Source organism: Bubalus bubalis, chromosome 1 (genome assembly GCF_019923935.1).
Source record: "Bubalus bubalis isolate 160015118507 breed Murrah chromosome 1, NDDB_SH_1, whole genome shotgun sequence".
In the NCBI taxonomy this organism is placed as follows: Eukaryota; Metazoa; Chordata; class Mammalia; order Artiodactyla; family Bovidae; genus Bubalus; species Bubalus bubalis.
The window spans coordinates 153,606,068-153,841,272 of NC_059157.1; the positions used below are offsets into that span (position 1 = coordinate 153,606,068).

Sequence of the window (235,205 nt, forward strand, 5' to 3'; positions counted from 1 at the left end):
CATTAACAGATGTCATTGGAGAGAGAGGGAGGAAAGAAGAGAGGGAGAAGGAGAGAAAGTGAGGATGGATAAGACAAGTCTCATAGTTACAAATATTTATGAAACACTGGGGTTAACAAAACTTTGTAAAGTCTTTGAATTGCTGTTATTCACTCTAAAACTTTGAGAGGAATGATAGTATTTATCATTTTCCCTCATCTATTTAACTATTTTTGCAGAACTTCTATAAAAATTGGCATATTGCTGGCTGCAAGTGGCGATACCTAGCCAGCATTGTCTTAATATAGACATTTAAACACCTCACACGGAGAAGGCAATGGCACCCCACTCCAGTACTCTTGCCTGGAAAATCCCATGGATGGAGGAGCCTGGTGGGCTGCAGTCCATGGGGTCGCTAAGAGTCAGATACGACTGAGGGACTTCCCTTTCACTTTCCACTTTCATGCATTGAAGAAGGAAATGGCAACCCACTCCAGTGTTCTTGCCTGGAGAATCCCAGGGATGGGGGAGCCTAGTGGGCTGCCGTCTATGGGGTCGCACAGAGTCGGACACGACTGAGGTGACTTAGCAGCAGCAGCAAACACCTCACATGTCACACAGCGTAGAGGAAGACTTCCTCTATTTGGTCTGGGGTCATGGAGGTCACAGTGCTGGGTGTGACACTCTGTGACTCTGCTGGTCTTTCCCTCATGGTGGCAGAAAACTAGAATAGTATCAAGCCTCCATCTCACACAGCAACATTCCAAGAGCAGGAAAAATATCCCTCACCACTGGCCTCTCTCTTCTTTCACCTGGGAAGAAAAGTTTTCCCAGAGACCACCTCTTAAACATCATTAGCCAGAACTATGGCATACAGCCACCCCAAACTGCAAGGGGAAGCTATTGCTGTAGTTTTAGTCGCTCAGTCATGTCCAACTCTTTGGAATTCCATGGACTGTAGCCAGCCAGGCTCCTCTGTCCATGGGATTCTCCAGGCAAGAGTACTAGAGTTGGGTTGCCATTTCCTTCTCCGGGGATCTTCTCCACCCAGGGACTGAACCCACATCTCCTGCATTGGTAGGTGGATTCTTTACCTCTGAGCCACCAGGGAAGCCCCAAAAGTTGAGAACCTGGGTAATACCTGGTTTCTCCAGCTTCAGCAGTGGGAAGTAGGTAAGGAAAAGATGACTGTAAGTAACTGCCAGGCACACAACCCAAAGCCACAAGCCTCTCCCAGGGTTATGGTTCTATGTGTTGATAGAGGTATGTTTCACCACTGTGGCAGCTCAGGAGAAAGACAAGCTGATTTCCTTTAGCCCTTTTATGGGCTGAATTGTGCCCTCCAAAATTTATACTCTGATGTCTTAGCACACAGCACCACAGAACGTGACTATATTTAGAAATAGTGTCATTGTAGGTATAAGATGGGGTCACACTGGCATGGGGTAAGTCCCCAATCCATTATGATGGGTGTCCTTATAAAAAGAGGACATCCGGACATGTACATTCACACAGGGAGAACCTCGTGAAAGATGAAGGCAGGATGGACCTGATGTAGCAGAAGCCAAGGAATGCCCAAGACCTCCAGCAAACCACCAGAAACTAGAGGAGGAACATGGGACAGATTCTTCCTTGAATTTCTCAGAAGAAAGTCAATCCTACCAACACCTTGATCTTGGGCTTCTGCCACCTAGAACTGTGAGACAATGCATTTCTGTTATTCTGTTACCTAATCTGTGGCACCGTCTGTGGCAAACTAACGCAAACCCCACCCGTCCAAATGCAGGCACCCCTCCGCCAGATGGCCATGGCCCTCCTGCATCTCAGGGTGCAGCAGCATCTGGGAATGTCAGAGGGCTGTTGCCAAAAAGAGGTAAGTGAGAGGAGGGCTAAGCCACACTTCCAGGGCATCTCTCCTGCTCTATGGCCAAGGCTAATAGCAATACATGGTTACTGCAGAAGGGAAGTCTCCACCAGATACTGCAGAGACAGCTGAGCCATGCAGGAAAAACAGTGTTCACCCAGGTGTACACTGGGGTCCCAGAGCTCCACTCAGGCTCCACTCACAGAAGTGCCCATGGGAGCTGGGAGAGATCAAGAGACTTGAATAAACTCAGATCCACACATCACTCCAGCCAGACCCTTCATCCTCTCCTCTCTCCCCTTGCATTCTCTCCTTTCCCTTCCTGCTCCCAGCTTGGATAGGAGCTTTCGTCTAACTCACCACGTTGTCTCCACACAGGGCTGGCTTACAGTGCACAACCACACAGGGCCTGGTGCTTAGAAGGGCTCCGGACGCCTGGCTTAATGCTCGACTGTCCGTCAAGGAATTCTTGGTTTTTAATGAGGACCCTTACAATTTCATTTTACACTAGGCCCTGCAAAGCATTTTCCTTCAAATGCTTTTTCCTTGTCTTCAAATTTTACATTTAATTAGGTTGTATGCCAAAAGTCAAGAACTGACTCTTCTCTCAAAGCAAACCAGTAGACCATTGCTTCCCTAAGGAAATAAACTCAGAATACCTAGCTAGCAGGATGGGAGAAGGGCCCGGGGTAGAAAGAAACAGAATGTGCTGACTGCCACATGCCCACTCCTGGGTCATTCAGTGGGGTCAACCTCATTAGGGCATTGTCTTTCAAATTGGTGTGTTGTGACTTTTAGTAGGTCGTAAAATCAAATTAGTCAGAACTAGCATGTTTTAACTATGAGACAGAATGGAAGGGAAGGGAATAGACCAGAGTATTTTAAAAGTAGAAAATAGAGCCTCATGAAACTTTTATTTCAATTATATATATATGTGTGTGTGTGAGCGTGTGTGTGAGTGTGTGTGTGTGTGTACAGTAAATAAAGTAGTAAGGTAAAATATGTGCTTTCTGTGACTCATATTCAAAAAGGTTTTAAAGCCATTGCTTTAGACCCTAGATTCTCAGGCAAGGGTCAGCACACTATGGCCTGAAGACCAAATGCAGCCTGTTTTTGTAAAAATATCTTTACTGGAGAACACCTATACCCATTTATTTACGTACTGTCTATGGCGGCTTCCACTCTCCCATGTCAGAATCAAGTAGTTGCAACGGAAGCCATGCAAACCATAAAGCCAAAACTATTATCTGGCCCACTATAGCCCTGCTCCAGCAATGCATGCTGAGAGTTGGAAGAGACAGCTAATTATTTAAAAGAAACTGGAGATGCAATCATGAGAATAAGAATATGCAAAATGGAAGAAGCAAACCCAAATTTCTTAGGTACTGCTAGAAGAAGAAAGCCAAAAACAAATACACAGATCCAGAGCACAGAGTCAGAGAGACCCTGGGGCAACACGTGAGCATCACAGTACCCCAGGGCTTGGCAGGGCAGCCTGTGGGGCAAAGAGCAGCCAGGCTGAAAGGTGACCACTCTTGCCACTGCCCTTCTCAGGCTTCGCAATGGTCCCAGTGCTCAGTCTCCTTCCAGCTGTATTCACGTACACTCTTAGACCCGGGCCTCAGAGCTCCCCCATGATTTGGAGCTCTGGACCAGGTCCTAGATGGCTATCACTCAGTAGTAGCACCTTCCTCTGCCGCCTGGGACGTGCCAGGGCCAGGGGTGCCACTCTCTGCAGCCGCACCACATGGTTCCCACCTCTCCCCTTCAGGGCGCTCCCGGATTGTTTACCCCCAGGCTCTGTACAGAGAGCCCCGCAGGTGATTCAGAAAGCTCCAGCAATCCAGTTGTCATCTTAGGGAAGCTCCAGCTCCAACACAGTGACCTAGCTGGCAGAGTGTTTCTTTCTTGGGATAATACAAGATTGGTTCGTGCAAAGTGCTGACATGCAGATCGGGGATGACTCTCACTCAGTTCGGACACATCACTTACAAAGGGTCACAGCAGTCCTGAGTCGCGTGTGTGGGCTCTAGCTTTGGTTCTTGCCTGTCTGTATTCTGACCAGGGTGCTACCTCCAGGGTACAGCACCCAAGGATGGCAGTAGTGGCAGCAGGGGTCTTCCATAATGTGTGACCCTGCTGCCAGCTAGCAGGAGGCCCTCCCGCTCCAATGCCCATCCCCACAGTCTCCACACTACCTGTGCCAGGCTCCACTTCCCACATGGCTGTGTCCATCCCCAGGGCCTTCAAGACAATTGCTCTGCGAGGCTATCAGGCCCTTCCAATTTGTGTCCTCACTTGACCCCAGTGACACAGAGACTTGGTGCTACGCTGTGCCAGATATAGAATGAACAGCCCTTGCTCACACAGGCCCCTCTGCTCACTCTGCCCCCAGGATCCCCCCTTATCCCCTCCACTGATGGTTTGGGTTTCATACAGACAGAGTGCGATGACGCACAGCAGTCTGAGCAACAATAATGTTGCTACCTTTTCCTGATTGTGGGAGCCATGCAATTAGCCAGGAAGACTGCATTTAACAATAAAGAACACAAAGAGATGGCTTCCAGATGAGAACAGGAAGAGACAGAGCCTGGATACCACGCAGGTGTTCACTGGCAATGACTGGACAATTTACCAACACCTAAGCCAGTACTTGGAGAAGGCAATGGCACCCCACTCCAATACTCTTGCCTGGAAAATCCCATGGACAGAGGAGCCTGGAAGGCTGGAAGTCCTGGAAGTCCATGGGGTCGCTGAGGGTCGGGCATGACTGAGCAACTTCACTTTCACTTTTCACTTTCATGCACTGGAGAAGGAAATGGCAACCCACTCCAGTGTTCTTGCCTGGAGAATCCCAGGGACGGTGGAGCCCGGTGGGCGGCTGACTATGGGGTCGCACAGAGTCAGACACGACTGAAGTGACTTAGCAGCAGCAAGCCAAGTACTGCTTCCCCCTCTTTATCCTAAATCTTCTTCAGTACGTCACTTACCTAGCCTGGGCCCAGGAATCCTGTAACACAGTTTTAATCAGACTTGTTTATATAGTCAGGGGCCCACACCCAGGGTTCCACACACCCTAGGATGGCCCTGCCCTACACAGAACAGCTGTCCAAGTGGAGTATCTGATGGCTCTGGGAGCCCAGGATGCCCAACCCTTCTGAGACAAAGTCCACCCACTCAGAACCTCACTGAGAGACCCCCCAAATATTCACCCCCACCTCCAGCTTTTAAGTCCTCCTGTCCTAGGCAGCTGTGAGTTGGAAGGTTTCCATTATCACCTTACACCTCTATTTTGAGCCATTCTACAACTTGGATCTTACCAAAAAATCCTGTGCTAAAACCAAACTTGTAGTTCCTCCTGGATCACATCACAAAAGATTCAAAAATGCTGAATCCATTCTAAGGAGGAGCCCACCTGATCCATGCTGGATGCTGGAGCAAAGTTATGTCACTTACACTGTATTTTTATATCAACTCATAAATGTTTTTTCATTATACAAAAATAACCTCTCCCATTTTATTCTGTCAAAATGTCTCTTTATTAGGTTATGGTTAACAGTTTAAGAAGTAATTTGCAGTGAAACATGTCAGCGCATTTTATAGCTATCAAAGAGAAGCACAAAGACACCAGTTTCAGGGTGTCAGTATCATTATCCTGGGGCCTGCCTTCCTGGTGGAACTGATAGGTGCAAGAAGGTAATTAAGTACCACTTTTTCCTTCTGGTATTGTCGCTCAGTTCTCAGCTTCCCAGGTGTCAGATCTGAGCATCTGGCCTTTAAATAAGAGGAGCGGTTACAAGGAACCAGGCACAAAGGAAGGTGACTCCACTTAGCACTTAATAATGAAGCTTTCCTTGTCCTTTTGTGCCTCTCAGAAGTAAAAATCAGACTGTCTGGCTTCAGAAGAGTGGCCAAATTGAGCTCATGTTTATTAATTAGCTCATTATATTTGTTAGGCAGGAAATAAGCTTGTTAAGGAAAAGATTTAGTCCTTTTATAGCCCAGAATTAACCTTTCCTGAAGTCAGTTTTTATGGAGATCAGGCAAACAGTATTTCCATCAGATCACCAGAATTATGAAGGTGTTCTGTAAATCCAATTGTGAAAAGAACTCGAAGATCAGGGATACAAACTGGGCACAGTATTCAGCTCAATTTCTACACTGCTTATGGCATTTAGATTGAGCCTGAGATGCTTCATGACCCAGCTCAGAGATCATTTGCCTTGCTGCACAAACCACAACAGAATTAGAACACTGCCTCCAGTACACATCGTGTTGTATTTTGTTTGCCTGGAGCCATTAGAGGAACCTGTAACACAACACTCAGAAATTCTCACAGCTTTGTTTCAGTGTACAAGGTTCCCCAGAGACCCCCTGCATACAGTCAGACACATCTGATGACTCTGAATAAATGAGAGAACATAAGCTGTTGGACTCTCGAAGCCACTGCACATCTAAAGTACGTTTTCTGGAGTCACAGATGTAGAAAACAAACATGGTTACCAGGAGATTGGTGGGAGGGATAAAATGGGAGATTGGGATGGACATAGATACACTGTGGTGGTTTAGTCGCTCAGTTGTGTCCAACTCTTGCAACCCCATGGACTATAAACCACCTCGCTCCTCTGTCCACAGGATTTTCCAAGCAAGAATAATTGAGTGGGTTGCTATTTCCTTCTCCAATATACACACTACTATATATAACATAGATAATTAATAAGGGCTATTTATTAATTATTAATTTATTTATTATTAATTATTAATACTTATTAATTAATTAATAAGGGAACTCTACTAAATACTCTGTGAAGTGAAGTGAAGTGAAGTCGCTCAGTTGTGCCTGACTCTTAGCGACCCCATGGACTGCAGCCCACCAGGCTCCTTAGTCCACAGAATTTTCCAGGCAAGAGTACTAATACTCTGTAATGGCCTATATAAGAAAAGAATCTAAAAAATAATGGAAATATGTATAACAATCACTTAGCCATACAGCAGAAACTAACATAATGTTGTAAATCGACTCTACTCCAATAAAAAATGTTTTAAGAAAACACATATTCTCTGAGAGCTCACCTAAATTCAACTAGAGGGAACAGGTGGACTCCAGAAGTCCCAACATCAAATCCTTCACTACTTAAGGAGGGAGGTGGCTTGGGCGGATCACCTAAGCTCCAGTGAAATGGGGATAAAAAGATCTACCTTACAGGACAGTCATGAAAACTGAATGATATATCTGTATGTGAAACGCATGGAGCTTGGTAGGCATTTATTTAATAAATAGAAAGTGCCCTTAAGATGTAGACTCTTGTCTTTGCGACTGCATCATCAGAAAATGAGAGGAATGGAGTTGTCTTTTGCAGCCTTGAATTTGGCTGCCCTGAGATTTACAACATCTGTGGAAGCAATAAATCATCAGCTCGAAGGTGGGTCAGGTTATAAGAGTACCTGTTCCTCCTCCCCTTATCCCTTCTTTCCTGCAGCCTTTGGCTCTTTACTCAATGACACCGTATGAAGCATTTTTATGTGCCAAGTACTGGGAGGTATATAATTTGAGTAAGAAAGGTATCATATTATATTATCATTAAAATAATAGCACTTTCATTTAGTGCTAACTACGCGCCAGGCAAAGCTTAACTTTTATTGTCTCATTTATTATGATGATGAGATAATAATGGGATAACAGTAACTCTATAAGTAGGTTACTATTTTTATTCCAGATTTTATCAATAAGAAAACTGATGCTCAGAGAGACCAGGTAATTGGTAAAATTTTCATAAAAAGCAAAACGGCAGGTTCCCAGCTTCTCAATTATGTGTTCTTCTGGCCTCCCAAGAAGTGTTGCTAATTCTTTAATAATCAGAAAAGTTAAAGCAACAAATCTCATTTTATATATATTAGGTTGGAAAAATCAAAAGCTGGGTGATCCAAGTACTGGCAGCGATGTGAGGTGTTGAAGTCCTGTGCAGGAACCCTGATCTGTTTCCACTTGCTCAAATTGAAAATATACATACACCACGACTCTCAAGCCCACGTTTGGGATTTGTCCTAAGAAATCCTCTCTGGTGACCATAAGGTGGTTTATCAGCCTCTGCACTACTAACAGCTGGGACCCTGTCTTTGCTGGGGGAACTGTTCTGTTATTGCAGGATGTTTAACAGCACTACCAACCAGAGGCCAGTAGCATCTTCCACCACTTGTCAGAACTAAGTATGTCTCCAGAAATTGCTAAATATCCCTGGAGACTCAAAATCATCCCCAGTTTAAAACCAATGCCATAAAGGGACACACTTAAGAATGTTCACCACAGCATCACTTGTGACAAAGGGAGTTGGAGCCACCCCGGGGTCTGACATCAGAAAAATGCATAAGTAAAATGTGAGGGATGCCCAGCATGGAATAGTATGCAGCTGTCAATGTGATGAATTAGAAGCACACCATAGCAACAGGAATGGAGCATTAAAATTCAGTCCTGAGGAAAAGGAAAGAAACAGAATGAGATGTAGAACACAGTATCACTTATGCAAATTAAAAATATATGTTCCCAGAACCACAAGAGACATTCTGCAAGCATACATATGAACAAAAAGACATACACTAAAACACACCGAAGTGGTTTGCTGGAGGGGTAGAGAGGAATAAAAAGAAATAAAGCAAGAAAATGCCTCGCTTGGACCAATCCATCGAGTGTGAGGAGTATGATCAATTCAATCAGCTCCTGAAGACAAAGCAAAACAAACCAAATTTAAAAGGCACCATGTGCCAGATACAGATAACAATGCTCCAAGCATTAAGGTAGGAACCACTTCAGGTGGGAGTGGTCAGGGAAGATGGCAGTTTCACCCCTGAGTAGACTTTTAATAGATACAAACAAGTTGGGGTGGTTATAAGTGCAGAATGTTTAATGGTGGTTGCCAACCACTGATCATATTTACATATCAATCTCATTTGATTTTGAGGGACATTTTTATTTCCTCATTGTGTATTCTGAAATTCACAGAGGTTAAGTAACTCATCTCTGACTCCAAAGGCTATTCTGTTTGCATTACACATGAGGGCTGTCCTCTTTAGGTCACAGATTACTGCACTGGGCTTCTTATTTTTGAGCAGAACCCAAAATGCCTCAGGCAGGCAGGAATCTCACATCTCTGCCCCAAAGTCACCAATCTCCCATAAGCATGTTTCATTACTTCTAGAATCTCTCTAGAGCTTCCCAGGTAGCCCGAGTGGTAAAGAACCCACCTGCCAATGCAGGAGACATAAGAAACGCAGGTTCGATCCCTGGATCAGGAAGATCCCCTGGAGGAAGGAGTGGCAACTCACTTCAGTATTCTTGCCTGGAGAATCCCCATGGACAGAGGAGCCTGGTGGGCTATGTCCATGGGGTCACAAAGAGTCAGACATGACTGAAGTGACTTAACACACAGTACTAGAAGTTATCTCTCCTCTCCTTTCCTACCACCATTACCCTGGACTAAGCTGACAGGATTTCTCAATAGGATAGCAGTTTCTCCTGGGTATCCCTCATTCACCTCTGCTCATCCATTTAGAACTCCTCAGAACACTCATTTGACCTTGTCAATCTCCTCTCAAAAGCACGGTGACTTCCCACAGTGCTATTGAAAGTGGGGAGTCTAAATATCTAAATGTCTCCACAATTTTGCCAAGAACCAGGATGACTGAACTTTCATGCCACACCCATTATCATTCTATTTTTGTCAAGGAGACTTCACAGTTATTTAAAAATTACTAGTTGGGCCCATTTACTCTTAAAAATTATCCAGGTTTTATTTAATAATTGGGGGGGATAAAGACAGATTATGCAAAGTAAGTAAAACAACAAGATAAAAGCATCAGAGCAGGGTGTCACTCACAGATCAATAGTAGCATCTGTGATTTTTGAGGCCACAAGCAGAAAACATTAGTCAATTGATAAAAACACTGCTTACTGTCTACTGTGTTCCAGGTGCTGCAGTGCATGGCAGTGAAAAGGAGGCGTAGCTTAGCTACTGTCTTTAGGGCACTGGACAGTCCAAGGGGCAGGTAGGTAACTAATGCAGTGAGTTAACTGCTACAATAGAGAGAAGTTCAGGGCATGACGAGAGAAGACAGAAAGAGCCCAAGCCAAGGAAGGCTTCTTGAAGTTTAAGCTGAGATTAGAGAGCTGAACAGTAAGTAGAGGTGTTAGGTTATGGGGCACTGTGAGTCAGGAGGAGCAGGGAAAACCATTACACACAAGGGAATGACCAGCACAGAGGCCTGGAATAAGGGAGCAGGGTACTCAGGGGAGTGACAATTCAGAATGGCTTAGATACTTGCATGGTTCTTAAAACACTTAACAGTGTTGCTCTGCACTATTAACAGAGATTGACTATATCCGGGGAAATCCCTGCCACGGGAAGAGCATTAGATGAGCAGTGGAAAGGACTTTCCTTATAGTCACAGCTCTGACAGAAACCATCCAATTGATAGAATCTCACATAACCAATCTGAGCCCTTCTCTCCTCAACTGAAAGTGAAATTTTTAAAAAAAGCTCTGCCTTCTTCATAATATTTCAGGGAGACTAGAATGAGCTAGTGTATATGAGGGCACTGTAAACAAAACAAAGAGGCCAGACAAATTTTTATATTTTTTATTACTGATCAGAAAAATAATTCATTTCCCATTGAAAAGGAAAATGTTGGAAAGCCATGTGACTGGCTTTGGTCAATGAAATGTTAAGGATGTGACACAAGTATAGGCATTAGAAGAATTTGTACATTTTGACTTGGTTCCTGAGCACCAGTGGCTCACCATTAGGAGAAACTGCTGCCCCTCAGCCCAACATATGTGGAGTAGACCTCAACATAACCCATAGTGAGCAACTGAGCCCAGCTTACATTGGCCATGCCATACTACACCTCTGCATGAGAATGAGAGCATGAGAATAAATGCTTATCATCATAAATTTGCATTGAATTTTGGGGTATTTGTTACACAGCATCATTTCATCAATTATTAACTATGTTAAGTTTTCTATGCTGCATAACAAATTACTACAAATTTAGTGCTTAAAACAACACACATTTCTGGAGCCCTAGACTTGCTATCAGAATCTCCACAGTAAAGGAGCCCAAAATATGTGCTGCAACCAAGTTTCTCCTGGTGACTCTGATTAACTAAGTTTAGAAAACCTTGTTCTTAACCTCATTCCATGACTTGATAACTTATTTATTGAGCACCTTCTCTGTGTCAAGTTCTGGGCGAGACACTGGTGATACAGCTGTGATGGAGACAGGCACAGTCCTGACTCTCAAAAAGGCTGCCACCTAGGAAGGAAAAGAGACATCAACCAAGAAGTTCTCAGTGTTAAGTGTTGGAGGAAGTACAAAACACTTCATAGAGATAGGAAAGGCAGATAAACCTAATGAGGGTGACCTGAGGGAATTACATTAAGCAAGGCCCTGCCAAAAAGGGCATGAGAGTAGGGGACAGGGAGAGCAGGGTAAGAGCATTCCAGGAAGACACAGCAGACTCAATGGACCAACGGCAAGAACACAGAGTAAGACCCCACCAGGATGTAGGCAGTGAGCTGAAACAAGACAAGAGCACAGACGAGCGCTTCCATAAAGGCCTCAGGGACAGTGCTAGGCATCTACAAAGAGTGTCACTTGGTAAGGAAGTCTGCACCCCAGTATGTGGGCAGCCCCGATGAGTGTCAACCATGGTTTGTAAACTTCACGAACGTGTTGGTTTACAGCCAGCCTCAACACTGTGATGGATGCTGTTTTTATTTCAGATGTTTCTGGTGCTTTATTTGACATGGCCTTGGGAAGCTTAGCAAAGGAAAGCATTTGCTAAGACGTTCTGACTGAAAAGACACTGTAAAACAAAAAAAGGAAGAAAAAACAGCCATAAGAGCTGCTGTAGCTTATCCAAATGAATGACAGAGGGAAAGGCAATTTCTGTGTGGTCAGGAGAGGCAACAAAGATTTAAGAGATTTCCTTACAGGATGTTCTGCGTTCACACCCTCTGAATTTCAGACCTACTCATGCAGATGGTTTCCTGCAAGGGAGATACAAGTGGAAGAAGGGCTTACATTTTCTGATCAAAGTGGGTGAAGAAATTCTATGGCTGTCACTATTTAGACTTCATACTACCAGAAGAGAATTTTTCCTTCTCCTAACTCTGTGGTGCTTTCACCATAGAAAGACAAATATTGCATAAAGAGGTTTGATAAGCAAATCCAAATTATTAGCAGAGACTATGTGGGATGGGAAAAGGAGAGGGGGATGTGAAGGGTAAAGGAAGATTTGTTTTTATACATACTTCAACATTGTTTAAATTTTATGAAAATGCTATGTTCTACAATTAAGTTTTCTAAAGATTTTTTTGATATGGATCATTTATAAAATCTTTATTGAATTTGTTACAACATTGCTTCTGCTTTATGTTTTGGTTCTTTTGGCCTCAAGTCATGTGGGATCTGGAAAATCCCATGGATGGAGAAGCCTGGTAGGCTGCAGTCCATGGGGTCGCTAAGAGTCAGAAACGACTGAGCGACTTCACTTTCACTTTTCACTTTCATGCATTGGAGAAGGAAATGGCAACCCACTCCAGTGTTCTTGCCTGGAGAATCCCAGGGACAGGGGAGCCTGATGGGCTGCCGTCTATGGGGTCGCATAGGGTCAGACATGACTGAAGCGACTTAGCAGCAGCAGCGGCAGGAGCATGTGGGATCTTAGTTCCCTGACCAGGGATTGGCCCCATGTCCCCTGCATTGGAAGGCAAAGTCCTAACCACCGGACCACCAGGGATATCCCTATAATTAAGTTTTGAAATTTGAAAAAAAAACATGCAAGCATTTCTACTAAAACCCAACCTAATCAATTTGCTCAACTGTTCTATATTTACTCTGCTCTTAAAAGAGATGTGTAATCGACAAATCTACATGTTTCCCATCAGCATGAACCTAGCTACACAATGAAATATAACAGGAAGCATAGTCCCCAAAGACTTGAAGATCCATGGGATTTGGGGGTTTTGATAGAAACATGGGGATGGAGGGTGGGGGGGATACACAAGTTCATAGAATAATTCTGCACAATCTTCTTTACTCTCTCTCTCCCCAGAGCACCCCTTGTCAGAACAGCTCCCATCGCCTCACTCTCCTTTCAAATAAGCCTACACTGAACTTCAGCTTCATTTCTTCTCAGCCTCACCTTTCTTGAAGCCACTTGGTTGTTTCCTTTTTTTCCCATAGGTAGTTGAAGTTGTGGAGAAGGCAATGGCACCGCACTCCAGTACTCTTGCCTGGAAAATCCCATGGACGGAGGAGCCTGGTAGGCTGTAGTCCACGGGGTCGCTAAGAGTCAGACACGACTAAGCGACTTCACTTTCACTTTTCACTTTCCTGCATTGGAGAAGGAAATGGCAACCCACTCCAGTGTTCTTGCCTGGAGAATCCCAGGGATGGGGGAGCCTGGTGGGCTGCCGTCTATGGGATCGCACTGAGTCGGACATGACTGAAGCGACTTAGCTGCAGTAGCAGCAGCAGTTGAAGTTGATCTGCTCCTCCACCATTGCTATTCTGCGCCTTCCCCTGCTCCATTACCACAGCGAGCCCACAAAGGCCAGGAGCCACCACATCAGTGAAAGACTCCACGCAAAGCAGGATGTGGACAGAAAAATTCCTGTGAATCTGACACTTCAGTGCTTTTCTGTCCCTGTCATACATGATCCAGGGCACTTGGGAAACCCCAAGATAAACAAAACATTCTCCTGCTTTCAGAAGACTTGTCACTGAATAAGAAGATAAGGCATAAATATGACCATTTTAAGACATGATGTGTGAAGAACAACAGACTGGCTCCAAATAGGAAAAGGAGTATGTCAAGGCTATATATTGTCATCCTGCTTATTTAACTTATATGCAGAGTACATCATGAGAAACGCTGGGCTGGAGTAAGCACAAGCTGGAATCAAGATTGCTGGGAGAAATATCAATAACCTCAGATATGCAGATGACACCACCCTTATGGCAGAAAGTGAAGAGGAACTAAAAAGCCTCTTGATGAAAGTGAAAGAGGAGAGTGAAAAAGTTGGCTTAAAGCTCAACATTCAGAAAACTAACATAAGGCATCTGGTTCCATCACTTAATGGCAAATAAATGGGGAAACAGTGTCAGACTTTATTTTTCTGGGCTCCAAAATCACTGCAGATGGTGACTGCAGCCATGAAATTAAAAGACGCTTAGTCCTTGGAAGGAAAGTTATGACCAACCTAGACAGAATATTAAAAAGCAGGCATTACTTTGCCAACAAAGGTCTGTCTAGTCAAGGCTATGGTTTTTCCAGTGGTCATGTATGGATGTGAGAGTTGGACTATAAAGAAAGCTGAGTGCTGAAGAATTGATGCTTTTGAACTGTGGTGTTGGAGAAGACTCTTGAGAGTCCCTTGGACTGCAAGGAGATCCAACCAGTCCATCCTAAAGGAGATCAGTCCTGGGTGTACGTTGGAAGGATTGATGTTGAAGCTGAAATTCCAATACTTTGGCCACCTGATGTGAAGAGCTGACTCAATTGAAAAGACCCTGATGCTGGAAAAGATTGAGGGCAGGAGGAGAAGGGGACGACAGAGGATGAGATGGTCGGATGGCATCACCGACTCAATGGACATGGGTTTGGGTGAACTCCAGAAGCTGGTGATGGACAGGGAGGCCTGGCATGCTGTGGTTCATGGAGTCGCAAAGAGTTGGACACAACTGAGCAACTGAACTGAACTGAACTGATGTGTGAAAAAAATGCCACATGAGAGAAATAAATAGGAAATTAGATGGATTCTTGTTTTAGTGGTCTTGTACATTTGCATGGATGCCCAACAAAATGTGGAGGGCAGGTCTGGGATCCCTTAGAAACCCAAGGAGCAAAAGGGGTTTGAGGCTTATCATGAGTTTTGTCCTGCAGCCAAGAGATTTCACCCCAACCTCTGAGAGGAAGTGTGTGGCAGAAAGAAACCCTGTTTCACTGCATACTGTGAAATGTTTTCCCAAAGACATCAATGTTTAATTAACACACAAAATAGCTGACTGCAAAGATTAATATGTGGCAAGGGTTAAAAAAGGCTCTGTGGGTATTTAGGAGTGATTTTGGTGTGGTTCTGGGGTGTTTAACACTAGAAGGGATTAACAAACCCCTTGTATGTTTAATGAAAGCCAAGAGCCTTCTGCACAGAAAAATGAATACACAGGTCAACAAAATTTTGCCTACAATTTTTTTGGACATACACTGACTTCTCAAGAGTCCATGGGCTCCCAGACAACACACAGGTTTTGGATATACATCAAATATTCATCAAACATATGTATATTTGAATCCTAGCCTTCTCATCTTTGTAGGACCCATTTCTTCACCTCTGATTCTTGGAAGCTTCTTCTACAAATTCAGGGTGGTGAATGTCAGAGTTGTTGAAAGGACTGTATTGAAGCACCAATAGAAAGAATATGTAAAGCACCAACACATATATAGTAGGTAATCAACAAATGTGAGCTCCTATGTAATGACTGTTTCTTTGAGAAATGTATCCTTTTTTTTTTTTTTGAGAAATGTATCCTTGAATTTCAAACAACTGACTTAAAAATTTCATAAGTTGTGAAAATAAGAAATTCAATTCCACTAGGACTAAGAAGTTTCAAACTCCCATCTTCAATGTACACACCATGTGAATCATGAACAAAGTAAATTCAGTACTATAGGGGGATGCATTTTATGTAAGGGATAAATTAGTCAAGATCTCGCATAAATCAAAACTTGCATAATTCACAACTAATTTTCCCATTGGAATAAATATAATGTATGAAGATGCTGGCACATAAATCTACAACCATAGTAGCATATTTCCCTTTAATGCAGCCTTTTATTTCCTTGGCATTATCTATAATATTTCAGGAAATGCTCTCTCTGAAATTAAAAGCAGAGTATCATAGTACACGCTTGTCTCAATAGTTTTATCACATCTCCCTTCCTTTCTAGTTACTGGTTTTCAGGCACATTTTCAGAGCTAGCACCAGCATCTGTCCAAGACACTGATAAATACATGTATGACATTATTTTACAATTACAAAAAGAGACTCAATTATAACAGTGCCTTTTCAGACAAAGGCACAACAGTCACCAACATCACTTGCAGAAGTTCCTGTTCTGACAAACCATGCTGGTGTGTCCATTTGCAGGGCTAAAGCAAAAGGTGAAGCAAAAGGTAAACACAGTGACTATTTCACTCAAGCTGCATGTTATTTTTGAAATTACACAATTCTTGATATTTTTTATTTGAAATTTGTGCTATTTCACTTGTGTGTAAAGTGAGATTTTCTTAATATAACATAGACACACTTTCATATGTATATAAAATGTGACTACACAGAATCTGAAATAAGAACAAAGGAATGTAACCTTAATTAGTGAATTTGATGGACAGCAGACTGTATCTATTATTCCTGCCAGCTCTGATACCCTGCTGTTACCTACACTGGTATTAGGAGTAGAAACCAAGAGATGGCTACAAATTGATAGAAGAAATAGTCTCTGACCTTATTTCACAGGGGCTCTAAGGAACATCAGTGCTTGGAATTCCAAGAATCTAGAGCTCACACACCTGCACAAAGACAGCTAGAATAGTACCATAATGACAGGCTACCTAGGAGAGGTCGGGGAAAGCAGAAGAGGGTGGCTGACTGAAGAAGAAAGAAACTTGCTTGAAAATGCAAAGCTAGAGCTTCCAATAGTGTCTACAACATCTGTCTGGCCAAGGCAAACTTAAAAACTTAAACTAGGCATTGAGGGGTTGTATCAGTGTCAATTTCCTGATTATGATATTATTCTGCAGAAATACAATACACTTTCCTACTACTGGGGGATACTGGCTGAAGGGTCTGAAGGATCTGTCTGTATCATTTCTTACAACTGCATGTGCGTCTACAATTATCTCAAAAAAAAAAAGAGTAAAATAAAACTGGTATTCAAATGGAAAAGCTAACATTCACTGGAAGGCCTGATGCTGAAGCTGAAGCTCCAATACTTTGGCTGCTGCTGCTGCTGCTAAGTCACTTCAGTCATGTCCGACTCTGTGCGACCCCATAGACGGCAGCCCACCAGGCTCCCTGTTCCCGGGATTCTCCAGGCAAGAACACTGGAGTGGGTTGCCATTTCCTTCTCCAATGCATGAAAGTGAAAAGTGAAACTGAAGTTGCTCTGTCATGCAGGACTCTTCGTGACCCCATGGACTGCAGCCTACCAGGCTCCTCTGTCCATGGGATTTTCCAGGCAAGAGTACTGGAGTGGGTTGCCATACATGATGCTAAAAGCCAACTCACTAGAAAAGACCTTGGTGCTCTGAAAGATTGAAGGCAGGAGGAGAAGGGGGCGACAGTGGATGAGATGGTTGGATGGCATCACCAACTCAATGGATATATGTTTGAGCAAATCCCAGGACATGGTGAAGGATAGGGAAGCCTGGTGTGCTGCAGTCCATGGAGTCACAAAGCATCGGACATGACTTAGCAACTGAACAACAACAATCAGTTATTTGGTCAAGGATTGTAGCAGCAAGGATGTTCATTACAATGCCAGGAAGACCCAACATAGCCAAAAATAAGCAAATAAAAAATTTTAAAGAATGGTAACAATAACCCTGTGTACGAGACAGCAAAAGAGACACTGATGTATAGAACAGTCTTGTGGACTCTGTGGGAGAGGGAGAGGGTGGGAAGATCTGGGAGAATGGCATTGAAACATGTAAAATATCATGTATGAAATGAGTTGCCAGTCCAGGTTCAATGCACGATACTGGATGCTTGGGGCTGGTGCACTGGGACGATCCAGAGGGATGGAATGGGGAGGGAGGAGGGAGGAGGGTTCAGGATGGGGAACACATGTATACCTGTGGTGGATTCATTTTGATATTTGGCAAATCTAATACAGTTATGTTAAGTTTAAAAATAAAATAAAATTAAAAAAAAAAAAGAATAATAATAATCCAAATAACTGGAACCTTCAAAAAAAAAAAAAAAGAATATTACAATGCTGTTTACATCAGCTAAATACTGCACAAACTGCCTAAATGTCTAAAGACAAGGAATTCATTCAGTATAAAAATCATAGTATGTACATACAAAGATTATTATGTAGTCATTATTTTATAGGAAAACATACACAAATTTTTTAAATGGTCAAAACATTTTCACAAAGCAGATTATCAAACCATATGATCCCAGTTTTGTAAATTATAAGTGTAAGGACTGAAAGGATAAAAACCCATAATGTTAGTAATGGGGGATTAGATTAAGGGTGCGTTTTCCTTTTTCTGACTTGTATTTGCATCCATGAACACTAATTCACTCATGTATGGATCAGTATAAAGTCCCTGTGGCACATGAGGCATTGAAGGATAGCACAGACAGCAAGAGGCTTGCAGGCCCTAACGTCCTGGAGCTTCCTGGCTAAGACAGGCAAACACAATGATGCCACAGGACAGCAAGCAGTGGTAAATGCTGTGCCTCCTGGAAGCAGGGTCCTCGGCTCTGAGAAGCCTCACCCTGGATCCTGTCAGTTTCAGAAACCAGCTTTCAGTCCACAGAGCCCCGACTCTCAGAGGCCCAACCAGGATCCCTCACTTTCATCTCCTAAACTCTAATCACTGTAGCACAGCTTCTAAGAGCCTAGTCTTAGAATAGAGAAATTGAGACTGAACATTCCTAAATTATCTGCCAAGTGTCAGGCACTGTCATGGGCTTAGTTTATACAGGATCACAGAGCCCTATCACAGCCACAGAAAGCCGGAATTTTGTTAGCATTTTACAAAGGAGTGAAATGGAAGCACAGAGAGATTAAATGGTTTGCCTACAGACACACAGCTGATGAAGAACCACCATTCAAATCTGTGTCTGACTCCAAAGTTTATGCTCTTTCCACACACACCAGGCTGCTCTCCCTATTTACCCATCAAAACACCTCTCAGCAGAGCAGCCTCTTGAGATATCTGGCCACTGCTGAAGCACTGTTTGTCTGGCCACAGTTATACCCTCTAGGATGCCAGGCAGCAGACCTAAAGACTCAAACTCTCCAGGAAGAACTGCTGAGGTTGGAGTTGTGGAACCCAGGGGAAAGAGACTGAAGCTGACTGACTGCCAGCACAGCTGGAGATACTGAGGAGGAGGCTTTCGACCCACGGTCAGGAAGCAGCCCCCACCCCCCACCACTCTCCAAGCTGCTCCAAGGTTAAAGACGCCAAAAGGCAGCATGGACAGTCTGTGAATCCCTTCTCTGCTCAGGAAAACAGCTTCAAATACTTCTGCTTCCTTGACACTTCTCACCTAAAGTTTCTCTTTTTTATCTCTTAGGATTCAAGAGGTCCCTGCCAGTACACTTTGCAAGCCTGTCTTGGAAGAAAAGTGCTTGCTTGTCCTTGATCACTGATCTCCTATACTCACTACCAGTCCTGATAAATAAAAGCTCTCAGCAAAGTTACCCTATATGAAAGTCTAGAGACCAGTTAAATTGAACAATATTGAACCCACAGAAAATCAGTTCAGTGGGTAAGTGCAGAGCAATATAGAAAATATAATCTTATTTGTAGTTCAAAATGTTGTGTGTGCATAATATAAACATATTTTTGTCTTTTAAAACTGTATTACTATGAAAAGTTTCAAACATCACAAAAATAGAGTAAGACAGTGAACCCCTATGCATCTATCCCCTTAAGTGTCCAACCTTGAGCCATGCTGAAATTGCCAGATCAGTGGGTTCAGGTGTTGCCGGCCTGGCCCATCCATCATGAAGTTCCACATCTGCCTTTCCCATGATGGTTTTACCGCCCACTGATGAACATGGCCTAGATCCATTTATTTATGGTTTCATAATTCCTTCTTCATTTTCACTGAAATTCTTCTATCAGATCAGATCAGATCAGATCAGTCGCTCAGTCGTGTCCGACTCTTTGCGACCCTATGAATCGCAGCATGCCAGGCCTCCCTGTCCATCACCAACTCCTGGAGTTCACTCAGACTCAAGTCCATCGAGTCAGTGATGCCATCCAGCCATCCCATCCTCTGTCGTCCCCTTTTTTTCTTGCCCCCAATCCCTCCCAGCATCAGAGTCTTTTCCAATGAGTCGACTCTTCGCATGAGGTGGCCAAAGTACTGGAGTTTCAGCTTTAGCATCATTCCTTCCAAAGAAATCCCAGGGCTGATCTCCTTCAAAATGGACTGATTGGATCTCCTTGCAGTCCAAGGGACTCTCAAGAGTCTTTTCCAACACCACAGTTCAAAAGCATCAATTCTTCGGCGCTCAGCCTTCTTCACAGTCCAACTCTCACATCCATACATGACCACAGGAAAAACCATAGCCTTGAATAGATGAACCTATGTTGGCAAAGTAATATCTCTGCTCTTCAATATGCTATCTAGGTTGGTCATAACTTTCCTTCCAAGGAGTAAGCATCTTTTAATTTCACAGCTGCAGTCACCATCTGCAGTGATTTTGGAGCCCCCAAAAATAAAGTCTGACACTGTTTCCACTGTTTCCCCATCTATTTCCCATGAAGTGATGGGACCAGATGCCCTGATCTTCGTTTTCTGAATGCTGAGCTTTAAGCCAACTTTTTCACTCTCCTCTTTCACTTTCATCAAGAGGCTTTTTAGTTCCTCTTCACTTTCTGCCATAAGGGTGGTGTCATCTGCATATCTGAGGTTATTGATATTTCTCCCGGCAATCTTGATTCCAGCTTGTGTTTCTTCCAGCCCAGCGTTTCTCATGATGTACTTTGCATATAAGTTAAATAAACAGGGTGACAATATACAGCCTTGTTGTACTCCTTTCCCTATTTGGAACCAGTCTGTTGTTCCATGTCCAGTTCTAACTGTTGCTTCCTGACCTGCATACAAATTTCTCAAGAGGCAGGTCAGGTGGTCTGGTATTGCCATCTCTTTCAGAATTTTCCACAGTTTATTGTGATCCACACAGTCAAAGGCTTTGGCATAGTCAATAAAGCAGAAATAGATGTTTTTCTGGAACTCTCTTGCTTTTTCCATGATCCAGCGGATGTTGGCAATTTGATCTCTGGTTCCTCTGCCTTTTCTAAAACCAGCTTGAACATCAGGAAGTTCACAGTTCACATCTTGCTGAAGCCTGGCTTGGAGAATTTTGAGCATTACTTTACTAGCGTGTGAGATGAGTGCAATTGTGCGGTAGTTTGAGCATTCTTTGGCATTGCCTTTCTTTGGGATTGGAATGAAAACTGACCTTTTCCAGTCCTGTGGCCACTGCTGAGTTTTCCAAATTTCCAAATTTTCCAAATTTCCAAAATTGAGTGCAGCACTTTCACAGCATCATCTTTCAGGATTTGGAATAGGTCAACTGGAATTCCATCACCTCCACTAGCTTTGTTCATAGTGATGCTTTCTAAGGCCCACTTGACTTCACATTCCAGGATGTCTGGCTCTAGGTCAGTGATCACACCATTGTGATTATCTGGGTCGTGAAGCTCTTTTTTGTACAGTTCTTCTGTGTATTCTCACCATCTCTTCTTAATATCTTCTGCTTCTGTTAGGTCCATACCATTTCTGTCCTTTATCGAGCCCATCTTTGCATGAAATGTTCCCTTGGTATCTCTGATTTTCTTGAAGAGATCTCTAGTCTTTCCCATTCTGTTGTTTTCCTCTATTTCTTTGCATTGATCACTGAAGAAGGCTTTCTTATCTCTTCTTGCTATTCTTTGGAACTCTGCATTCAGATGTTTATATCTTTCCTTTTCTCCTTTGCTTTTCGCTTCTCTTCTTTTCACAGCTATTTGTAAGGCCTCCCCAGACAGCCATTTTGCTTTTTTGCATTTCTTTTCCATAGGGATGGTTTTGATCCCTGTCTCCTGTACAATGTCATGAACCTCATTCCATAGTTCATCAGGCACTCTATCTATCAGATCTAGGGCCTTAAATCTATTTCTCACTTCCACTGTATAATCATAAGGGATTTGATTTAGGTCATACCTGAATGGTCTAGTGGTTTTCCCTACTTTCTTCAATTTAAGTCTGAATTCAGTCAATTCTTCTATAAGGAATCCTTAACAAATCCTTAACAATTGATTAGATTAAATACAGTATAAAAGGAAGACAGATAATTGCTAGATTGTTTGTATTATTTTATTGTTTTCAGAATATTGAGGTGGTACCCTAGCAACCTTCAATGGTGACCAATGAGTTTTATTTCATTTTTAGTGTCACTAGGAGCTCACATATTTGTTTATATTTTATGTACTTATTCAACTGCAATCTTACATTCTTTCTATGATATATATACATATGCAAAAAATATAATAATGAATCAAGCAAGAAAAAACCCCACCCCAATCCTTCTCCCCAGAAAGGATTTTACAGAATCTTTACCATGAATTCTTACCACTAAGGGGAACATGAGTGAATCTGTTTCTCACAACTTAGAAAGCTGAGTGGGGCCACTCTCTTTAAAGAGGAACAACTTAAGAGAGAAATTAATCCAGCTCCTTGGAAGCAGAAATTCTGAAAAGGAAGACGAATTATTTAATCAGACACACAGAAAAGAGTCAAATTAGGGGTTAAGAAATTAATCCTATAACGTTTAAAGAAAACTTTTTTTAAAAAACTTTTCTTCTTAAGGAATAATTGTATATCAGTAAACAAAATTTGGGAGCATTCTAATTCCTTTCTCACAAGCATATGACCAATAAAAGTTGCTATTTGACATGAGCTAGTAAGGTGACAAGAAGCATTAAGACTTCAGAAGCAGCAACCGTGTACAGTAGCAAGCTCAGTGCTGCAAGGCAACCACCACCTGCTTTTGTAAACTGGTCTAAAACAAGTTCCTGAATTTCTGGGCACTGCCTTGCCCTGCTTCCCCTTTCTCATCTCAGTGAACTGCCATTCCATCTCTCCAGGTGCACACATGTCACAGGTCTGTCTCATCCTTAACTCTTTTCCTTCTCTCTGACATTCACACTCAGCAAATCTTGCTTGCTCTTCCTCCAAAATATGTCGAGAATCTAACCCCTTCTCCCACTTCTGCTTTTGCCACCCTGATTCAAGCCACTTCTATCACCCACCTGGGATATTGCAACAGCTTCTTAAAGGTTCTTCCTGCTTCACCCTGATTCCTGTAGAGGGTAGTTTCCATCCACCACCAGAGTGATCCTGCTGAAATTGTCTCTTCTACACATCAGCTCAAAAGCCAGTACTGGCTTTTCCTCTCATTCAGAGAAAGAGTGAAACTCCTTGCTGCAGCCCCTTGTTACCTCCCCAGCCTCATTTCCTACCTGCTTTCCCTCTTCTCTCCACACCAGCCTCACTGTTTGGTGATTCTGAAGACACTCTAAATATGCTGCTGCCTGTCTCAGGGCCTTTGCGCTTACTGTACCACATGGAACATGTACTCCCAGATACCTGCATAGTTCATCCCCTTTTCTCCTTCAGGTCTGTGCTCAAATATCACCACCACCACCACCACCTATGTCCATCCACACACAGCAATTGCAGCACTATTTACAATAGCTTGGACCTGGGAGCAATCTAGATGTCCATTGGCAGATGACTGGATAAGGAAGTTGTGGTACATACACAATGGGATGCATTTGAGTCAGTTCTAATGAGGTGGATGAACCTAGAGTCTATTTATACAGAGTGAAGTAACTCAGAAAGATCAAGACAAAGATTATATATTAATGCATATATATATATATATATATATATATATATATATATGGAATCTAAAGACTTCCCTTGTGGCTTAGGTGGTAAAGAATCCACCTGTAATGTGGGAGATCTGGGTTCAATCCCTGGGTTGGGGAGCTCCCCTGGAGAAGGGAAAGAAGGGAATTCTTGCCTGGAGAATTCCATGGACTATAGAGTCCATGGGGTCACAAAGAGTCAGACATGACTGAGTGAGGTTCACTTTCACTTTCACGGAATCTAAAAAGATAGCACCAATGATCCTACATGCAGGGCAGCAAAGGAGACACGGACATAAAGAACAGATTTTTGAATGGAGAAGTGGAAGAAGGAGAGGGTGGTATGATTTGAGAGAACAGCAGGGAAACATACACATTACCATATGTAAAACAGATAGCCAGTGGGAGTTGATATATGACACAGGGAGCCCAAAGCCAGTTCTCTGTGACCACCTGGAGGGATGGGGAGAGGGAAAGGGGAGCAGTGCTCAGGAGGGAAGGCTCACAGGTATGCCTATGACTGATTCACGTTGATGTATGGCAGAGGCCATCACAACATTTTAAAGTAATTATTCTCCAATTAAAATAAGTAAATAATTTTTTCAAAAAACATTCCACATGCAGTAATTCCTATCCTCCTTTCAGGTTTTATTGTTCTCCCTAGCGATTACCATAGCTCTATCACTATATAGTTAATGTAAGTATTTATTTTGCTTGTTTTTATCACTTCCACTAAAACATAAGCTCCACAGGGCAGAGGTTTGGATCTTCTTTTATTGCTAGAAACAGGACCCTGATACAGTGCCTTAATAAGTAGCAACTGAATGAATAAAAATACTGTGAGAACCAACACTGTGGGCTTCCTTTAACCCAGGTCCCCAAATACAGAAGCACCACGTTTTATCCTCAGTCTCCAGCCCCATGGCCAGTGGAATATGGAATATCAGATTTTACTATATTAACATGCTTATCAATGTGCATTTGAATGTGGTTTAAGAACAATTTTTAATAAACTATTTCATCTCTTAATAGATACGGTGAACAATACATGCTAAGTGTCATAACATGTCAGACTTTTATTTGCATTGTAAAATTGAACTGGCAGCTGTGCAATAATAAAAAGGTAAGATTATGAGCTGCACAAGGAACAAATAAAGCCTGATCACTCAGGTATGGCATTCTTCCACCTTCCCTACGGGATGCCATTTCTGCCTTGGTTAATGGTTCTCCCAGATTGTTCTCCTGGAGTAGGAAATGTCACTGCCCTTAGACCCTAGAGCACCTCATTAAAAAAGCACCCATTATAACCTGAAATGGCTTTGGTTTTAGACTATTTGCTTTCTTGGATTCCAGCTCAGGGATTTGCACTCCAGCTCAGTGATTCTTAACCACAGACTAAATATCGGAGTTGGCTGAGAAGCCTGTTCACAATATGCATTCCTGGGCCCCATCCTGAGAGAGTCTGAGTCATCGGTCTAGAGGGGAATTGGGGGAGGATGAGTATTAGACAGCTGTACTTCAGGAAAACTCCCCAGTGATTCTGAGATGCTCCTCTGGTTCAGAATCACTGGTCTAGCTGATACAGACACTAAGCATAACTACTATGGAAGTCATTTTAATTGAGGAGGAGGCGGGCCTGGGAGGAACCCTCAACACTCAAGGACAGATGAGTCATAAGTTTTCCAATAACCAACATCTCACAATTGAGGGAAGGTTACATTTGATGGCTGAGCCCCTCTAGAAAAATCCTCTGGTCTTTGCAGTGAGGAGAGGGAAGGGATTGCCATGAGGAATAGGATTTCTGTATTTTATTTAAGCCTTGCCCACAGTGCATATTTTTATCAGGTAGGAAATGTCTACTCCTTTTGTTCCAAGACTTTTGGCCATACTTTATGACAACAGTAAAGTCTCCCAGGCCTCCCTCATCATATCGCTTGTATTCTTTCCTAAGTTATTCCAGGTCTCAGAGGGCAGGGGGCACAGCTCTGAGAAATGAGAGGGAGGAATGTTCAACTGGTGCAGAGCACCATGAATCGGGGAGCCCGGCAGGACAGCGGGTTCAGGGAGGGCTTTCTGGAAGAAGTGACATTTTAACCTGTACCTGATGGATATACAGGAAACAAGCAGGGAAAGGAGCATGGAGGTAGGACTGTGACAGGAATAGGAAGTGGCATGAACAAAGACACAAGGGGAAGGTATTTCCTGCCTTCCTTGTGAAAGGAGAGAGAGAAGCCCCGTGTGGCAGGAGCAGGGGGCTCAAGGAGGACAGCAGAAGAGGGTACTCTGGAGAAAAGGGCTAGGGCCAGATCATCCAGGGCCTTGCAATCCAAGGTAAGGAACTCGGCCTTTAAAGTCTAAGAGAAGCCACTGGAGCATTATTAAACAAGGGAGTGACTTGTTGGGCTTTTCATTCTAGGAAAAAGTTCTCCTGAGGAGCACAATTACAGGAGCAAGGCTGGACACAGTGAGACCAGATAGGAGGATGTCTTAATCATTCAAGGCAGAGGCAAAATCCTAGAGCCCCATCTTCTTCTGCTCCCCCGCCTCACTGTAACATAAGAGGGAGCACCAGCATTTCTGAAAACAGTATGCTGAATGTCTAAAAGTTCTTTAACTCATCAAGAAATATTCTTTCTAAAAACATGTTTATTGAGCACCTACTAGCTTCCACACCTGCACATCCCACACGATAGCCTCTAGCTACGTGAGACTACCCAGTACTTGAAATATGGCTAGTCTGAGATGTGCTGTAAAGGTAAAATACACACAAGACTTCACAGAAAAAGAAAAATATAAAATCTTGTATTAGTAATTTTTATGCTCATTATCGGAGAATGCAATGGCAACCCACTCCAGTACTCTTGCCTGGAAAATCCCATGGACGGAGGAGCCTGGTAGGCTGCAGTCCATGGGGTCGCTAAGAGTCGGGCACGACTGAGCAACTTCACTTTCACTTTTCACTTTCATGCATTGGAGAAGGAAATGGCAACCCACTCCAGTATTCTTGCCTGGAGAATCCCAGAGACGGCAGAGCCTAGTGGGCTGCTGTCTATGGGGTCGGACACGACTGACGTGACTGAGCAGCAGCATGCTCATTATATGTTGAAATTACTACATATAAAATATACTGGGTTAAATAAAATATATTACTAAAGTTAATTTCATCTGTTCTTTTCAGTTTAAGTGTAGCAGCTAGAAAATATTAAATTACATATGTGGCTCATATTTATGGGCTATATTATATTTCTATTGGACAGAGCTATTCTTGGCACTATTCTCAGCACCAAGAATATGGCAGAGTGCAGATCAAAGTCCCTGCTCTCAAGACAGCTTACGTTTCAGTGGAGTGCAATCCCAAATCATCTCAACAAAAATCAAAATATGTATGTTCTTTATCATTTGTATAATAAATCCCTTTATCACCAAGAAGAGCCATACAACACTGGCATCCAGGTTTGGTACCATGATCATGTTGGCACCAAGAAGCCGGGCAGAGGCCAATGGTGTCCTTGCACTCAATGGAGGTCAAAGGACATCACCGCCCCTGTACAAGCAAAAGCCACATGGCTGTTCCTCTAGACAAGTGGAGCTGGATAGTGGATAACTGAGCCATCCCATGACACATTAAGTGGAGGCCATGATGTCCACAGAACCTATAGTGTCACTGCCATGTACGTGGATTAATAATGCGTTGTGGCTATTTCAGCAAAACAACAGTATCCATCACATTAAATCAGTGCCACTAATTGGAATATTACTGCTAATGTACTTTTGCTTTTATTTGGTTTTACTAAAATGTTTCAGTTTTATAGTTGTACAACAGCTAAAATCATGAGGAATTTGTAATTAGTTTTGTTTGAATATATTTAAGTAATACTATAATAAGACTAATTTCCTTTACCACTGGAAATACGCTGTAGTATTTTTCCTTGAAAATAAATCCTTATATTACTCAAATTTTATAAATCCTGCCATGGATCATGATACCTATCCTATTCATTGCACCTCTACCATCCTCCACCTATTCCCTCCCCATTACCCAGGGGCATCCCAGGGGCCTTTAGTTTGCTATTTGCCACCAGCATCTGAACAGCCCTGGTAGCCAACTGGCCCTCTCCTCCTTCTGGACTAGAAGAAGGTCCATTATAATCAAGGGGACTATCTCCAAGCCAGTTATGGCTCTAGGGGAGGATATATACAAGCAACAACACTCAAAACACCCAATGTCAGTTGTACCACGGCACTCCCAATCAGAATGGGTGTTACCTGCAAGGAGTGAGTTTACTCTTACTGCTGAATGCTACCCTGTATGGCCCCACCACCGCCTCTATCCACAGCTGGCTCTGGTTCTGCAGGTAAGGGAGGGCGCCCAGGAGCTCCCTGCTGTCCTGTCTGTCACCGAATTCCTCAGTACCCTGCATGGCTGCCCTTCGGAGCATCCATCTGTGCATCAGTCTCACCAATGACTCCTAGGCCAACATAACAGAAAGAAGGAACATAAATACTGTCAGACTGGAAAACAGCAGAGCATAATAGTTAAAATGATAAAGTTTGAAGCCAGACAGCCTGGCTTAGCTTTGGATCTTAGGGTCCACAACTAGCTGAGGTGGCCATGGGCAAGTTCTCTGTACTTCCATTTCCTTTTCCTTAAAATAGAAATAATATCAAACTTTCTGTGGGACTTACAGTGCTTCCCAGGTGGCACTAGTGATAAAGAACCTGGCTGCCAACGCAGGAGAAGTAAGAAACTTGGGTTCGATCCCTGGGTCAGGAAGATTCCCCTGGAGGAGGGCACGGCAACCCACTCTAGTAGTCTTGCCTGGAGAATCCCATGGACAGGGGAGTCTGGCAGGCTATAACCCATAGTTGGGACAGTTGGACACGACTGAAGCAATTTAGCAAAGCACTAGCACCGGTGGGATTTATGAGGATTAATTAAGATAATACATATAAAGCACTTGGAACATTCCTTCACTCATTAACCATTACTATTATCCAGAAGACCAAGAGTATCTTTCTTGCCCACAGTAGAAACAAGATATAGACCTAAAAGGCCCAAACCCTACAGAAATACCATCCTCCCTGCGATAGCTGAGCATCCCCCCGCCACCACTGGTTTGGGAAGACTCAATCCTGAATTGGTCCACACAAGTCTCATCCGCTTACAGCCACCATGAGGTCATTGGCAGAAAAACTGACTGAGCATTGCCACAGTAGGAGATGCACTGAGCAGAGAAATGAGAGTCTTGCTTTGGCACAAGCCAATATATTGCCTACAAATCTACATACCTGAGGTCTTACCAATGGAACTCCAGAATTCCACAGCTTGTTTTCAAAGGGAACAGTGTATGAAATATGCCTAGGCATGAAGTTTTGGGGGCCTGTGTCAATTTCAGTCACATTATAAACAACATACTCACACTCTGGAATATGGGGAGGAAGATATCATGCCTAAAGCACCTGAGTGCCCTTGGGCAGATCACAATAGATCTGCCCCCCAGTTTTTCAAGCGCAGAATCATTGACCTGAAACACAAAAGCAGCTTGACACTCTAAAGTGGTGGTTCTCACACTTTGGTGGGTATCAGAATCATGTGGGAGACAATAAAAATAGGCAAGTCCCAGGCCCTAGTCCAGTGAGCCTCTGTCTTCTTCATCAGCTCCTGAGGTGTTTCCCTAGAGCCACCCAAATGTGAGCACCACGGCTCTAAAGCACAAGGGTCAACCTATAATCCAACACTTAAAGAATGCTTTCACTGAGCACCCCTAATCACAAGCTCACCGTTAAATATTTTAATTAATAAAATTAATAAAGACATAAAAGCACTAATCATGTTTAAGTAATGCTGTCTATGCATAAAGTAGCATTTTGAAAAGGTATTTGCATAAGTTTATTTTAGACTTGGGAATTCTTACGGCTCTCACACTGCCTCACTATTACTCAAAGAATACTTTAAAATTATGATGTGAAGACATTTAATTAACTTTTAATTGAAATGGCTCCAGGAAGAAGATTATAAATAGCATGTTCATCTTCACCGTGTTCATTATAAGACACAGAAAGTAATTGACAGACAGGAAAGCACAGTAAAACTCAGGGCACCAAGGGTGTGGTCACCAAAAGCAGGAATGCACGGCTCCAGGGTAACAGGCCAGTGCAGACATTCCCAATGAGTCCAGAGTTCCAGGGATGGATTACCTGGGTTCTAATAAGCATCTTTTAAATACTTGTGTGTGTTAGTCACTCAGTCCGACTCCTTGCGATCCCCATGGACTGCAACTCACCAGGTTCCTCTGTCTATGGGATTGTCCAGGCAAGAATACTGGAATGGGTTGCTATTCCCTTCTCCAAGGGATCTCCCCAACCCAGGAACTGAATCCAGGTCTCCTGCATTACAGGCAGATTCCTTACCTACCAGAAATGGCCACTATAACACACTTTGAGACACTAGGAACAATTTGGGCCAGAAAGTCCCCAACTTAATAGAAGGCAATAATGTGAAATTTTGTTCCTTGACTTGAAACACAGAAGTCTACCACATCACAGTGTTATGGATGACCATGTGGTGCACAGGAGGCAAGATGTGGAGGAGGGAGCAGAGACCCATGGCCCAGCACATTTGGTTCTGAATATTGGCTTCATGGTAAATTTAAAACCCCACCCTTCCAGTTGTTCCGCCACCACATCTGGAATCTGCCCTACATACTCATTCTCACCAGGTCAACAACAAATCACACTATTTAGGTATTTCTCTAAAACATGTCTAGGAGCCAACCATTTTTCCACTCCACTATCACCAAGGTTCAGGCTACTGTCATCTCTCACCTGGATTATTACATAAGAGCCTCTAAATATTTCTCCCTGTAAGTCAGGTCACATCATTCCCCTGCTCGAGGAGCTCATTTCACTCAGAGTAAAAGTCCAAGTCCCGACCAGGACCTACAAAGCCTTGTGTATTCTCCACCTCTTGTCACCTCCACTCCAGCCCCACAGCCTCTTTGCTGTTCCTCAAATGTACCAGGCACAATCCCAACCCAGGACTCTGCACTTCATGGTCCCTCAGTCTGGCACTCTCCCCCACATGCCCCCAGATGGTTGCCCAGCTTTCTTTACCGTCTTCAGTGGCACATCAAATGTCAGTGCCTCTGCAATACCTGTGGAATTTGCACCTACTATACAAAGGTCCGACAAATCAAAGCTATGGTTTTTCCAGTAGTCATGTATAGATGTGAGAGTTGGACCATAAAAGCGCCTGAATACAAAAGAACTGATGCTTTTGAACTGTGGTGTTGGAGAAGACTATTGAAAGTCCCTTGGACTGCAAGATCAAAACAGTCAATCCTAAAGGAAATCAATCCTGAATATTCATTGGAAGGACTGATGCTGAAGCTGAAGCTCCAATACTTTGGCCACCTGATGTGAAGAGCCAACTCGTTAGAAGAGACGTGATGCTCAGAAAGATTGAGGCAGGAGGACAAGGGGATGACAGAAGACAAGACTGTTGGATGGCATCACTGACTCAATGGACATGAATTTGAGCAAGCCCCAGGAGATGGTGAAGGACAGGGAAGCCTGGCGTGCTGCAGACCATGGGTCACAAAAAGTTGGACATGACTAAGCAACTGAACAACAACAACACTATATATGGGCTTCCCTGGTGGCTCAGATGGTAAAGAATTTGCTGCAATGCAGGGGACTCAAGTTTGATTCCTGGGTTGGGAAGATATCCTTGAGAAGGAAACGGCTACCCACTCCAGTATTCTTGCCTGGACAATCCCATGGACAGTGGAGCCTAATGGGCTACAGCCCATGGGGTCACAAAGAGTTGGACATGAATGAGCAACTAACACTTTCACTCTCTTCACTTTAATACTACATATACATTATATATATGTATATATAGAGAGAGTATGAATATCTGAAAAATACATAAGAAACTGTAAACAGCAGAAAATTCAACTAAGTGGGACTATTTGGGGGGCAGAGTGAGGGAAGAGACTTTATTTTACACTCTATAGAATATTTTTTGATATTTTTATAGTAAAATAATTAGTGGTAGCTCATTTTATGATAATATTGGATAAGTAGATACCCAGTTACATTCACAGGAACCCAAGTAGCACGGTCAGTTGTGGAGTACTATAGTTCATATTCTTTATGTGTTTAGTGGAAATTTTTAATTGAGATATAATTGACATATAATATGTATTTATTTCATGTGTATAACATAATAATTTGATATTTGTATGTATTGCAAATAATTACCACAATAAGTCTAGTTAACAAACTAGACTTCTCGTGATGAGAAGTTTTAAGATCTACTGTCTTGCTGCTGCTGCTGCTAAGTCACTTCAGTCGTGTCCGACTCTGTGCGACCCCATAGACAGCAGCCCAGCAGGCTCCCCCGTTCCTGGGGTTCTCCAGGCAAGAACACTGCAGTGGGTTGCCATTTCCTTCTCCAATGCAGGAAAGTGAAAAGTGAAAGTGAAGTCGCTCAGTCGTGTCCGACTCTTCGCGACCTCATGGACTGTAGCCTACCAGGCTCCTCCGTCCATGGGATTTTCCAGGCAAGAGTACTGGAGTGGGGTGCCATCGCCTTCTCCATCTACTGTCTTAGCAACTTTCAAATATACACACAGTATTATTAACTATAGTCACCACATTGTATTCCCATGACTAATTTATTTTATAACTGGAAGTTTGTAACTTTTGACCACTTTCAACTTTTCCCCCTGAGTCTGGTAACCACCAGCCTGTTCTCTGTAATGGGGGAGTTTGGGGGCTTTTTTGTCTTTGATTTTTTAGATTTCACATATAAATGAGATCATATGATATTTGCCTTTCTTTATCTGACTTATTTCACTTAGCATAGTGCCCTCAAGGTCCATCCATGACGTTGCAAATGCCAAGGCTTCCTTCTTTTTTATGGCTGAATAATATTGCATTGTGTGTGTGTATGTATGTGTGTGTGTGTGTGTGTGTGTGTGCGCGCGCGCGTGCAGTTGTTATTGTTTAGTTGATAAGTCACATCCAACTCTTTTGTCACCCCATGAACTGTGCCCTGCAAGGCTCCTCTGTCCATAGGATTTCTCAAGCAAGAATATTGGATTGGGTTGCCATTTCTTCCTCCGGGGGATCTTCCCGACCCACAGATCAAACTTGCGTCTCCTGCATTGGCAGGTGGATTCTTTACTACTGAACCACATGTCCATTCATGGACGCTTAGCTTGCTTCCACGTCTTGGCAATTGCAAACAATGCTGCAATAAATTTGGGGGTACAGATAATTTTGGTGTTAGTATTTTCATTTCCTTTGGGTAAATTCCCAGGCTGGAATTGCTAGATTGTATTTAATGGGATTTCCATGGGTCTGCCTGAGAAGGAATCTAGACACCAGGTATAACATCGGGTTTTTTTAGGAAAACAATTGCTCCCTCCAACCCATGGCAAGAGCTTGGTCCTTCTCTTCCCTCTGCTGCTTCTACTTCTGTCCTCCCTGTTCATCAGCGCTGTCTCCAGCTATTCCTCTGAACACGCCACCAAGCCCCAGTCAACTCCACTCCAGCCAGGTGTATGGTAACAAGGCAGCACCTGGCTCTAGGGCATCTTACCTCCTCCAAGCCCTGAGGCATGATCAAGCCACCCAGTCATGTGTCCGAGGCATCTGTGAGCCTAATGTTCCCAAGTTCTAGCCTGGCAATGTGAGAGGTACCAACAAGAGAGAGGCCCTGTTTCTGGAAGACAATGTGCTTTGTGCTTAAAAAGTCAAGCTTAAAAAGTCAAACTATAAAACCCATGCACACTAGACGCCAGACACCCATCCTTTGGATCTCGAAGCAGAGTCAAGATTTATAGGAAATATCCAAGGTTAGAATGAGGTCTTTCCCCTCAGCAGTTAACTAATGACTGGAGAGAGAAATGTGCTACATAGAGCACTGAGTTAGGACTAAGGAAACCTGTGTTCTCCCACTAACAATTGTATTGACCAAGTCTCCTCATTGATAGAATGAGGGGACTTGATGGAGTGATGGCTGATGATGCTTCCCACCCATAATAACCTCATAATCATGGCTGCAGTCTATTGAGATTTTATCACGTACCAGATCCATGCTAGCCTTCAGGTTAATTCCTTTCTATAGCCTCATCATCACATGAATTCAGCAAGGTAGGTATTATTACTCCATTTTACAGGGGAGACAAGCTCTCTTGAGAGCTTAAAGAACTTGATAAAAGTGATGCATTGCCTCATTGGTAGATCTAGGACTCAAACCCATGTCCATTCAATTTTCCTGCCCCATTTCCTCTTATATATAGTATCCTTTGTACAGAGAGTAGTCTAGAATACCTATACTGCACAAGTCTCTGCCCACCATGATAAAGCTCTCCAGAGCTGAACAGCATTTAGTCACCTACTCATTCATTTAACCAATGTCTATGCCTCAGTTGCTGGACAGCTGCTGATAAAATCTCCTTGATGAGTTTGACCCTGCAGATGCTACATAAATCACTCTGACCACAGCCAAAGGTCAGCACCAAAGCCCACCCAGGGGGTTCACAGGTTCAGAAGAGATGGTAGTTATTATTATTGAAATTGTTATGCTTGTGGTGGGGGTGGGGAGAAGTCAGGGCCTAGGCCTTGCCTGCACAACGTAGGCTGAGCCACATGGTGCTATATATTGGTTGTAGCTGTCCTACAGGGAAACTTAGGGATCATAATAAGCTGGACAGAGTTCTGTTAGTCACAAGAAAAAACAGGCAAGAGAGCACTTATGTCTTAACTCAAACTCCTCACCACAAACAGGCAAAGCCATTTCATGTGTTCTACATCATCTATGGGCTTCCCTGGTGGTTCAGTGGTAAAGAATCTGCCTTTGCAATGCAATGCAGAAGATCCAGGTTCAAACCTTGGGTCAGGAAGATCCCCTGGAGAAGGAAATGGCAACCCATTCCAGTATTCTTGCCTGGAAATCCCATGGACAGAGGAGCCTGGTGGGCTACAGTCCATGACGTCACAAAGAGTCGGACATGACTGAGTGACTACACAACATCATCATCTACAGATTTGTATATCCTCATCCTGAGGCTGAACTCATCTAACTGGTATGCAGTATGAAGCCTTAGAAAGGGCATTTCCCAGGGTTGGAAGGAAGAAGCATCATTTCAGCTGGTGTGGCTGCTCAGTTTGCTGCAAAGTCGGTCCAGCAAAAGGGGAAGACTATGTAACACGAAATATAGACTTCTCTGCCATTGCAGCCAGGCAGAGTGAAATCAAAATTGCATGCCAGAACACAGGAGCTGGAGGTGAGGGAAACTGCTCAGGTCCAGGGTTTAAACTGCAATTAAGGATTGTTACCTAATAAAAGGTCTGATTTCATTTACATTTGGAAACACAGAATTAAACAAAGTGAAATGGGTTTGTTTCTTCATTTGATTGTGGTTATGGATTTGTTTCTTACTTCAGTACTTGTCAGAGACCATGGAATCATCTTCTCCACTGAGCATCTGGCAAGTATGGGGATCTCAAACCAGGAAACTCTGCTCCACAACATTTCAGCCTTAAAATAGGAGTCAGTGATCTTTTTTTTTATAAAGGGCCCAAGAACAAACACTGTAGGCTTTTCAGGCCATGATGCAGCATCAAGGAGATGATGCAGTGACTTAGATGCAAGAGAGAAAACAAATTTCTAAAAATACTTTGATGTATACCTGTGGCGGATTCATTTTGATATTTGGCAAAACTAATACAATTATGTAAAATTTAAAAATAAAATAAAATTTAAAAAATAAATAAATAAATAAAAATACTTTGATGAAATTGAAAATATATAATCATAGCTGAGTGCAATTTTGTGCAATTCAGGTCTACTAATGAGAAGACTGAAACTCTTTTGTGAGGGATAATGTTCTGCTTAATTGGGGTTCAAAGTTAGTCTTCTGTATTTCTATGGCAAGAAAGCAGCCTAAAATGAATGATCAAGGTAAGGCATCCTCTAAGTTACAAACAGATAAAACTGGAGGGGACATTATAGAGCAATTATTTCAGCTCTTTCTTATAGAGGAAGTGAAGCCCAGATTCCTGGGAACACTTGCCCCTTGCAGCCACAGAGAGAAGAGAAGTCAGTCTCATGACTTACAGTTCCACTGTGCCTCTTAGACTGTTTGTGTTATCTCTAGGAGAGCAGACCCAGTGGCATGTCCAGCATCTGCTGATGTTGTTGTTGTTCAGTCATTCAGCTGTGTCCAACTCTTTGTTAACCCCATGAACTGCAGCATGCCAGGCGTCCCTGTCCTTCATCACCTCCTGGAGTTTGCTCAAATTCATGTCCATTGAGTCAGTACTGCCATCTAGCCATCTCACCCTCTACTGCCCTCTTCTCCTTTTGCCCTAAGTGTGATTTTTGTATTTAAAGCCACATCCAGAAGAGCCTCCTTTAAGAAGCCATGTACTGTTAATATCGGTGGCAGTGACTACAGGTGACTTTGCCCGGGAAGGCTCACTACTGTCAGTCGTTCTTTTACATTTGGCTTCACCACTGTCCCTCCAGCATCTTGAGGACACGGTGTGTCCAGTGCATTGTTCTGTCATCAGCATGTGGCACGTGAGGAAAATTCAATAAACCCTTCTTTGATTAAACAACTGTTAAGTAATTAATGTCTCTTCTTTTGCAAAAATCTTTTCCACCCCTTCCCTCTCAACAAAGTGGTGGTCAGATCATTGTTCCCTTCCTAAAACTCTCTGATGACTCACACTGTACTTAGAATAAAATCCACACTCCTCACCTGACCCACAGGTCCTTCTCAATCCAGCCCCAGCCTACTTCTCTGATCTTGTCTGTTTCTACTCCTTCCCTCTTCAGTCATGCTGACCTGTTTCCCCATTTACCATATATGTGAAATTTATTCCTGCTCTACTGCTTTTGCAAAGGCTGCTCCCTCCATTTAGAGCTCTGCTCCCTGATCATTACAGTCTCTTCTAGCATTGCTATCCTCCCCTCCAACCACTGTCATTTATTTTCTCATTTATACGTGTTCTCATTTATATGTGTGTGAGTTTCATGGGAGAAGAGGTCTCTGCTGTCTTGTTCACCACCACGCTTAGCTCCCCAGTCAATATCTGGCACATAGCAGGTATTCAATAAATACTTGTTGAAGAAATGAATTCCTCCAGGCCTCCTCAGCCTTCTTTTCTACTGTACTCACAAAATACAATGAATATGTGTTGAGTAAATGGAATAAATAAAGATAGAACATCTTTCTTTTGATTTCTGGGTGAGATCTTGGGGTAGATGACATGCTGTAATTGACCAGAAACACAGGTGCAGGGGCATGGTGTGGAAATCAGAAAAACCAAAGACAGAACCGAGGGAGCTATTGGGCATATGTATAGTTACTTAGCTCTCCAATTTGTTTTCATTTAAGTTTATGTGTCTTCAAACCAATGCCCCCAAAATTACAGCCTCTGACTGGCTGGCACATAAATTTCTGACTTTAAAACCACTTTATTTCAAGCTTGATAAATAGCTTTTGTCACTAGGTAGAGTAATTAAGGTGCAGTATTGGTCGTCGCTAGGCTGGACTGACATTACTTTCTTTTCAGTGTTTTGTTACCTGCCTGTCGGATTTGGCAGAGCTCATAGCAAGGCTCAGGGCTGAGTTATGTACATTCTCTCCTGGCAGGAGCTTTGTCAGGAAGATATATCACCCCCTTCTACTGAGCAGCCTCTGTTTTCCAAGACCCATGGCAGGCATTCCTGGTACATGCTGCCAAGCCCCTGTCCTTCATCTCTGGTGGCCACCCAGTCACTGGCATAGAAAACAATGGGATGTTCCCTATTTGAGATCTTCATGCTACTTGGCCTCCCCACTATGTTCTAGCTTACTCTCTACAAATGGTATTTCATTAATAATTCAATATAAATTTCAAAACCAATGCTTCATAGCACTGGAACTGCCATCCTGTAGAAAGAGTAAAGCAATGGGGCTCAACCTTGCAAAGCCTAATCTCCACGACACATCCGAGAAATAGAAAGGGAAACAGAGAATTAAAGGGCATCTTGTCTGCTATCATCCAAACTGAAAGTTGCTCAGTCGTGTCCAACTCTTTGAGACCCCATAGACTATACAGTCCATGGAATTCTCCAGGCCAGAATACTGGAGTGGGTAGCCTTTCCCTTCTCCAGGGGATCTTCCCAATCCAGGGATCAAACCCAGATCTCCCACATTGCAGGTGGATTCTTTACCAGCTGAGCCACCAGGGAAGCCCAAGAATACTGAAGTGAGTAGCCTACCCCTTCTCCAGCAGCTCTTCCTGACCCAGGAATCGAACCGGGGTCTCCTGCATTGCAGGCAGATTCCTTACCAACTGACCTATCAGGGAAGCCCAAGGGCATCATAGGCTCTTAAAATAAAACATTAACTTAAAAATTCAACTGCCTCACTTTATGGATGATGAAGCTGAGTCCCAGAGAGATCAAGTAGCTATTACCTCACAGCTGGTCAGTGGTAGGATGACTATGCACATACTTACTTGTTCATCTGAGTGTTAAAGACCAAGGTTTGGAAACTTTTATCCCGTCAGAAGTCACATACTGAGTCTCACTGAGGAACTATTTCTATTTCTCTGTCAGGTCCACGAATTCAATTCATTCTTTAGATTCTACCTAATTTCCTCACATTCAGGATTCAGGACCAGAAGAGCAGCAGTAAAGTAAAATGGATGGGCAATTATACCTTAGATGTCAGATCTGTATTTGTGTAGCCGATATTTACATCCAGCATCTCTTTCAAGGTATCTTGAAAGAATCCCGCTGAAGAAGGCTTTACCAATATGAGAATATCCCAGTAGAAAGGTGCTAAGTGGGTCATTCTGCTGCAAATCAGTCAGGGAGATGTCACCTGCATCATCATGCTGTGCATCTCAGAGGTCCCTGATGACAGGGGGAAAGCATCTGCCTCAGAGAGGGCACCAACAACTAGATAACAACCTCAACTGATGACAGACTCCACCCCTTCTCTCTCTTTCTTCAGTGGACTCTGGAGAGAACAGAAGCACAGACAGGAGAAAGGATAGAGCATGAAAGAGAAAACCACATCCCCTCCCTACTCTAGGTCCTTGAGCTGACGTCCCTAGCAGGGAAGAGGGAAGAAGCTTTACTGTGAATTAGACAATAAAATTTGGGTTGTTCACATCTGAATATGAAATTGTTATAATGCCATAAAGTGAGTACAAAGCAATGGGTGCTCCCTGAGATGTTTCCAAGAAATGTGCGAGAGCCAGTAATATTTCAGGAATTACTAATTAAGTATGGGTGGAAAAATCCCATGGATGGAGGAGCCTGGTGGGCCGTAGTCCATGGGGTTGCTAACAGTTGGGCACGACTGAGCGACTTCACTTTCACTTTTCACTTTCACGCATTGGAGAAGGAACTGGCAACCCACTCCAGTGTTCTTGCCTGGAGAATCCCAGGGACGGGGGCGCCTCATGGGCTGCCGTCAATGGGGTCGCAGAGTCGGACAAGACTGAAGCGACTTAGCAGCAGGAAATGGAGGGATGGAGAAGCTAAAACGATGGACATAGCAAAGAGGAGGTGCTCATGAGGAATGTACTCTGCTTTGTGAAGAGTTTAGGCTTTATCCTTCTGATGCTCATTAATAGCTGAATTATCTAACTTTAAAGAATATCAGATTTACATGCATTCAACAAATATTTATTATAGACCTAAAAGTACCAGGTTCTGGGGATATGTCAGAGAGTGAAACAGACAACAAACTCTGCCCTTAGAGAGTTTACATTCTAGTGGGAAAGAGGTAACAGATTCTAAACATAGTAACTAAGTGTTTACTATCTAGGATGTTAGAAGCTGATAAATATTGTAGAAATAATTAGAGCAGTGTAAGACACTGGATGTGCTGAAGCAGAGAGGACAACGGGGTCAGATTCCATCACTTAATTCGAGAGTCAGGGAGGCAACACTGAGAAGGTAACACTTCACCAAAGACCTGGAGGAGCTGAGGGAGTTAAGTGTGAGGAAATCTGAAGGAAGAGTATTCAAAGCATAGGAGATGATCAGTTCAAAGGCCATAAGGCCGGACCCTGCTTGATGTACCTATATAACAGCATGGAGGTTAGTGTGGCTGGAACAGAATGAGAGGAAAAGAGCTGGAGATAGGATCAGACAGGGTCAGATCAGGTAGGGTCTCAAAGACCTTGAAGGATTTTGACTTTTTTTCTGAGTGAACTAAGGAAACACTGAAGGATTTACATAGGCACAGGAGAGTAACTTGATCTGAATTGTTTTAAAAGGATCATTCCAGCTGCTGGGGGACAAGGTAGAAGCAAAGCGAGAGTTAGCAGGTGTTTGTAACTATCCAGGAGATTACATACTTTAAAAATCACTATGGAAATATTGAGGAGATAGGAATGGAAGAGAGTGAGACTGAAAAGATCAGGATCAGTTAGGAGTCTATCACAATAGTCCAGCTATAAAATAACTAAGTTCTTCAATAGTTCTGACCCACATCTATCATCATTTATACTAAAACACGATCAATTTTATAGAAATAATAAATTGAAAGTATCAAATTTGAGGCTAGGGGAAAGGAAATAAACAGATAACTTATGAGGTATGTATAAACACGGCATGCAATTTAACACAATCAAGAGAATATTTAACCTGTGACTCCAACCCAGGGCTCTGTACACAAAAGATGTTCAAAAGTCTACTTTGGGAATTTTACTTATGTATGAAGAACCAATTACTACAGGGATTGCCCTAGTATTAACAATCAGAAAAGTAGGGAAATTACATAAAACAATTTTTCAGATACTAGGCAATGAGGCAATCTCTGTGATCTCTCAGAGAAGGAAAATAATCAGATAAGTGCTCTGATTGCCCCAGTTTACTTCCTGGAGACATTTCAAAACTGTAGTTCAGAGTGGAAACTCAAACAGAATATAGTATTCTCATTTAAAGAGACATATTCTGTAGGTCAGAATATTGGAGAAGAGGGCACTAAGCAAAAATGCTCCAGAGATCGTCAAAGGGGTGCCCTCAAGTCTGTAGCTGATTACTGATCTGCACATGCCTGGGCTAATACTCCATGAGACTAGGGATAGAACTACTTGAACCAAACAGGCTGGAAATGTCCCTGAAATCACATGATGGTAGGAATAACTCACATTCTCATCACTCAGAGGGAATAAACTTCATAAAATAGAGAACATTAGGCAGAATATTCAAGAGTCATGTCTTAGCAGTGGGGGATAAATTAAGCCTAGAATAAAGACTGCTCCAGACCTACCACAATAAAACTTGAACACAAGTTTCAAAGGGATCAAACTGATCTGCAACTGTAAAGACAACACTCTTTAAAGAAATACAACAAAATCTGACATTGAACAAAATAAAATTCAGTGCCTGGAATCCGATCAAACACTTCCAGGCATGTGGCAAAGAAGAAAAACACAAACTATAAACAGAAAAATTCTACCAACCAATAGAAACAGAACCAGAAATGACAGATATTTGCAGAAATTTTCAGAAAAAGCAGCTGTTATAAATCTTATGAACATACTTCATGATGTAAAGGAAAAGTGAAAGCAGAAGTCGCTCAGTCGTGTCCAACTCTTTGCAACCCCAGGGACTGTATAGTCCATGGAAGTCTCCAGGCCAGAATACTGGAGCGGGTAGCCGTTCTCTTCTCCAGGAGATTTTCCCAACCCAGGGATTGAACCCAGGTCTCCCATATTGCCTGCAGATTCTTTACCAGCTAAGCCACAAGGGAAGCCCATTTAATACAATTAGCAGAGAAACAGAAAATATTCTAGATGAAAAATACAAAATCTGAAGTGAAAACAGCACTGGATTGAGTTAACAGTCAATGGGATACTTCAAAGAAAATAATATCAGATACACCAAGAGAAACTGTCCAACATAAAGCATACAGAAAAAAAAAAAAAAAAAAAAAACACTGAAAAATATTAAGAGCAGACTTGAGCTTTGGGGGAAGGATACTGACTTACAGATTCAAGAGACTCAAACAGGATAAAATTAAGAAATCATGCCCAGAAACTTCATAATCAAACTGCAGCTAGAGAAAAAAATGACACATGTACAGAGGAATAACAGTTTGAATGACTACAGATTTTTCATCAGAAGCCATGAAAGCTAGAAGGGAATGGAAAGACATCTTTCAGGAACTAAAAGAATATAACTTTTAACCCAAAATTCTACCAGAAATATCTTTTAGGAATAAAGGAAAAATAAAATCATTCTAAGGTGAAGGAAAACAAAGATAATTTGTTGCCATCACACCCGATTTTTTTTTAAAAATGCTTAAGAAATTTCTTCAGAATGAAAACAAATAATAAAACCAAAGGAAAACAAAGGACTTAAAGAATGAAAGTGCAACAAAAATGGTTAAGTATCTGGGCACAGAGACCATTTGTATCCTTTAAGTTCTTAAAAATACTTGTGACTGTTGAAAGTAAAAATTATGTGAAAAATCCTAAGAAATCCACACAAAAAACTTACTAGGATCATTAAGGGAGCTTAGTAGTGTAACATAATTCAAGGTCAGTATAAGTCAAACATTCTATATACTATCAATGAACAACTTAAAATTGTAATTTGGAGGGTATTATGTTAAGTGACGGAGAAGGCAATGGCAACCCACTCCAGTACTCTTGCCTGGAAAACCCCATGGACGGAGGAGCCTGGTAGGCTGCAGTCCATGGGGTCGCTAAGAGTCAGACATGACTGAGTGACTTCACTTCCACTTTTCACTTTCATGCATTGGAGAAGGAAATGGCAACCCACTCCAGTGTTCTTGCCTGGAGAATCCCAGGGACGGGGGAGCCTGATGGGCTGCCGTCTATGGGGTCGCACAGAGTCAGACATGACTGAAGCGACTTAGCAGCAGCAGCAGCAGCATATTAAGTGAAATAAGACAGAGAAAGACAAGTAATGAATGATATCACTTATATGTGGAATCTAAAAAAATACAACAAACTAGTGAATATAACAAAAAAGGAGAATCACAGGTATAGAGGACAAACCAATTGTTACCAGTGAGGAAAGGGAATGGGGGAGGAGCAATATCAAGGTGGGGAAGTAAGAGGTACAAACTATTATGTATAAAATAAACCATAAATATATATTGCAAAACACAGGGAATACAGCCAAAAATTACAGTTTTATAATAACTATAAATGAAGTAAACTTTTTAAAATTAGAAATCACTATAATAACCTATAACATATAATGTTGTACATCAACTATATATACTTCAATTAAAAACAGAAAATTATAATTTTAAAAGAATTTACAATAGCATTAAGAAACATGAAATACTTAAGAAATACATTTAATAAAATATGCACATGATCTGTATACTGAAAACTACAAAACACTGCTGAGAGAATCAATTACGCCTTTAATAAACAAAGATGCCATGTTCACAGATCAGAGGACTCAATATTTTTACAATATCAAATCTTTTCCAATTGATCTATGGATTCAATACAATCCATATCAAAATACCAGCAGGATTTTTTATTTCACAAGTTGATTATAAAATTTTCATGAAACAGAAGACATACTCAATGTTTTGTTGTTGTTACAAAACAATTTTGAAACAGAAAGACGAAGTTGAAAGATGTACATAGCCTGATTGCAAAGTTTATGATAAAACTACAGTTATTTGGACACTGTGGATATTAATGTAAGGACTGACATACATATCAATGGAATAGAGTAGAAAGTCCAGGAATAGTATACACATATATTGTCAATTCATTTTCCACAGTAATTCAAAGCACAGAAGACAGTTTTCAATAAGTGGTACTAGAACAATGGCATATCCATATGCAAAGATATAAACTTCAAATCTTGTCTCACATCAGAAACAAAAATCAAAACTCAAAATGGATCATAACCACAATGTTAAAAATAAAACTATAAAATATACAGAAGAAAAAAGAAAATGTGACCATTGGTTAGGCAAAGATGTCTTAAACAAGGCACAGAAAAAAAGAAAAACATAAAAGAAAAAAATTCATTAATTGTACTTCACCAAAATTAAGAACTTTGGCTCTTTGTAAAATACTGTTAAGGAAATAAAGAGGCAAGTAATAGACCAGGAGAAAAATATTTGCAAAGCACTGATAAAGAACTTGTATCCAAAATATATAAAGAACTCTCAAAACTCATTAATAGTGAAAGATCCAATAAAATCAGTGGGCCAAAGATTTGAAGAGACATTTCACCAAGGAAGATGTATGACTGGCAGAGAAGTACATGAAAAGTTTCTCGAACCATTATTCTATTTTGAAAATGCAGATTAAAACTACAATGAGATTCGTCCATATACCCAGTGCTTTAAAACTTAGTAAATTAAAACAATAACCATATAATTCCATTTCATGTTTTTGTGAGTCATGAATTCAGGCAAAGCTCAGACTATGCTACTCTATATAACGCTGACTGCAGTCAGTCACTGGTACTCAGTTGGCAACCTGGCTGGATTTGAGAGACCAAGATAGCTTCATTCACTTTACAAACTGTCTCAGAAAATACAAAAAGAGAATAGAAAAGAGGCTACACATCAAAGCAACATAAAAGCATTTCAAAAGGGGAAAAACTACTCACCAATCTGCCATGAAAATACACAAAGTAACGATATAGATATAGATGTTTAAAAACAATATACAATAATCAAATAGAGTCTATCCTAGGAATGCAAGGTTAGTTTAATTTTTGAAAGTAAAATATAACTTGAAAATTATAATATACCGCATTATACAGGAGAAAAATCATATGATTATCTTAATAGATAATATTTGATAGAATTCAATGCTTATTAACAATTTTAAAATAACTCTTAGCAAACTAGAAATAGAAGGAATCATGTTTGAGCTGGTACAAGTATCCACAAAAGTCCCACAGCTAATACCATAATTAACCACATAATATAACTGCCTTCTTGAAAAAATTAAGATGTTCATAGTCATCACTTTTATTCAACCTGTACTGGAAATTCTAGCCTATACACTAAGATAAGAAAATAGATAAATGCCTTAAAGCTTGGAAATCAAAATAAAGAAATCTATAGTTAAGCACATGACATTATTTATGTATAGAAACTCTGGAAGAATCTCAGATAAACTATTATAATTAATTAATATATTTATCAAGATCATTGGAAAAAAGTAAATATACAAAAATCAATTTTATTTCTATATACAAGAAACAAACATTGGAAAATGATTTTTAAGAAAATACTCCTTAAAGTAGTGTTAAAAATCACAAATAGCCAAGACTAAATATAATGAAAGACATGCAAGAACTCTACATAGAAAAGTATAAAGCATTATTAAGATATATTAAACAAAATCTAAATTAACAAAGCAAGGAGTGGCAACTACAAACAGCAAACTGCTTTTGTACTGCACATAAACTAAGAAGAGCTTTTCCATTTTTAAAAGGTTGTAAACCTAAAAGGAAACAGAATAAGAATATGTGACAGAGACTGCATGTTGTCTAGAAAGCCTAAAGTATTTCTTATCTGATGCTTCACAGGAAAAGGCTGCTAACCCCTGAATTACAGAAACACACCATTTCCAATGATTAGAAGAATCAGAATTACAAAAATGTCAATTATCTGCAAATTAATCTGTATACACATTAACTCCAAATTAAACTTCTAATAGGTATTTTCTTTTGGAAATTCACAAGCTGATTCAAAATTTTTTATCAAAATGCAAAAAGCCAAGAATAGCTAAAACTCTTTTTTAAAAAAATAGCAAACTCGGAGATTTTAAAATACTAGATATCCAGATTTCTTATAAAGCTATAGTAATAAAAACAAAATAGTATTGGCACAAAGTTAAACAGAACAGACTAGAAAGCCCAGGAACTGATCCACACATATACAATCACTTTATTTTCAATAAAACTGAGAAAGCATGATCCTTTCAATAAATGGAGCCAAATCAATTATCCATATGGGAAAAAAAAAAATCATGCGAAATGCCAGGCAGGATGAAGCAGAAGCTGGAATCAAGATTGCCAGGAGAAATATCAATAACCTCAGATATGCAGATGACACCACCTTATGGCAGAAAGTGAAGAGGAACTAAAAAGCCTTTTGATGAAAGTGAAAGACGAGAGTGAAAAAGCTGGCTTAAAACTCAACCTTCAAAAAACTAAGATCATGGCATCTGGTCCCATCACTTCATAGCAGATAGATGGAGAAACAATGGAAACAGTGACAGACATTATTTTCTTGGGCTCCAAAATCACTGTGAATGGTGACTGCAGCCATGAAATTAAAAGATGCTTGCTCCTTGAAAGAAAAGCTATGACCACCCTAGATAGCATATTTAAAAGCAGAGACATTACTTTGTCAACAAAGGTCCATATGGTTAAAGCTATGGTTTTTCTAGTAGTCATGTATGGATGTGAGAGCTGGACAATAAAAAAGGCTGAGCGCTAAAGAACTGATGCCTTTGAACTGTGGTGCTAGAGCAGACTCTTGAGAGTCTCTTGGACAGCAAGGAGATCAAACCAGTCAACCCTAAAGGAAGTCAGATTCAGCATCAGTTGATTAAAATTAAGAAATTATATTCAATCAAAAGCTACCATTAACAGAAAAACACCACAGCCTCAGAGATTTTTGAATACATTTATCTGACAAGAATTCATATCCTGATTATGTATCTAACACAGACACATATGTATGTGCATCCAAAGACATGCTCAAAAATATTCACAAAGTATTATTTGTAATTTTTTTAAATCATAAGTAATTCAAATATCTATGAGTAATAGCATGGGAAAATAGTTGTAGCATATCCATAGGATTGAATATTGTGCAGCAAAGAGAAAGAACAAACCACAATCACATACTACAACATGGATGAAATTCCCAGTCATAACACTGGACCAAAAAGCCAGACACAAAAAAATACACATATACCAAGCTTGAAAACAAGGAAAACTCATCCATGCTGATAATAGAAGTCATAATAGAGGTCATTCTGGAGTAACAGTGACTGGGAAATGATGGAGGCTTCTGGGTTGCTGGTAATGCTCTATTTCTTGACCTGATGGTAGTAACATAGCTATACTTCATTCTGTAAAAATTTATTCACTTAAAATGTATGAACTTTTCTGCATATACATTAAATCTCAACAAAAACTTTACAGAAGAACACAAATACACTATGTATTTGAAATATTTACCAAAAGAAAAATCTTAGACTAGAACTGATTATATTTGGCCATGAATATGCTCTGGGCCTAATAGCTCTGGGCATGTTAAATAGTGTCCCCCACAAAGGCATGCCCATCCAGAGCCTCAGAACGGACCCTTGTTTAAACAGGGTCTTTATAGATATAATCAAGTTAATAGGAGGTCCTACTGGATTGGGGTGGGCCCTTACCCAATGACTTTCATTTAATTTGGACAGAGATGCAAAGAAAAGAGGGCTTCTCCTGATGGTTCCACAGTAAAGAATCTGCCTGCAATGCAGGAGATGCAGGTTTGATCCCTGGGTCAGGAAGATACCCTAAAGGAGGAAATTGTAACCCACTCCAGTATCCTTGCCTGAAAAATCCCATCGACAGAGGGATTGTAACCCCTGGTGGGCTACAGTTCAAAGGGCCTCAAAGAATCAGACACGATTGAGTGACTGAGCATGCACATATAGAGAAAAGAATACCTGTGAAAACAGAGATACATAGGGACAATGTCAAGTGATAATAGGCAGAAGTGGGAGCAACACATCTACAGCACAAGGAACCCAAGGGTTGCAGAAAAACACACCAGAAGCTAGAAGCATCATGAAAAGATTCTTCCCTAGGGCCTTGTCAGAGAGCACAGCTCTGATGACACCTTGATTTCAGACTTCTAACTTTCAGAACTGCGAGAAAATAAATTCCTGCTGCTCAATTTATAATCATTTGTTACAGCAGATATAGCAAACTAGCACAGCAGGTAAAGAAGTCAGCAGTGCAAGAAGAAAACTCATTTCAAAAACAAGCATTCAGAAGGTTGGAGAGAGGGAGCACAGGCAGCCAGTTACTTGTCTGGAATCGCTTGGATTGGGTTTGATGCTCTAAAGAGGATCCATTGATTTTATAATACTGCCAAGTTCTATTTCAAGGCCTAGATATGAACGAATAAGAGAAAATAGAAAACAGATTTCTTTAAAAAGAGAAAGAAACCAAGTTGGAGCATTTCTGAAGACAAAGAGCTTGGTCTGATACACCTGTAGATTAAAGATGAAGTGCTTTGCTTATACAATACCATTCTGCCATGAAGAGACAAATGTTTTACATATTAAAAGTAACAGCTGTGTTATTTAACTCAACAGAAAAAATACATGCAAAAACACCATCTCAGGTAACCCTAAGAAAGATGGTTATAAAAGGTAAACTTGTCATAGAAAGAGGTAACAATCTGGATGATTCGGAGTGCTCTTCTATGGTAGGGAAGAAGAGAAATGAACTGTATCATACAGTACTTCCCCAGAAATGCCCAATCCTGACACTGGCCATAAATGCTAAAAGGATGGATCAATTCTACTTCTTCAGCATCAGAAATTTACTGTACCTACTAAAAAGAGGTAAAGGGAAGCTTGCACAGAATGAAAGAGGTAAAGAACAGGATTTCTTACATTGATTGCTCATCTTCACACTGGTTGTACCCTTCTGCAAATTAACAACCACCTAAATGTTCTAAAGTAGCAAAGGCACTTACACTCCCCAAGGTTTGAACCACAATCACCACATCATGCAATTTCTGTTATAAAGTCAAAGTTTATTATATATAAAATGAGTTGATGACAAAATTTTATGATTCACTATATTCTTAACGGGCTTCCCTGGTGGCTAAGCTGATAAAGAATCCACTTGCATTGCGGGAGCCCTGGGTTTTATCCCTGGGTTGGGAAGATCCTCTGGAGAAGGGAAAGGCTACCCACTCCAGTATTTTAGCCTGGAGAATTCCATGGACTCGCAAAGAGTCAGACACAACTTAGTGACTTTCACTGTATTCTTAACAGGTTTTGTTGTTTTGTTTTGTTTTGTTTTTCAAAACAATCTCTGAATCCACAAAGGGTGAAACTAAAAGGCAGAACATAAACCTGCAGGTTTAAACACATGTATTTGGAAATTGTGATAATCTTCATTTATTTGGAAAAATGTTTATTTCCAGCACATCCTCAGAGTACATAAAAGTACAAAAAGAATGCTAACCCAACAACAGAAATCATTTCTAAGGGCTGCCAGATATTTTGAAAGTATTTCTGTGATTTGCATATGCTAATAATAAAGCATTCTGATTATTAATTCAAAGAGGTAATATGAGTCTCAGCCATGCAGCACTGTTGACTTGCTTACTCTTATACAGTTTAAAAAAAAATGGTGTATCTTTAAAAAAAACTACATCCAAGATTTTTCACTCAAACTGTTCTTCTTGTCCATCATTTATCTATAACATCTTACCATAAACATGTGTAACCAACTCAAAATGAATTCAGTGTGGAAACTTGTATTCATGATGCAAATAATTTTGTGGCATAATTGCTTATTTTACCAATGGGATCTTCATTCTAGAGAGACATTCACTTAGGGGGGAAAAAGTTATAAGAAGTTTCCATAATATACTTAAAAATAAAACCCAATTTACATACCACTCCTCAGAAATAGAGCTGAGTAAAATGAGACATAAATCCAACTCCCCACTCTTCCAACAGACATGTACATGACGAGTCCTTCACTTCATTCAGGACTTTCAAATGCCCTCAGTCAATGAGACAATGGCAACCCACTCCAGTACTCTTGCCTGATAAACCCCATGGACGGAGGAGCCTGGTAGGCTGCAGTCCATGGGGTTGCTAAGAGTCAGACACGACTGAACGACTTCACTTTCACTTTTCACTTTCATCCATTGGAGAAGGAAATGGCAACCCACTCCAGTGTTCTTGCCTGGAGAATCCCAGGGATGGGGGAGCCTGGTGGGCTGCCGTCTATGGGGTTGCACAGAGTCGGACATGACTGAAGCGACTTAGCAGCAGCAGCAATCAATGAGAACTGCTCTGACCATCCTGTATAAAATAACATCTTGTGCCCCTAATTTTCTATCTCCTCTTATTCTGCTCTATTATTTTCAGAGTATTTATCTCCAACTGACATACTACGTAGTGCTTTGTTTTTGCTGTTGGTACTTAATTTCTGTCTTCTCCCACTAGAATGTAGCTACCTTGTGGGCAGAGTGTTGCTGAGCTCCAGCTCCAAGAACAGTCCCAGCAAAGAGTAGGCAATAAATGAATGAATGAATGAAAAGGAAAGGAAATGAAGTCTATAATCTGTGATGAAAAGAAGTTAAACATTTTTTTAGATGTACTAGATTAGGAAGAAATTATTATTCCACCTGGGGTATTAGTAACTGTAGTTGTATAGTTTCCTAGATCATTTTCCACTGAGTAAAAAGCTTCAGGGCAGATCTTTTATGAGCTGCCCATCAACTTTCCCCATTTTATGTCAATAGGGATAATCAGTACAGAATGTTTCTTAAACAATAAGATTATTAAAAACTGAAACTGCTTAATGGGTGCAATAGTTAAGAATCTAGGGTATGGAATAAAACAAATCTCTCCAAAGACACAACAGCTCTTTGATTCGAACACAGCCCCTTCTGACTCAAGTGCAAGGTTCTGCAGCGTTTCCTCTGTGGGAGTTCTGACCGCTAGCCGTCACATATGAGGTGATGAAGCGTTTGTCCTTATCATTATGCACTTTGTGTGGGTAATGGATGGCTTCTTTATTTTCTAGAAGGTAGTACTTCGTTTACGAGCCACCTCTGAAATCTGTTTTCTTTCGTGCTGGCCTTTCACTGTGCTCTACTGTGGTAACACCTATTCCTCATCCTCATCACGCCTGGAGTACGGGAGCATTTTGGAAAATGAATCTGTACTGTACTTTGCACCACAAATGATATGCACCCCATAATCTTTCAATATGTTCATACCTAGTGTGTTAGGTGGCTTGCGTTATGCTTCAGAGAGCTGTTCCTGACCTCAGACACACCTCACATCAGTAATTCTTTGCTGCACACACTAGTTGTGGGTCAGAGAGAAGAAACAGGCCCAGAGTGGCTCTCTTGCTCCAGAGAAAAAGGATTCTGGTTCAACAAAATGAACTCTCTAGCTCTTAATAGACTAACTACAGGGCTGAGGTCTTATTTCTGACTCCATGGGGAAACCCTGAAAGACCACACAGAATCTATAGGAAAATGTGTCTCTTCTAAATGTGCCAAACCACAGGCAGCTCACTAAACTAGGGCTCTCCAGTGTGCCCTGTTTGATTCTGAATGTAATTCAGGCTGCCACTTGGATCAGTCAGCTCAGGCTAACTAATGCTACCAGCAGCAAAAATAAAAACCCAAATCTCAATGACTTAAAACAACATGGTCTATTTCTCCCCTCATGAAACATGTTCAAGAATCAGCTTCAGCTCTGGCATCTTTACCCCCAGCCAGGCAGTATGCACAGCCCCTCTCAAGGACATGTCAGTTTTGTGGCAGAGTTAAGAGAGTAACAATAGAACTCAATGGAACAATAGAACCACTCAATGGTTCTCAGAGTGGCATGTATCACTTCCACTCACATTTCATTGGCTAAAGTAAGTCACATGACCAATTCCAACATCAGTGTAGAGGGACCCTAAACCTCTTGTGGGAAAGGGCCAACAGGGAGGTGCAGTGAAAAGATGTGAACAACAATACAAGCTACCATCCTCATGATCTAAAATCCTAAAAGGTTTAGGACATGGTTGACCAGCTTGGGAGTATTCACACTTCACTTTGAGAATCTGATAAAAAGTACAGAACCATTCCCAGAAATATATACACAAATACAAACCTGTCCCCAGAAATACGCACACATATAAATACCTAAAAAGTTTGAATATAATTTCAAGGGTCAGAGAGCCCTAATTCCATACATGAACTCAAAACTCGGAATAGCAACTCTTGTTTTAGAGAAAATTTCTCCATAGATTTTTAAACTGCCATGTGTCAACCTAAAGTCAGCTTTGTCATTCCACCTGAATTAGAGGGAAGGGACCTTATCCAGGAAGGACACCTATATTCTCTGCAAACTTCCTGCCAGGCTGGCCCTGAGGGGCTAGGAACCTAGGTCACTGCTCTCCACATCATCTGGCAAAGTCCACTAAAAGGGGACCACATTGCCTTTAAATTGTTATTTTCTTCTTCCCATTTAAATTGTCCACTATTTTGTCATAGTGTGGTTTTTTTCTGTTTTATACATCATCTATCTATACATACATATATAAGTAATATTGAAATAGCAATTGAGTAATGTTAAGTATTAGTACTTACTAATATTGCATAAATCATATTGTCTTATCCTAAGACAACCAAACACTGTCAGCTGGTACACACACACATACACACACACACACACACACACACCCTGTGTATCTGTGGCTCTCTGAGCTCTATAGGATCACACATAAAAATCAGGTTTTTTTTCTAAACTCTAGCAAAATCTTCAAATGTGACCACAATGAAGCTTGGGTAAGGAGCTCAGAGAGAGGGAGGCAAGGGCATCTTCAGCCTACCGGAAAGCAGCTCTACCAACGTGCCTGAGATGAGGGCACCTGGCCTGCCACAGGTGTGATGACATTTCAGCAAACGCCAAATGAGGCGGAATCAGCCACCTACAATCGTAACAAGCGCCTGACAGGACTGTCAGCTGGCTCGCTGAGAGAGTCATTTGTGTGCACACTGTGGATTGAGTTTCCTTTTTTTAAAAAAAAACTGTTTTAAAGTAGATCTATTTTTTTTAGTTGTGATTTGGAGCCAGAAATCCACACAAAGTCGAAGTACTTTAAGGAAGTGCATGAAACCAAGGGAAGTGCCAATCGGAGGACACAGCACAGGTTTTCTTGAGTGAAGCTGGACACGGTTTTGGCTTCTGACCTGCACATCTCTCCACAAGGTTGAGCAAAACATGGAGCAAACATCATTTCAATTTGAGAAAAGAAAACATCCTGAATATTTTATGACTTCAGATCTGAACTCGGAGCAGCCACAACTGGAACACTGCTCCTGGATGTAGAGGAAGAAGCCCAGCAGGTCACAGGCTCACATCCACACTGGGCTCTGCTCAGCCCCACAGCACAGGCCACACAGCCCAATGTATACGGGAGCCACTGCCCAGGCCTAGAGAGCTAGAGGGGATAACGTATTCTCATCTAAGTAGACCCTCAACTTCAGATTTCTTTACCAAAAGGTAAAGGTTATACAATATTATATAAACTTCTGGTGTGGAAAAAGCCACTCCGAATGTGCAATAAAATCTCACTGAGAATAAAAGTAAAATAACTTTACCTTGGGACTTATCCACAATCCATATCTGCTTTCTGTTGGATTCTAAAACTCTTTGAATTTTACATATAACTGCATCCATTGCTTTAAGCAAACCCAATACATAAACATCCTGATCAGGGGGTGAGAATTTGCTTTATAAAAACCTTCACTAAGGATTTCTTTAAACAGCAACCTTCCCTGTAGGCATTTAAAAATAAATTATGAAAATATAATAATATACATTTTGGTACACAGCTAACATTAGGAACTATACCATCACCCATTATTTACATGTGATATTGTTCCTTAACACTTTGCTAAAACACAGGTATCAAAACAACAGCAAAATCCTCCAAGTATAAAGAATAATCATACTCTATAATCTGCAAAATGAATAGCTGTTTAACATGATCATAAAAGGAGTAATACTTGTGCAAAATATACAAAAGCATAAATGCTACTATTGGGGGGAGAAGTATTAATTAACTGTTTTCAATTTCATTTTAATGAATTTAAGTATCAAAATTACAAACCACATTGCAATTTTTGTTTTCTAATAACAATTATTATGAAATAATTAAAAGTAAAAACATATGTAACATTCTTCCCATGTGGTTCCACTCAATGTCATTTCATCCCTCCTCTCTCTCCCTTTGACTCTCAATGCCCTGGAAATACTCCATACCAGTTACAAGTGCCATGTCAGCCACAGACACAGTTCCATACCAACTAGGCTCTACCCTGTTCCCCTTTGTCATGGTTCCAGGAATGGATGGCTATGGAATAGGCATGATAAGGTACCTTTCAAGCATTTATATACCAATGGAAAGATGGGTGTCTAGATAATGGACCATTTTAATACCCCAATGCCTCAGATTCAGACATTCCCATTACAGAGATGTCATGATTAGAAAATCCAAACAAAGGAAAATCATTTACATGATTTACAATTATTCCCTAATATTTAAAAATACCACATAACCCTCCCTAATGTTTTTTTACTTATTACGTGTGGCTCCACGCTGATAGCAGCTGAAAATTGGGATAAAAATACAGAGAGTGGGAGGGGTGAGAAGACTTATTAGGGAGAGAGCAGAGCCCAGAAATCTTGATTAGCAATCACCTCCACCATGTAATGAGTTTCTGGACCAGCAAGGGTGAAATTGCACGCCAAAATTCACAATAAATTATTCTCCACTTGAACACAGACTAGCCATATCATCACCTAGTTCCAAGTTTAGAAGATTGAACTTATCAAGTGCATTGCTGAACAAAAGCTGGCCCTCATTTCCTAATGCAGTTGACTATGCTGGATGATTAATTGAGCGTGGATGAAGGCTTAGTAATATGGAACAATGATCAAAGACCCTGTATCAGCCACTGGGCATGCAGTGCTGTTATTATAGTGTCAACCAATAAACATAGTGTTTAAAGGGACTCTACTGGCAACACACTAATTCAAGAGCGGGGCCACGCTATAGAATAACTGCTCCACAGAGAAATTCACGTAAAGGCACCACCCTTGCTATGTCCTTTCCTTCAAGTAACATCACCTTGTAATAGAGTAAGCTATTTGTGCCTACCAGCTGTTCAAAAACACTGGTTAAATTTTTTATCAAAATTGTTTAGAACAGCTTTGAAAGCAGATTTTATAGAAGCCATTTAAATGTCCCCATCTACATTTTCCAATATTCCTCTCTTAATCTCTGTCTTTAAGTAGATCCCAGTAAGAGGATGCAAGTACGTTTAACAGTCTCCAACCACCACAATTTCAAAGAAAATCAGACCAGTGGAAAATGGAAAGGCATAGGAATGTAGACTTCTCTAAGGTTCTCTGCTTCAGAATCTTGATAAATATAAGCAAGGATGCAAATCTGTATTTATATATGGTTTAATAAAAGATTCTTTCTGAGATATTTTCTAACTCAACAATGTCATGCTTATCTTTGTACAAACAATTGTTGAATTTCATTCATTCAAGATTATTTTAATAAGCGTTGACTGAGTTAAAATATATGTTAAGTTTCGCGTGCAGCACAAGAGATACAAGGTGGAATTACTTATCCCTGCCCTTAAGTCCAGTAGAGGGGGAGAGATGTTTAAACATTAGTTAGTTAGAAGACATAAAAGAGTTGGATAAGTGCATAGGCACTGAGTATTTTGAACCTCCTAGTACTCTTGCCTGGAAAATGCCTGGAAAATCCCATGGGCGGAGGAGCCTGGTAGGCTGTAGTCCATGGGGTCGCTAACAGTCAGACACGACTGAGCAACTTCACTTTCACTTTTCACTTTCATGCACTAGAGAAGGAAATGGCAACCCACTCCAGTGTTCTTGCCTGGAGAATCCCAGGGACGGGGGAGCCTGGCGGGCTGCCATCTAAGGGGTCGCACAGAATCGGACATGACTGAAGTGACCTAGCAGCAGCAGCATGAAGGCTACTTAAACAGAAAGTAAGACTTTCCCCAGATTGAGGCACCTGAGCTGTCCTAGGAGAGAGCAAACATCACTTCATGCAATGAGGGGGATGGTCTGAGGGGACAGTCTGAACAGAGGAACAAAGACTAAACGAACAGAAGCCTGAGAACTACAGCACTGTGGAATGTGAAGAAAAGTGCAAGAGAAGTAGAAAGAGACAGATGCAGAGGTAGGCGGGTGAGATTAGAGGGTCCTTTGATACTATCCAAAGACTGGCCTTATCCCACAAGCAACAAGGAGCAACCAAAGAGGAGTGACCTAGTAAGATATAATGTGGGGGACTAGTCCGTGTATAATTTACATAGTCTGTACTCCATAGCCTCCATTTTTCTATATCCCCAAATTCAACCAACCACAGACCGTGTAGGACTGTAGTATATTATTTACTATTGAAAACATAACTGTGCATAAGTAACCTGTATGAGTCAAGTTCATGCTATTCAAAGGTCAATTATATATTTTTAAGAAATACTTCTAGGAATTTCATGAAAAAAAAAAAATGACTCTGACCAGAATCAAAGTACTCAGTTAAAAATAGTCCAGGTAAGAGAGGCTAAAGACCTGGGCTGCATCAGAGGAGAGGGAATAAGTAAAAGAGAAGCTAAAACTGCCAGAAGTTGGTGTTTCACTGGATATAAGGCTAAAGAAAACAGGAGCAGCAATACGGCCTCTGGCTTGGGGTTCTTCTTGACAACTGAATGAAAGGTGATGCTGCTGAGTCAGAGGATGTGGAGCTAATGTAAATATAGATGATGAATCCAACCATCATCTGGGTTTGGGAACCTATGGGGCCCCAAGAAGGGGCTGTATTTTTTTAATCTAGGAGTCAGGGTAGAAGTCTGCTGGAATATAAAGACCAGAGGAACTGTTTCCAATCATACAACAGTTAGTCCCAAAAGGAGCATGGTATGACTCACAGAGAGTATGTGAAGCAGTAAAAACAAGGGCTGAACTCAGAACCTTGGGGACCACCTGGTATTTAAGAAATGGTAAGAGGAAAAAGAAGGGGCTTCCTGGTGGCTCAGATTGTAAAGAATCTGCCTGCAAAACAGGAGACCTGGGTTCGATCCCTGGGTCTGGAAGGTCCCCTGGAGAAGGGAATGGCAACCCACTCCAGTATTCTTTCCTGGAGAATTCCATGGACAGAGGAGCCTGGTAGGCTACAGTCAACGGGGTCACAAAGAGTCGGACACGACTGAGTGACTTCACTTTCACTTTTCACTTCCATGCATTGGAAAAGGAAATGGCAACCCACTCCAGTGTTCTTGCCTAGAGAATCTCAGGGACGGGGGAGCCTGGTGGGCTGCCGTCTATGGGGTCGCACAGAGTCGGACACAACTGAAGCGACTTAGCAGCAGCACACCAACTTTGAAAAAAAAACCCTCAAAGAAAGAGGATCTTTGAGACCCCCCAGAGAAAGACAGGAAGAAGTCATAATTGAAAGGAAGGAAGGGATGAGTAGTGCCAAATGCCCAAATCCAGCAGAGATGTTCCATAATAACAGAGACTGGGAAAACACCCACTGGATCTGGCAACTAGATGATGTCACTGTTGACCCAAACAAGAGTCATATAAATGGTATGATAGTGGTGAACCTGTATAACAGTGCACTGAGGAGTGAACTAGTGAAAGTAGCAAGAGGTTGCAAGTGAAAGTAGCAATCCTTCAAGAAATTTGGGATATGAAGGAGGATAAGAGAGGATAAGAGACTCTAGATAAGAGTGCTAGTTCAAAGGGGGCCTGGAAAGGCTGAGAAGAGGCTGGTTTACATCCTTGTTTTGTAATGAGGAGCTTGAATGTGTTTAATAATTTGGAGGGTAGACATTACAAAGGTGAGAAATGTTGAAGTGTACAGATTCAAGGGGATGAGAAACTGAGCATGGGATTGAAAAGGAGGGGGTTTGCCAAAAGAAGAAAAAAGTGAACTAAGCCTGGCGCCTGTTCCAGCTTCCTAGATGTCATGCTTCCTATCAAACTTACTTCAAATAATTTGCTTAAAAAATCATCTATGCCTTCCTAAGAAAGTTCCACAAGAAAAATAATGTCAGCCAGCCTCCATGCTGACTTCAGAGTTCCTATTCACTAAATCTATGCAAAGAATAAAAATCCACAAAACAAGTAATGGGTATTGATAAACAATACCTCTACACATAGAGACATGAGCATATTCATTAAGTATATGTTGTATTAACTTGTAAACAATGCCCTATGGTAAACACCTGTTCAGATCCACAGCAAAATGACTTGAAAAATATAGGTGGTCTTCAATCTCAAACAGTATTTCTGTGACCTCCCAAGGAAGTCAGCTTCTACTCAAAGGCCCAAGAAGTTTAAATGTCAAATAATATGCACCATCTAGCCTTACATGCACCTTGGTTTTAGTTCCAGCTTTGTCAAGGCCTTACCACATAGACATATGCATGTTCTGTACCTCCTCATCCTCACTCCTTTCTTCCAATAGGGAGAAAGGTAGGAGGCCCTTGTAGGGATATCCAGGAATTATTATCAGCAAAAATCAAAAGCAGCACAGGTGGGAGCAAGGAGAAAGAGGAGGGAGAAATAGCTCAGGCAAAGGAAAGTGCCAGAATTCATCACTTGGATCCTCCAGGGTGCTTTTCCACCTGCTCTCACTGCCATCAAACTCCTCACGCTATTCTAAAGCTGTCTTACAAAGGACTGTGGTGTGAGACCAAGATAAGAACGCAGGGTCATTACCTCATACCTTCTAATAAGATTAATTCTAAATGGATCAAAGGTGTAAATCTAAAATATCAAATCATAAAAACATTAGAAGAAAACCCAGGAGAATGTTTCTTAACTCTGAGTCGGTATGGTCTTTCTAAGTATGATACAAAATCCAGAAACAATCAAAGGGAAAGAGCAATGAATCTGACCGATATTTAAAATTTAAGCTGTTAAAAAAAGTTTTAAAAATGACAAATTTTAGAAAAACACTTGCAACCCATATGCCAGACAAATAATTGATTTCTTTAATAAGGAGTTCCTACAAACAATTTAAAAGCTCAATAAACCAATAGAAACAGCAGAGAATAGGAACCTCCCTAAAAAAGAAATATGAATTGATCTTAAACATGTGAAAAGATATTCAACCTCATTTGTTATAAAATAAATGCAAATTAAAAAGAGATGCTGTTTAACTGATTAGTTAGACAAAGATCAAAATATTTGGAAACACAGAGGGCTGAAAACAGTGTGGGAAGAGCTATTAGATTGTAAACTGACTCAATATAAACATGTAGGACAATTTGGCAATATCCATCAAATTTAAAGTGTATGTACTCTTTGACTCAGTATCTCTATGTTTAGTTATTTACATGTAGAATGTTTATATAGGGATTTTATTGAAATTTTCTTTTAGAGAAGGAAAAGATAAAAACAACCTAAATGTCTACCAATAATAGGTAACTAGTAAACACTAATGGGCTTCCCTGGTGGCCCAGCAGTAAAGAATCTGCCTGCAATGCAGGAGACCCAGGTTTAATCCCTGGGTTGGGAAGATCCCCTGGAGGAGGGAATGGCAAGCCATTCCAGTATTCTTGCCTGGAGAATCCCATGGACAGAGGAGCCTGGTGGGCTACAGTTCCCAGGGTAGCACCAGAGTCAGACATGCCTGAAGCAACTAAGCAGCAGCAGCAACAGTAAATATTAATAAATTCTAGTTTATTCTTACAATGAAATATGATGAAACCATTTTTTTAAATGGGATAGCATTACATGTCCAGCTAAGGAATGGTCTTCAAGATATATTAAACAAATAAACAAAAGAGGAAGGTACATGCTAGTAAAGTAATGCTCAAAATTCTCCAAGCCAGGCTTCAGCAATATGTGAACCATGAACTTCCTGATGTTCAAGCTGGTTTTAGAAAAGGCAGAGGAACCAGAGATCAAATTGCCAACACTGCTGGATCATCGAAAAAGCAAGAGAGTTTCAGAAAAACATCTATTTCTGCTTTATTGACTATGCCAAAGCTTTTGACTGTGTGGATCACAATAAACTGTGGAAAATTCTTCAAGAGATGGGAATACCAGACCACCTGACCTGCCTCTTGAGAAACCTGTATGCAGGTCAAGAAGCAACAGTTAGAACTGGACATGGAACAACAGACTGGTTCCAAATAGGAAAAGGAGTATGTCAAGGCTGTATATTGTCACCCTGTTTATTTAACTTCTATGCAGAGTACATCATGAGAAATGCTGGGCTGGAAGAAGCACAAGCTGGAATCAAGATTGCCGGGAGAAATATCAATAACCTCAGATATGCAGATGACACTACCCTTATGGTAGAAAGTGAAGAACTAAATAGCCTCTTGATGAAAGTGAAAGAGGAGAGTGAAAAAGTTGGCTTAAAGCTCAACATTCAGAAAACGAAGATCATGGCATCTGGTCCCATCACTTCTTGGGAAATAGATGGGAAACAGTGGAAACAGTGGCTGACTTTATTTTTCGGGGATCCAAAATCACTGCAGATGGTGACTGCAGCCATGAAATTAAAAAACGCTTGCTCCTTGGAAGGAAAGTTATGACCAACCTAGAGAGCATATTTAAAAGCAGAGACATTACTTTGCCAACAAAGGTCTGTCTAGTCAAGGCTATGGTTTTTCCAGTGGTCATGTATAGATGTGAGAGTTGGACTGTGAAGAAAGCTGAGCACCAAAGAATTGATGGTTTTGAACTGTGGTGTTGGAGAAGATTCTTGAGAGTCCCTTGGACTGCAAGGAGATCCAACCAGTGCATCCTAAAGGAGATCAGTCCTGGGTGTTCATTGGAAGGACTGATGTTGAAGCTGAAACTCCAATACTTTGACCACCTGATGCAGAGAGCTGACTCATTTGAAAAGACCCTGATGCTGGGAAAGATTGAGGGCAGGAGGAGAAGGGGAGGACAGAGGATGAGATGGTTGGATGGCATCACCGACTCGATGGACATGGGTTTGGGTGGACTCCAGGAGTTGGTGATGGACAGGGAGGCCTGGCGTGCTGCAGTTCATGGGGTCACAAAGAGTTGGACACGACTGAGCAACTGAACTGAACTGAACTGAAAGTACAGGACTTCCCTGGTGGTACAGTGATTAAGAATCTACCTTGCATTGCAAGGGACACTGGTTCAGACCCTGGTCTGGGAACATCCCACGTGCCATGGAGCAACTAAGCCTGTGTGCCGCAACTACGGAGTCCTCATATCACAACTGCTGAAGCCCATGCGCCTAGAGCCCATGCTCCACAACAAGAGAAGCCACCACAATGAGAAACCTGCACGCCAAATGAAGAGTAGCTCTCACCACAACTAGAGAAAGCATTTGTGCAGCAATGAAAACTCACCACAACCAAAAATAAAATAAGAATAAATAAACAAGTAAATCTTTTTTTAAAATAAGGAACAAACATTATATAGTAGCATACTATCATTTATGTACAAATTCATATATACACAAAAGCCCCTATGTTTGCAAAATGCATAAACCATCTCAGAAAGAACAGACCCAAAATGCAATCACCACTGGAGCAAGCAAAGCTAGATAAATGGAAGAGAGGGTGAGGAAACACTTTTTATTGTATGCCATTTTATATCAAGAATTGTGTGGCATGTACTTACATTATCTATCCAAAAAGTAAACTTTAAAAGATATCTCAATTATAGATTCTTCATGCTTAGCCATATAATAATATCTGTTACTGGGAGATATAGTGTCAGGACAAAGACTTTTTTTCTTCTCTGTATTTTTAAGATCCTGTATCAGTTTTCATTATTCATCTCACTAGATGGCAAGCATAAATGTCTGGAAGTTTAGAACAGCAGTCTGCATTGCTTGTGATGAATGGGACTTAAATAATTCAAATATAATTCACACTGAAGCTAATTAAAATTATTTTTGAGCCTCCTTAAATCTCTTTTGGAACACTGAATAAATTTAAGTAAACCCTTTTTTTAGCAAACTATACTTTTACAGCTTTTGTATTCAAATTAGACAAAAAAGACCTAAGAAGACAGACTTTTTGTAATTCCAGGATCTATAGTGTCTGGCATGAAGTATGAGCTTAACAAAATCTTGTTGAATAAATGGATGAATGAAAATATTAATTAGGTTACAAACTGTTATTCCAATTGGAACAGTCATAAAAAGAGTATAAGCCCTACATGGAATTCTTCCCAACATTAATGAATTTTCTCTACTGTGTTGTTGTTGTTGTTTTACAAAACTCTAAATATCAAGCCTAATTGTAATTCTTACCCATCTCCCTTCATTCATATTCAACCACTCTGCCCTCTTCCCAGGATGTGCAACTTTACTCAAGAATTTAAAACAGTAGTTGTTAATATTGGGCCCAAGACACTATTTGACAATTAACGACCTCAATGTTTAGCCTTACTGCCATCATGTGGAAAGCCTTCACTTTTTGCCTCTTCTGGGAAGGCAATTGGGATTAGGGAGCATCATCACCGAATAACAGGTATTATTTACTCACAACTTGATGCTGCATACTTTCCCCTATTCCTCTATCCTTCCTAAAAAGAAATGAACGCTAAGGACAACAATGCCTTTTCTACATAATCCCCAAATTTTCCCCAGAATCAGAAAGGAGCCCACCACTACATGATTCTATGTTGGATGGGGATACATGTCAGCATCCCTTTCTTGTGAATGAAGAAAGCTGACTGTCTCTGAGCAGCAGTGATGATCGCTGCAAGGGCTCAGAACAAGGATGCAGGGGTAAGAAGACATGTCTTTATTCAGAAACACCACTGGGCATCATGCCAGGAGGAGAGCCAGAATCTAGCTGCCACCCTTTATGTTCACTTTGAGTCTTAGCCATGTTTTCAATCTTGTTTTTTCCTGAGTTCTTCAGGATAAAATAGATAATCAAAAATAATTTAATTACATTGTTATTTGGGTTATCTTCAAAAGTAAAGAAAAAGAGAAAATTAAGATTTTAAGTTATAGTAAAAAGATCCTATATGTATCTAGTTAATTTCTTGATTTATTTAAGGACATAGAAAAATATGTAAGGGTTTCCTGATGGCTCAGACAGTAAAGAATCTGACTGCAATGCAGGAGACCTGGGTTCAACCTCCGGGTTGAAAGATCCCCTGGAGAAGGGCATGGCAACCCACTCCAGTATTCTTGCCTGGAGAATTCCATGGGAGAGCTCAGTCCATGGGATGACAAAGAGTTAGACATGACTGACTAATTGACACATTCACTTTCATAAATATGTAAATCTGAGGGACAATCTCCATTAAATCTTAAATGAGAAGATCAAGAATATTCCATTAAATAAGGGTTCCCCATTTAAAAACTTTGATTACTATATAAAATCTCATGACTTTTAGTTATATTTATGTCTGGAAAAACTGCCAATATAACTTCATTTACTTGAACTGCCATAGATATATATCATAAAACAGCATTAAACCAAAAGTGAATTGACTGTGTACCATATATCTGATGAACCTGCATAAAGCTAAATTAAAGAAATACATAAACAGTAAATATACACTAACTCCCTTCCTTACTGTGTTTAGATGATAAATTTTGTAGTTTACAATTCATAGAGTGTCAACAAAAATTTATGATTTAAAAGCTGCATGGGCTACTATGCCCACAATGTCCAGCAGTAAAAAATACCTTTCCTGAACTAACTACAATTCAGAAAGTACAGGAATAAAAAGTAGTGAACAACATGCATTATTCGAATTACAAAGGTAATTGGTAAAAGACGGTGTTGGTGTCATATTGGGAGGGTGTGCCTATATGCACACTTCATGGCAAATAGATAGGGAAATAGTGGAAACAGTGGCTGACTTAATTTTTCTGGGCTCCAAAATCACTGCAGATGGTGAATGCAGGCATGAAATTAAAAGACTCTTACTCCTTGGAAGGAAAGTTATGACCAACCTAGACAGCATATTAAAAAGCAGAGACATTACTTTGTCAACAAAGGTCCGTCTAGTCAAGGCTATGGTTTTTCCAGTGGTCATGTATGGATGCGAGAGTTGGACTATAAAGAAAGCTGAGCACTGAAGAATTGATGCTTTTGAACTGTGGTGTTTAATAAGACTCTTGAGAGTCCCTTGGACTGCAAGGAGATCCAACCAGTCCATCCTAAAGGAGATCAGTCCTGGCTGTTCATTGGTAGGACTAATGTTGAAGCTGAAACTCCAATACTTTGGCCACCTGATGCGGAGAGCTGACTCATTTGAAAAGACCCTGATGCTGGGAAAGATTGAGGGCAGGAGGAGAAGAGGAGGACAGAGGATGAGATGGTTGGATGGCATCATTGACTCAATGGACATGGGTTTGGGTGGACTCCGGGAGTTGGTGATGGACAGAGAGGACTGGTGTGCTGCAGTTCATGGGGTCGCAAAGAGTCAGACACAACTGAGCGACTGAACTGAACTGCCTATTTTCACATATGAAAACTGTTTAAAAAAACCATCTCATGCATCATTAAATTGCATTAGCCAATTGGATGGATAAAGTATTTCGGGACTTGTGTTTTAATTATCTCTTCTAGTATGCATAAGCACTTGAAGTGGAATAAAGTAAGCATGGAAATATAAATAGAAAAAGGTGATTTATTTATAAATAGTGCTGGCATAACTGGTTATGCACCTGGGGGAAAAAAGGTGGACTTCTACCTCACACAACTCTAAAAAAATTCCAAATGAATTCAATATTTGCATATAAAAATAATGGATTAATTTAAAATATAAAAAATAATGTTTGAAAATATGTTTATGAACTGGGAGTAGAAGAAACCTTTCTAAGCTGGGCAGGAAATCTAAAAACCACAAAAGAAAATACCTGATGACAGAAATTAAACAATTTACTTTAGTAAAAGATACTATTAAAAAAAAAATTAGATGCAGCATAAAAGACTGTAACCCAGATGGCCAATAAAAGGTTATTATTCATAAAATCCATAAGGCTCCTACATGTTGATAAGAAGAAAAAGCAATGGATTGAGAAATGGATAAAGGCTATGTATGACTCGGCAAGTGGCAAAAGAACAATGGTCTCAGAAGAGATGCTCATTCTCACCACTTGTCCAAAAATGCAAATTAAATAAAAGTGAGATCAGTGATCAAATTGCACAAGCAGAAAAGCAAAACAGCCAGCAAGCACAGCAAGTCTCAGAGGAACCAACTTTCAGACTCTCCTGTGCGAACAGAAATAGTCACAATTCAACCCAATAATGCTAGGATTTGACCTAGTAATCCTACTGCTGGCTATTTATACTTAAAACTAGTAAATAAAAGCTGTGGTATGTGCATAAGAATAAGCTAAATGCAGTTATGTTTGAAGAAGCAAAACAACTCATTTCTTTCCATAGGAAGTAGATCTAAGACACATCAAATCCTTTTCTAAAATTAAGCAGGATGTGAATAAATTATGATTAAAATATTTAAAAGATATGCTCATCTATGTGTGTGTACATACTGTTAAAAATGTGACAGAATCTTGCCTAAGTAAGAATAAGACTTCGATCTGTATTTTTAAAAAGTGAGACCACACAAACATCTAACGGTGAGCTGAAAGCAGTTTTTCAATCAGTTTTCAAAACTAAGTTAATGCTACTCACTTGCATCGAAATTCAAATTTCTTAATATAAACCTTCTCTCCCCTTTTAAACATTTCTGATTATTTGTTGGTTGGTTTAAAATCCTAAATCAGACTTCCAGTGGGGTGGTCTTTCACAAAAGAGCCAGATTTCTAATACAAATTATAAGGCATGTTTGTTTGCTATAACCCTACATGGTAAGTAAATTACCCCCTGCAGTAAATTAAGCATTTGATAATTTAACAGTTTCAGGTCTTTAGGGAAGCAATTAGAGTAGTGGAGAGGGATTTGACACATTTATGAAGAATGTAATTCTGTTTTCCAACTAGTTCAATTTTGTGAAGTAGCCTCCTCAGCTGGCAGAATTGGATTCAACATGTTCATGTCCAGAGATCAAAGATCAAAATACTACTACAGCCTTTTATTTCATATACTACAAAAATAATGTTCATGACAGGAAATTTAGAAACTAGAGAAAAACAGAAAACAAGACAATAAAAATCACCCATAATGCTTCTATCCAGAGATAACACTGCAAACCTTCTGGTGCTTGTCTCTCCAGCGTCTGTTCTAAGCATGCAGGCAACAATGACAGGAAAAGGCAGTCATGGTCCATCCAAAATCACAGTGAAAACACACCCAACCAGCCAAAATGAGATACATTTAACAATGAAAACATTTTTTTAATTTTTACTATCTACAGCTGCTCTTACATAAACTTACATTTTACTCAATTTTGTAGCTGATCTCTCCTTATTTCAAACAAAGTCTGTGCAGCATCAGTTTATCAGTGAGCAAATTACCCTCTCATCTTTCTAGTGTCCAGAAAGATATTCCAGACAATAAAAGCCAGCATTAGACATGACTTTGTCTCTAATCACTAACCACAGACATCACACTCCCATGAACCCTACCCTCACCTCAGCCGCCATCAAAAGCCCACCACAGTGTCATTCTCCCCCCACCAAGCCAGTGATAAGAGTATCATTATCCCTCAGTGCCTCAAACTTCAGTTCACAGCCATCTCTGTCAAGACACCAATTAATGCCATTTTCATCAACTCTTCTCTACCAGAAAACTGGTTACTATCATAGAGTGACGGCCAAAAGACAGAGGTCTTCTAAGAAGTACATACTTTCAATTATTTTAGAAAAGGTACTTTTAACTAGTACAGTTTTTTTTATCACTAGTATTTCCATTACTATTAATTCAAAGCTCAATAAACCTGTCCCTAGATAAGGTTTTACTTTGTTTTATTTGCAAAAAAATGGCAGGGGGGCAGGGAGGCAGGGAGGGGGAATGGGATCAAACTGCTTTAACAAGCAGTATTTGTAACCTGTTTTATTCTTTTTTTTTTTTTGGCAGGGGGGTACAAAACTGGAATCACCCTGGTTTTGTATTTACTGTTTTATAACCTGTTATATGGACTTCCCAGGTGGTGCTAGTGGTAAAGAACCTGCCTGCCAATGCAGGAGACGTTAAGAGACTCTGGTTCGATCCCTGGGTCGGGAAGATCCCCTACTGGAGGAAATGGCAACCCACTCCAGTGTTCTTGCCTGGAGAATCCTATGGACAGAAGACCCTGGTGGGCTACAGTCCAAAAGGTCTGTATGATCAACCTATTATACTGGTTAATCAAAAAATAGAACTAATTGGAAAAGATAAGAAAGACAGTTTATGAAAAAGATTTCTTTCACACATCAAGACTGACCATTACCAAAAACTTTGAAGGAACTTGAATTTATCTTTATCAAAGCTCATTTTGCATACTTTTCCTTCATTTTTGAGTCCTAAAATAACAAGACGACACATGCTTCCATAACACAGAGCAAAGACAATTAGGAGAAACTACTTTCTACTAAAGTTTATAGTTTTAAAAGAGGATTAGCCAAAGAAGACAATTCTTAACCCCAAATAATAAATATCATAAAGTGGAATTTCAAGCACCTTAGAAATGGGAGAGACTTCTGGGTAGAGCTTTCATAATGCTCCCAATCCATTATCTGCAAGGATCCATCCTCAATGTTAATACATAAATAAAGTCTGCCAACCAGGACCCTTACTCAACTGGGTGAAATTCTAAGTGAACATTAACCTCTCTGATCACAATATAATGCCAATCAACATTCAGACATTCTAAAAAGCATATCTTCCTTCTAAAAGATGCATAGGCACCCAAATTATGCAAAAGTCCATCAGGTTGACATCATAAAGCCACAACCGAATACAAGTTACAAAACAAAATGAACGTTAAAGAACATTTACTAAATTTTCATTATTTAGCACAATTTAGTAGACCACTGAAGTTTCAAATGGTGATTTATTGGTTATAGTCTATATGAGGAAGGTGAGTATCTGAATCAAAAATTAAACTGTGGTTCATAAGAGTGTTTTATATTAACTAAAATTTTCCATGATGTATCTAATTTCAGAATTACAGTAAAAATCCTTAGAGAGAGGCTGGTTGGGAGAAGAAATGTTCAAGCTTATACAGTGTTCCATTTGCTTTTTTCCACCTATTGCACCTGAAGCTTAAAACCCAAGCTAGGTAAAGTATTTGAATACCCAAGGGGTTATTGCAGAGATTCTGAAGGCACTAAGCTATGATTTCCTCAAGTGGAAAGTGTCATTTGATGGCAGTAACTAAATGCTGCAAGCAGAAAAGTGGAAGGTTTGAACAAGCAATTCACTCAGTCAATCTCCTAGACAGACTTTTAGCCTTCTTAAAGTAAGATTATTTGTCAAACCAACAGGAAGTCACTAGCCATGCCTTTAAACTGTTCAATCTTTTGGTAGTAGTGGTCCAGATGTCCTTTAAGCTATTTAGACTTTTTTAACAGAAAATGTTCAGATATTTAAATATTTAAGATTTTTCCATTTAGTTGCAAAATACAATATACTCGAGGAGTTCATTATACATATGCTTCACCACATACATCACCTGACATAATAGGGTAAGAGGAACAGTAACTCTTGTAGCCATCATGTAAAGTCAGAATATAGATAAGACAGCACTCGTAATCTCTCCCAATCTGTTCTGGTTAAGCTGCAGTACAACACTATCCTCATTCTCATTCTGCAGTTATCTGATCTTAATTCTGAGAGGCTGACAGAGAAAGACAAGACTTATAACAAAAGATAAGTATATACACAAGCACAACAATGTTTAATATCTGTACATTCTGAATGCTAGAGTTATACTTACCAAGGCAGTCTCTGCTGATGCTCAGACACTCTAATACCAGGTCTGCCTATACAATAATGACAGGCCTGTTTCCAGTTATTGCTCTTAGGTTTTTTGTTTTTTTTTCCTTATCCTAATAACTGAGCCCTCAGTAAAAAATGGATGTCTTTTTTTTTTTTTTTTTTTTGGCCATGCTGCACAGCATGCAGTATCTTAGTTCCCTTCAGTTCAGTTCAGTCGCTCAGTCATCTCCTACTCTTTGTGACCTCATGGACTACAGCACACCAGGCTGCCCAGTCCATCACTAACTCCTGAAGCTTACTCAAACTCCTGTCCATCGAGTTGGTGATGCCATCCAACTAGCTCATCTTCTGTCATCCCCGTCTCCTTCTGCCTTCAATCTTTCCCAGCATCAAGGTCTTTTCCAATGAGTCAGTTCATCACATCAAGTGGCCAGAGTACTGGAGTTTCAGCTTTAGCATCAGTCCTTCCATTGAATATTCAGGACTGATTTCCTTTAGGATGGACTGGTTGGATCTCCTTGCTGTCCAAGGGACTCTCAAGAGTCTTCTCCAACACCACAGTTCAAAAGCATCAATTCTTCGGTGATCAGCTTTCTTTATAGTCCAACTCACACATCCATATATGACTACTGGAGAAACAATAGCCTTGACTAGACAGACTTCTGTTGGCAAAGTAATGTCTCTGCTTTTTAATATGCTGTCTATGTTGGTCATAGCCTTTCTTCCAAGGAGCAAGCATCTTTTAATTTCATGGCTGCAGTTACCATCTGCAGTGATTTTGGAGCCCAGAAAAATAAAGTTGGTCACTGTTTCCATTATTTCCCCATCTAATTCCCATGAAGTGATGGGACTGGATGCCATGACGTTAGTTTTCTGAATGTTGAGCTTTAAGACAACTTTTTCACTCACTTATTTCACTTTCATCAAGAGGCTCTTTAGTTCTTCACTTTCTTCACTTTCTGCCATAAGGATGGTGTCATATCTGAGGTTATTGATATCCCAGCAATCTTGATTTCAGCTTGTGCTTCATCCAGCCTGGCATTTCTCATGATGTACTCTGCATATAAGTTAAATAAGCAGGGTGACAATATACAGCCTTGACACACTCCTTTTCCTATTTGGAACCAGTCTGTTGTTCCATGTCCAGTTCTAACTGTTGCTTCCTGATATGCATATAGGTTTCTCAAGAGGCAGGTCAGGTGGTCTGGTATTCCCATCTCTGTCAGAATCTTCCACAGTTTGTTGTGATCCACACAGTCAAAGGCTTTGGCATAGTCGATAAAGCAGAAGTAGATGTTTTTCTGGAACTCTCTTGCTTTTTCAATGATCCAGCAGATGTTGGCAATTTGATCTCTAGTTCCTCTGCCTTTTCCACATTCAGCTTGAACATCTGGAAGTTCACAGTTCACATACTGTTGAAGCCTGGCTTGGAGAATTTTGAGCATTACTTTGCTAGCATGTGAGATGAATGCAATTGTGTGGTAGTTTGAGCATTCTTTGGCATTGCCTTTCTTTGGGAATGGAATGAAAACTGACCTTTTCCAGTCCTATGGCCACTGCTGAGTTCACTCTACTTGTAATGCCCCTTTATCTCCTGAGTTCCTTCACAGTACCACTTTCCTGTATCTGTGCAGCACAGCCCCACTGCTGATACGCAGAACAGCATTGGCCTTCGAGGCAGGCCCTGATTATAAAGGAGCTAAAATTTGGGTGAAAGAATATTTTAATAATTCTGCTCCAGGGCTAGAATTCAGATAGCCCTGATGGAAAGATAAGCAAGCTTCTCCATGAAGATTATTCCTGTTGCAGGAAATATTCATTCAATTTAATCTTTGTTGTTGTTGTTGTTGTTGTTGTAATGACATGATTAAAGTGGAAAGCAGAAAGGATAACTTTCTGTGGTGACTAGGTAGGATGAATTCAAAATTCCTACTTATCACTTAGATTTAGGCACATAAAAATTAATTGGAAGCAATATATCAAATTCTGAATTCATTCAATTTTTTTGTTGCAATTTTCAAAGGATATGCCACAATTCAGTTACTATGCCATGCATGTTGTGTGCCCAGTTGCTTCAGTCATGTTTGACTCTTTGCAACACTATGGACTGTAGCCCACCAGATTCCTCTGTCCATGGGATTCTCCAGGCAAGAATACTGGAGTGGGTTGCCATGCCCTCCTCCAGGGGATCTACCCAATTCAGGATTAGAATCCAGGTCTCCCGCACTGCAGGTGGATTCTTTACCATCTAAGCCACTGTGTGTACTAAGTCACTTCAGTTGTGTCTGATTCTTTGCGACCCTGTGGGCGGTAGCCCTCCAGGCTTCTCTGTCCATGGGATTCTCCAGGTAAGACCACTAGAGTGGGTTGCCATGGCCTCTTCCAGGGTATCTTCCTGACCCAGGGATCGAACCCTCATCTCTTATGTCTCCTGTATCAGCATGTGGATTCTTTACCACTAGAGCTACCTGGAAAGCACTTATTTCAGCACCTTTGCTTATTAAGAGCCATTCTGGTTAGCAGAAAAGAATACACGCTTGTCAAATAAAAACAGTGCACTTAGAACTAGCCTCTGCTGCTGCTGCTGCTAAGTCGCTTCAGTCGTGTCCGACTCTATGTGACCCCATAGACAACAGCCCACCAGGCTCCCCCGTCCCTGGGATTCTCCAGGCAAGAACACTGGAGTGGGTTGCCATTTCCTTCTCCAATGCATGAAAGTGAAAAGTGAAAGTGAAGTCACTCAGTTGTGTCCGACTCTTTGAGACCCCATAGACTGCAGCCCATCAGGCTTCTCCGTCCATGGGATTCTCCAGGCAAGAGTACTGGAGTGGGGTGCCATTGCCTTCTCCAAGAACTAGCCTCTATGGGGATACAAAAGAAAAAGAGGGCCTTCCCTCTTTCCTTAATGATTCCATAGGAAAGACGGAGAATAACATGTAACCAGATATTGCTGACTCCCAGATCTAAATCGGTTCAGCCCAATGGTCTGATCAATCAGTGTATTTCACCTTCCCCATCACCAGTGATAGTTTTGAAGTCACGCACTGGAGTCCCTCTGGAACTTTGACTATGGGGACTTTACCTGGTGTTGCCAAGCTGAAGGGCTCATTCATGTGTGCCTTCAGGAAATTTTTGTTGGCTATCTACCCTGTCAGACACCCTTCTAGATGGCAGGTACAAGCCATACAGATGAAAACAAAAGCAAAGGAAGGAAGGAGATGGTTGGAGCTACTGGACTGAACCATGCCTAAAGTCAGATTGAGTGCTGGACTTTTCAGTTACATGAGTCAGTAAGTCTCTTTTTAGTTAAAGACAGTTTGAGTTGGTGTTTCTGTCTCTTGCAACCAAGAATCCTAAGTAACACCCAACTCTTCCCTGTAGGGTCTAGAAGTGGTAACTGGAGTAAAAGCCTCACCTTCTTCTACTGGTGACGTGCCTGCTCCCAGTTTTGGTGCTAGCCCTAAGCCAGCTGGAGCACCTTTTTTTGACCATTCTTCACCATTCCTAGTATTTCTATGCCCACTTTTAAGTGACTCTCCAACTCTACTATAGCCCACCAGGCTCCTCTGTCCATGGGATTCTCCAGACAAGAATACTGGAGTGGGTAGCCATTCCCTTCTCCAAGGGATCATTCCCGACCCAGGGATCCAACCCAGGCCTCCCACATTGCAGGCAGATTCTTTACCACCTGAGCCACCAGGGAAACCCCCTATTTAGACTGATCCCAAACGCATGGAGGTAACCTACTCTCTAACTCCAACTTAGACTGGTCCTTTTCCTTTGGGGAGAAAAGAAAGCCTACACAGTATTCACAACTTTACATAAACACAGGCAAACACACCACAGGAATCAGAGACATGAAGCTGGAGATACACCCCAGGGCATCGCTCTGCATTCTCCTTCAGTGCAGGAATGCCATCTTACTGTCCCTGGCCAAGAATTATCCAGTCTCTGGTCAAATACTTGAAGGCAGGATGCCCAACTACCTCAAGCACCATGTGCTCCACTGAAAGACAGTTTCTATATCTGAGAAGTGTCATTCATCATTGCCATTCAGTTACACAGTCATGTCTGACTCTGCAACTCCATGGACTGCAGCATACCAGGCTTCCCAGTCCTTCACCATCTCCCGGAGCTTGCTCAAACTCATGTCCATCGAGTCGGTGATGCCATCCAATCATCTCATCCTCTGTCATCCCCTTCTCTTCTTGCCTTCAATCTTTCTCAGCATCAGGGTCTTTTCTAAGGAGTCAGTTCTTTGCATGAGGTGGCCAAAGTATTGGAACCTCAGCTTCAGCATGAGTCCTTCCAATGAATATTCAGGGTTGATTTACTTTAGGATTGACTGGTTTGATCTCCTTGTAGTGTCATTACTAAACCAAAATAAAAATAAAAGTTTCTCTCCCTGAAAGTTCCATTACTTTATGCATTTCCACAAAGTAGAGCAACAAAAAGAATAAGCTTCCTTCCTTGTCTACTTGCCAGCACTTCAACTATTTGAAGACATTCATTAAATTAAATTTAAATCATTAAAAATTAAATGCATGACTGCTAGAACTTTTGGCACCCTGATTCCCCTTGTCTAGGTACACTCTAGTTTGCCAAAATATGTTATCCCTCCCTATCACCCCACCTCTGAATAGCCCCTGTGGTCATCTGAAAGGCCCAGAAAACTGTTTGCCAGTCACTTCCAAAGGGTTGAACATTGCATTTATGACAACAAATCCTAAGCTTTCATTAGTTCTTTTGCTATTAGCAAATACACTGCATGCTTGATTGACAATTTTGGTGCAGTTCCTAACACACCCAGAAGGTTTGCGGTATTGAAGCTCCTGTTATCAAAAACCTTCAGATTTGTTTCACAAGAACCTACAGTATTGAAGATCTTTCTTTCCCTACTTAGGTAAGAGGTGGTGGTGGTTTAGTTGTCAAGTCATGTCCAACTCTTGTGACCCCATGGACTATGGCCCACCAGGCTCCTCTGTCCATGGGATTCTCCAGGCAAGAATACTGGAGTGGGTTGCCATTTCCTTCTCCTAGGTAAGAGGTAGTTTGGTCTTTGTCTCTTTTTTTTAACCCATACTTGCAAGCAGATCCTGGCAGGTTTGTTCCTCACTGTATGAACAGTACCTGAAATGTGTCTAGCACATGGCAGGAATTCAAAAAAGGCTAATGAACTAAACAAACTTAAATTCAGGAAACTCTATCCATTGCTGTTTACTTAATTTTTGAATCAGCCTTGAGATTCAGTTAGTTGAGGTCGTTTGCAGTCTAAACTCAACAATAGTTATACTTCTCAATTCATGTCCCCTCTAAATTTAATAAGTCTGCTTTGTTCAGTGTCATCTTTACCTAAGACACTGATGAAAACATTAAGTAGGCTGGAGCCAAGGTTGGAGCCCTTGGCTGTGGTCAAGGTGACACTGAGTCATTATCCATACCCTAGGGCTGAAGCATCTAATCTTGGTTATATTTCATCATCTCACTCTTGGAAGGCTTCTAAAAATGCTTTGTTGAAATCGAAACACAGGGGACTTCACTGACCATCAAGCAGTTAAGACTCTGTGTGTCCACTGCAGGGGGCAAGCGTTCCATCCCTGGTTGGGGAACCAAGATTTCACATGCCACAGGGCACAGCCAGAAAGTAAGTAAATAAATAAATAATTTAAAAATCAAAACACATTATTTAATGGGTTGAATGTTATGAAACTGCCATTTTTTCCAGGTCAAAAATCTTCCGATATCAACAATTATATATGGTTCAACCTAACTGAAACCACCCCCAACAGCTAGCCAATGTTTTGTTTATTTGGTTATCACAACTTTCTTTAGGAACTTATACTGGTTCTACTCTGTTCAGAATCTACCACCTTCCACCCCAGAAATCAAGATGTTTGCCCAAGTCTTCTCCAGCCAACAGCTCACCTGTGCAGGTTTCTTCTTCACTAAGGATGCCATTTGCTTGAACCTAGAGGCCAAGATGGGCTTCCTTGGTGGCTCAGTGGTTAAGGATCCACCTGCCAATGCAGGAGATGAGGCTTTGATCTCTGGGTCAGGAAAATGCCCTCGAGAAGGAAATGGCAACCCACTATAGTATTCTTGCCTGGAAAATCCTATGGCCAGAGGAGCCTGGTGGGCCAAGGGTCCAAGGGGTTACAGAAGACTCAGACATGATTGAATGACTGAACACATACACGCAGAGACACGTCCAATTCCATGTAGTGGAAAGGTGGTCTCATACCAAAATATACATATATCTTTGGCTCTCCTTGCACTCAACTATGTTTTATCATTTATTGCCTGAAGACTATTCTTCTTACGGAGAGAGACCCTTACACACATATCAGAGTTCCTCAAAATAAATCCCGATTTTTTCCTGGAGCTAGGTAAATAGCATTTTACGGTATTTTGTAATTGTGAATACTAGGACATTTTCATAAGTAAGCAGCAATGGGACAATTTATACTATAGTGAAATGCCCCACCCCAAAAGTTTCAAATGACCATACTATATATTACTAAGGCAAAAAGAAGGAATTCCTCAAGATAGAATTATATGTGACCTTAGAACAATAATGAACTTTGAAGAGTCAGTGAAAAATATTGAGATAGGTTCAAAAGTTGTTGAATATATGAATCTGAAATGAACACACCAACATAAGGAATAACTTGAAAGTTATACTATACATTATGGGTAGAAATTATATAGACATTTACCTGGAACAGATTAAGAGAAAAATTAAATACAGAAAACTATCTTTGTATGTTTATCATTTTCAAAAGTAATAGAAGCTGATAACTAAAGCTATATGTCATAATACTCTAATGTGATCCTGGTTCCTAAAACTATAAACGTGCTTCTAATTGGCATGTCATAGGATTCATTTTCCTAGTTTTGTTTTTGGTTCATTTCTTCTTTTCCAATTAGTAATCGTGGTCAGAGACCGACACAGAGGGAAAAAATGATAGTAATGCATCATATAGTTACTATTTTTAAATACCTGGAAGCAGTTTTAAAAAGCAAGCCAGATCTAAGCTTTAATCAGATAAAATATTTAATAAGCATTAATATCTACTATTAAATTAGAGAAAAGAACAGGAGAAACCTATGGTTCTGAAGTTATCTGAAAGTAGAAATGAGATTATCCTTGAAGGAGGCAGTGGGCAAATGAACCCTGGCAACAAGGATTTCAAATGAGCTATTTTAAATAAGTTATTCTCTCTAATGGGCAGCCCAGTTTGAACTGCAAAAGCTTCCAGCACGTAATTTCAGAGGTTGCTTTTGCTCCCAGCAAAGTAATGCAGCGCCCTCGGTCCTTGCTGAAGCAGGCTTCTAAGTGGCGCTTGTGTGGGCTACTAACCTGTCAATTATTCATCAGGTTTTCTAGTTTGCAGTTTCTCCAAAACTCTTTGCTTCTAGTCTGCTTTGAGCCACACCCCTGCTCATTAGCAGTAACAATGTATATTCAGAAAGAAAAGAATGACCCTCAAGCTATCTAGGTATAATCTGTAGAACTAGGAAAATAGGCAGTAAGATGGACAATTAAATCTACACTTTTCGACTGGGTTTAGGGATCAAGTGTGGATTTGAGTTTTTGTCTAAGCAAAATTGTGGAGCATCTTGCTCACCTTAAATTGATGAACCTTTATGTTTTAAATGTCTAAGTCCACTACTGCTGTCTTCAGACAGTCAGGAAGCACATGCTTGGTCTATTGCCTTAAGTTACTTCTCAAAGGTAACTCACTGAGAAGGATCTGCAGCTACAGCAAAGGTGACAAGTTGACCTTTGCTGGCTGCAAAGACCTTTGTCATAATAATCAGCTGCTTTCCGGACTCTGAGAGAATGATTCTCTTGGCTTTCGTTTATTGTTTCTAATATCATCTCTGGGTCATTATAAATATTATTCCTCAAGTCTGCAAAGAGCCAGGGTTTGAGTGATGATGCCCTTGAAATGGCCCAGAACTTAATTTCAGCTGGAAAGTCAGGTAAGTGTTTTCTCCTGTACCATATCTCTTGGAGGAAATGTTCACCATGTTATTCAATAAATTAACCAATAAAATTGACTTTCAGGTAAAGACATGTTAATCTTTGTGTATTATTCCTAGCTATTTAAATTTGTAATGGAATCTGCCTCAAAAGAAACCACAAGGACTTCCCTGGTGGTCCAGTGGCTAGGACTCCCCACTCCCAGAGAAAGGGTTAGGGGGCCCAGGTTCAATCCCTGGGATTGACCCTGGTCAGGTCAAGATCCCAATGCAGCCAAATAAATAAATAAATACGTTTTTTAAAAAAAAAGAAACCACACAGTTCACACTGCAACTATTCCTCTAAATCTTCCCCAAAGGACATGGAGCTATTTACGAGGTGTCTGTACAATGGAGGGAAAGAAAAATAACTACCTAAATTTTTCACAGATTACTAGACACTGGCTTTGAACTGACACTCATTTCTAGAAGCCAAAATTATCATTGTGAATAAGTGGGGCTCACAATGGTCACATGATAAATGGAATTTTACATCAACTCTAAATTACAGGAGACCCAGTTGGGCTCTGGACCTACTTTTCAGTTATTCCCCAGTTTCTGAATGTATAATTGGAATAGACACACTTGGCAACTGGAAGAATCTCTATGGGGTGAAAGTTACCAGGATGTCCTCTTCCTGCCAAGACAGTAAAACCTGGGGAAATTTTAGAGATGACTGCCACCATCAAAATCTTGAAAGAGGCAAGAATACTGATACCTGTCATATGCTCCTTTAACTCACCAATTTGGCCTCTGCAGAAATCAGATGGGTTTTGGAAAACTGACTGTGGATTATTATAGTCTTAATCAAATGATGACTAGAGCTGCAGCGGTTGACCCAGATGTACTATCCTAACTAGAGCAAATAAACATGTCCTCCAGCACACAGCATATAACTAATGCCTTTTTCTCATAGTAATTTGCAAGGGCCACCAGAAGTAGTTTGTTTCTGCCTCACAGTGAAAACACTATGCCCTCACAATCTTGCTTCAGGAGTATATGGTATATCAATTTTCTTATTCTCTGCTCTAACATAACTTGTAGAGAGCTTGATTGTCCTGAAGTGAAGTCAAGTGAAAGTCACTCAGTCATGTCCAACTCTTTGTGACGCCATGGACTATACAGTCCACGGGACTCTCCAGGCCAGAATACTGGAGTGGGTAGCCTTTCCCTTCTCCAGGGGATCTTCCCAACCCAGGGATCAAACCCGAGTCTCCCGCATTGCAGCTGGATTCTTTACCAGCTGAGCCACAACTGCTAATTTCACTGCTACACTGACAAGACTATGCTGATGAGAACTAATGAGCAGGAAGGAACAGTACTTCACATTTTCATAAGACATATGGAAGATGACCTCCACAAAATTTCAGCCCCACTCTACCCCATCCCAACCTCAGTGAAGTTTCTAGGGGTTTAATGTCTGAAGCAAGTCAAGGTATTTCCTCTAAGATTAAAGATAAGTTTCTGATAAGTTACTGTTTATATATATATCAGATCAGTCGCTCAGTCGTGTCCGACTCTGCGACCCCATGAATCGCAGCACGCTAGGCCCCCCTGTCCATCACCAACTCCCAGAGTTCACTCAGACTCACGTCCATCGATGATGCCATCCAGCCATCTCATCCTCTGTCGTCCCCTTCTCCTCCTGCCCCCAATCCCTCCCAGCATCAGAGTCTTTTCCAATGAGTCAACTCTTCGCATGAGGTGGCCAAAGTACTGGAGTTTCAGCTTTAGCAGCATTCCTTCCAAAGAAATCCCAGGGCTGATCTTCAGAATGGACTGGTTGGATCTCCTTGCAGTCCAAGGGACTCTCAAGAGTCTTCTCCAACACCACAGTTCAAAAGCATCAATTCTTCCGCGCTCAGCCTTCTTCACAGTCCAACTCTCACATCCATATATGACCACAGGAAAAACCATAGCCTTGACTAGACGAACCTTTGTTGGCAAAGTAATGTCTCTGCTTTTGAATATGCTATCTAGGTTGGTCATAACTTTCCTTCCAAGGAGTAAGCGTCTTTTAATTTCATGGCTGCAATCACCATCTGTAGTGATTTTGGAGCCCAGAAAAATAAAGTCTGACACTGTTTCCACTGTTTCCCCATCTATTTCCCATGAAGTGGTGGGACCGGATGCCATGATCTTCGTTTTCTGAATGTTGAGCTATAAGCCAACTTTTTCACTCTCCACTTTCACTTTCATCAAGAGGCTTTTGAGTTCCTCTTCACTTTCTGCCATAAGGGTGGTGTCATCTGCATATCTAAGGTTATTGAGATTTCTCCCGGCAATCTGGATTCCAACTTGTGTTTCTCCCAGCCCAGCGTTTCTCATGATGTACTCTGCATAGAAGTTAAATAAACAGGGTGACAATATATAGCCTTGACGGACTCCTTTTCCTATTTGGAACCAGTCTGTTGTTCCATGTCCAGTTCTAACTGTTGCTTCCTGACCTGCATATAGGTTTCTCAAGAGGAAGGTTAGGTGGTCTTGTATTCCCATCTCTTTCAGAATTTTCCACAGTTTATTGTGATCCATACAGTCAAAGGCTTTGGCATAGTCAGTAAAGCAGAAATAGATGTTTTTCTGGAACTCTCTTGCTTTTTCCATGATCTAGCGGATGTTGGCAAATTGATCTCTGGTTCCTCTGCCTTTTCTAAAACCAGCTTGAACATCAGGAAGTTCACGGTTCACATATTGCTGAAGCCTGGCTTGGAGAATTTTGAGCATTACTTTACTAGCGTGTGAGATGAGTGCAATTGTGTGGTAGTTTGAGCATTCTTTGGCATTGCCTTTCTTTGGGATTGGAATGAAAACTGACCTTTTCCAGTCCTGTGGCCACTGCTGAGTTTTCCAAATATATATATATATTTGGAAAGTAGAATATATATATATATATATATATATATATATATATATATATATACTCAACCATTACTAAGCTATAAAAAAAAAAAGGATGAAATTCTGCCATTTGCATCAATGTATGTGGACCTAGAGAATATTATGCTTGGTGAAATAAGTCCGACAGAGGATGGCAAATACTGTATTATATCACTTACATGAAGAATCTAAAAAATAATACAAATGAATGTATATAGCAAAACAGAAATAGACTCACAGATACAGAAAATAAACTAGTGGTTACCAAAAAGGGAGAATGAAGAGAAGAGGGACAAATTAGGGGTACAGAATTAAGAGATACAAACTACTATGTATAAAATAAAGAATAGGATATATCATATAGCTCAGGGAATTATAGCCATTATCTTATAACAACTTTCAATAGAGTATAAACTGTAAAAATACTGAATCACTATGTTGTACCCCTGAAACTAATACTGTAAATCAACTACACGTCAACTGAAAAGAGGTAAGTTCCTGCACTTCACTTCCCCTACCACCAAGTGAAAGGCATGATGCTCAGGAGGCCTTTTGGTAGCAAAATACACCACACTTCAGTGTGCCATTTTAACACTTCCAGACAGTCACCCACAAGTCTCCCGATGTCAAGTGGGACCAGAGCAAGAGAAGGCTTTGCAGTAAGTTCAGGTTGAAGTACAAGCCTCTTTACCACTCCATCTTTATTATCCAGCAGATTCAATGACACCCAGAAATCTGTGTGGCAAATATGGACATTTTTTAGAGCTTCTGGTTAAGTACAAATTGGAGACTACCAATACAGACTGCTAGGATTACGGAAACGAATTATGTTCTCTTCTGTAAATAACTATTTTCCTTCTAAGAAACACATCTGGTTTTGCCACTAGACCTAGATAGAGATTGAACTCCTAACTATGGAATAACAGGTGACCATGAGGCCTGATGAAATGAGTATCTTACAGCCATCAGCTAGGTATGTTCAGTGTAGAGAAGGAAACAGCAACCCACTCCAGTATTCTTGCCTAGAAGATCCAGTGGACAGAGGGGCCTGATGGGCTGCTGTCCATAGGGTCGCACAGAGTTGGACACAACTGAAGCGACTTAGCATGCATGCATGCATTGGAGCAGGAAATGGCAACCCACTACAGTGTTCTTGCCTGGAGAATCCCAGGGATAGAGAAGCATGGTGGGCTGCCATCTATGGGGTTGCACAGAGTCAGACACATCTGAAGCGACTCAGCAGCAGCAGCAGGTATGTTCAATAGCAGTCTATCATAAAATGGGAATGAAAGACTAAAATCAAGCAGGTTTGGAAGGAAGGAGAAAGATGTGTTGAGAAAGGTAGTCTCAAACACACAGCCTTCTGACCCCTCCACAGCCATGTAAGATAGACCTTGGGTCTAGAATGCATTCTTACCAAGATGGAAAGAGCCCACACAGCCTGTGCTGGGATCGCTGCCCTGTGTGGGAATATCCCTTCCTATTTCAGACTCAGTGTGTTACCCCTATGTTCTGTTTAAGCATGTGGATCAGTGGCCCTCAGGCATGGCCCCAGCTTTCAGTATCTCAGACTTCCTGGAAACTGGGAGGAGAGAGGTCCCTCTGCTGCAGCATGAGAGGGGTGTGCATAGGCCAACTGCCCTGTGTGCAACTAACTGCCAGGGCACACACTAGCCATGAGGGACCTGTGCACACTGCTGGGGTGGATCTTGCTTTGTCTCTTCTCCATGTAAAAAAAAAAAAATTATTCCATCTAGTGCTTGACCATGTTGTACTTTCCTCAGTGACTCTGATACCAGGATGCAGTGGGCACAAGTGTTGGACTTCTCTTTCTGGTGGATGGCATCATGATGACCTTTGCTACCATCCACACAGTTGGAGTCCTCCTCTGATGCTGGTTAATAGTGCAGTGTTCTCCACAAGTTGCATGAGTGTCATTCAGGTTTTTTCAACACAAGTCTAGCTATCAGTTCAGTTCAGTTCAGCTGCTCAGTCATGTCTGACTCTTTGCGACCCCATGAACCCCAGCACGCCAGGCCTCCCTGTCCATCACCAACTCCCAGAGTCCACCCAAACCCATGTCCATGAGATGGGTCACAGATTTATCCTTACTGCAATAAATATATATTGTGGATATGGATTTGCCTTCCCTGGTGAAAAAGTAGTTAAACATCACCATCCGTAGACTCATAGAACACTTTATCCATCATCATGATATTCTCTGTAGCACTGCGTCTGATCAATGAAATCGTTTCACAGAGAAGTAAGTGTGGCAATAGGTTCAGACCCATGAAATGAACTAGCTAGTTTAAAGGTGGAATAACTTACAGAAGGTTCAGTTATGACACCAGTTAGGAACTGGCATCCTGAAAGAGAGCTCTGTCTTACAGGATGTAGTATATGCTTTGAATCACAGGTAATTATATGGTGCTATCTTCTTGATAGCCAAAATTAATACATTCAGGAGTCAAGAAGTAGACATGGAAGTGGTTCTGCTTAGTGTTAACTAACAAATCATTCCCAGAACTGTTGGTTCCTGTTCTGGAAGACTCAAGTTTTGCTAGTTTGAAAGTCTTAGTTCCCAATGGGGTGATACTCCAATCAGGAGGCACAACAATGGTTCCACCGAATTGGAAGATGAGCTTGTAACTTTCCAGTGGTTCCACTGAATTGGAAGATGAGATTGGGCCATTTTAGGCCTATGCAACCTAACCAACAAACAGAAAAAAAAAAAAAAAAGATAACTATTTTGACAAGAAAAGGGGAAATTACCAAGGAGAAATTAGGATGCTGTTTCAAATGAGTGCAATGAGAACTATTCTGGAAAATGGGAGATTCTTTGGGGTGTCTCTCACCCCAAAAGTGTTGGGCACTTCCAAGCACAACAGTAAAGGTTAATGGGAAACTATAGAAAAAAAAAATGCAGGACAACTGAGGACTCAGACCCTTTAGGAAGGTGTGGGTTATTCCAACAGATAAAGGATCCCAACCAGCTGAGGTTCTAACAGGAAAGAAGATGAAATATAAGGACAATGGGAAAAGAATGCCATCAGAATCAATTACAATCTCATTACCAATTAGAGAAACATCAAGGTCTGCAGTAGCTTTACATGTTTTCTCCTTGCCTGCTATATGTGTGTGTTTATTTGTAGATGCTAACAATTTTCTTCAACTTCCTTCTCATCTTTATCTCATATACATATTTTTGGAAGTTAACTTTATGATTTAGCTTGTCAGTAACAAAGTATTCAATGGGACTTGACAGACTTTTACAAGTAATTAATATTAGCCAGTGATGGATACAGTGACAATGTATCATTGCGTGTGTCTCCTCATTTGGGGAAGAGGCCATGGACAGAGGAGCCTGGTAGGCTACAGTCCATGGGGTCGCTAAGAGTCGGACATGACTGAAGCAACTTAGCAGCAGCAGCAGCAGCAGAACATTTTCACCTGTAAAAAGACAGCTGTATCTCCTTAGGAAGAGTTGTTTTGCTGTTGTACACAAGTTTATATGTGTAGAAGAGTGTATATGGAAGCTGAGTTAGCCAAAGGGCTGGACTGTAGTCATTATCAATGTATTGCTCCTGGGTTCCAGATTCACACTTGAATGACTCCTCTGGTACCGAGATTTTAAGTACTTCTTTGTCAGCTGGCATGACAGCCTTCATCCCTTGACAGTGCTGGAAGTACACTGGAGGAGGAGCAGTTTCATCTCTGGTTCTGACGAGCTCCTCTTGTGAGAGTCCTCCAATCACATAGCCTCACAGCACCCGCTCCTGCAGCACAAGCAGCCTCTCCAGCATCGGCTCTTGTAGCCCACAGCGTCCAGCAGTCCCCTGTGGCCAGCAGCTTCCCCAGCACCCCTTCAGGCAGCTTCATGGTGGAGTACCACCAGCAAGGCATCTTCCCACAGATGGCTTCCCCCAGCCTCCCCTTGGGCGGTCTTGAGGCAAGTTCCAAGGCAAGGCATCTTCCTATGGATACTTCCCCTGCATCTGAGAGGGCAGACTTCAGGCAAGTTCTGCAGCACAGCACCTCAGGGACTTCTCCAGCAAATACTCAGCCACGGCCATGCCCTCTCCAATGAGGTATATGTCTCAGCCCTGGGGTAAAGTGAGGCCTTCCTCGAGTGTTCTATCTCAGTCCTAGATGTGGTGATTATTCCTTATATCTGCTATTCCCATATTTCTCAGTTCTATTTACTTCTTACTAGCCAATTTCCTGTGACTCCAAACCTCTGTTACAGTTAATAATTATATTCAACTTGTCCAGCTCAAATTGAAAGTGAAAGAAAGTGTTAATCACTCAGTCACGTCTGACTCTTTGTGACCCCATGGCCTGTATGTAGCCTGTCAGGATCCTCTGTCCATGAGATTCTCCAGGTAAGAATACTGGAGTGGGTTGCCATACCCTCCTCCAGGGGACCCTCCCAACCCAGGGATCGAACCCAGGTCTCCTGTGTTGCAGTCAGATTCTTTACCATTTGAACTATCCAGGAAGCCCCTGCTCAAATTATGATGTGGTTTCTGACTCCTGGTTGGATGCTCACAGATCCAGCAATATCTTTCAGAGGAAATGTTCATCATACAGTTTAATATATTTAAGGATAAAACCTATTTTCAGATAAAAGTGTGCTGATCCTTACATATTTTGAAACAACTTATTCTGCTCAGAGGAATTCAGTATTTATCACATTTAATTCAAACTTTAAACTATCTTTTTAAAAATACCATTCCTTTAAGTGATTAAGAAAGTTACAGATTGAGAGCTAAAAGGCTGATGCTGGTATTTTTCTTCCTGTCTGTGGTTAAGTCTCTTTCTCATGGGTAAAAATACCACACTTCTACAATCTCTAACTACTAAACCTTTTTTTTTTTTTTCCTTTTAAAAGGCTTTGTCTCTTGTCAATACAGTAAATTTATGAAGCTTAATTAGGAAAGGGGAAAAAAAGTGTTTCATTACTTAGGCTAGAGTAGATTGGAATCACCAGGAAAGAATATTTGCAACATTGTGCATTTTAATTATTCTTTATGCATTTTCAGTAGATTTGTAAGATTTTTCTCAATTAATCCTCAAGTTATCAGTTAACAGGTTTATGACTTCTAACCTCCAAAATATCAAGTATTTATTATGAAAAAATGAGATCATTCAGATCTCATTCAATGAATGAGATCATTCATACTACTTTCTTTCTTGTGACTATATTACCGTCAGTTTTATGATTTTGTAATATAGTTCACCAAAGTGTGCCTTGTCATAACAATGACCCAAACAGCCCAAAGGGAAGGATTCTGATTGTTCTTCACACAATTTTGTGTCTCATCATTTTCAGAGACTCAACCACCCACTGAAAGAAATATGTAGTAAATTGGTGTGTTTACTAGTAAGTTTATTTTTCTAATTATTTAATTCTTTGATTTTTTTTCCAAATAAATAAATAATATATTATTTTGATCCCTATCTATTGTGGATTTTCATATTAGAATAAATTTTAAATGGTGTGAAACTGGTATCTCAAGCTACATATGACTCAGTAAGAACATTTGTTACCTTCATCATCCAACTGATTTCACATCTTCTTTAGCTCTGAATACTCCTTGAAAAGGGAACAAGCATAAGAGATAGGCAATTAACCCTCACTGAAAACCTACTACTGACCCTAGTTTATGGATGAGGGCACTACACAAGGGAGTTACATCAAGTAATTTACTAGTTACATCAAGTAGCTAAAAAGTCACAGAGCTAGAATTTGAATCTTGGTCTTCCTAGTTCTAAAGTCCAAGGAATTCTAGCACCACAAGAACCCAATCAGAAAAGAAAGAAGGAAAACCATCCAGAAACAATACCCTTTCTCTAAAATGAGATCTGCTTCAATTCAACTGTTCCACATTTGTCTGTTTGTACCAGAGTAACCTAAAAGATGGCATCATACCTTGTTGTCCTTGAAAAAGAACTTCAAGGAATCCACCTAAGGGCAATCAATAAAGTTGCAGTCGAATGTCCTGTGCACCAAAGATGTGAGAAAACCCAAATGTCTGTATGTAGGCTGGATAAGTTATAGCCCAAATACAAAATCAAATCATATGCAGTCATTAAAAATAAACATTTCTACAAGCTTCAGTGAAATGAAAGTGAGAAAAATCATGATATAAAACACTGCAGAGTATAAATCTAATTATGTAAACACAAAGACACACATTACACATTAATTTTAAAAAAGAAAAAAGAAAGAAGAAAATATTCAGAGATTAGTTCAATCTAATGAAAATGAAAATATTTTCTTTTTCTTCACAGTTGTCTCTGTTTTCTAAAATATTTTTGATGAGCACTGTTACATCTACAATAATAATAGTGTAAACTATTGGTAACAAAATATTTTTCAGGCTTTCCAAATAGGCAAATATTTGATTTCCCAAAGATTTAGTCTGAGGAAAATTATTTCAGAGATGTATAGTCTTATTTAAAAGGAATGTTTACAAGCCCAACATTCCAATGCTATTTTATTTCAACAAGAGGCAAATGTACCTTGTACACAAACTGTGTATAAATTGATTTTTATCAATAGTCTTCCTAATCATTTTATATATATGGATAATACCCTTGAAAATTTGATCATAAACAACAACACAGAATCCCTAAAGTTCTGAGAAAGAACTACCAAGGAAAGCCCTAAGTGTCTCTTTCGTCAGTCATTTTCCTGAGTTGGATTTTTGTTATAAAAGACAAACCAACCAAGAAACTATTTGTCCTCCATGCCTGAATGCAGCCCTTCTCTGGGTTCCCCCTCAAATGGCATTCGGCTCAGGGCAATAGATTATAACAACTGAAACCACACACTTATTTTAATTACTTTGCACATTTTCCATTTGCCATCTTGTCAGAACAGTGTAGAATCAGAGAGAACAATTAGTGCGTTGAAAGAAAAGATGTGCAAGACTGAGTGAAAGCCTACTTCAGTTTGTTGTCAGGCCAATGCCATGATGACTCCAACAGTCCCATCCCCTGAAGACCAAGGCCGCCAGTGACGCCGACCTACTCTTTATGCAGAGCTTAAAGGAGGTCTACTGAATTGATACCAAGACCTCCCTCTCTCTATCTCCAGGTTCTGGAAGAGCCACACAATGCCAAAGTCATGGGTGAAGAGCACTCTTTCAGGACCAACCTGGCTTGACTCACCTTCCCAGCCCCACCTTGCCCAGTGCAGCTCTTATACAAAACTGGTTCTCAGAAATGCCAGGCAGATTAACCTACATGGCGAGCTCCTGTGGTGGGAGAAAAGCTGTTTCCAGCAGCCTGGGATTTCTTTCTTGTTCTCAGCAATAAAAGATAAATGTGTTTATTTCTAGCTGGAGTATGCTGTTGCCAGATCGACTAGCGGTTCAGTTCTAAGAAAAGAAAAGGCTTTGCTCCTTACGTTTTCTCAACTGACATAACTTCTATTTCTGCAGAGCCACAGGCCCATTGAGGTTTCCTTGTGGCTTTCTCTTATTTGGTTCAGGAACTATGGGGAGTAGGGTTTTTACTTTATTAATAGCTGGGACTCTAAATAAGATCTAAAATGGGTAAACACCAACCCCAAAGTGCTATTTGAAGGACAATAGAACCCTCCCTCCTGAAACCTTCTCTTTTATAACACTTCTGCTGCTGCTAAGTCACTTCAGTCATGTCCAACTCTGTGCGACCCCATAGATGGCAGCCCACCAGGCTCCCCCGTCCCTGGATTCTCCAGGCAAGAACACTGGAGTGGGGTGCCATTTCCTTCTCCAATGCATGAAAGTGAAAAGTGAAAGGGAAGTCGCTCAGTCGTATCCGACTCTTAGCGACCCCATGGACTGCAGCCTAGCAGGCTCCTCCGTCCATGGGATTTTCCAGGCAAGAGTACTGGAGTGGAGTTTCATTGATTCTAGAAAATCACCCCACTGTTTATTGCTTTGGGTTCAGTCCCCAGGGGCTCCTGATAAAAAGTCAAGAATATAATCCAGGAGAAATAATATATTGGGGTGAAATATTTTTATGGTTTTGCCCAAATAACCTTTTACATTCCTTCTGAAATAATTTGGAAATCTAAACCCTGGTTACTAGGATTTGTTACTGGAAAGAGATACTACCCCTGCAAAACAAAGTTGTTTGTGTTCTGAACCAAGTTTATGAGTTTGAGCTTCAGTGAAGTGGTTAATGAATACATTTAACCAACGTACTTAAGCTAGCTGCAGATTTCAAGGAGCGCCCAGCAAGATGGAAGGGAGGAGATGTTCTCTCAGTCACGAATAGGAACTTTAAAAAGTATACTACTGATTGGGAAAGACAGGGACCGGGGAGCCACCACTGTGATGTCGTCCTTTCTTCTGGCTTCTGTTGAAGCAGAAAGAAAACTCTAATGGGAACTAGATTAGAACTATGAGACGATGACTTCAGTAGCAGGCTATATAAAAATTCACTGAATGAAATAATTTACTAAGATAGTCCTAAGTGCGACAACACGGAAGCTCAACAAAGAAATTTTGGAGCCACACTGGTATTAAAAAAAAGCCATGAAGGACATCTACATCAAGAGTAGATTCAAGAAGTGGCTGTAACGTTGAGGCTAAGGTTTTTAGACCAGGGTTATATTAACAGAGCTATAAACATCAAGCAAAAGTTAAGAAAATAAATTACCAACAGTTCTATATTACATGTATGTGTTTGGTTCTTTAAGTTCTGTGCTACTTGTCCAGTATACTGTTTATTAACAGAGCCAAATCATAGAAGGGTTGAAAAGCCCTTGGATGCCTCCCTCCACCCTTACCTGGCTAAAAGGCATCATGTGACTATCCCACCCAGACTGAGCCCATTGTGAGGCTAATCATCCAATCCGTGGACCTCTTATCAGAAAATGTGAAAGTGTTAGTTGCTCAGTCATGTCCAACTCTATGCCCCACATTAATCAGTTGATGCTTCTGAAGCAAATAGAAGCCCAAAACCATTTCCATGAGACAAATATTTGAAAACAGCTCTCATATACCCCCTGAGCCTGTTTTCCAGTCTAAATATCCAAAGTTCCTCCAATCATTTCACATATACAATGGTTTCTGGTCTTTTCATCCTTTCAGTTATTCACTCCTGAGTGAGTCCTACTCTAATTCTTTCAGAGTATCGGCACCAGAATGCTTGTTCCAGGTGTTCCGTCTTCAATACACTGTAGAAAAAAAACAATCACCTTTCTCTTTCTGAGTATTATTCTCCTAAAAATGCAGGCCAAGGATGAGGGCAAGCACACTCAAGCTGCTTCCTGATTCATGCTGCTGGAAGGCCATCTCTCCCTCATTCTGTGGCACGCATCTGGTTTTCTAAACCCCAAAACTGACCTTCAGCTCATCCCTATGAAACCCAGACCTTCCTTCTAGCCTCCCAAGATCTTCTGTGTTCATATTCTGTCATCCTGCAGATCTGCTGGGGCTCTAGACTTTCATTGCTGGCATTTAGGCCTTGATACCTCTCACCTAGTGAGGGGACAGGCCTGATATATGGCTTTCCACTAACCTGTTGCTAACACTGGGCTGGATGCTTTGCCAGGTTCCCGACCTCATGGGAAAAAAAAATGTGCTGTATTCTAAAATTCTGAATGCTGCTGGGAGCTGGCATATTGCATATTGAGTGAGGATCTGTAATAGCTCAACTGGAATTCTATCACTGCCGGGAGCCAGCTTGAGGCACTCCGCCCATGACAAAGGTCATGAGGAAGGAGGCTCGGCATACGCAAAGGCGGGATCGAGCCTCAGGAGTCCCCCTGGAAATTCTCGAGCATCTACCCCCAAAACCAGAGTCTGCCTACTTTCTGCTTTGTGCTTTCACCTACACCTCTGACTTTACGGGGGGCTGTCCCCCACTACCTCTCTCTGAAAAAAGAGTTAGCTTACAGCTCCAGTTAATAATTCCTGGGTGTGACAGTGTTTCAACCTACAAACTCCTTTGGAAATCCTCTAGCCTGCCTGAATAGGTTTTTCCGGCCACGTGTGATTGTTCAGAGCCTCCCAACTGTGAGAGGCAGGAGATGTTCTAAATTGCCTAAACACAGATTCCTTTGAGTAGTTAAAAGATTGATTAGAAAATGTATTGGTGAAGGGTTTTTCACTTGTTGGGCCAATGTTTGCTGCTAAGTCTCCATACTCCTTACCTACTGTGTCTCTGGCAGTGTATTGATTGATATAATGGGTGTATAGAAATGTAAAATGCAGCTTTGTTCAATGCTTTTTGGAAGGCTGGCGCCTGACTTTGGAATAATCACCTTTAGAGAAAGATAAGTTTCTTAAAATGTTAACAGGCCTCCGGGCCAGAAGATGATGTCTATCACCTGAACTTTTGCATATGATAAGTTTACAGGAAAAAAGCCTGGCTTGCTGCATGACTCTACCCCTTCCCCCATTATCCTCTATGCATAACTTAAGGTATAAAAACTACTTTGGAAAATAAAGTGCGGGCCTTGTTCACTGAAACTTGGTCTCCCCGTGTCATTCTTCCCTTTAACTTCCGGCTGAGCGTCCATCTGGAGCGTGGATGTCCTCTGCGACCATTTATTTGCCTGGGCTTCTAAGACCCACTCGAGAAGGTGTCTAAGGTGGGGCACCTTCCGCTATTCGAGAGGGCGCCTGCGGCCTCCGTGGTCAGAGCTAACCTGGTGTCACGGGTTATATTGATTTTCCGCGTAAACCAAGCCACTCAGCTTCTTTTCTCCACTGAATTTTCCTACTGAGCTATCCTTATTTCAGCCGCTTTTCTCCACTGAATTTCCTCACTGAGCTATCCTTATTCTATTACTCTTTGAATCTTTGATGAATAAATAAATATAAATAGGTCGCCGACGCCGTCCCCGCTTCGAATACCCTGGATCAGCCGGGGCTGGACCCCGGCAGGTGGCGCCCGAACAGGGACATTCGAAGGTAGGTCCCCAACCCTTTCCCCCAGTGTTGAATTTTAGGGACGGATAGGACCCCACTCAGGGTGCCGCGGACCCCCCTGTAGGATAGACAGGGCGAGTAGGAGTGGGAAGTGTTGAAAGTGTTAAAGAGTTAGAGAGAAAAAAAGTTTAAAAGGCCAAAGAAAAGCCTGATCTTTTAAAAGCTAAAAGCTTTATCTTCTATTATACTTAATTTTCTGACATGGGTAACACTGAAAGTAAGAATGGCAACTCTTTATACAAGTAATCTTGAAACTGTTAAAGAGGCTACTGTTAATTTAGATACTTGGGTGAAGGTAAAAAACAACTAAAAACTTATGCTATAAATATGATTAAAAATGTTCTAGACCCTCGTCATGAGGCTGTGGGATAGCCTATGGGAGAGGCTATAGCGGTAGATGGTAGTGGGTCTCCACCTTCTGCGCAGATCATATTTTCTGCCATTGACAAAAAAAAGAAGGGAGACTGTGCTCTACCTCCCGAGGAAGGAGAGGGCTTGCAAGACGCTGCGGCCGGGCGCCCTGACAAGCCCCCTCCCCCTCTACTACACAAACCTTTAAAAATTTATCCAACAATTTCTGATTTAAGGCGACTACCCCACCTCCGCTTACACCTCCCAGGGCCTAAAAATTCCCCAGTTTACATCCAAAGCCTCCCAGACCTAAGGCTAAAAATAAAAAAAAATAAATAAATAAAAATAAAATTCTTTTAAACAAAAAAACTTTTAAAGAATACACAATATACAGAGCCTGCTCATTGCACAAAACCCCCTCAGGGGGGCCTCACCCAATCAAAAAAAAAAAAAAAAAGTGAAAAAGAAAAAAGAAAAGAAAATAAAAAAAGATCTGAAGATAGAGAAAGAGCTAAAGAGTGAAAAGGAGAGAAACAGAGAAGGAAGGAATCAGGGAACACAACAAGATAGAAAAAAGAAGTTAAAAAAAGAGATACAGAAAAAAAGATAGGAAAAAAAAAAATTAAAATTAGGGAAGAGAGGAGGTTAAAGAAAAAAAAAACGAAGGAAAGAAAAGGGTAACAAAAAAGAAAGGGTGAGAAAAAAGTGAAAAAGGCAAGAAGAGAGAGAGAGACAGTAAGTGACCAGGTGCCCTGGCGAGCTCCCTCCCGCTCTGCGCAAACCTTTAAAAAACAAAAAACTTATCCACCACTTTCTGATTTAAGGCCATCGCCGCCGCCTCCGTTTGCGCCTTCCAGGGCCCAAGAGTTCCCCGCTTTGCCCCCAAAGCCTCTCAAAGTGTTACCTAAGCCTGAAGAAGATAAAAAGTTTTTAAACAGTGGAGCTTTTAAAACAGACTGCACAATATGCGGAGCGTGCTCCTTGGAGAAAACCCCCTCAGGGGGGTCTCACCCAGGCTAAGGGGATTTAGCAACAATATTAACCCCTGACAAGCCGGTTGCTCCGATTCCAATGGGAGTGGCTGGCCCCCTGCCTGAGGGCATTGTAGGACTTGTGCTAGGGCGTAGCTCGCTTTCTTTTCAAGAAATTTTGGTATATGGTGTGGTAGATTCTGATTATATTGGAGAAATTAAAGTTTTGATCTCGCCGCTTACCAAAACTGTGCAAATTAATAAAGGTCAAAGAGTAACACAGTTTTTGCTTTTACCTTATCAGACAGGAAAAAATTTGACTTCTCAAGCTAAGAGCCACAGAGCGTTTAGATTTAGTGATCTAGCCTTTTGGGTGCAGGAAATTACAGCTCCAAGGCCTTTAAAAGATCTTTTAATTCAAAAAAATAAAATCTCAGGGCTATTAGACACAGGAACAGACGTCTCTTAACATTGCTAAAAAAAAACTGACCCAGCTCCTGGCCAACACATACTACTGAAAATGAGTTGGTAGGATTAGAGAAAGTGGTATGCAGGGTGGGAATGCTGTAGAGAAAAAGGTGAGGGAGCGTTTAAAACCTTGAAGAGTAGTGAGTTCCCCGTTGCTGGAAGTATTCAAACAAAGATTAGATGGTTGCTTGTCATCTAAAAAGCTTTAGACCAGATTTAGGTTACAAAACAATAACTGGAGAAGCTTATAAAGATGTTGTACAGCACCTCTTTACTTACTTCTCATATTTAGGTGCCAAAAGTTTTAAAAATTGATAATGCCCATTTGAAGCTGCAGAGAGATTGTTTACTAACTTTAAATGATTTCCAAAAATTATTAGGGGTTATTAGGGGACAGTAATTGGATACGCCCACATTTAAAACTGACTACTGCAGATTTAAAGCCTTTGATTACTTAAAAAGCAATCCTAATTCCAGTTCTAAGAGAAAGTTGACTAATGAGACAGACGGCTCTTGTTAAAGTAGATGAGACTTTAAATGATCAGTTAATTACGATTAATATTACTAAAAGATGAGATTAAATTATTCTTGCCAAAAAACATATACCTACAGGGTGCTTGTGACAAAAAGGCCCATTGGTTCCATCTACCAGTGACCCCAAGAAAAATAGTTTTATCTTTTCCCAGCTTGGTGACACAATTAATTATAAAAAGAGGAAAAAAGAAGTGTAAAACTTTTTAAAAAAGAAGTAGCAAATATAATAATTTCACTTAATAAGGATCAACTGCAAGTCTTTTACAAAATAGTGATGATTGGCAAGTTGCCCTGATAGATTTCAGGAGTCAAATTTTGTTTCATTTGCCCTCAAGCCCCCACAGTAGTTAAAAGTTCAAAAATGTTAGATTAAAAGTTTAAAGATACCTGTGGAACTTTCCAACCCTATGTAGTTCCTAGGCTCCCCTTTACCCTATGGGGGAGGGACGTGCTGTCTCAAATAAGAGATACTCAGAGAAGGAGTTTTCTCAATTTCTTAGTTATCAACAGGAGGTACAATTAACAATACTTTATATGTTATAAATACATAATATAAATATATTTACATAATTACAGTTTGCCTAATTAGGTATGGGTATAAATAAAATATAATAAAGGTATACCTAATTCTATTTATAGATCTATACTTGATTAATTTGTATATAAATATGTATACTATATATACATATTATATATATACTGTATAATTAAATATATATTGCAGTAATATAATGTGTGAGTGGCTGATATTAATTGATATGGATTGATGTACTGTGATATATGTTCTATATACTGTATTATTATATATGTGTGACATGTATTATTACAGTACATTGGTTTGTGTTGGTTGGTATTAGATGTGTGCGTGTTGTATTGCTGTAATATATATTAATTAACATATTAATTATAAAGATTAATTCAAGTATATTGATTATGTCAATAAGTTTATACTTGTTGCCATATATAAATACATATATAAATACATTTTGCATTTAGGTATATCTGTATACTAAAATGAGATAAGGAGGTTATACATTTATTATTTAAATTTATACAGAGACCTAAACTAAACATTAGACCTAAATTAACATATCTCTAAATTCATGTTGTTAAAATGTAAATTTTAAAAATTAAAAAATTAAATTGACAACTGCTTGACAATTCCTTTGCCATAAAACCCCCATAGGTGTAATTGGGGAAGCCAGACAAAAAATTGGTTTTATGGCAAAACGGCCCCCTAGAGTGGGTCCATCTTCCCACTCAAACTAAAAAAGTAGCGGCTTCTTATCTAAGATTGATAGCTACTTTGATATTAAAGGAAAAAAGTGGAACATTGAATTATTTGGTAAAGAGCCATCAAAAATTGTAATTCCATATAATAAAGAACAACTTGATGTGCTTCTAATGTTTGATGAAAATTGACAGATTGCTATAGGAAACTATTTTGGTCAAAAACTTTTGCATCATTTTCCTTCACATGTTTTGCTAAATTTTATATCCAGACATCCAGTTAATTTTCCTGTCAGATATAAACAATCTCCTATTCCAAATGCTCAGATAATTTTTACTGACGGGTCAGCAAATGGTAAAGCCTCCATAGTTACTAATAATCACCAAAAAGTTTTAAAAACACAAAAAACTTCAGCTAAAAGAGCTGAAATAACAACAGTCATAGAGGCTTTTGCTATGTTTGCAGATGAAGAATTTAACCTTTATTCTGATTCTCAGTATATTGTCAGGTTGTTTCCACACATTGAAACTGCGGTTTTGCCTGAAAATAAAACTACCATATTTCATTTGTTAACTAAATTACAACAACAAATTTGAAAAAGAAATAAAATATTTTTCATTGGACATATTCGGGCTCATTCCGGATTGCCCGGCCCTTTAAATGCCTTTAATGATTTGGCTGACTTGTTAACCAGAAATACAGTGGCTGCTGTGATTGAGGAGGCTAGAGCCTCTCACTCACTTCATCATCAATACGCTACTGCTTTAAGATATCAATTCCAAATTCCCAGAGAGACTGCTCGAGAGATTGTGCGTTCTTGCTTACACTGCCCCACTGTTTATAATAGTCTACCTATGGGAGTTAATCCTCATGGTCTCAAACCTAACGTACTCTGGCAAATGGATGTAACTCATGTTTCTTCATTTGGAAAACTGTCCTTTGTTCATGTAACTGTAGATACCTTTTATCACGTTATTATTACAACTGCTCGTACTGGAGAGGCAGGTAAAGATGTGATACAACATCTCTTTACTTGTTTTTCATATTTGGGCCTGCCAAAAGTTTTGAAAACTGACAATGCTCCTGCTTACACTTCTAAGTCTTTTCAGAAATTTTGTATAAAGTTTCAAATTAAACATAATACAGACATCCCTTATTACCCACAGGGACAAACCATTGTGAAAACAACACATCAAACATTAAAAATCCAAATTCAAAAACTAAAAGAAGGGGAGTTTAAGTATAGTTCTCCCCATCAAATCTTGCAACATGTTCTTTTTGTAATAAATATTTTAAATACTGATTTCAGCCAGAACTATTGCAATGCTTTGTCATTGGTGCCTAGAGCAATTAAATGCAAAACCATTAGTCAAATGGAAGGACCTCCTCTCAGGACAATGGAAGGGTCCTGACCCATTATTAACTATCGGTCGAGGATGTGCTTATATTTTTCCACAGGATGCAGATTCTCCAATTTAGACAGGCTGATTCACCATGTTGCAGACCCCCAGACATCCAGTCCCCCCATTGCTTCGATCACAAAAGAGGAGCCCACCAGAAGGGGAGGCAAGATAAACATCGAGATCCCGGCGAGACTGACGAGGCTGCTGCAGCGCAAACTCCAACCAGAAAATAATTCTACTTATTCTGTTTTGGCTTGTCTACCCTCTCCTTATGTTTTTCACTTTACCAATGATTCTGGAAAACTTAATGTACATGTGACTTTAAACTGGTGGACCCAATGTAGTGACCTGTGAATAATGTATGCTCTCATCTTGTTTAAACCCTCAATATAATGTTTGCTCCTTTGTAGTGTTACAACGTCCACCTTATCTTATAATGTAACCACTTATTGATATAACTATAGTCTTGCTGTATTACAACAACTTCAGGATTTAATGCGATTGCGACGATTTGTGGGCTTACTTATTTTAGGAATATCAGCTTTAATAACCGCAATTACTTCTGTTACTGTGGCAGCAATATCATTGACTCAACAAGTACATACTGCCCAATATGTTGATACCATGTCTAAAAATGTTTCTTTAACTCTAGCAACACAGGAGGCTATAGATAAGAAATTAGAGATGAGAGTAGACGCCTTAGAAGAGACAATAATGCATATTGGGACTGATTTACAGGCTTTAAAAGTGAAAATGGCTCTGTCTTGCCACGCTGATTACCGGTGGATATGCGTGACATCTTTAAAGGTAAACGAGACAGACTATGAATGGGAAAAAATCAAAAATCATATCTCAGGTGTTTGGAACAGCTCTGACATTTGGCCTGGACTTAGTGAAACTTCATAATCAAATACAGACCCTGAAACACTCTTGACTGGATTTTACCGCAGCTAATGACTTTTTTCACACCTTCTCTAACTTTCATTTCAGGAAAAAACATTCTGTCTAATATCCTTGGATACATCGCTGCTGGTGCTTTAATTTTGCTTCTCATATTCATTCTTCCTTGTATTGTCAAGATTCTTCGGCAGAACATTCAGAAGCTCGCGACTGAACTGCATCTGGCTGTTTTAAGAAATAAAAAAGGGGGAGATGCTGGGAGCTGGCATATTGCATATTGAGTGAGGATCTGTAATAGCTCAACTGGAATTCTATCACTGCCGGGAGCCAGCTTGAGGCACTCCGCCCATGACAAAGGTCATGAGGAAGGAGGCTCGGCATACGCAAAGGCGGGATCGAGCCTCAGGAGTCCCCCTGGAAATTCTCGAGCATCTACCCCCAAAACCAGAGTCTGCCTACTTTCTGCTTTGTGCTTTCACCTACACCTCTGACTTTACGGGGGGCTGTCCCCCACTACCTCTCTCTGAAAAAAGAGTTAGCTTACAGCTCCAGTTAATAATTCCTGGGTGTGACAGTGTTTCAACCTACAAACTCCTTTGGAAATCCTCTAGCCTGCCTGAATAGGTTTTTCCGGCCACGTGTGATTGTTCAGAGCCTCCCAACTGTGAGAGGCAGGAGATGTTCTAAATTGCCTAAACACAGATTCCTTTGAGTAGTTAAAAGATTGATTAGAAAATGTATTGGTGAAGGGTTTTTCACTTGTTGGGCCAATGTTTGCTGCTAAGTCTCCATACTCCTTACCTACTGTGTCTTTGGCAGTGTATTGATTGATATAATGGGTGTATAGAAATGTAAAATGCAGCTTTGTTCAATGCTTTTTGGAAGGCTGGCGCCTGACTTTGGAATAATCACCTTTAGAGAAAGATAAGTTTCTTAAAATGTTAACAGGCCTCCGGGCCAGAAGATGATGTCTATCACCTGAACTTTTGCATATGATAAGTTTACAGGAAAAAAGCCTGGCTTGCTGCATGACTCTACCCCTTCCCCCATTATCCTCTATGCATAACTTAAGGTATAAAAACTACTTTGGAAAATAAAGTGCGGGCCTTGTTCACTGAAACTTGGTCTCCCCGTGTCATTCTTCCCTTTAACTTCCGGCTGAGCGTCCATCTGGAGCGTGGATGTCCTCTGCGACCATTTATTTGCCTGGGCTTCTAAGACCCACTCGAGAAGGTGTCTAAGGTGGGGCACCTTCCGCTATTCGAGAGGGCGCCTGCGGCCTCCGTGGTCAGAGCTAACCTGGTGTCACGGGTTATATTGATTTTCCGCGTAAACCAAGCCACTCAGCTTCTTTTCTCCACTGAATTTTCCTACTGAGCTATCCTTATTTCAGCCGCTTTTCTCCACTGAATTTCCTCACTGAGCTATCCTTATTCTATTACTCTTTGAATCTTTGATGAATAAATGAATATAAATAGGTCGCCGACGCCGTCCCCGCTTCGAATACCCTGGATCAGCCGGGGCTGGACCCTGGCAGAATGCAGCACCACCACATCCCTCCCCGCTCTTTTAGGTCATTATTCCAGATACCACTCTGGTCCCCTTACTTGATATCTGCCTACTAAATGAAGAAGGTGCTGGCCACCTACTTCACCACAGCAATACTTTCTGCCCTTACCCTCACAGACTTTTTTTTTAGGTCCCTCCACTTGCTGCTACCTTGCTCTGTCTCACACAGTCCTGTGATACTTCCTCATATCTCTGACCCAGACTCCCCCTCCCCACACATAAATCAGTTTGTATTCATGCTCCAGGCCACCTGCCCAAGCCCCAGCCTTGCATTCTTGATTCAGTCCTACTGCTAGGCAGAAGTCCAGGCAGAGCCCCAGAAGGAAGAATTTCAGCCTCAAGACTAAAGCCCTCACTCAACTCCTGCCACTGCCTTATCTCACCCCAGTCCCCTTTCTCCAGCTCTCTGTTTTGTACAGACACGCAGCTCAGACTCCAGCTGACATCCCTTTGAGAGCTATGCAGAAATGTGTTGGAGCAAAGTTCAAGAGACAGACAGAACCTCAGTATAGGTCATTCCAGATCATCAGTCACATCTGAACAGGCCTACCTGATTCAGGGAACTTTAACAAGGAAAGAACTAATAAGAGAAATATTGTATATGTATAGCACTTATCACCATGGCTTACATATTGTATATTTACATATATGATAGATACCTATATTTAACTTATCTTACTTTTTATATATCTCCCTCCATTAGAATGCAAATTTCATGAAAGCACAGATTTTTGCTTTATTCACTGCTGCTTCCCAAGTTGTTGAGAAGAGTGCCTAACATATATATTAGGTACTCAATAAATATTTGGTGAATAAATGAATGAATAACTGAATGAATATATATTCAGTCCCAATCAGAAATCCTCTGTTTCCTGTATGTTTACAGATGCCCAGTTTTAGTGTCATGCAAGAGAAACCACTTCTGGTTTAGCCAAACAAAGGGGGATTTATTGGGATGCTATCATGGAGCTCCCAGAATTGTCAAAGATAGGAGAAACAGACCTGGAAAACAAGTGTCACTCAGTTGTCACTATGATGGCCAGAAAATGGGAGTGACCAGAACATTCTGATCATACTTGAAATAAAAAACCCCAGCTTTCCCAGTGTTCTTCCCTCTACTCCAGAGTCCAATTCCAGCGAGGAACTGTGTCAGAGCAGGGGATGGCCCCCAGGACATTGAAGGATGGCATCAGATTACAGACAACATACCTTCCAAGGAATTTGTTAGGAAGGAGAAATTAATGTGAGGCAATCAAATATAAAACTCTTTAATCAAAGAATCAGGCGATGAGCTTGGATTTAGCAGCTCCTACACCCTCACTGATTCTTAAACTGCCTTCCCACTAAGAAGAGAATTTTCATGTATTTTCTTCCACTACTGCATGCTTGAAAAAAGTGAAAGTGTTAGTCACTCAGTCATGTCCGACTCTTGTGACCGAGTCTCTGCCAGACTCCTCTCTCCATGGGATTCTCCAGGCAAGAATACTGGAATGGGTTGCCATTTCCTTCTCCAGGGGATCTTCCCAACCCAGGAATCGGACCCTGGTCTCCCGCATTGCAGGCAGATTCTTCACCAACTGAGCCTCATAGCTTCCCTGCATGCTTAGATAGGCAAAACCAGGTTGTATTAAAATTTATTAAAAGCACTGTAAAATGATGTTTTGGATACAGTTTCAATGAAGTTCAGGAGTCAATGTTATAAAGACCTGAAATATATTGATTCATTAAAGAAAAAAAAAAAAAGGCTCCCACTTAGAACCTCCTCTAGTGGCCAATCACAACTTTGAGCTGCTTTGATTTATGGCATTGGCCACTGTGGCCCAGCCATTTAATCTTATAATCAACATCAATCACCAATTTTTATTACAACATTTTGCAAGCTGAGCAAAAAATATTTCTCCTGAGGACAAATTAGGCACCCCAAAGTGACACTGGCAAATAAATACTGCCAGCCATAACTTGCTGTGCTACAGTTTGCTCACAGCATTTCATTCTACACGTGCCACAGAAGCCAAAAACACCTGTATAATTTTTTTAAATAAAAGAAATATTCTAAAGCGATTCATATAATATAATGGCTATCTGGTGACTAAGTAAAGATTTTTAGTGGTTCAATGACAACATGTACTTTCATCTATGCCTCCAATGGTTGTCATCCAAAAGATATTAAGTGTGTCCAAATATCCTTCAAGACAGATCATAACTCACCATTAAGATGATGCAAGGCCCTATTAGGTTGACAGGCAGACTTCCCCATTGGTTCAAGGTGCTCATCCCTGAGCTTGCACTCCATAGTGAAAAAGTAATGGCCAAACAGAAGACACTATACAGAATGGCTAATTGCCAGACAGACCACCAATAAATCAGCTGGACCCCATTAATAAGTAATGGTGCACAATTTACTGTTAATTCAAATACTCCTGGCAAACCCAGGGAGCTCTTTAAAAGTAACTGCAGTAATAATTCCCCTTTATGTAAGTCAAATAAAATTAGCATTTAATCCTGGAGTTATATCTGATAGAAATAATCATTATGCTAAATTATTTGAATTTTTCTCGGCACAGGTTCCAGGATTCTACAGTCCTGGGTTCACTACTCCAGCTCAGCTATCGGTATACCACTGTCTCTGAGTTCCCATGCTGCTGTTGGTAAAACAGGAAAGCTCAAAATATTTCATAAACAACACATAAGTCCACACTGAATCACTATTGACTATAACAATAAAATTGCTTGTTTCCTCTGACAACCTCTACATACTTGATTCTCCAGATTTCACCATGAATGGCACAGAAAGGGTACAGAAACGTGTTTTAAACAAGAGTATATGTAAGTTCTCAATGGGGAATTCAAGGGTTCAGTGCTAACTTCTATGAAGTAAAAGGTAGTTTACTCCCTTAATCTTGCAGTTTTTCCTCTAAGAGAGTACTCACACATTTTGCTCTTTTTTCCCCCTCCTACCAGGTGGAAGAAATGACGAGATAGGATCTCTCCTTGGAGACTGAATGTCCAAAGTCAATCCGAACACTTGTTACCACACTGGTCAAAAACAGAATAAAAAGAATGCTTGTGTTTCTATAGCATCTTTTTCTTCCCAATATTACCAGGACTTTATCTCAACCAAAGGACTTAAGTGTCAACACTTGATGCCATCCCACTTCCCTCCCAGGGTTGTTGTGAGAAACAAATGAGATAATGTATGCAGTGACCCTCTAAGACCAGTAAAATGTCATACACATGCTGGACATGTGTAGGATATTATTATTAATACAATTTAGAAACAACAATAATACACACTTAAACTCTCCATAAAATAACCCTCCATGGCCCATTAATCTAAGCCCTGTCTGCAGCCTGGTATTTATATGCACAGCATATCCTCAGAGAGCTATTCTGAACTGAATGCATACACTTTTAAAAATATAATGAATTCCAAACTCCAAATTATTTTTAGAAGACCACAATGGCTATTATAATGGGTAACATATTTAAATAACAATGCAAGCTTTTCAAAAACTGTATTAAGAAATGTTTACAATGATTATTTTGTTGGTCTTCAAAGGATCAAGCTAATATATATACCACAATTTGAGCTATCCGAATCTTATTCTCTCCAAGTATCCCAGAGGACATCTCCCAAGTTCTTATTTTCTGGATCTGAATCTTGTAAGGCAGCCCCACCTTCCATTACCAATATGAACCACATGGATAATTCAATAAAGTCAGTGCTTCAGAAGACTGAGATCTATTGTGAATTCCAAAGCACATTAACTACAAGGATTATTAATGGTTTTAATGTTGCTTTCAGTGTTCAGATATTTTTAAATAAATACATAAAAATTATCTCACTTTTTCTTCAGTACTTGAAATCTATTTTTAAAACATGATCAGGACCTTTTGTTCAAATTAATAAGTAGTTTACGACATACATAAATTTACTTGAGTTCAAATGTTCAAAGTCTAAGTATACAAAATAAATGAATCAGTGCTCTAACTCTAAAGTGCATTTAAACTCAATGCTCAAAACATGAAGAATACTTTCCTACCATCTCTTAAACCAATCAAGTTTAACATCCTGGATTAGAGAAATTAAATATTTGCATGACAATTCTTTTTGTGAGCTCTTGGAGATGGAGGTTATCAGCCAGCCATGAACATAAAGCCAGATGAAGAAAGCAGTTCACCAGCCTTTGGGGCAGGCTCACCATAAGGATGAGTCATTACATGTACCCAGCGCATCCCATATCCACCAATGCACTAGCTTTGCCCATCACCATATGAAATCCTAGGAAGACCCAACAGATTGTAACAACTGACCAGATGTGGCCAAGTCCCCCAGTAGTTTTGTTCTATGTCTGCTATATTATATATTATACATTTCCAACACTGAGCCCGGGAAGCTTGCTGGTGACATGAAGAGCTGCAATTTACGTTTTTTTTTTTTTCATCAGAAGCAGGTTTCCGAAAAGGTGGCAAATGTGCCACTATTTTAACCAATTTATAGACAAACTTTAAAATGAAATTACTAATCAGATATTATTTTCATGGACATTTAAAAATACAACTAGCATATGAAACTCATTTTTACTATTGTTTAATATGTGATTAATGGATTCTTTAACAATTTTCATTCAAATTTAAGTTGATATTTTTAACATTTGTCAATCTAAATGTAAATTTTTAAGAATATAATAATATGATCCTAACCCATATGAGAATAGAATCTAAAAAATAATGATTATATGTATAACTGAATCACTCTGCTGTAGACCCCAAACTAACACATTATAAATCAATTATACTCCAATAAAATTAAAATTAAAAAAAATTTAAAGAACAGTATGTTGCTGCTGCTGCTAAGTCGCTTCAGTCGTGTCCAACTCTGTGTGACCCCTTGGACGGCAGCCTACCAGGCTCCCCCGTCCCTGGGATTCTTCAGGCAAGAACACTGGAGTGGGTTGCCATTTCCTTCTCCAATGCATGAAAGTGAAAAGTGAAAGTGAAGTCGCTCAGTCATGTCTGACTCTCAGTCACCCCATGGACTGCATGGGATTTTCCAGGCAAGAGTACTAGAGTGGGGTGCCATTGCCTTCTCCGAAAGAACAGTATACAGATATGGTAAAAAGGGTGCTGGTAGGCTTGCAAATTTCTAAATATTTAGAAGTGCCAAGACCTTTTTCTGTTACTCAAAATGTGTTTATTTTTAATATCTAATAGTTTAGGATACTGAAAGCTTAACTGAGGAATTTACAGGTGTAAGGAGTATTGGGGATTTTTCCTCCTGGAGTTCTTAATGGCCTATTGAATGATAGAGTGAATGTGAATAGTAACCCTGATGTTTTCTTGTGCTAAGCTGTGACTACAGACATTTACATATATATAGAAACATTCAAGCTTAAAAGTGTGGCCTTGCACTGTGCAGATAAAAAAACAAAACCCAACATGGGCTTCTGTGTCCCTGCTGGGATGAGTGACTGAGATCTGGGGCAGGTGCTCTGAGCCTTCTCTGGAGCTTATCTGCGAAACAGGGGCAATAATTTATCCCTACTTTAGCAGGTCATGGTTGAGTGTAAAGGACTGATTTACAAGAAGGTATATATATACACACATTATATATAATATATGTGTAATTGTGTTATTATAACTTCTATTATGAAGAGGCCCCACAGTTCTCCAAAAGGAGTTAAAAAAAAAAAAAAAATACTTCTCTGTCCCTGACTTCAGGCTTTAGTCAAGTTCACCTCCAGGGAGTTCAGGGGCAGAGCAAAGGATGCAGGGCCAGACCCACGTGCCACAGCACTCAGAGCCAAGCCCTGTACCCAGCAGGCTGGGATGTGCCAACAGAGTCCCAGTCAGGACTCAGCTTCCCAGTTCTTTCACCTTCATCTGTGGTGAAGTCTACAGAGCAACACAAGCGTGGAGCTCCTCCCCAAGAAGAGGACAGAGGGCTGCCGCACAGGATCTGCACAGGTGAGACAGGAGGACAGGCTCATGGAGGGAGCTCCTGAGAGAGCAGGGCTAGAAAGGGTGGGAGGACACTAGAAAGGGTGGGAGCAGGGAGGAAGACTGTGTCACTTGAGGCTCTCACACTCAAATGCCTTCTAGGGCCAAGCAAATAATGAAAAAACGTGAGCCACAGTGAACTAAGTCAAAAACAGTTCACCTTGGAAAAACGTGAGCCACGGTGAACTAGGGAGCAGATGCCTCCGCTCAGAGAGGCAGCCATTGCCTAGGGTTAGCTGACTGTCCCGGAGAAGGCAATGGCACCCCACTCCAGTATTCTTGCCTGGAAAATAACATGGATGGAGGAGCCTGATAGGCTGTAGTCCATAGGGTCGCTAGGAGTCGGACACAACTGAGCGACTTCACTTTCACTTTTCAGTTTCATGCATTGGAGAAGGAAATGGCAACCCACTCCAGTGTTCTTGCCTGGAGAACCCCAGGGACGGGGGAGCCTGGTGGGCTGCCATCTATAGGGTCGCACAGAGTCGGACACGACTGAAGCAACTTAGCAGCAGCTGACTGTCCAGAGACAAAAACCAACTCTTTAGGAGAAAGTGGAAATCGTTTTTATGTGAACTCTTCCTCTTATTAAGTAGGAACTAATCCCCCTCCCCCAATGTTAAAACCTCTACAGGTCAAATAAAATAAGTCTGTGAGCCACATGCCATCCTGTAGCTGCCATTTCTCTTTGTACCTACCCAGGAGGTAGGTGGAGAAAAAGCTAATAAGCATGCTGAGAAGGCCATTTTTTTAGCCATTTTCTCCTGTCCTACACACCCACATACACAAAAGACGTTCCGCCTGTAAACCAGACCTAACAACTCCCAAGGAGAGGTGCTGAGAAGACTGACCAGAACACCATTTTTCCATGCTCTGAGAAAGCAACTGACCAACATGGTACCACTGGCTTCCCTGATGGTTCAGTGGTAAAAAATCTGCCTGCCAATGCTGGAGTACACGGAGATCCAGGTTCAATCCCTGGGTCAGGAAGATCCCCCAGAGAAGGAAATGGTAACCCACTCCAGTATTCTTGCCTGGGAAATCCCAGGCACAGGGGAGGCCGGTGGGCTACAGTCCATGAGGTCACAAAGAGTCAGACAGGACTTAGCCACTGAACAAAAACAATAAGATAGCACCGTTATCTCCTGCCTCCAGGTTCCTAGATTTTGAGGCAGGATGACAAACCACTGACAGCTGAGTACATGAGCCTCAGTCACCTGGCTTCCTAACAAAGAACTATCAGCCTGTCTGCCATTTCCCAATCCCCTCAACCTTTGGGATTCAGGTCTCTTTAAAGATGAGCACAGGCAGCACAAACGCAATCATCTCCAGTGGTTATACCCATACAGGCAAAGCTAATCCAGGCGGCTTGGAGTCTTGCTTTCCAAACTGCACTGCAATCTGGGGAGCTTCGGCATCCAACAGAGAACAGTCCTCGGAATACCACATTCATTCCACGCCTGACCACACCACATCAGCTCGGAGGGACCCCACGTTTCAGAACAGAAACTCAAGTCACCTGCCTTTCATCTTGGAGTATGTCGTCCAGAGAAATGGGCACACGGGAGGTTCTAAGGCCTTTAACTTCTTCCAAGGCAGCTGTTGGCACCAGATTTCTCCTTGCTGGAGAGGGCACATCTCAACCTGAGCTCCCGGAAGCAGCCCCTGTTGTGCTCCCACAATGCTTTGTGCTGCGTAGGTTTCCCCAAGGCTGCTAAGCCTCCAGGTACCAACCTCGTGGGGAGGGGCTTTCACTCTGCAAGGAAAAATTGTTAGTTCCTTTCATCTATTTCAGTAAATAAAAGACGGAGGAGGGCTTCCCTGGAGGCTCAGTGGTAAAGAAGCCGCCTGCCAGTGCAGGAAACAGGAGTTCAATCCCTGGTCCAGGAAGATCCCACATGCCCTGGAGCAACTAAGCCCCTGGGCCACACCTACTGAGCCTGTGCCCTAGAGCTGGGGAGCCTGACTACTGGAGCTCTTGAGCAAAGAGCCCGTGCTCTACAAGAGAAGCCACCCAGAAAGAAGCATGCACGCCACAGGGAGAGGAGCCAGTGCTTACCACAACCAGAGAAAAGCCCACGCAGCAACTGAAGACCCAGCACAGCCAAAAATAAATAAATAAAATAAAAGTATTATAAAAAAGAGAGAGAGGAAGGATTCTTTGTGAGTACTCTGTCCTGATGAAACACTAGAGCTGTTTGGAAAATCGTTAAATTCCTCCTGTGCAAAGCAATGATATGTAAGCAATGAAACTCAAGAACATTTTCCTCAGTATTTGGAAGCCAGGTTTTCCTCCGTCTGTAAATCCTACTTACTCCAGGTTTTTTTAAAAAACCCAGAGAAAAACATAAGATACCTTTAGTTTATATATCAGCTATTAGGTGGTTCCTTACCCACTGTATGCTGCAAATTTCTTTAAAGATATTTTCCAGTTTAACAATTCCAGAAATACTTTCAATTCTCCTTTTCAACTGCTACTTTTCACTAAACACAAGTTATGCTGTTTTTCATATTGGAGGTCTGGGCTAACTGTATTTAAAACTATGCATTAACTCAATAAAGCAAAACTTTAAAAACCGTAGCACAGAAAGAAATATTAGAGTTCAATTTCCCCAACCTCTTCATTAAAAAAAAAAAGTAATAATATTCACCTGGGGAATTTTGCTCATTGGATATCATGGGTGGATGGGCTTAGATGTAGGGCCATATTGTAATCACCTATTATCAGAAGAAAGTTTTTGAATAAGGAGGTAAGAATTTGCCCTATTGGGGTCTCAATGAAATAGGCAATTACTATGAAATATGGCCCTGGCGTATGCTGGCCTCAGGGACATACCACTGCGGAACGTGGTACAAAAGCCAGGCAACATCAGTATGGCAGCACCAACAGGAGGAAGCTGGACAGACCTCTTCACTTGGTTCTCTAAACAGAGACAAAGCCAAGAAAAAGGGAGGGACTGTGTAAATGATCCTCAACCAGTCATTCTTCTTCAGTGACTGAAAACCTCAAGTCTGACAGCACCAGTTTCTTTTGCTAAAGACCACCATCTGGAGTGAAACTGCCTCATCCCATCAGCATCAGGGCCCTCATTATTCTCAACAGGGCCTTTTTTTTTTCATGTGTCTGAACTCCCAAAGACAATGCAAGAAGTCTATGTACAAGCCCAACCCAGACACCAGAATAATGCTGGCTTGTGCCATCCATGGTCAGATGCACAGACACCTGCGTGACTGTGCCCCCAGCCCCCACAGGCTGGAGGTGGGAAAGTGCCAGAAGGATGCCTGAGTACAGCTGAGCATGGTTGTATCTGAGATGCAGCCCCTCACATCTATCATGTTGGCAGAGCAATCCCATCTGAGCAGAAACACCTGGAAATCAAAGCGCAGAGCAACACTGTTGGTCCTACAATGCCGGCCCCATAGTTATCACAGAAGGAGGTGGGGTAATCTTGCCAGCACAGCTTGCCTGCTCTCAGCCCCACACTCTGATCTGCTTGCCACTACGTCCCTGACGCTCCGAACAGAAAAGGTTATAATGCTGGCAGAGCTAAAGCAGAGTTGAAGCTGTGTTGCTATTGAACACGAAGAACTAGCCATAGAAACAGAGGCAGAGGGATGGGGAGGGGACACAGTGACAAAGAAGCCGCCAGAAGGCAAAGGGGAAGGAATGTAGAAGAGCCACATTCCTCCTGCCCGCCCGCACCCCGCCCCGCGCCCCATTCCTCTTGAGCAGTAGCTACACAAGCCAGCCACTTTCCTCAACAGTAGGGTTTCTGGAGTACTGCTCAGTGCCTGGTATTAGGACACTAAGAGGATAGTTGTTTCTGATAAAATGGGGAAGCGGAAAGAATCTTGAGAGAGGTTTCAGAACAGAAGCCAGATTTGAGCAGGTCAGTAATAACAATAACAGCTAAACATACTGTGTGTTTACATAGTTTAATTAACTGTGTTAACTGCTTATGTGGATTATATAATTTAATTATAAAATTAACTAGACGGGAAGGAAGGTCCATAGAGAAAGCATTGCAGAAGGGAAAGGTAAGGACGAGAGAAAGTGTTGAGAGAGAGTGTCATGTTCAGGAAATGGTGAGATAGAAAAGATAAGGAGCAGGTGAGAGAAGAATCATGCTGGGATAGCATATTCTCAGAAGCCTCTCTTGGCACTCCCCCATTCTGATTACTCACAGTATATTATCCGCTCCACACTTAAAACACACTTGTTGAAAGTGCCTGTTGGGATTACAAGTAGCTGGAAGTATCAGACACCTAAAATAATAGACAGGTGGCAGTTTATTGATCTTTCATGGAGAAGCCCAGGGGTAGCGGCCTAGGGCCGTGTGGCAGTCCCATAAATGCCAGGCCCCCATTCGCCCTCAGACTCTGCTCCACCATTCCTAGGGTGCGGCCCTCATCTGTGTGGTCCAGAACGGTCACGGAAGCCCCAGCAATTACATTCACATCCAGTGAGCAAGAAGAAAACATGAAAGGCTGAAGGAGGCACATAAGGGAGGTTCTAGAAACTTCCTCTTACCCAAGACAGTCCAGATTTGGCACTGGCCCTTGGCACTGGCAAGGGAAACTGAGAGATGCATCTTTACCCTGGGTGGCCAACTAAAAACTGGAATTCCATTACTGAGGAAGGAGCAGATGTGGGGGGACACCTATTAGCCTCTGTCCATAAACGTTTATTTAATCTCTTGTTTCTAGGGCATTTTCTTTGACTCAACCAGATCACAACTTCCTTAAGAGTAAGGGCTGTCTTCTACTCTTTAATGTGTTTCAAGGCATCTAATACATACCAAGCATCCAATAAATGATGTAGGAAAAGAACTGATGAGTGACAAATGAAACAAGCAAATTCTTATAAATCTTTGTGGTGTTTATGGAGATGATTTTCACAGCTGAGCTCTACACAAATAGTGTGACCATAAGATAATGAAACTGATTTCTTTTTCCAGTATGTATCATGGAGAGATACTTTCTAAAAGCCATGATCGTAATACCATTAGAAACAGAATTTTGTTTAAATAAACAAACCAGACCCCATGTAACAAAGAAGAGTCTTCATATGAAGAGCCATCTTCAGAGCCCACTGCATGTTCTCTTTTTCAGTAACCAATGGTGCTGAATCCTCTATCTTGTGAGGGTGTGTTTGGAATTTGGAAAAGTGATCCAGAACCAACTCTGATGAATAATAAGCTAGATAATTCAACTATATCACACCATTTCTTCAAATTATAACGATAAAGTAACTAGTCTAAATTCTTCATATGCTTTTTAAATGCCTGTGAAAAGTATTTTAGGAGTGCAATTCCTAAAATATTTTAAAGAATGCTGAATTAGCTAAATGTCATAATTAGTAGTTACTTATGTTACATTATTTTAGTAGAATAATAATACAGACATGTTAAGCATATTAGCATAAAATTGATATATTTATATGTGTGTATTATGTATACATACATGTGTATTACATATACATGCACACCTATAGTCTGTTATTTAATGAACAGGATTATACATTATGGATAATGCAAATTACCATTTTATATTTCTTTGTATATATACACAGGCATATGCTACATATATAGATACACATATACATATATCCACACACATGTATGTATGTATGTATGTATGTATGTAGCCTCCTTGCTGCTGCTGCTGCTGCTAAGTCACTTCAGTCATGTCCAACTCTGTGCGACCCTATAGACGGCAGCCCAACAGGCTCCTCTGTCCCTGGGATTCTCCAGGCAAGAACACTGGAGTGGGTTGCCATTTCCTTCTCCAATGCATGAAAGTAAAAAGTGAAATTGAAGTCGCTCAGTCTTGTCTGACTCTTAGTGACCCCATGGACTGTAGCCTACCACGCTCCTCTGTCCATGGGATTTTCCAGGCAAGAGTATTGGAGTGGGTTGACATTGCCTTCTCCGTGTATCCTCCTTATTATTTGACAAACAGGATTATCTAAAATGGATAAGCAAAATATTTACCAATCCAGACCTTCCACAGTATAAAGCATTTACTGGGTTCAACATTATCACCAATAGTTACCGAAAAAGCAAACCAAAACAAGCAAATAAAAAGAAAATACACTGATAAATACAGTACCAATATAATCAGTTTGAATCAAATAATAATGTCTTTTGAGAGAAACAAAGGCATTTTACAGACATCAATTTTCCTAGGGGAAAACATAGGCCACATCTCTTCTGCCAGCAATTCTTGGCTGTTTATGCAATGCTGAGCCATTATCTGATATGTGGAGAATTTTATATTAACCACAAGGAAAAAATTGAATCAATAATGCTGCTTAGAATGGACACAGCACTTCTCATCTTCCTAGCACTTTACCAACATTGATGAATTAAGCCTCTCAGGGTCCCAGTGAAACTAAATCACAGTTATACTCTCTCACTCAGGAAAAGAGACAGAGATAGGAAGTCAAGTCAATTGTCCTCAGCTCTGTAAGGGTTAGGGTCAGGCAAGGACCAAGGCAAGAATCCGCGTGTGGAGTCAAGAGGACCACACCCAGCATACTCAAGCCTCCCACCCCAGAGAACTGGACTTGAAGCTCGGGCGCCTCACTGTCTGAGCGAGTGTGGAAAATGTGTTTTCAAGTCAAATATCTATCAATAAACACACATTGATTTTCTTTAATTATCTCCACAGAGCAGACTTGATTCTGAAGAACTTTTGTGATTTGAAAAATGTATCACCTATTTGTCAGACATGCATAATTTATGAAGGCCCTTTCACTCTGGGTCTGTAGTCCAAAACCGACAATTTGTGAGTTATTAACATGTTATTAGATATACCCTATTAAGATCTGCAGACTTCCAGCCCCTTACTCAAAGACACTACTTAAATTTTCACTTGCATTATTAAGATCAGAGGATTCTGACTCAAACACCACCCAATGAATTCTTTCTAAGGGACTGCCTGATACAATGAAACTATCAAACAAATTATCCTTACTTCCATAATTAAAGCCTTTAGTTTAAAACAAGCATGCTTTACATGGAATGTGTTTCAGTAACTTTCTTCCCATGCATAGTGCATGCTAATACTGATATTAAACTCAAAAGAAAATCCTAGGAATCTTTATTACCAATAGATGCTCTTGATTTGGAGGACAGATTGTCTACTTTACAGGTAACTGACTTAAAAATAACTTCTAAAACTTAATTCATGAGGCAACAGCTTTCTGTTGCTGTCACCAAGTAATATTAAATTTAAATATGTGCAAAGAATATGATAGGAATTTCTGTTAAGTCTGGTAAGATAACTGTATGCCTGTTAATGTCTTATGTATAGCGAAAAAATGAGGCAAGAATAAATAGACATCTCCATTCGTAAACAGGGATAACGGGTGTTAAGACTGTCACATGATTCATTTACTCTCTCCAATTCTAATTTCAAGTTAGTTAATGAGAGTTAATAAATACATATGGAGCATATGCCCAGCACTGGGGAACCAGTAGAAAATGAGAAAAACACAGACCCTAGGGAGGGGCTCAGGGAAGAGATCCTTGAAGAAGCACCTGGAGCCTGGGGGCTGAAGGAGGATGAGGGGCAACAGGAAGACAGGCAGAAGCCACTGCCCTGTGAAGACCTGGTGGGCGAGAAGAGGAGACAGAAGTCCAAGAGGCAGGGGAGATGCCTGGGGCCGGATGCTACAGGCCACCTGGTCTTCATTCTGAGGACAGCAGGTGGCTACGGGAGGATTTTGAGCACAGGGCTGCCAGAAGCAAGGGAAGGGGCTCAAGGACACCCGAAAAAAAAAATCATTATGAATGAAAAGGGCCTGAGAGTCCAGATCTTTTTCAAAACCTATCTTGAATCTAAGTTTGAGGTGATCGTTTTAAATTAAAAACAAAGAAATCACCTTCTCAAAACCCCATGAAGATTACCCATCTTCTAGAGGTTGTTTTCCACATGCAATTCTATGATACCTCTCTCAAGTTGATATGAGAAAAAAAGGGGAAAATGGAGAAAGGGAATGACTGTTTTAATATTATTTCCCATATGCCAAAAAGCATTAAAAAAACAATAACAGATACCCCCATGCCTACCAGCAAGATTTTGCCAAGGTTAATATCTAATAATATTTGATTTGGTTTTTTTGCTTTTATGAGATTTTATTTTTGATAAATAAAACAAGTTATAGACAAAAACTAATTTCCCCAAAGGGGGCAATTATTTTGAAATTATTGTGTATCCTTCTTTTACATTTTACTTCTTTAAATATGTATACCTATATATAATTTGGAGACTTTCAGGTTTTTAAACTTGAAGTGGTTTCATACTGTATGTATAATTGTGCCACTTGCCTTTTTTGACCCAACATGTTTTTGAGATATTTTCATAGTGATACATGTTGTTCTAGTTCATTCACTTTAACTGCTGCATGAATACTGTATGATTATGGCACAATACATTGATCAGTTCTCCTATTGGTGAATATTTAGACATTCTTTTTTTTCCTGAACTCAAACAATAACTGCAGTGAGCATCCTTGCATTTTTCTATCTCCTGATGCACATGTGTGAGAGCTTCTCTGAGGGACAATGTTTATGTAAAATGTTTTAACAGATTACAGGAAGGTAGTCCACTAAATTGAACTAATATTTTAATTGTTAGTAGTGACCACAATGACAGTGACATGTTTAGGTTACAGGGAATAGTTCAAAGCCACCATTTTCAGGACACATATTCAAAAATAATTGAAATTAATTTTGTAGAAATGAAGAATGGGCATTTAGAGGTCAACCAGAACTTGGTCAAGTTTTTAACTCAGTGGCTGAAGCTCTGCAGGATCTGATCTAAACTGAAAATCTGGTTGAAAGAGCTAAGCATTTCTAATTTAAGATATATGCCAAGTAGACCTAAATAGCAAAGAAAAACAGGAATAGATGAACCAAGAGAAATAAAAATCCGACATGTTCAGGTTAACGTCACTGAATAAGATTCCCAAACCCCTGAGGCTCATCCAACATAAAGAATTATATAGAATTATCTGTAGATCGATGAGATTTTTCAAGATCTTATTTTTCTTTCCTAATTTTTTTCTTTCCCAAAACTAACAATCTTGGGCCAGGCTGGAGTCAGGATGTCCCGCTTTTTTCATCATCACTCATCAAGAAAACTCAAACAGCCACCTTGTCAGAACTTGCCCTTTGGCTAAGTGAATTGAGAATGAAAGACCCTTCTAAACTGAACAGCAGTCCCATGTGGGCAAGTGGCAAGGCTTCAGTGGGAAGAAATTAAGTACAAAATTCATTCCCTCTAAGGCTGACTAAGGGTGAAAGTCTTTCATCTCCCTGCCTGCCTACAAAATGCAGAGCAATGCTTTCTAACAACCCAAAGAGACCCCGAAAATCACACCCTCAATATTACCAATACTGCCACCCGGATATTACCACTTGGCATGTACCTGGAGTCGGTGGAACACAGATGTTTTTTATTTACAATGAAATTGGAGATCCTCTCATTTAAACCCTATGTTTTGCAGAAATGGAAGTCCAGTGATACTAAACGCCTTTTTGAGGCTTACTCAGTAACTATTGGTATACAGACTCCAAATTCTTTATATCCTGGGCTTTGTCTTGCATTATGTGGCTTTTCTTATACTGTTAATACATGATGACAATTTAAAATATTCATTCTTTATTAAATTTTCATTACTAGAAGTTTGCCAAAAATTTTCAGGAACAGTACTTTCTGATCATTAGAAACTTCCTGTGGAAGATTATATTAACATTCTCAATCACTTGCTCTGCCTTCTGGCCCATTGATGCCAGGCTTGACTACGTGATGTGCTTTGGCCAATGACATGCAAGCAGAATTGAAGCGTAACTTTCTAAGCAAAAGCTTTAAAGGGCATTGCATATTTCCTCTCTTTCTTCTCTTCCCTCTGCTATAAGACAAACGTGTCCCAGACAAGGGCCATTCCCTCAGCCTAGATCCCAAGATGAGGAAGAGACATGGGGAAGAGCTGACACTTACTCACACGGGCACATGGAGAATGAGAAGCAAATCTTTGCTGTTTTAAGTCATTAGGAGTTCAGGATTCTTTGTTATTGCAACATCACCTAATGAAAGCTGACTGACACAGTTACCAACAAACTGAAAATCACAAAAATGGTCAGTCATCACAAAACAACTCATATAAAATTGTGAGTAGCAAGACCAACCTCATAGCTGTTTTTGGAGATGAAGACAAGACATAATGCATTCTTTTTTTTCTTTTATGTATTTACTTTCACATTGTACAGAATTTCCAAGAGCAGTGTGGAAAGTTGGCTGTGGGATCATTAATAGGTGCTTTTCATGATGTTCTATATCATCACCCATGGCTTCTAGAAAGGAGGCTGAAGAGTAAGGGCCATTGAGAAATTCAACACACGAAAAGCCAAGACTTTGGGGGCTGAAGGCTCAAGCTACTTTTCTCTGTGCCCATCCATGAGGGTGGTTCCCCAACAAACACTGTCTCAGAGGCTAGCCTGTCATCATCTGTATGAACCCAGCAATGAAATCCACCCTGCTGGGGTAAGAGAGGCAGTATGGCCCTCAGCAAAGCAAGTCACTTGTCTCCCTCCCTTCAGGGGCAGTACACAGCCCACTCCATCATTCAGCTAAGATCTGTTGAGTGCCAACTATGTACAAAGTGCTGTTAAGCCTGAGGATATAAAAAAGAACACGACTTCCCTGGTGGTACAGTGGAAAGGAATCTGCCTGTCAATGCAAGGGAAATGGGTTTGATCTCTGGTCTGGAAAAACTCCACATGTCCTGGAGCAACTAAGCCCATGTGCCACAATTACTGAAGCCCGTGTGCCCAGAGCCTGTGCTTTGCCACAAAAGGAGCCCCTGCAGTGAGAGGCCCACGCAACTAGAGAGTGAAGTGAAGTGAAGTGAAGTCGCTCAGTCGTGTCCGACTCTTTGCGACCCCATGGACTGTGGCTTATCAGGCTCCTCCGTCCATGCGATTTTCCAGGCAAGAGTGCTGGAGTGGATTGCCATTTCCTTCTCCAGGGGATCTTCCCAACCCAGGAATTGAACCCGGGGCTCCTGCATTGCAGGCAGACGCTTTACCATCTGAGCCACCAGGGAAGCTACTAGAGAGTAGCCCCCATTTATTGCAACTAGAGAAGCCCGCACAGAAACAAAGACCCAGCACAGCCAAAAATAAGTAAATAATTTAAAAGAAAAAAAAAAGAACAAGACAGACAAGGTTCCTGACCTCAATTAACGTATATTTTAGTGGCATACAGACAAAAACCAAGCAAAGTAATAAAGATATTGTAAAAAATATGGAAAGTAAATTAGGTGCTGTAGGAAGGAATTACAGCCCAAATTGTTTTAGATAGTAAAAAGCCTTCTTGGAACATGATATTTTAGCTAAGATCTGAAGGATGAGATGAATTTGGTCATACAGAGAAAAAACTTGGAAAGTGTGCTCCAAGCAGTTGGGGCAGGGATTGTAAACACTATGGGGCATGGACAAGCATGATGTGTGCAGGGGGCAGACAGGCCTTCAGGGAAGTAAGCTTGTGACTTGGGTCCGGGAATCAAATTCAGCATGAGAATAATCCAAATGAATGAGAGTCAAGGAATGAACCATGGGTAAACAGGCTATCCAGATGCTTTAAGGCAAGAAGCAGACATTTTTCAGGCTTAACTGAATATTGACTCTCCATCAACGTGATAATGTGGCTTTGCTGATGCTGAATTTGGTTCAAACCTGGAAAACCAAAGGACACAGTACACAGAAGGTTAGGTTAAGTCTTGAAGTGAGTCCTATGTGTAAAAGACTTGAGGTACAGCCAAAATCTGGCTGCTTACTTAGACATAGTAGGCCCCTGTCCTGTTCTGTGCAGACATGCCATGGGGGGACTGGCATAGGGGAAAAAGTCCTACCATAATAGACTGCATCTGCTCCTGGCCTCTGTGGCTACCTCTCTTCTGAATAGTTCCTAGGCTTTGATGACACCAATCAGGGTGGTGTGTGTATGTGTGTGTATATGTAGGAGAGAGAGAGAGTTTTCTCCTGTTGCACACCCATAGCCCAATGGACACATTGCAAGTGTGGCTACAGCCCCATAACTAGGGAGTAGAGAGGATGAGATGAGATTGAAGTGTAGAGAAGGGACAAGACCACACAGGACTTTATGGTCTCTGGGAAGACATTTGGGGTTATTCTGAAGGATAATAAGAAGGCAATAGAATACCTTTAGAAGGGCACAGAGTCTGATTTCTGCTTCATGCAGATAATTCTGACTGCTGTGCATGGAGTGGGTAAGAGGAGGCAAGAAGACAAGTGACGGGTACAGTTGAAGTGGACAAAAGATCCCGGTGCAAACACCAGGGTGGTGGCAGTGAGTAGGCAATGGTGGATGGTGTGACAGATACCTGGTAAGACTTAGTGATGGACTGGTGTGGGGAAAAGGAAAAGAGAAGAATGAAGAATGATTTCTGGGATTTTGCTTGAACGACTAGATATATAACAGTGCCATTTACTGAAATGATAGAGTGTTCAGCAGAGAGGCAGATTTGGTAGGAGAAAAATGAGGAAATTAGAAGTTTAGTCTTGGCCACAGTAGATTAGTAAAATCTACCTAAAATATCCAGATAGTGCCAACTGGACAATTGGATATACAAGTGTGGAGCTCAGGGCACTGAACAGAGCTGTGGGTATGGAGAAGGAGTTATCAAGACATGGATGGTGAGAAGAAAACAAGCTTCATATATTATGTACAAATTATTCTTCTAGAATCACAAATATACTTTCCTCAGATAAACTCTACAACAAAAAAGCCAAGACAGAGGGCTTTAATGGTTCCTGACTAGAAGCTGGGTTTATGAATTTATGTAGAAACAGAGTCATGGGACAAAGTGAGTGAAGTCATTAACAGGGCTGGTGGGCACATGACTGCTTAGGTATATAAATTCTATCTCCTACCCAAACATATTCTAATATATACAATTTCTTATAACAGATATATAGTGAATAAATGGAATTCCCCACAACCAATATGTAAAACAAGCTTTGCAGTTACCATAGCTTCGAGGTTAAAGATTATAGACCATAGATGATTACAATAAACCTGTATAATAAGGAAGGGAAATATTCCAGGTGAATTCTTTACCTTCTCAGCAAGCAACCCAGGCAGAAATTTAGTTTCACAGGGAGAAAAGCAAGTATTTATAGATGTAACTTTAACAAGATTTTTAACCCACCTGGCTAATACACTTGATGTTTTGTGCCTTATTGGTGCATGGTGTGTTGCCACCATATGGACTGCATCCTGCCATGCTCCTCAATCCATGGGATTCTCCATGCAAGAATATTGGCATGGGTTGCCGTGCCCTCCTCCAGGGGATCTTCCAGACCCAGGGATCAAACTCACTTTTCTAATGTCTCCTGCGTTGGCAAGAGGGCTCTTTACCACTAGCACCACCTGGGAAGCCCCATGCCTTCATGGTAACTACTTCTAAATATTCTCATACCTTATCCCTTATGTTCAGAGCAAAGGATAAGGAGTAACTCGATGCTTTGCCTTCTCAGATACACTTGTGTCAACAATCTTCCTTCCTCTCAAAATTTCCCATTAAGTACTATTTCTCATTATATTTCCTGGCCTACCATTTCAATACCATGTGTGAGCCAAGGTTTTCTCAAAGTGCTTTGGGCTATGCCCAACTTCTCCTTTCACTATGGACTGGATGAAATTGCCTTGAGAACAGTACAGTCATACAAGGGGGGAAGCTCTGGAGCTTGGCCACAGGGATATTCAACATTAGGGATCCAGTTGAGGTGAGTGACACAGTGAGCAAGACTGAAAAGAGTGAAGTCGGAGGCATATTAGGAAAGTGTGGTATCAGAAAAACTGCTCTGGGCATTTGCTGTTTTTGCTGTCCCAGAGTCAGTCCATTTCTTGTGGTAAAGTGAAAAAGTGAAAGTGAAGTCACTCAGTCATGTCTGACTCTTTGCGACCCCATGGACTGTAGCCTGTCAGGCTCCTCTGTCCATGGGATTTTCCAGGCAATAGTCCTGGAGTGGATTGCCATTTCCTTCTCCTCAGGGGATCTTCCCAACCCAGGGATTGAACCCGGGTCTCCCACATTGTAGACAGACACTTTTATCATCTGAGCCACCAGGGAACTCCCTTTCTTGTGGTAACAGGACCTCAAATATGTTTTAGGGGAACCACCCTTTCCTCTCTCTAACACATGGGATTGGGGTGAACCCAGCTGTCTCTTAGGTGGAGCATTTAACCCCAGCCTGAGCCAATCAATACCTTCCATCCCCTGGCCATAGTGGTTGGTTCAGGAATGGACACTGAGCCCAGGATAAGACAACAGGACCAATTACTGCTAATCCCAGGACTTCCTGGCTGAGGCATAATTTTTCTTGCCAGAGTTCAACATAATTAAATAAGAGAGTGGAGTTTATGGCAGCCATCTTGTCACTATGAGGGGAGAATATGTTTGAGAATGGAACCAATTTGGAGAAAATGGAACCAAAAAATACATATAAAGAAAGCGGTCTTAGTAACTCTATCTGAACTCCTGAATCAGACCATGTCTAAAACCAGCATCACCAGGACAGTGATTATGTTGCTGCTACTGCTAAATCGCTTCAGTCGTGTCCGACTCTGTGCAACCCCAGAGACAACAGCCCACCAGGCTCCTGCATCCCTGGGATTCTCTAGACAAGAACACTGGAGTGGGTTGCCATTGCCTTCTCCAATGCATGAAAGTGAAAAGTCAAAGTGAAGTCACTCAGTCGTGTCCGACTCTTAGCGACCCCATGGACTGCAAGCCTACAAGGCTCCTCCGTCCATGGGACTCTCCAGGCAAGAGTGCTGGAGTGGGGTGCTATTGCCTTCTCCAACAGTGATTATATGAGCCAATAAATTATCATTTAGCTTTGTCACCGTTCTCACCAGCAATGAAGTCTTAACTAATGGAGAAAGCAAGAGACAAGACACTTCAAGGAGTACTGAACTGCAATACAATAAGAGGTTTAAATCAAGTCAGAAAACTTGCCAAGTCCAGAGAATCTGGCAACTTGGTGGCTATCAAGAGCCTTGACAAGATTAGTTTTGGTGCAGTGGCACATTGGAAACTAGCTCCGGGTGGCTCTGTGGCATATCCTCCAAGAATGTGTATTATCAGTCACGGCTTCTAGTGGATAAAATGGAGCAGAAGGAGCCCTGGACAGAGAACCAGGAGATCTGGACCTCAGATATGGCAGCCACTAACCAGCTGTGTCTCCTTGGGCAACCTGCTCACTTAATCTCCTGGAGTATAACAGCTGCCTCATCTATCAAGTGATACCCCTGCTTCATACCCAGGGTCCCTCTAGCTCTAAAACTCTCAGTATTTCTAAATTTCTCAGTATTTTGTTGAAATTCAGCACACTTGTTCTGTTCTGAAACTTAGTGGAAGAATAAGTCATCCAAACATACCCAGGTTCCATTAGCATTCTCTCCAATGTTGCTAAGTTAAATTCTCCTTGGTTGCTGTCTATTTCATAGTATCATTTCACTGAAAGTCACATCACAGATGTGGTTGGCTTGGGCAGAGCACTGGGGTGTGTTCCCTGCCTCTGGAATACTAGAGTCTCTTCTCTGTGACCATACACGGCTGACACTGTACTCACATGTCCTGTTTGGGGTTGTCCACTCTGCTTCCCTGGTGGCTCAGATGGTAAAGCGTCTGCCTACAATGCGGGAGACCCGGGTTCAATCCCTGGGTTGGGAAGAGCCCCTGGAGAAGGAAATGGCAACCCATTCCAGTATTCTTGCCTGGAAAATCCCATGGACGGAAGAGCCTGGTAGGCTACAGTCCATGGGGTCACAAAGAGTCGGACACAACTGAGTGACTTTCTTTCTTTCTTTACTCTGCTTCTATTCTCATCATTGGTCTCATACAGAAGACACAATTTATGGCTCCATAATATCTGGCCAGGGGAGTTTCATAGGCCTTTTGAACCTCTAAAAGGAAAAAAATATTGGCAAAGTCTTCCGCTCTTTGGGCTTCCCTAGAAGCTCAGTTGGTAAAGAATCTGCCTGCAATGCAGGAGATTCTGGTTTCATTCCTGGGTCAGGAAGATCTGGTGGAGAAGGGATAGGCTACCCACTCTAGTATTCTTGGGCTTCCTTTGTGGCTCAGCTGGTAAAGAATCTGCCTGCAATGTGGGAGACCTGGGTTTGATCCCTGGGTTGGGAAGATCCCCTGGAGAAGGGAAAGGCTACCCACTCCAGTATTTTGGCCTGGAGAATTCCATGGACTGTATAGTCCATGGGGCTGCAAAGAGTCGGACACGACTGAGCGAATTTCACTTTCACTTTTCCTCTCTTGATTTCATGCCATGGGCCTGCCCCATTGCAAACCGAACATTGTCCAGGAAGCAAAATATGCAACAAAGGTCAGTGGCTATTAAAAGGCATTCTTATTTAGCTCAATCAGGAACAGGATAGGAGAGGTTAAGTTTTCAACAGAGTAACATACCATATATATCAGCACTAACAATGAGGTTTTATTTCCCTGAGTCAGCTTTAAAAATAATGTTGACTTTTATGGTCGATACATTATAGATCACCATATTTATGTCAGAACATATTGGCATGAAAATAAATCAATGAAAATATTAATACGTGAGCCTTGTGTTTAAATGAAACCCCTTGCAACTCCACACCTTCCCCTCATATTTCACTATGGCACTTTCTGAGCCCTCACCTCTGACATGTTTTACTGAACATGACATTGAGGCCTGATTCTACTCTCTGTGACTCCTGTTTTTCATACGCCTTGCATATAATGTTCAAAAAATATTCATTTGGTTCTTTTACCATAAACATACATATCTGCATTCCATCATTAATAGGACTGTTGATTCAAATATATAGTTTATGCATGAACAAAATATTTCTGAGTCAAATCTCTGACTGGTATACTATTAATAAATGAAACTCTCTGTGTTGGAGACCACCTTCAAATATTATGTTTGCTATCGACAATCACTTTTAAGAGTCATGGTAAGTTTCTGTTATAAATATGCATTTTAGAAAGCAAGTTCACAATATAGACATTATTAAAGAAAATTGGGTTTAGTGAAAAAGAAAATCCATTCTCTTTTAAGTGTATCTTTTCTTTCTAACACTCTTCTGTACTGACAGAACATGCCAAGTGCCAGCTGCTCACAGCCCTCTTCTGAGGGGGAATCATCTTTCTCAAAGCCTCCGCAGAAACAGCAATCATTGGTGTGCATCCATCAAGTGTGGCCTTCTCCTGCCTCCATGATCGCATCCCAGCAGCCCCTGGGCACCATGAAGGAGCACCCAGGCAGCCGGCAGGTGTGCAGACCCACAGCGTGCCAGAGGCCTGGTGTGGCAGTCCTCTCCAAACAGGAATAATGGTGACCACCTGGGCCAATCAGAGTCTCTTGGGGAAAATTCCCATGTTCCCATGGGCAGAGTTAGCCATCTGCAGCAGTGATGGAAGGCAAAGGAAGCCCAGAGGGAAAGCTGAGTCAGAGGAAGCAAGGAGGAAGCAGGAACTGAACAGAAAAGCAACAAAATAGAGGAAAAAAAGAAAAGGGTAAAGGTGTCAGTTAGAGCAGCAGAAAACGAGGTCACTAGGGGTAGTCGTCAGAGAAGGCAATGGCACCCCACTCCAGTACTCTTGCCTGGCAAATCCCATGGACAGAGGGGCCTGGTGGGCTGCAGTCCATGGAGTCGCTAGGAGTCGGACACAACTGAGCGACTTCACTTTATTTTTTCACTTTCATGCATTGGAGAAGGAAATGGCAACCCACTCCAATGTTCTTGCCTGGAGAATCCCAGGGATAGGGGAGCCTGGTGGGCTGCCATCTATGGGGTAGCACAGAGTCAGACACGACTGAAGTGACTTAGCAGCAGCAGCAGGGGTAGTCGTCAGGTCCCCTCTCATATTTAATTCACTAGCTCCTCCCCAATATTTAGGACTTCCCTGGTGGCTCAGACAGTAAAGTGTCTGCCTATGATGTGGGAGACCCAGGTTCGATTCCTGGGTCGGGAAGACACCCTGGAGAAGGAAATGGCAACCCACCCCTGTACTCTTGCTTGGAAAATCCCGTGGACAGAGGATCCTGGTAGGCTATGGTCCATGGGGTCGCAAAGAGTCGGACACGACTGAGCCACTTTACTTTCACTTTCCCCAATAATTAATTCACCAAAAACTCACATTCATTTTGCTCCTAAATATCCACTATTCACCCAGAGCTCTCTGGGTGAGGGTGTACACCCTCACCACTCAGGTCAAAGCTACCATGATGTCCCTCTTGGACTACAGCAAACACCCTCCACCTGTCTCCAATGCTCCCCGCTCTCCACTCTCTGCTGCTGCTGCTGCTAAGTCATTTCATTCATGTCCGACTCTGTGTGACCCCATAGATGGCAGCCCACCAGGCTCCTCCGTCCATGGGATTTTCCAGGCAAGAGTACTGGAGTGCGGTGCCATCGCCTTCTCTGTCTCCACTCTCTACACATCATCTATTCCAGTCATGCCATTCTGTGTTTCTTAGAGACACACACACACACACACACACACACACACACACACACACAAACATTAAACCCATCAGTAGGAAAAATCAATTAGATCTAAATGGGGATGGCTTTCATATGCTAATTGGAGAAGGAAATGGCAACCCACTCCAGTATTCTTGCCTGGAAAATCCTATGGACAGAGGAGCCTGGTAGGCTACAGTCCATGGGGTCGCAGAGTTGGACATGACTGAGCGAGTTAACTTTCACTTCACATGCTAATACAGAAGAATATCTTTATGACCTCAGGGTAGAGAAGGAGTCTTAAACCAGAGACAAAAGGTACAAACCATAAAAGCAATATTGATCATTTCAACTATGTTAAAATTAAGAACTTTGTTTCCTAAATATATATATATATATATATATATATATTTATATATATATTAAGGGCATATATATATATATATATATATATATATATATATACATGCCCTTAAGTCCAGGAAAGCTGGAGTAGGAAAACAAAGACTTATAACATGAGCAACAGAAAACATTTTTATCCAAAATACGTAAAGAACTCCTAAAACTCAGTAACAAAAGGACAGACAACTCAACAGGAAAAAAAAAAAAATGACCAAGAAGAAACTACAAGAATCACTTCACACAAAGAAGCAGGTCCAGATGCAGCAGGAGCCCCTCTCCCACATAGAAGCAGCACAGAGCATGTGGGGAGGAAGAACACCTCATAGGCAAAAAAAGAATAGGGTTCAGTGAGAAAGTCTTATGCCAGAGGGTACGAGTGGACAAAGGCAGGTCCTTCTTTCACCAGGTCACTCCCCTTGTCCCTCACCCCTGCTCCCTGGAGTTGCTCTCCCAAACACGAAGGTACCACATCCTCCTCCTTCTCCCTTCTCGTGCAGAGAGTCCAGAGCCATTGTCGATTCCTCCCTCCACACCCCCCACCCCGCCCTAGCAACACCCTAGCAACAGGAAAGGCTCTGACAGTGGACGGCACATCCATCAGCGTGTTAGTGCTGTAAACGGCCCTTTAGGGAAGCTGTAAGAGGAGCCTGATGCCTGAGGGTAGTGAATGAAGGCAGGGTCCCGAGATACAAGTTCTCTACTCTGCCGATGCCTTGGGCAACTTTACCACTAGTTTTTGAGCCACAGGCTCTGCCACTGATCTCCTCTCTTGCCCCAAACCAAAGCAGCTTTCTACATTTCTGCACACATCACATAGGCAAAGACTCAGTCGTGATGCGTTTAAAGATCTTTGATGCCACATGAAACGAAAAGGTAAAAGTTTCCTAAAGATCTCCTTTCAGGGTCATGACTCCAGAGGAAATGATGGACTTCCAGAGCCACAGGACTTTATAGCTATTTTTATTGCATCATTAATGTAAAAAAAAAAAAATCTGATTTCAAAGTCATTGATGGGGTGGTATTACACTTTTGTATAGGTGAAGTAAAAAGATTATTTCTTCAGTAGTGATTATTTTTCCAGACAGTAACATCAGTTTCAGAGCAGCCACCTTCTCTGTTGTGACAATACAATGTCAGAGCAATGCTTCCCAGTCACTCCCTGTGTTTACACTAATTTGAAGCTGCCAATTTTGTCAGATCCTTGTCAATAGAAAACAAAAATGTGCAAGCTGCTATATAATTATTGAAATTAAGTACTCACAGTCTCTAGATATTCTTCTAAATTATTTAAAGGATCCAATTCGCTTTTCCTTGTGAAAAAATAAAAGCCCTTGCATTCTTATGTTTGGGGACAATTCACACATGGAAAAGAGATCTAGGTACACAGCAGGCATAAGCCCACACTGCAAAAATATAATACAAAATTATTAAAAGGCTAATCAGCACCTTTTATCTAAAGACTCAAGGTATAGTTTAAAACTGGGTTGCTATCTAGGTCTCATACTTGAGGTTTTTTTCAAGATTTTTTTCTTTTTTGATGACCATTTTTTTAAGTCTTTATTGAATTTGTCACAATATTATTTCCGTTTAACGTTTTGATTTTTTGGCCATGAGGCATGTAGTATCATAACTCCCTGACCAGGGATGGAACCTGCACCCCCTGAATTGAAAGGTGAAGTCTCAACCACTGGGCTACTAGGGAAGTCCCTTGAAAGTTTTTTAAAACTCAGATCTGTCCTCTCTCTCTTTACCATTATCTCCAGATCATGTTTTTTGAGCTAGGGTTCTGCAATGCAGGAGACCTGGGTTCAATCTCTGGGTCAGAAAGATCCCCTAGAGAAGGAAATGGCAACCCATTCCAGTATTCTTGCTTGGAGAATTCCATGGACAGAGGAGCCTGGTGGGCTACAGTCCATGGGGTCGCACAGAGTCAGACACGACTGAGCGAGTAACACTTACACTCTGTCACCTATAAAAGGCACTGCTTCTAGTGACTTCAGGGATGACCTGCTTTTCTATTTCCCTTCTTTCTTTACTATGTGATTAGGTGGGTGAGATGGGGGAAGGTAGCTTAAAAAAAAAAGAAACCCTCTGGAAACCTGGGAATTTGCCATCTCTGCTTTGTAAAGGAAGCCCAGGCTTTCCCCAAAACATCAGAGATAGAACTTGCACTGCACCTCAGTTTGCTCAGCTGTAAAATGGTGAAAACTCAACATTCAAAAAACTAAGATCATGGCATCCAGTCTTATCACTTCATGGCAAATAGATGGGGAAACAATGGAAACAGTGACAGACTTTATTTTCTTGGGCTCCAAAATCACTGCAGATGGTGAAGAACTGACTCACTGGAAAAGACCCTAATGCTGGGAAAGACTGAAGACAGGAGGAGAAGGGGACAACAGAGGATGAGATGGTTGGATGGCATCACCGACTTGATGGACATGAGTTTAAGCAAGCTCCGGGAGTTGGTGATGAACAGGGAAGCCTGGCATGTTGCAGTCCATGGGGTTGCAAAGAGTCGGACATGACTGAGTGACTGAACTGAACCAAACTGAAAATGGGGGAATTAATTCCGGCCATGCCTATCTCACAAGATCTTTTTATAGCTCAATCTCAGCAAGGCTGCTTTCAGCTGATTGCAACACACCATTTTATTGTGGGAACCTAACATAGTAACTTTAGATAAAAGACCAGTAGGAGGTGGTTTAGCTGGTGGGATTTTCTGTATGTCCTCAATGAACTTTATCCATGCACAACTACTAGGCCTGGACCTAAAACCAATCCCAATTCCTGCTTTCATTTGGAGGGAAAAAATTATAAACTGTCTGTCAGTCTTCATCGCCACCTAGTGGTTCATTGGCAAAATAACACCAAACTATCTAGTGGATTTGAAACACAGGAAAAGTAATTCAAACTACTAACTCCTGTAATCCACCACCTAATTAAATGTACCTTGGGGCCCCATTTTGAAAACTTATTGAAAGACAAATTATGTTGTGAATATGAAAAATAAATTCCTAATTCATCTTTATAAATTAAGAAATCTTTATAAATTAAGTAGTGCATACATTACATTAGCTTTTATTTGGTTGCACCATGCAGCATGTGGCATCTTAGTTCCCCAAACGCGGGTCAAACCACCGCCCCCTTCAGTGGAAGCACAGACTCTTAACCACTGGGCCACCAGGGAAGTTCCCCACAGCAACTTTTTGAGAAACGGCCATACTATTTTGCACACCATTGTGGGAGGGGCATCATAGGGGTGGAGAGCGGGAGGGAGAAACTACCGGGTGTAAGACAAGCTCAAGGATTTACTCTACAACACAGGGAACACAGCCAGTATTTTGTAATAACTCTTAATGGAGTGTAACCTTTTAAAATTGTATTAAAAATAAAAATCCTAAAGAAATGCATCTATTTATCAACAGTTTTTCAGAGTAACTTGTAAAAACAAATTTACTGTCTGAAAGCACTTATAATATGATTCTGTTAAGTAGCTCCACTTCTCTAAGAAAGGTCTCTAGGTAGAGGTAAAATATTAAAATCAATGTATAGATTAAACACATGTAGAATACAAGAGTGGCATTCAAAAATGGAAAAAAGAAATGTCCACTTCTTGGGCCCAAAAAATTTTTTAAGGGAGATCTTATTTTCCCACTTCAACAACCATTCCTCCACAACTGAAAGCAGTAATACTTCATTGTTATTCAAATTTATTCATAACTTTTCCCTTTTCTGAACTCTTGAAGTACGTATCTTATAGATACTTGTTAAAGGAGAAAGAAGAGCCCTTTCTTCATCTTGGCTGAGTCATTTCCCTGGGTAGTGGTAACTATTTCAACCATGAAAATGTTAAAGACTTCCCTATTCCCATGGAAGAAGAAGAACTAAAGAGCCTCTTGATGAAAGTGAAAGAGGAGAATGAAAAAGTTGGCTTAAAATTCAGCATTCAGAAAACTAAGATCATGGTCCCATCAGTTCAGTTCAGTCGCTCAGTCGCGTCCAAGTCTTTGCGACCCCATGAATTGCAGCACGCCAGGCCTCCCTGTCCATCACCAACTCCCAGAGTTCACCCAAACTCATGTCCATTGAGTCGGTGATGCCATCCAGCCATCTCATCCTCTATCGTCCCCTTCTCCTCCTGCCCCCAATCCCTCCCAGCAACAGAGTCTTTTTCAATGAGTCACTTCTTTGCATGAGGTGGCCAAAGTACTGGAGTTTCAGCTTTAGCATCAGTCCTTCCAAAGAACACCCAGAACTGATCTCCTTTAGAATGGACTGGTTGGATCTCCTTGCAGTCCAAGGGACTCTCAAGAGTCTTCTCTTTTGCTGTCTCGCATACAGGGTCATTGTTACCACCTTTCTAATTAAAATAAATAAATTTATATTTTTTTTAAAAAAAAGAGTCTTCTCCAACACCACAGTTCAAAAGCATCAATTCCTCAGTGCTCAGCTTTCTTCACAGTCCAACTCTCACATCCATACATGACCACTGGAAAAACCACAGCCTTGACTAGACAGACCTTTGTTGGCAAAGTAATGTCTCTGCTTTTCAATACGCTATCTAGGTTGCTCATAACTTTCCTCCCAAGGAGTAGGCGTCTTTTAATTTCATGGCTGCAGTCACCATCTGTAGTGATTTTGGAGCCCCCCAAAAAAAGTCTCACACTGTTTTCACTGTTTCCCCAGATGCCATGATCTTCATTTTCTGAATGCTGAGCTTTAAGCCAACTTTTTCAGTCTCCACTTTCACTTTCATCAAGAGGCTTTTTAGTTCCTCTTCACTTTCTGCCATAACGATGGTGTCATCTGCATATCTGAGGTTATTGATATTTTCCCCGGCAATCTTGATTCCAGCTTGTGCTTCTTCCAGTCCAGTGTTTCTCATGATGTACTCTGCATAAGCAGGGTAACAATATACAGCCTTGACATACTCCTTTTCCTATTTGGAACCAGTCTGTTGTTCCATGTCCAGTTCTAACTGTTGCTTCCTGACCTGCATACAGGTTTCTCAAGAGGCAGGTCAGGTGGTCTGGTATTCCCATCTCTTTCAGAATTTTCCACAGTTTATTGTGATCCACACAGTCAAAGGCTTTGGCATAGTCAATAATGCAGAAATAGATGTATTTCTGGAACTCTCTTGCTTTTCCCATGATCCAGCGGATGTTGGCAATTTGATCTCTGGTTCCTCTGCCTTTTCTAAAACCAGAATCAACATCTGGAAGTTCACGGTTCACGTATTGCTGAAGCCTGGCTTGGAGAATTTTGAGCATTACTTTACTAGCGTGTGAGATGAGTGCAATTGTGCAGTAGTTTGAGCATTCTTTGGCATTGCCTTTCTTTGGGATTGGAATATCACTTTATGGAAAATAGATGGGGAAACAATGGGAACAATGACAGACTTTATTATTTTAGCTCCAAAATCACTGAAGATGGTGACTGCAGCCATGAAATTAAAAGACGCTTGCTCCTTGGAAGAAAAGCTATGATCAACATAGACAGCATATTAAAAAGCAGACACATTACTTTGCCAACAAAGGTCCATCTAGCCAATGTTATGGTTTTTCCAGTAGGCATGTATGGATGTGAGAGTTGGACTATAAAGAAAGTTGAGCGCCAAAGAATTGATGCTTTTGAACTGTGGTGTTGGAGAAGACTCTTGAGAGTCCCTTGGACTGCAAGGAGATCCAACCAGTCAATCCTAAAGGAAATCAGTCCTGAATATTCATTGAAAGGACTGATGCTGAAGCTGAAACTCCAATACTTTGGCCACCTGATGCAAAGAACTGACTCATTGGAAAAGACCCTGATGCTGGGAAAGATTGAAGGCAGGAGGAGAAGGGGACAACAGAGGATGAGATGGTTGGATGGCATCACAGACTTGATGGACATAAGTTTGAGCAAGCTCCAGGAGTTAGTGATGGACAGGGAAGCCTGGCATGCTGCAGTCCATGGGGTCACAAAGAGTTGGACATGACTGAGCAACTGGACTGACTGATTCCCATGGAAATATATCCATCATGGTACTCAGAGGTCATTGTTCCATGGATGATTACCCAAGGCTCCTGTTTGGCAGGGAGCCAGAAACAGGACCAGGCTCTTGGAGACTCACAATGGGAAGAACTCTGGGCTGAAGACCTGGGACCCATCTAACCCATTCAGGATTATCACTTCATTATTTCCTCAAGGCCCTTATCCCCACTGTGTCCAACAGTGAAACAAATTCCAACCCTAATCATATCAGTCTTTTTGAAAGGTCTTGAAAAAATGGCGACAAAGAGAAGAAAACGCATGACACACTCACTTTTTAAAAGTGAGGGTGTCTCTTCTCCTGAGAATTTCATTCATCATGAAAACTGTCCCCCAAATTCTCTTCCATAAAACCCCAGCCTGTTTCTCTTCCATTCTAGGTCTTTCCACTTTTGCTGTGAACAGCTACATAGCCCTTCAATGAATGGAGGAAGCTAGTTCTAGAGAGACAGGAGAAAAGTCAGGGGATTGCAGAGGCTAGAAAAGCGGCTTCAAGAAGAAGGTGCTCAACATCATCCCAGATTTTGGCAAGTGAATTAACCCATTATAGTCTGCATTTTGCTCCTTCCTTTCTCCATGATAGCAGCCTAAATGATGCACTGGTCCAAACATTGTGTAGTTCTCTTACCGGATGCCTTGACTAAGGATGGTCAACCTCTCACTTAAACAGCTGTCCCTCCAGACTGAGTAAGGGCTTCCCAGGTGGTGCTGGTGGTAAAGACCCCACCTGCCAATGCAGGTAGACATAGAGACATGGGTTCAATCCCTGGGTTGGGAAGATCCCCTGGAGGAGGACATGGCAACCCACTCCAGTATTGTTGCCTGGAGAATCCTCATGGACAGAGAAGCCTGGTGGGCTACAGTCCACAGGGACACAGAGTCAAAAAGACTGAAGCGACTGAGCACACACATATGAATTTGTAGGTGACATGTTTCAGACCACAGCAGAAGGTCATAGCCAGGAAGAAAAGTGACCTTGTCTGTTATGAAGTGGTAATGCCAGACTCACCCGCTCACCCTCCCACATAAGCCAAAGAGCTTAGTCAGAGCACCGCAGTCTCTAGGAGGAGGAAAAGGAATGGTGGGAACAGAACCAGAACCTGTTGGGTCACCCCCTTATGACACGCTGTGTGCCTTTCTTCCAGCTGATCCTCCCAGCAACCTCACCAGGTTACAGCTGTGGAGACTGTGGCTCAGAGAGAGAAGATGACTTGCTCCTTCACACTGTACTCACAGTCCCTGCCGAGCTGGGATTGGAGGGCTTCTTACCACAGTCGTGAGGGGGCAGAAGCCCACAGCCCGCCTCAGGAGCAAGCCCTCCACACTGGAGGGCCTAGCCAGCCCTGCAGGGGTGTTTCCTCTGACTCGAGGCTTCCTCACAGTAAAAGCGAGCTAGTGCTTCATCCACAAGGTTGCTCAGAAGACTAAACGAAATCACAGTGTGAACCGGCGGGCCCGAGCCAGCACTGAACCAGGCCGGTGCCACTCCTCAGCATCCCCCTGAGAGCCCACACCGCGCTGGGAAGGCAGCTTTGCTGAAAATAACTAAGCATTGGCCAGCCCTCCATGTGGAAGATGATAGAGGACAAAATAAATGAAAATATCATTCTTTCTATGAATACTCACCCAGCCAAAAAGCTTTGCTCCTCCAGTCAGGCGGATCTTAAAGTCAGTCAACAAGCCCCTTGCCTCAGAACATCGGTCCCAGCCTTCAAGCTTCAGGCTTCAGCTCAGGCACTGGCCTCCCCCGCCCCCCACGCCCAGCCTCAGGTATACTCTCAACTCCTCCTCTGGCTCACGCCCCATGTCCAGTGGGTGCCATTGTTCCTGCCTCAGAAGTGCCTCTGGGTCAGGTCCTCTCTCCTCATCAACCCACATGGCCTCGCTGGGGTCCCGAGCATCTCTCACCTGCAGGCACTGCACGGGCCTCCTTACAGTCTACTGCTCCAGGCTCGCTTCTGGGCTGCTGCCGGGCCTTCCTCCCACACTGCCTTACCCATCACTGTCCTGCTTAAGCACATCCATCCTTATTAACACATCCTTGGCGTTCCGCCCCGACACAGGTCATCCCGCCATGCCAGGACTCTTCGGCTCTGTCTCCTTGCATGTGCTATGCCTCCAACCCCACCCCTCAAATGCCCTTCACCCTTTTTTCCCAGCAAGCTCCTCTCGGTTCTCCCAAGCAGCTCCCATGGCACACAACCCAAGTCTTCACTTGACTCCCTCAGCACCCTGCTAGTTTTTGCAGCACTCAGTGACCATTTCCCACACTGCAATGCAATCAGCTATATCTGCTTGTCTTCCCTACCAGATTATGAGAGCCTGGAGATCAAGTACTGTACCCATCTTTTCTCCATAGTGCCTGACCAACAGATGCTCCATAAGTGCTTGTTGACTGACAGAATGCATGAGGTCCCTGTTCCTTCTGCTGTGAGTAAAGATCTATATGTTACAGTTGACGCCCAAAGTACCCAACGTATGCTTTTCCCTCTTTCCCTGTATTAACTCATCTTTCTGAAGATGAACCCCTAGAAATCAACTTCTTGGAAAGTTTAGGCTTCATCTCAGGTGCCCCTGTAGGTCTTGTGCTGGCTGATTTCCCAATGCATCAGGCTCCACACACAGCTGCCTCAGCTCTGTGGCTCTGCCTGTTGGATCTGCTTTGTCAGCGGGGATGAGGGTAAGAAAGAAGCTGCACCTGGCTTCACAACTCAGATGTGTTTTCTTGGATGTCCGGGATGCTGAGGTATTTAACAAGCAAATCAGCCTCGGGATTCAAATACGCAGTTAATAAATCTTGAAAGAGATACAAATCAAAATCCTCTCGCAGAGCCTGTAGGCAAAACCCATGCTTTCCCTAATCCTCCCTAACCCCCAAGGATCACTTTCCACTCCCACCAAGGCATGTATGTGGGGTTAGGGCCAGGTTGCAGGAAATACTGCCCTCTACGGATGCACCATCATCTTCGGCCGGAAGAGGTCCTCTTGGAGGTTTCCTAACTCTATGCAAAGTAGTCTAGCCAAAGAACAAGTCACAGTGCTGGAGGTGGTATGCCCTGCTTAAATGACAACAGCACCTTTTCCTGCCAAGTGTGTATCCAAGCTTCCTATCAACCCAGCCTGGAGCCGAGAGCACACAAGTCAGGGTAAGCGAGGCCCTGTGGACCTGGTAAGTTGAAAAGCCCTCCTTTAAAATCTGCTTTGCCCTTGGTGTTAGCTCTATTTTTATTTTTTTACTAGCACTGGTCTCTCTCAAACAAGGACTCTGACCAGACTTCAGGAGTTAATGCCAAGTCAAGGCAGAAACTAACACTCAGCTGAGGCCGTGATGCTCTGCTAGCCACTGTTTCCTCCCAGGGGAAGGAGAAGCAGGAAGAGCTGTGCTCCCCCGGGAGATGGAGAAGCTGGACACCAACATCTCAGAGGAAGGAAGATCCTGCCATCTCTCCGAGCACTACAAGCAAGTCTACCTCTCCCTGACCTACAGCGTCATCTTTGTGCTGGGGCTGCCCCTGAATGGCGCCGTCCTGTGGCTCTCCTGGCGCCAAACCAAGCGCTGGAGCTGTGCCACCATCTACCTGGCGAACCTGATGCTGGCGGATCTGCTGTATATATCGACGCTGCCCTTCCTCATCGTCACCTACTCCCTGGAGGACACCTGGCCCTTCGGGGAGCTGCTCTGCAAGCTGGTGCGCTTCCTGTTCTACACCAACCTCTACAGCAGCGTCCTGCTACTGACCTGCATCTCCGTGCACCGCTTCCTGGGCGTGTGCCACCCACTGCGCTCGCTGCCCTACCGGACCCGCCGGCACGCCCTGCTGGGCGCCACTGCCACGTGGGTTCTGGTGGTCATCCAGCTGCTGCCCACCCTGATCTTCTCTCACACAGACGACATCGACGGCCAGATGATCTGCTACGACACGACCAGTGCAGATCACTTTGACAAGTTTTTCGTCTATAGCATGGTCCTGATGTTGTCCAGCTTTGTCCTGCCCTCCTTGGTTATCTTGGTGTGCTACTCACTGATGGTACGGAGCCTGGCCACACCAGTGGAGACCCTCACGAGGGTGGGTGGCGCAACCCGGGCCAAGTCCATCCGGACCATCCTGCTGGTGTGTGGCCTCTTTGCCCTCTGCTTCGTGCCCTTCCACATCTCGCGCTCCCTCTACTTCACACTCCGCTTCCTGTCCTCAGGCAACTGCCAGCTCCTGACAGTGGTCAGCCTGGCCTACAAGGTATGGAGGCCTCTGGTGAGCCTGAGCAGCTGCCTCAACCCAGTCCTCTACTTTCTGTCAGGTGGGAACAGAGTCAGGCTCTTCCAGGAACTGGGGCACAACAAGGTGGGTGAGCACCCAGCTGGAGCCAAGGGACAGAGACCCGGGGGTGGGCAGGTCTGGGTCCTGCCGAGATGAAGTTCAGGGGGAAAGCTCCAAGATGCTGACAATGACTTGTCTGAACAGAGTCACGAGCTAGGGGGAGAGAGACCCCCACTAGGTCTCCTAGTGGTGTCCTAAAAGGATTTTAATTTTGATGCTAAGTGATTTTAAAATAAGAATATGGAAAGAGCTACCAACACAAAGGAAAATGTTCTTAATGAAGCTGACATTTATCTCTCATCATTCAGATTTCAGCTCACACGACACCTTCTCCAGTCACTCCTGCCACCCTAGCCAATGTTGACCTCTCTCCCCCAAAACCAATCAATCTCTATTATATTTCCCGATTTGTTGTCATTATTGTAACACTTATTAGGACCTGGACTTGTTCGTTTACTTATTCATGGTCTCTTCCCCCTAGAATGGAGGATCCAATAGGACAGGGACCTCATCTGAGTGCTGTCCCCTAACAGCAGCCTCCACAGCAGGGCCCAGCACACAGTGGAGTACAATAGGGGCTGAATGAAGAGGTGGGCGGCTGGCTGGATAGATGGAGCCCTTAATATGTAAGAGCACTTTATAAGAAATAACTCATTTAATCCTCCCAACAGTCCCTGGAGGCGGGAGCTATTGTTAGCCCCTCTGACAGATCAGGAAACTGAAGCACAGAGCTTAAAGTAGCTTATCCAAGGTCACCCAGCTGGAGAACACCCAAATCATAGTGCTGGACGGGAGCTTTGAACCCAGGCACTGGCTCTGAGGAACACAGCCCTAAGATTGAAGCAGATGGCCCAATCCCAATACTCATCAAGAGCTGGCTGAGTTTTCGTTGACAGTACCAGCTCATCTGTTTACATAACTGCTGTAACCTGAAGACAACTATAGCGGTCCCCAACCTTTTTGGCATCAGAGACTGGTTTCATGGAAGTCAGTTTTTCCATGGAGCAGGGGTAGGAAGGGATGGTTGCAGGGTGATTCACGTGCATTTATTGTGCACTTTACTTCTATAACATCAGCTGTACCTCAGATTATCAGGCATTAGATCCTACAGGTTGGGGACCCCCAGTACACAGGATGTGCTCTTTTACTATGCTTCTTAACCAGAGTTCTGATTAAGGTCAGAAAAAGCTCTGCAAGGTAAAGTGGTTGCAGAAATGATGATCCACCTTATTCACATGTGAACATAATGTCTCAGTTTATGACAGAAAATTCTACCACTGTCTTAAATCACAAGATGATGCTCATCTTCTTTAAAAAAAAAAAAAAAAGTAATACAAAAACAGAAAAGATCTTTAAAAAAAAAAAAAAACCTCTTATATTTAAACAATAATGATCTCTAAGGAGCTCTCAGGTCTAAACATGCATGATTTAATAATTCATTATAATCTCTCTATGAAGAGGTGGATAAGCGTTTTTCATAAAAGCTAAAGTGTAACCCCTCATTACTACCCTGACTCTATTTACAGGGAACGTCTGAGTAAACCACATACATGTCTAAATTAAAAAATTTTATTCTAAAAGTGCCGTTTATTGCTTTCAAGGGCACACAATAATTAGAACTAGACTAAGTGTTGCCTAGCAGAATTCCTTCAGATAATTAGTTTAATGAATAGGCAAGGATGTTTTCTAATTAGCAGGTCAGCTGTTTCTATATAAATAAGGGCTTCTATAGTAGCTGAGAGAGCTTAAAACTGTTTGCTCTTTTGAATACTCTCTCAGTTGTCTTGCTTATATTATTACTTTTTGTCCCTTTCTTCTCACAAACACAAAGGAAACACTCAGCTGACCTACAGTCCCAACTATCACCTCTTACAAATGAGCAAGGTTTAACATTCCTAGAGAGTTGGCTCCCCAGTAAATGCTTAAAGCCATCCTACATCCCACTTAGACATTATTTCTAATGCCCACCAACCTGCCAACCCTGGAAATGGAAAGAAAACTAATCTAGAATAAGTGTTAGTCACTCAATTGTGTCGGACTCTTTGCAACTCCATGGATTGTAACTAGCCAGGCTCCTTTGTCAATGAAATTCTCAAGGCAAGAATACTGGAGTAGCCATTCCCTTCTCCAGAGGATCTTCCCAATCCAAGGATCGAACCCGGGTCTCCTGCATTGCAGGCAGATTCTTTACCATCTGAGCCACCAGGGAAGCCCAAGTGCTTTATACCCCTGGCCAAAGTTTTCCAGTGTTAAGTCCTTGCTAACTTACATGCTTACAATTATTTCTCTGATCCACATAATGCTAATTTTGCTTCTGCAGAATCTTTTGACCTATCTAATAGCAAAGAATAAGCATCCACTTTTAACTTACTTCTCTATCACTGGGATCAAGAAAGTTTCACCTAGTTGTCATCATATCCTAGTTTTCAAGGGTAGTTATCTCAAGATATGAGAATCGAAGTAGACTATTCCCCTTAAGAGAAAGGGCTCCATTGAAAGGGGAGCTGGGAACCCACTGCTCAACAAAAGTCAAGGGGGTATTCCTGACTCCCCTTTGGTTAGCAAACACCCATCAACACCAGGGGACGAAGAGACTAAAAGGAACAAAAGTTCTTTCTCAATCTCCCCATTCAATGCCCACCACCCTGGTGAAAGCTTGGGTCCTCAAATGTGTTATCACCCCGGGCTCTGAGCATCTGTGTAATCCGCCTGGCTGCTCGGACAGGTTAAAACAAAATCGAAGGTCAGCAAATATCATCATGTTTGAAATACCAGCACTGGGACAGTACTGGATGCAAATGTAATGGCTGTAGCCACCTACAAGGGGCAAGCACGGTGCCAGCTCTTGAGGAGGTTACAGACTGTTGAAAAAACAAACCCAGACAAACAATATGAGCACTAATAAACAACTTCAGCAGCTACAGAAAAAAGTAATGTCAGTTGGTGATTAATTTAAAGCAAATAACACAGTGTAAGTATGAGGGAAGCTTTGTCAGGGGGCAGGGGCTTTGGGGGCCATGAAAGGTGTCACGTGTATGCTGAAAGCTGGGTGAAACTGCTGTTAGAATTTCTCAAGCATTGGAGAGAATGGAAAATTTGTGTGGGGGCCAATGGTTGGTTACTGAAGGGTAGGAGGCAGAGACAATGCTGGAAGGGTAGGTTCAAGTGTGATTACAAAGGCTACCCCAAAGCCAGCAAAAGTACTGCTCCTCAAGGCATGGAACCCACCAAGGGCAATTGATCAGGAGGGTCACAGGATTAAACTTCGATTGAGAAACTTAATCTGGAAGTCGTTGTGTTTAGAGATAAGAAACAAAATGTTACAGAAGACTCCTGTGGTATCTCCTAACTGGCTTCAAAGTCAGCCTACACACCACCTCCACGTACTTCTTAAAGAACACTTTTCATAGATCACACTCTGCCTATTTCTGTCCATTCCCTCCCTACAAACTTACTTTTATAGGATAAAGACCAGATAGCTCATCCTGGTCTACTAGATTCATCACTGTCCAGGCCTAGCTGAACTTTTCAACTCACAGGTCTTATACCACAACACATGGGTGTCCACCTCTCCCATGTTCACCAGAGGGCCACCATCCACCACTCAACACCCTGCCCCAAACCTTCTCCACATGCCTAAATACTCATCTCTCCAGATCTTGGGGTCCACTTCCTCTGATCTCACTGCACTGCTGACTCAGCCTCTGGGCCTATCGCCTTGGAGTTGGTGATGGACTTCTTTATCCTTCAGGTCTGTTTTGTCTCTCCTTCTACTCCATTTTTCAACGTATAGACTATGGTACCCTAGGAACATTCCTAGGAGGAGAAGGGGATGACAGAGGATGAGATGGTTAGATGGCATCACTGACTCAATGGACATGAGTTTGAGCAAGCTCCAGGAGTTGGTGATGGACAGGGAACCCTGGTGTACTGCAGTCCATGGGGTCGCAAAGAGTCAGACACGACTGTGTGACTGAATGGAACTGAGCAACATTCCAAACATTATGGACACTCAGTAAGCAATGGTGATGCTGACAATGAAGAGGAGGTAGAAGAAGGTGATCACCATTTACGAGGCCACTGCAGTGATCCAAGCATCCATGCCATAAAGGGCATGAAGAACTAAAATATTTTAGTAGAACCAAAAAGATTTCAAAACACACTGGAAAGAATGAAGAAGAGTGAAATAAATAATTGAGACATAGGTGGTAAGGGGGACAGAAAAAAACTGACCCTGAGACTCCAAGCCTGAGGAATCAAAAGAATGATCAACTAGCACCAACCACACAGGGACACTCAATAGTCACTCGATAGGAAAGCAAAAGGAAGGAAGTAAAGGAGGGAAGGCACAGGCTGTGCATCGTGAGGGAGAGTTCAGACAACTGAAATGTGAGCCTCCAGTGAGGCCTCAAGTTGGAAATATAGGATGGAGGGTCAGAGAATGTTTAGGCTCAAGCTCTGGGTTTAGAGTTATCTATTCAGGCAACTCTTCCAAGCTGCAGATGGCAATTATATCTCTGAGGAAGAAGGGAAGAGAAAGAACAGAGGACCTAGGAGATACAGGAACCATAAAAAGGGTTGACAGGGAACACAGAGGCAGTAGGTGGTGCTGATAATAGTGTGGGAAAATCAAACCAGGGCAGTTTCAGTAAAGAGAGTAGTCAAGGGTATCACACGAAACAGACACGCCAAAGAGAATGAATGAACAGCTGTCTCTCAGCATACAGTTCAAATGCCACCTATTCCAAGAAGCCTCCCGTGATCACCCATCAAAAGGCCCTTTCTCGGGACTTCCCTGGTGGTCCAGTGGCTAAGACTCTGCACTCCCAAGGCAGGGGGCCCTGGTTCCATCCCTGGTTAGGGAACTAGATCCACAGGCTGCCACTAAGACCTGGTGCAGTCAAATAAATAAATACCAAAAATAAATATTAAAAAAAAGAAGGCTTTCTCTCTTCTCTGACCCCTCATCCACATCTCCCTTCGACCAAGTATAAGCAGCATTATTTAAGTCCCCTTATTTCCTATCCTGCCGGATCCAGCAGAGATTTCAACATATGGGTACTCGCTAAATCTTTGTGGAGTAAATGAACATACAGCAAATAATTCTCCTGTGTATGCTTTCCGGAATTACTGCCTGAATCCAGTTTATGAGTGCATGCCTATAAAACTAAATCACAAATCTTTTGGGATTTATTTGTTCTCACACTCACCAACTGCAATTGAAAGCAATTCCAGGATACACTATACCTGCAAGCATTCTCACTTTTTAGACTGTATTTCAAGGACAATAAAGAAGGGAGATTTTTCATCAAGTTGTTTCCAATTAAGCATAACCTAAGCCTATAAAGTTGCGTATTCTCATTGTCTTTTACTTTTTTTGTAAACAAGCTCAATCTCCTTAATATTTCAACTTCTCAACTTTTTGTTTTGTTGATGTTTTCTGTGTATTTGTTAATGTACCGAACAACTTCAAAGGTAATGGCCTCAAGAATTCCATGATAAGATGGAACTCATATTCCTGCAGCAAGCTCTAGCTGGGCATTTTTATAGTGTTAAATCATGAACAAAAAGCAAAAAGTGCCACTTCAAGCAAATTAAAGAATCGTTGAGTCTGAGAAAGTTCCACTCCACAGGTAGAAAAACACATTAGCCATGAGACCTTTAGAAAGCATTAACCCAACAATCAAAGACACAGTCGCTGAACACTCCTTATGGTCTCTCCTTTTATAGCCTAGTTTCTTGCAAGAGTAGGCTATGCTTTTTATTGCAATTTCTACCTTGAATTCATAGTGCTGAATCATCGCAAGCTGGCTACTGCCCATCTCACCATCCCACTGCATTGTAACTGCTCTTTACAACACACCAATGGTTTCCCGTTACAAACCAAAAATGCTCGTGCCCTATCCTGCTTGGGCTTCCATGGCATTTGTCACTGTCACCCACTTCCTCATTAAACTGACTGCACACACTGCACCCTCTCCTGCTTCCACCCTGTAAGTGTGGGTGGGTGGCCCCAGGGTCCCGCCCCTGCACTCTTCTACCCCACTTTCCTCCTGGACAACCTCACTGACTCCCTGAGGGCCCCAGTGATGACCCACAAACCCCTCTCCAGGGAAAGCCTCTTGCATTCCAAACCCATGCTCTTGTCCATACAACAGTTCCTCGGGCATGGCAAGTTCCATAAAGTCAAAACTGAAATCGTTTTCCTCCCAAACCTGCTTTCAGCTCAATGGCACCATCCATCCAAGCCAGAGATCTAGGGGTCATGCTCAACTCCAGCCTCTTCCCACACTTCAAACTGTCATGATCACATGGTCAGATCAGCCTCCCTAGCATCACAGGAATGTGTTTTCTCCTTTTCTTCTGCTCCACCACTGCCTTGGTTCACATTCCATTACTTCTCATGATGCTCCAACCGATTTATCATTCTCTGACCCCAGATTTGTTCCCCGCAACCTCTAATTCATTCCCTTCCTTCTGCTTCTACAGTCATCTTTCTAAGATGTAAATCTTAATTCCCAATATATGTATCTTCCAAAAGCGCCCATCTGCCTTCAGGCTTAAGATCAAAATGCTGAACATACAACAGTCCTTCATCAATCTTGTCTCCTATCAAAGCTTCTAACCTGGGATTTCGCTGGTGATTCAGTGGTTGGGACTTCACCTTCCAATGCAGGGGGTGTGAATTCAATCCCTGCTTGGGGAGGTAAGATCTCACATGCCTTTGGGCCAAAAAGCCAAAATACATAAAACAGATGCAATGTTGTAACAAATTCAATAAAGACTTTAAAAGTGGTGCACATTAAAAAAAAAAAAAAGCTTCCAACCTGAACTCTACATTGCCTCCTTCACTCCATCTTCATCAATCAGCAGGTTCCAAGATTATCTCTAGAAACTCTTGTCCTCCTCATTCATACCTCGCTCCTCCACTCCTTAGGTAAGTCATTTTATTCATCCTTTGTCATGCAGCTCAAAGACCATCTTCCTCTGGGAATCTCAAAAGTATTCTAGGATCCCTAACCCCCATTAGTCATTGCTCTATGACAGTGCTCTTTGCACCGTATCACTATCTCAGAATCACTGATCTTTTGTCTGTTTCTCTCACTCATCAATGTGTGGAAGATGGTCCACAATTTCCACATTTCTGAATCACCACCTCTAGTAAAGAGCCTTAGGTTCATTGCTCCCAGAAATGAATGATGATACAGAAGTCTGTGCACATCATGAAGTATCATCTATTGTTACAGTATTATGCTTGGTTTTCCTCACTACTTTATTTCTTTGAATCATAAGATGCTGTCAAAGACACATCCCAATTTCAGAGACGTTAAGAGGTGAAGTACTACAGTCTACAGAATACAGCATATTAATTTAAGTTACATGTTTATAAAAACTTTATAGTCATCAGACTAAAAAGACATTAAAAAAAATTCCAAGTGCTGGAAAATAACCCAAAACTTTCTAAAATAACTCTTAAGTGAAGAGAACACACGTATGTTATCTTAAAATGTTACATTTTTCCTTTGAAATGTTCATTAAAGAACTGTTTGTTCTGTATTCTAATTGTGGTAGCCAAACACAAATCTGCATCCATTAAAATTCAAAGAACCATTAAATTCATGTAATCCATTAAAATTCATAGAAAATAAAAGTCATGGGAAACATTTTTAAATCTCCATTAAATATGGCCCATTCCTTGCCTCTCCTCCCCCCCAAGCCTGGACTGCACCTCCACAACCCCATCAGCACCCAAAGAGGACACTTACTTCTCTGACACTCTCACTCCAGCCCCTGAGCAATGGCTCTGAACTTGGAGACGGCCCGTGTCCGGGCACACCTCCCCACACCTCCACATCTCAGGCCAGGCTTCCTGCCACTCACGTAAGCCCTGCTCCCCTTGCAGCCAATTCCCTTGCAGCCGATTCCCTCATCCCTGCTCTCCCAGCCCTGTTGCTGCCAGTTCAACAACCTTGAACTGGTACCTTGCATATCTTTTCTCCTCTCTCACCCTCCTCCCACTTCACTCTCTCAACTCTTGTCCACTGTACCCTACAAAGTCTGGGCTCTACTGGGGTGCGGAAGGGGGAGCGGAATTCTCCTTTTGTCCTGATTATTTACTATTTAAATATTTATTAATATTTACTCAGAGCAGATAGGGTCTGCTTTGAATGGTTAAAAACTGCCTGAACATGGTAAGACACAGAACCTGGAAATAATCGGATTTTCCTTGGGAAACTGAACAGACTCTGCAAAGAAGGCAAGTTTGCTGCTGTGCAGGGCGTGTGTGGTCTGGCAGCCGCCTTATACTTCCTCTGTGCCTCAGCTGCAGTGAGCAGCTTACGTTTTTTTTTTTTTTTTCGTTTTTTTATTTTAATTGGTCATGTTCCATCCCTTCTCAGGGGCTCCATCCATGCTGCTCCCTTTTCTTAAGACTATTTTATCCAAGATTCTCTACAACCTGGTTTCACAAAATTTACAACTGAGCCCCAGTGCAGCTTTTTCCAACTGATAAGGCCAACTTTCAGAAGCCATGGACTAGAACGGTCATACGGCAGTCAAAGCTTAAAGAAATAACAACTGAGTAATGATACAATAAACCAGAAAAATGGATGTACTGAATAAACCTACCCTACGTAATACACTTTCAAGCTGTTCTAGGAATTTTAAACTTACGATGTTATGCCATGTACGTCAAACAATATAATCAGTTAAATATGTTAAATGTTGTCTAAAATATCTGCATGTCCAGAGAATGCAATACACAAAAATTCCTTGACTTTAATATATAATACGACAAGACCAGTGTTAATCGCTCAGTTGTGTCTGACTCCTTGTAATTCCTACGGACTGTGTAGCCCACCAGGCTCCTCTGTCCATGGAACTGTCCAGGTAAGAATACTGGAGTAGATTGCCATTTCCTTCTCCAGGGATTCTTCCTGACCCAGGGATTGAACCTGTCTCCTGCACTGCAGGCAGATTCTTAACTATCTGACCACCAGGTAAGCTAACGAGTGTTTCAGTTTGTCAGAAAAATTTCATATCCATATTTTATTTAATGCAAAAGACATAAATGTTACTTAAGGTCCTACTCTGGAGGAAAAACTACCCCCATAAACTTTCAATGATGGTAACTAGGCAAATTTTCTGTATTCCAACTTAGATTTTCTTTTTATATAAATAATTTTCCCCATAAATAAAGAGTTAAAATCAAGTGTTTTAATGTTTTTTTAAGTCAAAAGTTAAAGACATCAAGTATTTCTTTTGCAGCGCTTTTATTTATCTGTGTAGATATACAATTATCATAATTTACAGTTACATAACTTTTAGTAATTAACCGGGCTATAGGAAAAATCATACAAAAAGTGTGTACCACAAAATCATGTCCCTAAGGGATTAGGGTTCTCAATAACAGAGAAATACAGAAGCTCAAAAGGGTCAGCAAGCTCTCATAACTAAAGAGAGAACACAATCTGCTATATGTGGAAATGAGACTTCATAAAAGTATCTTTCAAATATCCCCTATTACAAAAGGGAATGCCTATTAAAATGCCATTATTTATTCTATATAAAACATCCTTTCTATCACTTCAAAAGCTTTTTTTTTTTTGCTTTAAGATTTAAAAAAAAAAAAGGCCAAATCCTTAAATTGATTTTGTGAAAATTATGTCAATATAATATCCAAAGATTTCCATTGTTTACTGTCCTTCCTCAAAATCACCTGCATGTACCAGGTGCAATTTTGTAAACATCACCACTGATAAGCCTATTCCAAAGCAGAATTTTTCAGCAATACAGAAGACACAGTCCTCACAGTTATGCTTTACAATAGGTATATTCAAAATATAAATATAAAATCTCTCCAAACTATTATTTTTCCTAATGACTAAACTCTCAATTTTTTTTTTAAAAAATGGAGGTTTTCAAACCAATGATGTGTGCAGCCCATTCTCATGACACAGTCATTTAAACTTCTCATCTGTAAAACACAATATAATACATTATCAAAAAAGGGAAGGGAAAAAACCCACAAAACCCCATCATTACAAAATGAAAACCGTTATAACCACTATAAAAAACATGCAGTGTCAAGTATTAAGTTACACATTTTGCTGGATAATCTTTTCACTCCTTTTGACCATAAAAGTAACACAGGATCAATGTAGAAAATTCAGAAAAAATAGAAAAGCCAAGAAAAAAAATAAACTCTTCTAACCCTACCATTCAAATGGAATTGGTAATATTTGGGGATTTTTCTTTCAGCCTTTTTTTTCCATTATATACAAGTAATGGATTTAAGAAATACATATGCTTGCATACTTTTTCTTGAATAAAATTAGGATATATCTGCATTTTTACCTTTTGTTCACTTAACATATGACAATGTTGAGTATCTCTGACTTTAAAAATCCTTCTAAAACATGAATTTAAAAACAACAACTATTTATAGAAGTAGAATTATTATGTTAAAAGGGAATTTGAGGGAGTTCCCTGGAAGTCCACTGGGAGGACTCCACACTTTCACTGTTGAGGCCCTAGGTTCAATCCCTGGTTGGGGAACTAAGATCCCATAAGCCTCAAGGTGTGGCCAGAAAAAAAAGGAATTTGAGACAAGCAAGAATCAATCTCCAGAAAACACAGCCTTGTTCTATCCTATTTCAGCCTACTCAAAGTTCATAAAACTTACACGGTATATATTTACAAATAAATTTTTTAAATCATAAAAAATTCAATATCTAAAAAACTAGAAATAACAAGAAAAAGAATCATCAGGAGAAAGTATTTGCAAATGATGTGACTCATAAGGGATTAGTCTCCAAAATCTGCAAACAGCTTATGATGCTTAACAGCATCAAAACAAACAACCCAATCAAAAAATGGGCAGAAGACCTAAATAGACATTTCTCCAAAGACGACATACAGATGGCCATTAGGTACATGAAAAGATATTCAACATCAATAATTATCAATATCAATAATTATGAGAGAAATGCAAATCAAAACTACAATGAGACATCACCTCACACCCACCAGAATGGCTATCATCAAAAAATCCACAAACAATAAATAAATACTGGGGAGGGTGTAGAGAGAAGGGAACCCTCCTCTACTATTGGTGGGAATGTAAATTGGTATAGCCACTATGAAGATCAATACGGAGACACTTCTAAAAAAACTAAAAACAGAGCTACCATATGACCCTGCAATCCCACTCCTGGGCACATATCCAGAGAAAAACATGATCCAAAAGGATACATGCACCCCAGTGATCACTGCAGCATTGCTTCCAATAGCCAAGACATGGAAACAACCTAGATGTCCACTGACAGAGGAATGGATAAAGCAGATGTGGTCATATAGACAACGGAATATTACTCAGTCATTAAAAAGGAATGAAATAATGCCATTTGCAGCAACAAGGATGGAACTAGAGTGTGTCGTGCTGAGTGAAGTAGGTCAGACAGAGAAAGAGAAGCACTGTATGACATCCCTTATATGTGGAATCTAAAAAGAAATTATGCAAATAAACTTACAGGACACAGAGAAACTCACAGACTTAGAAAACAAACATGGCTGCTGGGGCGGGTAGGGACAATTAGGGAGCTGGGATGGACAGGTACACATGGCTGTGTTAAGATGCATAACCAACAAGGAACTACTGGATAGCACATCAAACTGCTCAGTGTTATGTGGCAGCCTGGATGAGAGGACGTTTAAAAGAGAACGGATGCTTGTATATTTATGGCTGGGTCCCTTCTCTGTTCACCGGAAACTACCACAACATTGTTAATTGGCTGTATCCCAGTATAAAATAAAAAGTTCAAAAAAAAAAATAGAGTCCCTACTATGGTTCAGCATACACTCATGGAAAAAACTGATTTAACTTAAATGCCACACTATATACTTTAATCTGTTCCAAGTAAGAGAATACAGAATAGTATGTTAGTACCAGGAGGAAATAAAAGATGATCCTAACTAGTTAATATCAACTATCTTATCTTATCCAGTACTTTGGCCACCTCATGCGAAGAGTTGACTCACTGGAAAAGCCTCTGATGCTGGGAGGGATTGGGGGCAAGAGGAGAAGGGGATGACAGAGGATGAGATGGTTGGATGGCATCACTGACTCGATGGACGTGAGTCTGAGTGAACTCCGGGAGTTGGTGATGGACAGGGAGGCCTGGCATGCTGCGATTCATGGGGTCGCAAAGAGTTGGACACGACTGAGCGACTGATCTGATCTGATCTCAACTAGATAGTAAAAGATTATTTCAACCATCACAAAGAGTCGGACACAACTGAGCAACTGAACAACAATAATTAGTTAAGAAAAAGAAAATACGAGAAAGAATGAAAGGGTAAGCCTAGCACAGGAAGTGAGGACAAAGTCCTTTCCTCCAATAAATTATAAATACTGCAGGCCTCTCTCTCTTCTCTCAGAAGGAAAGTTAAAGCCCAATTTGCTTTTTATTCCCTTCATTTTATTTTAATCTTTGATATCCACCCTTTAAAAATTTTCTAATACAAACAAGAATTATGTTACAGCAGTCCCAAAGGCAACTGTTAGCTCTCAAAACTCAAGAGACTAATTTAAAAGTCTAAACCCAATCTTGAAATAAACTGCTAATGCGTCAAGATTTTCAAAATAAAGACTTTTCTCTTTCAATACTTACTCTTCATGAGAAAGTTTCATTTCTTCCCTTTTTTTGGCAGAATAATTTAGGTTCCCCCCTAAAATACATACAAGTGTGGAATTTTTTCAATATAACTATCAGAAGTAAAATTCAAACACACACGTGCCAATGTGCACATGCACACATACATCTTAAAGTAACAAAAAAAGCTGTGGAAGGTGAGAAATAGTTTATCTCCTGAAAACGTCCCAAGGGGGAAAAGTGTTTTTTAAGAACCGTTATATGATACAAATAATCACTCCTTAATGTTAGCATTTTTTAAGAAATTTGGACTTATGTATTGCTCAAGGTTTGGGGACACTGTACTATGAATAAGTAGTGAAAATTAAGAGACATTAAAAGAAATGACCTAAAATTATTTAAACATCATATATAGTCATCTTTCTAAATACATGACAACCCTTAGGGGGTAAGCCAGTTTAGAAAAATTAATAAAGGTAATATAAAAATTTTATTAAGAACAAAAAATACAAAAACAAATATAAGCAAATGAAAAAAACCTGTAATTTCTCATCTGTTACCAAACACTTTCAACCTTAAAATGCAAACTTCAGCCATAAATATGTGCACTTTTCATTTTTTAAAAATATAAGACACAGGCTACAACAGTCGTCACAATTATACTTTAAGTATATAGGAAGGACTTCAGGTTACTTTTTTAAAAAGTCATACTTCTTTATGATAATAAAAAAATAACATCGAACACAAAACTTAAACTGAACTGACCAGCAAGAACAGAACAACAATTTTAATAAATAAATGTGAGGGCCCAGAACACATAATTATATGCAATGAAGGAAAATGTGTTTCATCACTATAAACAGAATGTTATTACATGAACTAAAGCACTGGCCTCTACAGGGGCATGGAGACAATCCAAGAGCCCCAAACAATTGTCCACTGTGGTCGATATTTTGGCTGAAAATAATAAAATTCTATAAAGCAATTAGCCTTCAATTAAAAAATAAATTAATTTGAAAAATACCTCAACTTCTCTTACCTTGGGCACGATTCACCATGTAGAGTAGGACGACAGATAACAGTGACACTGGAAGTGAAAAAAACATAGGGTCCTTAAATACATGTGCTTTTTCCCAATGGTTCCTATGTAATCATAATTGCAACCCCATGGACTGTATGTAGCCCGCCTGGCTCATCTGTCCATGGGATTTCCCAGGCAATAATGCTGGACTGGGTTGCCATTTTCTTCTCCATGAGATCTTCCCGACCCAGGGATCTGGAAGATGGGTGGATTCTTTACCATCCAAGCCACCAGACCAGGGAAGTCTATTAATTCATATACAGCCCACTATTTAAGAAGAAATAATATATTTTTTAAAATGTGATGTGCTAATTTCTGCTAATTTTGAGATAATAAAATGCATTCAGGCTAGTCATAGCAATCATCTGAAAATACCACACTTTAAGTAGTCTTTATTCCTGTAAATTAAGTCAGATAAAATTATCACTGGAGTATACCATTTTAAATACAACTTACTGAAGGATAAAAGACATCTTGGTATGTTATGTGACATTTTCTTCAGATGAACACAATTTATGTGTAAGGTGAACACATCAGTGGAAAAATACTGATTTATGTTTGCAGTTTCAGCAGTTTCCTAATGCTTCCTATTTTTAACCAATGAATCATTAAATCATAAATGATTTATTGGTAAAATTAAATAACAGGACTAATAATAAAAACAATTCAAAACAGACTAATGAATAAACCATGAGTGCTCAGCCCTAAGCCACACTAATGTCCATACCTTCACACTAGGGACATGCTCAGGACCCTTCAAATGGATCTATTCTAAAGGGGAAAGTGTTTTGTTTAAAAAAAAAAAAAAATTAAGTCTTTATGAAACAGACAAGATGAGTATGGAATCTCGGTGACTTTTTCCATGTAACTTTTTTCACTGAGAATGTTTTTAATGTTCATTCACGCTGTAACATGTATCTGTACTACATTCTTCTTCGCACTGTAATTAAAAATATATAACATAACATTTACCAGTAAAAAGAACAAATATTTAGAACAGAATAGAAAGTAGATTCTACTGCTACCTTTATGGATAGGAATCTTCTGAAAAGTGCCAATGAATCTTCACAGAACTAAAAAGTCACTAGCTGGAGGAGGAAGTTGCTGTGTAACACAGGGAGCTCAGCCTCGTGCTCTGTGGGTTTTAGGGGAAGGAGGTTCAAGAGGGAGGGGACATATGTATACTTATGGCTGCTTCACACAGCTATATGGCAGAAACCAACAAAACATTGTAAAACAATTATCTCCAATTAAAAATAATTTTAAAAACTGAGAGATCAAAATAAAATAGTAATACAAAAAAAAAAATCACTAGCTGGGAAACAGATGCATAGCCTAAGAATTAGGCAAATCTGAGTGCAACACTTTAGAGATTTGGTTTTTAAAAGCGGGGAAAAGAACAATAACAAAAACCTAGAAGTATAAATGACAACGTGTGCATGCTAAGTCACTTCAGTCATGTCTGATTCTGCAACTGCATGGACGGTAGCCCACAGGGCCCCTTCAGGTTCTTCTCTCCATGGGATTCTTCAGGCAAGAATACTGGAGCAGGCTGCCATCTCCTTCTCCAATAAACAAGGACATTCTGCCACATATTAGAAGAAACTAAACGTTGCCAGGTGGCGCACTTACAGGAAACACAGGCAATGAAGAAAACTTCTAAAAACAAGTATCCCCGAGTATCCAAGATCATTCCAGCAATGATGGAAATGACCGCCAACCCAAGATTCTGAATGGACTGCATGCTACAATTTAAGAAATCAAAAAAATATATATATCAATTCTAAAGTCATCATACACAAAAAGCAAGTCACTATAAATAATCGTATCTATAAACCACATATTATTAATGCTAAGAGATGTTTTAACCAAGAATGATCTGATTAGATTTTTTTTTTTTCCATGACTGTTTCCACTACTTAACTTTAGGCTCACAGGTAAGGGAATCTGCCTCAGCAAGGGCAGGATGAACCTGACACCTTCCTGCTGAAGGAGACAAAGGGCTAAGCGAATGCCAACCATAGATGTGGTTCCCCGCTTTGGCCTTTTCCACCAGAGAGAACAGGGACGCGGTGTCTCACTGAGAAGTCTACAGATAAACAGGCAGCAGGATGGTCAGCAAGCAATACCCTTTTACGGGTTGGCTTATTCCTAGTTCTCCTATTAGGGGCTTGGTGCATTTTTTTGCCACAATAATAACACAAATAGATTAACGGATTTTTCTGGTTATTTCGAGGTTCAGAGCTGTCCCAAAAGCCTGTAGATGACTAGATTCAAGAGGTCTGGATTTTTATAAGATAATTAAATTGACACAGCAGGGAGAGACATTATATGATCCATGTGCAAACACTTACAAGCCATATGCAGTTCCCAGTTGATGTTCAGGAACTACAAACGCCACCATTGGCCACAAGGCACAGGCGAGTAATGAGTAGGAGAGTCCCAGGAGACACTACAGAAAGCAACACAGAAAAGAGTAAAAAACGCTTATGTTTACCAAAAGGTGATTTTCCTTCGATGCAGATTAGCAACAGTGACATAATAACTAACACATGCATATCCACACAAATTGCGTTACAAAATAATTAGGCTAAAAATTCACATTCAATACAGAAAGGTCCTGGCCCCTCTCTAACAGTATTCCTCCAGTGACAAAATACACCAAGTAAGAAAATAAAGCCAATTTGCAAAAAGTCATTACCAATGTCTCAGGAAAGCTAATTTTCCAGTATTCATTAGGAATTACAAATTAAGCAATCATGGTAACATTATGCCAGTAGTCTATTATCTTACCTCTGGGTCATCACCACCCATCTAGAGAGCCAAGCACAGAACCAGTAACAACCACTGCTCGTTAAACAGCACCTACTGCTAACTTTTTCTCCAATTAAAGAAGAGACTTTATGATTTAAGTTAAAATAAGATCACTCATCATTTATCCCTATCAAATTGGCAACAATTAAAACAATGCCAGTGTCCAACATAGCAAGGACACTATTAAAAAAAAAACAAACAAACACATTCATATATTATTGGTAAAGTCCTAAATGGGTAGAAAGTTATTACAGCCGAGGTTTCACAGCATCCACCAAGATGTTCAGTGTGCAAAACCTCTGCTCTAGCATTTCTACTTCTAGGAATCCATCCCACAGACTTCTCACCAAGGGCACAAATATATATATTCACAATATTCTTTTATTCACAGTTAAGAAATATAGCACTTCAGCCTGTGGTCTTAAAAAATGACACTTCTGATGAATAATAACAAAAACTTGATGAATTCATCATTACTCTTTGATCTACTTAGAGTCAGAGACCAAAAAATGTAAAATCATAGATACTGGGCTAAATGATGAAATGACTTTTCTTAATGAAAAATAAATAGAACTAATAGGCATTTTGGCTTTTATACGACTATTTTATTTCAAATTCTCCATTAGCATTGAGAGTATTATACAGCCAAATGAAATCAAAAAGACTTTATGTATTGATGACTATTCCTTATATACTTTAAAAATAGTTATCCTGTGGAAACTGAAATCAAGTCATTGTCTGCCCCACTATCACGAGCACTGCAATCAGAAGAGCCGAGCACGGCTTCTGCTACGTGCTGTACCGTCCTCCCTGAGCCCCTGAGTGTCAGCAGCCACATTACCATAGCAATCCAGGGGTTCCACAGTGTGAAGGCCAGCATGATGTGGGAAGCAAGCGTGGTCACCACTGCACACAAAACCCAGATGATGTTCTTTCCTGTTTTATCCACCAGAAGCCCAAATATTGGGGACATGGGAGCTGATATTACATATACAACACTGCCCAGAAAATACAAAAGATACTTAATAAAAGATATCACAGCAAAAAAAAAAACAAAAAACCCAAAGTCCTTAATTCTAAAATTCCTAGCTCATATAACATTCTTCTAAAATGGTCATCAGTAAAGAGAAATATAAAGATATAAAAGTGATCCAAGACTTCGCTGGCTTTCCATTAATGTAAAGATGGCCATTTTCAGGATCAAGACCCAAAATAGACTTGGTTTCACACTATAGACGTTAGCTCACATAAGTCTCTTCTGGCTCTAACACGGGGTTATAACTAAAGACCCACACTAAGCACACAGTAAGCATTCACAGAATTAATGGAATACCTGTTAATAGCACTGGCTGCCTGGGGGGAAAATCCAAACTTCTCTGTAAAGAAAACTCTAAAATAGAGAGGGGGGAAAAAAATTAACCCTTTAGAGAGAATTATTCTGTTTTTGTAAAAATAAAAGCAAAATAATACTGAATAAAATAGTCAACTTCCCCTTCTTTCTGAACTGTTTTCCCATCTTATTTGATATTCATCTTCGAGCAACTGGCTAAAGCTTTAGTATTTATGTAAGTACTTGCCCAACTAAATAAAATACACTGATGCCTAATTTTTCCTCTTTTACATATACAGAAAATAATACACACAAATTTTCAGAAACCCAAATGTATTACTATACAAAACCAAGATGGCTTCTTTTCCTTAAAAATAATACTGGATGCGTCCTTTGCTAAATAATGTATAAGGTTCCTCTCTCAAACTGTAAAATGAAAGACTGAATTTAAGGATTATGATTACAAAGATGTTTCTCCACAAACACACACTCACACACTGCTCTGTTTAAGTGACAGTGAAAATTGCTCAGTCACGTCTGACTCTTTGCAACTCCATGGACTATACATACAGTCCATGGAATTCTCCAGGCCAGAATACTGGAGTGGGTAGCCTTTCCCTCCTCCAGGGGATCTTCCCAACCCAGGGATAGAACCCAGGTCTCCTGCATTGCAGGCACATTCTTTACCAACTGAGCCACAAGGGTAGCCCATTCTATTTAAGTAGGTGCCTACAAAAACATATAGGAGGTAGGAGATAAAGCAAAGAATTTGACTTAAACCCTGAAGTGGAGTCTGGTAGAACTGCAGTCTAACAAATGGAGATGTGCCTTGTCACTATGAGCTAATGAACCGTCTCCATTCTCAGTAAGAGACTTCCTAGCAAAATAAAGAGGAAACAAAGAATACAAATCCAAAATCAAGCATTAAAATAAATCAGTATCATGAATCAAAACCTGTACTTAGGTATTTCCTCAAAAACCTGGTACAAGAATTAAACCAATACTAAACCTTAAGCTATGGGTTCCTGGGTGGCTCAGTAGTAAAGAATCTGCCTGTCAATGCAGGAGATGCAAGAGAAGTGGGTTTTATCCCTAGGTCAGGACGATCCCCTGGAGGAGGGCATGGCAACCCGCTACAGTATTCTTGCCTAGAGAATCCCATGGACAGAGGAGCTTGGCGGGCTACAGTCCACAGAGTCACAAAAGAGTCGGACACAACTGAGTGACTGAGCAAACAAACCTCAAGCTAAGAAAAACTGTTGTATCCCAGGATGTAAAACAATGTCTATGAACATACTAACAACATACTAACATACTAACAAAAATTTACAGCTTAAAAATTTACACTTACATGATTAAATTCTCATAATTTAGCGAACAAAAATGGAAGGCTAGAAATTACTTACTTTCCAAGTCCAATGAAAGGGAAGATGGCGACGTAATAGCAGACACAGATGATAAATATAAGCCACAGGGGTAAGGAGAAGTCCTTCACGTCGGTTAACTTGATCACTTCTCCTGAGAGGAGAAAAGAAAGATGCTGTCAGTGCCATTCTGCATTGCTAAGTCAAGATTCTTTTTCTTTTATCACCTGATTAACTTTTGCAGTTCAGTTAAAAAAAAAAAAAAAAAAACTTTTCTCAGTAAATTACTAGAACACAGCTTTGGGGATAATTTTAAAAGACAATAGAAAAATATAAAATCTAAGATTAGTATCTACCTTCTTCCTCTCCTCCAGGAACACTTATCACTTTGAAAATATACAAAGTACAATCAAGAAGGTAAATTCTGCCAAAACCACTTACAGGGGAAAAAAACATATCCAAAACTTTAGACAAGTGGAAATAGATTTGGAAATAAAAGATTTAAACTGAATATACATCAATATAAAATTTTTTTTTAAATTTAAGTGGAAGAAAAAGATTTAATAAGCATGTATTAATAAGCTTCGCTGGGTTTACAACATTACTATTAAGAACTTACCTCACTGTAAATTATCTCAAAAAGGCCATAATTCCCAAAAGCCTAAGTTTTCTTGCATTCAGACTAACCTGTTTTCCCTTGTTCTTTATGAAGGATTCGTTCCGCTCTCTGATCCAAGTAAGCAAGGGCCAAGGCACAGACAAATGAAAGAATGCATGTTATACCCCCTATAAAAAAGAGAGATTTTTTTACAGAACCAAACTGAAGGTTCCTAAAAGGCAGCACATTATATTAACAGCAGAAAACTTAGCCACGGAAAGGGATGGCATCTGGAGGCATACATGAAAAAACTACAATTACTAAATCAGGACAGAAGGAAAGTAAATGAATATGGGAACCACTCAACACGTAACAGTTGCTATTACTATACATTAATTATTTCCCAGGAGAAGGTTGGAGATTAGAAAGGCTAGAACAAACTAGTCTAGTCTTATAATCAGAATACAGATTAAAGAAAGCTGATGACCAGCTAGCAAATTAGTCCGAATTTCTTAATTCAGTCTAAGCACCCATTATTGATGGATACCGGGGCAGGGGAAGAGGATAGAATTGCAAAAGCAAAGTCTGATCCTATGATCGGCTCATGTTCCTTCTGACCCCTTCCCAAGTCTAACCCCTGCTCCCGCCCCAAGGCGACCCCAAGGGTACCAACCAGCTCAAGTTACTTCTAACCCCTTCCCAAGTCTAACCCCCACCCCGTGGCAGCCCCAAGGGCACCAGCTCAAGTTACTTCTGACCCCTTCCCAAGTCTAACTCCCACCCCATGGTGGCCCCAAGGGCACCAGTTCATGTTTCTTCTGACCCATTCCCAAGTCTAGCCCCTGCCCCCACCTCATGGCGCCCCCAAGGGCACCAGTCCTCCCACAGCACAGCCCACTCACTCTCTCCTCCGTGCAATCAGCATTAGTCACTGATGCTGACTCATATCATTAAAGTGAACCAGGATAGAGAGTGAAGAAAGTTTATGCTTCTCAAGATTTTAATAAACAGAAGTTTAGTAAAGCTAATAAATCTTTAATTGGCTGATGTAATACGACATAATATGAAAGACTGCAGAGTCAGGAGACGTGAGTTCTGCTTCTGGCACTAACAAGCTGACTGATCTTGGGCAAGGAATTTAACCTCTCTGAGCTTCAATTTTCCCATCTGTAAAATAAGAAGCTTTGACTTGATGGCACAGATCCTTCCTGGCTCTAAAATTCTTTAAAATGTATTATCAAATTTTCCATCGTGGAGGGAACTAGAAAGAATACTGAAGAGCATTTTCAAGTAAGAAAAAGCTTTTGAGAGGCAAAGGATTTGAGAGGGAGGGGAAGGGAGGAGGGGTCTCTAGAAACAAGCTGCCAGTCTAGCATTACCTCTCACTACCCCTCAGTTCAATTCCTGGGTTGGGAATATCTCCTGGAGAAGGGACAAGCTAACCACTCCAGTATTCTTGGGCTTCCCTGGTGGCTCAGATCATAAAGAATCTGCCTGCAATAAGGGAGACCTGGGTTCGATCCCTGGGTCAGGAAGATCCCCTGGAGGAGGATATAGCAACCCATTCCAGCATTCTTGCCTGGAGAATCTCCATGGACAGAGGAGCCTGGCGGGGGCTACAGTCCATGGGGTTGCAAAGAGTCAGACATGACTGAGCAACTAAGCACAGCACAGTCCTCCCTTTACCAGCCTGTACCAAGGAATTATAAGGAATAAAAGATGGTACAGAGCCTGCAGCTCGCCACCCACAAGTCTCCCTAGGGCTCTGCAAGCAGTTTTCCATACCCCATGGGGCTCAGTTAGACAAATTTACCACACAGAGAGGCACAGCTGGTGAGTCCAGAGAGCCTCATCTGCTTCTCAATGACCCAGCTGGCAACCAGCACAACCCAGCCTTAGCCAACAGACCCTTGAGCCAGAAGTGATCTATATGGCTTAGTCAAACAGCCACACTTCTTCAGAATACTAAGACATGGAGGTTAACTTCCTTGTCAAAGATGAGTCAGGACCAGAATCCAGACTCTGGACTCCCAACCTGGTAGGTTTCTAATCACATCCTATCACCTCTACATCTACAAAATCTAAGTTCCATAAGCAAACTGAATTTGATCAAGGGCAACAATTCTCCCTTTTGCTACAGACTATTAATGAACACCTTACAGGGAGGTATAAACTCCCTGACTGCTTTCCGAGTTCTCACATATACTCTCATTTGCTCATCACAACAGCACTGAAGCACGCACGGGACAAGATCCTCATTTTAAGAAAGTGGAAATAAAAACACAAATGGGATGAATGACGTTACTATGTTCACTGTGTCTAATTAGGTCCAAGAACTAGTGAATTGTGCAGGCACAACCATAACCAAGTGGTCTAAGCCGGGTTCCCCTCTCTGTCACGCCACTTTGTGTAACAAGCTTTCAAAAGAGACAAAACGTGGGACTTCAGGATTCACTAACCAATCATAAGTGTGACCCCAAGGGTTGTGTGACCAGCAGAACCCAATGAAGCTTCAACCTTAGAATATAGCCATCCCATGAGGTTCATGTTTACTGTGCTTCCCTGGAAGAGAAAGAAAAAAAATCATCATAATTTTCATTTGTATCTGTCCTGCTTGAAAAAAAAAAAGATGTGAGTAGCTTAGAGAAATAGGTATAATAGGGATCATTAAAAAACAGATAATTAAAAAAAAAAAAAAACACTACAAGGAAAAATAACAACCTAAGATAAAGCCACAGCTAAGATTACTACACAAAAATGGCAATGTATAGAAAATGCTAGTATTCAAAACAGCACAGTACATCTAGAACTTCCTAGTAGCCCAAACAAAAATAAAACACAAGTTACCAAATTTACAGGGTACCCAAGACAATAATAAACTCTGACTCAGAAAAAGCACAGCTTTTCCTGATAGTGACATCTGGAGAAAAAATCCATCCTCTGATTGTCCTTGGTGTGGCGTGCTCAGTCGTGTCTGACTCTTTGCAGGCCCATGGACTATAGCCTGCCAGGCTCCTCTGTCCATGGGATTTCCCAGGCAAGGTTACTGGAGTGGGTTGCCATTTCTTTTTCCAGGGGATTTTCCCAACCCAAGGATTGAACTCGAGTCTCCTACAAGTCTCTTGCACTGCAGACTGATTCTTTACCACTGAGCTACCTGCAAAGCCCATATCAAATAGCAATACATGTTTCCTTAAAAAAATAAGCAAAAAATAAAGGATGGAAGGAGAATAGAAAGGGGTGGACACCTTGCTGAGATGTGACTGTGGATTAAGAACTTGAAGGAAGCTGTGAGACTGCCCAGGGGAAAAGCACAGCACTCCAGATCGAAGAACAACCAGTGACCTGGCCCAGAGAGTCTAGAGCAGTGTCTGCGAAGGAAACACAGGAAGAGATGAGGTCCTCAGGGAGGAACTGGGGGGAAGGCAGGCTACTGGTAATAAAAGAACTTCTGGCTTTTACTGTATGAGATGGGAAGCCACTGGGATTCTAAGTAGAGGACTGGTACAATTCCTTACATTTTAACACTCACTCTGGCTGCTATACTCGAAACACCCTACAAGCGAGGATGACACAGAAGCCAGGACATTGGCTGGGGGAGGCTGCCATAATGAAGAAGAGAGATGATGGTCTCGGACTGGGGAGACTGGCAGAGGACACAATGAGAAGCAATCAGATTACAGGTACATTCTGATGGTAAAGCTGATAGGATTTGCTGCTGGAAAATATGTAGAGAGTTGAGCGAGTGGTAAGGAGTGGTTCACAGTGACATCAAAGTTTTTGCCTGAGAAACTGGAAGATAAGAGCTGCTCATAAATGAAGATGAGAAACCTTCAGCATGAGCTGGTTTGGGTGATGGTAGGTGGAATAGCAAGAACTGGGCTTTGGCTGTGTTGAGTCTGATATGCCTACGAGACATCCACATGGAAATGTCAGCAAGAAAGCTACACATAAGGGATGGAATTCAAAGGATAGGCCTGGACAATACAACTTCAGGAGCAAAGATATGCTATTTAAAACTTCAAAACCAGATACAATTACCAAGGAAGTTAAGAGTCAAAAGAAATGAGAAGGTGTCCGATGACCCAGCCCACATTACAGGTTGAGAAGACTGAGATGGACGCAGCAAAAAGAGGTACAGGAGCAAGAAGAAAACGATGAGACTGTGAGGTCCTTGAAGCCAAGAGAAGAAATCAACGAAGTGTCCTAAACACTACTGCTAAGGTCAGACACTGGAGACTGAGAAACGAATGAGTCCTCAACCAGATTCTCACAGCAAATCGCACAAACGGCTGTTTCTCACAAAACAGTAGCCAGCGGCACTACTCAGATGAGCATGAAGGTATAAAGGAAGACCTACCGGAAACTTTCCTCAATATCATCAAAAATACAAGCCTCTCAAAGACATGTTGTCTTAATAACCCTTTAAATCTGAAATGCCTAACGTGATCTGGCTTAGCAAGTACTTAATAAATATTTCTCAAAATAAGGAAATTTTAAAAGTAACAAAAAAGAACCAAAAGGTTGCTGGACTTCCAACCCCCAGGTAAGGCATGAAAAATAATAGAAGTGAGAAGTCCACTGCCTGAAGGGTAATGGTAATAGCCTAAGTGTCTAAAATCAGACAAACTCCCAACTCAGCCAACAAAAAAATCATGACGAGGTAAAGCCAGAACCGCCACAATCCTTCTGAGTAAGTGCAGGGACATGAGAGACACAAGAAAAGACTGAACCTCCATCTATCCCAGCACCTCTGTGATGGACTCCTCTGCTCTCACGAGCCTCACAAGGACCCTAAATACACCATTCCGACCACAGTCGAGCCACCCTCGCTCCTGCAGAGGTGGCTGCCTGAGCTCTGCTTCGCTCCACGTCCAGCTCAGGTCCCTTACCATCTGATAAGCCCTGCATCACAGAAGCCCGAGACACCTTTTGAGAAACTTAGGGCTCCTCAGGACGAAGGCGAATGGATTATTAACCAGTTTGTGGCCACAAAGGAAAGAACCTGAAGATCACCAGTAATCACAATGGCATCACTGAGAATGAGTCTTGCTCAACTGCTCCTATTTCCTTCTTTTAGGAGTTACTGGATGATGAGATCCATCAACTGCTACAGACATGTCTTGATTTGCCAAAGATACATTATGAAGCACCCAGAATGTCCCTGTGGATAAAATTTAGAAAACGTGGAAAACCACACTAGTTATCAAAGGTAAAAAAATTAAAATAATACTTGGGTGTTTCCTATCCAACTGACAAAATGACTTTTTAAAAATAATAGCCTGCAGTATCAAAGCTACAGTAAGAAGGATCCTCTCATATCGCAAAGACAGAGATAGAAACATCTCTGAAAAGATAAGGTGGAAATATGTCTCAACAGTCCTAAGAAACCCAAACAAACCCTCTGACTCAGTAGTAATTCCATTCCGCGCCATCTAGCCTCAGGAAACAATCAGAGATACAGACAAGTTTTGGAATGTTGCTGCACAACAGCTCTATTTATAATATTGGAAAACTAGAAAAAGCCTACGTGTACAAAAATTAGAAATGTTTTATATATATACAACACACATAAGTATAATATATCTCATAAGATGAAGCATTACATTAAAAATATTTCATTTGTACTGCATTTTTTTGTACTGGATTACTTCCCTAAGACTATGTTTCAAGGATTTTCATGCCATTTACATTCTTTAAAATCTTGACTTTTAATGGCAAGAATCTTTTTAAAAACCTCTATTCATAGGAGTTCATGAGAAAAAAAACCGAACAGGGTTTGGGATGGCCAAAGCACCTTTCAGGTTGAGTTTATAACAACTTGCCAAAGCCTTTGACCGTGTGGATCACAATAAACTGTGGAAAATTCTGAAAGAGATGGGAATACCAGACCACCTGACCTGCCTCTTGAGAAACCTATATGCAGGTCAGGAAGCAACAGTTAGAACCAGACATGGAACAACAGACTGGTTCCAAATAGGAAAAGGAGTACGTCAAGGCTGTATATCGTCACCGTGCTTATTTAACTTATATGCAGAGTACATCATGAGAAATGCTGGACTGGAAGAAGCACAAGCTGGAATCAAGATTGCCGGGAGAAATATCAATAACCTCAGATATGCAGATGATACCACCCTTATGGCAGAAAGTGAAGAGGAACTAAAGAGCCTTTGATGAAAGTGAAAGAGGAGAGTGAAAAAGTTGGCTTAAAGCTCAACATTCAGAAAACGAAGATCATGGCATCTGGTCCCATCACTTCATAGGAAATAGATGGGGAAACAGTGGAAACAGTGTCAGACTTTATTTTGGGGGGCTCCAAAATCTCTGCAGATGGTGATTGCAGCCATGAAATTAAATGACACTTAACTCCTTGGAAGGAAGGTTATGACCAACCTAGATAGCATGTTGAAAAGCAGAGACATTACTTTGTCAACAAAGGTCCGTCTACTCAAGGCTACGGTTTTTCCTGTGGTCATGTATGGATGTGAGAGTTGGACTGTGAAGAAAGCTGAGCACTGAAGAATTGATGCTTTTGAACTGTAGTGTTCGAGAAGACTCTTGAGAGTCCCTTGGACTGCAAGGAGATCCAACCAGTCCATTCTAAGGGAGCTCAGCCCTGGGTGTTCTTTGGAAGGACTGATGCTAAAGCTGAAACTCCAGTACTTTGGCCACCTCATGCGAAGAGTTGACTCTTTGGAAAAGACCCTGATGCTGGGAGGGATTGGGGGCAGGAGAAGGGGATGACAGAGGATGAGATGGCTGGATGGCATCACCAACTTGATGGACATGAGTTTGGGTGAACTCCAGGAGTTGGTGATGGACAGGGAGGCCTGGCGTGCTGCGATTCATAGGGTCACAAAGAGTCGGACACGACTGAGTGACTGAACTGAACTGAATGTCGCTCCCCTGGGTACCCTATACCAGACATCCTAATATGAAACACCGTGATCATTTCCAGGTTCCAAATACTGGAAGGAACATGACCACCAATAGTGAACTCCAGAGAGGCGGGAGCATCACAGTCAGGGAACTGAAACCCAGGCCACATGGTTTAGACAAGCACAGGAAATGAGTATGTCTGACCAAGACCTTCAGATCTGTCTTCATAAGCAAAATGCTAGTGCCTGACAGAGAAAATAAACACTCACTGGAAGGCAAAAATCCAACAACCAGTAAAAGCTACTTGTGCAGGCAGATCTCATCTCTACAGGAGACTGAGCTTTACTAAGTTAATCGTAGTTGGAACTTCCTTGGTAGTCCAGTGGCTAAGACTCCACGCTCCCAATGCAGGGGACCCAGGTTCAATGCCTGGCTGGGGAACTAAGATCCCACGTGCTGCAAGTAAATAACCCATATGCCACAACTAAGACCCAGGGCAGCCAAATAAACAAATAATAATAAAAAATAATGTATTTAGATGCTTTTTATAAAGTGACATGACTTTGAGAATTTGTTTAAAAAACAAAAAGTTAACTGTAGTAGATGAGTGAGAGCTTCTTATCACTAGAAATGTGCAAGCAGAGCCTGGATGACCAGACATAAAGACGTTCACTGCAGTAATGCCGAAAATGGGTAAAGAAGTTAGAGAATAAAACCTCTGCGATCCGTCTGTCCCAATGCTCAGAATCTCTGAACTAATGAATGCTCAATTAGCATTTGAAACTGCTTCCTCTTAGGTGAAATAAGATTAGAAATGCCTTCACTAAAGGTAAATGGTATATTATGGTCTAGAAAAATATATAAAAAATCAACACAACTTACACAGAAATATATTTCATCCTGTAATCTTTAAGACACGGTTACAAGAGTCAATCTTTTGCTTCCTATTTGGCTTTGTTATCTGTCATACTTACAATTCTCGCCATGCTAAGCTGGAGTCCAAACACCAAGTTTAACTCTTTGCCTTTAAACCAGCTCACAGCGTATGTATTCTGGGCAACTGCTAAGGACTCCCCACCAATCCTAAAACAAGGAAAGAAAAGTCACAGCTTTTAAAAGAAATACCACAGTTAGCAATGCAGCAGGTGTAAAATTTTGACACTCCTCCCATCAAGAGGTAGTGTCTACGCTCCTCCTCTGAATCTAGATGGACTTGTGATTGCTTCAATGAGGAGAAGGCGGTGGAAGTGGGGCTGGGATATAAAAGGGGGTATCTGCCTTTCCACTCAAACGTTGACACTTAGAACCCTGAGCCACTGTGTACCAAGGCCAACTACCCTGAGTCCACCGCACTATGAGAAAGCCAAGCCACACAGAGAGGCCACATGCAGGTGCTCTGGTCAGCAGTGCCAGCCCTCAAGTCACCCCAGGCCAGGCTCCAGATGTCAGGGGCACAGACACACTGTTACACTGTACCCAGTCCAAATTCCTGACCCACAAAGTCCAAGATGTAAGGGTTGTTTTGTAACCGAGCAGGATCTATGGGGCCTTCCTGAGACAGGCCTTTGCCCGTATGCTCTGCTGCAGCTCCTCTCTGAAGTACACAGATAATAGTATTTGGTATGAATTTCCTGAGTTGTGCTGCAGATGTGAAAACTGCCCCCACCAAAAGAAGAACTACTTGATGATCATGAGCACACAGCCCAGGCCTCCAGGAGCCTAAGGACTGATAGAGTTAACCCCTGTGACACCACCCTACTGCCTCCCATCATCACCACCCATCATCAGCCAATAACAGAATTGTACACGAGCTGATCAGGTACCCCGAGACATCCCCGCTTCGTCTATCTTTTAAAATGCTTTGCCTAAACCCTTCCAGGAGCATGAAGCTTTTTAGGGCATGAGCCACCTCGTCTCCTTGCATAGCCCTGCAACATACCTTTCTCTGCTCTAAACTCCTACATTTCACTGTACCTCACTGTGCACCTGGCACACAAACCTGCGTTTGAGTACAGGTAATTTACTATACGGCAATGACGACCCTGCCTGGCAATAAAAGGAGTTTGAGCTACCACATCATCATCTACACTGTATAAAATGTTCATCTGCGAAGAGTGGTCCATACTTTGTGAAAACACACAGATTCACACTTTTTAGGCAGTATCTTCCATATTTGACATTCTTCTACTTTCCAGATTTTAATTTTCCTTCTGCAGGTCCTAAATATTGACCTTCAGGTAAGAGATTCCTCTTCTCTGCATCCAAACACTGAGTCCTCCTCACCACTGTCCTCATCTAAAAATATTTCCCCTCTTCTATGAATCCAAATCCTATATGGATGGCCATTTCTGATCACACATCTATCTCTGAGTCCCTTTCCCATTTTAATAAACCATTTTTCCCTTGTCCCTCACTTAGGGCACTTTTGGGGATGTGTCACCTATGGCTACGTGTCCCTGGTACCTGTGAAAAGCGTAAGTTAGGGTGTCTGCATCCCTCCAGGCAGGAAGCCCAAGGCTGAATTGAGCATGAGCTTACAGAAGAGACACTGAAATTCATTGAGAGCTATTGGTCTTTTAGTAATCTGCTCATTAAAGCCTTTTCAACATGATTCAAAAGGACCTACACATTACCCACTAAGAAACAGCAAAATGTCCATTAATCACCAAGCTAGACATTGACGGTCTATACTTCTCTACATGAGGTTTAAATCACAGTCTTCAATACAACAGAAAAGCAAAACACCCAAGAAAAACATCATCTCTGGAAAACTATTTAATATTCAAACCCTATACAGAATTAACTATTACCACTCAAAATTGTTGCTTACTGTAAAGGAAAATTAAGACAACAATTGAGCAGTTGTGTGTGTCTGTGTGTATATATATATCACACACACACACACACACACACATATAGAGAGAGAGAGAGAGAGAGAGAGAGAAAGAGAGGTAGATATCAAGGATTTGAAGTAATTCTCCAGAAGATACAATAATATATTTTGGCAAATCTTTAATAAATTGATAAATGAACAGTAATGTGTGCATGTGTTCAGTCGCTCACTCGTGTCCATTGCTTTGCTCCATGGACTATAGCCCACTAGGCTCCTCTGCCCATACAATTTTCCAGGCAAGAATACTGGAGTTGGTTGCCATTTCCACCTCCAGATGATCATCCCCACCCAGGGACCAAACCCATATCTCCTGCAATTCTCCTATACTGCAGGCAGATTCTTTACCACTGAGCCACCTGGGAAGCCCCCAAAACAGTAATTTGTTAAGACAAATGAAATTATGCATAACTTACCCAAACACAAACCTTCCCAATTCCATCAGCCAAAAAGCATTAAATATTCCACCCAGGGCAAAAACCACCTATAACATGGAATATAATGTAGGATCAATGAAAAAGAAAATTCAAGGAATCCAAAATAAGTAACATATGATGAAACACAACTTCTACAATGATTTTAGTGTTTCTTCTTAGTACATCTGTGAAATTTAAGTATCAATGTTCATCTGTCTCAAGGCTTAAAATGGACTGTGCATTATGTCACATGGGCATTTGTGAACTCTGCTTAAGTTAGGCTTTCACCAAACACATTAACGCTGGTGGAAGCAGACAAAAATTCAAGAGACAGTGTTCACAGTAATCAGTGAACAATTTGTCTTACCTGCCCAATGCAAACAAAGCAACTAAAAATGATGGTGCCCCATCTGTCAGAAAAAGAGAGAGAGAAGGAATTAAGAGTTTATCACCAAATCCTTCAGGAATAATTCACTTTGGATTTCTTGGGACTCCTCTGCATTCCCTCCAAAGGAAGAAAAAAGAGGTTCTGGCGGGCCTCTGAAATCAGCAGCTTTCCAAGGCTGAATGCTAATCCATAGAGGTCTCTAATCCCAAAGGGATTCCAGAGGCTTTGGTAAGGGCATGTTTGTTTAAGCCATTACCATCTCTTAAACAAAACTTGTTAAATAATCTTCAAGAAGTTCCCAGGGTTCCCATTTAAAAATGGACATTCTTCACAAATTTTTTATTGAGTTTAGGGTTGATTCCAAGGAATTCTATATTAAATAATTTTAAGTGGTTTTAATTCTGTATGCTGCTGCTGCTGCTAAGTCGCTTCAGTCGTGTCCGACTCTGTGCAACCTAATAGACGGCAGCCCACCAGGCTCCGTCATCCATGGGATTTTCCAGGCAAGACTACTGGAGTGGGTTGCCATTGCCTTCTCCGTTAATTCTGTATAACTAAAAGCTGTTTTTAAAAGGAAAAACAGGGACCATGAGAAATGATATAAATCTGCTTACTATAACATTCCATACTCTGAATAGCTCATTAATGTTTCCCCAGAGTAATAAAATACCAGTATTAGGAGAGTCATTAAAGATTATATGAGTAAACCATCTTTCTGAAACCCAAGTCCCTCCAAAAATCCTTGTGAAATGGTCATACCACAGTCTACTGAAAGTTTTCCCAAAACAACTCATGGCCTCTCCTGTTATCCTGATCAAGCAAAATCTTCATCACTCATAAATGGCATCTGTTTCCTTCAAGTTCAAGTGAATTCTACTCCTTTAGATGAAGCAAATTAAAGTCCTCCTTTATACACTCATCAAAGTGTTTAAAAGTTAGTCCCCAAGCTTAAACACATATAGTTTCTTCTTTTTCACCACACACAGCTGGAAAGCCCATCGTCATTTTGCCCTCTGCCTTCTGAAAATATTCCAGACTACATCCCTCCTAAAGTCTCCACAAACAGCACACAATCATCAGGATGAAAACTGACAAAGCTAATAATGTGATGCCTTCCTCAGCATCTAACTGGAGTGGTCACAAAAAGTTTAATGCCCAAAGAAAGGCAGAAGAGAAAATCTCACGGGGGCTGGGAGAGGTAAACAGTAAATACATGCCAAATACTGTGCATCCATCTCCCTCAATCCTTATAACCACCTTGCAAGGCAGGAAATACTATCTATATTTTACCAATGAGGAAACTGAGGCTCAGGAATCTAGCAACAGCTCAGAAGAACTAAGAAGCTGAGCAAGTGGCAGCAAAAGAAATCAGAACCTGGCTTGCTGATTCCAAGTGAGGGCATAACTGACCTTTAGATAACTGAGTTACCATATGCCATGAGCAGCATTTAACTGAAATACCAACCAAGTTTCAAAAACCAAAATTACACACACACACAAACAAATGCACATTAACACACTCAATACACAAGTTTATTCAGTTCTTTCTAGAAATACTTAATCTAGTTTTGTGTTTTCTTAATAATCATATTTACCCACAAGTGAGATTTTCCCCAAGCTTACCGTATTCCAAACACTCGGTCTATCAAAAAGCCACCAAAGAAACACAAAACTACATTGGGCCAAGAATACCAGGCATACAGCAGCATGAATTTCGTGGTATTCACCTGCATATCCTATATGGAAAGAAAACAGAACGATTTTTTTCAAAGCAGTTAAGTGTAGCAACTAACAATCAAATCATTCTTTCTGGTAGTGGAGGCATTTCTTAATCATTTAGTGTTGCTAACAGCTTTGGCCTCTGCCTCCAGAAAAACGGCCCCACCTGGGAACTTCTTGCGTCTGCAGTCGTTTCAGAGGCTCCGTGGGGCTCAGCGTCCCTCAGCTCTTTCCCTATAGGGATCACCTCTGCCTACATCTGCCTGTATCTTCTACATTTCCATTCCCTGTGTACTACCTGCTGTGGGGCTTCACCCACATGAAAAAGGACAGTCTTTAGCATATCCTTTCCCCCCACCTCACTAATTCTTGGTCTTTCTCATTCACTCTAGAATGTAAAGGGCCAATCTGTGTATTTCTCCCTATCCAAAGGTTAAAAAAAAAACTTACAAAGGAAAAAAAAAAATCTAAATACATAGGAAACTGTAAATATCAAAAATACCAACATGGACAATCCTCTGGAATCAGTATCCACATTTTAAAAATGAAATAACAATAACATATTTAAGAAAGCAAAATGCTCTCCTACCAAATCATCTGTCATTCTGATGATTACACAGTGGGAGAGAGAAATGCCAACAAAAATTCGCAATACTTTTTGGGCTGCACTATAGAAATAGTAGTTATTTATCTAAGGTATGAAACAATATCAAGTCATAAGTGCCATAAATGAATTCTCTGTGGCCACTCATTCCAAGTCAAGAATACTCCTTGCCTACACAGATTTGGTGACAACAGATGTTCAAATGGATTCATTAGACAATGTTTCAGACCATGCAATCTGAGAGTTGATGCTTCAGCAGTATATCTGCTCCAGAGACAACAAAAGAAACAAAGGTGAAAAGTCAACTTACCCGTTTAACTTGAATCTGAAGGGCAGCAGGATTATCATAGCAAAAGTAGCTGCCTAGAAAAAGGAAAAGCAAATTTCTTTTTAGTAATACTGAGCGACTGATCTGATCTGATCTGATCCATAGAAAAGTTTCAAGTTGCAATTACCACTCCAATGGTGATTTTAAATGTTTATACTAGGGGCTCAAAGAAACTGGAAACTTTTTTAGACTGCTTCCTTGTCCACTAATACTCAGTTGCAGCCAAATAACCCAGAGAAAACATACCAAGTTATTTACAAATTATCAGCCTGCATACACAGCAAATACTGGGAACCTGGATTAAGAAGTTAATCAATAACTGTTTTTCCACCTTGAAAGTGAAAGTCGCTCAGCTGTGTCTGACTCTCTGCCACCCCATGGACTACACAGTCCATGGAGTTCTCCAGGCCAGAATGCTGGAGTGGGTTGCCATTCCCTTCTACAGGGGATCTTCCCAACCCAGGGATCAAACCCATGTCTCCCACATTGCAGGCGGATTCTTTACCAGATGAGCCACCAGGGAAGCCATTTTCCACCTTACTTTCATCCTGTTTCCTACGTCTATTGTTTTATTAGCATCTTCATGAAACAGCTATATTTTCCTTAAAGCTACCAACACACACACACACAGAGACAAATGTCAAAAACATCCTCAGCAGTTTCCTAGTAATGTTACCTAAAGCCACCACTTGAGCGCACAGGAATGGAGTTTAACTACTCTGACTAGATCTGTTTTCAAAATAAGAATTCTAATTCCACAAACAGTATATCCAAGATCAAATAACTCAGCAAATACACAGCCAGGAATGAAGAAAAATAAAATAGAGTTCTAAAAGGTTAGATTAAAACATAGTAACATCTTCTGGAGGGTCAGAAAGAAAGAAGTGGAGAGAGGTCGGACTTTTTATAGTAATAACATCAACAAGAGTTTTGATAGGCCACAAGAGAATGCTGCCTCTGTTTCTCCACTAACTCTGTCTAGAAGTATACATGAGAAACCACCAGTTCAAAAGAAATAAAATTGTCATCAGAAAGTTATGACTCTGGCTTCTGAAACCCACTGAAGGTAAACATAAAAATCACTAAATATAAATTGTTAAAGTAGGGGCAATTTTAAGTGTCTTGTGTTGTTCTTGATTTTTTGTTCCTAAACTCAGAACTTCATGAATCCTGTTTTAATGGCATATCAGTGTCAAAGGAATCATATCATATCAAAGGAATATCAATGTCAGGCTTCAAAGTTAATGAATGGGCACCATCTTTCCACAAAGTGAGAAGAGAGGGAACAGAAAGAGGTGCAAAAAAACTAAAGCCCAAAGCAGCCTCCATGCCTTCTTATATATTCCAGCAATAGCATAAAGGTATCCACCATAAATCTGTTGATTACACCAAATCCAGCGAGTCCACGAAAAATACATTACTTTCACACCAAGCTGATACTGACATAGAATGTTACTGGAAAAATTAGTTGCTGGGACATAATAAGCAGATATTTTAAAAATTATCTCCAGAATCTGCTTTCACAGTCACCAAATTTCGTAACTGAAACCAAACAGCACAAGTCCAGTCCAGTATGATTGCTTCACATAAGCAGAGCGGAGGGTACGAGAGAGTAGGAGAATACATCTACCAACTGAAGCAATCAACAAGACACACTCATCATACCTTTTACCAAAGAGGAAGAGAAACATAAACGACTGCCAACGAATTTTTCAATCAAAAAATTTAAAGTATTCTTTAAATACTTTAAAGTATGTTTGGAGGCTTCTTTGGGGGAGGGGATTACATCTTTCTGCACTCCCTCTAAACAAAGTGTCATGAGAGGAACCTTGACATCTAGGGATTCTCTCATATCTATAGCCCCAGAAGGCAAATTGCTTAGCTTTTGGAACTTCTTGCGGGAGCAAATGAGTGGGACAAAGGTCGCTCAGCTCAGTCCCCTGACCCCCCACCTTCGGGACACTGAATAGCCAGCTCAGTGGGGTCGCGAAGGTGGGGGGAAAGGGCGGGAGGACCTAGGAGTTCAACGCAACTCCGAGACACTCTGGAATTCCTTGATTACCACTCCCACCCCACCAGGACGGCCGGCTCACCGAAGCCAAGGAAGCACATCAGCAATAGAACCACAAGCCGGTGCGCTAGGTGACTGGGGTCGCAAAGGGCCTGCAGCGCCCCGGAGGCAGCGGGGGGAGCCCGGGTTTCTCTGCCCGCCTCGTCCGAGCCGCCTGGCAGCAGCGCCCTCGCTTCCTCCTCCTCGTCCTCCATCGAGCCCGCGGGAGACCGAGAGATGACAGCGAGTGCAACTCCAGGAGGAAGCCGCTGCCGGAGCCCAGAGCAAACTGTGCTCACGTGACCGCGGCCGCTCACGTGACGCCGCGGCAGATCACGCAGGGCTACGCTCACGTGAGTGGGCGTGGTCACTCGGTAGGCCGGGCCGGCGGGGTTTGAAGGGTAATAGCAGCGTGAGTTTTTCACTCGCAACTTTCTAGGCGGGGGGCCTCTACCCTTCCTCCGCAGACCGTGCTGTCCTCTCGTTTCCTACCTTGCTCCCGCTGCCGACTCCGCGAGGCTCCTCCGGAGAAAGTGCGGGCCTCCCCTCCGGCCCGACGCCAGGCTCCTCCTGCGCGATCCCACCTGCGCGAAGGAGACGAGAACGCACGCAGCGCTCCTCTCAGCATTGCTCTCCGCAGCTTATTTGGCTGCTCTTAATAACACACAGTTGATTGAGCACCTTATCATGTGTCAAGTTACGTTTCAGGTACTGGGAAAACTAAGTGGAATGTGACAAGCTCTCGGACCTCAAAGAGTTCGCAGTTTAGTTGGAGAGAGCGACAGAAACTGATAGCTTAGAGAACAGTATGGTGAATGAATGAGTGTAGTGAGAACTGCGGCTGAAATAAGCACTGAATTCTAGCGGAAAGTCTGGGAAAGGCGTTTGGGAAACGGAGAGTAAGTGTACCGTTTAACCAGCTGTAGGGGAAAGTGACGGCGGAGGGGGTGAGGAGTACTAAAGATCCTTAAAGTTCATACCTAAACTAGAGTTAATAACAATGAGCCAATCTTGGTTCTTTATGAAGGGGTGGGTTATAGAGGTGAGGGGAGCGTTACGGATAATAAAGATGCAAGCATGAAACAACTGAGTGTGTGTGTGAGTGAGTGAGTGAGTCGATCTGGGAATGAGAGAGGGAACTCCAGAGTAGGAACAACAAAGCTTGTTTCATGAGGAGCCATGCAAGGTAGAAATTTCTAGCAGAGCAGCAAGGACGCCAGACCTGTGGTGGTGCCAAGCTTCATGACAGAACTCTTGAGGGTGACAAAGCTAGAGGTTGAATAACAATGAGGATTACTAAATATTAGGAAGATTAGAGGTGATGAGGGCCTATCCTGGGGAAATAAGGATGGAGCAAGGGAAATGGGCCTCCCAGGTGGCGCTAGTGGTAAAGCACCTGCCTGCCAATGCAGGAGACAGCAGAGACGTGAAATCGATCCCTGGGTTGTGAAGATCCTCTGGAGGAGTGAATGGCAAACCACTCCATTAAGTATTCTTGCCTGGAGAATTCCATGGATAGAGGCGGCAGGTGGGCTGCAGTCCATAGAGTCAAAAACCGTCAGACAGGACTGAAGCAACTTGTCTGCAGACAAGGGAAACAGATGAAATGTTTCACAGGTGAAATGGATGACTTTGTGAATAATAGCTTATGAGGTCTGAGAGAAAGGCTGGACTTGAGAACCTCTCCCAGGTTTCTAGCGTGGGCTCCCCAATAGAGAGATCAGAATACAGGGAGAGGGGAGTAGGGGAGGATGCCAGAGAAGAGAGATCAGTTTGGAACATGTTGCCTTTGAGATGTCTGCACAAGACGACTCCACCTTCCACCTCCCATTCTCCAGCTCCGAAGGAGGAGCCCCCAGTCTAATAAAGCTGTCTTGCCAAGATTATTAACAATGCCATCTTCCCAATCTCAGTGGTCACTTCTCTCCCTATCTTACTCTGCTTCTCAACATCAGTTGATGCAGTTGACAGCCCCTTCTTCATGGCTCCTTTGACATACTCTTGCCTTGTTTTCCTGCTGGTTTAGTGGGCTCTCATTTGCTATCTCATTTGTCAGCTCCTCCTCTTCTACCTGATTAAGTGCTCCCGAATCCAATCCTGGACTCTCCTCCACTCCTGCAGTTCCATAGCTTTAAATATCAGCACTGTTCTGTACTGTCCAATTGGTAGTCATCACCACATGTGACAAGTTGATACTTGAAATGTGGCTAGTCCTATTTGAGATGTGCTATAATCACCAACTCGATGGGCATGAGTTTGAGTGAACTCCGGGAGTTGGTGATGGACAGGGAGGCCTGGCGTGCTGTAATTCATAGGGTCGCAAAGAGTCGGACATGACTGAGCGACTGAACTGATAAGTATAAAATACCAGATTTCAAAACAGTATGAAAAAAAAATCTATCTCTCTGGGAATTCCCTGATGGTCCAGTGGTTAGGACTCCACACTTCCACTGCAGGGAACACAGGTTCGATCCCTGGTTGGGGAACTAAGATCCCACAAGCCTCAAGATGCAACCAAAAAGAAAATCTCATTAATTTTTATACTGATTACATTTTGAATTAATAATATTTATGTATATTGGGTTAAGTAGAATGTTAAAGTTAATTTCACCTGCTTTGACTTTTTAATCTGACAGCTAGAAAACTTTAAATTATGTGTGTGGCTTACATATTTCTGTTGGTGCTGATTTATACACTGATGCGTTCTAAATAACCTCCATTCCAGACTCCTTTCTTAAACAATGACTCCTATTTCAACTGCCTATATAACATCTCTGCATGGATAACTAATAGGCATTTCAAATCTTACATGTCCAAAGCAGAATCCTTGAGTTCTCTCACACGTTCTACCTGTTCCTCCCTAGCTGCTCCCCAGCAAAGTAAATGGCACATCTTTCCACATGTTGCCAGCCACAAGCCTAACATTCATCCTAACGGCTTACTTACCTCAGTGCCAATATCTACTCCCCACCTTTGGAGTTGTCAGCTTCCCTCCAAAACATCCTGAATCCATGCATGAGCTCCACCACTACTGTTCTTAAAAGACTGATGCTTGAAATGGTGTACTGCAACAGATGTTTAAATTCTTTTTTAAATTTTGCTCATTTTTCATGAGAAACATACCTAGTATGACATTCAAACAGTACCGAAGAGAATTGAGCTCAAGGCAAGACTTTTCCGCCTCCCTCTCCCCAGTTCTCCTGGGAAGCAATCACCTTTTCTAGATTCCTTTGTATCTTTCCAGAGATATCCCACAGGTTTTTTTTTTCTTTCAACAGAACAATATAACACAGAGAATGGCTTCATTTTGTGTAACAGATGCAAAGGATTCTGTCCTATAAATACGTTATATTTAGCAAGTCCTCTATTGATGGACACTTAAGTTGTTTCCAAACTTCTGTACACAATCCTGTTGTGAATTGCCCGAACAATGTTCATTTCACATTTACCTGTAGGATAAATTCTTGAAAGTAGATTGCTAGGACAAAGGGGTATACTTTTAAAATACTGCTCAGTTTAGTTTAGTTGCTCAGTCATGTCCAACTCTTTGCAACCCCATGAACCGCAACACGCCAGGCCACCCTGTCCATCACCAACTCCTGAAGTTTATCCAAACTCATGTCCATTGAGTCAGTGATGCCATCCAACCATCTCATCCTCTGTCGTCCCCTTCTCCTTCCCTCAATCTTTCCCAGCATCAGGGTCTTTTCAGATGAGTCAGCTCTTCACATCAGGTGGCCAAAGTATTGGAGTTTCAGCTTCAACATCAGTCCTTCCAGTGAACACCCAGGATTGATCTTTAGGATGGACTGGTTGGATCTCCTTGCAGTCCAAGGGACTCTCAAGAGTCTTCTCCAACACTACAGTTCAAAAGCATCAATTCTTTGGTGCTCAGCTTTCTTTATAGTCCAACTCTCACATCCATACATGACTACTGGAAAAACCATAGCCTTGACTAGACAGACCTTTGTTGACAAAGTAATCTCTCTGCTTTTGAATATGCTATCTAGGTTGGTCATAACTTTCCTTCCAAGGAGTAAGCGTCTTTTAATTTCATGGCTGCAGTCACCATCTGCAGTGATTTTGGAGCCCCCCAAAATAGTCAGCCACTGTTGCCACTGTTTCCCCTTCTATTTGCCTTGAAGTGACAGGACTGGATGCCATGATCTTAGTTTTCTGAATGTTGAGCTTTAAGCCAACTTTTAACTCTCCTCTTTCACTTTCATCAAGAGGCTCTTTAGTTCTTCTGCTACATAGTGTCAAATTGTTCTGATTAAAGTCATACCAGTTTACACTCCACCAGCACTATCCCTAATCAACCTTGTGATCAGAATTTTGGTGTTTGCAAATATAATAAGTGAAAAACAGTTCTCATAGTGTTGTCTCAAATTGCATTTTTGTTCAAGTTGCAGGTTCAACCTCTTTATATGATTAATAGTCACATATTCTAGGAATTCTCTTCATATGCTTTTTTATATTTTCAGATGAGTCCTTTGCTTTCTGTCACTGATGAAACTGGCTGTGAGATAATTTCCTTTGACTATGTTTATGGTGTATTTTTTCATACACTTTTTTAGTGTAAAAAAAATTTTTTTTTCGTAACTCTGAGGATTTGCTTCTCACACAAGATTTCGACAGCCTTAACTGGGCTTCCTACTTCCACTCTTTGATTTCTATGATATGTTGACCACACAGCAAGTCAGAATGATCTTTTTGGTTCATTTTGGGCTTTGGTCTCAAAAGATAATGAGACAACCATCCAATATGTGAACTAAAAAAGACAAAACTGGAGTTGTTATGTACTCTTTGTAAGGGAAAGCTGTGTGGGTGGGTAGGTAGGTAGGTGCACACCACCTTAACCAAGTGATCAAAGTTAATATTACCATTACTGAGATAAACTGGCATGTGCCTGCTGATATTATGCACTGAAATGGACATAGCCCTGTAGTAGCCCTACCAAAGCTCATGCCCAGATCTAATCATGAGGAAACGCCAGACAAACCCAAATCAAGAGACATTTTACAAAATAACTACCCTGTACACCTTCAAAAAGTCAATGTCATGAAAGACTAAGGATCTGTTCCTGATTAAAGCAGACTAAAGGGACATGATCACTGACTACGTGTGATCCAGAATTTCTTCAGTTGTAAGGAGCATTATCAGGTCAGTTGACAAAATCCACATAAGGCCTATGATTAGATAATTTATACCCAGTCAGTGTCACTTGCTTTATTTTGACCATCTATCACACTGTGGTTATGAGAGAGAAAATACATCATTTTAGAAAACACACTGAAATATTTAGTACCAACTTAACCTGCAACTTACTTTCAAGTACTTCCAAAAAATGTGTATGTGTGCATGCTTACACGTGTGTATGTATGTATGTATGCATGCATGCAGAGGGAGGAAAAGAAATAAAATGTTTAAAACATTAACATATAGGGGGTCTGGGTATAGGATATATGGGAATTCTGTGAACTAGTCTTACTTTCATGGAAGTCTGAAATGATGTCTACCAGACATTGACCTGCCCTAAGTGCCTTGTGCATTCTGGTATTTAAAACACCTTGTACAGGACCCAGCTTGAAAAGACACTAAAGTGGAGGGACGACGTCATTGAACTCAAGGAGGGTTGCTCCAGCTCAAGGTGTAACAAGAAAAGCATATGGACTTGGAAAAACCCATTCCTGCCCACACAATAAACATGCTCATTCTATCTTCCTTGACCTCTTATAAGTCAAGCAAATCACTTACAATTACCAAGTGATAGAAAAATAGGAATGAGGATATAGGTGTAGATTTTATCATCTGGCTGGGATCAAAGGCCATTGGGTTAGCCAGCTGGTTTCATTGGTGTGGAGATGGCTGCAGCCTCTGGAGCAAAGTTAGCCCTGTAGGCAGAGAAGAGGGTAGGATTCTCTCAAAAATCAAAGTTCTAGATTCAGCCTTCACCTACTTTTACTTCCTACCACTCATCCTGAGGGCTGTGTGGGTCAGAACTTTTCACTGTCTCCCTCCTACTCAGAAGCCAAGCTGGAAACCACTTGGTCCTCTTTAGTGTCTTCCTGCCGGGATCTGCCCCAGCCCCACCTCTCCACCAGCAGGGTGAGCTTCTAACGTGGGACAAGAGAGAGGAATGTCGGGTTCTACTTGGGAGTCCAGGAGGAGGGATAAGTGAGCTTGATCTCAAAGAATGGAGAAGGTTGAGGAGGAGGAGAGTGAAGGTTTTTCAGGCAGAAGCAACATCATATGCAAAGACTTAGAGATTCAAAATTGAACGTGTGTGAAGGAAAGTGTTAGATGTCTGGCAAAAACAATTTTTAAATTGATTTAAATCCTGGAGCTAGAGTTTAAGTCTGATTTTTCCATTTATCAACTCATAATGGATATTTTATAGTCTCTGGTTAAGTTTATATAATCAGAATGAAAATTCTGTAGATTCTTAAATGAGGTACCAATTTTAAGAGAAAAAATATGTGTTTTAGTAGTATGTGTGTGTGTGTGTGCATGCTCAGTTGTGTCCAACTCTTTGCAATCCCATGGACTATAGCCCGCCAGACTCCTCTGTCCATGGGATTTCCCAGGCAAGAATACTGGAGTGGGTTGCTATTCCTACTCCAGGGGATCTTCCTGAACAAAGGATGGAACCTGCACCTCCTGAGAAGTAGTATAGTAGTATAAGATAAGATTGCCCTTACATTTTGGTATTTAATTGACAAAGCTCATGGCCCAGATCATGGAAAGGTATCCACTAGAAGGTCTGGGTAGCCTTGGCTAGTTCACCTACTAATCATTCTTTAACTACTTTCTTTTCCTTTACCTTTTCTTTTGGCATTAGCAACCATGACCTGAGAATCTATGTCTTTCACACATTTTGCCTGGTACCTTGCCTTTGACTGTCACTGGTGTGGACCAAGCTTTTCACCTCTCAGCTCTGGGACTCAGGTAATGTTCCTGTTCATTTGTTAACATTTCTCTCAGCAATATATTTGCAAGGAAGTCCACTCTGAATATCTACTTCCTCTGCCCAAAATATAAAATCCACTCATTTATAAGGAACAATAGCATGACATAAGCTTGAAATGATGTTCTCATAAAGCATAATTTTAAAAGTCTCTTGAAACACAAGTGCTTTTGCAATAAGGAAAGATACCATGTGACTATAGTCATACTATATGACTATAATCATAAGCCTAAATGATTTAGGCTTATTTTGGATTTTAGCAACATAATTTTCCCATCAGTTAATTAAAAGACGCTTACTCCTTGGAAGGAAAGTTGTGACCAACCTAGACAGCGTATTAAAAAGCAGAGACATTACTTTGTCAACAAAGGTCCGTCTAGTCAAGGCTATGGTTTTTCCAGTAGTCATATATGGATGTGAGAGTTGGACTATAAAGAAAGCTGAACACCAAAGGATTGGTGCTTTTGAACTGTGGTGTTGGAGAAGACTCTTGAGAGTCCCTTGGACTGCAAGGAGATCCAACCAGTCCATCCTAAAGGAAATCAGTCTTGGGTGTTCATTGGAAGGACTGATGCTGAAGCTGAAACTTCAATATTTTGGCCACCTGATTCGAAGAGCTGACTCATTTGAAAAGATCCTGATGGTGGGAAAGATTGAGGGTGGGAGGAGAAGGGGATGACAGAGGATGAGATGGTTGGATGGCATCACCAACTTGATGGACATGGGTTTGGGTAAACTCTGGGAGTTGGTGATGGACAGGGAGGCCTGGCTTGCTGCGGTTCATGGGGTTGCAGAGTCAGATACGACTGAGTGACTGAGCTGAACTTTCCATCAGTAAAAATCATATTTGTGACTTGCATACTTTATTGGGATAGCAAAGTAACAGTGGAATTTTTAAGCATGTCCATGTCCTCATACGGAAAAAAAAAATGAACAAAAAATACTAGTCTTAATGTCTTTTGGGAACAAAGCCTTGAATCTAAAATAATTAAAGCCAAAGAGCAGTCTTTATGGGTCAGACCCTCTGCAGCCAAACTTTTTTTTAAAGGTCTGAACAAATGTTTGCATGCTCAATAAATAATGCTTTTAATTGTATAGCAAAATACACAAGAACTATTTAGATCTATTTTACGCACTTCCAATGGTATAATTTTATTGTTTTCCTCATTTGTTTATGGCAAACTTGAGTCTTGAAGGAGCAGTTTGTTGCAATACAAATTAGTGAGTGAACAAAGATTAAACAGTAATGTACTATATAACTTACTTCAAACCTATGGCTAAAAGAAGGAACAAAAGTGAAAGAGAAGTCGCTCAGTCATGTTTGACTCTTTGTGACCCCATGGACTGTAGCCCACCAGGCTCCTCCGTCCGTGGGATTTTCCAGGCAAGAATACTGGAGTAGGTTGCCATTCCCTTCTCCAGGAGATCTTCCCAACCCAGGGATTGAACCCAGGTCTGAAAGGGTTTGTAAAATATATTACATTATTTCTATATATGACTATTCCACTGAATGAAAAAATTCATTAAAAATGCAAAAATTGGGACTTCCTTGATGGTCCAGTGGTTAAAACTCTGAGCTTCCACTGCAGGGGGCACAGGTTCAATCCTTCATTGGGAAATCAAGATCCCACATGCCTTGTGGCACAGCCTAAAAAAATTTTTTTAATTTTTTTTTTAAATGCAAAAATCGATGAAAGTATAAAAAATATATGAGGCAATATGACCAAAAAAACCTAAAAAGATACATAATACAGACTTTAGAAATGAGGAGGAAAAGATAAAAACAAACAAATAAGACAACACCAAAACCAGCCCCTTGAAAAAGCTGCTTTAGAAAGTAAATCTGAGTGCGCCAGTACAGGAGCACACAAGGTTCCCCAGTGGGAAGAGTGAAAAATGGGAAGGGGGAAGTTCTTACACCTTAGAGCTCAGAGCCTCTGATCCCAGCATGACTGTTAGAGCTCTAAGTACTTGAGTGTAAAGTGTAAGAGTAAATACATGTGTTTCCATTCATACACAGACCCCCAGACTGACACATTACTATCTGTTTTGAAAACCAATTGAAGAGATGGAACCTGCCCCAAAGATACTAAACTGGTGAATTTGTCAGGATGAAGAAGAGAAAAGGCTGGCTATGGGTAACAAAGATATGTACAATGCCTTATGAGATGCCATCCACAGTTGCCCCAAATTTCTAATACCAATGGTTAAATTTATGCCCTTCAGACTTCAATTTTTAATAAAGTTAGAATCTGCCTACAATGCAGGAGACACAGGAGATGCAGATTCAATCCCTGGGTTGGGAAGATTCCATGGAGAAGAAAATGGCAACCCACTCCAGTATTCTTGCCTGAAAAATCCCATGGACAGAGTAACCTGGTGGACTATAGTTCAAAAGGTTGCAAAGAGTTGGACACAACTGAGTGACTAAGCACACACATCTCTCTCTTACTATGTGTTATCTGTGTATGAATTCTTCTTTCAACTTATTTCTGTTTTTCTCTTTATGTGTCTATATTCATTCATCCATATGTCTATATATTTATCTGCCTGTTTGTCTACTATAGTTGTGGAAGTCTGTGTTATTGTCTAATTGCAAAAATCATTGTATTTTTCCTCCTTAATAATGGGTGAAAGATTAAGTAATATCACATCTTCTAATTGGAAAAATACAAAGGAACTCTCCCTCTCTTGGTTTTATATATATATACACACACACACACACACACACACATATATGTGTGTATATATGAATATAAACAATGAAATATGTTCACATACTTATGAATTACATGTTGAGAAAGAGAAAGACAAAGGGTGAGCAAATATATTAAGAAAGAATTAAGCTGTTAGAGGAACAGCCATAGGACGTGTGTGGATACTCCTTATGCCCGTTGCAGATTTACTGTCTGACCTCTGGCTCATCCTTTCCCCCTCTTCTGTGATAATTTAAATATACTTCCTTTGCCAAGTGGCCCCGGTTAAGTTTTGTCAGTAGATGGCAAAGGAGAGACATCTCAGATGGAAAGGGTTTCCCCCTCCAGTCCTTCTGTGCTCCATCCAGAGTTTCCTGTGAGTGGCCAGGCACTCCAGCTCCCAGTTCCTGCAGTACTGTGGTTGGTTGGTGTTTTTCTTTTTTTAAGGAAAAATGTTAAGAAAACTACAATTTTAATATAAGAAAGAAATAGAATACTAAAAAATGAGTACTATTGCAAAACCATACAATAAAACTGCCTCTGAAACTCAAAGTGAGATGAGGAAAGAGAAAAGAATGAGACAAAATTAAATTAGATTAGATTAAATTAAATTTCAGTAACCAGCTTGCTGGAAGAACGATAGAAAGAGAAATATGAGCATACCTCTACAGAAGCAATGGCAGATTTTACAACCTGGGAAGCAGTAATTCTTCCCTACTCTAATCTTGAAATTTAAATCAGCACACACCCATGTCAAACAGATCAGTGTAAAATCTTGAAGTAAACAATCTTACTAGATTCTGGTTCACCTATTGTCATCTGTTCAAGCATGATTTGTCTCTAAATACTGCAGAGTCAATGTATGATTCAATTCATACATGTAAACCCACATATTTTAATTATCTGTTTCAGATATCTATCTACCTACATATGTATGTGTGTATATATCTCTACCTATACATATAGATATATGTATATCTGTATCTATCTGTAGAAATGACTGCCCCGATAGATTGTTTCAGTGTATATATCAGGAGGCTGGCCCATGAAATACAAAGACAAGTATCACAGGTATCATATCTGACTTGAAATGCCTTTCTCATCCATCTCTACCATGCCTGATTCACCACACATTTATAGTACAATAAAATTTTTAATTATCTCCTGGCTTAGGTTAAAAAAAAACAACAGTATTGTTATCTATGTCAGTCATTGAGTGGTTTCTCTCTGCCTAATGATCTATCCTGAAAAACTCTCCATATCAGTTCATATAGATCTTAATCTTTCTTTTCTTTCTCTTACCTGCATAGCGCTTTGTCATATGTATGCACCATCATTTATTCAGCCACTCTCCTATATCGGGGCATTTATTAAGTATTCAATATTTTGCAATTATAAATCATGTCACAATAAATAACTTCATGCATATGTATTTTATATTGTCAGAGGTGTCTCAGTCTAAAGTGGGATTGCTGGGTCAACAGATAAATGCATACGTGGTTCTGTTGGATGTTGCCCAATTTCCCTTTAAAGGGTTTGTAACATTTTGTGTCATGAAAACACCTGTTTTCGAGGGGTGGTCCTAAGATGGCAGAGGAGTAGGATGGGGAGACCACTTTCTCCCCCACAAATTCATCAAAAGAACATTTGAACGCTGAGTAAATTCCACAAAACAACTTCTGAATGCCAGCAGAGGACATCAGGCACCCAGAAAGACAGCCCATTGTCTTTGAAAGAAAGTAGGAAAAAATATAAAAGATAAAGAGAGAGACAAAAGAGGTAGGGATGGAGATCCATCCTGGGAATGGAGTCTTAAAAAGGAGAGAAGTTTCCAAACACCAGGAAACACTCTCACCAGCGAGTCTGTGGCGAGCCTTGGAACCTCAGAGGGCAACATAACTGGGAGGAAAAATAAATAAATAATTAAGCCCCACAGATTATGTGCCCAACGGTTAACTCCCAGCAGAGAAGCAGTGCAGACACCCGCATCCACCACTAGCAAGCGGGGGCTGGGCAGGGAGGCGGGGGCTGGGCAGGGAGGCGCGGGCTGCATTGCTTAGAGTAAGGACCTGGCCTGAATGCCCTGAGGGCAATCTGAGGGAACTAACTTGAGATAGCAAACCAGAATGTGGGATAGCTACCCCCAAAAAGCCCTAACCTAAGACACCGCCAGGCTTGCTCACAGAACAAAGGACTGAGCAGAGCTAGCCGGCTGCAGACCGGCCCATCCCCCGCCAGAGACAGGCAGGCGAAGGCAGCCAGAGCTGCAAGGGGGCAATCGCGGCCCCAGAGAGGCATCATCTACCAAACTGCAAACAGGCTTCATTGCTAACCAAGACTTCTTGGGATTCTGGACGGTCAACATCCGCCTGAGAAGGTACACTGGTTGTACACCCAGAAAACCGAGCGGCAGGGATGGGGGAGCCGATAAGTCACAGTGACTGCTCTCGCCAAACACCTGGCCACCTGAGCAGCTTGGACCTGGGAAGGGCACAAAACGCAGGCCCAACTGAGTCTGTGCCTTTGTGGAATACCCGAGTACCTGAACCTGAGCAGCTTAGACCTGGGAAGTGCATGCAACCCAGGGCCGGCCTCAGACAGTTCCCGGCAGAACAACCTAAAGCTTAAGCAGTGTAGACAGGGAAAGCACACACAATGTGAGCAGGGGCAAACCCAGTGTGGACGAGACACTGTGTGCACATGCCAGTGTTACTTCTTTGCAGTGTTCCTCCCTGCCCACAGCACTTCTGAACAAGTGAGCCTAAAAAAGTGTCCACCACTGCCCCCTTGTGTCAGGGTGAAAATTAGACACAGAAGAGACCAGCAAACAGAAGAAGCTAAAACAGAGGGAACCGCCTTGGCAGTGACAAATGGAGAAGTCTTGAGGCTACTGTTTAAGAATAAGACTGAAAACCAGAGGCAGGAGGCTTAAGTCCAAATCCTGAGAACACCAGAAAACTCCTGACTCCAGGGAACATTAATTGGCAGGAGCTCATCAAATGCCTCCATACCTACACTGAAACCAAGCACCACCCAAGGGCCAACAAGTTCCAGAGCAAGACATACCATGCAGATTCTCCAGCAACATAGGAACATAGCCCTGAGCTTCAATATACAGGCTGCCCAAAGTCACTCCAAACCCATTGACATCTCATAACTCATCACTGGACACTTCATTGCACTCCAGAGAGAAGAAACCAGCTCCACCCACCAGAACACTGACACAAGCTTCCCTAACCAGGAAACCTTGACAAGCCACCTGTCCAACCCCACCCACAACAAGGAACCTCCACAATAAAGAGAACTCCACAAACTACCAGAATACAGAAAGGCCACCCCAAACACAGCAAGGTAAACAAGATAAAAAGGCAGAGAAATACCCAGCAGGTAAAGGAACAGGATAAATGCCCAGCAAACCAAACAAAAGAGGAAGAGATAGGGAATCTACCTGATAAAGAATTCCGAATAATGATAGTGAAAATGATCCAAAATCTTGAAAACAAAATGGACTTACAGATAAATAGCCTGGAGACAAGGATCAAGAAGATGCAAGAAAGGTTTAACAAGGACCTAGAAGAAATAAAAAAGAGTCGATATATAGTGAATAATGCAATAAATGAGATCAAAAACACTCTGCAGGGAATCAACAGTAGAATAATGGAGGCAGAAGATAGGATAAGTGAGGTAGAAGATAGAATAGTAGAAATAAATGAAACAGAGAGGAAAAAAGAAAAACGAATGAAAAGAAATGAGGATAATCTCAGATACCTCTGGGACAATGTTAAACACCCCAACGTTCGAATCATAGGAGTCCCAGAAGAAGAAGACAAAAAGAAAGACCATGAGAAAATACTTGAGGAGATAATAGTTGAAAACGTCCCTAAAATGGGGAAGGAAATAATCACCCAAGTCCAAGAAACCCAGAGAGTCCCAAACAGGATAAACCCAAGGCGAAACACCCCAAGACACATATTAATCAAATTAACAAGGATCAAACACAAAGAACAAATATTAAAAGCAGCAAGGGAAAAACAACAAATAACACACAAGGGGATTCCCATAAGGATAACAGCTGATCTTTCAATAGAAACTCTTCAGGTCAGGAGGGAATGGCAGAACATACTTAAAGTGATGAAAGAAAATAACCTACAGCCCAGATTACTGTACCCAGCAAGAATCTCATTCAAATATGAAGCAGAAATCAAAAGCTTTACAGACAAGCAAAAGCTGAGAGAATTCAGCACCACCAAACCAGCTCTCCAACAAATGCTAAAGGATCTTCTCTAGATAGGGAACACAGAAAGGGTGTATAAACTCGAACCCCAAACAATAAAGTAAATTGTCGGGAGCCATGTTAGGTATTACTGACAAAATGGAGGCACGGCCCCAACCCCTTCTCCTCATCTTGCAGGCATGGCCCCGGGATGAAGGAGTTAGGCCTTGTAATTCTGACTTGTTCTTTCCTTTCTTCAGTTGACTTGGGTGGAAAGAATGTTAAGGTGCTTGAGAGAAGCAGGAGAAAGCGCAAAGCCTTCTGCAGTTGTGCCCAGAAAATAATCTATAAAGTAACCATTGACATTTATTCAAGGATCTTTACAAAAAATGTCCCAGGATGAGCATGTAGGCCGCAGCTTGAAGCCATGGGAAGGATTGTTTTCTGAGACCTGTTTGTGAGGGAAATATTTATGGCAAAGGAAGTTTGCTGAGTTTGGGGTTTAGGAATAATTAAGAATAGAAGCCTTTTTAGGAGATAGTGATCTTAAGATGCTAGCGGAAAACAAGATTTAGAAAGATAAGAAATAAACTGAGGAATGTGACATGAGTTACAATGTAATCACAAGTTAAGTATAGGACACATAAGAGAAAGTAAATAATAGATAGTAAAGACGATTCTGAGAGAATCGCTGAAACAGGAACTCTGTTTGTAGGGCAACAATGATTTCTGGAGACAATAAATCTGGGTAGGGGAAACTGAAAATGTCAAACCTCTGACCTAATACTTTTGTCAAAGTATATAAGAGAACCTGAAGCTTGAAATAAACGTGTAGTTCCGTACTATGAGTCAGAGGCTACATCATTATCTGCCGACACCACTCACCCCTTCAGGCTGATTCCCTGGCTGCCAGAGCTGTACTCTGGCAGTAAATGGCAATGGGATCATACTTATCAATAATTACCTTAAATGTAAATGGGTTGAATGCCCCAACCAAAAGACAAAGACTGGCTGAATGGACACAAAAACAAGACCCCTATATATATGTTGTCTACAAGAGACCCACCTCGAAACAAGAGACACATACAGACTGAAAGTGAAGGGCTGGGAAAAGATATTCCATGCAAATAGAGACCAAAAGAAAGCAGGAGTAGCAACACTCATATCAGATAAAATAGACTTTAAAACAAAGGCTGTGAAAAGAGACAAAGACGGACACTATATAATGATCAAAGGATCAATCCAAGAAGAAGATATAACAATTATAAATGTATATGCACCCAACATAGGAGCACCGCATTATGTAAGACAAACGCTAACAAGTATGAAAGGGGAAATTAACAATAACACAATAATAGTGGGAGCCTTTAATACCCCACTCACACCTATGGATAGATCAACTAAGCAGAAAATTAACAAGGAAACACAAACTTTAAATGATACAATAGACCAATAGGACATTTCACCCCAAAACAATGAATTTCACCTTTTTCTCAAGAGCACACGGAACCTTCTCCAGGATAGATCACATCCTGGGCCATAAATCTAGCCTTGGTAAATTCAAAAAAATTGAAATCATTCCAAGCATCTTTTCTGACCACAATGCAGTAAGATTAGATCTCAATTACAGGAGAAAAACTATTAAAAATTTCAACATATGGAGGCTGAACAACACGCTGCTGAATAACCAACAAATCACAGAAGAAATCAAAAAAGAAATCAAAATATGCATAGAAATGAAGGAAAATGAAAACACAACAACCCAAAACCTATCAGATCAGATCAGATCAGTCGCTCAGTCGTGTCCTACTCTTTGCGACCCCATGAATCGCAGCACGCCAGGCCTCCCTTTCCATCACCAACTCCCGGAGTTCACTCAGACTCACGTACATCGAGTCAGTGATGCCATCCAGCCATCTCATCCTCTGTCGTCCCCTTCTCCTCCTGCCCCCAATCCCTCCCAGCATCAGGGTCTTTTCCAATGAATCAACTCTTTGCATGAGGTGGCCAAAGTACTGGAGTTTCAGCTTTACCATCATTCCTTCCAAAGAAATCCCAGGGCTGATCTCCTTCAGAATGGACCGGTTGGATCTCCTTGCAGTCCAAGGGACTCTCAAGAGTCTTCTTCAACACCACAGTTCAAAAGCATCAATTCTTCGGCGCTCAGCCTTCTTCACAGTCCAACTCTCACATCCATACATGACCCCAGGAAAAACCATAGCCTTGACTAGACGAACCTTTGTTGGCAAAGTAATGTCTCTGCTTTTGAATATGCTATCTAGGTTGGTCCTACTTCTCCTTCCAAGGAGTAAGCGTCTTTTAATTTCATGGCTGCAGTCACCATCTGTAGTGATTTTGGAGCCCAGAAAAATAAAGTCTGACACTGTTTCCACTGTTTCTCCATCTATTTCCCATGAAGTGGTGGGACTGGATGCCATGATCTTCGGTTTCTAACCCCAAACCTATGGGACACTATAAAAGCAGTGCTCATGGGAAGGTTCATAGCAGTACAAGCATACCTCAAGAAACAAGAAAAAAGTCAAATAAATAACCTAACTCTACACCTAAAGCAACTAGAAAAGGAAGAAATAAAGAACCCTGACTTTCACTTTTCACTTTCATGCATTGGAGAAGGAAATGGCAACCCAGTCCAGTGTTCTTGCCTGGAGAATCTCAGGGACGGGGAAGCCTGATGGGCTGCCGTCTATGGGGTTGCACAGAGTCGGACACGACTGAAGCGACTTAGCAGCAGCAGCAGCATCAGGGTTAGTAGAAGAAAAGAAATCTTAAAAATTAGGGCAGAAAAAAATGCAAAAGAAACAAAAGAGACCATAGCCAAAAATCAACAAAGCCAAAAGCTGGTTCTTTGAGAGGATAAATAAAATTGACAAACCATTAGCCAGACTCATCAAAAAACAAAGGGAGAGAAATCAAATCAATAAAATTAGAAATGAAAATGGAGAGATCACAACAGACAACACAGAAATACAAAGGATCATAAGAGATTACTATCAGCAACTATATGCCAATAAAATGGACAACTTGGAAGGAATGGACAAATTCTTAGAAAAGTAAAACTTTCCAAAACGAAACCAGGAAGAAATGGAAAATCTTAACAGACTCATCACAAGCATGGAAATTGAAACTATAATCAGAAATCTTCCAGCAAACAAAAGCCCAGGTCCAGATGGCTTCACAGAATAATTCTACCAAAATTTAGAGAAGAGCTAACACCTATCCTACTCAAATTCCAGAAAATTGCAGAGGAAGGTAAATTTCCAAAGTCATTCTATGAGTCCACCATCACCCTAATACCAAAACCTGACAAAGATGCCACAAAAAAAGAAAACTACAGGCCAATATCACTGATGAACATAGATGCAAAAATCCTTAACAAAATTCTAGCAATCAGAATCCAACAACACATTAAAAAGATCATACACAATGACCAAGTGGGCTTTATCCCAGGGATGCAGGGATTCTTCAATATCTGCAAATCAATCAATGTAATACACCACATAACAAATTGAAAAATAAAAAACATATGATTATCTCAATAAATGCAGAGAAAGCCTTTGACAAAATTTAGCATCCATTTATGATAAAAACTCTCCAGAAAGCAGGAATAGAAGGAACATACCTCAACATAATAAAAGCTATATATGACAAACCCACAGCAAACATTATCCCAATGGTGAAAAATTGAAAGCATTTCCCCTAAATTCAGGAACAAGACAAGGGTGCCCACTCTCACCACTACTATTCAACATAGTTTTGGAAGCTTTGGCCACAGCAATCAGAGCAGAAAAAGAGATAAAAGGAATCCAAATTGGAAAATAAGAAATAAAACTCTCACTGTTTGCAGATGACAGGATCCTCTACATAGAAAACCCTAAAGACTCCACCAGAAAATTACTAGAACTAATCAATGAATATAGTAAAGTTGCAGGATATAAAATCAACACACAGAAATCCCTTGCATTCCTATACACTAATAATGAGAAAATAGAAAGAGAAATTAAGGAAACAATTCCATTCACCATTGCAATGAAAAGAATAAAATACTTAGGAATATATCTACCTAAAGAAACTAAAGACCTATACATAGAAAATTATAAAACACTGGTGAAAGAAATCAAAGAGGATACTAATAGATGAAGAAATATATCGTGTTCATGGGTCGGAAGAATCAATATAGTGAAAATGAGTATACTACCCAAAGCAGTCTATAGATTCAATGCAATCCCTATCAAGCTACCAACGGTATTTTTCACAGAGCTAGAACAAATAATTTCACAATTTGTATGGAAATACAAAAAACCTTGAATAGCCAAAGCAATCTTAAGAAAGAAGAATGGAACAACCTGCCTGACTTCAGGCTCTACTACAAAGCCATCGTCATCAAGACAGTATGGTACTGGCACAAAGACAGAAATATAGATCAATGGAACAAAATAGAAAGCCCAGAGATAAATCCACGCACCTATGGACACCTTATCTTTGACAAAGGAGGCAAGAATATACAATGGAGAAAAGACAATCTCTTTAATAAGTGGTGCTGGGAAAACTGGTCAACCACTTGTAAAAGAATGAAACTAGAACACTTTCTAACACCGTGCACAAAAATAAACTCAAAATGGATTAAAGATCTAAATGTAAGACCAGAAACTATAAAACGCCCAGGGGAGAACATAGGCAAAACACTCTCCGACATAAATCACAGCAGGATCCTCTATGACCCACCTCCCAGAATATTGGAAATAAAATCAAAAATAAACAAATGGAACCCAATTAAACTTAAAAGCTTTTGCACAACAAAGGAAACTATAAGCAAGGTGAAAAGACAGCCTTCGGAATGGGAAAAAATAATAGCAAATGAAGCAACTGACAAAGAATTAATCTCAAAAATATACAAGCAACTCCTGCAGCTCAATTCCAGAAAAATAAACGACCCTATCAAAAAATGGGCCAAAGAACTAAACAGAAATTTCTCCAAAGAAGACATACAGATGATTAACAAACACATGAAAAGATGCTCAACATCATTCATTATCAGAGAAATGCAAATCAAAACCACAATGAGGTATCATTTCACTCCAGTCAGAATGGCTGCTATCCAAAAGTCAACAAGCAATAAATACTGGAGAGGGTGTGGAGAAAAGGGAACCCTCTTGCACTGTTGGTGGGAATGCAAACTAGTACAGCCACTATGGAGAACAGTGTGGAGATTCCTTAAAAAACTGGAAATAGAATTGCCATAGACCCAGCAATCCCACTTCTGGGCATACACACTAAAGAAACCAGAATTGAAAGAGACACATGTACCCCAATGTTCATTGCAGCACTGTTTATAATAGCCAGGACATGGAAGCAACCTAGATGTCCATCAGCAGACAAATGGCTAAGAAAGCTGTGGTACATATACACAATGGAGTATTACTTAGCCATTAAAAAGAATACATTTGAATCAGTTCTAATGAGGTGGATGAAACTGGAGCCTATTATACAGAGTGAAGTAAGCCAGAAAGAAAAACACCAATACAGTATACTAACGCATATATATGGAATTTAGAAAGATGGTAACAATAACCCTGTATGCGAGACAGCAAAAAAGACACAGATGTATAGAACAGTCTTTTGGACTCTGTGGGAGAGGGCAAGGGTGGGATGATTTGGGAGAATGGCATTGAAACATGTATTGTATCATATGTGAAACAAATCGCCAGTCCAGGTTTGATGCATGATCCAGGATGCTCAGGGCTGGTGCACTGGGATGACCCAGAGGGATGGTACAGGGAGGGAGGTGGGAGCGGGGTTCAGGATGGGGAACATATGTACACCCATGGCTAATTCATGTCAATGTATGGCAAAACCCATACAATATTGTAAAGTGAAAAAAAAAAAAAAAGAACCAAAAAAAAGAAAATACCTTTTTTTCCTACAACCTAACCAAGAGAGTACATGGTCAAGGTTTTGAATTTTTGCCAGTGTGGGTTGGCATATGCAGCATAGATTTGTAAAAATAATGTTAAGAAGTATATACAATAGTGGATATAATTTTTAAAATTTGAATACATTTGCTTTTGGATAGATGTATTCACCTATGTGGCTCAGTAGTAAAGAAACTGCCTGCCAATGCAGGAGACGCGGGTTCAATCACTGGGTAGGGAAGATCTTCTGGAGAAGGAAATGGCAACCCACAGTATTCTTGCCTGGAAAATCCCAAGTACAGAGGAGACTGGTGGACTACAGTCCATGGGCTCACAAAAGAGTCGACATGACTTAGCAACTGAACAACATTCAACTATGTAGAGCCTCTGTTTTGGCATGTTCTCTTTTTTTGTCACTTGTCACTAAAGCTATTTGGCCAGTGGATGTCACCCTTGTACTACTTTAAGGAATAGGACAATAGCTCTCTTTAAAAATCCACTCCATGTGTTCATTAAATAAACTATGCAAGAGTTTCCAAGGAACAAGTTATTTTTGAAAAGCCTAAGATTAATATGCTTAATGGGAGGGAACTTTTTGAAGGGCTAAAATCAGCGCGTTCTGATTTAAACTGTGTGATAGATGTGAGCTGATACCTAAAATCAGCCAAAGTAAGGACAAAATTAATGAGCAGTGAGAACTAAACCTTGATCTGTGTGGCTCTTTGGTGTATGTAAACATTAACAGTTTGGTATTTTTGTCCTTGGTGAAATGTCCTGTGAGGGATCAGAGAACTAGAGAGAGGGTGTTTACCTGCACCTCTACAGACCCCTCTCCAGCCCAGGGCAATGGACAGTCTCCAAACATGAAATGAAAACCTCTTAACTCTTGCAGTCTCTCTCCTAACACTACCTTCATAAAATCCATCTTTAAATTAATTCCTAAAGCATTTATGCATTTTTTTAATTGGCAAGATCAGTTTTCATTCCAATCTCAAAGGCAATGCCAAAGAATCTTCAAACTACCACACAGTTGCACTCATATCACATGCTAGCAAAGTAATGCTCAAAATTCTCCAACCTAGGCTTCAACAGTTTGTGAACCGAGAACGTCCAGATGTTCAAGCTGTATTTAGAAAAGGCAGAGGAACCAGAGATCAAATTGCCAGCATCCTTTGGATCATAGAAAAAGCAAGAGAATTCCAGAAAAACATCTACTTCTCCTTCATTGATTATGCTAAAGCCTTTGACTATGTGGATCACAACAAACTGTGGAAATTCTTCAAGAGATGGGAATACCAGACCACCTTACCTGCCTCCTGAGAAACCTGTATGCAGGTCAAGAATGACCAGTTAGAACTGGACATGGAACAACAGACTGGTTCCAATTTAGGAAAGGAATATGTCAAGGCAGAATATTGTCACCCTGCTTATTTAACTTCTATGCAGAGTACATCATGCAAAATGCCAGACTGGATGAAGCACAAGCTGGAATCAAGATTGCCAGGGGAAGTATCAATAACCTCAGATACACAGATGACACCACTTTTATGGCAGAGCGAAGAGGACCTAAAGAGCCACTTGATGAAGGTGAAAGCGAGTGAAAAAGCTGGCTTAAAACTCAACATTCAAAAAACTAAGATCATGGCATCTGGTCTTATCATTTCATGGCAAGCAAATGAGGAAACAATGGAAACAGTGACAGACTATTCTCTTGGGCTCCAAAATCACTGCAGATGGTAACTGCAGCCATGAAAATAAAAGACACTTGCTCCTTGGGAAAAAAGCTATGACTAACCTAGACAGTATATTAAGAAGCAGAGACATTACTTTGCCAACAAAGGCCTATCTAGTCAAAGCTATGGTTTTTCCAGTAGTCATGTATGGTTGTGAGAGTTGGACCATAAAGAAAGTTGAGCGCTGAAGAACTGATGCTTTTGAACTGTGGTGTTAGAGAAGACTCTCGAGAGTCCTAGGGACTGCAAGGAGATCCAACCCGTCAATCCTAAAGGAAATCAGTCCTGAATATTCATTGGAAGGACTGATGCTGATGCTGAAGCTCTAATACTTTGGCCACCTGATGTGAAGAACTGACTCATTGGAAAAGACCCTGATGCTGGGAAAGATAGAAGGTGGGAGGAGAAGGGGACAACAGAGGATAAGATGGTTGGATGGCATCACCAACTCGATAGATGAGTTTTTACAAACTTCGGGAGTTGGTGATGGACAGGGAAGCCTGGTGTGCTACAGTCCATGGGGTCGAAAAGAGTTGGACATGACTGAGTGAACTGAACTGACTGAACTGAAGATTGATCTTAAGAACTGGAGGATCCTTGAACTGGTTACTTTTTGCATTAAAGGGAATGAAAAATCTTATCTAGCCTGTGGCATTTTAATATTAATTATTGTTGCTCTTTAATATTCATTATCATTCTTCTTTAATATTTGTCATTGTTTACTTCAGAAAACCAGGTAATTTTCAAATCCAAGAGAAAGAAAAAGTTAACTTTAGAGATTAGAGCTGTGTTCATCGTCATCAATCAGGCATATTTGTTATCAAAATTTATTAAATGAACTTGTTATTTTTAAATAGATATTTTATCAGGAGAGTCCCAGCAGAAAAATGGTAGCATACACAAATTAGGATACCTCACAAAAGGTTCTGGGAGTCTTAAAGACCACAAACCCTCGTTGGTTTAGCCCAACTCCTCATTCTGGTATAAGCTCAGTATTCAGTGAACATAATCACGGTTAATAAAACTGACAACAGATGATGCACACTGAGTTCTGACATCCATAGTTAGATCCCTCAGGATGACAGACCTTAGCCAAGTGTGGCCGACAGGTCGCCTCCATTCTGAATCTCTCCTTCCACACGGAGCAAGTCCTGCCACCCGTTGTGACCTGCTGGCTTCGTCCTGTTTGAGTCTTTGTTCCAGTTGCCAGGCCATCTGGGGTTCTTGCTTAGACTCTTTTTACAAGGTCACCAGAAGTGCAGTCTTCATGAGGGCGTTCTCAGATCATCCTCTTCCTTCCACTGTGCTTGCTAAGCATTCGTTGTTCATCACATGTGACCATGGGGCTGTCTGTCTCATTCTGCTCGTGAGGCCCTGTGGCTTCTGTGTGTTTCTCATTTGAGCATTCTAACTTTTCTGGCCGTGGCCTCTCTGTTCTTCCCACAGATGGTTATGGAAAGAGTTTTCAAATCAGTTCTGTAAATATTGGGCTTTTTTTTTTTTTTTTTTTAGGAAATATTAAACTGTCTGGATAGTAGAGGGTGACGGTGAACTTAGGAGAGTTCCCACTTTATTACCTTCCATTTCTTGAGCAGGAATTTCACTCAGTCTGCCTAGCAACCTTGATTTTAGGAGCTGAACATGTAAATCACTCACTGCTATTTGAGAGGAATAGTGTTTTACCTAAAACTTCTGACAGTTTTGCGAAAGCTGAAATTGAAAATTGGCTGAGCGTTGCTGAAGAATCCATCATCATTCTAGTGTGCTGATGCATTGCAATCAGCAGGTTGAAGCAATCTGGGCATTCTATTTCTTCCAAGAAATACACATCTGCCGATTAGTTATAGATGTGTGTGCTCAGTTGCTTCAGTCGTTTCCGACTGTTTGCAACCCTCTGGATTAGAGCCCACCAGGCTCCTCTGTCTGTGGGATTCACCAGGCAAGAATACCGGAGTAGGTTGCCATGCCCTCCTCCAGAGGATCTTCCTGACCCAGGGATCGAACCAGTATCTCTTAGGTTTCCTGCATTGGCAGGCGGGTTCTTTACCACCTGCAAGCCCCTGGTTATAATTAATAATAGTTAACTCTATTGTGTGTTTCCTGTGTACCAGGCACTGTTTGAAGCACTTTACTTGTGATATCTGACATAATACTCATAGCAACTCTCTGAGGTAAGTACTCTTAATATCCCCATGTTATGGATGATGAACTTCTAGCCATCTAAGTAGAAAAAGACAGAATGAGAAAACTGTTAAGTAAGCCAGAGAGCTCTGGGGAGTGTGGGAACTCCACCAAGAGCAAGCAGGGCGCATCAGCCCCAGTGGATGCACACAATACCCAGACAGAGAGAGAACCCGTCAGTGTGCAGCCTGATGGAGGAGCTGCCCCTTCTGTGGGTGGGAAGGCCTCTTGCTGACCTGTTCATCAGACTGAGTAAAGAGGTGAAACACAAAATAGTAAACCAAAGCAGGGCTTCCTATGCCCAGGACTTGAGGGCAGAGAGGGAAGAAGAAGGACCACATCTCTGTCTTCAATAGGTAAGACAACCTCTCCCTGTGCCCATGGTGCCCTGGGGCGGCCTCTCGTGGGAGGCAAGGGCTTCCTGGTGGGAATGAGGCACAAGTAATCCATCCTCCTTGTGTTCCTAGAGAAGGTGATGAGCAGCTTGGGAAAGACGGGGCAATAGTCCTACTTCATGTTTCATATAATGCCTTTCAGGGGCTGTGGCGGAAGCAGCCCACCTTATCCTCTGCAGGCACATAGCGTTTCTGCACGTGCAAGCCCACCTTCCAGATGCAGCTCTTGCCTTCAGGGCTGGTTGTGGCCTCCCCCACACCCCCCAGTGCCCACTGGGCCTATGCACAGGGTAGGCTGGAAGTTCCAGACAATTAATACCAACTCAGGAGTGGTGGATAAATATCACATCCCCCTTGCCACATACGTGCTTGTTCTACACTTGTTCCAAGTTCCCCAGAAGAATTTTGCCCCATTTGTGCACTTAGGTAACTTATTTGACAGTATATGCCTTTAAGGCCATCATCTCTGCCCTTCTTTGTGCCTCCTGGGATCACCTCTTGTGTTGAGGCCTCCAGGATCACCCCCAGGTTCAATGATTCTGTAGAAGGATTCATACAACTCAGCATATAGTCGTACTTGTGGTCATGACTGATTATAGCTAGAGGACACAGAGCCAACTCAGCAAAGGGAAGAGGCACGTAGGATGAAGTCCAGAGGACCAGGAACATGCTCCTAAGAATTTTTTCCCAGTGAGTCAAAAGGGATGTTGTTCCTTCCCCCAGCAACAAGTTGTTAAAGCATGTGAGAAATGCCATCTGCCAGGGGAGCTCTTGAGAAACTCAGTGCCCAGTGTCTCTGTCTCTGTCTTTTTTTTTTTTTTTTTTGGCTGCACTGGGTCTTAGTTGCAGCACACAGGATCTTTGATCTTTGTTGTGGCATTCTAACTCTTAGTTGTGGCATGTGGGATCTAGTTCCTTAGCCAGGGATCAAACCTGGGCTCCCTGCATTGGGAGCACAGTCTTAGCCTCTGAACCACCAGGAAAGTCTCACCAATGTCTTTCCTGAGAGGTGGTCACAGAGATACCCTCTCCCTGGTCTGTGGCCTAATTCCAGAAGGAAAGCACGACCCACATTATTTGCACAGTTTAGGCACAGTGAGCCATTCTCATAAGGGTTTTAGGATCCTTCTCCAAATCCAAGTTCTCAGATGCCAGCCAAGGGCTCCAGGATAGCAGTCTCAGACCCTCATGTTAATGCTTTTCTCCACCCCCAAGATCCCTGCCTCAGGGTTCACTTCAGTTCAGTCGCTCAGTCGTGTGCGACTCTTTGCGACTCCATGAATCACAGCACGCCAGGCCTCCCTGTCCATCACCAACTCCCGGAGTTCACTGAGACTCACGTCCATCAAGTCAGTGATGCCATCCAGCCATCTCATCCTCTGTCGTCCCCTTCTCCTCCTGCCCCCAATCCCTCCCAGCACCAGAGTCTTTTCCAATGAGTCAACTCTTTGCATGAGGTGGCCAAAGTACTGGAGTTTCAGCTTCAGCAACATTCCCTCCAAAGAAATCCCAGGGCTGATCTCCTTCAGAATGGACTGGTTGGATCTTCTTGCAGTCCAAGGGACTCTCAAGAGTCTTCTCCAACACCACAGTTCAAAAGCATCAATTCTTTGGTGCTCAGCCTTCTTCACAGTCCAACTCTCACATCCATACATGACCACAGGAAAAACCATAGCCTTGACTAGACAGACCTTTGTTGGCAAAGTAATGTCTCTGCTTTTGAATATGCTATCTAGGTTGGTCATAACTTTCCTTCCAAGGAGTAAGCGTCTTTTAATTTCATGGCTGCAGTCACCATCTGCAGTGATTTTGGAGCCCAAAAAAAATGAAGTCTGACACTGTTTCCACTGTTTCCCCATCTATTTCCCATGAAATGATGGGACCAGATGCCATGATCTTCGTTTTCTGAATGTTGAGCTTTAAGCCAACTTTTTCACTCTCCACTTTCACCTTCATCAAGAGGCTTTTTAGTTCCTCTTCACTTTCTGCCATAAGGGTGGTATCATCTGCATATCTGAGGTTATTGATATTTCTCCCAGCAGTCTGGATTCCAGCTTGTGTTTCTTCCAGTCCAGTGTTTCTCATGATGTACTCTGCATATAAGTTAAATAACCAGGGTGATAATATACAGCCTTGACATGCTCCTTTTCCTATTTGGAACCAGTCTGTTGTTCCATGTCCAGTTCTAACTGTTGCTTCCTGACCTGCATACACATTTCTCAACAGACAGGTCAAGTGGTCTGGTATTCCCATCTCTTTCAGAATTTTCCACAGTTTATTGTGATCCACACAGTCAAAGGCTTTGGCATAGTCAATAAAACAGAAATAGATGTTTTTCTGATACTCTCTTGCTTTTTCCACGATCCAGTGGATGTTGGCAATTTGATCTCTGGTTCCTCTGCCTTTTCTAAAACCAGCTTGAACATCAGGAAGTTCACAGTTCACGTATTGCTGAAGCCTGGCTTGGAGAATTTTGAGCGTTACTTTACTAGCATGTGAGATAAGTGCAATTGTGCAGTAGTTTGAGCATTCTTTGGCATTGCCTTTCTTTGGTATTGGAATGAAAACTGACCTTTTCCAGTCCTGTGGCCACTGCTGAGTTTTCCAAATTTGCTGGCATATTGAGTGCAGCACTTTCACAGCATCATCTATCTGGATTTGAAATAGCTCAACTGGAATTCCATCACCTCCACTAGCTTTGTTCGTAGTGATGCTTTCTAAGGCCCACTTGACTTCACCTTCCAGGATGTCTGGCTCTAGATGAGTGATCACACCATCGTGATTATCTGGGTCATGAAGATCTTTTTTGTACAGTTCTTCTGTGTATTCATGCCACCTCTTCTTAATATCTTCTGCTTCTGTTAGGTCCATACCATTTCTGTCCCTTATCAAGCCCATCTTTGCATGAAATGTTCCCTTAGTATCTCTAATTTTCTTGAAGAGATCTCTAGTCTTTCCCATTCTGTTGTTTTCCTCTATTTCTTTGTATTGATCGCTGAGGAAGGCTTTCTTATCTCTTCTTGCTATTCCTTGGAACTCTGCATTCAGATGCTTATATCTTTCCTTTTCTCCTTTACTTTTCATTCTCTTCTTTTCACAGCTATTTGTAAGGCCTCCCCAGACAGCCATTTTGCTTTTTTGCATTTCTTTTCTATGGGAATGGTCTTGATCCCTGTCTCCTGTACAATGTCACGAACCTCAGTCCATAGTTCATCAGGCACTCTATCTATCAGATCTAGGCCCTTAAATCTATTTCTCACTTCCACTGTATAATCATAAGGGATTTGATTTAGGCCATACCTGAATGGTCTAGTGGTTTTCCCTACTTTCTTCAATTTAAGTCTGAATTTGGTAATAAGGAGTTCATGATCTGAGCCACAGTCAGCTCCTGCTCTTGTTTTTCTTGACTGTATAGAGCTTCTCCATCTTTGGCTGCAAAGAATATAATCAATCTGATTTCGGTGTTGACCATCTGGTGATGCCCATGTGTAGAGTCTTCTCTTGTGTTGTTGGAAGAGGGTGTTTGCTATAACCAGTGCATTCTCTTGGCAAAACTCTATTAGTCTTTGCCCTGCTTCATTCCGTATTCCAAGGCCAAATTTGCCTGTTACTCCAGGTGTTTCTTGACTTCCTACTTTTGCATTCCAGTCCCCTATAATGAAAAGGACATCTTTTTTGGGTGCTAGTTCTAAAAGGTCTTGTAGGTCTTCATAGAACCGTTCAACTTCAGCTTCTTCAGCGTTACTGGTTGGGGTATAGACTTGGATTACTGTGATATTGAATGGTTTGCCTTGGAAATGAACAGAGATCATTTTGTCATTTTTGAGATTGCATCCAAGTACTGCATTTCAGACTCTCTTGTTGACCATAATGGCTACTCCATTTCTTCTGAGGGATTTCTGCCCACAGTAATAGATATAATGGTCATCTGAGTTAAATTCACCCATTCCGGTCCATTTTAGTTTGCTGATTCCTAGAATGTCTACATTCACTCTAATCCTGGAACATGCCCCTCCTCTGAGGGCACCATCCAGGAATTGTGTCATAAGGTCAACATATTTGGTTTTAAAACTCATTCATGTTTCTCTCATTTTCACAGTGCTTTGGATTCATATCAGGCGATATTATACAAACTAAAAAGAACTGAACACGTGGTAGAGTGTTCTCGGTCCCTGTTCTAGAAATTAAGAACCCTAACTTCTATCTGTACATGCTTCACATAAGGACTGACTCACATGATGGATTTCAGTTTGTTATCAACAATAATCCCTTGTTATTCCTGTTTTAGTCCATTCAGACTGCTAAAACAGAGCGCCATAGCCTGAGTAGCTTATAAATGACAGAAATGTATTTCTCACAGTTCTGGAGGCTGACCATTCCAGTATCTGGGTGCCAGCTGGGGTTGTATCTGGTGAGAGCCTGCTTTCTGGTTTGTTTATTTTTTCCTGCATGATATGTGGTAGAAGGGATGAAGGAGCTCTCTGGCTTCTAAGGGCACTAATTCCACCTCCCAAAGGCTCTACCTTCTAATAATCATGCTGGGGATTGGGTTTTAACCTTGAGTTTGAGGGGGAAAACAAACATTTCAGCCTGTAGTAATTCCCTACTTCCATAAACCACATGTTTCTTTGATTTTTGTCTAAAAAATGTAGTCACCTTTATAGAGGTATGATTTACATTCAGTAAAATGTGTACTTTGTCATTGTACAAGTCAGTAATTCATGAGAAATGTATATTATTATGTAACCACCACCCAAATCAAAACATAAAATAGACATCACCCCCAAAAATTCCTTCTTGGTCCATTACAGTTAATCCTTTCCTCTACACTTATCCCCAGACATCCCCTGATCTGATTCCCTCCATTACAGTTTGCCTTCTCTAGATTTTTATATGGGCTTCCCTGGTGGCTCAGAGGTTAAAGCGTCTGCCTGCAAGGCAGGAAACCCGGGTTCAATCCCTGGGATATAAGTGGAATCAGAGAATATATAGTCATTGTGGTCTCTCTTCTTTTACATAACAAACCATCTGCACTGCATCCATATTGTATGCTCTGGTGGTTAGTTCTTTTCTTGCATTGAGGGGATTTAGAATGGTTTGTCTGTGTAGTCGCTTGTTGATGAAACCTTGAGTTCCGTCCAGTTTGAGCTATTATGAATAAAATTGCTAAGGACAGTCATGCATAAGTCTTTGTAAAAACATAAATTGTTTATTTCTCTTGAGTGAATACCTGTGTGTAGGCTTGGTCAGTGGAATGGTAAGTATATACATAAGTTTTTAAGAAATTGCCAAACCACTATGCAAACTGGCTGTGCCTTTTTGCGTTCCCACAGAAATGTATGAAAGATCCAGTGTTACCACGTGCTCATGGACACTATATATTGTCAGGTTTTTTCGTTTGATTTTAGCCATTCTAATGGATATGTAGTAATAGCTCTGGCTAGTTTCACTTTACCTTTCCCTGATGACTAATGATGTTGATTGAACAACTTTTTTATGTTTATTTAGCATTCATGTCTCTTCTTTGGTGAACTGTCTATTCAGATCTTGGCCCTATTTTTTTTTAAATAAAGGTGTTTGTGTTCCCAATATTTAGTTGTAATATATATTTGAGTTGTTACTTTTTAAATCAGATTATATTTTGTAAATAATGTTTCCCAGTCTGTGGCTTTCATTTTTATTTTCTTTATTGAGATACCACTCATATCCCATCAACTCAACCATTTAATAAGTAAAATTCAATGCATTTCAGTATTGGGTTGGCCAAAAAGTTCAGGTTTTTCTGTAACACCAGGGCTTTTCAGAAAAGCCCAGACTTTTTGGCCACCCCAGTATATTCATAGAGTTGTGTGACTATCACCACCATCTAATTTTAGCACACTTCCACACTCCAGAAGGAAACCCTATACCCATTACCTTTCACTCTTCATTACCCCTTAGAGTCCCCCATCCACCCAGCCTTCAGAAACCACTAATATGTTTTCAGCCTCTGTTGTTATTGTTCAGTCGCTTAGTCATGTCAGACTCTTTGAGACCCCATGGACTGTTGCATGCCAGGCTTCCCTGTCCTTCATTATCTCCCAGAGTTTGCTGAGATTCATGTTCATTGAGTCAGTGATGCTATCTGACAATCTTATCCTCTGTCCCAAGATTTTTCTCTGTAGATTTGCCTATTTGGAACATTTCATTTAAAAGGAATTACACATGTGGTATATTATGATTAGCTCCTTTCGTTTTATAAAATGTTTTCAAGTTTCATCTATGTTGTAGCATGTATCAGTATTTCATTCCTTGTAAATGTCAAATAATAGTCCATTGTGTGAATACACATTTTTTTTTTAATCTCTTCATCACTTGATAGACACTGGAATTGTTTCCACTTTTTGGTGATTATGAATGAAGCTGCTATGAGTATTCTTATACAAGTTCTTGTGGATGTATGTTTTTAGTTCTCACTAGGGATTTCATTCTCCACATCCTTGCCAATATTTGTTATTGTCTTGTCTTTTTTATGATAGCCATCCTAGTGGGTGTGTGTGAAGTCATATTTCTTTGCTTTGTGTTTTCTGATGGCTGATGATATTGGAAATCTTCTCATGTGCTGATTAGACTTTGTAAATCTTCTCTAGAGAAATATCTATTCAGATCCTTTGCTCATTTTTAATTGGATTGTCTTTTTATTATTGGACAAAATTAATCATTTTATCTTTTTTTTTTTGGTTATAGAAACTACTCCAAATTTAGTGGTTTTAAGCAATAACCAGTTGATACTATATGGAGGAATATACTTTAATAGCTGGGGAAGCCTTGTGAATACATAAGGGATTATTACTACTGATGCTCCTGGCTAGTTTTAGTTCTTCTCAATTCCAGTCAACTAACCTGGAAAGGAGTGAAATAATGCCTAATAATGCACTAATGTCACAGTTCTGAGCAGTTGTAATCCTGCCCAATGTCTAACCAGCAATGTCCCATGTAAAGTAAAGTCACCTACCAGAGAAGGGACCGGGTATAGTCCCCAACCCCTCTCCAGATGAAGCAAGCTATGGCAGCCCAGGTCTCTTGAGAAAGAAGAAAGTACAAAAGAAGCTACCAGGGCAAGATGACACAGGAGAAACAGAGATAAGGAGAAAGGTTACTCATTCATTGTTTCCTCCAAAAGAACTGTGACTCCCAGGCCTGCTGGATCTTGTCAGACACTCCTTCTTGGCTCACAGATGAAGCTGTTTCTAGCCTAATCCTACCACTGACGTGGGTTTCCCTGGTGGCTCAGATGGTAAAGAATCTGCCTGCAATGAAGGAAACCCGGGTAGGAAAGATCCCCTGGAGAAAGGAATGGCTACCTACTCCAGTATACTTGCCTGGAGAATCCCATGGACAGAGGAGCCTGATGGGCTACAGTCCATGGGGTTGCAGAGTTGGACATGACTGAGCAGCTAACACTACCACAGACTTCTCTGTCACCTTGGAAAAGTCAGCTTCACCTCTTTGTGCTTCGGTTTCCTTATTTTTCTCCCCAGCTTAATTTTGATGTGATTGACAAATTAAAATTGTATTTATTTAAGGTATACAATGTGATGTTTAAAACATCTCTTAAATTAGCCTTAGGGATATCAGGTTTTTTTGTTTTTTGTTTTTTAAATATGCTGCCAGCCACCTCTTAAATTAACTAAATGCATTTTTGTCCAAACTTGCTCTAACACTGTCTAGAAATTAACATTTTTCCTTCATTAAAATGGACTAAATTATTTCCCTGTTATGAAATTACTTTGAACTTAGACACTCTTACTTTGGTTTGTATTTTAGTAGTTTCCAAATTAACTGAATTATGCCACCCTTGTTGTATCCATGCTGCCAAAATAAGCACCAGACACTCCACATAAAACTGAACAGACCTCAAGGGAGTTATATTGAATGGGGGAAAAAAGTCAGTCTCAAAAGTTTACAAACTGCCTGATTTCATTTACACAGCATTCTTGAAATAAAAAACCTATAGAGATGAAGAAAAGATTAGTGGCTGCTGGACTTGGGGGCTGGGGGAAAGGGGTGAGTGTAAAAAATAAACAGAATGTGATTATTAATCAGGAATATAGAAAGATGAAATCCTATATATCATTTATTTGAAAAATATTTATCATTACGCATTTGATCTTTTTCATTTCCAACCATATATAGTTTTCACCTTGGCAATGACCTTGCTGAGTGGGAAACATAATATCTTTAATACACGAGTTAAATCTAAGATGATGTTCAAATGGACTGCAGGTAACCGTTTATGTCAATAATAAATACAGTAGATTACTTTTAAAACCCATACTTTGGGTTTTTTATTACAGATGCAATTGCTGACTTACCATAAATCAATGTGCTTAAAGTGCCATATGATATCAAATGTTTAGCTTAACAGCATAAAATTGAGCAGAAACTGTAAAACATGTTTTATAGATGCCATAAAACCCTGGGGCTGGAGGTCTTGCTTTTTTGCATTACTCTGATCCATCAAGTCCCCTGAAAATTCCAGATAGTCAGTACACTTGGGAATTGAAAACTGGCTTTCAGAGTTTTACTCACTTAGGTCACTATGACCTTTAAGGACAGCATTTCTGTTTCCTAATGTGAGGAGAGAAGCACTTACTGGCTAGTATGGGACTCACTGGGAATGAAATCATTAGATCCTTTGTAATGCTCTTTGTTAGGAGTCCTTCCTTCCTAGCAGGTCTCCCCCTCCCCCTCAACCCCTTGTGGGCTCTTTACTATCTGAAAAGAGGCTAATTGATATGGCAAAAGGGTGGCAGTTGTTTGTCCTAAACTGTTGCTTCTGTGAGCATTCATGTAGCAAATTGAGTCATTAGGCAGTGTTCTGTGGGTGGGCGATACAAAAGAGCGGGTAGGGGCGGTGACAGTGTGGAGAGGTGTGGATCGATGTGAGGGGCCTTCAAGATGCAGGGGCAGTCAGAGTTGCTGATAAAAGAGATGAGAAAGAGGGGGAAGTCGAAGCTGATGCCTAGGTTCTCGGCTTGGCAACCTGGTAGGAGGTGGCACTATTGCTGAGATAGCGTACAGAGAAGGGAGCCAGGGCAGTGAAGGAGGATACGCTGAATTTAAGATACTCATGGGTCATCCAGTATGAATTTCCAATAGCAGTTGGATATTGGGTTCCCTGGTAGCTTAGCTGGTAAAGAATCCTGAAATGCAGGAGACCCCGGTTTGATTCCTGGATTGCAAAGATCTTCTGGAGAAGGGATAGGCTACCCACTCCAGTATTCTTGGGCTTCTCTGGTGGCTCAACTAGTAAAGAATCAGCTTGCAATGTGGGAGACTTGGGTTTGATCCCTGGGTTGGGAAGATCCCCTTGAGAAGGGAACGGCTACCCACTCCAGTATTCTGGCATGGAGATTTCCATGAACTGTATAGTCCATAGGGTTGCAAAGAGTTGGACACGACTGAGCAACTTTCACTTTCATTGGATCAAAACCAGAAAACAAATATAAAAGAGTTGACTGAAGGTGTTTTTCTATGTTGCAAATGTGGTGTCTTCTGTTGTAAAACCATGTATCCCATGAATTCTTTCAAAGAATGACCTAGTTCAGCCTTCCATTTTTATTTATCCATCCAGCCATTAATTTCTAAGCTTAAACCACCTATTGCCCACCTCTTAGCATTCAGAAAGTTTGCTACTTTTTCTCTTCACCCTATGGAACCTGGAATGGAAGGTAGTGCCTTATAATGTAGCTAGAGATCAGCACTGAAGACATAGTAGTAGTGGTAGTGTTAGTCGCTGAGTTGTGTCCAATTCTTTTGTGATCCCATGGACTGTAGCCCCCCAGGCTCCTCTGTCCATGGGATTTCCCAGGCAAGAATACTGGAGTGGGTTGCCATTCCTTTCTCCAGGGGATCTTCCTGATCCAGGGATTGAACCTGGGTCTCCTGCATTGCAGGCAGATTCTTTACCATCTGAGCCACAAGAGAAGCCCATACTCAAGACATAAAAACACTAAATAAAAAAATCTGTGACAAGTCAATAAAGAGGTAAAATGGAATGATAAAAAATGTTTTAGTCATTCAAAAGAAGGAAGGGAAAAACTTTAAATGGAACATAAAGCAGGTGGGTTAATTAGAAAACAGTGAGATAGTCACTGAAAATCCAACTATATCAAGAACTAATATAAATATAATATAAACTATATCAAGAAGGCTGACTAATCCAAGTGAAAAGCTACAACCATAATACTGGATTTTGAAAAACAGGTTTTAAAAATAGGAACACAGAAAGGTTGAAATTGAGAGGATGAGTCATCATGCAGATGTTCACCACACGGAGCTGGGGGAGCTGTCCTAATACCAGACAGTAAATTGTGAGGCAGGAAGCACCACCCAACAGAACAGGACACTTTATAATGACCAGAAGGTCAGTCCAACAGAAAAACAGCACAGTCTCAAATGCTTACACATACAGTAACTTAGCCTTAGCTTCAAAGTATAAAAGGTGAAAAATTTACAGCTCTGAAATCCACTGAGAAAAGTCACTAATCAAGTTGGAAACTGATCTGAAAAACAAGTCACTTCTAATTGTGAACTCATTATTGCAAAGCACCTGACTTTCCTGAGCACTGGTTGGCCTTGAAGTTGCCGTAGGGACAGTCAGGTGATCTGCTGATGCTGATTAGAATTCATTTAGAAAAACACAGATGGAATGCAACAGTCTCACTTGATAATGTAATAAACACATAGTGTTTTACTTGAAGTGCCTGGAGATGTTTTCGAGAGGGCTCACTAAGCACGTGGGAGGGATGGGGCTCACTCTCCAGTGGTTGCCCCTTCCTGACTGTCCTGCCTTGGGATCCTCTAGCTATTAATCTTGTTGTCAAAGGCTAAACATAATCTGCAGCTGCATCTTGGTACCTGGTCCCTCAGGAGTCCTTCTCAGACACTTAGAACAGTGAAGTGCTCCAGGAATATGGTCTGAAGGATTGTAAACATGGAGAGAATTTTAAAATGCTGGTTTCCTCCCCAGCAAGAAGCTCATCATTTAGTTCCTCACATCATCACTAATTTCTGCCCCGAGACCTTTTGTTTCATGAAGATCATTTAACTCTCTCTATTGGATCTGCAGAATCACCTGGTGCCTGCCACCATAACATACAGTGTCTACTTAGGGCAGAATCTCAGGTCAGAAGTAGTAATCTTGGCAGTAGAATTCCTTTCTCTAGGAATGGAATATTACTCTGCTACATTTAACCATAAAGGAATGTGTACCATTCCTTTGAAGTGTCACCTCTCTCATTGCCTCCCTGACATAGGGCTTTGGCCCTGGAGTTCACCCACTTCCTCTTCCTCCAGGGAAAAGGACCCCCTTAATTCTTCTTTAGTTCTGGGAGAACTCCCTGGGTTTCCAGCCACTAACCTCTTTCTAGAACTACCTGTATCTCTGCCATCTCTGCAGGCTCCCACAGAATCTGCTTCCAGTGGTTTGGGAAGTAACTCCAGCCTCTCTTGCTGAGGGTGAATGCAACAATGGGTAGGTTGTTATCAACAAACATAGCAAGAGGTAACCTTGAGATATTCAGTTCAGTTCAGTTCAGTTCAGTCGCTCAGTCGTGTCCGACTCTGCGACCCCATGAATTGCAGCACGCCAGGCCTCCCTGTCCATCACCATCGCCTGGAGTTCACTCAAACTCACGTCCATCGAGTCAGTGATGCCATCCAGCCATCTCATCCTCTGTTGTCCCCTTCTCCTCCTGCCCCCAATCCCTCCCAGCATCAGAGTCTTTTCCAATGAGTCAACTCTTCACATGACGTGGCAAAAGTACTGGAGTTTCAGCTTCAGCATCAGTCCTTCCAAAGAACACCCAGGGCTGATCTCCTCTAGAATGGACTGGTTGGATCTCCTTGCAGTCCAAGGGATTCTCAAGAGTCTTCTCCAACACCACAGTTCAAAAGCATCAATTCTTTGGCGCTCAGTTTTCTTCACAGTCCAACTCTCACATCCATACATGACCACAGGAAAAACCATAGCCTTGACTAGACAGACCTTTGTTGGCAAAGTAATGTCTCTGCTTTTGAATATGCATGCTATCTAGGTTGGTCATAACTTTCCTTCCAAGGAGTAAGCGTCTTGTAATTTCATGGCTGCAGTCACCATCTGCAGTGATTTTGGAGCCCAAAAAAATAAAGTCTGACACTGTTTCTACTGTGTCCCCATCTATTTCCCATGAAGTGATGGGACCATGCAAGGAGCTGCCCATGAGAACGGGGTCCTTTATCTAAAGGACACAGCTCTGGGAGCTGCCTCAGTCCTTGAGGGTTTGCTTGCAAACATAGCTCTCTGTCCCGCCACCCCAGAGATTAGGCGATTATTTACTGCAGACACCTGGAGTTCTGGACAAACTTCTCACGCACAGGGAAATGTTATCTGGTGTAAGAAATAATAACAGGGTGCCATTCCCATGCTCTCAAGATTTCTTGTGACTTTTTGTAAGATGTATAGGTCAACCAAGAAAAAATGTTAACTGTCTTGTCTTTCTCATGCTCTCCTGTATAAATATAAGATGCTGAATTAGGTCGTGGTCAGACTGCGTCCCTTCGTGGAGACGTGTCTGATCCTCTCGACCCCATCTTTGTTGTAGTATTCTTTTGCTGTAGTATTCTTTCTCAGCCGTGTCGTGCACATTCTCGGGACCTGATTGACTTTGCCAGCTGGCTCTGGCAGGTGGCGCCTGAACAGGGACTCGAGAATCGGAGCGCAATGATGGCCGCTGCCTGTCAGGATTGAGGTAAGAAACGAGAAATTCCTAATTATTTGAAGTGAAGGGCAGGGAGTGTTATTGTCCAGAGTAATAAATCATGGGACAAGGCAATAGCCGCCAGTTATTTTTACATATGTTGAAAACTATGTTAAAAGGCAGGGGAATTCATGTAAATAAGCTACAGCTAAAGAAGTTTTTACTTTTTGTAGAAGAAGTTTGTCCTTGGTTCCCAGAGGAAGGAACAGTTAGTCTGGAAACTTGGAAGAAAGTAGGAAAACAATTGCAGACATATTACTCCTTACATGGTCCCAATCGTGTCCCTGTGGATGCTTTTTCTTTGTGGACCCTCATAAGAGACTGTCTGGATCCTGAACATGAGGGGCATAAGATTCAAATGGCCCTCCGGGATTCCACAGAACCCGAAGTTGCAGAGCCTTCCGTCCCTCCGCCTTAGCCGCTTTATGCTGTGCCCGAGGGAGCAGCTTGTAAGGCTGAAAGGAATGATGATGTGTTAAGCTCTGATGAACAGGAAGAGTTAGATGAACAAGCAGCTCAGTACCATAGAGAGGATGTGCCTTGGGAGATGATGGTTAGCATGCAACCCCCCCTCAGGAAAAGGGGAATTAAAGCATTCAGGGCTTTCTGAAGAACAGCTGGAGAATTTAATTCAGAAAATTGTTATAGTAGTAAAAAAGGATGCACAGGGAGACTCCCACTCCAGCCGGCCTGTGCCTCCAGCATGTCCTCCCTCAGTTTTTGCTGGGCTCAACCCACCTCTGCCTTTCATAGAACCATGAGAGCTTATATCTATCCCTGCTTCTTTGCCCGGTGAAAACATAAAAATTAGAAGTGAGATATTATTATCTCCTCTTCAACAAGCGATAAAGCGAGCTAATGATGAAGGAGAACATATTCCCGGGTTTTCAGGAATCTATCCAGTATTTGAAAATGCTCAACAGCAGAGGTATTATGAACTGCTGCCCTTTAAGCAACTAAAAGAGTTAAAAATGGCTTGTGCACAATACGGCCCCACTGCGCCGTTTACTCAGGCTATTATAGAGGCTTTAGGAAATCAAAATCTGCCACCTAATGATTGGAAACAGGTCGCTTGGGCTTGTCTATCTGGAGGAGATTATTTACTATGGAAATCTGAGTTTGCTGAGCAGTGTGGGATCACAGCCGATATCAATCGGCGACAGGGACTGAACACCACTTATGAAATGATGGTGGGAGAGGGGGATTATCGAGACACAAATAATCAACTTAATTATTTGTCTGGAGCCTACCCTCAGATTAGTGCTGCGGCTCTACCAGCATGGAAAAAACTTCCAAATTCTGATAAAAAGACCGAAGATTTATATAAAATTCGCCAGGGGCCAGATGAACCATATCAGGATTTTGTTGCCCGCCTGCTTGAGGCAATTAGTAAAATGATAGGGGATGAGCAGGCAGGAATGGTGTTGGCTAAACAGCTTGCTTATGAGAATGCCAATTAGGCTTGTCAAGCTGCCCTGAGACCTTACAGAAAAAAGGGAGGCTTATCCGATTATGTACAGATTTGTGCTGATATTGGCCCTTCGTACGTTCAAGGCATAACTGGCCACAGCATTACAAGGAAAGACAGTCAAAGAAGTACTGTATCAGCAACAAAAGAGAGATAAGGGGTAAAATTTTGCAATTTGCTCATTATCACCAATTTCTCTTCCCAAAAATCATTGTTTCTCAGCCCCTTGCCAACGCCCTAACTGTATTTACTGATGGCTCTTCTAATGGAATAGCTAGTTTGATTATACAAGACAATACTGCCACCTGGCATACTAATTATAAGTCAGCTCAAGAAATAGAACTATTTGCCATTTTTCAGGCTTTATTACAAATCTCTGCTCCATTTAATTTATATTCAGACAGTCAATATATCATAAGAGCCTTAAACACTATTGAGACTGTTCCATTTATTGGTACCCTGAATGCTACTATCCAAACTCTTTTTCATGATATACAACATTTAATTTGGTCCAGAGTTAATAAGTGCTATTTCGGTCATATTAGTGCTCACTCTGGACTTCCTGGACCTTTAACACGAGGCAATGCTTTGGCTGACGAAGCTACACATATGATATTTCCTTCATTGGAACAAATGGCAAAAACTTCCCACAGCTTACACCATCAAAACAGCAGTAGCTTAAGATTTCAATTTGGCATTACTCGAGAAGCTGCCAGACAGATTGTTAAGCAATGTCAAACATGTCCTCAATTTTTTAGCGTCCCCCATTATGGAGTTAATCCCCAAGAATTGTTGCCAAATGACATATGGCAAATGGATGTTACCCATATTCCTGAATTTGGTAAACAAAAATTTGTTCATGTTACTATTGACACCTTCTCTGGCTTTTTACATGCCTCTCTACAATCCGGAGAAGCTAGCAAACATTGTATAGCTCATTGCATTAAATGTTTTGCTGTTATGGGAACCCCTAAAACCATAAAAACAGACAATGGTCCAGGATAAACTGGAAAAAATTTTCAACTATTTTGTACACAATTGTCTATCTCACATAAAACGGGTATCCCTTATAATCCTCAAGGTCAAGGAATTATTGAACGGGCACATCAAACTCTCAAACATCAATTGCAAAAACTAAAGAAGGGGGAATTGTATCTCAATACCCCCTCCAACTCTCTAAACCATGCTTTATTTGTTCTAAATTTTTTACAATTGGATATACGTGGCCATTCAGCAGCACAATGATTTTGGAACTTTGATGCGCAAACAATAAGACCTAAAGTCTTTTGGAAAGACCCACTTGTGGGAAAATGGTATGGACCAGATCCTGTAATAATTTGGGGGCGAGGGCATGTTTGTGTTTTCCCACAGGATGCCAAAGCGCCGCACTGGCTGCCGGAAAGGTTGGTACGCGCGGCGGAGACAATCTCTAGTAAACCAGATGAGGAGATTGATGATTCCAGAGCATGATGAATTACCATCTCGGCAACAATTCCAGGCATTGATGCGAGAGGCACAGAATCGTGTTGCTGTGCAGGGCGATCCGATACTGCCTTTAAGCTTCCTGATAACCTTATTAATTATCTTAAATCAGATTAATACTGCACATTCTGAAGAATATTCAAATGCTTACTGGGCTTATTTTCCCGACCCTCCCCTTCTCCAACCGGCGGGCTGGGAGGGTCTGTCCATTCCCATATACACTAATGATACTGTGGCTTTGGGTGGTTTTTCAGATAAACATATTATTCCTAATCAAGTCAATTCCTCTTATCATGGAGTGTTTGATCGTTTACCTATCTGTCTGTCTAGATATTTTAATTCAACAGGATGTCTTTTTGTTGGGGAGTCAGGATATGCTGATTATGACAATGGTTGGAGCCTATATATTCCTGGAGTAACGAAAGAATCTGGAATTCCTCAACGTTGTAATGGGACTGGTCCTTTAGATATCCCTTTCTGCGACTTTGGAACAAGGGGAAGAGTCACTGCTGCACCATGGAAACTGTGTTGAGATGGAACTGCTACGGTTTATAACATATTTGGGACAAATGAGTCATTGTGGGACTGGTATCCAGACTCGGCCCGAAACCCTGGAGCTCAGGACAATAGAAACTTTGCATCCCGTATTTGGAATTTGGGCGGCTCTAAAGTGTTCCAAACAGAAATCTGGAAATTAGCTGCTGCCCTTGGATGTGAGGGTTCCTACCTTCAGGTGGGATCGAAAGTGAGACACGGTTATTTATGGAATCTCACCATGAGGTACCCTCGTGCATGTGTGCCTCACCCTTATGCTTTACTAGTAGGATCTGTAAATATACAACCTGGGTTACAAAATTATGATATAACTTGTAACAATTGTACTTTGACTAACTGCGTCAGGGGAATTACTAATCAGACTAGTGTTCTAGTTTTAAGACAGCCTGCCTTTGTTATGATTCCCGTAAAGACCAATGGGTCTTGGTATGATGAAAGAGGACTTGAGCTTTGGAGGGAAGTAGAGGGTGCTTTGATGCATTATTGCAGGGAAATAGGGTTAATAATTCTGGGATTTGTAGCTTTGGTAACCCTTATTGCCTCCTCCATTACTGCAGCCCTGACCCTGGCACAATCAGTGCAAAGTGCAACTTTTGTTAATAATCTGGCACAAAATGTATCCGTTACCCTGGGGACTCAAGAAGATATTGACAAAAAGCTAGAGGACCGATTGAATGCCCTTTATGATGTTGTAAAATTTTTAGGTGAAGAGGTTCAAAGTATAAAGTTGAGATTACGGGTACAATGTCATGCTGATTTTTGATGGATCTGTGTTACCCAAAAAAAATATAATGGTAGTATAACTGCTTGGGATAAGGTGAAGGCTCATTTAGAAGGTATTTAGCATAATGAAAATATTTCCTTAGATTTGCTGCATCTACATCAGGAAATAATGAACATTGAAAATGAGCCCAGACCTGATTTGGATGTTGCAAAAAGAGCTGAGTCTTTTGTTAAAGAGCTTTTTCGACATGTACCTACCGTCAATAGTATTTGGTACTTGGGAGCAGCCATAGGAGGACTATTCTTAATAATTTTAACTGTTTTATTTCTTGCACCTTGTTTAATTAAAAAACTGATTGATGATCTATGGATGATAAAGGCTTCCATTTATGGAAATTGTCTGCGGTTAAAGGAACATAAGCGTGCGCCTATATAAAAAGAAAGGGGGAGATGCGGGGAGCTGCCCATGAGAACAGGGTCCTTTATCTAAAGGACACAGCTCTGGGAGCTGCCTCAGTCCTTGAGGATTTGCTTGCAAACATAGCTCTCTGTCCCGCCACCCCAGAGATTAGGCGATTATTTACTGCAGACACCTGGAGTTCTGGACAAACTTCTCACACACAGGGAAATGTTATCTGGTGTAAGAAATAATAACAGGGTGCCATTCCCATGCTCTCAAGATTTCTTGTGACTTTTTGTAAGATGTATAGGTCAACCAAGAAAAAATGTTAACTGTCTTGTCTTTCTCACGCTCTCCTGTATAAATATAAGATGCTGAATTAGGTCGTGGTCAGACTGCGTCCCTTCGTGGAGACGTGTCTGATCCTCTCGACCCCATCTTTGTTGTAGTATTCTTTTGCTGTAGTATTCTTTCTCAGCCGTGTCGTGCACATTCTCGGGACCTGATCGACTTTGCCGGCTGGCTCTGGCAGGACCAGATGCCATGATCTTCGTTTTCTGAATGTTGAGCTTTAAGCCAACTTTTTCACTCTCCTCTTTCACTTTCATCAAAAGGCTTTTTAGTTCCTCTTCACTTTCTGCCAGAAGTGGTGTCCTCTGTATATCTGAGGTTATTGATATTACTCTGTGGATTTTTCTTTCCCTGCTTCCTTGTACAGTGACCAAGTGACCTTGTGGAAGAATAAAGTTGATAGAAAATGATTGAAAAGAGCCAAGAATAGTCATGTTGAGATTGGTGACTCCAAAACAGCTTTAGGCTTAGGGCACAAAGCACGTGGAGAAACGTAAAACAAGAAGAGAGAGACTAGAGGACTGGCCAGACAACCGCAGCCCAGTGCCTCCCAGGGAGACCAGAGTAGGTCTGCTGGGTGGGGTGAGGGGAAGAGCAAGGAGGAGCAGGTCAGCACTGGGAACCTGGGGAGCACCTGAGAGGGCTCCTGATCAGTACCCTTCCTCCTGCGAGGCTTTTGGTAGCTACACATCCCTGGAGATGTTTGCTGAACTTTTTCCACACACCCTTTCCACTTTCATGTTTCAGGACTCTCACAATCCCCACCTATCTGTTAGGAATGCTTTCGGTTGCAAACAGCAAAAAAGAATATGCTTTGCAGTGCCTTAGACAACAGAGGTTTCTTTTTCTCTTGTAACAAGAAGGCTGGAGGTGGGCATTTGCTTCATTGAAGCAACTTGGGACCAAGTTCCCAAGAACAGGATTCAGTTAGTTCTGGAACGATCTTCAGAGATCTGTCACTCTAGAAGCTTCCCAGGTGGAACCAGTATTCCTGAACTCACTTGAACCTACTGTGCTCTCCTCCCTTCTGGGTTTCCAGAGTCCTTTAACTTCCAAAAGAGTCAGTAGTACTACCAGTGAACACCTGATTCATTTATTCATTCAGATAGTCAACCGGCAGGAACTCCTCACCTTCTACGTGGCAGACAGCTCAATAAGGGTTGTGAATTGGACCTACAGATGTGATGATTTAACAACTTTCTCAAACTTGGTGGGATTTTCAAAGAATATTTTAAGCACTTTTTCCGCATTGAAAGATGGAGCAACCATCCAAGTCAACATGGTGTATTAAACAGCCTCTTTTGCCTTCATCCCATCTCAAAACCTCATTACAATATAAAGATTTTGTTCAAGGCAACAAACTCTTCAAGGACAAAGCTAAAAAGAAAAACAGAAAAAGAATTGAAAAGATGTGAATAAAATTTTGGAAACTGGAAAGCAGGTAGAAAGTAAGGAATGACTTAGACACCAGGCATGAGTTGCAGAGAGGAGGCAGGAAGCAAACAGATTGGCCCCATAGGGCAGCCCCCTGAAAGGCACAGGATTGGAGGCACCAGGAACCTCTCAGGAGGTGGGGTGAGAGTTAAGAGGCTTTACTAAAAGCAGAGGGACCCCTAGTCACTTCTCTACCCCACCCACTAGACATCGACTTCAACAGAAAACACATTGGAGAAGGAGATTAAGGGCAGCTCAGGATGCTGAATGAATGGGGAGAACCACCAGAGACTCTTTTTCCACTGCCTCTGCGAATCCTGTGGCCCAACTTGTACATCTGAGGCAGCAGGTTAGAATGTTCCTCTTTAAGGTAAGTGAACTCAAAGAAAAGACTTATACACAATGATTATTGGGAATCCTAATCAGACATATAAATTCAGAGGAAATTGAGGCCGCACAAAGAACAGCATAAACTTTCAGAAAAATCTTATTATCCTCAGAGAGGTAATGGAAGATAATTGCACCAATGAAAAAAATGCTACTTACAGAATAAAATGAGTTATCAGTTCCTATAAAAACAGGGGGAAATATTCAAAAATTTTATAGAATTCAAGCAGGCCTTATTGGGAACCTACTAGAGGATGTACTTCACCAAAATGAGGGGATAAACCAGGGAAAGAGAAGACATAGGATTCAAGAAATGGATTCAACCCAGGAGAGTTGGATAACACATCAAAGCAGAAGGACAGAAGGTTCCAGGTGGGCTATATTTTTTAAAAGAAAAAAAATCAAGGGACTTTCCTGATGGTCCAGTGGCTAAGACCTCCTGCTTCCAATGCAAGGGGCACGGATTCAATACCTGGTCAGAGAACTAAGATCTCGTGTGCCACACAGCCAAAATAAATAAACCAGTAAAAAAAACAACAGATTACCTGACACATTTGACTTAAATGGAGATTAACAATTCTGGCAAAGAGTTGAAAGAACATTAGGAATAGTTATAAATCTTAAGATAATTTTGAACTCCGGGGAGAAAAGTTGCATTACAAAGGAAACATTATCAGTTTGCCTGAGCTGGGAAAAATATTTCCAGTAATCACCACAGTGTTTACCTTGACTATTGATTTAATAAAAAATTACGATACAGTTCCATTGAAAGAATGGGCAGAACAAGAGTGCCACATCCTTATCTTTCACAGCAGGAAGTCAAGAGGTTATAGCTAAATCTGAAAAATCAATCAATAAACACAGAAGCCTCTGATATAGGCACATGGAAGAAAAATCCAGAAGAAGCAGCAGAGCCAGTTGAAAGTGAGACCGTCATCTCTCTGATGAAGAGGGCTCTGTGGGAAACAGTGATCTGTCAGACCACAGGGAATTTTCTGGTCAACAAGTCCCAAACTTTGTGATTCTTTCCCCACTGATTCCCTGGGTTCAGCCAAAGTCCTCCCTTGAGGATTGCCAAGTGTAAACTCTTAGGTAAGCAAACAAATACACACAATGAACTTCATTTGAACTTGGTTTTATCTTTTTTTCTAAGTCAAAAGCATCATAACAAATAGGGAAGGTGCCAGGGCCACACACAGGTGGCGGGTCTGCTCAGAGGTTCTGTTCCCCCAAGCCTCTCACATCTGTGTCTCTGATTCATATGGAGACCCTGGAGTGTCTTCACTAGTCCCCCGACATACAGGCACTCAGCACACGTTTGAATGAATGAAAGAATGAATGAACAAACAATGAAAGAAAACCCCACTATTTTTCATACATCATAAACACTAAACAAATTTTAGGACCAACACTGTTGCCTCTAGCGCTTCTTTGACTCACTCAGCAGCTTAATGGCCTATTGTGTATTCTGACAGTATATGAAGTGGGCATCTCTAATATGCAAGGGACACTCCTGCCTTCATATACAATACTAGCTGTTTGGAGAGGCAACATGGGAAGAGAGGAAAATTGAAACTTATGGCCTCAGACAGTTGAGCAGTGGGTGCAAAGGAAGAAGTTGCAATGGGACTTGAACCCATAAACTGAGGAAGGTGGGACTTTGCCAACACTGGCTGCAGAATCCCTAGTCTTTCCCAAGTATTCACACTGAGGATGGAAAGAAAGGAAGACAAAAGTCAACACAGTGCAAATTTTGTTGGCTTCCCACAAGCATCCTCATGTTTACCTTAAGGTTTTCACTCTAAGGCAGAGAAATAACAGTTTCTCTGGTGCTAAAAACTCTCCAGTCTTTCCTTTCTGCCAGGAGGGCAGTGGGGAGACTACAAGTTGACTGCCTGTTCTGCTCACTCCTTGACTTAAGATGCCCATTGATTTCCCCCATCTGGATTTCCCCCATTTCTTCCCACTGGAACAAGGATTAAATCATCATCCAGGAGTAGCTAAAAGAACTTTCACTAGTCTAGGCCCCTTCTTTTGGTGTTTTCTAATTCTGGAAGTCTGTATCTCCACTCTTATGTCCTCAGGAATAAACCAGGTCCAATGCCAGACATACTAGTTCACATCAGAACAGCCCCTTCCTCATTCTAGGAGGAATATCCCAGTTAAGGAGAATTCTTGGTCTCACATTCCACTTGTTGAGACTTCCAGGTATAGTGTCATTATTTCTTTAATTCCAGTTACTTTGCCTTTATTTACTCCTGGAAAAATATCTGGAGGAGCAATACTCTAAGTTTTGTAAATATTCCTTTTTAGCAAAAGGCATGCCCTTGACATTTAAAATCCCTGACTTTGGGAAATAAGATAACTAGAACAGGCATAATCTTAAGGCTGTTGAATTCCATGGGGCGGTCATTTCTAGGAATCTGGTTCCATGTATATGTGTTGGAGTGCTCAGTTCTAACCCCGTATGTCTAAAACGGAGCCTGGCATAGAGAAGTCCCTCCATGAAGATTTTTAAATGAATGAAAAATTTAAAAACCTAGCATCTGATGGCCGTAAGTGTATCCTGCCACAAGAGAGAGTGTCATAGGATTCTATTTTGTATTGTGTTCAAATCCACTTATCCATCCCACGAGCTTGCATAGACTCTATCTATTTTGTTTCAGGATGACCTGGGAGCTTATGTTTGCTGATGAATCTAGTGGATCCGTGTCTCAAGTGCAGGGAAAAAGTCCTCTCTTCTGGCTCTTTTCAAATAATCTCCTATGTGAGGCCAGCTCTAGGAGGGCAGGGTTCCAGCTGCCATTGTCCATGAACTGCACAGGGTCTTTAGTGTGGCTTGTGGTGGAGGAAAATCTGTGTTGGCAGAAAGCGTGGGAAGTCACCTTAGAAGTCATGGGAAAAAAGGTCCTCAGAAACCCTGTTCCAGCCATGCTCCATATAAGGATACTGGTTGTGCCGGCTGAGTACCTACTATGTGTCAGTGGTAAACGAGACAGACACATTTCTGCTTTCAAGGGACTTGAAGTCTCATGGAGGAGCTGGAAGTTGTAGAGTCTTACAGGGCTACATAAAGGGACATATGGCCCAGACAACCAGAGAATGATCACTAAGAGCTAAAACCAGGCCATGGAGGGCAAGGAGAGTTCCCAGCAGGGAAACAGCCCATAGATGAGAGATGTTGGGTTGTATTTGGGTAAACCTGGAACAGAGAGTATGATGGGGCACAAGAAGCTGCAGTTGGGGGCTTCCCTAGTGGGCCAGCAGTTAAGACTGCACGCTTCCAATGCAGTGGGCCTGGGTTCATTCTCTGGTCAGGGAACTAGATCCCACATGGTGCAACTAAGAGCCTGCATGCCAGCTCAGCCAAGTAGAAGTTTTTTAAAAATTAGAAAAATACAAAGAAGCTGCAGATGAAGGAGGGTGTGGCAAGCAGGGGTAAGATCACAGAGGCATCAAGTTAGGCAGTGTGGGCTTTATTCTGAGAGAAATGGGAAGTCACTGAAGTACCTTTTAGTTGGGAGTGAGAGGGGGCATAGTCATATTTGCATTTTAGAAACATCAGATGGTGATTCAAGCCAGAAGAGTGGCAGTGGTGATGAAGAGAAGCAGCAGAATTTGAGCCTTTTAAGAGGTGGAATATATATGTAGGAGGGAAAAAGATACGGTGGATGACAGAGAAGACATCAAGATGAAGCTGCAGGCTTCTAGAATGATCAAGGGAGTGAATGAAGGTGCTCTTCCCTGAGCTGGAGCTCACAGAAAGAGCAGGTTTGGTGGGAAGATGATGGTTCAGGTTTAACCTGTTGAATTCAAGTTACCTGTAGGAAATCCAGCACAGATAAATGTCCCTTGGATGGACACTGTATTTGGGTCTAGAGCTCTGCAGAGGAGCTGGGCTGAAGACAGGGATTTGGATGGCATCAGCACAGAAAGGTAGTGAAAGCTGTGGAAATGGGTAAGAATGTGTCAGAGAGGAGAAAACAAAATCAAAACCTTGAGGAGCCCCAGCATTTAAAGGCAAGACAAAGGAAGAAGAGTCTATGGCACAGATTGAAAGGAAGCAGCCAGAGAGATGGGAGAAAAACCATGAGTGTGGAGTCAGGGAAGCAAGATAGGAAAGAGTTGTAGATGAAGGTAGATATCTTTGTCCAGTGATGCTGAAGGATTAAGCAAAATAAGGGTGGGAAAGTGTGTGTTGGATTTGGCAACAAAGCAGGTGTTTTTGAGTTGAATCATGTCCCCAAATTCATATGTTGAAGTCTAACTCCCAATATTTCAGAATGTGACTATATTTGGAAATAGATCCATTGATGGAGACTTGGGTTGCTTCCACTTTTTAGCTATGATAAATAATGCTGCTATGAACACAGATGTATAAATGTCTCTTCAAGACCCTGATTTCAGTTCTTTTGGGTATGTACTCAGAAGTGGCATTGCTGGATCACAGAGTAATTTTATTTTTAATTTTTTGAGGAGCCTCCACACTGTTTTCCACAGTGGCTGCACCATTTTACAGTCCTACCAACAGTGAACAAGTGTTCTAGTTTCTCCACATCCTCACCAACATCTATTTTCTATCTTTTTGATAGTAGCCATCCTAATGGGTGGGTTGGGAAATCCCCTGGAGGAGAGCATCACAACCGATTCCAGTATTTGTGCCTGGAGAACCCCATGGACAGAGGAGCCTGGTGGGCTACAGTCCAAAGGGTTGCACAGAGTTGTACACAGATGAATCAATTTAGCATTTATGCATCCTAATGGATGTGAAGTGTTTCTACTGGTACTTTTTTGGAGTACTCTAGTTTAAATAGGTCCACCCAAAACTGACCACAAAGCTGACCAGTTCAGGGTAACCTGAGTTCAAGCTGTCAGTAGGTGTGCCTCCACCCATCACATAAGAGGAGCCCATTGCACTAGTGACCAGCGAAACTACACACACACACACACACACTTCAAAGAAGTTGTCATTTAAAAGGGAATGCGTTCATGGGCTGACATGTTTAAACAAAATAGAAGTATATAAAATAACAAGTAAAATCTCTTTACACTGCTTCCCAGTCTCCAGCTTTCTGTCATCAAGAGAAAAGGATGGTTGACAACTTCCTGTGTATCCTCATGGAAATTTTCCATTCATTTCCACATATACCCCATTTTATACCACCCTGCATAGCTGATCAATATGACACTATACATCTCGTAAATTTTGTATTTTAAAAATACATGTATGGGATTTACCTGGTGGTCTGGTGGTTGACTCCACGCTCCCAAAGCAGGGGGCATGGGTTGGACCTTGGTTGGGGAACATCCTGCATGCCATATGGTGCAGCCAAAAAAAAGAAAAAAATGTGTGTGTGAATACACACAATTTACTCCTACGTCATGACGGCCCCCGCACCCCCACCCCGTGTCACGGGCTCGCGGCTAACAAGAGCTAATGCAGTCACCCGCCTGTACGGTGTATCTGTATGAACCTCTGTGTATATTTTACCCAAATGAAAGCTTACCTTTTATACTTTCTATAACTTACTTTTTTTTTAACCTTAAAAAGATATCACAGTGCGATGAATTGATTTTATGTGTCAACTTGACTGGGTCATGGTGTGCCCAGATTTTTGGTTAAACATTATTCCTGGATATGTCTGTGAGGGTGTTTCTGGATGAGATTAACATTCCGAGTCTGCAGACTGAGTCAAGCGGATTGCCCTCCCCCGTGCGGGTGGACCTCACCCAGTCCATCGGACTCCTGTGTAGAACAAAGGGTGGGGTGAGGGAGAATTCGCTCCCTCTGCCTGTCTTCAGCCGGAACATTCCGTCTTCTCGAGTGCTTGGACTGGAGCCACATGACCAACTCCCCTGGATCTCCAGCTTGTAGATGGAGCATCTTGTAACAAATCTTCAAAAAATTCATGATAGTCTCTCACTGTCTTCACCTTCAGCTGCTTAACGTTTTTATCTAATTAGTTTTCTCTCCAAGAATGACTTTGACTTTTCCCATGATGATTAGATGGGACAACCCAGAGGGACCACAAAAGGCCACCTGGGGAGGGTGGGGCAGCCCACCAGTGACACACCAGGTAAGAGGAGCAGGTGGCTGCCTGCATGCCGCAAGGGCCAGTCAGGAGGAAGGACTCTAGGTGTTGCCCCCACTTCAAAATTCTGCATTCCATCACCTGGCTCTTCCAGCACATCAGAATATGGTATTTTTTGTTTTTCAAGAGAACCAGTTTAGTTTAAATCTTTGAGGGGTACAGTACCATATAATTCTATGTGCAGTGAAGTCTGTTAGCAGGAAGTCTGTGCTTAGCAGGACCTGCTACTGTTTCCATGGGCACCACAAGTTACCGTGCTCCAGATTCCTCTGTTTGGTTTGCCACCAGAAGTCACTCTGTTGTGCTTTATGCCTCGATCCCTTGCCCAAATAGAGTTCAGGTTCATTTGGGCCATAAATGCCTTCAATTTTAAGAAGAGCCGTGTGCTCCCTCCGGTTGCAGAGACCACGCTTGTAGCCGACAAAAACGACCCCAGACCACAGCCTCCCCGACAGTTACTTCTTTAGAAGTCCTGTTACTGGCAGACTTCCACAGGCTCCAAGATGGTGAACAGAGCAGATTTGATCTCTTTTGATAGGATAAGAACCCCTCTCTTCTAATTAGAGAAGAACAAAGTACTTTTTAAATACAATGTGTCCCCAAATAAACTATTTTGATTGCCGAATCCAAGATGTAGCAATACATGCAGACCTAAATCTTATTCAGATTCCTTAAAACTACCTTTAGTTTCCAAAAGGTCTATACCATATTATTTTGTTGGTACCATTCATTTTTTTGTGGTGAAAAATTAACAGTACAAAAAATAATAGTTCCACGAAAAAGTTCCACCAGAGAAAAATCCCTTCACTTCTATTAAGATTTGAAAGACAGCCTATCAGTTTACATGGACATTGACTCAGAATTCACAATTAATTCCCAAATGATGTAAGCAAAATTCTGCAGGTCAGTAAGGAGGAAAATAGAGATGAATCTCATTAAGGATTAAGACTGCTCAAACCGTGGCCCAAAGCCATTCCCCCTCTAGTTCTGTAGGCTTGGGTTCTCAGGCGCATTGGAGTTGGGGTTGAAGAGAACTCAGCAGGGCACCACCAGAGAGCAACCGGGTACAGCAGGATGTGGTGGTTGTGATTAGGAGGCCTCAGGCCGCTTGGGTTGGTAACAACAATATTTAGTCTTCCTAGGGTGCTTTTGAAACCTGAGAAGCTCCCCAAAGCCCCACCATAGGCCCAGGGCACCAAGTTGCTAAGAGAAGTCACTATTACAGACATCATGTAACCTGAGGTCCTGGGGGACAGACCGGGGGGAGGGAGGCACCAGCACGAGTCCGGGTTACAGGAACACCCTCCTCACTGAGGGTGTTCTGCCTCTGCCTTCTGCCTCTGCCTGTTCCCGTATGTTCACAGCAGGGCAGCCAGGGTGACCCTTTCCAGACACTTCTGATCCTATCAGGCCTCTGCTGAAACATTCAGGCCTCATATCAGCCTTAGAACAAAGACCATGTCATCCTCACAGGGTCTTCAGGCCCACTTCTCCACCACCTTCCTCCACTTCCAGCTCCTGCGCACCAGCCTTCTATAAGCTCCTCAGGCATTCCATGAGGGCACTTTGCTACATCGAGCTCTGTACAGGCTCTGTTCCCTCTTCCAGGACTTCTCTCCCCTCCCCTCCCTCCTGCCTTGCCTCACACTCCTGCTTCAGATCTCAGCCTAAAAGTCTACTCCTCCATGAATTTCCTACCCCAGACAAATTTGCCTCTCCCAGCACCAAGTATCTTCCCCTCAAGAATTTATCACAGTGTGCAATTATGTTGGCACATGCATGACATCTTCCTCCTCCATTAAAGTTGTGATCCCCACAAAGGCAAAGCCTATGTCTGTTTTGTTCACAGTGGTGTTTTAATGCCTGGTACAGGTACCTCAAAGGCACTCAATAAATGCTTCACGCATGAATAAATGGTGTCCCATCTTGTATAAATGTAAGATTTGGACTCACTGCCCACCACTCCAGCAGAGGGTATAACCAGCATGCAAATTTCTCATCTTACCCTCTAGGATTTAATTGTATTTTCATTACTTCAATTCATGTATCTCCATCCTTCAAAGTGAAAGAAAATCATCACAGATTCTTGGTGCTAAAAAGGACTTGGGTTTGGGGGTTTTTTTTTTAGTTGATTTACAATGCTGTGCCAATCTCAACTGTACAGCGAAGTGACTCAGTTATGCACATATAGACATTCCTATATTCTTTTCCATTATGGTTTGTCATGGGATATTCAGTATAGCTCCCAGTACTATACATTAGAACCTCATTTTTTTATCCATTTTAAATGTAATATTTTGCATCTACCAGTCCCAAACTACCAGTCTGCCTCTCTCCCTTTCCTGCTCCCCCTTGGCCACCGTAAGTCTATTCTCTGTATCTGTGAGTCTGTTTCTGTTTTGTAGATCGATTCATTTGTGCCATATTTTAGATTCCACATAGAAGTGATATCCTATGATATTTGTCTTTTTCTGACTTACTTCACTCAGTATAATAATGTCCAGTTGCATCCATGTTGCTGCAAATGGCATTGCTTGCTTCTTTCTTATGGCTGAGTAGTATTTCATTGTATATATGTACCATATCTCCTTAATCCATTCATTTGTTGATGGACATTTAGTTGTTCCCATGTTTTGGTTATTGTGAACAGTGCTGCTGTGAACAAAAAAATACATGTATCTTTTCGAATTATATAGTTTTGTCTGGGTATAGTCCCAGTAGTGGGATTTTGGGATCATATGGTATTTCTATTTTTAGTTTTCTGAGGAACCTCCATACTGTTTTCCATAGTGGTCACACAAACTTACATTCCCACCAACAGTGTAGGAGGGTTCCTTTTTCTCCACATCCTGTCCAGCATTTGTTATTTTTAGACTTTTTAATCATGGCCATTCTAGCTGGTGTGAAATGGTAACTCATTATGGTTTCGATTTGCATTTCTCTAGTAATTAGTGATGCTAAACATCTTTTCATGTGCCTATTGGCCATCTGTATGTCTTCTTTAAAGAAATGTCTATTACGGTTTTCTGCCCATTTTTCATGGAGAAGGAAATGGCAACCCACTCGAGTGTTCTTGCCTGGAGAATCCCAGGGACGGGGGAGCCTGGTGGGCTGCCGTCTATGGGGTTGCACAGAGTCGGACACGACTGAAGCGACACAGCAGCAGCAGCAGCAGCCCGTTTTTCAATTGGGTTGTTTGTTTTTGTTGAGTTGTATGAGCTGTTTGTATATTTTGGAGATTAAGCTTTTGTCTGTCACATCATTTACAAATGTTTTCAACCTCTTCTGTAGGTTGTCTTTTCATTTTTTTATGGTTTCCTTTGCTGTGCAAAAGCTTGTGGGGATTCAGTTATACTAATAAAGCATTAGGCAAATGTGTTAAGCAGGCTAGTCAAGATAACTAAGCTTCCTAAATTTTTCTACAGTTCAAGATTTTTCCCTGCCCAAGAAGTCTAGTCAAATGCCACTTAAATCTTTATGCTCCTTAACAGACCAGGAAATTTTCTCTTTGTTTTCATGTACTCTCCCTCTGACTAATGTTCTGGGAAGTAAAGATCATCCAAATGCAGCGTCTTGCTCATTCTTCACAAGCTCTCTGTGTAGTTGATGGATGCTATGCCCTCTTTTCCCGAAATAAGCCATCCTTACGTCTAGCTTAATTCCTTTATTTGAAGTGGTTTTTCTTCTCAACTTCTTCAGAGGTGCCATGGAAAAGGCAACTTTGGAAGAAATTGTAAGGACAAATCAGCTCTGCCAAATATTAAATACATTAAAAGGCTATGATAACTGATGAGACTAGTGCCAGGACTTATGTTTCAGTAGCCATGTCCTTTGGGTACCAGAGTAACTAACAGAATAGAAATCCTGGACATTGCTGACCAGGGCTGTGATCCTTCATGGCTCCTGGAAGGGGTTGTCCACTTGATGCACTTGAGGCTGCCTCTCCACCAAAGCACCCGCTTTAAGGATCACAGTCTCGACTTGAGAGTGCCTGGCTCCTCCTGGCTTCCTGGCCTCACTCGTTTTCTGCTTACTACCCCTTTTATCTCATCCCAATCATAGTTCCTCCAGTTTAGTTACTTAGGTTTCTTCATTCAGAGTGATTATACTCCCAAACTGGGGTCTACTAAAGTTTTCAGTGGCCTTCTGTCTATAGTGATGCTGATTCAAGAATACTATAATCAGCTCAGTAGGTAATGAGTAGCTGAGAAAACTGGAAACTCTCTGCCCCACATACTATGAGATCTATTTTGTGTAAAAGCAGAAGGAAAATTCTTAAACCACTGTGTACACAGCAAATCTTAGTCAGAGCTGATCTCAGTTTCTGTTGACAGCAGCACAAACAGACAATAAATAAATCCTTTTAGTTCCTAATTTCTCAAGTACCAGAATTAGTTAGCTGAGAGAGCTGAGCAACCCAGTTAGTAGCTGCAGCCAATTCAATAGAATTTTTTAAAAGATAATTTTAAAATATTGTATATGATTGAAGTCTTTCTATCAAGCTCAAAAGTAGTGTTGGAAATAGGTGCTAGAATAGACACTACAACGAAAACCTAAGTGCCTACTGTTTTATATATATATATATTTTTTTTTCCCTTTGTAATTGACACTTCTGTATCATCTGACCAAGTGTTCACTGAGAGATTCACCTCTCAACTCTCTAATAAATGCAGCATAAGGTTTGTAACTCTCTGTGAACCCTTCCATGAGAAAAGGGCTAGAAAAACTATACCTGTAAAAGCAAATGTTTCCCCAAGGACTATGGGCATCCAGAAAGTTTGTCATCTGCCTGCTGCTGTGTGTAAAGAAAAGCAAGTCTTTCATGTGAAATCAAATCCCCAGGCTTACTCCATTCATAGGCATGGGAGTCACATTTACATTATTTCCAGAGCACAGGAATCCTGATCCAAATAGTTAAACCAAGAGCTAGTCTAGGACCTAAAAAGTCCTTGGGTTTAAGAATAGGCAGACTGCCCTGTAAGGATACCAGAAAAGAATTAAGAGTTCAAAAATTTGGGATAATCCAACCATGTGCCCAACATTAGAAACATATTTTTGTCCTGTCACACTTGAAACATTTATAAAAATTGAATAATTACAAAAACTGACCACTCAACAACAGCAAAAGGAATCTCAGTACCATGAAAAAATTCAATCAAAAACAAATTTTAAAAACAAATCAATGTATTTGGACAATAATAAATAATTTTCTAATTATTTCATGAGTTAAATAATAAATCATTATAAAAATATTTAGAAATGGATGCCATTCTATATGTGGAATGCAACAATGCTTAGAGAAAAGAAATCAAATATAGTAGAAAAGAAGAAAAAGTTAACTAATGATCTAAAGCATTCAGTTCAAGAAGTCATAAAAATAATAAAGTAGAAGTAATAAATGTAAAAACAGAAGTGAATAAAATAAATAAATCTAACTCACTAGGTTTAATAAAATCAAAGGCTGACTCTTTATAGACCTGTAAAATGGATAAAACTCTCCAAAATTGGTCAATAATAAACAAGGCACAGATCAATAATACTAAAAATGGAAATTAAATATAAGTATAGGAATTTTTTAGATTTTGTATAAAAATGCTATGCACAATAGGACAATAATTAGATTCAGTAGATAATTTTCTAGAAAAATACAGAAAAATCAAATGAATTTTAGAAGCCTGTAAAAATCTATAAACTTTAAAAATGAGTTGAATCAGTAATTTAAAAAAAGAATTCAGCCACTAAAAAGAAGCAATGATCCTTTAAAATGGTACAGTAACTTGGGAAGACAGTTTGGCAATTTCTTACAAAACTTAACAGACTACAGTCCAGCAATCACAGCCCTTAGTATTTACATGAAGGACTTGAAAGCTTATGTCCACACAAAACCCTGCACACAGATGTTTATAGCAGCTTTATTCATAATTATCAAAACCTAGAAGCAACCAAGATGTTCTTCAGTAGGTGAATGGATAAACTGTGGTAATGCAGACAATGGAATATTACTCAGCATTAAAAAGAAATGAGCTATCAGGTCATGAAAAGACATGGGAGAAACTTAAATACAAATTACTAAGTGAACAAAGCCAGTTTGAAAAGGCTGCATACTGTGTGATTCCAACTGTGTGACATTCTGGAAAAGGCAAAACTATGCAGACAGTAAAAAGATAAGTGGTTCCCAGGGCTTGGAGGTAGAAGGGATGAATTAGGTCACAGGATTTTTAGAGCAGTGAAAGTACTCTACATGATACTATAATGGTGCCTAACACGATACATTTGTTAAAACCTACAGAATGTACAACAGCAAGAGTGAAACTTAATGTGAACTATGGACTTTTGGAGATAATGATGTGTCAATGTAGATTCATCAATTGTAACAAATGTACCACTCTGTGGAAGATGTTGATGAGGAGGGAGTCAGGGAGGGTGGGGAGAGACAGGGAGTTTATGAGAACTCTGTTAATACTTTCTGCTCAACTTTGCTATGAACCTAAAAATGCCCTTTATAAGAAAAAGTCTATTTTTTAAAAAAAGCAACAATCCTTGATGGTATTACATTTGTTTTACCGAATATTTGAAGATAACAAAAATCTTTAAATAAGATGTTAACAGACTGAATCCAGCAATCTATTGAAACTTAAGGAAAAAATTAAGATTCATTGCCAGAATGAAACAATGTTTAGCTTAAGAAAATCTATCAATGTAGGAGCCAGTTTAACATGTTAAAAAAGGAAAATACATAATTATTTCCATAGACATAGAAGACTCATTTAATAACTGTAAAGCCCATTTATAATTAGAAAATAAACTCTTAGCAAAGTAGGAATAGAAGAGAAAGCTTAGACCTCATAAAAGATGTCCTCCAAAAAATTACAGCAAGCATTATACTTAAAGATGAAACATTAGAAGGGTTTCCTCAAAATTAAGAAAAATTCAAGGATTTTCAGTATCAGTTCTTCTATTTAACCCAAGATCTTAGCCCTCAAGATAAGACCAGAGACCACTATGCGATGTATACTGTTTGGAAAGGAAGAAAAAAAGCTTACCATTAGTTGCAGATAATATATATTGTTTGTGTTTGTATTTGTTTTCTGTTGCAGGGTAACAAGGTACCACAATTATAGCAGCTTCAAGCAGCACACATTTATTATCTCATAGTTGGGTAGAATTCTGTTCTCTGCCCAGGATCTCAGATGGTAGAAATCAAGGTGGCTCCTTGTTTCTGTTCTCAGCTGGAGCTCAGGGTCCACTTCCATGCTCACGTGGTTGTTGGCAGAATTAAATTCCTTGTGGTTGTAGGACTGAGGTTTCCATTTCCTTGATCATCTGGGGGCTGCTCTCAGCTCCCAGAAGCTGCCTGCAGTCCCTTGCTACATGCCCCAATCCATGACAGCATACTTACTCAAAGCGACCAGGAGAATCTTTCTTTTCCTTGGGCTAAGACTGAGTCTTTTGTGATACAAAAATAATGCGAGTGAATGTTGTCCCATCATCTTTGCCATATAAAATAACCTGTTCAAGGGAGTGACTATTCCACCATATTCACTGGTTCTGCCACACTTAGTGGAGGGGATTATAGGGGGTGTAAATACCAGAAGGTGAAAATCTAATGATCTTGGAGACTTTCTTAAACTTTTGCCTACCACAACACAGAAAATCCAAGAGATTATTTTAAAGTATTATACCTAATATGACATTTTAACAGGTTACTAAATATAAGATCAACAGATGAAAAATCAAAAGTATTTAGACAAGAATCATTTAATGAAAATGTATTTAAAAAGAAGTTTCCAATCTCAATACAAAACTACCAGGTATTTAACTAGGAAAATATTCTAACAAAAACAGTTTATGATCCAGAGGAAATTATCAAATTATAATGAAGGACATGAAAGGACATCAACACAAAAAGAGAAATATAGATCAATGCAACAAGACGGAAAACCCAGAGATAAACCCATGCACCTATGGGCACCTTATCTTTGACAAAGGAGGCAAGAATATACAGTGGAACAAAGATACATTCTCTTCAATAAGTGGTGCTGGGAAAAATGAAGAGCTATCTGTAAAAGAATGAAATTAGAACACTTCCTAACACCATACACAAACATAAACTTAAAATGGATTAAAGGCCTAAATGTAAGACCAAAAACTATAAAACTCTCAGAGGAAAACATAGGCAGAACACTCTTTGATATAAATCTCAAGATCCTCTATGATCCACCTCTTAGAGAAATAAAAACAAAAATAAACAAGTGGGACCTAATTAAACCCAAAAGCTTTTACACAGCAAAGGAAATCATAAACAAGGTGAAAAGACAACCCTCAGAATGGGAGAAAATAATAGCAAATGAAACAACTGACAAAGGATTAATCTCCAAAATATACAAGCAGCTCCTGCAGCTCAATACCATAAAAACAAACAACCCAATCAAATAGTGGGCAGAAGAGCTAAACAGACATTTCTCCAAAGAAGATGTTGTTGTTCAGTCACTCAGTCATGTGCAACTCTTTGCAACTCCATGGACTGCAGCACACCAGGCTTCCCTGTCCTTCACTATTTCCCAGGGTTGGCTCAAACTCATGTCCATTGAGTCAATGATGCCATCCAACCATCTCATCCTCTGTTACCCTCTTCTCCTCCTGCCCTCAGTCTTTCCTAGCATCAGGTGGCCAAAATATTGGAGCTTCAGTATCAGTCCTTTCAATAAATATTCAGAGTTGATTTCCTTTTCTATTGACTGGTTTGATCTTCTTGCTGTCCAAAGGACTCTCAAGAATCTCCTCCAGCACCATAGTTCAAAAGTATTAATTCTTTGGTGCTCAGCTTTCTTTATGGTCCAGCTCTCACATCTGTACATGACTATTGTAAAAATCACAGCTTTGGCTAGACAGACCTTTGTCAGAAGAGTGATATCTCTGCTTTGTAATACACTGTCTAGGTTTGTCATAGCTTTTCTTTCAAGGAGCAAGCATCTTTTAATTTCATGGCTAGTAATTTTGGAGCCCAAGAACAGTGATAGCCCAAGTCTGTCACTGTTTTCATTGTTTCCCCATCTATTTGCCATGAAGTGATGGGACCGGATGCCATGATCTTAGTTTTTTTGTAAGTTGAGTTTTAAGCCAGGTTTTTCACTCTCCTCTTTCAACTTCATCAAGAGGCTCTTTAGTTCATCTTCACTTTCTGCCATTAGGGTGGTGTCATCTGCATCTGAGGTTATTGATATTTCTCCCTGCAACCTTGATTCCAGCTTGTGCTTCATCCAGCCCAGCATTTTGCGTGATGTACTCTGGATATAAGTTAATTAACCAGGATGACAATATACAGCCTTGATGTATTTCTTTCCCAAATTTTACCTGGTGGCTCAGACAGTAAAGAATCTACCTGCAATGCAGGAGATGTGGGTTTGATCCCTGGGTCAAGAAGATCCCCTGGAGAAGAGAATGGCAACCCACTCCAGTGTTCTTGCCTAGAGAATTCCATGGACAGAGGAACCTGGAAGGCTACAGTCTATCTAGCAAAAAAAAGACATACAGATAAGTAATACACACATGAAAGGATGTTCAACATTGCTCATTATTAGAGAAATTCAAATAAAAGTACAATGAGGTATCACCTCAAACTGACCAGCATGGTCATTATCAAAAAATCTACAAACAATAAATGCTGAAGAGAGTATGGAGAAAAGGGAACCCTCTTGCACTGTTGGAGGGAATGTAAATTGATGGAGAACAGTATGGAGATTCCTTAAAAAACTAGAATAAAACTCCTATATGACCCAACAATTCCAATACTGGGCATATACCCTAAGAAAACCATAACTGAAAAAGGCACATGTACCCCCAGTGTTCATTGCAGCACTATTTACAATAGCTAGAACATGGAAGCAACCTGGATGTCCATCGACAGATGAATGAATAAAGAAGCTGTGGTACATATATACAATGGAATATTACTCAGCCATAAAAGGAACACATTTCAGTCAGTTCTAATGTGATGGATGAATCTAGAGCCTATTATGCAGAGTGAAGTAAGTCAGAAAGAGAAAAACAAATGTCATTTATTAATTCAAAATTAAAAGATGCTTACTCCTTGGAAGAAAAGTTATGACCAACCTAGATAGCATATTCAAAAGCAAAGACATTACTTTGCCAACAAAGATCTGTCTAATCAAGGCTATGGTTTTACCAGTGGTCATGTATGGATGTGAGAGTTGGACTGTGAAGAAAGCTGAGCGCCGAAGAACTGATGCTTTTGAACTGTGGTGTTGGAGAAGACTCTTGAGAGTCCCTTGGACTGCAAGGAGATCCAACCAGTCCATTCTAAAGATCATCCCTGGGTGTTCTTTGGAAGGACTGATGCTAAAGCTGAAACTCCAGTACTTTGGCCACCTCATGTGAAGAGTTGACTCATTGGAAAAGACTCTGATGCTGGGAGGGATTGGGGGCAGGAGGAAAAGGGGACGACAGAGGATGAGATGGCGGGATGGCATCACAACTCAATGGACGTGAGTCTGAGTGAACTCTGGGAGATGGTGATGGACAGGGAGGCCTGGTGTGCTGCGATTCATGGGGTCGCAAAGAGTCAGACATGACTGAGTGACTGAACTGAACTGATGGGATCTAGAAAGATGGTACTGATGAACTTTTAGCAGAGCAGCAGTGGAGACAGAGACAGACATATAGGGAACAGACTTGTGGACACAGTGGGGGAAGGAGAGGGTGGGACAAATTGAGAGAGTAGCATGGAGACATACACGTTACCATATGTAAAATAGATAGCCAGTCAGAATTAGCTGACATGATTCAGGGAGCTCACAGCAGTGCTCTGTGACAACCTAGAGGGGTGAGGGGATGAGAGGTGAGAGGGAGCTTCAAGAGGGAGGAGACATATGTAGACCTATGGCTGATCCATGTTGACGTATGGCAGAAACCAACACAATATTATAAAGCAATTATCCTCCAATTAAAAATAAATTTTTTTTTAAAGAAAGGACACCACAACAAGTAGATACATCTACCACAGTCACAAATGGCAAAACTTAATATTTTTGTTCATTTTGCTGGGGTTTTTTGGCTGGGCTGCATGGCTTGTGGGATCTTAGTTCTCTGACCAGGGATGGAACCCGGGCCCTCAGCAGTAAAAGCACCAAGTCTCAACCACTGAACCACCAGGGAATTCCTCAAAATTCAATATTTTAAATAAGTCAGTTCTCTCCAAGTTAATCAATAAATGCAATGCAGTTTCAAACAAAACCTCAACAACTTTTTTTCCCTGGAACTTGTCAAGTTCATTCTCAAAATATTAGCAAGTAACAAAAGGAATAGTACAGCTAAAAAAAATGAAGAAGGAGGAGGAAGAGAAGGAGATAAGAACTCACACTTCTGGATAATGTGACTTACAAGAAGGCTGGAGACACTAACATAATGAGTGCCAGGTATTTATAAAATAACAAGCCCAGGTAGACAAATCAACCAAGGAACACATCCACGTGCATGTCCTTATGTGAAAACCCCATTCATGGCAGAGGTGATATTACAGTTTAGACCAGTGAATGATGCTGGGACAACTGTCAATTGCTTTGGGGGAAAAAATCACTGTTTTACACACATACATACAAAATTATGGATGCCAAAGACCTGATGTGGAAAACAACATCTTAACATCTGTGGAAGAAAGTAAGAGCCTATTTTTATGACATTGGAGTAGGACAGGAATTTCTTAAATAAGATATAAAAGTACAAACCATGAAAGAAAAGCTAAATCTGACTATACTGAAGTGTAAAATATATGTAGAACAAAAGTCAACATACATGAAGTGAAAAAAACATGCCATAGACTGAGCGAAGAAATTTTCAGTATAAATACTTGACTATACCCACAGGCCTCCACCTCCTGCTTCCATTGGGTTTATCAGTGGAGAGCCCAGGGAGTGGAGATAGGCAAGTGCTGCGAGGTCAGGGCACGTATTCTCCCTGTATCTGTGGATGCCCTGTGACTGACAGTGACTCCCAACCAAAGACCACAGCTCCTGAAAGAGCCTTCTGCACACAGCCTCACTGTCCCCAGCTTCTTCCTCTCTACTGACTTAGGGGCACAAGTGCCCCACTGTTCGGAGCCCTTATGGTTTCCCTAAAGCCTGTCCACACCTTATTTACACTCAGTTCCAATCGCCCAGTGTAAGTTTGCCATCTGTTCTCTGCTGGGAGAACTGGTATAAATGCTGCTGTTAACATGGTATAGCCCTATTAGGTGGAGAAGGCAATGGCACCCCACTCCAGTACTCTTGCCTGGAAAATCCCATGGACGGAGGAGCCTGGTAGGCTGCAGTCCATGGGATTGCAAAGAGTCAGACACAACTAAGCGACTTCACTGTCACATTTCACTTTCATGCATTGGAGAAGGAAATGGCACCCCACTCCAGTGTTCTTGCCTGGAGAATCCCAGGGACGGCGGAGCCTGGTGGGCTGCCGTCTATGGGGTGGCACAGAGTCGGACACGACTGAAGCGACTTAGCAGGAGCTTAGCAGCAGCCCAGCAGCAGCCCTATTAGGTAAATTACCTAACCTGATTGACTCCAGTTACTTCATCTATAAATGGTGCAGCCATGGGAATTAATCAATATGATTTACATAAGCTCCTCAGCACAGCTTCCAGCACACAAGCAAACAGTGAACGCTTGCTACTGTTGTCATGAAGGTGGTGGTTGTTCTTGACATCACTGCTAATATTTCTTTGTTGCTGCCCAGTGATCTGAATAGCACTTAACCATAGGAGGGCAAAAACACCAAAGCTGAACCTGAGGTAGGATTCCTAAAACATAATTTGCATCAGACTTAAAGAATATTCCAGAGTTTTCCTAAGGTCACCATCATAATAAATGTGAACACTCCTTACAAGGCAGAATTTCCGAGTTTTCTTTTGTCCACTTAGGGTGAATGGGCCAGTTCACCTCTGGCAACAAACGAAAGCTTCATTATTTGCAAAGTCGGGCCCCACCAATCACTCACATTTCCCAGACACACGCATGTGTATGGGTTGCAGCAGTCAGCAATGCACTTCAAATGTGGGGCTCCTTAAACAGCAGCCAACGCAGACCAGTGGTGGAGGCCAGCCAGCACCCCTCTCCTGTGCGCACCTCTACTGGCTGCAGGCCCCAAGGGTTAATTCAGCCAACCAGTGACCATGCCATTGGTCCTTCCATACCCAATGACACTCATGTCCAGGCAGAGTGTCCCCATTTAGGTTCAGTTTTATACACGTGTTTGTTACATACCACAAGTTACAACACAGAATAAAGGCTTTAACTGTTACGATGTATGTAACTGCTTGTTTTAGCAACGGGAATTATGGGGACAAGATGTAGTAAACACTTGGTACCTTGCTGCCGGTAGAGGGAGGGACATTCTAAACTGTAGGGCCAGTTGAATGTAGGAGGGACATTCAGATCATGTTTTCTGTAGGATATTTATTCTGTCCTAATTATGTTAGAATGGTGTCTAAGATCTGTTGCAGTGGTAGAGCCTTAGACTGCGTGAAGGGTGAGGGAGGGAACCTGCCTGTGGTGATGGACAAGCTCTGTATTTTGATTGGGATGCTGGTAGTGCGGATCCATCCATTTGTCAAAACTCATGGAACTGCACATTAACTGGGCATTTATCTGTAGGCCTTAACTCAGTTGTAATTAAGGTCACAGAAACAGGTAGAGGAAAAGAAAAGTTAAAACACAAGTTCTAAAAGGATACCTGTGAAAGTGTATCCTACTGCACCAATGTCTTCATGTGACAGAATAAAACCTTGGAATACTTAGCAAATCAATCTGAACTCCCCAGGAGTTTGCTAAATAATTGTTGGTGAGAGGAGTTGATACAGAGACCTGTGAGTGGCCAAAGGGAGTCAGTCAACCATTGTGGATTTGTGGGGAGTAAACCACCCACAAAATTATAGGGTCAGTGCTTCAACTCTCTGTGCTCATTAGAATGGGGTTGACCAGTGACACCTTATCCTTTCTGGGAAAGGCTTCATCCCCCCATGGATCTTTATTTTTCAGGAATTTGTGCTCTAAATCGCTGTGATTACCCCCATAGGCCAAAAAACAATGAGATGGATTCCTAGGTGGCTCAACAAGAAAACTTCAGAGTATTGACTGACAGCATATCCATCTAAAAGGGTGTCTCGATGGTGTGCTTTGTTCAGAGCCCTGGATGAGAGTGTGGAAGAAGTGTTTACCAAATATTTAGAAGGCACTGGGGTGAGACCCACCAGTAAGACAGGCTGCAGGCTCACAAGTCACATCACCTGAACAAGAATTAGGCCTGGGCCCAAGCCAAAATGTTAAATAAATGAAAAAACAAACTTCCATTGGGTCAAAAAGCCAACTGCCAAATCCAGGGTGTGACTGGGGAAACTGGACTTGAGAGACATAAGACCTATGGTTTTCCTTAATCACACTTGCAGTTAGGAGCCAATGGTGGTACAACTGGTTACAAACTGATGGCATTGACAGACAAGTCCGCCAAACTCAACACTGACTGTTGTCTTTGGTTCCAGGTGCTGATTTTATAAGCAACATTGACAAGCTGGAGAGTGTGCCCGAGAGCAGAGTCAGGATGCAAGGAGATGTAAACACCTCATTCTACTGCAAACATTTTAGGAAACACGCTGCTTAACCTGAAGAAGTGTAGACAGTTACAGGTTAAGGGATTAAACATACTGATTTGCCCAGGTCTGAGAAGGTTTCCCGACAGAGCTTTCCGTTTCAAAACTGGGATAATCCCAGGCAAACCAGGACAAACTGTCAGTCTAGATCAAGGTGACAATGAGGGAAGAGGTGCGAAGACATATGACTGCTGCTGCTGCTAAGTCGCTTTAGTCGTGTCCGACTCTGTGCAACCCCAGAGATGGCAGCTCACCAGGCTCCCCCATCCCTGGGATTCTCCAGGCAGGAATACTGGAGTGGGTTGCCATTTCCTTCTCCAATGCATGAAAGTGAAAAGTGAAAGTGAAGTCACTCAGTCGTGTCCGACCCTTAGCATGGACTGCAGCCTACCAGGCTCCTCCGTCCATGGGATTTTCCAGACAAGAGTACTGGAGTGGGGTGCCATTGCCTTCTCCAGACATATGACTACTGACCTCCAAATATTCAGAAGGGTTTATTCTCAGCTGCCCTCAAGTGGACCAGATCACTGGTACGAGCTACCCAGAGTCAGAGCTGAACTCAAGGTAAGGAAGGCCCTGAGGTTCCCAGGGGGCTTTCTCAGAGAAGGAGCGGCACAGGGCAGGTCTGCATGAGGGGGGGTTCATAACCCTGGGGTATGAAAACCCTTTAAACACACACACACACCCCCCCAAGAAAATTCATCACGGCCACAACCTCTGCATTTAGCAATGCTTTTATTATATCAATATATATTATTATATATGTTAACATATACATATACATATATGTATATGTTATAGATAATATATGACATGTTAATATACATTATTTTACATATTAATATATATTATTCTGTTGTCTATGTTGTTTCTTATTATCTATCTATTGGCTGTGCTGGGTCCTTGCTGCTGTGCACAGGCTTTTCTCTAGTTGCAGCAAGCAGGGGCCACTCTTCGTTGCGGTGCCTGTCATGGCTGTGGCTTCTCGTTGTGGAGCATGGGCTCTGGGGCACACAGACTTCAGTAGTTGTGGCACACAGGCTTTGTTGCTCCACAGCACATGGGATCTTCCTGGCCCAGGGCTCAAACCCATGTCCCCTCATTGGCAGGCAAATTCTCAACCACTGGACCACCAGGGAAGTCCCTATACTATTATATTAATCACAACAGTGTCTTGATACATTTGGAAAGTGGGAGACATGATTTTTCTTTTTATACAGAATGCTCAGCTCTGGGCTCCCATGTAAGTTGTCCAACCCCACCCTCCTTCCAAGTCTGGCATCTTCAGGGGAAAGGGTGAGGCTGGATAAAGCTCAAGATTCCTTTCAACTGCATGGTACTCTGTGTCCAGGGCTTGGCATCATGCTTGAGCTATAGTTAGTGCTCAGGAAATGGTGGTCACCACTTCTCATAACTGTGACAGCAGCAGGAGCACACTCCTGTCCTCCTTCAACCACTTCTCTTCCTTCCCAGATACCACACTGCCTGAAGCAGAGCCCTTGTGGGTAACTGAGTAACCAGAAACCTGACGGAGGCCCTGCTGAGCAAGGGGTTTGTTTTCTCACAGAAGAGGAAGTCTGGAGATCAGCAGCTGCACGGAAGTCATTAAAGAGGCAGGTCCCTTCTTTCTTCCTGCTCCAGCTTCCTCATTGTGCAGCTCTTGTAGCAAAGTGGCTGCTACAACTCCAAGTCTTGCATCTGCATTCTAGGAAGGAAAAAAAGGAAGTGGAAAGGGGTAAGAGCACCCCAGCTGAGCCAGACCCATTTAAAAAGCCATTCCCTGGAAGTCCCACACAGAAGCTCCTTGGATGTCATTGGTCAGTACTGGATCACACAGCCACTGTTGGCTTCAAGGGCATTGACATGGTATTTAGGGGACACATTGCCACCCCGAACAATACTGGGGTCCAGTTAGTAAGGAAGAAAAGGACAATGGATATTGGGTAGGCAGAGAACAGGCCTGCTTCAGCCACCTGCTCTGGGCATGTACACTTGTCACCTCCCCGGCCATCACCACTCCTTGGGGAACTAAAACATCACCATTCCTAATGGCAGGGCCGGAGTCTGCAGCCCAACAGAGGGCAAGGATGTCAAGAAGAGAGTGAGTGTCATGTCTTAGCAGGAAGTTCCATGATCCCCCAAAGCAGAACTGGTCACAGTTAACCCTGGGCCCAGGGAATTTTGTTTATGAAAACAGCACCGGTTGGAAATGGAAAAAGGATTGGGTAAGTCTTTCTTTCTTTTTCAAAACTGGTGGAATTAGCATAACTGTTACAAAGAATGTTCTACTAGAACCCTCTGTTCTAAAAACAAAAATAAAGTGACTGAAAAGTGAGCCAAGAGGAGGCAGGCCTGGTGCAGAGTGAGTAATAATAGTACATGGTTTATACAGAGACTAAGAATACAAAAGAGCTTGTCCTGGTCAGATGATTCACAATTCTGACTCGCTTGCCTGCTTGTGCCTAGAAGGTGCCAGCGTGTGTACCTGCATGAACCATACAGGTACCCAGATGAGGAAGCATGTGAAGATGGTGTTTACCATCCCAGCTGCAGATTTCTACACTAGCCTTCCTTGCAGTCTAGTCCCCGGACCTGGAACAGCACCACCTGGGCACTTGTTAGAAATGCAAAGCCTCAGGTACATCCCAGACCTCCTGGGATTCTGCTATATGGACAAGTTTCAGAATCACTAGCCTGGATCAATGGCTAATAGCAGGGAAATATTCAAAAACAGTTAACTGGTCTGTGATTTTCTACCATATAGAGATCACAAGAAAATTACAGTAAAAAATTAAATCAGGACTTCCCTGGTGCTCCCATGGTAAAGAATCTGCCTGCCAATGCAGAGG

At 41.4% G+C, this 235,205-nt stretch overlaps 2 protein-coding genes, 3 long non-coding RNA genes and 1 other non-coding gene across 9 annotated transcripts; 3 read left to right on the forward strand and 3 right to left on the reverse strand.

Annotated features, from left to right (window-relative positions):
• Window positions 1-21,813: 21,813 nt before the first annotated feature.
• On the reverse strand, window positions 21,814-108,703 carry LOC123334223. 2 transcript variants are annotated; one of them, XR_006552053.2, is made up of 4 exons: window positions 105,011-108,703; window positions 100,422-100,527; window positions 84,681-84,726; window positions 79,662-79,865 (listed from the first exon to the last, which is right to left on the reverse strand). It is a non-coding gene; the product is annotated as an uncharacterized LOC123334223 (long non-coding RNA). The 2 variants fall into 2 exon arrangements; XR_006552054.2 differs by lacking the exons at window positions 79,662-79,865; window positions 84,681-84,726 and adding an exon at window positions 21,814-22,387.
• Window positions 108,704-114,532: 5,829 nt separating this feature from the next.
• On the reverse strand, window positions 114,533-114,604 carry TRNAC-GCA. Its single transcript has one exon. It is a non-coding gene; the product is annotated as a tRNA-Cys (tRNA).
• A 16,904-nt stretch (window positions 114,605-131,508) lies between these two features.
• Window positions 131,509-131,892, forward strand: LOC123334242. The gene is made up of 2 exons (XR_006552073.2): window positions 131,509-131,650; window positions 131,839-131,892. It is a non-coding gene; the product is annotated as an uncharacterized LOC123334242 (long non-coding RNA).
• A 179-nt stretch (window positions 131,893-132,071) lies between these two features.
• On the forward strand, window positions 132,072-132,893 carry LOC102404426 (P2Y purinoceptor 2). Its single transcript, XM_006079561.4, has one exon. It carries the CDS (start codon window positions 132,072-132,074, stop codon window positions 132,891-132,893), a length of 822 nt encoding a protein of 273 aa, XP_006079623.3.
• A 9,159-nt stretch (window positions 132,894-142,052) lies between these two features.
• Window positions 142,053-168,265, reverse strand: MFSD1 (major facilitator superfamily domain containing 1). 2 transcript variants are annotated; one of them, XM_025289181.3, is made up of 16 exons: window positions 167,955-168,250; window positions 165,844-165,896; window positions 164,834-164,946; window positions 163,190-163,232; window positions 162,823-162,890; window positions 160,491-160,599; window positions 155,097-155,199; window positions 152,727-152,825; window positions 152,082-152,193; window positions 150,679-150,735; window positions 150,187-150,343; window positions 148,886-148,983; window positions 148,164-148,276; window positions 146,490-146,537; window positions 145,469-145,526; window positions 142,053-142,773 (listed from the first exon to the last, which is right to left on the reverse strand). In XM_025289181.3, exons 1-16 carry the CDS (start codon window positions 168,124-168,126, stop codon window positions 142,770-142,772), a joined length of 1,407 nt encoding a protein of 468 aa, XP_025144966.3. In that variant the 5' UTR covers window positions 168,127-168,250; the 3' UTR covers window positions 142,053-142,769. The 2 variants fall into 2 exon arrangements, with proteins under 2 accessions (XP_025144966.3, XP_006079622.3); XM_006079560.3 differs by lacking the exon at window positions 142,053-142,773 and having other exon boundaries at window positions 145,465-145,526; window positions 167,955-168,265.
• A 153-nt stretch (window positions 168,266-168,418) lies between these two features.
• LOC123334238 lies at window positions 168,419-209,773 on the forward strand. Of its 2 annotated transcripts, XR_006552069.2 has the most exons (3): window positions 168,419-168,619; window positions 174,753-174,859; window positions 207,648-209,773. It is a non-coding gene; the product is annotated as an uncharacterized LOC123334238 (long non-coding RNA). The 2 variants fall into 2 exon arrangements; XR_006641241.1 differs by lacking the exons at window positions 168,419-168,619; window positions 174,753-174,859 and adding an exon at window positions 204,662-204,799.
• Window positions 209,774-235,205: the final 25,432 nt, after the last annotated feature.

Coding starts and splice junctions, on each gene's coding strand:
- LOC102404426 (XM_006079561.4), top strand. CDS start 132,072: ATGCTGGCGGATCTGCTGTATATATCGACGCTGCCCTTCCTCATCGTC.
- MFSD1 (XM_025289181.3), bottom strand. CDS start 168,126: ATGGAGGACGAGGAGGAGGAAGCGAGGGCGCTGCTGCCAGGCGGCTCG. Junction 164,947..165,843: donor TTCAGATTCAAGTTAAACGG/GTAAGTTGACTT, acceptor CTTTCCATATAG/GATATGCAGGTGAATACCAC. Junction 163,233..164,833: donor GACCGAGTGTTTGGAATACG/GTAAGCTTGGGG, acceptor TTTTTCTGACAG/ATGGGGCACCATCATTTTTA.